Source organism: Setaria viridis, chromosome 2 (assembly GCF_005286985.2).
Source record: "Setaria viridis chromosome 2, Setaria_viridis_v4.0, whole genome shotgun sequence".
NCBI lineage: Eukaryota > Viridiplantae > Streptophyta > Magnoliopsida > Poales > Poaceae > Setaria > Setaria viridis.
In genome coordinates this window covers 42403377-42654364 of record NC_048264.2, presented here as the reverse complement: position 1 = coordinate 42654364, position 250988 = coordinate 42403377, and the positions used below count along the sequence as shown (strand labels likewise).

At 46.8% G+C, this 250988-nt stretch overlaps 33 protein-coding genes, 1 long non-coding RNA gene, 3 other non-coding genes and 3 pseudogenes across 48 annotated transcripts; 16 read left to right on the top strand and 24 right to left on the bottom strand.

Annotated features, from left to right (window-relative positions):
* Positions 1–1174: 1174 nt before the first annotated feature.
* Positions 1175–2646, top strand: LOC117843252 (ethylene-responsive transcription factor ERN1). The gene has a single exon (XM_034723825.2). The coding sequence runs from the start codon at positions 1365–1367 to the stop codon at positions 2316–2318; it is 954 nt and encodes a 317-aa protein (XP_034579716.1). The 5' UTR covers positions 1175–1364; the 3' UTR covers positions 2319–2646.
* A 4328-nt stretch (positions 2647–6974) lies between these two features.
* LOC117844871 (tubulin alpha-3 chain) lies at positions 6975–10335 on the bottom strand. Its single transcript, XM_034725690.2, has 5 exons — positions 10080–10335; positions 8961–9175; positions 8662–8861; positions 7607–8115; positions 6975–7494 (listed from the first exon to the last, which is right to left on the bottom strand). The coding sequence occupies exons 1-5, from the start codon at positions 10190–10192 to the stop codon at positions 7179–7181; spliced, it is 1353 nt and encodes a 450-aa protein (XP_034581581.1). The 5' UTR covers positions 10193–10335; the 3' UTR covers positions 6975–7178.
* A 5592-nt stretch (positions 10336–15927) lies between these two features.
* Positions 15928–20589, bottom strand: LOC117843693 (SURP and G-patch domain-containing protein 1-like protein). Its single transcript, XM_034724357.2, has 9 exons — positions 20432–20589; positions 19794–20207; positions 18117–18243; positions 17908–18014; positions 17681–17824; positions 17192–17326; positions 16925–17104; positions 16375–16553; positions 15928–16296 (listed from the first exon to the last, which is right to left on the bottom strand). The coding sequence occupies exons 2-9, from the start codon at positions 20152–20154 to the stop codon at positions 16270–16272; spliced, it is 1260 nt and encodes a 419-aa protein (XP_034580248.1). The 5' UTR covers positions 20155–20207; positions 20432–20589; the 3' UTR covers positions 15928–16269.
* A 336-nt stretch (positions 20590–20925) lies between these two features.
* LOC117842571 (uncharacterized) lies at positions 20926–21594 on the bottom strand. The gene has a single exon (XM_034723046.2). The coding sequence runs from the start codon at positions 21588–21590 to the stop codon at positions 21108–21110; it is 483 nt and encodes a 160-aa protein (XP_034578937.1). The 5' UTR covers positions 21591–21594; the 3' UTR covers positions 20926–21107.
* A 1448-nt stretch (positions 21595–23042) lies between these two features.
* On the bottom strand, positions 23043–27116 carry LOC117842568 (protein TOC75, chloroplastic). Of its 2 annotated transcripts, none has more exons than XM_034723043.2 (7): positions 25908–27116; positions 25464–25685; positions 25212–25319; positions 24603–24797; positions 24249–24497; positions 23654–23908; positions 23043–23514 (listed from the first exon to the last, which is right to left on the bottom strand). In XM_034723043.2, the coding sequence occupies exons 1-7, from the start codon at positions 26991–26993 to the stop codon at positions 23263–23265; spliced, it is 2367 nt and encodes a 788-aa protein (XP_034578934.1). In that variant the 5' UTR covers positions 26994–27116; the 3' UTR covers positions 23043–23262. The 2 variants fall into 2 exon arrangements, with proteins under 2 accessions (XP_034578934.1, XP_034578935.1); XM_034723044.2 differs by having other exon boundaries at positions 23043–23463.
* Positions 27117–27468: 352 nt separating this feature from the next.
* On the top strand, positions 27469–28971 carry LOC117842570 (GDSL esterase/lipase At5g03610). The gene is made up of 2 exons (XM_072291600.1): positions 27469–27679; positions 27787–28971. Exon 2 carries the CDS (start codon positions 28160–28162, stop codon positions 28847–28849), a length of 690 nt encoding a protein of 229 aa, XP_072147701.1. The 5' UTR covers positions 27469–27679; positions 27787–28159; the 3' UTR covers positions 28850–28971.
* A 6385-nt stretch (positions 28972–35356) lies between these two features.
* Positions 35357–37930, top strand: LOC117842349 (probable leucine-rich repeat receptor-like protein kinase At1g68400). Its single transcript, XM_034722760.2, has 2 exons — positions 35357–37095; positions 37202–37930. The coding sequence occupies exons 1-2, from the start codon at positions 35574–35576 to the stop codon at positions 37756–37758; spliced, it is 2079 nt and encodes a 692-aa protein (XP_034578651.1). The 5' UTR covers positions 35357–35573; the 3' UTR covers positions 37759–37930.
* A 5363-nt stretch (positions 37931–43293) lies between these two features.
* Positions 43294–48171, top strand: LOC117844845 (glutamyl-tRNA reductase-binding protein, chloroplastic). Its single transcript, XM_034725651.2, has 12 exons — positions 43294–43559; positions 43708–43773; positions 44354–44440; positions 44888–44986; positions 45275–45370; positions 45608–45673; positions 45773–45863; positions 46099–46166; positions 46283–46348; positions 47095–47145; positions 47485–47549; positions 47756–48171. The coding sequence occupies exons 1-12, from the start codon at positions 43341–43343 to the stop codon at positions 47820–47822; spliced, it is 1041 nt and encodes a 346-aa protein (XP_034581542.1). The 5' UTR covers positions 43294–43340; the 3' UTR covers positions 47823–48171.
* A 139-nt stretch (positions 48172–48310) lies between these two features.
* LOC117844844 (CMP-sialic acid transporter 2) lies at positions 48311–53081 on the top strand. Of its 5 annotated transcripts, none has more exons than XM_072291599.1 (15): positions 48311–48575; positions 49645–49705; positions 49787–49850; positions 49972–50047; positions 50157–50236; positions 50328–50403; positions 50522–50622; positions 51343–51414; positions 51528–51576; positions 51676–51717; positions 51827–51948; positions 52039–52098; positions 52208–52256; positions 52408–52502; positions 52588–53081. In XM_072291599.1, exons 1-15 carry the CDS (start codon positions 48345–48347, stop codon positions 52643–52645), a joined length of 1236 nt encoding a protein of 411 aa, XP_072147700.1. In that variant the 5' UTR covers positions 48311–48344; the 3' UTR covers positions 52646–53081. The 5 variants fall into 5 exon arrangements, with proteins under 5 accessions (XP_072147700.1, XP_072147698.1, XP_072147699.1 ...); XM_072291597.1 differs by having other exon boundaries at positions 49936–50047; XM_072291598.1 differs by having other exon boundaries at positions 49778–49850.
* Positions 53082–53391: 310 nt separating this feature from the next.
* On the bottom strand, positions 53392–55494 carry LOC117844843 (cytochrome P450 89A2-like; annotated as a pseudogene).
* A 1689-nt stretch (positions 55495–57183) lies between these two features.
* Positions 57184–59121, top strand: LOC117845845 (cytochrome P450 89A2). Its single transcript, XM_034726931.2, has one exon. The coding sequence runs from the start codon at positions 57439–57441 to the stop codon at positions 58978–58980; it is 1542 nt and encodes a 513-aa protein (XP_034582822.1). The 5' UTR covers positions 57184–57438; the 3' UTR covers positions 58981–59121.
* Positions 59122–64466: 5345 nt separating this feature from the next.
* Positions 64467–68481, bottom strand: LOC117845579 (protein neprosin). Its single transcript, XM_034726644.2, has 7 exons — positions 68010–68481; positions 67145–67231; positions 66761–67012; positions 66498–66662; positions 66092–66145; positions 65792–65938; positions 64467–65210 (listed from the first exon to the last, which is right to left on the bottom strand). Exons 1-7 carry the CDS (start codon positions 68202–68204, stop codon positions 64833–64835), a joined length of 1278 nt encoding a protein of 425 aa, XP_034582535.1. The 5' UTR covers positions 68205–68481; the 3' UTR covers positions 64467–64832.
* A 14520-nt stretch (positions 68482–83001) lies between these two features.
* Positions 83002–85153, bottom strand: LOC117844447 (anthocyanidin 3-O-glucosyltransferase-like; annotated as a pseudogene).
* Positions 85154–86148: 995 nt separating this feature from the next.
* LOC117845360 (adenylyl-sulfate kinase 3) lies at positions 86149–90730 on the top strand. 5 transcript variants are annotated; one of them, XM_034726379.2, is made up of 8 exons: positions 86149–86524; positions 87331–87480; positions 88414–88563; positions 88708–88826; positions 88913–88997; positions 89579–89648; positions 89837–89883; positions 90361–90730. In XM_034726379.2, the coding sequence occupies exons 1-7, from the start codon at positions 86164–86166 to the stop codon at positions 89853–89855; spliced, it is 954 nt and encodes a 317-aa protein (XP_034582270.1). In that variant the 5' UTR covers positions 86149–86163; the 3' UTR covers positions 89856–89883; positions 90361–90730. The 5 variants fall into 5 exon arrangements, with proteins under 5 accessions (XP_034582270.1, XP_034582269.1, XP_034582268.1 ...); XM_034726378.2 differs by lacking the exon at positions 89579–89648 and having other exon boundaries at positions 87334–87480; XM_034726377.2 differs by lacking the exon at positions 89579–89648.
* Positions 90731–91201: 471 nt separating this feature from the next.
* LOC140221731 (uncharacterized) lies at positions 91202–92087 on the top strand. Its single transcript, XM_072291595.1, has one exon. It carries the CDS (start codon positions 91490–91492, stop codon positions 91832–91834), a length of 345 nt encoding a protein of 114 aa, XP_072147696.1. The 5' UTR covers positions 91202–91489; the 3' UTR covers positions 91835–92087.
* A 21051-nt stretch (positions 92088–113138) lies between these two features.
* On the top strand, positions 113139–118087 carry LOC117844637 (protein FREE1). Its single transcript, XM_034725370.2, has 10 exons — positions 113139–114047; positions 114221–114307; positions 114408–114539; positions 115071–115205; positions 115609–115674; positions 115760–115870; positions 116612–116704; positions 117347–117377; positions 117460–117536; positions 117653–118087. The coding sequence occupies exons 1-10, from the start codon at positions 113304–113306 to the stop codon at positions 117728–117730; spliced, it is 1554 nt and encodes a 517-aa protein (XP_034581261.1). The 5' UTR covers positions 113139–113303; the 3' UTR covers positions 117731–118087.
* Positions 118088–118886: 799 nt separating this feature from the next.
* On the bottom strand, positions 118887–120760 carry LOC117844446 (uncharacterized). The gene is made up of 4 exons (XR_011897475.1): positions 120738–120760; positions 120447–120474; positions 120230–120327; positions 118887–119827 (listed from the first exon to the last, which is right to left on the bottom strand). It is a non-coding gene; the product is annotated as an uncharacterized protein (transcript).
* Positions 120476–122392, bottom strand: LOC117844640 (uncharacterized). Its single transcript, XM_034725372.2, has one exon. The coding sequence runs from the start codon at positions 121318–121320 to the stop codon at positions 120964–120966; it is 357 nt and encodes a 118-aa protein (XP_034581263.1). The 5' UTR covers positions 121321–122392; the 3' UTR covers positions 120476–120963.
* Positions 122393–124046: 1654 nt separating this feature from the next.
* Positions 124047–124915, bottom strand: LOC117844638 (small ribosomal subunit protein uS15z). The gene has a single exon (XM_034725371.2). It carries the CDS (start codon positions 124814–124816, stop codon positions 124361–124363), a length of 456 nt encoding a protein of 151 aa, XP_034581262.1. The 5' UTR covers positions 124817–124915; the 3' UTR covers positions 124047–124360.
* A 2897-nt stretch (positions 124916–127812) lies between these two features.
* On the bottom strand, positions 127813–131097 carry LOC117844797 (probable serine/threonine-protein kinase WNK1). The gene is made up of 7 exons (XM_034725586.2): positions 130820–131097; positions 130667–130704; positions 130353–130580; positions 129954–130174; positions 129686–129843; positions 129133–129574; positions 127813–129038 (listed from the first exon to the last, which is right to left on the bottom strand). The coding sequence occupies exons 1-7, from the start codon at positions 130892–130894 to the stop codon at positions 128080–128082; spliced, it is 2121 nt and encodes a 706-aa protein (XP_034581477.1). The 5' UTR covers positions 130895–131097; the 3' UTR covers positions 127813–128079.
* A 5575-nt stretch (positions 131098–136672) lies between these two features.
* Positions 136673–137608, bottom strand: LOC117846441 (uncharacterized). Its single transcript, XR_004638299.2, has 2 exons — positions 137283–137608; positions 136673–137113 (listed from the first exon to the last, which is right to left on the bottom strand). It is a non-coding gene; the product is annotated as an uncharacterized lncRNA (long non-coding RNA).
* Positions 137609–142336: 4728 nt separating this feature from the next.
* On the bottom strand, positions 142337–146239 carry LOC117846489 (O-fucosyltransferase 5). The gene is made up of 3 exons (XM_034727678.2): positions 144895–146239; positions 142821–143070; positions 142337–142710 (listed from the first exon to the last, which is right to left on the bottom strand). The coding sequence occupies exons 1-3, from the start codon at positions 146157–146159 to the stop codon at positions 142534–142536; spliced, it is 1692 nt and encodes a 563-aa protein (XP_034583569.1). The 5' UTR covers positions 146160–146239; the 3' UTR covers positions 142337–142533.
* Positions 146240–151495: 5256 nt separating this feature from the next.
* LOC117846717 (small nucleolar RNA Z247) lies at positions 151496–151633 on the bottom strand. The gene has a single exon (XR_004638446.1). It is a non-coding gene; the product is annotated as a small nucleolar RNA Z247 (small nucleolar RNA).
* A 758-nt stretch (positions 151634–152391) lies between these two features.
* Positions 152392–156961, bottom strand: LOC117846311 (WAT1-related protein At5g07050). The gene is made up of 7 exons (XM_034727456.2): positions 156406–156961; positions 154558–154620; positions 154069–154185; positions 153737–153980; positions 153322–153480; positions 153099–153250; positions 152392–152936 (listed from the first exon to the last, which is right to left on the bottom strand). The coding sequence occupies exons 1-7, from the start codon at positions 156654–156656 to the stop codon at positions 152780–152782; spliced, it is 1143 nt and encodes a 380-aa protein (XP_034583347.1). The 5' UTR covers positions 156657–156961; the 3' UTR covers positions 152392–152779.
* Positions 156962–159180: 2219 nt separating this feature from the next.
* Positions 159181–160547, bottom strand: LOC140221955 (uncharacterized). Its single transcript, XM_072291918.1, has one exon. It carries the CDS (start codon positions 160018–160020, stop codon positions 159181–159183), a length of 840 nt encoding a protein of 279 aa, XP_072148019.1. The 5' UTR covers positions 160021–160547.
* A 9675-nt stretch (positions 160548–170222) lies between these two features.
* Positions 170223–173162, bottom strand: LOC117845639 (uncharacterized). The gene has a single exon (XR_011897403.1). It is a non-coding gene; the product is annotated as an uncharacterized protein (transcript).
* Positions 173163–176231: 3069 nt separating this feature from the next.
* Positions 176232–178132, bottom strand: LOC117846316 (uncharacterized). Its single transcript, XM_034727461.2, has 2 exons — positions 177614–178132; positions 176232–177528 (listed from the first exon to the last, which is right to left on the bottom strand). Exon 2 carries the CDS (start codon positions 177299–177301, stop codon positions 176447–176449), a length of 855 nt encoding a protein of 284 aa, XP_034583352.1. The 5' UTR covers positions 177302–177528; positions 177614–178132; the 3' UTR covers positions 176232–176446.
* A 212-nt stretch (positions 178133–178344) lies between these two features.
* LOC117846315 (amine oxidase [copper-containing] alpha 2, peroxisomal) lies at positions 178345–185215 on the bottom strand. Its single transcript, XM_034727460.2, has 4 exons — positions 184281–185215; positions 179888–180272; positions 179699–179812; positions 178345–179398 (listed from the first exon to the last, which is right to left on the bottom strand). Exons 1-4 carry the CDS (start codon positions 185105–185107, stop codon positions 178628–178630), a joined length of 2097 nt encoding a protein of 698 aa, XP_034583351.1. The 5' UTR covers positions 185108–185215; the 3' UTR covers positions 178345–178627.
* Positions 185216–192891: 7676 nt separating this feature from the next.
* LOC117844627 (COMPASS-like H3K4 histone methylase component WDR5B) lies at positions 192892–195521 on the bottom strand. The gene is made up of 2 exons (XM_034725356.2): positions 194729–195521; positions 192892–193323 (listed from the first exon to the last, which is right to left on the bottom strand). Exons 1-2 carry the CDS (start codon positions 195422–195424, stop codon positions 193033–193035), a joined length of 987 nt encoding a protein of 328 aa, XP_034581247.1. The 5' UTR covers positions 195425–195521; the 3' UTR covers positions 192892–193032.
* A 4-nt stretch (positions 195522–195525) lies between these two features.
* Positions 195526–198630, top strand: LOC117844626 (uncharacterized). Its single transcript, XM_034725355.2, has 2 exons — positions 195526–196571; positions 197990–198630. Exons 1-2 carry the CDS (start codon positions 195651–195653, stop codon positions 198392–198394), a joined length of 1326 nt encoding a protein of 441 aa, XP_034581246.1. The 5' UTR covers positions 195526–195650; the 3' UTR covers positions 198395–198630.
* Positions 198631–198832: 202 nt separating this feature from the next.
* LOC117844628 (protein YABBY 7) lies at positions 198833–200559 on the bottom strand. The gene is made up of 6 exons (XM_072291917.1): positions 200042–200559; positions 199793–199927; positions 199572–199680; positions 199415–199463; positions 199029–199166; positions 198833–198956 (listed from the first exon to the last, which is right to left on the bottom strand). The coding sequence occupies exons 1-6, from the start codon at positions 200132–200134 to the stop codon at positions 198833–198835; spliced, it is 648 nt and encodes a 215-aa protein (XP_072148018.1). The 5' UTR covers positions 200135–200559.
* Positions 200560–201430: 871 nt separating this feature from the next.
* On the bottom strand, positions 201431–202928 carry LOC117846582 (GDSL esterase/lipase At5g03610). Its single transcript, XM_072291592.1, has 2 exons — positions 202663–202928; positions 201431–202555 (listed from the first exon to the last, which is right to left on the bottom strand). Exon 2 carries the CDS (start codon positions 202180–202182, stop codon positions 201493–201495), a length of 690 nt encoding a protein of 229 aa, XP_072147693.1. The 5' UTR covers positions 202183–202555; positions 202663–202928; the 3' UTR covers positions 201431–201492.
* A 161-nt stretch (positions 202929–203089) lies between these two features.
* LOC117846583 (uncharacterized protein At4g14342) lies at positions 203090–207371 on the top strand. Its single transcript, XM_034727807.2, has 5 exons — positions 203090–203248; positions 203927–204006; positions 204967–205052; positions 205129–205252; positions 207086–207371. The coding sequence occupies exons 2-5, from the start codon at positions 204001–204003 to the stop codon at positions 207131–207133; spliced, it is 264 nt and encodes an 87-aa protein (XP_034583698.1). The 5' UTR covers positions 203090–203248; positions 203927–204000; the 3' UTR covers positions 207134–207371.
* Positions 207372–216284: 8913 nt separating this feature from the next.
* Positions 216285–217421, bottom strand: LOC117844444 (uncharacterized). Its single transcript, XM_034725148.1, has one exon. The coding sequence runs from the start codon at positions 217419–217421 to the stop codon at positions 216285–216287; it is 1137 nt and encodes a 378-aa protein (XP_034581039.1).
* A 3879-nt stretch (positions 217422–221300) lies between these two features.
* Positions 221301–225484, top strand: LOC117842503 (organic cation/carnitine transporter 7). Of its 3 annotated transcripts, none has more exons than XM_072291591.1 (5): positions 221301–221761; positions 222602–222702; positions 222864–223127; positions 223737–223822; positions 224234–224371. In XM_072291591.1, the coding sequence occupies exons 1-5, from the start codon at positions 221484–221486 to the stop codon at positions 224264–224266; spliced, it is 762 nt and encodes a 253-aa protein (XP_072147692.1). In that variant the 5' UTR covers positions 221301–221483; the 3' UTR covers positions 224267–224371. The 3 variants fall into 3 exon arrangements, with proteins under 3 accessions (XP_072147692.1, XP_072147689.1, XP_072147690.1); XM_072291588.1 differs by lacking the exon at positions 223737–223822 and adding an exon at positions 224751–225484 and having other exon boundaries at positions 221325–221761; positions 224234–224436; XM_072291589.1 differs by lacking the exons at positions 221301–221761; positions 223737–223822 and adding exons at positions 222251–222391; positions 224751–225484 and having other exon boundaries at positions 222602–223127; positions 224234–224436.
* Positions 225485–226694: 1210 nt separating this feature from the next.
* On the top strand, positions 226695–227538 carry LOC117844443 (organic cation/carnitine transporter 7-like; annotated as a pseudogene).
* Positions 227539–228662: 1124 nt separating this feature from the next.
* LOC117845636 (organic cation/carnitine transporter 7) lies at positions 228663–232583 on the top strand. Its single transcript, XM_034726698.2, has 5 exons — positions 228663–229051; positions 229347–229584; positions 230460–230949; positions 231500–231702; positions 232079–232583. Exons 1-5 carry the CDS (start codon positions 228774–228776, stop codon positions 232286–232288), a joined length of 1419 nt encoding a protein of 472 aa, XP_034582589.1. The 5' UTR covers positions 228663–228773; the 3' UTR covers positions 232289–232583.
* A 3340-nt stretch (positions 232584–235923) lies between these two features.
* On the bottom strand, positions 235924–237943 carry LOC117846167 (GDSL esterase/lipase At5g03600). Its single transcript, XM_034727280.2, has 5 exons — positions 237624–237943; positions 237257–237514; positions 236895–237160; positions 236520–236781; positions 235924–236395 (listed from the first exon to the last, which is right to left on the bottom strand). The coding sequence occupies exons 1-5, from the start codon at positions 237670–237672 to the stop codon at positions 236181–236183; spliced, it is 1050 nt and encodes a 349-aa protein (XP_034583171.1). The 5' UTR covers positions 237673–237943; the 3' UTR covers positions 235924–236180.
* Positions 237944–241027: 3084 nt separating this feature from the next.
* On the top strand, positions 241028–243847 carry LOC117841942 (fatty-acid-binding protein 1). Its single transcript, XM_034722265.2, has 4 exons — positions 241028–241459; positions 241549–241798; positions 242593–242684; positions 243381–243847. The coding sequence occupies exons 1-4, from the start codon at positions 241111–241113 to the stop codon at positions 243518–243520; spliced, it is 831 nt and encodes a 276-aa protein (XP_034578156.1). The 5' UTR covers positions 241028–241110; the 3' UTR covers positions 243521–243847.
* Positions 243848–245919: 2072 nt separating this feature from the next.
* On the top strand, positions 245920–250686 carry LOC117846366 (vacuole membrane protein KMS2). The gene is made up of 8 exons (XM_034727508.2): positions 245920–246266; positions 247228–247439; positions 247818–247896; positions 248000–248287; positions 248858–249000; positions 249356–249472; positions 249598–249783; positions 250102–250686. Exons 1-8 carry the CDS (start codon positions 246224–246226, stop codon positions 250282–250284), a joined length of 1251 nt encoding a protein of 416 aa, XP_034583399.1. The 5' UTR covers positions 245920–246223; the 3' UTR covers positions 250285–250686.
* The last annotated feature ends 302 nt before the right edge of the window (positions 250687–250988 follow it).

The following is a 250988-nucleotide window of genomic DNA, read 5'->3' as shown; positions in this document are numbered from 1 at the left end:
AAAGTGAAAAACTGCTATCATATATCTGGATCTAGAATCTTGTGTGTGTTACTCAACTCCCATGCCAATTCACAAATCCGAGTTGGACTCCGGTACTCATTCATACGCCCGGTAATTTTGTTGGACGTCTCCGAAGAGACAATAACTATTATCTATTTTCAATAAAGTTTTTCCTAGTCGAAGAATCGAACCCTAGTCGGAAGTCGGATTCCGGCACTCGTGTCCATGTCAAAGTAACACTTTCTTTGTGATGTGTTCAAGTACTAATGCTTGGTAGTAAGCATTTTATTACTGCGGAAAACAATTCGGGCTGCTGTTTTGTATGATATTCATATGCTATCTGTGCAAAGATTCTTTCAAAAACTCATGGGCGCCCAAAATTGAACTAGCTAAGGACGAGTACATCATCCAGTGACGAGAAAGACTTGGTTGATAGCAGCTTTTGTCAAGAAACAAGATAAACAAAGCACAAGTGGGCGTGGTCGATGAAAAGGTGATGTTTAGCCGTTTCTACTTTGTATCCTAATTGCTCGTCGCCATTCTCTCTAATGCTGCCATGTGGCGGGTTATGGTGCAATTCGGACCCGGTCTCATGTAAGTAGCTTGACCAGAGGGATAACCGCGAATTATGGAAGAACTAGTCCAATCAGTGTCCTAAAAATTTCGGTTAAGGTAATGCATGCAGGTGTAGACATGGTAATTTAAGTTACTAGATGAAGTAGACCCTCTGACCCCTGCTTCCAAGTTTTACTCGGTGCTTGGCATTGTAGTGGGGAGCATGTACTTGCTGAACTCTAGTGTGCTTGCTGCCTGCAGCCTGCAGGCATGAACCCTTTGAGACATTGAAAAAGGAATTTCCACTGTACTGAGTCAAAAGTAAAATGATTATCTTTCTTATGATATATAGTAATGAAAGAAAATGCCAAAAGGTCAAATAGTGGTGAGTGGTGATGCACTAAGGCTGCAAGCTCACCGATTTGTTGATCCAGCAATAGCACAAACTTAGTTAAAAAAAATAATCATGGAAAGAACACCAGCTTAGCTTTGTTTGCTCAGTGACAATGCATAAGGGCAAAGCCGAAAAACAAACTGAAAGGACAAAAAGAACCCAACAAGATGCCTTATCCCCCAAACACTCACTTCACATGATCATAGGCAGACCAGCATTTGACCAGCCCATGACAGTAACCCCACAGGGCTCCATTGCCAAGTGACCTGAAATCCTCTATAAATCCTCTCCCCTTGTGCTCAGCTGCTCACCACCAAAACCAAAGCAGAGCAAGCACCCGGCAGATCGACACCTGTCTTCCTCCTCTCCCCTCCAACCACTCCAACCATCAGCTCGAACACCAAGAAAGCCTCCAATGGAGCTCCACTTCCAGCCACAGTCATCAGGGTTCCAGCTCGAGGATTACAGCAGCTACTACTACTACTACTACCAGCAGGAGGCGGCGGCGCAGGCCAAGCCGTCCAAGCCGCGGGGCCGGAAGAAGGGCAGCAACAACCACAGCAAGTTCGTCGGCGTCCGGCAGCGGCCGTCGGGGCGGTGGGTGGCCGAGATCAAGGACACCACGCAGAAGATCCGCATGTGGCTCGGCACCTTCGAGACCGCCGAGGCCGCCGCCAAGGCCTACGACGAGGCCGCCCGCCTCCTCCGCGGCAACGAAGCCCGCACCAACTTCGCGCCCCGCATCTCCCCGGACTGCCCGCTCGCCGTCCGCATCCGCGGCCTCCTCCACCACAAGAAGGTCAAGAAGGCCAAGGCCGCCGCGGCGAGCTCCTCCTCGGCCGCCGCCGCCGCCATCTCGAAGAAGAAGGCGGCGATCTCCCCTGCTCCCACCACGAGCAATAGCAATAGCAATAGCAATAGCAATAGCAATAATAATAGTAATAGCACGAATAGTGCTTGTGGTGGCTCTAGCAGCAGCAGCAGCAGCTCCAGCAGCGCAGTCAGCTGCGACGACGCCGTGCTAAATGGCGGCGGCGGCGCGCTGGACGCCAGTGAGGTGTACCGGCCGGAGTTCGCCGCCGTGGGCGCCGAAGAGTTCGATTCTTGGATGTTCGACTCGGCGTTCGGCCAGTTCCCGGCTCTGGACAGCTTCGCCGCTGTCGACACCGCCGTCCCAGCCGCACCCGTGGAAGAGGAGCCGGTCGCCACCGCGGCGCCGGGCGAAATGGCGGAGTTCGAGCGGATCAAGGTGGAGCGGCGCATCTCGGCGTCGCTGTACGCCATGAACGGCCTGCAGGAGTATTTCGACCGGGTGCTCGACGCCTCCGCCTGCGACCCGCTCTGGGATCTCTCGCCGCTCTGCCACTGAGCTAGTAGCTAGCCTCACCTCAACTGCGTGCGTGCGTCGTCGTTCTTGCTCTTTCGCCTCCTGGATGTTGGCCATTGTCGGGGAAGTAACAGGTGTCAGGTGTATGTGTGCGTGCGCGGTGTAAAGAGGAAGACGAAGATCGAGGATCCTACTCGTTGTAGCCAGTGGATGCATTTTTGTGCGAAAATGCTTCGAATTTTGCCGTGTGGCAAAGCAAGTCATTGTGCATTCCAATTTTCAGGATGTAGTATCTCTTCTTGAGCTGCATAATGGCACCTGATCTCGGAATTCAATTCTTTTGGTGTACCCTTTGTGGAGATAAATTCGGTGTAGTTCGATCCTCTGGATCTAATATCTCTAGGTGAAGAAATTTTTATTTCTTCCCTTTTCCACGAACATTTGATCAGGACGGTCGATTAGATCGCCAGTGTTGCTCAAATCTTGCGCAAATTTCCGGCACTCGAATTTGCTGAAGATTTTCAGTAGCAGAAACTTTTCGTCTAAAAAAAAAGAAATTTTCGTCTGAGACTTCTTCATTCAAATTCTTTTCTGCATTTCAATTTCTTTTTGAAGAACCTCCATTCAATTTTTTTAAGTACATAAAAATGGAGTGTGGAGAAGAGGTAGTCGTCAGTCATCACTGGTATATAAGCGGAATGGAGTTTATATTTCAATTTCTATCCCATTTCAATGGATATGTGTTGCTCAAAACTTGCCAATTTTCACAGGCATTTAGCTGATTGCCTTGTGGCTGTAGACGAGGGATCAGTTTCTCGTCAGATTACCTGTACGCTAAGATTCTAAGGGTGCATTTGGCGTGGCTTCGGTTACAGCTCTAGCACTTTTCATGTATTGTTCATCACTGTAGCATGAAGCCGGTGAAGTCCAATAAACTTGCTTCACCGACTTTATCTTCTCCTTAGTCCATTTTACTCCTCGTTTTGCGTTTTGGTTTCACGCTACAGCTCAAAATGGTGTTGCACAGTATCGATCACTGTAGCAAAGAGCTGGAGCCAAAGCCAAGTAGAGCCTTGCTAAAGAAGGTCGAAGTAGTATGAATTTTTCGTCCAAAACTAATCAAATGAGATTGGTATTTCAAAGTTAAGATTTGAATCTTATATACAAAAAAGTTCATACGTTTGCCACTTCCACTGGTCTCAAGGTAAATTTCCACAAATCTATCCTGGTACCCATTAATGTGGAGGAATCAAAATAATGGCCAGAGTTAACAGAAACCTTAGGTTGTAAGCTTGGAAGCATGCTCTTCACTTATCTCGGTCTTCCTCTTGGAACCACTCGGACCTCGGTAGTGGATTTCATGCCTATCCTTGAACGTATGGAAAAGCACCTCATGGGTACATCAAGGATGCTATCTTATGCTGGTAGGTTAATTCTTGTAAATTCTATATACTCAGTTATGCTCACCTTCTACATGTGTGCTCTAAAGATACCTGTGGAAATCTTGGACAAAATTGACAAGTACTAGAAACATGTCCTCTGGAATGGTGGTGATCTGACAAAAAGGGTGGTTGCTTGGTGGCTTGGAGCATGCTTGCAGGAGCAAAGAAGATGGTGGTCTTGGCATTATCAACCTAAGGAGTAAGGACTGACAACACTACGCTTCTCCTCAAATTTCTTCACAAATTTTATAATAAAGTGGACATACCCTGGGTGCATCTCACATGGCAGTGGTTGTATAAGAATGGTACTCCCCCTTGAAAGGCAGAATGTTGGATCCTTTTGGTGGAAGGACATCATATCTCTGGCGCAAAACCTCTCCATGATAGCTACTTGCAATGCTCAGAAAGGAAACTCAGTTGCCTTCTGGAGTGATCTCTAAGACTTAGGTGTGCTCAAATGGAGATTTCCGCAGCTTTCCTCTTTCTCAAAGAGAAATTCTATTTCGGTGAGAAAGTTTATCGCCTCCGACAATAGCTCAGATTGCTGCTGCCCAACTGACTGAACTTCAGCAGCTTTTAGACCAATTGCACATGGGGGATTTGCAAAATGATGTCTGGACTTATATTTGGGGATCTGCAGTCTTTACAAGCAAAACAGCTTACAAAAGCCTCCAGGGTTCTATACGGGCCTCCCCTCTCTTCAAATAGATGTGGAAGTCTAGGGTTCAAAACAAACACAAGTTCTTCTTCTGGCTCCTCCTTCGTGATAAGCTTAACATCAGAAACCTCCTACATGGAAGGAACATGTACTTGGATAGCTACAACTGTGTTTTGTGCATTGGGAATGTAGAGGAGACAATCAGTCACTTATTCTTTTACTGTCCTTTTCAGCCAGGCCTGTTCGCTGTATTTGGACATTTGGACATTCAATGGGACCTCAGCCTCCAACCTCTTGACAGAGCACGGGAGAGGTTTGCATCCAGTATTTTTTAGGGAGATTGTGATAATTGCGTCATGGGCCTTATGGTGTCACAGGAACAGCATAATCTTTGATGGTGGTACTCTATCATTCAGCTGCTGGAGAGCTTGTTTTTGTAGCGGAGCTAGAAAAGGTTACCCTTAGGGCAAAACCTTCCATTAGTCAGAAGATTAATATTTGGCTGAGTAGCCTCTTGTGAACTCTCTCTTTTTACCTTGAGCCTGAAGCCTTGTAAACTGTACATATTCCTTTTTATATATAACAAAAATCGGGTAGGGCCTTCCCTGGCGTTCCCGTAAAAAAAATTAAGATTTGGATATGTCCCTCCAACGGGGAAATCCAAGAACTCGCTAAACGAACTTCCCTCGAGGATTGGTGCACGATCAATGCAGGTTATGGCGCGTTCTCTGGGGCCCAAGTTATATAAGCCCGAGCCTGCCTTGTTGGGGTTGGAGCGCTCAAATTTGAGCCAAACATGCCGCCGCGCTGCCAGGTGTCGGCACATTTACCAAGCTTTTGTCGTCGCGGGCCCCCCCCCCAATCACCTTTCACTTCCAATCGAGCCCGTCCAACGGAGTCCGATCCCATCGATCCCGGTTTTTGGCTCGGTTGCAGCTCGCGGACGATGGTTCAACACTTCAACTCCAGCCTGCACGAGAGCTGAGCAGAGAAAGTTTGTGCTGAGCGCTCGCGACAGCGGCAGAAACAAACGGGAATGCGAGGACAAGGAGGGGAGAGCCATTTTTTCTTTCTTTTTTTGCAACTTTTTTTAGCGGAGCAGGTGAGCAATGGGTCCCGGAACTCCTGGACACGCGATAATATTCAGGGATCAGGAATCAGCAGGGTGGGCAAAAGCATCAGAACTCCTCCATGTGAGTGACTCGGCCGTGTTATCGGCAGGCGGCAGATGCAGTTGATCCCCCCTGGCTACTTATGCTTTGCTAGTTTAAACATGCCGGAGGAGGGAACAAAATGGCAACGAACGGAACAGTTGCTCTAACCAACGCAATGCAAGTTGCTGCATGGGCGGTGTCAGTTTTCGTAGTGTCAGCGCTCACGCAACGGTGGGAACTTCTGTCCATGCATCCAATAATATGCGGGAAATTCTCTCCCATCCGACAACCCCCAACACATTGGATGTTCGTCTTTGTGGCAATTCCTCCGTGACACCATAGCTGCCGGATCTAGTTGGAAAAAATGTGTGCCTTTATAACTTTACTAGATAAGCTTTATGCCCATTGAAATTAGAAAAACTGAGTGGCGGCCTGTGCCCTTGCTCGAGTGGATCCATCTTCGGCAACGGCTCCATTGTTGTCATCAAATCAAACCATGGCATCTTTTGTAACCATGGCATCGTCAGTCAGCAAGCTAGCTAAGCTACGTTATTTTTTTTTAATTTTTGTTTTGGAGAGCAGCTAAGCTACGTTATTTGGAGGTGATTGTAATGCCACCTCTTTGGGCCGGAGTCTGGTCACGCAACAAGGCCTTGCCGGCAACCCAATTTCCCAGCCCAAACCTTTTTTCTTGGGGCTGCCGGGTTGGGCTCAGTTTGCTTCTGCTCCAGTGGAGTCATAGCTACTGGGACGCACATCTGCTGATCTGCAGAAAACCTACCGACTCTTACTCCAGATGGTAGTACTTCAATGATGCTGCCTACCTGGCCTGAATCCATGGCGGGTCAGGAAGTCCGCCAGATAATTTTTTCGATAATGAAACTCCAGGGTCACACACTCACGCTCGTCGGGTGAGTTCCAACTTTTACCCGGCCTTACGCTTCTTCGACACATCATAATTCTGAGATCCTGAACGAGACATCCCAAGTTAAAGCGTCATGAGGCCACCAAACCTACCAGATGCCAAACCAACCAACCCACATCGACTGGCACCAGGTCGCGGGGCTCTCGTGCACAGATCTAAACACTTTCCAAGCTGTCTCACCTATCATCCCTCTTGCATCGCGAGTCGCGACACCAAGTCTGGACAAACCGGGGGAATGTGCGCGACCAGCGCTTGCCGGATGTGCCAGACGAGCACGGCGATCTCCACATGCCATCATACCCTGAGCGTATGGCTCAAGCAGCTCAGACACACCATGCCCACCTCAAATGCATTGGTGACTGATGGTCAGTGATCGTAGCATCAGGCATCTATGAGCAACCTGCAAACCATATCCTGCATTGGTTGATATCCACCTGACAACACGCCGCGGGGCAGATCAAACTCCTCCCCAATGGTTGAGAGCACAGAACACTTGCAACAGAATGCCATATACTGATATACACCGAAATTCATCGAATAGCATTGCAAACCAAAGCAAGACGATATGAACAATCATGGCCAACCAGGCGCTACGAACAATTTATACCACATAATACAAAATGGAAACACACACGGCAGCAGTACGCAATGGAATGGAACCATACAGAGTATACCCAACAACCCAACCATTAACCACCAGCGAACTACTTATTAACCAGCTACTCAATAGTCTTCTCCATCGTCACCTTCGTCGTCCGCGCCCTCTGCGCCGACCTCCTCGTAGTCCTTCTCGAGCGCGGCCAAGTCCTCACGGGCCTCCGAGAACTCGCCTTCCTCCATACCCTCACCGACGTACCAGTGCACGAAGGCGCGCTTGGCGTACATCAGGTCGAACTTGTGGTCAATGCGTGAGAACACCTCGGCGACGGCAGTGTTGTTGCTGATCATGCACACTGCACGCTGGACCTTTGCCAGGTCGCCTCCAGGGACAACAGATGGTGGCTGGTAGTTGATACCACACTTGAACCCAGTGGGGCACCTGTATGGCGGCACCACAGTTTGGTTAGTTAGCATGGCCAATCAAGTGGACAGGTGCTTGTGACATCATCAAATAAGTGCAACTAACTAAAATTGTGACGGAGACAGCTTACCAGTCCACAAACTGGACAGTTCTCTTGGTCTTGATGGTTGCAACTGCAGCATTGACATCCTTGGGAACAACATCACCACGGTACATCAAGCAGCAAGCCATGTACTTCCCATGCCTTGGGTCACACTTGGCCATCATGCTTGAGGGCTCAAAGACAGCATTGGTGATTTCAGGCACAGAGAGCTGCTCATGGTAGGCCTTCTCGGCAGAGATTACAGGGGCATATGATGAAAGCATGAAATGGATACGTGGGTATGGAACAAGGTTGGTCTGGAACTCAGTAACATCCACGTTGATAGCACCATCAAACCTCAGGGAGGTGGTAAGCGAAGATATGATCTGTGAGATCAGCCTGTTCAAGTTGGTGTAGGTTGGCCTTTCAATGTCAAGGGACCTCCGGCATATGTCATAGATAGCCTCGTTGTCCAGGAGGACTGCAACATCTGTGTGCTCAAGCAAGGAGTGGGTAGAGAGGACACTGTTGTATGGCTCTACGACAGCTGTTGACACCTGCAATCCAGAGTGGCATTAGATGAAAAGTTAAACGATGGACCATACCCAAAATCATTAAACAACATCTCTACCCACTGTCCCCCACAACAGCTAAGATGCAGACTCACATGAACAAACTAAATGGCCCACAATCAAATGGACAGGAGGGAGAAGCACTATAGGATAATGTTGGCTCATGTGCAGTGCATGATTTATAGGGACACTAATAAAGAAAGCCTGTAGCCTGTGACAGTTGTGCTATCATGGTCTTAACCATATAAAGGAAGATCCTCACTAACCAGAACTCCAGAAGTCTACAACAGTTGCTCGTTTAGTCCACACATGATTTAATTAATGCTAGGCTGATCCAATAACCAGTGTATCTGTGCAATTCAGAAGGCAATAACAGCGCTGCCAAGTTACATGATCCATATCTTAGCATGGGTTCGCAAGGATATTAATTATATACAAGTCTAAGCAAATTGCCCAATAGAGATTCAAGACCTACTTGATTTTATCAATTTCTCAGATACTTAAGTCAACCTCCTCTTGGAAAGGCCATACCTGTGGGGAAGGATAAATGGTGAACCCAAGCTTGGACTTCTTGCCGTAATCAACTGAGAGGCGCTCCAGCAGCAGTGAACCAAGTCCAGAGCCAGTACCACCACCAACAGCATTGAACACCAAGAATCCCTGCAGCCCAGTGCAATTGTCTGCCAGCTTGCGCACGCGATCCAGGCATAGATCGACAATCTCCTTTCCGACTGCATTCCACAAACATAATTAGAATCGAACATATCCGCAGTCGCAGAAGCACAAGACTCACTCCTATTACATATTCACAAAGGCACAATGTGAATTACCGGTGTAGTGGCCACGGGCAAAGTTGTTAGCCGCATCCTCCTTCCCGGAGATGAGCTGCTCTGGGTGGAAGAGCTGGCGGTATGAGCCAGTGCGCACCTCATCAATGACAGTGGGCTCAAGGTCGACAAAGATGGCCCTCGGCACATGCTTGCCAGAACCAGTCTCGCTGAAGAAAGTGTTGAAGGCATCATGTGCAACGCCAACCGAGGTATCACTGCATCACAATCAAACAATACAGCGTTAAAAAAACCGCACAGTAAGAACTTATAAATCAGTTAACTCAGTTAATGTAATCAAGAGTCATTGGCATATGCGCCAAAAGATAAATTAGAGCCTACGTAACCTGCCTCCTCAGGATCCCCAACATGATTTCTATTCTCAGTAGCATCAGCACAATTTTCTATGGCGCTACAAGATTACGCAAAACTGAGATAAGCATAGCACTTTTAACAATGGACCAGATATTTTGAATCTAGGGAGATCCATGGGCTGACATCCACCAGAGCTAACCAGTTACAGTATTTATTGAGCATCCCCACAGATTCAACTCTTCAGATCTTGCGTCTTACGGAGTTGGAAACCCAATTTGTCCCACGACATGTTAACGTGCGCTCCTCTATACAAAAGCCAAACGCATCCCCTCTGTGACGCCTGCCTAATTAGTAGGAACAGAACAAACGCACCAAATTAAAGGCCTAATAGTCCGAAAATGCTAGGGCAGACTCTTAATTAGGAAATGTCGCATCTCGTCCGGTGCTGGGAATCTCTCAACAACCGGCAAAGAAATGTACCAACGCCCAACAAAGCGCAACATATCCCACCCAAAAAAACCCATTACAAGGAGCCAAGGAGCAACGAGAAGTAGAACGAAAAGGAAGACACGAACACGGAACTGCCATGACAGTACCATCCAATCTAACATACCCACCCGCCCGCCCATCGTTGGCTCCGCCGAAGCAAGGATTTCTCGAGAAGAAGGAAACAACGAGGAGATGCAACGAGACCGCCAGATTTTCGAGGCGGCCCAAGCCGAGAACCTAGATCGCGAGGCGGATGCACGCAGCAAAAAATTTGGGGAACCAAAAGCAACGCACTCGCGGATCGAGATCGTCACTCACCTGGGCATGGTGCCATCGGCCTCGATGCCGTGCTCCAGGCAGTAGAGCTCCCAGCAGGCGTTTCCGACCTGGATCCCGGCCTGGCCGATGTGGATGCTGATGATCTCTCTCATCTTGCTCGTCCTCTGCCCTCCTTCCTCCCTCTCCTCCGCCTCTCGCCGCGGTTTGTTTCCTTGGCTGTTTGGCTGGGCGTTCTCTCTCTCTCCTCTTTCCAAAATGTGTGAGATCGGGCGATAAAAAGGGGCGGAGGAGAGAGGAAAGAGGCACTAGCGTCTAGGGAGGGAGCGGTTGCTTTTACAAGAGCCAGCGCGGCCTCGTGGGCGTTGTTCACGTGAGCCGGCCGTCCCCGTCCCGTCCGTTAAACCACGGCACGTCGACGAAACGGCTTCGCCAGGGGTAACTGCTAAACATACCAAGAGGAAAGGAGAGGAGGTGTTTGGATACCCGTACCTGTCATATGGCATGTTTAATACAAATTATAAATTATTAAATATAGTCTAATTACAAAACTAATTGTACAGATGGAGTCTAATTCGTGAGATGAATCTATTAAGTCTAATTAGTTCATAATTTGGTAATGTGGTGCTACAGTAACTATTTGCTAATGATGGATTAATTAGCTTTAATAGATTCGTCTTGCGAATTAGACTCCATCTGTGCAATTAGTTTTGTAATTAGCTCGTGTTTGACCTTTATAATTAGTATCCAAACATCCGATATGACCTGCTGAAGTTTAGCGCCTCGTATCAAACACTCCTAAGCCGCTATGATTTATTTCGGAGAACAGTCTCCAGCTGCCTTTATAGAAGGCAAATACTGTATGATTTGTTACTGCCAGCCGTCCGGTATTCTTCCTAAGCACGATATCTGCATTTTAATTTTTCGAACAAAAAGAAGCATTCACAGGAATGGAACTGAATCAAAATCCTTACGAACCAAGGTAAATGTTGAGGCTGCATACCCTTGAATTAAACAAACACTTATTTTATCTATGACAAAATGATGCCTTTGTGCCAAAGAAAAAAAACTGCACGGAGCCGTTTACATCGTCCGTACAACGACACTTGGTGTAATCCCCAAAACATAACTTCATCTTTCCCCTTGCATCTCATCCAAGTGAGTTCGGTCATCACTGGCTCGAATAATCTTTGGTGCATGTGTCCGTAAGTCATACAATCACACATAAATCCCTATTGTAATTTGCAATGTAGGTTCATAAGAGCAAAATGAACCTTGTACAACAATATAACAATATGTGTTCGAAATTTAGGAGTCACCTGGTAGCTAGAAAATAAGGGTTACATTTATTACTCCGAAAATGTTATAAAGATCTTGATAGGTATAGTGTAGTAAAATAAACATAACAGCATGCATCTCTGTTACCGTATACTCTCTCCGTCCCTTTTTATCTGTCGCTTGCCATCTTTTTTATTTGTCGTAGCACGCTTCCCAAGTGACTAATAAGGATGGAGTTTTTCCGTTTTTCTAACACATTCTTCTATGAAGATCTTCTTTTGCCTATGTCTAAATGACGAGCTATGACGCTAGGTCACCAGGGGTCCATGAACCGATCTACGGTGCGCCGGTCTAACCCGACAAAATGCCGCGACAATTTACCCGGTCGCTAGCCTTTTTATCAGCAGCGCGTACGCTGCCGGGCCGGCCGTGTTTTTGTTCCACCGTCAAGCAAGGACCGGGTGTACCCAACCGGAGCTGGCCGGGTGGGCGCCGCGCCCATGCGCCAAGGTGTCAGGCCAGCGCCGGCACGTGGGGTGCCAGCCGCGGAGAGCCTGAGATGAGATGGGTCATGTGGAGGCGGTTGCGCGGCCGGGTCAGCAGCAGCAGCTCGCCCACTTGGGCTGTTTGGTCACGGTCACGGCCACGCCGAGATTTGGATTCGAATACTTCGGAATCCAGTTTGAACTTCTCGACGGTCCATAGATCGGTTCACGAATAATTTGAACTGGAAGCGATCTAAAAAACCCATAAAGTGAAAAATGCGACCACTCATTCATACCCTAGCTAGCCTAATCTTGTCACCCGGCCTATCTCGGCGAGTAATCCAAGCCTGGAACCGAAATGCGCCACGCTACTTGATCTTTTTTACAAAGTACGGTGCGAGTGGTCGCATGCCAAATCCTGTCACGTACTTCCTCCGGTGTCCAAACCGTGCCGCTGCAAAGAGAACGCACGGCCGACGGTACGTGATGGACGGCACTGGCGTGCGCGCAGTGCCCGTGACACGACGACCACGCCGTCCTGGACTCCTGGCCGCTTCTAGGCGTGCTCATTTATGAGCACGCACGCCTCCACTTCCACGCGGCCCGACGCCTCATGTCCCCGGCGCGGCGTGCCGCCACACGCGATCGTTCGGCCGCTCCGGCCGACGGATCCCCGAGACCGCGACCGCCACAAGCCCGTTGATTTTTTTTTGCTTCCTGTTGGAGGTTGGAGCTGGGCCGGCCGGCCGGGGATGCGATATTTTTGGCTCGCGATCTCGAAGGGGGAACTTCACGGGGGGACCCGCGCGGGTCGGATCGCGAGTGGCCAACCACCGCGGCCTCCTGGATTGGTTTGTCTCGAGGTCACCTCTCCAGTCTCCACCGGCCGCCACGAGACGAGCGGCCGAACCTGACGTCCGCGGCGCGGCTCGTATCATGGCGGCCGGTAGGCGGTCGCCAGCGCGCGCACAGCTGCGAGGCAGCCGGGAATGATCTCGGGGCCGGTGGAACGACAACGTTCGGAGCAGTCAGACCGACGACGGGTGTTTGATACTGGATGCTAAACTTTAGCAGTGTTACATCGGATGTTCGGATGCTAATTAGGAGGACTAAATATGAACTAATTATAAAACTAATTGCAAAACCCCTATGCTATTTCGCGAGATGAATCTATTAAACCTAATTAATCCATCATTAGCAAATAGTTACTGTAGCACTACATTGTCAAATCATGGACTAATTAGGCTTAATAGATTCGTCTTATGAATTAGACTCTATTTGTGCAATTAGTTTTGTAATTAGCCTATGTTTAATACTCCTAATTAGCATCAAACATCCGATGTGACATGTGCTAAACTTTAGCATGGGGTATCCTAACACCCGAGGCGCGCTTAACTGTAACCAGACCAGGATCGATCGCTCGCCATAACGGCTTTTCGTTGTCGCCAGCGGACAGGCGTTGGTCCTGAATGGTTTCGATTTCCTACCAGAAGTAACCTGCTACTACCGTCACTCCACAAATCTGGAGGTCTGGGCAGTGATGCTGGCAGGAGTACTCAATGGAGGCTTATGGCGGCTACTTGAGCCTCAAGCTTGCCTACCGGCCAGTGAATGAGTGACCGGGTGCAGTGCAGTACAGCTGACAGCGAGGCGGCCAGCGGTGGAGACAGGCTGACACCCGACAGCATGCGCCTCCAGACTTCTCTTCCAAGATTGGTAGCTCGATGATATTCGTCCAGGTCATCAAACCAGGCCAGCGTCCCCGATGATGATCCAGCGGATTATCCCGCATTGTTAACGCCGCCAACTTGGTGCTTATTACAAAAAGATGGCTGCGTTCCGTTTGGTGGGCGTGACTGGACATGCATGAGGCCCGGGGCCCCGGCCGGGCCAGAGGCAAAGCGCAATCAGTGAGGACTGGGGAGGGAGGCGATCAGCAGCGTGACTGCGTGAGAGATTCCTGTACCGGCGCTCTGATCGCTGCGGGCGGCGGGCGCTTCGCTTTCAGCATTTCAGCTTCAGGTGCCCAGCACATGGTAGTTCAAGTGAGCCAGCCGCGAGATACGAGATGGTGAGACAAGGGGGGCAAGAATGGGCCCTACTTGTCAACTTTCGTATCTCACCAAGTGCCATGCTAGATAGATTGGCGCGCGATGCGCGCCTGTACAAAAATATTAACTCAAAGCAATAACGGAAAGAGTTACATATGTAATCTCTCTACTTTGCTATAAGTATATATTATAGTATTGAGTATTGAACAAAATTAGGAAACAAATCAGAATGAAACCAGAATTCAAATTCATGCCGTTCCTCTAGATGAAAGAGATTTTTATGCATTTATTTGCTCTGAATCATTATTTAGCAAAGAAATCCTATTTTCCCATTGAAGTACGACGGTTGCATACTCTGCTGTAATTTTTCTTTCATTCGCTAAATATCTTTTCTTTTGTACATACTTTCTCTTTGTTTTGCTTAATATAGTAATTAGTAAGGGATCCCCTCCTGTTTTGTAAAAAGCCAGTGAGGAAAGCGTCTAAAAGGCCTATTTTCTTTCTTTTTTAAGTGCACTGTGCCCTTTATCCCTTCATCTAGTCATCCGGTCATCCCCATGGCAATCTCTCTCTCTCTCTCCCCCATCCATCCACAAAAGCTACAAAGACTTGGAGAGTGAATTTGATTCCTGCGGATTGAGGTCTTGCCTGCAGCTAGAAGGCCATCATTTTTGGGCTCGGTGAGCGCGGAGCCACGGCTGCTGGTTGCTCTAGAGAGGGTAGTGAGAGGCCACGGTGGCAGACTGCTCTGGAAGTCTATCGGTGGAAGCAATGGCAGAGCCGACGCCGGTGGCCTGATTCGGTTGGTTGTCCAGACTTTTGCGCTGCACAGCTCTGTTCTCTCTTTCTCTCTCTCCATGCCAAGATTCAAGTGGTGTTGACGGCCGCCGGTGGTTGCTGATGTGCTCTCACATTCCCACCGGGCGGCGCATGCGGCTGCTCGAGCGGGCGGCGGCGCGATCCGCCGGTCGAGGGAGCGGGCGCCGGAGCGAGCCGGCGGCCCCAGCGTGCGGAGCGGACCAACGGCGATAGGTGCGGCTAGGCAAATGGAGTTCGCCGATTCTTCGTGGTCGTGGAGGACCGAGACCTGTGGACTCTCGAATCTTCTTCTTTTTTTTTTTTTCATAACTGATTGGATTTCGGACCCACGTACCAGCGTCGGTGAACAGTAGCTCAGCCTCTGAGATTTCGTCTAGTCTAGCAACATTAATATAGAGTAATAGATACGCTTGTGCAAACTTTACGATATTTTCCTAAAATATAAATTTATGTCTCCCTTACTGTGGTTTCCAATCAACGTCACCCATTAATGCAGCACATCCGAGACCGAGAGGCAGAGAGCATAACAGTAAGGTCAGTCTGTTTCACGAGAGTTCATGCCACACCAAAATTGCTAAGGCCTGTTCGTTTTCACGGATTGGCCCGGAATGAGGTTCATTCCGGGTGGTTTGAATTGGTCCGGTTTGAAACCAGACTTGCATTGAAAGTGTTGTTCGTTTTAGTCTTGCCTGGAACGAAAACCGATCTGGATTGGAATCCTACTACATTAGATGGCCTGGATTGAAACCATAACTCCTCACCCCTGGAATGAATCCTGGCCGGATTGAGTGACACGGGTGGAATCACTCAAACCGGACCTGGAAGTAATCCTGGCTGGAATCCAATCCTGATGAAACGAACGAGACCTAACTTGGCAAGGTAATGAATAAAGATAGTTTCATCAAACAAGAAATGAGTTTAATCCCCATAACACTCATCTAGCACTATTACCTAGTTTTCAATCTAAGTAACTATGCAATAAAACCGTGTAATAAGATTAGCCCATCAGGCCATAAGCGCTTAGATCACAATCAAAGTAACCCATTAATTCAGCACATCAGAGTGGCAGAGAGCATAACAGAATTTTAACTCCTACAGAAATAACGCCAAGTTATATGCTGCCAGTAAGTAATAGCTTCCGTACCGACACTCACGTTCCACATAGCTATTCAAATTCCAGAATCCAGAATAAAATAGAACCATTGCAACAGACTTTTAGATTATGCCTCCCAGTATGGAAATATGATATTGCGGCAATAAATCCCAACAAAAAGATGAATAATCAGGAAAGATATGTTGTCATCCAAGAAGGCAATACATCACATTATGAAACTATGCTCCACGTTTCAACACATCACCATGGAAGTGAATTTAAAGCAACAAAGATCAACACTACACAAAGAACAAAGCTACGGTTGAACCCCCCGTAAGCCTCAGATCTGTGGCATTCCAAGATATATGCTGACTAAATGAGCTTCTTAGTTTTTCTGCTGATGAACAAAAACTTTCAATGCTGTTAGTCATACTCCCTAGCTGTTAGTTATGTGAGCAAAAATACAGCAAAATTGGTGTCTTACATCTTAGATGAACTAACCTGTATCAGTAATATTGTTTCCTTGGATTGTTCTGCAAAAATAGCAGAAGTGTTTAGGCAAACAGAAATAACATACAACTCCTGGAAGTAGACAATGGCAGCAAATATACCAGAGGGTTTGGCCTATAGCGGTATCCAAGCATCATTCTCTTCTTGTATTGCTCGTAGATGTCATCTTCAGATGTGACCTCACCAGGCTTGACAGCACCAACACCAAGATGATCCTTCTTCACATCTCCAGCCATAATGGGATCCGCACGGCCTCTTCTCTCACTACCAAGACCCTCACCTGCACAGTAAATTATATTTAACACCTGGAAGTGGAATGGTGCATATTATCGCTAATTGCCTTCCTATGTGCCTGACAAAAAAGGTTCCACCGGGTAGGGATATTGAGAATTAATGCATGCAGGACAATGCTGAGGAAAAAGGATCCATTGTAAATAGTTCTTATATCTGGTATTTGGGATGGAAGGCTTTGTTAACAGCATAATTTGACAATTTTTTAAGGTTTGTTGGATGAATATGACGGTCAAGGTCAGAGGGGTTGATGTACTGTTGCCATAAACATCTGGGACTTTGAAAAAAAGATCTGACAGGGTTTGATCAGAGAATTACTGTAATGGTGACTATGTTATTTAGTATTCATCAATGACTGACCTTCCCTCCAACCCATCTTAGATAGAAGTTTGTGGCCAATATTGTCTGCCTGAATCTTAGCCTTCTCGGCAGCTTCTTTCGTAGCCTTTTGTGCTTCAGCATCATTACAGCGTGCCATGAACTTTTCAAGTTCTTCTTGAGGAATGAAGTCACCCATGTGGTGTCCCTTCTTAGGAGGACCTGCAAAACAAGAATTTTTAGTTGTAGAACAAATATTGAAGTTTTTATGTTCTTCCAGTACGGCAAATCATGTTGCAAAAAATGTACCTTGAAGAGAAGGAGGTGGCGGCATTTCATCTTTTGACTGTCTTAGTGGCCTCTTCCGTTCTTCCTGTGCAGCCTTCTTCGCATAGAATTCCATCAAAGCTACAGGATCTGACGGTGCAGATGTATTGTGATCACCTGCAAAATGATGAACTAGCATTAAGCACATATAATAACAAGAAACAGTTCAAGATAGGAAGCAATGGTTTTTACTCCTAAAGCAAACTATAGATCAGGGAGATGACAGGCAGTAGGGTTTTAATGGTTCACAACAGAAACCCTACAATATATCTATTCATTGAAGCTACAAGGATGAAACATAATATTCAAGACATCAGAAATAACAATAAGATACTAAGGCAATAGAAGTGCCTGATTTGGATGACTTGCAAAATGCAAACTCAAACAAATGTAAACAGGCGAACAGTCCAGGAACATAGAGAATGTAGATATATAACATTTGATAAAGGAAACCATGTATGTATATTTTACCATAACTAGATGAGCTTCCTTGGGAAGAACTACCCTCATATGCCCCATACAAAGCTGATGCAGGTGTCTGATAGTTGGACTTTTGTTCAAATGAGCTTTTATACGGACCACTTGGTGCTTTGAAGCTTGCAGTGCTAGAACTAGCTACATTAACAAGAGTATATAGCATCAAGACTTTTATAGAACTTTTAGATATAGAAAATGATTAAAAAAATTGTGCCACAAACCATTTTTTGATGCTTCAGCATCCTTTGACTGACCAAGAGCCTTTTCCTCTTCAGCAAGCTGAAACTCATAATATTTGTAGTCTGGACAGTGTTTGTCAAATAGAAATCTGCAAATAACCCAAGATTTATATCAATAATTTATTAAAGTCAGATTTTAGAATTTAAAAGTAAAACAGAGTTTATCAGAAAAATAAGTAGTGCAGTCGTACTTGAATGGTGTATCTCCAGGATTCCTCTGCCGTGTGATATTCTCAAATTGTCTCCCATTTTTTGCAACAAAACTTGCCAATTTGTCAGCAACTTGCTTCACTGTCATATCATTTGGTGGGGGTGGGGCTGCATGTCACTTAAAGAACTATTAATATCAAGCATATTGACAAGGCAATGCAAATTACTGCAGTAGAGTCTCCAACTCTTTCAATCATATCCTTCCTGGCAATGCCAATACAGTTCATCTATAAGCTGCAGTTATCGGAAAAAAAAAACAAAACCTTCACGACTTTCTGCTGCCTGACTTATAATGAACCCAAACACTGAGAAAGATGTTTCTTTTGTAAACCTAACAACGTATGAGCCAAGCATAAACGGAGGGTTTAAATCACGTTGTGCAACAGCAAGCAATTTTCTTGGATAGTTTTAAAAAATTATTAAACACTGTTAGATGGTCGATTCCAACACCAATGTGCATTGCAATTTGTTGCTTTCTAGATCCATTTTTATCATTTGTAAATGCATGAAATCAATACTATAAGGATGTGTTTTGATGTCAGGAACATTTCAAAGCAGAGTTTTTGAAAACCATATTTTTAATACATGGGAACTGAAACAACATAAATTGTGAAAACCACCATTTTCTACAGTATATAGAAGAACTATCCAACAGAGGAAAACTAAATAAAGCATGATACATACATACATACTATTTGCCTATTTGAATGCAGTTAGCTTTGATTATAACAATAACAACAACAACAACATAGCCTTTCAGTTCCAAGCAAGTTGGGGTAGGCTAATTATAACAATACTTTATATATATGGAGATAAAAAAAGGCTAAAGTAATACTGTGAACAATCCAAAATGAATGTATGCAATTCAGATTAGTCACATTAGGAATGTGTTTACTGATAGTACTGCATGAAATTAGACAGGAATGCTAAATACTTCGCATGTGGTGAGAAAGGGAAATCGTAGCATGCCTCGTGTTTACTTTTTAGGAAAAAGAGGTGTTTAATGGGTTTCCTTCATAAACTCCAAAATAACATGGTGGTTGGAATACTACATTTGTACACTGTTAGTTGTATACCAACACCTAAAAGTTTTTATGCTATGACATATTATAGAAACCATACGAAACCAAAATATACTTGACATCCAAGCAGTCCTACAAGTAATAATTTCACTAAAAATGCATATGCAACGCAGTGCTACTTTCTAGTTAAATCAGTATGTGACAAATGAAATAAAAAGTATCTAGTTAGTTCGTTTCACTATCAATATGAATGCAATACTGTCAGGACTCAGGATAACACCCTCAAATGCATGGAACAGAAAAATGTATTAAAAAATGACAATATAACCATATGTGTCGGTGGTATTAATTGGGGTATGGGATACCAAATTAGAAGTCATCTCAAGAGTAAAACCTATGATATGTCACATATATGGGGAATGAATTCAAAAGCAAAAAAGATAAGAGGCAATATATAGCTGATGTTCTAGGACAATTATTGAATTAAAATTCTTGTCGCATATTTCTATCTTATCATTTGATAGCAACTACACCCACAGAACGCCAACAAAAAATCCAAAGAATGGGAAACCACTAATAATTTTTTATATTATAACAGCAATAAATGAATGAATGAATTAATAAATAAATGATTACCAACAGCCCCTGCCGGGGTAGCTGCCACAGGAGCATCAGCTTGCACAGACTTGTGGCGCTTGGCAGGCTCCTCCCTCTCCACATCCTCTTCCTCTTCGTCGGCCGCAAAAATAGGGGCGACCGCGACCTTGGCCTTCTTCAGGCTAAAGGCCAGCTTCCCGCCCGTGGCGACTGGACCAGCCTTCTTCAGCTCGAACGGCCTCTTGTTCGCCGCAACAGCAAACCCCGGCTTGGAGCTCCCGTGCTTGGGAGCCGATGAGGCTTCAGTAGCAGCGGCCTTCTCCTTCTCCTGCATCTCCTGCTGCATCTGCTTGAACCTCTCCATGAAGGAGCCGTCGTTGGCGAAGAGCTCCTTATCCATGCCTCGGCGCAGATGTGATGCTTCTGCAGCACTCGCTTGCCGCCTCAAAACAGCTACAATTCTTTCAACCTCCAATTAACACACCGCAGTCGTCGCACAAAAAATCTAACAACGCACACTCAATCCTCCAAAATAATCAACTCGAATGGCCCAAATACAAAGAGGCCGCGAAACTCCGCCGCGGGGAAATTTGCGGGCGGAAGAGTCCCGGATCGATGCGCGAAGGCTCGAATCACGGGATCGGACCGAACGCGGGACGGGTGGACCTGTAATTTACCTGGTACGGTCGAGACTCGAGGGGGATAGGGGGGGAACCCTAGAGAGAGGAAAGTTCCGTGCTGGAGCCGGGTGGGGAATGGAATGGGGATCGATCCGGGACGAAGAGAGTGCGGCGGCGGGAGGATACCCTATTCGCTGCACCGGGTATGGTCCCGTGCTGGGCGAGAGGGCAACCGACCGAGGCCGCCCTGGGCCGGACCGTTTAGGGCTGTGGTTGGGCCGATCCGATCGTAGGAAGTTCAGAAGTTTGAGCGCGCTAGTTCAACATTCTAAACAGTTTGATATAAAATGTTGAATCGATTAGTTTAACAAAACGCTAGATCAGGTCATTGAAATTGTTGAATTAGTTTTTGTTCACAAAATGTGAATCAATTCAATCAAGTTGCACGACCATGCTTTTGTGTAAAGTGTTGAATCATGTCACTTCAAGTCACATTGACATACTACATATTTTTTGGCTTTAAACTCGATACTCTAGAATAGGTAACCATGACATATTTCAGTACATCATAAGCACGGTGAGATGAGTGAGAGGGATCGATTCATGGATATCGATAAATTTTGGAACAAAAGATGCGTGAAATTTAGATGCACGCAAGTAGCAGCTGCTTACACAACGAAAAGTGCAGCAACATACGGGCGGTGCCGGTTCAGCGGAAGCAGCCCGACGACGTTCAGTAACGAACTCTGAAAGTAACACCGATCCAATCGCCATCCACCATACCGAGCTCCTCCGGAGTCCGGTGGCCTTTAACCCGCCTGCCGTTGAACAGGAAGACCCCGTCGCCGTAGTCGACGGTGGGCACCATCTCGTAGCAGAAGTCCATCAGGTCCCGCAGCTGGTCGGTCGTTCGCAAGGTGAGGGAGAAGGACCCGAGCCCTTCCTCTTCCCGCACGGTCAGCGTGAGGAACGTGCTCGAGTCGATCTGCGACGAGAAGGCGAGCTCGTCCCTATCGCGCATCCCGTAGTCCGCCGGCGTCTTCATCCTGTCGACCGGCTCGCCGCGGTGCAGGAAGGCCCCCTCGCCGTACGCGACGGCGGGCACCATGTCGTAGTAGAAATCGATGAGGGTGTGCAGCTTGTCGGTCGTGCGCATGGTGCGGGTGATCTCGCGGTACTCTTCGTCCCGGACGGAGAGCGTGACGTACTTCGTCATCGCGGGCGGCTCCGGCGACTCCTTTGCTGGTACTATGCTTTCCCAGGCTTTCCGCCGGGCGTGTGGTTACGACGGTACTGCTGCGGGAGCTGCTTCTCAAATAAACTGTACTAATATAGGAAAACAAATGGAACCTGTGGAGAGAAGCGCAGACAGAAGAAGCTGAAAAAAGTATACCGTTTGGCTACTAGTTTCAGCTTCAGCTTATTTTAGTCATAAGCATGTTTGGTCTATATAACGGGTGTCCGGCATGCGCCGCCGATTCAGTTTTATCACAAGCAGAACGGAGAAGGTTAGGCGGCCATTAGCCCATTAATAATTAACTCCATGCATGCAAAGCCTCCCCGCTCTCCACCCTGCACCGTCCAAGGCAGCCGCACTCAAGACTGAACTTTCCGATTGCTGCGTTCCCATGCGTTAATGCATAGGAGTCGAAGCGATGGAAGATGCCGCGACACTACATGAGCAATTACTCGACATAGGAGTAAATTCTAGCCAAAACTGCAGTTGTGCAGGTAAAGCCGCTTTTCATTTTCTTCTTCTTTTGTTTTAAAAAAATGAGAAAACAAAGGGCTCCCAATCTTAGCCTTAAAGGTTTGAAAATTCACCTAACGTGGGGAGCACAAAGGCGAGGAGGACAAACATAGCAATGGAAAAGAAAAAGGTAACAACAAACGGTGATAATCGGGAGGCGGTAAGGCCATTTGCAGCGAAGGTTTTGTAGGAATTTTTACTTCATTAATAAAGTGATGTGACACATGTCTATACTGACAACTACAAAACTGGACACGGAGGGCCATTCATATGTCAAAACCGGATAAATTTAGCCATTTGGATAGTTTTAGGAGTGGTTTGCAATTTTTTAGAAATTTAAAAAGTTTAGATCTAATTAAAAAGTTCATAACTAATTCATTTCAAATCAGAAAAATATTAAATTGGTGCCAAAATTTTTCTAAAAATGTAAACTATCTGTTGGTGTACTATTTAGCATTATTTAAAACTAGATTGTTCATGTTCCTTGTGTTTTATTAAAAACAATATAACACTAGGTTTAGTAACAAATATGATGTAAACAATTTCAAATAGAGTATGAACAAATAGCCTACATTTTTAGAAAAATTTTGTACCAACTTCATATTTTTTAGATTTGAAATAAGTTAGTTATGAATTTTTGATTAAATCATAACTTTTTAAATTCTAGAAAATGCGATAGCAATTTCGAAATCACCCAAAGCCCAAATTTATCAAATTTGTGCAATTTAGATTAAAAAATGATGTAAGAGAAGATCGGGTGCTCCGAGTACATCTGGTGCTCTCGTGCACCTGACAGATGCAAGCTGTCGGATGCATCGTGAATGCACAAGTTCTAGTTTGAGAGAAGAGTTTTATCCTCCTAACACTCAATAGGTTTAGTTACCAAGTTCAAGATAATACTCCGAGACTACCATCTAGTACAGTTCCACGGAGGAAGAGAGTACAATGACATCCTTCCATCAAAACGAAACTCTTATTCCAGTTGAATCTGACTTTACTCTCAACCATTCATAACGCGGGCCTTGCTGCTACAAGATTCAGTGACGTTATATCTTCACGAGTTAATTTTATTCTAGAAAGTTGGCAGTCGAATTTACATAGGGCTTTCTGATCGTCAAGCTGGACAGAGACGCGGCCTTCAGAATCTTTCGCCAAATCTCAGGAAGAAGGCTCCCGTACCAGCATTGTGATCTACAGCGTACTCCGCCCTTACCGTGCCGAGCTTGACACCAATGCCATAGGAGGACCCAGAGCCTGCGCGTCGGAAGAACTCTGTAGGGTTGCCCTTCACGTCCTTGGAACTCCCGAGGTCAGTGCCATGCTCAGCAAATACATACACCTGCGTTTGTTTGTTCTTCACAGTGATGGGGACACGCAACTCAGTGGCAAACTGCATGGATATAAGATTCAAAACAAATCCGAAGAAAAGCAAAACCTCCACGACTACGACATGAACAGCGATAACAACTATGCATCATGATTCAGAGTAAGTGCCAAATCCCCCTGAGGATCGATAGTTTGATGCTCACCTCAAGAAGATTCCTGGAAGCACCCAGTTCTCCCATGCCATAGCCCCTAACAGAGTGAGGTCCTCCGATTGCAAATGCATCATAGCTCGGCAGATCTCCTACACAGCCTGCGTAGCGACCATGAATCGCCAAAATTGCTGGTGGTGGCTTGCCAGCACCTTTATCTTGCTTATTCAAATTAATGAACTTTGTCGCTGAAAGCTGATGACGGTTGAAGAATGGATTTTTGCTTCCAATGCCAAGACCTTGGTCCAACTGCGGCCCACAAGAAAATTATAAGTGGATTTACTTTACCATGGAGAACTTTCTATAAACACATGATGCTGTTAAACAAGAACTAACCCAGATATTTAAAATATAACTGAAAAGCAATTATAACATAAACAAGAATACCTTGATTCTAAAAAAATTGTAATGATAACATTTGCTAAAATGTGCCTAAACAGTCAGCATTATGCATTGTGCAGCAGCCTCATACGAAAACAGAAACATCAGTTGTGTAAGGAGCTGGCTTTCTCCTTTTGGCACAGTGCAGTCAATTTGGTTTTAAACACCCAGCAACAATTGAAAATTCACTGAGAACAAAACACCCCACCTGGAATATACATCTGTCACCAATAGTTGCCCCGTTTACAAACTCAGTATTGTCTCGAGTTATATTAGCTTGTAGAAATGCCATTCGATCTACACCGGTACCACTGAAGGTTGTGGGAGGTCCATCCATGTTCAATGCACCAATAGGCAATACTCGAGAACCATGTGTGCATATGTTGTTATCTTCATCGCGTGTTTTAATCTCTTCCAACACGAGGCCATAAGTGAATTTGCTCTGCCTTGTAAAGCTCTGAAAAAATTTCCAAATGCAGTTTCCTCATGTTAAAAATATATCTTGGGAGTAGATATTTATGAAAATCAAAAGATGAAGAAGGTAATATCAATCTGTGCAAACCTCTGTTATAGTGGCTTTAATTCCAACTCTATCAACCCAGATAGGTGGAGCGTCATCCATGTTGGGGCCAGCAACAAAGACAGGACTTAATTTCCTGACGTTGAAGCAGCTAGCTTTGAAGGTGCGGTTTCTACTACGGTCGTCCACACCATCCAAATAAGGATGGGCATACTCAAGCTTGAATGAGAGATGATCCTGATATCCCAAAAGAAACATGCCGTAAATACAAATATAACGGATCAGTTAAAAATGAAACATATGCCTTGTAAACCATACCAGTACATTTTATAAACTAAATGTTTTTAAATCATGAAACAAGGGTATAATTTTATTTACTTATTTCAGATTGCAGCAGAATGGCAATTAAAGTCTGCAATGTTTCACATTTCAATGCAGAAGACACTCAACTGAGTTCCACACTTCATGTAATAATGATAATTGAAATATGACTCGAAACATATAGTTACAAAGGAAGACTGAGACGGTTATAAGTGACAATTCAGCTAATTTAGTACAAGCAGATCAGAGCGAATGTAGATGTAATTGTAAACCAAAGCAACATTGCATCAAAGCTTCTGTTTTCAATAAAAGAACTCAGTACCAACTCACCTGAGGATTGAGCAGGTTGCTGGAAGTAACAGAACCGACAAGAGATCTGTTTAAACCAGAGATGTTGCGGTGCTCAAATGACACAGTTCCTCCAGGTTGAATTGATGCCTAAAAAGAAAGTTTCCGTGAGATGGGTTGTGAAACATGGATTTATAATGATTGGCGGTTATATATTTATGATGTTTTCTATCATTCAAGGTACAGATTCTGCAGAGAAGAAGGAAAAAAGGTTACAAATAAGTGGTGCCTTACAAGAGTTGGTCTCCCTTGATGCACAGGTACAATGCTCCACTCTGTAGTTACTTCGGCCGACTTTGGTTCATGTTCCTTGAGTTTTATTTCAACCACTACACCCCCTTCTTTTGTCTCGTCAGGGCGAGGGTTCACTTCTATATTGGAGAATAAAGCGAGTGAATTGATATGCTTCAGAGCTTGTTTCCCTGCCCCAATGTTATAGATATGGCCAGGTCGAAGCTGCACAGTGTAAGAAAGGCAGAAGGTAAATTACATGGTTGCAAGAAAGCATATCAGGTCAGAGTAAATGTGTTTGAGAATCGTAATAGAATACATCGAACCAATCAACTCGTGGCACATTAAACAACAATTCATCCATAGACATCTCGAACAGAACATGTTAATTAACCATGGAACTGATGTTGATGTAGTAAGGAAAATTGCCTATATATATATACATACCTGCTGGGGCAGCTCCCGGTCAACGACAGCGATGTGAGTGTTCCCCTCGACGATATTGTCAAGCTTGTCCTGAAACTGGTACTCCACCATGGTGATGTCCCCCTCTACCACCTCCAACACAACCTCGTCGGTGTCGAGGTTCCCGAAGTTCTGCACCAGGGCGAACACAAAGCCCTCGTCGTGGTACCACTTCTCGACGCGGTCCCTCATCCTTTGCAGCACCCCGGCGGTCAACTTCCCCTGCTTCTTCACCATCCCCAGCACCTCCTCGCGCACAGACTCCGGTAGAATGCACCGCTTGGCGCTGCGGATTCGCTGCCGGTAGTCATGGTCCTGCCTCCGGATGTAATCCATCTTCTCCCTCGCCGTCATGTCCTCAGCAGGGCCAGCGTCGGGCGGCGCCATGAGTCCAACGTTGACGCACTTGAGCCGTTTGGTGGCTCCAGGCCAGATGTTCTCGGCGTAGGTGACGGTGAGCGCGAGCGTGCCGTCCGGCTTGGGCTTCCCTTGGAGGCTGACCTGCTCGAACATGCCGGAGGAGGTCATCGCCTGGAGCTGCCCGAGCAGCTGCGACCGGGTGTACACGCCGCCGGGGCGCAGCTTGGCCATGTCGTCGAACAAGGGGTTCTTCTCCGCGGCGCTGGCGCGGTCCCGGGCGCTGGCGCGGTCCCGGGCGCGGCAGTCAAGGAAGTTGAGCTCGGAGACCTTGTACCGCTTCCTCCCGTCGAGCCTGGAGAGCGGCACCGGTGTGCGCGTGACCGGGAGCCCGTGCGCGTCCCAGTCGGCCCCCGCCGGCTTCCCCTCGTCCGCGCGCGCCGCTCCGGCGGAGAAGATCCACCACAGGAAGCCGCCGCCGCCGCGGCCTACGGAGTTCCCCCATCCGCCGCCGAGGTCGCAGGCGGCGGCGGAGGAGGAGGTGGCGGAGGCTAGGGCTCCGTCGCGGGAGCTCTGGGTTTGGGGGCAGGGGTTGGAGGATGAGATGCGGAGGGAGTAGCCGCGGGGTTGCGAGCTGCGTGGCGAGGAGGACGACGGTGCATCCTCGGAAGGTTCGGCGGCGTTGGGTTTGCGACGGGAGGTGAACCACATTGCGGTGGCGCCGGCGCCGGCGGAGAGGGTTAGCTTTCCTTCCGTCAGAGTACTCCGCAGATCGATCGATCGACTGATTGATCAACAAGCAATCATCAAACGTAAATTCATCATCATCATGCGTGGCTAAGTAGTAGTGGCGAGGGGTTTTGTTCGTCGCCAAAGAAAAAAAGGGTTCTGTGATGCACAGCCCAGGCCCAGCCGTGTTGATTTCGGGCCAACTTCTATCGTCGTCCGTGCAGACAGGGATGGGGCCCATTAGTGAACGCTGGTCGTATGCATGTATTGGGGTGGTAGCGATGGGCCTCTTCTGCTGTACTGGCCCGGGTATTTTGAGGCCTGGTGAGATCCTAGAGAGAAAAGGCCCGCCAACCCGCCAACTCCGAGCAGGAATCGTCGGCTTTCTGACTTGTTGTTCGTCAGTGTACCAGCTAGGCTTGGAAACGAGTTACAGTCGGCGGCGGACTGGGCAAACAAGCGCGCCTCCCCCACCCCCAGTAGGACTCGGAACTCGATCTCCCGTGTATAAATTGCGACGCTCGCCGTCGTCCTGGCACCACGACTCAGCAATTGACTCACCTCAACACCCGCGCCCCGCGCAACTCGCCTTCGATCGAAATCCAAGGAACCAGCCAGCATGAAGCTTCTTTTCGCCGCCGTCTGCGGCCTCCTACTCCTGCTGAACGGTATGTGTTGTTCTGCTTGTTCTTGCTAATTTCTCCAGGTGGTTTACTTGCTGTCGTGCATTGTTCTGCTCTCGGATCGGAGCTTTAATTAACGTTGTTGTTAGCAGCTGCTCATGTGGAGTCCCGACGCCATCGCGACAGCGACTCGGGCCGGCGGTATAAGCTGTTCGTGTTCGGCGACGAGTTCGCCGACGCCGGCAACTTCCCGCTAGCAGACCTGACCAAGACGACGCGCGCATGGTACTACCCGTACGGCAGCAACGACAAGGAGCACGGCGCCACTCCAAGCGGCCGCTTCTCCAACGGCTTGGTCCTCTCTGATTTCTTCGGTACGTAATAATAAGCTCGGATCAGTACTTAATATTCTAAATCCTGGCCCTGTCTCATCAATACATAATTTGTGCAGCGAGGATTCTGGGGCGGAAGGAGTCCCCTCCGGCGGAGAGTAAGAGGAAGCAGGACGGCGTCGATCCGTCCGGCATGAACTTCGCCGTCGGCGGCGCCGGCGTGGTGGAGGGGACGAGCGACGCGCCCAGGCTCGGCAGGCAGGTGGACAAGTTCAAGAGGCTGGTCAGGCTCGGCATCATCGACGAGGACCTCACGGACTCCGTCGCGCTCATCGCCTTCTCCGGCAGGCGCGACTACGAGCGCTTCAACGACATGACCAGCACGGAGGTGAAGGCCAAGGCCCAGGAGGTGACGGACAAGATCGCCGACGCCGTGGACCAGCTGATGGACCTGGGCGTCGAGAAGGTGGTGGTGACCTCGCTGCCCCCGCTCGGGTGCACGCCGTGGCTGTCGAGGTCCGAGGACGGCGTCTACGATGCCAAGTGCGACAGCCAGAAGGTGGCGAGCATCCACAACTCGTACCTCGAGGAGAAGGTGTTCCAGGACGAGGCCGTCTTCAACCTCGACCTGAAAGCCGCATTCAGCCACTACGCGGGCCCGTCGCCGCGATCGAAGCAGTTCAAGTACAGGCTGGAGTCGTGCTGCGAGAGCTTCGACCGGAGCGGGTTCTGCGGGCAGGTGCAGGACGGTGAGCCGCAGTACAGCCTGGGGTCCAAGCCGGACAAGTTCTTCTACTGGGACGACATCAACCCGACCCATGCCGGATGGAAAGCCGTCGTCAAGGAGTTCGAGGAGTCCATCAAGAACTACCTCAATATCTAGATATACAGCTCTACTTAGTTTATTTACATGCCAGTGACTGTGCTCACTATTATTAGGTTCCCGATTAGTTTCAATCGAGTCTGTTCTCTAGGTTTAGGAGGGTCATGTGAGTCATTTTTTTTATAAACGTGCATGTATTTCATTAAGAGAATATTAGTAGCAGCAGTTTTTAATATTGTTTTGTATCCAACCGGTAGAGTACCGAGTTACCAACAGCTTGTTGAATTTTGTTCTTGTGGCGTGGTTAGGTGTGGTAAAGGGCCCTCTAATTTAACTTAGCAAATTTAAGGATCATGCTCAATATGTATCGGGCTATAATAATATATGATTTTGAACTAAAAATAAATAGGGTTGAGTTGGATTGTGAAGGAGGCATGATCCATTACCACCCCTATGTGTGGTATATTTCTGGATGTTTTGCCGGTTTCTCTCCAAGTGACTAGTGCTAATTTTATTGTTTGAATAATGGCCACAAGCTCGTGCTTTTGTTTCTCTTGTGCGTGCGGAGCCAGTAATAGGGTGGAGAAAGTACTTTCTGCAGTCCCAATTTGGTCATTGAGGTTTCTTCTAAGCTTATTTTACATTCATTACAATAACTACTTTATTTTATACTTCTTTTAAAATGTAAGTAGTATATACGAGTATTGTTCTGAGTCAAATCTCTTTAACTTTGATCAAGTTCATAAAAAAGGCATTAAGATCTATAACGTCAAATTATAGTTTCATTGAATCTGCTAAGAAATATGCTGATAGTAGATATTGTTCTATTTTTCTATACATTTAGTCAGAGAGAATAGTTTGGTTTAGAACAACGCTAAAGTGAACTATAATTTAGAATCGAGGAAGTCTATTGAAGTACTAACAAGATTGGCAGGTTCATAGTTTTTGCTGAAGATTGGAGACACGACTGAGGCATTTAATAGCACTTAGCCTCGTGACGTTGCCAACAAATGGCTGATGGACAGGGTGTTCGATACAATTTGGAAAATATTAATTGGATGTGTCAAATTAAGTAGTATCTTGCAATTTTTAGTAGAAAATGATTGGCCTGAAATTAATTGACAACTAGTTTTACCTTACAGCAAAAAATTAAGACAGTCCTTGCATGCAGCCCTTACTAATAAGAGCTTGTATTCCGGCGAAATGGATGGAAACCGATGGACAGTTTGTTCAAATACAACTTGGAAGTGATTTAGTGGATTCATATCACATCAGCTCCTGCAATATATAGTTATCTTGTAATTTAGTGGAAATTGTTTGACATAATTTTGGATCGATTTAGTCAGAAGCTCGAAGAAACTGCTCCCTTTAGTAGCAACCTCGCTCTTTCTGGTGAACTCAGAAGCTCGAAGAAACTGCTCACTTTAGTCGGAAGCTCTATGATCTTGTGGTCTCCAGTGAGGCAGTGATCTACTCCTAGGAGAGAGACATGCTTGAGGCACAAGCTTCCTGAGACAATTGTATATAACCATAAAAAAATCCAAAGGCATGAAAATACACCTTGACATCATTATTTAGGATAATTGCATTAAGACGGTCATTCTAATTGTAGATCAATTAGCCGACTTAAAAGGACTCAAGGGAGAGTTTTTCTCCCCAATCCATCTCGTGCACCACCGCCTCATACTTGCCATCCGTGCCATTGTTGTTCGACGCATCGATGATGAGACGGAAGTATATGCCTACCAAAATCTGCTTCTCACCACTAACCACTTTAATTTGTTGAACTTGATCGTATCATTTGTCTGCTTGACGTGCATTGCTTACTCTGTTTCTTTACGTAGGGTGTATCAAATAGTCAATACTTTAATTTGTAGGTTTTACTCCAAGAGTAGTCAAATTATATGTTTTCATGTCTCAAAGTTGCATCAATAGATTTATATTTTGCATATCTAAAAAAAAGGCCAAACCACTTTGTTGAACTTGATGTATATCGTAAGCAATGGATCGCATAAAGTGCCTCGTCAAAAACTTTTTACGAGAAGATTAATAAAAAAATTCATCAATAGAAAATGGAACGGCAATGTCTTCAATGAAATCATAATTTACCAGATCAAACTGTTCATGAATCATGACGTACCAGGACGCGGCTAAGCTATCGAATGCCCCGAACGCATCTTCGGAATTCCCCCGTGAGCTCTAGACGACTAAAGAGATCTCAGCCGCCTGGGCAATCGATCATCGGGCCGTGGATGATCCAAGTGCTATACCACGAACGCTTCATTTCGCTTAGGCCCCGTTTGGGTCCAAGGAATTGGAATCTATTTAATGGAGTAGGCTAATTTATGTTGGAATGTGGCATTCCACAACTTTCCAAAGTTTAGATATAAGCCTATTTTAAATTCATGGGGTGGGAGATGGAAATTGATTCTATAGATTATGGTTATTAGAATGGAATTCAATTCTTATAGCACGCTCTTAGACTCGCTTCTCTATAGTAGAAGTGCAGCATACAAGTATCTCTCCCATATCACCAACTATAATATACAACTATATTCCACATACAATTATATTAGTTTAATTAATTTGTGTCTAAATTATGATTATTAGGATGGAATTCAATTCCAATGATCCAAACGGGGCCTTAGAAAAGTTTTGACAGTTGAATTCAGCAGGTAAACTGTGAAGATGCATCAATAACAAAGTTTCAAGAGAACATATTGGATCCACCTTGCATGTATAGTAGAAAGATGAATCCTAGTAGATGATACGTCTTTGTAATAATTGGAGACTAGTGATGACTGGCGAATGATAATATAACGACATCCATTAAACGACTGCTACGACGTACTCGCGCGGCCATCGATCGATCAGCCGCCGGTCCGGTGCATCAGGCGTCGTCCCGTCCGCCGCCCACCAGGTCCTCGTAGGAGTCGATCACGTCGTCATCTTGCAGACCGTGCTCCGCCGGCGTCTCGCTGCCCCGCAGCCGGATGGATCCATCGAACATGAAGGTCCCGGAGCCGTAGGTCACGTCGGGCGCCTTCGCGTAGTACGCATCCATGACCGCCTGGAGCTTGTCGGACATCCTCATGGAGTGGAAGACCCTGCGACCCTCGTTGTCCAGCACCTTGAGCTTGATCATGGGATCGGGCTCCGGCTTGACGACGCCAAGCCTCCTGTCCTGCTCCGGCGGCGGCGACATGCCTGGTCGATCGATCTTCCGGTGCCCGGCGTACTGTTAGTTTGACTGCCTTTGCTGGTGCAGAGCAAGCATCGGTGCAGTGCTGCCTTGGAAACCCCGTCCTTTTATAGGGTCTAGACGCGCGCCAGTTGAATCGACGCTGCACTCTTCGGCTTCTACGTGGCAATCAATTAAGTACACAGAGCTCGAACGTCGATGCGACAGGAAGCGTTAGGATTTTGCTGCCTCCATTTCACAATATGCTTTGACTCGTCACATTCTCCAACTTTGATTCGTAGTCTCTTTCTTTGCAAATTTTTTTTTAAAAAAGAGAGAGCGCTTTATTGATTGCTCAAAAAAAAATTTACAGGCATGAGCAATCAAATGCTCATATAAGTGGGGGATGATCACACCACACTACATTGCGATTTGCTTCGCAAGCTCATGTGCGACTACGTTCTGCTATCTCTTTACATGACTCAAAACGAGACATGGGAGACTTTCCGCTAGGCGCTTAGCCTTCTAGACCGTGAAAAATTATGCTAGCTAGTATCATCTTACTCGCTTCCTTGATTTAGTGAATGACCGCACTGCAGTCTAACTCTAAGATCGCGGGCTCCCTTCAAGGGCCACCCTTCTTTGCATGCCAATGCCTCCACTTCCTGTACGCTCACTGCATAAAAAATGACTCGCCATGCAGATAACAGAATTTTCCTGCCGTTATTTCGGATCACAACTCTAATACCCGCATGACCACTTTGTTTTGAATACATAGCTTATTAGAGCATCTTTAGCAATCTCCCTTTCCTCAATCCAACTATCATATTGAGAGAGTTGATAAGAAAATAGTGTTCCAACAGTCTTCCTTTAACTTTCCCTTTTCCCAATAATTATTGGGACAACCCAATAATTCATCCCAACTCTCCCTAAATAAAGGAGTTGTAACTCTCTCAATACGGTAGTTGGATTGGGATGAAATTATTGGGAGACTGCAAAAGCAACTCTCCCAATAACGATGAAAGTGATATTGGAATATCCCTATTAACTAGTTATTGGGAAATATTTATTGGGAGACTGCTGCAGATGCTCTTATAATACTAGTAATATTTGTAGCAATAAAATCACAACCATAACATTAACTTTGTTTGTTTTTAGTAGGCACATGATGATTTGAAAATATTTATAGATATATATTGACTGATATAGTTTCTATTACAATATACTATTAGATGTATAGAAGTAAGATATTTCATATTTGAATTCATCCATATAACTTTTATACTGAGGATTTATAGAATTTGACTAATGTTTGGTTAAATTATTATAAATTTGACTTTTACATTCCTAATATGTCTAATAAAAATATTTAACGCAATCCACGTTTTGTGTTTGAAAGCAATCTACTTTCAAATGGATCGGTCATGTTCAATCCAATGTTTGAACAGCTGAAACTATATTAAACTTGAAGATCGAACTAGCGTGCGTGTATTTGTAATTGTGTGTGCATGTATATGACCGTTTGCATCATGTACAAAAGTGGGAAGCCAAATTTCCCAATCACATTTTATTTAGGCTGAAAATCCCATTTATATTGGAGATGCCAAATTACATGATACGCATTACGCAGCAGCTACCACGCCATTTCAACGATTAACAAAAGGACGCTAAATGGAGTAAACACAAAATGCAGCAGTTGTAGAGCAAGTAGTGATAAGCATTAAGCAAGGCGTAACGAAAGGACGCTAAATGGAGTAAACACAAAATGCAATAGTTGTAGAGCAAGTAGTGATAAGCATTAATCAAGGTGGCAACCCTACTACAAATCATTGGCATCCTTAAAGGACAAGAGAGTGATTAACATGCTCATGCCAATTGTTGCTGAGAGTCTGCTCGCTTAAAGGACAAGAGAGTGATTTGGTCTCCCCAGTTTTTCTCATGAACCACCGCCTCGTACTTGGCATCCTTGCCATCGTTGTTCGATGTGTCGATGATGAGGCGGTAGTCTATACCCAGTCCTCATGACAATATTTGGAAAGCCAAAATCCCTTTGAAGATAAAAATCTTTATGTGGTTAATCCAAAAAGATGCTATTCTGACTAAAGACAACCTTATAAAACGCAACTGGCAGGGGGACAAAAGCTGTTGTTTCTGTCATATGGAAGAAAACATCGAAACACCTTTTCTTTGGATATGCCTTGGCTAGGTATGTATGGAGCCTTATTGCCATGGTAATTGGTGCTCCATGTAGACCAACTACCTTTGCCCAATTTTGGGAATGGACTAGATAGTATATGTCACAAAACAAAAACATCCATGTGGTGGGGCTGTCAGCGGTCTGCTGGGCACTCTGGAAAGCTAGAAATGCTGCTTGCTTTGATAAAAAATAGGTCAAATCTCCTTCAGAGATTATATGTTCAGCATCTGTTTTCATTTCATATTGAGCAGGTCTTCATAAGCCGGAGGGGAGGACGATCCTGGAGGCTGGCGCTGATGCAATGAAGGCGACGGCGTTGCACTTTCACCCCCGTGAAGCAACAACCGACGACACAGGGATGGTACTGCTGCAGTAAAAAAGAGAAGAAGTGCTGTCCCAAATCAAGCCAGGAAGTCTGGATACAGTGTGATGCTCAAAGCAACTTTGGAGGCTGGTTGAGAAATGTTCCTAGTTTGGTTGGCTGTGAGATGTTTAGCATGCTGTTAGTTCTGTGTCATGTAATAAGTAGGCTCGCTTTATTCCTCCCAGGTGGAAAGGCCGTCTGCACCTGTCCTCCTGGAGATGCTTTTGTAATCTCTGGTGTGACCATGGTGTCGACAACTCTCATACTCTGTAATTTCATTGCCTAAACAGTAATGAAATTTGGACGTAGCCCTTAGTGGGAAAAAAAAACAAGATGCATTTTTGTGCTCACCACACCACCAGTCGAGTTCTGAGTTGATATACCAAAAACTGCGCGCATACATTAGAATCGAGGTTTCACGAGCATGTCATGACCTTTCATTCAGACGACGGTGCTAACTAACACTGTTCATAATGATAATTAACCTTCCTAGTCCTCCGTAGTACCAGTAGCAATGACTCACTATGAACCCGTTTGGAAGCGTCTCCACCTGCCAATTTGAAGTTTGAACCCGACGCCCCAACAAAATCTTGGCTACTCCGGTTACTGGGCTGGATCGGGTGGCAAGACCTGGCTCGGCCCACAGCACGAACGGACCCAACAATAGATGCCCCGACACCTGAACCCAGTTCAGTGTTCCGGGTTCACTGTGACTCTGGGGGACTAGTGCAACGTGAAGCTGGAATCCATTCCTGTCTGCTCCCCTACCGGTGCGTGGCGCCACCTGACGCCAACGTCCCCACTCGCTACTCCCGTCTCGTCTCGTGAACCCGATACTCCACCACGCGCCGTGGAACCCCGAGCCCTCTTGCTTCCTTTCGGCCGCTTCCGTAAAGCGAAGCGAGCACCAGCATCTCCCCGGCGCGACGACCATCACGGCTACGTGCAGCCCACCAGATACGTCCAAGTTCCTTCTGCCCAAGGGAGGAAAAAGGGCACCTCGTCAGCTCCCCATCCCCTTGGACCTCTCCTCCTGTCCTCCATGGCGCCGCTTTTCACCTCCACCCTCCTCCCCACGACCTCAGCATCGACACCCACCCACGACGTCGGCGCAGGTACCCAGCTTTCCTCTTTGGACCCCTCTGCTCGTCGTCGTTCCACGCCTTTGTGCTCGTGCGCCATTCAAAATTTTCTACTTCCCCGCGCTGAATTGTTACCGGCCCGTGCTATAAAACGAGTGGATAGATTTCTCGGTCAAACACAGAAGAAAATTCTTACAGCTACCAAAATGCCTCGTTTCCACCATTCCACCTTCCTGCTCCTCGCCGTCCTCGTCTACCACCTATCGGTACCTTCTGTGCACGGAGAGGTCGGCAATGGCGGCCACCAGGACCTGCCCGCGCTGCTCTCCTTCAAGTCCTACAACCCGAACGCCACGGCCCTGGCGACCTGGCACGGCCCCAACCCGTGCTCCGGCACGTGGTTCGGGATCAGGTGCTCCAGGGGCAGGGTGGTGGGGGTCTTCCTCGACGGCGCCTCGCTGGCCGGCGAGGTGGCGCCGCTCCTGCGGCTCAGCCATATCAGGGCGCTCGCCGTCAGGAACAACTCCCTGTCCGGCGCCCTCCCCCCGCTGGACGACGCCACGGCGAGCCCGTGGCTGCGGCACCTGCTCGTCGCCCGCAACCGGCTCACCGGGAGCCTGAACATCTCGCTGGGTGCTCTGCTCACGCTTAGAGCGGAGCACAATGGCTTCCGTGGAGGCCTGGAGGCGCTGCGCGCCCCGTCGCTCAGGAGCTTGAACGTGTCCGGGAACAAGCTCGCTGGGGAGATCTCCGGCGATCTGTCCAGGTTCCCGAGGTCGACTTTCGGCGGCAATCTCGCTCTCTGTGGCACGCCTCTGCCAAGATGTGTTCGTGCTTATAATGCGTTAGGATCGGATAGTTCTTCCAATGCTACCACCAGTATCGCTGCTCAATCTCCTGGTGCTGCAGTGAACGTTAGTGGTAGTGTGCCTTCCAGTTCCAGCAATGGAGGTTTCAGTAAGCTTAGCTTGACTGCACTCATGGCCACCGGCATTGGCAACGCAGTGCTCATCACGGTCTCGCTAGCCATCTCCGTGGCCATGTTCGTCTACATGAGGAGGAAGCTCCGGTCGGCGAAGGACGCCTCCGACGCGGCACTCTCCTTCGAGGAGCAAGAGAAGAGGGCGAACGGGGACGACAAGTGCCAGAAGAGCGGCGGGTTGGTCTGCTTCGAGGGCGGCGAGGAGCTGCGGCTGGAGAGCCTCCTCAAGGCGTCCGCCGAGGTGCTCGGCAAGGGCGTGTCCGGGAGCACCTACAAGGCGGTGCTCGACGACGGCATCGTGGTGGCCGTCAAGCGCCTGAGCGCGCTGCAGTTCCCCGCCAGCCGGAGCAAGGCGTTCGACCGCCACATGCGGCTCGTCGGCCGGCTCCGCCACCGGCACGTCGTCAGCCTCAGGGGGTACTGCAACTCCAACGGCGAGCGCCTCCTCGTCTACGACTTCCTCCCCAACGGGAGCCTCCAGTCCCTTCTGCAAGCCAGTGGTGCGTCGTCGCGCTGAAATGAGATAATGAAATCCCAAATGCATTGCCAATTTGCAGTCGGTGCAAGAAAGCGAGTGTTCCTGACGGGCCGTTGTTGTTGCTGCAGGTGGTGGCGCGAGGAGCCTGGACTGGGCGGGGAGGAAGAGCATACTGTTCGGCGCGGCGCAGGGCCTGAACTACATCCACACGTTCCCGGCGCGGCCGGCGCTTGTGCACGCGAACGTGAAGCCGTCCAACATCCTCCTGGACGAGCGCGGCGGCGCGTGCGTGTCCGAGTGCGGGCTCATGCGCTACGCCACAAACATCCAGCAGTCCGTCGTCCCGCAGGCCGCCCGGTGCCCGCCGGACCTGTTCCTGGGCCGGGCGGCGACCGCGACGTCGTCGGCGGCCCCGCCAGCGGCGAGCGTCGGGTGGCACGGGTACGCGGCGCCGGAGCTGGCGTCGGGCGCGGGCGCGAGGGCGACGCAGGAGTCCGACGTGTACAGCTTCGGGATGGTGCTCCTGGAGGTGGTGACGGACCACAAGGCCGCCGACGGCGAGGAAGGCGGCGAAGGGGAGGAGACGATGGGGATGGTGAAGATCGGCGTGCTGTGCACCGCCGAGGCGCCGGAGGAGAGGCCCACGATGGCGCAGGTGCTCGCCATGATGAGCGAGTTCATGTGACGCAGCTGTGCCTGGCCTCTGCTTGTCGGTCGCCGACTCGCCATTGCAATTTGTCAGTATGTAACTGCAGTGCGTAGACTCTAGCTACCTACGTTCCAGGTCTTGAATCGAAAAAAAAACCTTCTACTTCGTCTACTATAATTGGAGCTTCCTTTCAGAAGCTGCCCGATAATCCAGAAATGAGGCACTTAAAAATGCAACTCAGTTATCTTACAAATATAAACGCCATCGTGGGTGTCTTATGTGGATGAAAAAGAAAGGGGGGGAAAAAACCAAAAGATTTGTTGTATAGAGCCAAAAACTCTTCCATTGTTCTCGCTGGATTTAGCTGAGCACAGATGTAAGTAAGCGGCCCAACAAACTGGCCCAATACATTTTCAAGCAGGCCGGAGAAAACACAAAGGTGGCCCAGTGGTGTGTAGAGCTGGCACTGGCCCAATCCCCAGCTGTGTACGCCAACAACTTTGCGGAACTCGACCTGCATTCTGCACGCTCTGAGACTCTCGGTCGGCAGTAGCCAGTACAGTAGGAAAAGGCATCGAGCTGGAGCCATCGACCAGCATCTAAATCCACGAGCACGGTCAAAATTAAGCAGTCCTGCAATTCCATAAAGCACATACTAGTCGGGTAATACTGCAGCGATTGCGACGGCTCACCATTTCCAGCTTGGAGCATGCCAGCGGTGATACAGCGGGTACGGCTGCCCCTACCAAGACAACTCATCTGTGGACCAGTGCTTAACGAGCAGCACATGGCTTCTTGGCTGGCAAGTGGCGACGCCAACATGCTTCAATCATTTCAACGTTCGGATCCCTCACCAAACTGATTAAGCAACCCCGGCCCGGCATCTCCTAACGAACTTCACAAGGACTCCGTGCCACAGCATTCTTTTCGAGGGAGGTAGGAAAAATAAAGCTTGTCAATTCTGAATTGGTTGGTCATAAATGAAAGTCGTTATGCCGGTCGTTTTGCTTAGGCCTTGTTTAGCTGGTCAAATTAGGAGATGTAAAATTACTGTGCTAGCACTGTAGCACACTGTAGCGTTTCGTTTGTATTTGTGAATTATTGTCCAAACATTGACTAATTAGGCTCAAAAGATTCATCTCGCAAAGTACAACAACTGTGCAATTAGTTTTTAATTTCATCTACATTTAGTACTCCATGCATGTACCGCAAGTTTGATGTGATGGGGAATCTTCTTTTTGCATAGTGCCAAAGTTGGGAGTTGGGGGTGAAGTAAACAAGGGCTTAGAGTTCAGATGGTGAGTTCCTTAGTCGGTCAAATCGATTTCAGATTCCAATTACATGTTTGAACTGTAGCCTGCACCCCTTAATTTTCAGGTCGTAAGAATAGTAATCGTTTTTTAAGAGAGATGCACCGTTTTCTTTTTCTTTGCAACGGAAGAACTCGATTGAGGGAGAATCGTTCGACAGTGTTTTACAACAATCTGCACATCGCAAGTTTGCAGAGCAAAACACAACAAACTGAATACGCAATTCTCATGTATATTGTATATAAGATGAAAAGAATCAAATAAATCATCTCATTGATAAACAGAAGCGCAGCGGGTACATGATCTCCACCACAAAGAGTGGCGCGTCGACGCACGTATCCAACACGCGCGCACACCTCCACCCGCCGCCGACTCGTACATACACACGCCCACCGACATCCCTCAACACGCGCCACGAACAGGGGACTCGACTCACGCCAAAACGAATCATATCATCATCAGCAGGCCCGACCGGCCAGGGAGCACGACGGCATCCCCGGACGACGGATCTAGCAGAAGAGGTAGCCGAAGGCGGCGGCGGCGAAGGACGCCGCCGCGAGGGGCACCGCGGCCGAGGCGTCGGAGGTGGGCGCTGGCGCGGGGGCCTGGGCGGCGGCGGACGCCACGAGCGCGGCGGCCACGGCGGCGGCGGCGACGAGCTTCATCCTGAGGCCGGCCATCTGCGACGACGACGACGACGAGTTGGGTCGAGCGGTTGGTTATTGGGGCTGCCTGAGATCTCTCTAGGAGAGTTTAAGCTCTAGAGAGATGCGCGCAGGCAGGAGGGCGAGGAGAGGCGGCTGGATGGCTTGATCGGGAGGTGGGGGAGGACGGTGCGCAGGGGCGATGGTTTTATAGAGGAGGCCTAGGGCCGCCGGGCGCGGCCAGGTAGGTTGCGTGAGGAGGTTGTGGGGCGACCGGGCGAGGGGAGGGTAGGCCCGCACGGCGCGCGGCTGGCTGGCCATTTGTTGGGTTCCGCCGCGTTTGGTGGCGCGCCCGGTCTGGCAGCCTGGCATTGCCTCGCGGTTGCGCGGGCCGTTGGGATCCTCTATGCTGACCTGACCACGCACGCGCGCCTGAGCGCGTCCGTCGCCGGCCGCCGCCTTTCGTTGCGCGTCTTCACGACGGCACGAGCCGCCCGCGCGAAGGAAACTTCGTTCCGTGGGGTATATTCCTAGCGCTCCTGAAACGTGTGATCCTGACTCGCTTGATAACAAAGTTGCTTCGGAACGCTTCGTGGCATAAAAACCAATCTCGGATTCCTCAGTAAGGTAATTTTGCTCGTACTAGTTTAGATTCAAAAAAGAGAGAGAAAATGTTGGCTGTGTTTGGAAAATGCCGCACGGATTTTGTGATGGCCCTTCGCTAGTACTGCAGGACAGAGGACACGCCTTGGCATGATGAGCCCCACGAGGGGTGGCACGGAGGGGCGGATCCAGAGGATCGGCGGGAAACGGTCATGCGCGCATGGGCGAGACCCAAGCTGGTGGCCACAGCTGGCGTGACAGTTGCCAACGGCCCCCACACACTAGCTGTCCGCGTAGTAAAATACTCCGCCGTATCGCGGCCACGCCACCCACCACCGATGTTCGGTACTTCGGTTCGGCGCCCTTCCCTTCTGGCCCCGTCCGCGCGTGCCCTGCCTACAACCACGCACGCCCACGAGGCCACGACGGCGTCCTCCCACCGTTGGGCCGGCGGCCAGATATTTCATTTCACCGAGCATCTGACCGTTTCGCCACGGCAGCTGCGGCGGCGGATCTGCGGTATCCCCCGCGTTCGCCGTGGACTCTTCATTCTTCCCGGCCGAGAGCTCAGTCGATGTGATCGCGGCTTGCCACCGGCCAACGGACTTACGGACGGACGCGCTGATGATGCATGGTACGAAAATCGTGGCTGCCAAGTGGCAACGCTGCTCTCGCAGGATCGAGAGATCGATGGCGTATTAGGCTGGCGAATCGTGACGGGTGGAGGGCGGTTGGAGAAGCTCGATCCGGAAGGGCGTGTGCGGGTGATCGACCGAGCAAAGCATTGAAGCGTTGCACGGAAAAATGTCCGCCCTCTCGGGTAGTGGTAAAACCGCGTTAGGTACCGCACTGCTACTGGAACATTCCGCTTGTTTTTTCTCCCACTTGGCCGGGACGGGAGCGCCGGGCTGACTGACTTTGCTTCGGTCGTCGTTGTGTGCGAGGCAGGCACTGCGTACGCGTGGCCGCAACCGACTTTCCTCGCGCGTCACGATGCCGGGAGCCACGCCGGGGTCGTGATCGGCCGTGCGGATCTGAGCGTAGTGGTAAAGCGGACTCTTGCTTTGCTTGCGTGGTCCTGAAAACGTCATGGAGGTGAACTGGTGGAGGAGGTGCGGATCCCTTTCGATCCATCCATCTAAACTTTAACGGACTAAAACTTAGAAGCTAATTTTTAACTTGCTAAAGTTCAGTTAGCTAAACATAATATTAGTTATTATAATACTACCCTCGGATCCCCAATTCCCCCTTTCTCCATCCGACCCCTGTGCCTCAGCGCTCCACCTCGTCCCTTATCCTCCTCCAGCATATGGATGCAGCCGTGGCTGCCGCTGCACCAGCCCTAGGCCGTCGCCGTCGCCGTCCTCCTCCGCCGCACCTAGCCCCAACCCTGTCACCGTCCTCCTCCTCCGCACCCAGCCCCAGGCTGCCGCCCGCCGTGTCGGATCCGCGCGGCGCCTACGTGGGGCTGCTGAGGCTGGAGTAGCACGGTGGCGAGGCGGATAGGTCGGAGCAAGGCGAGCCGCGGCCGGGCATACAGCAGCAAAGTAGGGACCGGTGTGTTGCGGCCCCCCTCCCCTGGTGAGGGCACCCGTGGCGGCAACCCCCGGTGTGACATCTTCCTCATCCGTGTCCTCCTCGCCAGATCTTCTCCTCGTGCAGCGAGGGCTCCAACGGCGGCGGCCCTCCGCAAGGGTGCCCGTTGTCATACATACATACATACATCTATGGACCCACTAGAAGATTTGGACAGTCCTAAATATGGGGTTGGACACCGAGATACATCTGACATGGAAACCATGGTGCAGGACGGTGTAGTCTACATGGAAAGAGAGGATTTAGTAGATAATTAGGAAAGTACTCGTCGTAATAAGAGTAGAACTCCTCTAGTCATATCCGACTAGTATTCTTATAACCAAACGACCTGTAACCCTGCCCCCGGTAATATAAGGTGAGGTAGGGATCCCCTCCAAAGCAATTCAATCCAACCAACACATAGGACGTAGGGTATTACGCGATCTAGCGGCCTGAACCTGTCTAAATTGTATGTCTGCGTTTACCTTCGAGTTCCTGATCTCGACGAGCACCACTAACCAAAACACTATTTCAGGCACCCCCTCGGTAGGTTGCCGAGTTTAAACACCGACACTTGCCGCGAACTGGCGGGGGATGGCATGCCGAAGGGCAACGGAGGAAGAGCAGGGCTCCGCCCGCGGCTCGGTGGTGGCGTTATCGGAGGGGAGTGGGAAGGAGGCCACAATCCGGAGGCGACAGCATGGGGAGGGGGCGTGGGTGTCCTCGACGAGCGGAGGATGAGGAAGTGGGGAAAGGGGCAGCCCGGCAAGGGACAGGCCGGCTGGTGGAGTGAATAAATGAGGAGCAATTTGGTTTTTTTTATTTAGCTAGGTTCAACTAGTTAAAGGTCTTTAGCTGCAGTTAGCTGGATCTTCGGTGGATCCAAATAGGACCAGAGTCGTTGAGTGGCAATTAGAGGGTGTCGTCCGTCACCAGTAATAGTCGTGGTATTTTGACCAAGAAAGAGTAGCATCCCTTAAATCGTCGCATTCATAGTGGAAGAGACATCTGAATCCGAGCATTGGTGGATTCGCTATCCTTGCAACGACGACTCGGCTTGCACTTTGAAGGCCCAAACCTTAATGATGTGTGTGTGTGCGCGTGTGTCACGAGCTGAGGCCTTAAATCATCATTTGACCCATCATGCTCTTGGGCTGAGGCCGAACATCGAAATAATCAGGCGAGGCCCCAAGTCCTTTAGGTCACCTCTCATGGGCCGGACCACGATGACTGTGCCAACATTTAAGCTTTCTCGGGCAGCCCAGCAAACAAACAAAGCCGAGAGTGATCTTTCCATCTGGCTGCGGCCCACGCCAATCGCTACCGTGGAGACTGGGAGAGGAGAGTGGCTCGAGCGAGGTTGCGGTTGCGGGCTTGCGGCTGCCTGTGCCGAGCGACCACCAAGCTGCCAGCGCGAGGCTCTCCGCTGTGTTCTCAGTCTACACGCGCACACCGGACCCCGCTCAGTTGCGCACGCGTGCACGCGATGATGCCCTTCCTGCTCACGCCGGGCGCCGCCCGCATCGCCTCGGCGCCCTGCCCCTCGCCGTCAACGCTCTCGCGCCTACTCCTCCCGCTCCACCTACAAATTAATGGCCGGCACAACCACCACCACCGTCACCACGTCCACGCCTCCTCCACCCCCTCGCCTCTCGTCTACCCTCGCCTCCGCAACCGCCGCGGCCGATTCTTCGCGTCCTCCCAGGTCCGACTCGCCCCTCCGCCTGGCGCCGCGTGCCGCTCCTCCTTTTATGTAACCCGTTTTCGGGCGGGCCAAGTGTTCGATGAAACGCCTCCGCTGCGGCTTTGGATTTGGCTGATAGCGGTCTGATGTTTGCTGGTCTGTGTTGCAGATGGCGGCGCCAGCCGATGCCCCCGGCGGATCGGTTGATGCGTTTGAGGTGATCCGCGCTCACCAGGTGCGGCCATGGGCCTTGCACGTTGTCTTGGGATTGCGTGTGTGATTACCTAGTAGGGACGGAGTAACTACGCGACTTGAGTGAAGTGAATGTTTTGGGTCTGTTGTGTTGTGCAGGAACACAGTCACTGCATAATTTTGGGACAAAAGAACTGGATGAACTGTATGTGGGGTCAAATACATTTTCACCAAAAAGGCCTTGTTATTTATGTTGTTGAAATAGGCTTGGATTGTTCACTATGGTGATTTTCATTTCAACAAGTAGCATCATGAGGGAGAAAGACTTCGATGCCAATGATGCGTAAAGACTTTCTTTACAAAAACCAGAATTACATGTCCCAGTGTTGTAAGGTTTCACTATCACTTGTAGTCAAACATTTTCCGTATTCTCAACCGAACATTGTCAATTCCTACAATGCATTTCATTAACCTGTGGAATGAGTATATTTGCAACAGTTGGGACTGGTTTGAATATTTAATAAGTTTGGAGTAGTTTGAGCTTGTAGCTGAACTCTTCTGAATGTTGGTTTGATCATTGTCTCTAGATTTTGCTTATTCACTCAAGATTTTCATAATTATAGGCAAAAGCTGCTCGGCTTCCTCCAGTTGAGGAAATACGGACAATTCTCGATCAAAGTGTCAGAGGCGTTCTTGCCACCCATTCTCAGGTATCCAAGTGGACAAACATCTTGTCAGTCTTTTCCTTCATCTACTTCTATAAGTTTTGTAGTAGTCAGTGAGGATAATGTGAAGAGACTAACCCCACAGTTCATGAAGAACAATCTTGCCTACCAAAAGTTATTTTGTTGTTTGAAATGCTTGACAAAGTCCATTTTTCACCGGGCCCGGTGCTCTTATTGGTATTTCTCATAAACTCGCTGGAGCATGATTTGTAATTTTGTACCATGTCATGGTTGCACAGATTCTTCCTCCAAGTATACATTTTTTTTCTGCTTGGTAAGGAGAGAAGAATATTAATCTAGAAAAGGGAGTGAAGACATATTGCAATGTTTTTTGATTAAACAAACAGGAATTCCAGAACTCCAATACATGTATCTTGCAGAATCATACTGGCGCTTGTTCGAGCATTGTATAATATATTCTTATGCTTACAGGAGCATGATGGTTATCCTTCTGGTTCAATGGTTGATTTTGCATGTGATCAGGATGGTTCCCCCATATTAGCAGTGAGTAGTTTAGCAGTTCATTCAAAGGTAAGATAGTTTTATGCTTCCATGATTATGTATGCATGTAAAGTCAGTTGTCTTACCTTTTCGTGTCCATTATGACATTTGGTAGCATCACTGGAACATACATAATGATAGCATACTGGCACACGTGCTGGCATGCAAAGAAATAGGCGTAGATGTGCAAATATAACACTGCCGGAATTTTTATTCGAATTGAATAACTATCTAGTGTACATTCACCAAATTCAGGCAACATTTGTAGAGCATATTTCTTTTATCAGCATCCCTTATGTTTTGCTACCAATTTTGCAGAATCTCTCCGGAAATCCTAAATGCTCACTTCTTGTTGCCAAAGACCCTGAGGACAGAACAGATACTGTAATCACTGTATATGGTGATGCTGTCCCTGTAATCCCTCCCTCCTGCGCTTGCCCACTCTCTATATCATGCCTTTTCCCTGTTACATTTCTCTACAGATATATTGCTAAATCATAATGTGCAAACAACAATAAAGCCTCTTAACCTTAAGTAAGTTAGGGTAGGCTACAGATGAAACGCAAAGAGAGCCACTGAAAAGAGGACAAAAATCATAATGTGCATGTCACCTGATAATAATCTTGTTTACTGACTTATTCTTATTTGAAGGTTTCTGATGAACAAAAAGATTCAGTGAGAAGTGCTTACCTACGAAGACATCCTAATGCCTTTTGGGTATGCTTTCTTAATTTTGTTACCATTCCAACTTCCAAAGACCAAACCTACTTTAATGGAGTACTGATTTCTGATATATATTTTTTTGGCCAAATTAAGGTTGATTTTGGTGACTTCAGTTTCCTGCGCATTAAACCGAAAGCTGTGCGCTATGTATCTGGTGTTGCAACTGCTCTCCTTGGCTCTGGAGGTATGTGGCCTTTAGAATGACCTAGAGGAAATCTAGTCACTTATAAAAACCTTGTAGTCCATGAACCAGAACTACAGCATTCATTTATATTTCAAATAACCATGTCTTAGCATCTCTACATAAATAGCACCTACATATCGGCCACGGATTTGGATCCAAGTTATTTTTGTAAATATGTAAAAAAAATATTTTGATATTGTTGCCTGATATGCTAACCTACTGTTTACTTCCACAGAATTCAGTGCTGCTGAGTACAGGGAAGCAAAAGTTGACCCAATATCTCAATTCTCGACTCCTATTACAGTATGTCTGGGTTCTGTTTTCCTTTACCCTTATGGTCTTTCCCATTATATATTTATTGGACTTTACCTAAATATGTAAACATTTGGTTACCTGATACCTGTGTATATACACTGCAGAGCCACATGAATAAGGATCATGCTGATGATACAAAGCTCATTGTGCAACACTCAACCAATGTTAAGGCAAGTACATGATGTATACTTATGTAGCATTTGTTCCAGTAATAATACAATAATAAAGAATTTATTCCAATAATAATACAACAACAAAGCCTTTACTTTAATAATATCACTGCAAAATCTTATCATCTTAAAAGAAAACTGCGCCTCAGTATTCCTTACCTGATGAAGCTGTCTGTTTTCTATATTGTTTTCTGTAACTAAATAACTCAGTATTTTTTTTTTGTAAAATCTTGATGCATTGTGGTGCTTGTTGTTTTGGAAAAAAAATGAATATTGCACTCTGCTCCAAGCCTACAATTGCAATTTTCTTGTCCAACACACAGGTTAAAAGGCGCAAACATTATCCAGACCTCAAATTGAAAATTTGCAAACTAGTTTACAAAAGAAAGTAACAATCTGTTTCATAGTGTAGCTGTTATGTGTCTGCATATTTAGCAACCAGAAATATTATTCTACTGTATGCTGGAAATTAGAATCTGCAACATGAAGAACTGGGTTAATTGCTGTAGCTGTGTACCATTTGTACATATTGTAGTTTTTCAGTATTACCAAACCATACAGTCATGAACTCTTGACCACCCATGAGCAGGGGATAGTCATACAGTAGGAATTATTTCATCTTCAATGCTTTGTACAACTCCATCTTAAAATTTCTCAATTTTGCGTTATTACAGTTTTGACCAAATACTACTCTTTTTTTCAAACATATTCGAACTTGAAAGATGACAAATGCAAAGCTATTTCAGGTGGATTTTGCTTTTATGCTGGATGTGGATAGCCTTGGGTTCAATGTGAAGGTAACTCTTTAAAGCCTGTCTTGTTCTTATACTTTTCTAATTTATCCTGGAAATGCTCTCAACGCACCCAATGCTATACTCAGATACTGCTTGATGCATTGTTAATAATGCCATATGTTGACAAAAGAATAAAACCTGGAGATTAAATGCTACCTACTCAGTTTGAATCAGTAACCATAAGTCCAGCATTACAGCATCATAACAGAATACCAATATGTTCGATTGCAACCTTTAGACTTATTTGGCTGGACCTATTGCGTTTTTATTGAGCTCTGCTCTCTTGTAGTGAAAAACCTAACCCTTTTATAACGTTCTAATATGTGATTTTCTGTTATCCAGGCCGGTTATGATGGAAGTGTTCTGAAGTTGCGTATTCCCTTCCCTAGGCAGGCGCAAGACAGGAAGTGAGTCTGCACTCTTGACTCTCTTAGCCTTTTCTAACCTGAAAAATTGTTGCTCTTTTCCTGTTAAGTGGTGACTTTCTGATGCTTTCTTTATAGCCATCTTTTGCTTCAGTTTGAACATTATTTAAAATTGATGGCTAAGATGTGGTCATTTGTGAATATTTCCTCGAGTGGTTCTCTCAAATGGCTTGTTATTCTTTGTTTAGGGATGTCAAGACACTAATTGTGGAAATGCTCCAAGCTGCAAAAGCCGCATCCTCACATGCCGATTGATGTCTAGTTCTGGAAGGTGATGGATCTCACGAATGTAAATGAAAGATAGCTAGATCAAAGAGCTCAGGCTTACATTCAGCCGTTCTATCAGTTGAAGATGGAGCTACAAAAAATGTGCATTGCTTTGCTGTATGTAGCAAACAACAACACGCGAAGCACTCCCAGATAAACCAACGGAAAGCAGCTTGTATCATTGTATGCAACTCTTTCGAACTGCCTGTTCAGCAAACAAACAACTGTCTTACTGGAATGCTATTGATGTAGAAGGCTTAACCGCCGGCCAACTCGAGTGGCTTAACGATATACAAGGTCCTATTAACTACGTTATGAACTACTGTTCTTGTGATTCGATCATGTGTTCTGCCAATTCTCCATGTCGCTTGTGCAGTTGTGCTTTGTATACTAGTAGCAACGGTCACTGTCCATATCTTTAGCAAAATTTAAGCTAAAAATCTTTGCTGCTAGACTTTTGTCTCGTCGCAGACTCGCAGCAAGATAATCATGGTAAGGGTATAAAAGCTGATGCAAAAAGGACCCGGAAAACAACATGCCGCGTTTCTTCTCGTGTTCTCGTCACAGGAGGACCCACCGGTCAGACTCCGTCACCCAACCTTGCCTCTGACTGCAAGGCCGCATCCATTCCTTCCTCACTGTGAAAGCTTCCGCAGCAGCGGCCAGCGGCGGCGGCGAGGCGAGGAGCCGGAGGTCGCTGCTCGTGGGGGAGAGATGGAGTACAGGAGAGCCAAGGACCAGGTAAACATATAGCGCCGCAACCGCAATCCTAATAATAATAAAAATGTTGTCTACACAAATGCCTCTCTCCGCAGGGTTTAAAAATCTTCCGTAGATTTAGGGCCTCAAGCCATCAATGTCGGTGGAATGTGGAATTTCTCTTACCCGTTAAACTTTTTTGATTTTGGTTATGTCTGAACTCGCAGTTAAAATTTTCGGTGAATTTGACAGCAAAATGTGTTGCGCGATTAAAAGGGTTTGTCTTTGTTATTTGAAACGAATTTTATCATCTTATTTTCTAGAGTATTATGTGTTCCGGTTTTAGCTGCTTGCAGAGCTTTATATGTTAGTCACACAACCTCATAGGTTCAAACGCAACTAGGTTAACAATTTTTTAATCAATTGGTAGCATCAGCTCCTTTGAAACTGGCTTTGAATTTTCTTTTGGAGATTGGCGTGCGCTCTTGTGTTCACGAATGGCAAGGATTTAAAAAGAATTCCTTACTGTGGCAATCTGTTGATTGCTTAGAAATTCAGCAAAACACAACTACACATTTAGAATATGTCACATACGTCTATGAATATATTGTTGCTCATTCTGTTTGGTTCCAAGATTCAACATCATGTTTCTCATCTGTTACATTGGTTTCCATTTCTGTACTGTTGATTCTGGCAGATGATATGTTGCATTGACAAGGGCCAGTGAATGATTGTTCGACCAACTTATTTTGCTCACAACAAATTTGGCTGATAGCTGGCTAGTGAAGCATTCCTAGCCATTTGTGCACTTGTATCTTTTGTGCCACCTGCATCTCATTCTTTGTTTGGTGAATTTCATTCGGGAAACTATTTGTGTGACTATTATCACGTATTAGCAGTCGAACTGGGACAGTCCAGCATGGTTTAAACATCTAGTTCAAGTGTTCAAAATTTTGTCCTATAGTTTTTATCATGTTGGTAGTTGACATTGATCACACACAATCAATTTAACTTGCTTCCTGTATTTGTTTAAAAGTAGCAACACAATGATCATATGCTTCATCACCAGACAGTGCGCTGACAAGCTGTTGTTTTCTGTACCATCTAAAAGGAGAGTGATGACATATCTCAGAAGGATGTAGAAAGCCTTGATCTGAGGTCTCTGTCTAATAGTAAGCTCTTGATTCATCATGGATTTCTTTAATGATCTATATTTGGATAGTTTGCATATTTAATGTCTGTAGCATTTACAGCTGCAGTAACTTCAAGTCTTAGCACTACAGGAGGACCAAAGGGCAAGAATACTTGGAAGCTCAAGTAAGAGCTATTTCTTGCAATCTTTGCACTATATCTGATACTTTTTTCTGGGATCAATCGATTTACTGGCAATGTGTTCTGGTAGGTCTATTGTTACGCTTGCACTGACATTACTAACAAGTTCCCAGGCAATATTGATTGTATGGTCCAAAAGAGCTGGAAAGTATGAATATAGTGTGACAACAGCAAATTTTTCAGTGAGCAAAATAACATAGATTCTCTCTCTGTGACAGATATCGTCAGAAGTTTTCACGTTTGTTCTCTTGATAACATGGTTTGGTTATGTCTTTCTTTCCTTGTGCGTAGGTGGAATTTTTAAAATGTCTATTATCATTGGTAGCCTTGTACAGGACATGGAACAGTCAAGGCGTTACCGAAGATAATAGGTGATGATTTTACTATTATTTTTGGTGTGATTGTTTATAAGTGCTTGTAGTCTCCTTCCTACTCTTTAGACATCTGGTTTATTATTTTCAGGTTAACTACATCATTTGATGAAGTTAGTGTTTACCCCATTCCTGCTATACTTTACATGGTGAAGAACTTATTGCAGGTATGCCTAGTCCTTTGTTGATAATATAATGTGGTTGCTGTTTCCTTCATGTTGAAGAAAACAATAATAAACACAAAACAAACTTGACCATGCTCTTACTCCTTCCTGTGGCTGTCAGTATTATATCTTTGCATATGTGGATGCACCAGCTTACCAGATCCTGAAAAACCTGAATATTATTAGCACCGGTTTCTTGTACCGTATCATTCTTAAGAAAAAGTAAGTCTATTTATTTCTTGCTCATGGTAACTACTTTATCTCCTAACCAGCTGGAATTATTGTTTTTACCATTGGAATTTTTTCAATCAATGTAACTATTGGAACTCGGAATAGAGGGATTGAATGAATGCGTTCTTTGTTTAAGTTTTCTCGTATCACTATCATTGGGCTAGCCTTTTCCTTTTTCGTTTGATGTTGGATGCTAAGCTTGTGTATCTTCATTATAGTTTTGTGAACATAGAATTGAGCTATTACACAATCACGACAATTATCCATCCTAAGGCATGAACCTATCATCCAGTGAAGTTTTTTATTTAAGGAGCCAACTGATCAATGGATCATCCATCATAACGCTGAAACTCCAAACCTGATCCACTTGACAGCCACCTTATCTTGCATAAGCAAAAACTAGTACAAGAATGCGGAATGCAATCACCAAACCAAAATAGTACATGGTGTCTCTTGAACCAAACTCCCTATGGAGACATAGTCAAATAATAAAACATGGATACTCTGTCTGTGTTTAGCTTGTGTGGTCGCATATTGAGTTTTTACAATATATGACTTTGGCCTACTGCCTACCGGATGTTCTGTTACCTTGCTGGGCTCCTAGTTGACCATCAGAACACAACTTCTCTTCCTTGTCTCTGAACTTTTTAAGCCTTTTCCTCACCAACATCTGTTTTCCATTCTTAATCTAGCATGTCAAAACTAATGCAGGTTGAGTGAAATTCAGTGGGCTGCATTTATTCTTTTATGTGCTGGTTGCACTACTGCTCAGCTTAATCCCTCGTAAGCAAAATATGATTTATTGTTTCTTGCTTTATTGAGTCACTCTTTTCTGATTTGTCTAAACATCACAATGAAGTAATCAACTGATAGTATTATAACTTGTCCTTTTCCAGCTCAGATCATGTTCTTCAGACCCCTATCCAAGGTTGGATGATGGCAATTGTGAGTCATAGCAGAGAAAAGAATCAATCTTTTCACTTAGATGTACTACATGAAGTATTCAGCTCAACCTGCTGAATGTTATTATTCTTTTTTGTGCAGGTGATGGCTCTTTTAAGTGGTTTTGCTGGTGTATATACAGAAGTAAGTTGACTGTATATGTGTATCTGATTTTTAGACGATACATTTAATGTGAACTGTCACAAAGAATTTCTTCAAGAGTGTAACATTTGTAATATTTTGAACAATACAGTCTATCATTAAGAAACGTCCTTCAAGAAATATCAATGTGCAGAATTTTTGGCTATACATTTTTGGGATGGTCTTCAACTTAGTTGCAATTTGTGTTCAGGACTTTGGTGCTGTCATAAATAAGTATGTACTGATGATTTGTTCATTCCATGTCATATATCTCTTACAGTTCGTGATATTGACCATTCACTTCAAATGTACCATCTGATGCAGAGGCTTTTTTCATGGCTATTCATTTATTACAGTTTCGATGATTCTTAACCATGCACTAAGGTACTGACAGCTGGATCATATTTTTTTTTCAATGTTGTCCTTTTGGGCTCCCCTTCACGCTTCCATTTTCCAATAAAATCTTTGATTTGTGTTTCTGTTTGCTTTGCAGTGGGATTGCTGTATCAATGGTGATGAAGTATGCTGACAATATTGTCAAGGTATATACAATTTATTTTTTCGATTACATGTGCTGAAAACAATGTTATTCTAAAGTTCAACAGCTGTCAGTACCTGAGTGCAACTAAAGTTTGCCATTGTCGTTTGCACACTCACATTCATTTATTACCATTGTCGTTTGCACACTCACAGGTGTATTCTACTTCAGTTGCAATGCTTCTTACAGCAATCGTATCCGTCTTCTTATTCAGCTTCCATCTATCCCTTGCGTTCTTCCTCGGATCAACGTACGTGCTGATTAATGTCAGCAACGTCTCTTGATTGGACCCTAGTATCACATCATAGTATAATAAACTCTGGCCTAATTTTCAGGGTGGTTTCTGTCTCTGTGTATCTGCACTCCGTCGGGAAACCTCAGCAGCAGAAATAGAGAATCTCCTCCTGTGCAACAGAAATAGCATTTTGTTCATCTGTGGAGGAACCGGCAATTGGCGCCAACTATCATGCATCGTGGAATGATTTGAGTAGCGATGCAAGGCTGTTGCACAAAAGAGACGGGACTCATTCTTGATCGGCAATGTTCTGCTATCAACTTCTGATGGAGTTATCTTTGATATCGTAACCAACCATCGGCGTGGCCTTGAAGTACTGAATTGACGCCAAGCTACACATGTGCAGGTGCGGCTTCAGTACTTTTTATTGTGCGTGATGGCAGTCTGCTTTTCTTCTATGTGACCTGTAAGGCTGATTATTTCAAAAAAAAAAAGTGACATGTAAGGCTGTAACGAATGCGAGGCACACTATTTTCAGCCCCTTGCCCCTTGAGTGGCCTGAGCAATGGCATCTGCAGCAGGGGCTCTCTGTCTCTTTCGGATCATAAAACCGTCAGAATATTGCTTCCTTCCCCAAATTCGCCTTCTCTGGCACTGCTAGCAAATTGACTTCTTCCGGGATTAAAAATTCAGAATATTGCTTAGCCACCGGATTCATGATTCACCCAGCCCTGCTCGTGTCGCGATCTCCCTCTCTCGTGGGGGGTTTAAAACAATCAAATCAAGATCCCAGGTTATTCTCTCTTTGATTAACAAATGTCTTAGTCAAAACCTCAGCAAAGGCATGCACAATTGTTTATCGTTCCACCTCTCAGATTTATCATAAGAAATTCACACTATCACAGGCCCAACGCAACAATGCCTGGCAGGCAAAATATTGATATAAACAAAAGAACTAAAATGACTACAAGGTACCATCAGCGCCCATAAGTTCAGTGTTGCTATGGCATTTGTCTCAACTCTTTTCTGTATTGAGTGGAATTGCGTCGTCTTGTGCCAGTATTTTTTTTAATAAAGAAAACGTTGACATGGAATTGCATTCAACATCGACCTAGTAATCAGAAAATAAGAAAAATTAACTACTTAGAAGGAAAAATGAGTGGATCTCCAAAGTACCAAAAAAGAGTAGAAACGAGTATGAAATCAGGAGAATGCCAAACTGGCTGGCAATCTCCAAAGTCCACTATTCATCTCTTCGTAGCCACAAGACGTGGGCGCAGCGGCTTCTTCATGACGGTGGTGAACTGGAACTTCTCGAAGTCCACCGCGTCGCCCGGCGCCTCCTTCCACTCGAACTCCCTCACCATGCTGGCCACGAAGTACTCAAGGTGCAGCATGGCGACGGTGAGCCCGGCGCAGATCCTGCGGCCGGCGCCGAAAGGCATCATCCTGATCCTCTTGGTGCCGGCAATGTCCACGCCCACGCCGTCACCGCCCTCCAAGAACCGCTCCGGCACGAACTCCATCGGTTTCTCCAACTCCCTCCCGTCACTGCCCATCTCCGCCACCATGAAGTTCACCGTCGCGCCCTTGGGGATCAGGTACCCACCGAGCTCCACGTCCTCTGCGGCCTTGTGCGGCAGCACGAAATGGCCCGGCGGGTGCTTGCGCAGGCCTTCAAGGATGACCGCCTCGAGGTATGACATCCCTTGGACGGCCCCCTCCGAGACCTCGCCGTCCCCGCACGCGGCCTCGATCTCGGCGTGGAGCCTCTCCTGGACCGCCGGGTTCTTGACCAGCTCGGCCATGATCCACTGCAGAGCCGTCGAGGTGGTGCGGGTCCCGGCGTTGAGGAACTCGGAGCAGAGCGCGACGATCTCGTCGTCGGTGAGCGGGCGGTTGCGCTCCTCAGGACAGGCAGCCTGATGTCGAGCAGGGTGTCGACGTACGAGTGCCGGAACGTGGTCTCGTTCGCCGGCGCCGCCTTGCCTTCCTGCATGAGCTGCCTCTTGTACTCCCGCCGCGCGTTGATCAGCGGCATGAGCATGAAGAGCTCCTTCTGGCGCCGCCGCAGGGCGCGTCCGGTCTCGCGGCGCCCGCGGAAGACGTGCTTGGTGACGGACGGGAGGAAGAAGAAGACGCCCATCTGACTGGGGCTGGATATGTACGCGAGCCAGGCGCGCTCGGCGTCCTCCATGGCGCGCACCGCCGGCTCGTCGAGCCTCTCGCCGAAGCACATGATCACGAGGAGGCAGAACACCGTGTACTGGAACGCGTCCATGACGTTGTCGGGCGCGTCACCCGCCTCCCGCAGCTTCTCCATGAGGACGCGGCGCACCCAGGAGCGCGCCGGAGCGAACCGCCTGACGCGCGACGGGTGGAGCGCCTCGCCGACGAGGTTGCGCCGCAGGAGGCTCCAGACGGGCCCGTAATCGGTGCGGGTGATGATGCTATCGCTCACGCCGAGGAGCACGTTCGGTGCGCCCGGCGGCCTGTTGGCGAGGGTGACGCCGCCGGCGCCCACGAGCGCGGCGTGCGCGAGGTGCCGGTCGGCCACGAAGATGAAGGGCGGCGGCAAGCCGATCCGCATCGTGATGATGGGGCTGTACCTCAAGAAGAGCCGCAGGAGGAGGGGCTCCAGCTCCTCCAAGTCGGCCCTGGAGCTCTGAAGGCGCAGCCACAGCAGGTTGCCAAACAGCTGCACTGCCGAGGGACCCGGTGGCAGGGGGAGGCGGTGGCGGCGGCGGTTCTTGGCGTTCTAGAGCAGGACGAGGGCGGCGAACAGGGCGGCGGCGGCGCTGGCGAGGAGGAGCCAACTGGTCCCCATGGTGCGGTCGTGAGGACTGAGGAGACGAGACGGATGGGATGGGACAGGGTGCCGTTTTATAGCGCGGGATTCATGTTTTCAAATGGCTTGGGCGGCCTGAGCAACGGCGCCTGCATGTCGTTGAAGAGCTACGGGACAACTGGACAAGCAGTTGTGCGCGGGGGCTCAGCGGAAGATAGATAGGGGTTGAAACTTCCAACCCATCCCGGCTCATTATAGCACAGCACAACCTATCAAAAAGATTATCTAACTGAAAAAAATATTGGATAAAAAATGTTGTCAACATTTTTAATATAAGTTGGATCAACATTTTTTAAAAAAGTTGAACCAACATTTATTCAAAAAAATTCGAGCCAAACATTTCTTTGAAAAAGTTGAATCCAACATTTTTCGAAAAAGGTTACACCAACATTTTTCAAGGAAAAATTGATCCAACATTTTTCCAGCCCTCTTCTCTGGCTCCAGCGGCCGGCAAGCCCACCACATCAGAGCCGCGGCGGTGCAGGGAGGTGCGCCGGCCGGCCATGGCGGCGCGGTAGGGCCGGTCGGGGCAGCGGCGGGGTTGGGGCGACGGTGGGCCCCACGTGGGCGGCAGCAACGCAAGGCATGGGAGTGAGGCTAGGGTTTGGATCTGATGCAGATCTGACGGTCCTCATTCGTCGCACGAATCTGAAACATTGGAAAGGTAAAAGATGGATAGGATTTCCCGTTGTGCGCGGGCTGGTTGAGTGGGAGGCAGAGGAACGGTGGCCCAAATGCGCAATGGCGTGCGTCCACGCGGAGCACTAGCCGGGGCGAGTGGAGTGGGAACGCGCTGCGGGACAGGGGAACGCAAGTACTGGCCGGACCTGCCCCATGACCGCTAGTGTGTGGCGCAGTGGTCAGACTGCCACTCGGCGCGTGTTAGATGTGGGGCCGATGCTGGCGCGTACAAGATTTTTTTGGCGACTGCGACACGGCGCGCACGCACAGCTCCACCGCTGCCAAGGACGTACGATCAACATTCACTGCTCCGCATCCCATCCACTAAGGTAGGGGACTAGGGTCTAGGGACGAAAGCTGATCATGCTTATTCAAATTTTTTTATCAAATGGGAGAGGAGTGGTTGCCGATTTTTCATGACGTCAGAAATCGTACGTGAATAGCCATCGACTACCCGGAAAAGGTACAGTTTGGGAAGGGGTTTTTTTGAGAAAAAAGAAGAATCTCGCGAACGGCATACTTTAATAATTTATGATGGATCGATGTTACAGCGGACATGAGCTTAATTTATGCGTAATTTTTATGGTGACCATAAAGTAGCAACATAACACGGAAAATACTGACATCTACCGTTCACGAATCACGGCAAGTTTCGAAAATTACATCTAAAATGACCTTAACAGTTGATGCTAACAGTTCACACTTGATATCGAACAAAAAACATTACAGGTTTAGGGGACTGTTGATTAGCCGCTAAACGTTAGAATTTACCAATGCACCTGTGTCTCATGTCTTACCGCTACAAAACTGTGTGTATGTCTTAGTTTCTAGACTGGACTCTCTTTACATCATGTTAATTTGCCAGAGTAGTCGGATATCCTACAAATCTCGGATAATCCGCACTGCACCTAATCGAATTCAGATTATCTACATCCGTACAAATATTTTCCCATATCTGTAAAATTTGTATTCGGATTGGATTGAATACGAAATTTTTCGCATCACTCTCACCTATACGGGGGACCAATTCGGTATCAACTACGAGAGCGTGCACGTGGGTAACAACGCAAACAGCTCGTCTCTCGTACGAGTCCCTTTGTCTTGGAGAAGAAAACGCCTTGGATGATGGATTCTTTACCAGAGTTGTTGCAAACGCGACGTATATGAATCCCAAATCAACAGGGCAGGCGTATCGACTACGAGCGCGCACGTGCAACACGAACAGGATCGTCTCTCTTCTTCGAGTCCTTTGTCTTCGAGAAGAAAACCGAGTCCAAACTCTTATCCTGCCATGTCGTACGAACGCAGGATTCCACGTACAAAACCCCGGCTATAAATTGGAATCCCGTTCGTCTCATCAGCTCACGACATCAACATCCCAATTACAAGTTTCGTTGCAAAAAAAACACCTCGCCAATCGCCATGGAGACCAGCTGGCTCGTCCTCGCCGGCGCCCTCCTGCTCTCTTTCCTCGCCCTGCGCCGCCACGCCAGGAACCGCCGCCTCCCGCCGGGCCCGCCCGCCGTGCCGCTGTTCGGCAACCTGCTGTGGCTGCGGAACTCCACCTCCGACGTGGAGCCCCTCCTGCTCGAGCTCTTCAAGCGGTACGGCCCCGTGGTGACGCTCCGGATGGGCTCCCGCCTCGCCATCTTCGTGTCCGACCGCCGCCTCGCGCACGCCGCGCTCGTCGGCGCCGGCGCCGTCACGATCGCCAACCGACCCAAGGCCGCCACCAGCACGCTCCTGGGCGTCAGCGACAACATCATCACCAGCACCGACTACGGGCCCGTCTGGCGCCTCCTCCGCCGCAACCTCGTCGCTGAGACGCTGCACCCGTCGCGCGTCAGGCTGTTCGCGCCCGCGCGCGCCTGGGTGCGCGGCGTGCTCCTGGACAAGCTTCGACAGGGGGGTGCCGACGGCGGCGCGCCCGGCGACGTCATGGAGGCGTTCCGGTACACCATGTTCTGCCTCCTCGTGCTCATGTGCTTCGGCGAGCGGCTGGACGAGGCCGCCGTGCGCGCCATCGAGGAATCTGAGCGCGCGTGGCTGCTCCACATCGCCCGGCAGATGAACGTCTTCTTCTTCTTCCCGTCCATCACCAAGCACGTGTTCCACGGGCGCCTCCAGACCGCCCGCGCCCTGCGCCGGCGCCAGATGGAGCTCTTCGTGCCGCTGATCAACGCGAGGCGGGAGTACAAGCGGCAGCTCAAGGAAGGCCAGGCGCCGACGAGCGAGACCACGTTCCGGCACTCGTACGTGGACACCCTGCTGGACATCACGCTCCCCGAGGAGGGCCACCGTCCGCTCACCGACGACGAGATCGTCACGCTCTGCTCCGAGTTCCTCACCGCCGGCACCGACACCACCTCCACCGGGCTGCAGTGGATCATGGCCGAGCTGGTCAAGAACCCGGCCGTCCAGGAGCGCCTCCACGCCGAGATCATGGGCGCCTGCGGCGACGGCGCCGCCGAGGAGGTCTCTGAGGAGGCCGTCCAGCACATGCCGTACCTCAAGGCTGTGATCCTCGAGGGCCTGCGCAAGCACCCGCCGGGCCACTTCGTGCTGCCGCACAAAGCCGCGGAGGACATGGACGTCGGCGGGTACCTGATCCCCAAGGGCGCGACGGTGAACTTCATGGTGGCGGAGATGGGCCGGGACGGGAGTGAGTGGGAGAGGCCGATGGAGTTCGCGCCGGAGCGGTTCATGGAGGGCGGCGACGGCGCGGGAGTGGACATGACGGGGACCAAGGGGATCCGCATGATGCCGTTCGGCGTGGGGAGGAGGATCTGCGCCGGGCTGTCCATCGCCATGCTGCACCTCGAGTACTTCGTCGCCAACATGGTGAGGGAGTTCGAGTGGAAGGAGGCGCCCGGCCACGAGGTGGAGTTCGAGGAGAAGCGCGAGTTCACCACCGTCATGAAGAAGCCACTACGCCCGCTCCTTGTGCCCAGGAGGAGTAGTTGATCGATCCAACGTACAGAATTGGAGTTTTAGTTCCAAATTATAGGTCGTTCTAATTTTTTTTAATTTATAGATTTTATTAGAGCAACTTCAAGAGTTTTTCTAAAAATTCTTCCAAAATTATGTATTGGGAGTTCTTCCAAACTTTTCTTCCAAAAATATGTCATCCTATAACAGATCTTCAATAATAATTTCCTCAATATTTAAAAATAGGCCAGTGCTCGATAGGCAGATTAATTTCATGGTTACCAGCTTCCGGATTCTAATCTTTGGATATGATATGACTTTAAGATTGAGTCGTCGTAGCTTTTTGGCAAACTTCAATGCTCATTAGCAGTTTTTTTTGGAATTGCGATAATCATTTCTTACACTTGAATTGCGATAATGGTTATTACTTCCCCGTTTCAAATTGTAGGTCGTTAGTATAGTGTATGTCTAGAACATAGAAAAGTATGTTTAGATGTATAATACTCATCCATCCTAAATTATAAGTCATTCCAAGAATCTGGAGAGTCAAAGTATTTTAAGTTTGACTAAATTTATATGATAATATAATAACATTTATAATGTCATCTAAGTATCATTAGATTCTTCATCAATTATACCTATTTGATGTCATAAATCTTTATAATTTTCTCTATAATTTTGGTCAAGCTTGAGATGCTTTGACTCTCCAGGATTCTTTGAATGACTTATAATTTGGGATGGAGGGAGTAATATCTATGAATATAGAAAAGCCAAAATGACAATTTTATTGACAGGTCTGCTGTTCCTCTTAGTTTTAGTGAATGTTTTTTTTTGGTATAGCTGATTGTTGATTTGAAATACAGTAGTAGTTCGGATCATTTTGCCATTTTTGGAAGCAGGGCTGCAAACTGAAGGCAAACATAGCAAGTTTTCCAAAGAATGCTTGGGAGTCTGAAATTAGAATCCGAAGTTTAAAATCTTGAACTCAGACGGCTCCTATACGCAATGCTCAGCTCAGGTTTTCGCTGGCACCCGTGCTCATCAGGGGCGAGATCAAGGAGACGCTCAAAGGGACCAAGCAGAACGTCGAGCTCATGGTCAGCTGCGCGCTCGAGGTCGACGCCGCGTCTGCCTGCTGCCCTAATGGAAAGCTTAAACTCACGCTCGAGAAGCCGTCGACGCTGTGCAGGGTCTGATGCAGTGCGCGCTGCGGGCCACGACGGCGGCGGACATTCCCGGCCTCCGTGCGCGAGCTCAAGCCGCGGCTGCTCGGTGCTCACTCGTCTCGGGTCCTCGGCTGCCGCCGACGAAGCGAGCGCCTCCGATCTTTGGTGAGGGAGCCAAAGAGGAATGGAACGGAGCGCTTGTGCTAGGGTTTGAGAGGGTGACGACGGAGCTTCCAATTCCGGCCGCGAGCACGGCGGCGGCCGTGGACGGGGCAGGAAATCATACCAAGACAGGGAGCTGTTTGCAAACCAGGGGCCTGTAAATATTAGGGGGTAATTTGTAAATAATCGGATCGCGACTATTCATCGCGATCCAATAGGGGGTTTTATGTAAATATTATGGGTCAATTTGCAAATAATCGGATCGCGACTATTAATCGCGATCCAAACTAGGGGGTATTTGCAACTACCAGGGACTATTCTGCAAAACATTCGGCGCCGGCGGCGATGCCATCCGGCGACGCTGCGCTGCTGCCCGCCGACCACCGCTGGACTAGCCGCCGTGCATCCCGCGCTCCTCTCCACCTATTGCACGGTCCCAGGAGCTTCCTCCGGACCACAGCGCCTACCCTAGGCCACGGGCCTGCCTTTCGCAGTTAAGATCTAGCGGCGGCGCCGGTGGGGGCGCGGGCTCTGGCCAGAGACGGTGAGGATCCACGGAGCCTGTAGCTCGCTGATGGTGCCTGTTCCTCTTCTTGTCAGGCCAACCCCTTCCTCTGTCAACTCCAAGTTCAGGCCATTGCCATCGCCTTCGATTGTCTGCATGATTTGGATCTTTTGGCGCTTCACCTGCTTTGGTGCTTTGCCTTAACAAGAGGCAACAAAGGGGAAGGTGAACTGTTGCTGATCGTTTATGTTCCGAATTTCAATAGAACTATCCAGCTTTTGCATTTGAAATTAGTGGTTCAACCATTCAAATCCTGTTTTCTACGGCATTTGGTCTCTCTTGGATGTCGAGAGGAATCCAAACAGGAGGAAAACATCACGAAGCATCACTACATTCAGCATCATAACATCAGAGTTCAGAGGATAGCAATGGTATGTAATTTTATTTCTATTCCTCTTGTCATATGCCAAAAACAGGTGTATTTCAGAATCAGTGAGTGTACTCTCGAGATATACAATTGACGACTATGGATAAACCCACAAATCTCCACATGAAACAGATTTTCTTTTGCAGCTGCATTCAATAACAAGTGTGGAGAGTCGCACTGAATAGAACTCGGATTCACATCTCTGCATTCAGCGTTCGTCAACAATTCAATAGCATGTGTCATTCTGGACAAAACGCAGAGCTGAAGTCAACGAAGACGAAGGCAGAGGGACGACTGTGAGGAACAAGCAAAAGGGAATCGAAATCACAAGAACAAGAACTGGAAAAGCAAGGACACGAGTAGCAATTGGTACGGATAGCAGCTGTGCAATCACTGAATCGGAGAACTAGTTCACGAAATAATCAGCTACTCCAGACGTCGCCAGGGAGATGATAAGCCACAGCTACTATAATCCTAGGGAATTTTCCAGTTCTCTCTTCTTCGATACCGACTCCAGCTGGCAGCTGCCTGGATGGGCTGTTACATTGCATTACATTAAGCAAGTTTAACTTAAGAAAACACTGAATGGTAGCCATTTGAAGTGACAATGGACGGGCCATGATTGAACGACTTGAACAGGTTTCCTCTTCATGCTAGTTTTGACGAAACTGAATGGCAGGGTTACTGTCGAAACTGAATGGCCATCCTCATTCAGACATTGGTGAACCACTGATCCTGACAACGACTGCCGCGGAGCCGTGTGGGTTGGGTTGCCGCCGTGCGGGAGGAGATGCAGTGGGCACCTGCGGCCCGCGAAGGACATTCCCGGCCTCCGCGCGAGCTCAAGCCGCGGCTGCTCGCTCGTCTCGGGTCCTCGGCTGCCGCCGGCGAAGCGAGCGCCTCCGGTCTTTGCTGAGGGTGCCAAAGAGAAATGGGCCGGAGCGCTGATGCTAGGGTTTGAGAGGGTGATGACTGAGCTTCCGCTTCCGGCCGGGAGCGCCGCGGCGGCGGCGGCCGGCGGCGGATGGCCAGGAAGACATAGACAGGTGATTTGCATATTTGCCAAAGACATATTTGCATTTTGATGGCATCAACAATCTGACAACTCCAGATCCCCCTCAGTAGTCGCTCCTGCAGGTGCAATCATACAAATAAAGTCATCCAAGTAATGTGAGTTGAGGAATCAAAATGCAAATATTTGTAAGAAAGGTACGCTGTACTGGAAATTTATGAATGTCAAACTTGGAAATGTGAACAGAGGATATAGACCTATTTTTCAAAATGTCTGAAGCCCTCCAAAAGAGAGGATAGCATACATTTAAATTCGTAATTAGAACATTTGTTTTTCATAGTGTGGCATCGACACTTGAGGATGGTCCATCCAGATTATAATTAAGTTGTACAGTACAGTAGTAATTTCACGAGCTCCTCGATCGTGCTCAAAATCTCCATGCCTGTGTCAAGTCCATTGAAAGGCTGTGGGCGCCTGGACGGGGGAAAGGGCAAGGAAAAGCATGTACAACGACGTTCAGAAACACCTGTGTCTAAGTCGGAAGACGCGCCGGCGAACTTTACACCGTCCGCTGCCTCTCTGCAGACAGTGCACCATGCATTGCTGGTAAATCGCAGGGCGACCAGCGTATACAGTACACTCCGCTTCTGCGACGTGCTGCATTGTGTTCAGCTTATTATGGCCTTTTCTGCAAAAGCAGCTGGACAGCCTACCGTGACCAATTAGGCGCGCACAGCTAGGGATAATGATCATCATCCTACATAGTTCAGAGGTCAGAAATGCAATGCTTTGAAATCATTTAAACCTCCATTTCCTAGAAGAAAAAAGAACCTATCATTCAAATGGGACTGAATCTTTAGACTTGTATACCGCCCCAACAAAGTGCAGTAAAATACAGTAACTAACTGTATTGGTGAGCATAGGCACAGGTTGGTAGGTGGGGATACTTGGAGGAGGAAAAGGCACAATCTCTTTTCGAAGAATCTCACACATGTGGATGTAAGAAAAGGGCTCGCAAACAAGGCCGGCAACTGATGAAAGCCGCCGGGCCTCTGTCCGCCGGGCAAGAACACGGACCGTGAAAGCTGTCAAAGCCACCCATCCAACGATCCAATCCACATCCACCCATGCACCCTCCTCTCCTTCTCCAAGCCCTAGCCGCCGAGCTAGCACCTAGCAGTCAGCAACAAGGGAGAGGAGAGGCAGGGCCCCTGCAGTGACTCAGTGAGGAGGCACAGAGGCCTGCAGCGCAGTGAAAGCCATGGCAGCATCCATCCATATGATTCCATGCGCGCCATGCAGGCATGCAGCCATCAGACATGCATGCACGTCCTGGATTTTGCCGGTGTAATTATTTCCGCGTCGAATCCAACCAAAAAGGAGGCAGGGCTTCCTGTTTCCCATGTGAAGGCAAGCCAAGGCAAGGCCCCTTTGGTGAGACGTGAGAGTTTGGTGCGTGCCCGTGAGCTCCGGGCACGTACCGACGACGTTCCAACCGACCACTGCTACTGACGGGCTGAGGCTGATGGATTCCTAGTGTAGTAAAAAAAGACAGGGAAAAGACTAATACAGCATTTGTACTCTCAGTTATTTTCTTAACCTGTGTTTGAAAAGCCTGAACTTGCAAGATATTCTTGCTGGAGAAATGTTTGTAGACCAAATACTGGCCATGACTAATTCTGACCAATGACTCGTTTGTGTATGACAGTTGTGCAAGTAGTTGTCTTTCCAAGCACATTTTATTTTATTGTAGTACCCACTCGGAATGTTCCACTGAAGACAATATGGTTGACCTCTGCATGAGGAGTTGATCACTGGAAGTCACCACCAAAGCACTAGCGAACATCTCACTAGACCATGGGTCAGTACGTATCCAGCCCAAGACCACTACCAAAACGTCAAAAGTTAGGCACCTCACACATGCTCATGTACCAATCGGCAGCAACCAAGATGCACTCACCATTTTGTTGAAGCGATGGTGCCTGCATTGTTGCTTGCAATGTGAACTCCACCAGCCTACAGTGGCAGCACCTTCAAATTGCTGCTGTAAGGTAAGACTCAGGGTCTAGCACCATACTGCAAATCTATTTATATATTTGTAAGTAATCACCCAGATTACTCTTTTCCAGGTGACTGAGTGGCCACCTAACTCGGCGCACAAAAAAGTTCGCATCTTTGCACATCTTCCAACAGCTAAGCGCTCGATTACCCACTTTTCAGAATAGAAAACACACATGGGTGGTACAAGGATTAGCCAGGCTCACGGGCACCAACAATTAATCAATTCAATTCAACTCGCCAACAGGTTGAAAAGGCATGGGGTGGAACAAAATTATTTGACAGACACAAGGCACAACCAAACCATACAGGCCTGTTTCTCTTCAGAAACTTGACCACGCTCCTCCCTAGAACCAGACGACCAACATCTCTGAGGCAGAGAACAAATTCACATGTCAACACACACACACACTCACCTAGAAGTTAATAAACTAGGGGTAGAAGTAAAACAAAACCCAAACCAAGAACAAGAAAAAAAATTAAGAAAATGAGGTATATAAGCTAATTTACTGGATGATACAGAGGGTGTTAGGGCTCTGATAGCAAGCTCAATCTTCACTATGGACAGTTAGAGTTCTTCCCGGGGCCACCATAGTAGAAGTAGGCACCCCAGTCGCCATTGTTGCCGTTCTGCACGTCGTAGCAGTTGGACTGCTCGGTGAAGGAGCCCACGCCCCTCGGCGCCTTGAGGTTGTTGGACGAGTCCACCAACTGTATGTTCCTGAAGTAGCTGGCCTTGCCAAACCCTTCCTCCGGGAAGTGGCCGCTACCCATCTGTGTGGAGGTGTGGCTGCCATCAGGCTCCGAGTTCACCACCTCGCCTCCCCACTCGATCATGGAGGCACTGTCAGCCAGGTAGGAGAAGAGGAAGGACGGCCAGTAGCCCAGAACGTAATTGTTACCGAACTGCAACCACCAATTTCCCTCCTTTGGGTCCTGCAGAAAACCGCAATTTTCGGACGAAATCAGCAGATAGGACCATGATCAGATAATATTGAAGTAGGGTCCTTAGTGCTACAATCATGCATGCGCAGAAGAAAGTTTATTATGTGTTCCTCATATGCACTAGGGAAAGGTGCCGCCCTTTGATAAAAACAACCTGCAAACTATTTATTTTCAGCCAAATTTCAGAAATGCACGGAAAATAAGATAATGGCACATGGCAATGCCATCATGCTTAGGAAAGAGCCAGGATTTGCACTATCTGCTGGCAGAAAAGGGTAAGATTTTCTTACAGAAGAAACGTGAGCTCAAGGTGAATATTCTTGTGGAAATTTGTTAAAAATAGCAATCATTATCAGTGGTTGCATTAGCAGACAAATCCAGTTCATGCATGGGGACAACTGTGACTCTGTCGAGTGCGTCCACATACAGGGCCAGAGCCACAGTTGTAGCCTTGACTCAAGCCCGAAGGCCCCTTGAGATAGAACAAGAGACAGGTGGGCACGGATTCTCTCCGGGCCCATCCACAAATTTGATTTTGTATGCTCAGCATGTGAGGGCTTTTTGGAATTTACCTTCCAGACCAAAATATTGATGTCATATTGGGAGCCACCATAGTTGGAGATGGGGGAGATGCTGGCGCCCATGGCGATCTGATTGTTTATCTGGATGAACCCCGAGCACAATAGGTTGTAGCATCCTGTTGCTTGATATGCATCACTCTGCAGTATCCAAAGCAATACAAAATCAGTATCATTAGGCCATTCTCCAATTTGTTTAATCAATTGATAGGGATGTAGATCTAGGCAGAAGACAAAGATAAACTACAAACAAATTGCTCATGAGGATTGAAAGGAATGTGATGTTTATCTTACAGTCCAGTAGGTGAAGAGCCTAGTGTTGTTGTCCCCGTACAAGTCTGGGCTAACCTGCAAATTTCGTGGAGAGCAGAGCCATTAGCCTTAATGAAAGAGACTGCCCATGTTAGTCCACCATTACAGCATGCTTAGCTCCTAAAGACAACACTGCCAGTAGAGATCATGAAAGAGAAAATCTGTGTCAATGGAGAATCTAGTATAGCTCCTACACATTTAATGGCTCTTTCAGCAGCAGTGCTCATATCATCATTGCAGCACACAGAGATTATTGAGGCATGCAGCAGAGAAATTATTGATAGCATTGAAGAGGAAGATGAAGAACAGAAATGGAAGCTGCTAGGCAGCATTTAATAGAACTTTCCATGAACTGAGTTTCTCTTTCCATCCCGCTCCCATGTCTCACCTGCCATCCTGCTTCGATGCTGTTGAGGTCCTGGCCGAAGGAGCCCCCCAAGATCCAGAGCTGGGACAGGCTGAACTCATTGGCCTGCTCGATTTTCGGTTGCCACACATTGATGGTGGCCTTGGCGCCATAGTACTTGTCCCCCTCAACATAAGCTATGGCGTGCTGCTCCATGGGAGATAGAGCAAACAAGGTCAACTGAGAAATTCTTGCTGAGAATATCATAATCTATGAAAAGATTAGCATTGCTACTGTTATTGTACCTGGTGGCCACTCTCATTGAGCATGTCAGGGTCAACAGACATGGGGTTGGGGGTGCTCCGGTGCCTCTTCTTGCCATACCTCCTCACAGAGCTTGCTCTCAGGACGTCCTCCTTCTTGGTCCTCCTGATAGGTATCGTGTCCTCGGGGCACTTGCCATTCTGATGCCACATTTGGGTGATAGTCTGGGTCTGCTGCTGGGAGGCGACCTTGGACTCATCATACAGGCCTTCCGGGTGGTACGCAGGCCGCATCTGAAAGGTGATGATGGAGCACCGTTGATTGAGCACCGTTGAGCGATATCATGATGCATGTCATGTGGTCTGCAGATGGTGTACACTGAAACAGTGAAATTAAAAGTGCAATGGTGCTGCAGAGAGAGGAACCTGGATGGTGTGGTTCTTGAGGAACGGGTGATCGAAGGCAGGCTGGTTGGAGATGGGCACGCAGTCTATGATGTCACCGTCTGGGCTCTGTAAGTTGGTGTCGAAGAATCAGTAGTTGCAAAAATGCAGAAAAAGGAGAGGATGTGCTAAAATTAGTGCAGGAATGATGTGAAGGATATGTGAATTTTGTCAACATAATTTTCTTTTTCTCTGAACAAATGTAAAAAACGTCTGCAATTGCCCAAGCTGTTGAAAGAGGAAAGGAACACAAAATGTAGATTGTACAAAGATTGCGCATGCTAGTATGTATATCTGCATTCGAAAGAAGTGGGAGTAAACAAGCTGAAGTCACTAGTTTGATTGAACAAAAACAGTAGGGAAAATGTAGCAAGGTTCAGAAATGACTCGAGTTCTCCAGCAAAGAAAGCAAAGCAATCAAAAGCAAGCATCTTTCGCTTCAGCTCCAATGAACCAAAGGAGCACGGGCGCCCATAAATTCCTCCAAAAAGCGCGACTTTTTCCTCCCGCGACGAAAGGAAACCGAGCCCAATGCATGGATGGTCCATGAGGAACAGCCATTCAACCCTTCCAAAGCGACGAGGTGGACCAGGCAAAGCAGCAAGAGCATGGAGCACAAGAACCCCTGCCTCGAAAGGGGCGGCTTTCTTCTACTACTTCCATGCAAAATGCAGGACCTCCTTCCTTTTCCCGCCCCCATGGGGATTCAGTTGGATTCCCTTCCATAATCCGAAGGAAACGAAACGAAATTTGTGGCAATGGAATGCGAAACCCATCGAACGAACTGTGCGCTCGGCGCTCGCCGTGTGGCGGAGACAGATGGCGGGGATGGGTAGGTGGCCAGTACCTCGATGGTGGCGAGCGGCGCCTTGTTGAGGCGCTTGAGGTGGCTGCGCACCTGCCGCTGCCGCAGCAGCTGCCGCCGCCGCTGCCTCATCGACGCCGCCCCGGCATCCCCCGCCCCCACCGCCGCCGCTCCCTCCTCCAAAAAGAGCGCCGCCGCCACGGCCAGCGCAACCAAGCACGCCCGCGCCGCCGCCATGGAGACCGAGCAGGCAGTACCAGCTGCTGCTCGCTGGGCAACCGCAAGGACGGCGCGCTGGCCGCTGGCGCTTCCTTTTGGCCGACGGGTAAAAGAAAAGCGGGGGAAGGCGGGCGGGCGGGCACGGGAAGGAAGGGAAGCCGGAAGCGGACGGGTGCGGTGCGATGAGCACTTAAAAATCCGCCCGTTGGGTGTCGTTTTTGCTTCGGCCGCCGCGCCCGCTGCTCTCTCTCTCTCTCGCTCTCTCTCTCTCCCTCTCTCTCTCTCTTCTTGGAATGGAGAGAGATTGTGAGAGGGAATGCCGGGCGTCGTGGCGTTTAAAGGCTGGCGGGGAGACGAGACGGGGCCCTGCGCTGCGCCGCGATGCGATGCGCTCGGAGTTGGGCGGGCCGTGACTCGTGCCGCGATCGTGCGTGCTGCCGGCACCCGCACGGCCGCAGGTCAGCGGCGGTTCGGTGGTTCTCGTCGTTGCAAGCAACGCCGACGACGCTGCGTGCGTCGTGCCGTATCGCTCTGATTGGTTTGGTGGAAACGGGCTGTGCTGCACGCATCCGTGGCGGTCGCCCTCCGAGCCTGGACTCGTGCACAACCCACGTGGAATAGTATGAGTTTGGGATTGCTTTGGAATGTGCCGGTTCACTCTGTTCATGGTCCGGTTTAGCCGGTTTTTGGTTTGTTTCCAAACCAACCCAAGAGACAGTCGCTGGTCCGGGGCGGCCTGGTCTTGCATGGGTTGCTGACAGTTTTTGGAAGCACACCGGTGCGGGTTGGGCTGGTTGGTTTGATGGTTTACGCAGGTTTCGTGCGCTCTGGGTAACTGCTAAAGTTTACGCAGGTTTCGTGCGCTCTGGGGTAACTGAGGACGAGGTCGTCGAACAAATATTTGAGGTTATGTGTACGCAGGTTAAGTGAAGAACCAAAATCACCGATACAACGCTGCTACTGCTAACACACAGCATTTGCAAAACTAATCACCCAAGAGTAACAAAGGGGTATCAACTGTCACGATCTAAAATTCTGAAGTCTGAACCTGCAAGTCAGCATATCGGATTCTATTGCCAAAAGCAGTACAATTACTATAGAAATTATCTAAGATACTATAAGATTTGCCAAGGAAAACCATAAACATCAGTACCATATGTGATATGTCTCTGCAGCAATACTTGGGCACCTGCATTACAGCTGCAGCAAACACACTGCCATATTTACTAACTGCTAAAGTTTTTATCTCTCCCGCCTCCCTCCTTCCTTTTTTTTAGTATTCAAAATCATCCAGTATAACCTGAAATAGAGAATAGTTTGAAGACCATTCATTGCATGCTAAATAAATGATATGTGACATGCTTCTAGAAAAAGAATGCTGCCATGAAGATATACTTCCAAAATATCATTGTAAAGAAAACTGTTACCAAACTAGCAAAGAAAAAAGAGCCTGTTACCAAACTAGCAAAGAAAAAAGAGCCTGTCATGAACTTCTTAACCTAGATAGCATGCTTACTTTTAGCAGATAATTCCACATAGCAGTTCCACACTATCAGTTCCAAAAGAAAAGAATTGTGTATGACGTAGTTATACTAATTTAGCGTTTCAACAGACACTAGCAGCAGACTTTAGTAGCCTGAACCATTCACTAGCACAGACTTCAGCATTGATACTCATCGTTTCAGTTCCACAAGCTAATTTTAACAAACTTCTGCATGTCGCAATAGGATGTTGACCTCTTAATCCCGAAATGCTTCCAAACAAGTGATTTTTTGAACCGGTTCTTTTATTTCTCTTGTGAACAGGAGAAACTGGAGTAGGAGAGCTAGCTGACTGAACATTTGATGTATTAACTGCTAAAGTTAGTCTTATTCTCTTTCTCACTTGAGTTGGCAATGCTTCCCTAGTTGCTTCTGATAACCTTTTCTGCATAGCAATTAACCTATTCAATCTCTCACTGCTATCTTCAAAGGGTCTTGCAGCAGGTACCTCCAAAGATTGGTCTTCACCATCCTGAAATAGATCTAGGTAGATTAAAAGATGACAACAATTATCAGCTGGACACAATCCAGATTGCTCAAATTGAGATGCTAGCATGTCCCAAATATAGCTGCCAACCCAGTTTTTACACAGATAGTCGGCCTATGTGAAAGGAGTGTTTGCACAGATAGCTACAGATATGTCAAATTTGTATCTTCCTATGACACAGTAGCACAAAGCCAAAAGATATTGATTCATACGACAGCTAAACTGCCAGCATAAGGCATGGAAATATGTGGCTCAAACAGAAAGAAAAGAAACCACAGAGAAATTTTTAAAGAAAATAATGTAACCTATTACTTTGGATAACCTGTTTGATAGATGACTTAAACAACCAAATCTGTTACTTAAAGCCACTGGGAGTTGCTATATCAGAATCCCACACCAACATTGCTAGTAAATTCAAAAGGAATCGAACCACACTATAGCAAGCACACAGATCACAGGGTAGCAGAAACTGAATCTGAGCTAGGGTTCAAAGCTGAATCAATCCGAGAAATAAGCAACAGACATGGAAAAATAGAATGGAAAACAATGAAACAAGAAGGTATAGAAGGCCACCTTGTTCAGCCTGGATGGATTGGGAGTGAGGATTGACCCATCGCCGATGAGCTCCATGGTGAGAAGTGGTAGCGAGTCGACGTCCGTATCGAGGAACCCATCCATGGAGGCAACCGCTTCCCGCAGCCGCGATGCTGATTCGGCCGCCAGCGCGGCCTCCAGCTCAAGGCCTTCAGCGACACCGTCGCGCAGCATCTTCGCCGCCGCCGGCCGCCGTCCTGTTTTCTTTTTCCCTCGGCCTTGATGTTGGCCTCGGTGGATTTTGACGGGTTAAAACTGGAAACCAGCTACCCCCGCTTCCTTCATCTGGGTCCACACGGGTACGGGTCCAACCCGCGCTAGGAACCGGATTGACGGGTTCAGCAGGGTTGGGTGCGGGTTGGTTCCCGGTTTCCCTTGACCCATGAACAGATTGAGTGCCGGTCGCCAACTCGCCATCCCGCCTTCCTTCCCATCCGTGATAAATCCGCGTCGCTGTGACTGCCGTAGAAATTTGCGAGTTTGGAAGCGGACGAATTTCGTAGAAATCAAATCAATCGAAGCTGTTGTTTGGCAACTAGCGAATGATCCAATCACAAGCAGCAGCGCGACGCTTGTCAGCGTCACCACAATTCACAAGCCACAAGAACCTTTCCAAAACCAGCTGGGTTTTTTGGCCGGTTTTGAGAGAGAATTTAGGCGAACAACCCACAAGGCGCTTTCAGACGTCTCAGTTGTTTGGAGGACCGGCCGTCGTCTTGAACGATTTCCGCGTATCAGTTTCCCGGCTTTACCTGAACTAGCACTGCACGACCGCGAGGATAAGGCAGGGTTTCAACTTTCAATCGTGGCCGATGCTGACGGCGGCAGGGCGCAACCGCCCGGCCGGGCTGCCGGGCTGGGGCGGCCGCAGCCTAGAGAGCAGCGACGCCGGCCGCCGCAACAATTCTTAGCGTCCCCATCGCAACCACCATCCATGCATTATCCGCGCAGCCCTACCCGGCCTATCGACTGTTCTGCAGCCTCCCCACCGCCCCCTCTCTCGTGGTGCCTAGCTACGAGAGCGTACGTGCTGGGACGACAGCTGAGACTGATGGCCTGACAGGCGAGTTCGAGCTAACCGGCCATGCGCCGCTGGTGGCTGTCCATGCAAGAATACAAATATGCTCGTCTGGACAGGAGATGGCGTGCGCTTGATCGGACTGGGAACCCAAGGGGACGCTGCATAATTGGACAGGGATAGCGTCAAACGACCGGGTGAAGAGCATGGACTGTTTGGTTACATGCATGATTGCATAGGGCCTGTTTCTTCAGGCACTGTGACGTCACTGTGTGGAGGTCGAAAGCGGCGGGGCCTATCATTTCGATTGTAATCCAACGGTATGGCGCTTGAAAGATGGAATCTGTAATCCTGTTTGCCAACTTGGGTGTTTTTAAACTGGGGGAGTTTGTCACAAGATAGTTGCAGTGCTGGAGAAATTCAGTTCGGTGGGATGAACTCCCTCGGTGTGCTTCACTTTCCCCTACCTCATGACTGTTGGCAGCATACAGATCAGGGTCTTGGCTTAGGGGATGGAGCGAAATACCAAAGGTTCCAAATGTTGCGTGATGGCGATTGGGACGTTCGATTCATACCGGTGCATCATATGCCTTTGCAGCAAGATTATTCAGATTTCGGAGTAGACGGTCAGAACAGTACGTCTGCCAGTATAAATTCCACATACTAGAGCACAGATTCATGGCCTGTTCTGGGGCCGGCAAAGAAATGTGCAAAAAATCTACCTTACCAAGCAGAATGAATAGCACTGAGTCACTGAGGACGAGAAAAGTCAGGTGGCAAGCGATCATACCGTCCTGCCGTCGTCAAATTGCCGGCTGGTCAAAAAGACGGCAGTGGCACCTGGCAATCGATCGACCCGATCAGGAGCGGAAACCTAGCGCTCTGGCAGGCTCGCTCGATTACGATCAGCCTGCTCGGGTCTCGGGAGATAACGGCAGGCGCGGCCCTCGCTGCCGTCGCCTGCGTCGGGCTAGCGGCCGAGGTCGAGGAGGTCGGCCGAGCACCGAAGCTGGTGGTCTCCTTGGAGGAGCTCACGGAGCAAAGCCTGCTCTTGGCCAGGAGGACGCCAATCTTGTGGGCTAGGCGCTGGATTTTGGGCAAATGGTACCAATTCTTGGTAAGTAGGGGCTGATTCAATTCTCCGATGTTCATCTCTTGTGTTTCCATTGCAAAGCGGGAAGCTCTTGTTCTATCATTTTTCTTCCCTTGCTCATATCCATTTCAGAGTGTGTGCAAACTGTAATCCAAAAATGGAAAGGAAACTTTGCTTTTGCTAATGACTTAGGTGGTGTTTGGATCACTAGTTCATGAGGTAAACTTTAGCTCCTAAAATTTAGTTCTGCTGGGGTGTTTGGATCCATGGGCTAAATTTTAGTCCCTCATCAAACAATGACTGATTTGCCCTCTCTTTCCCTCTCTCCCTCCCCCTCCTTTCCCTCTCTCTCTCTCCTCTTCCCTTCGCACCTCCTCGGCGTGGCGAGGCGGCGAGGTGAGGCGGAGGTGGCGGGGCCGGCGAGGCGGCGGCGGCGGGCGAAGGAGGCGGAGGCGGTGGGGCTGGCTGTAGGCGGGGGGCCGAGCGGAGGCGGCGGCCCGGGCGGAGGCAGCGGGGCTGGCTGGAGGCGGGGGGCCGGGCGGAGGCGGCGGGGGTCGGGCGGAGGCGGCGGGCGTTGGAGGAGAGAGGGAGTGCGGGAGGAGCAGAGGACCACGCAGAGGAGAGAGGAAAGGGGGCAGGGGTGGAAAGGGGGTCTTGGGGAGCACTTTTAGCCCCTTTTAGGACCTCTTTGGGGGCTAAAATTTAGCTCCCAAAGTTTAGCTATTTGTCACTTTTAGCCCTCCTGTTTGGATCCCAAGAGCTAAATTTTAAACTAAAAGTGCAAGACTAAAATTTAGTCCATGGATCCAAACATGCCCTTAGTTCCTGCTGGTGGAGGAAATGGCGACGAATTGGTTGGGGAAAGGTTTTTGTTTCCTTTCTTCTTTGGGTGGTGGAGTGGTTGGAGTAAGAGTCTTGGATTTTGTTGTAAGAGTGGCCGCCAGATACACTTTGAATTTCTGCTCGTTTATAAACTGATTTGTAGTGCGAAGAGGCAGTTATTTTTGCTAGCTCTGAATGTAGATTGGCTCTCCTATCTCCAAAAGTGAGCCATTTGTTGTGTATCTTTATTCAGTTGGTTGCATGCAAAATCGAATTGAGCAGTCTGGTCTCTTTTTTTTAGGAATTTAAGAACATTGCCACATGGTTTCGATGCATGCTTAATTGATCTGGTACTAGGATTGATTCTGCACAACTATTGAGATTCCGCATATCATGATCTTTTTCAGTCAGATCCCATGACCTGGAAACAATTCTTTGCCTAGGTTCTCAATTATGATGTATGCATCAGACGAATTTGGAAAATTGTGTATTGTAGCCTTTGCGTTCGAATATGTTTTGGAATTTCACTTTTAATTGTTCAAGTAAAGACCTGTTCACGATAAGGAGCTCATGCTGATCAAGAGTTGGAAATTTACAGACATGGATGAGACCAAAAGTATTGTGCTAAGAAATTTATATTTGTTGACCCTTAAAAAAACACAATTAACTAGCATGTTAGATTCTTCTCAAAAAAATGTGTTCTTGTGCATCTATGTACAGTGGTATGCGGATAAGTTTCAGTAATAATTTCAAAATTATTTTTATAAACTGTGCAAAATATTACTTTACAGTGTATTCACACAGTTTGTATTACGTGGTAAAATATGCATACATGGATGGTACATATAATGTCTAATAAATATTATAAATGTTATCAAAACTATTTTCAATGAAGTAAAAAAAACAAACAATTTAGATAGCGTGTTTTTTTGGGCGGTATACATGGTGGTACCATTCAGCAAGAAATAAACAATTTATATACTGACACACGTGTTTTTGGCTGGGGATATACATGAGTGGTACGTGGATGGTACATATCATTAGCAAGAAAACATCAAATAAAATATAATATATATTGCTGGCGCTCTCGCGGGCGACCGGTCACCGGAGCTCGCTCTTAGTTAATAATAATACATTATATTCATGCAAAATTTGAATATACAATTTAGTGTACTGGTACATTTTGAACGGTATACATGAGTGGTCCTAAATGGTACGTATCATTAGCATGAAAACACCAAATAAAAATAATACTATATTATATGCATGCAAGATTTGAATAGGGTCGATATTTTTTTTAGTGCTTGCCTGGTCGGACAGGATGCCAAAAAAATTTCATATACCCTACAAATACATCCACAGAATCACACGGATCCCCACATGAAACGAACGCCCGCGATTGAACGCACAGCAACGCTACGCCCCCGGCCGTCAAATTTGCACAGAACGCTACGCCCAAAAGCTACTGCATTCACCTGCACAAGATGCATAAAAGGTAAGCAGCTCTGCTCCCGATCCATCCCAGCTGCAGAAACTCAAGCACCTCTGCTTCCGCGACATGGACATCCGTCAGGCTGACGCCGCTGCCATGCCGGATCAGCCCGCCCGGGCGCCCGGTCGGCCGGCAGCCGCCGCACGCAGCAGCTTGCACGCACTCATCGGATCACGTCGGTGCACGCCGCCTCTAGAGCGAGCTAGAGCTTGCTCCGGTTTCTGCATCGCGCCTAGGCTTTCTTTAGCAATGGGAATGCACTTGTCATTCGCTGTCGAGTCGAGCCTGTGTGCTTCTCTCCCGGTACGGTATGGTACCTGCACGGACTGCTACTCCGTGCTTGGTTTCCGCAGGCATGCCGCATGCTCCATGATCGAAACGCTTTCAGGAGCAGAATGATGGCGCTTGTGCCCGCGGCGTACACGAGGCAGGCGCGATGGACGCTTCTTTCCAGGCCCCAGGGCGACCAATCATTCCAGCAACATGCCGTGACCGCTCCCCGGCATGGCGGCGTGTAGAGTAGACGCGGGCGTTCCCCGGCCAGGATAACGTGTGGGCGGTGTGGCGCGCGCGTACGCATGTGTGTATCGGTGTATGATTCTCGCAGATAAAGGCTACAGCCTACGGCAGAGGATGCAGCTTTGCTGGGCCCGTCCACGGATGATGATGCTAGGTCCTGCCCTTCCTCCCTGCTGCGATCTTGCTTGCCTCGACGGAACGAAGGAGCTCTTCGGGCTAGTGGCACCGGCCACAGGCACAAGGGTGTGCAGAGAATGTATAGTGTAGCTGCTTTGGGCTTTGATCATTTGATGGCCCTTTTTTCTGAACCCTGTTTTGTCTGTCAGGACTCAGGAGGAATGCCGGTTCGAGAGGAATGATGTATCAGTTGAAATTTTTGGTTTTGTGTCCTTGATCGTGCGACATGCAGCTTCAACTTGGCCCAGTTTATCTACGATCTCAGGTTTTGGCGCCTACAAAAAACCGACCGTACTTGCCCTACAATTATACTGGGGCCCTACAATTATACTGGACCTTGTTTAGTTGCCCTGAATTTGGATGTCCAAAATTACTGTTGTAGCATTGTAGCATACTGTAGCGTTTCGTTTGTATTTGTGAATTATTATCCAAATATTGACTAATTAGGCTCAAAAGATTCGTCTCGCAAAGTACAACAAAACTGTGCAATTAGTTTTTGATTTCGTCTACATTTAGTACTCCATGCATGTACCGCAAGTTTGATGTGACGGGGAATCTTCTTTTTGCATAGTGTCAAATTTGGGAGTTTGGGTGGAACTAAACAAGACCGGATCTTAGCCGATCTTGGAGAAGTCGCAAACCTGAGCACAATCAACACCTCAAGGTTTTGGAGTTTCATGTTACACGGGCCATGAAGAATGGCTGCATGAAGGCGAACGAAGCTACGAGAAGAAAGAAAAAAAAGGCACGACATAAAAATTAGCGAAGCAGATGTAAGATAGATCTCAAATCTGACCCATCTTCAGTAATCACCAACATTATATTCTACTCCCTCCGTCCCTTTTTATCTGTGTACCTCCCAAGCGACAGATAAAAAGGGAGGAGGGAGTATCTGTATTCGCCACATACATCCAGTAATTCAGAAGCACTCCTGAGTTTGGATGCAGCGTTGCTGGAACCGTTCATGGATGGCGGCCACATGGATGGTGATACATCTGTGAACACCCACGCACCTCTCAATTATGTTCGTCATCCTCCGAGTACATGATACAGGGTGTTTGGATCCTTGGGCTAAAGTTTAGCCCGGGTCACATCGGATGTTTAGATGCCAATTAAGAGAACTAAACATAAACTAATTACAAAACTAATTGCATAAGTCATGGCTAATTCAGGAGACGAATCTATCAAACCTAATTAATCCATGATTAGCACGCGTTTACTGTAGCATCATATGCGCTAATCATGGACTAATCAGGCTTAATGGATTCGTCTCGTGAATTAGCCCTCATTTATGCAATTATTTTTTATCACTAGCCTACGTTTTAATACTTCTAATTAGCATCAAACATGCCTAGGTATCCAAACAGCCCCTAAGCTTTTGATCTTGGGTTTACTAGGCATAGGCAGGACTGCAGGAGATGGAGGGCACCACCAGTTGGTGAGGGGGCGAGCTATTCCTACTCACCACCACCAGTTCGCAGTTGGGGACGGGTGTGAAATGGGCAAACAGGCAGTGACAGTGGGTAGACCAAACACGGTATTCGCTCGAGTACGGAAGAGTTGAAACAAACACGGGACAAGTCAACAGGTTTACCCACGCAATCAACTCATGTAGCAGTTATTACCCTAACGAAAAACCTTACAATCATCTTGGATGCTTTACGGTATCCAGGTTTTCGGGAACAAGGGCAAAAATCCGCTTTCTGTTTCTTGAGCCTACATACTCCACATGACCACATATGTAGGAATGATACTAACAGCCCGTAACTCGGAATGCATTGGTGCAAGAAGTACAACCACCCTATACACAAGTATTGTAATGACTATCCATGTCTTAAGTCAGGGAGCAAATGCTGGGAAAGGAAGAAGTAGTCTATATACAAAGTATCGCATCGAGTTTCTTGGCTAACAAAAGATCAGACTTTTCTTCCACCCTGTGCGTCACGAAAACCAAAAGGTATTAAAAAGAATTACAGGAGTCAGATCTATGATCCTTGTTCCTTTTGCATAATGTCTTTGGCGAATTCCAAAATTTTATAGCAGTAAACCAAAAAAATTGAATTTTAAGTATATTATATTGCAAACATAATTAATAAAGTTAGACACGCCTTCCCATCTACTGAAATATACAAACTGCCGTATTTACCTTTACGTCTCTTGTGAATGGTATGCTCCTTGATGTAATTTCTTCACGATCCAAAAAAGGTTTATGTGTTTGACGCGTCTGCAAACCAATAAAAACAAACTTTATTTTATTTTGTGATTAAATAAAAATGAAAACCACAAGTCCTAGCAGAATATTCTTATCACTAATCCACAAACTAGCAGCCCCCTCTAGAGCCGCCTCTGCTTTCTTTGTTGATAAAGCAAACATTTAGATTTACAATCACAACATTTACAAGTATTATCTTTTCTTGTTTTATTTTCCTCTGGGCTACTTATTCTGCAAACATCATCTCAAAGTACAAGGCTTTGTAGGGTCAAAAGTTCACCAAACAGTTCTTTAATCAATGATGAACTGCAAGCTATAAGCATGGAACCGATATATGCATAGCTAACAGGAAGTAACTTTCCTTTCAAGAAAACACAATTGAAAAAACAAAAAAAAGTGATGTATTTGCATTCTTTATATCGAGAAGGCAAAAACTCTGAATCATTTATCTGCATTTAACCATATGTTAGCATGAAACTTTAGGATTCTGTCAGCATCATGCATTTTACACATATTTGGTGTTTATTTCCAGGATAAGAAGTATTGCATAATTGCTAGTCCTAAAATGAGATTACAGGTATCTTAGAGCTATTTGTCATAGCATATATGCCTAGGGGCGGACCCAGAAATGGGCTAGACCTCGGGCTAAACCACAATCTGTTCCTCTGTATGCAAGAGAGAGTTAAGAACCAACTGAACAGGCCGCACAACGGCATATATATAGTAGGCAAATACATGGGCTAGACCCGTGTTGCAGCACCCCCAGCTTGCCAGCCCGGGCCCTAGATCCGCCCCTATATATGTCAGTCTTTTGGTAACTACTGTTGGGATGTTTTTAGCAACTGATTTTGTTGGCATACTAAGCAAAGCAATGCAAATGATGTAAATGGCTGCATGAAAGCAGAAAAAATCTTATTAATTGACCTGCAACAAAGAATTTCGTTTAGCATGTTCTGTCATAATTTTATCTACAATATTGGCCACAGGACATGGCATTCTTTTCCGAAATTTCTGAATTCTAATCCAATATACTATTTTATATATCCAATGATGTCAAAATGCATACCTCCGTCACCATATTTACTGTCGTGTCGTACGGTAAGCTTTTCATTTCAGAGTTGATGTCACTCCCTACCACCTAGGAGCACATTCACATGCAGAAATAGATCGGCTAGCAAATTCAAGCCGTAGCCACCCTCAAGGACCATAGTGACAGGGCCAAACCTGATTAACTGAATAGAGAGGGGATGTCAGAGAACAAGAGTAAGAATAAAAAGAGAATAAAATTAGACTACAAGAAACTACCTTATTAAGCAACGTTGCATATCCACCTGGAGTCATCTTACAATCACCCAGACTATCACCTTCAACTGCCAAAACAGAATACACAATATTTTTGTTTTGGCAACCTTGAGGTTCCTACTTCTTGTGGTCTATTTACCCTTGCTTTAACTCACTTAGGTTTGTCTTACAGCTATTTTCTTCATGATATGTTCACATAAGCCACTTGAAATCTTTCTACTTCTATTCAATTCCAAGCATCAAATTCATGCAAGATTATAAGAAGGAAGCAACACTGCGTGATTGCATTGCTTTTGCACTGCTTTTCATTCCTTTTTAGTTATTTGATTCAGACATGATAAACATGGAAGGCTGCTAAACCGATTTGATTTTTATAGTTTTCCTTCAAATTTCATATAGGTGTGTTGTCTTCAGTCAGCCTCACCGATTTGATCTTTTTTAGCAGGCTATTTTTTTTTCTCAAACATGTAGGAGAGCTTCGTATCTTTGTATTAAGAGAGAATAAAAAGGTCCAGTTAAAAAACATTACCTCACCTTGGACCAGTATATATGTTATGTTGGATACAAAATTTAATAGTGCTATTTGATGAAGATTGTTGGTGTTGAAGGAAATCAATACAAACTTCTAGAGCCCCACAACTCATGATTCATGATATTTTTCATGAAGGTACTAGATGTTGTTGCCATGAAGACATTAGAATAGTGTAGAATATAGATATTTGTCTAGTGAAAACTCTAGAAGGGGGACATATGCCATCATCCTATAAACTCCCTTGGCCTATAAATAGAGGCCCCCACCCTTGCCATGCCATTCAATCATGAGCATGGTAGATGAGTGGAGTATGGTAGAAGTAAATGGTGAATGCTAGGCTAGCCACTAAAGAGAAGGTGTTGTACACTCTTGTGTAATATTGTTGTGTTTAATAAAGTTCTGTTTCTTATAAGTGTTAGTCTCCCGGTTGGACCATATAGTTTCTAAGTACTTAGTGCATAAGTTGTGATCCATCGAAGGTTGGCTCTGTCATCCAGGATCACAAGAGTCTGGACTTCATTGTAGGTTGGCTCTGCCACCCGGAAGTCAGCTTTATCTGTTGGTAGGCTCTACCACCTGGAAGTGAGAAGGCGGCTCTGCTGTCAAAAGGACCCGTCGCACTAAGTAACTAAAAATTAAAAGGGCTGACCGACTCTAGAGTGAGTTGGTGTTCTAGGTGTAGGTCTTCAGATTAGTGGGTATTAGGGCCACCTCAATTTTCAACAGTTGGAGATTAAGTGCTGCAGTTGTAAATGTTGCTGTAGTTTTATGGCTTGAATTTGCCTTTGGATTGGATAATTCTCAATCATGGCTTCTCAAATGTTTAGATTGTTTTTTTTGCTACTGTAGCATAATTATTTTGTTTCCACCCCAGTGGAAGCACATTGTGAGATTTCATATCTATAGCCCCCTTATATATGTTTGTTTCAACTTGAAAACACAATTATCCTGATGCCTGATGGTTTCATGATATTCCTGTCGGTAACTTTATATCTTTCTATTCTTGTGTTTGGTTTGGTAGTCTTCTATGTGACACTGTTTGTTGATAGCTCATAAAGGTATTATTCTGGGAAATTCACCTGTCGGTAACTTTATATCTTTCTATTCTTGTGTTGTGTTTGGTAGTCTTCTAACTTTATATCTTTCTATTCTTGTGTTGTGTTTGGTAGTCTTCTATGTGACACTGTTTGTTGATCGCTCATAAAGGTATTATTCTGGGAAATTCACATGTTTCCTTCGTTCCTTCGCTTGCTGCTAGACTAAGTTTAGTGCCAAGGTTACATCTTGAGGCTACATGTCGAATACGTGTCAAAATGTATGTCTCGCAATCAATTCCCTGAAAAATTAGATTGAAAAATAGAGGTTTCCTTACATCGGTAGGTCATGTTTTGTTCCTTAAGTGTATGCAACCTTAGAGTTTGCAGTCTAACAATATGCCTGATTTCCCTTCATCTAGAATTCTAGATGATCAGCTTAGAATGATTGACAACATCAACTCCTTTTATGCCATTCATGTGCAGCAATCCAAAGTTCTTCTTGTACCGATCAGAACTTCCTTAATAACATTAGCTAGCTTACTTGATTTTTTTATGTGAAAACTATATGGGTTATGATAATGTTTTTTTATTTGCAAGTTAGCGGTGGAGAGAGAACTGCTATAGGCACTGAGAATCGAGTCACTGAACTACGAGAAAATGGATATCAGAGAAAATTGTACATGGGATGGTGAGGCATCCATGTGTTTTGACCCATGGTCTTCCCAGTTTGTAAGACATCCTTTTTGTAGCTCATTCCTAAATTTACCCAGTGTGGCTTAGCTTGATCTTTAGTTACACCGCATAAGTTTATAACTGTGCCATAAAATTCCATTTTGTTTTGCTTCTCCTTGACAATTCTAGATAATCTATAGCTGTAGCTGAAAACTAACAGAGTATGGATTTATATGGAGGAGTATTGTTGCTCTGCTAATTTGTACATCAGCATAGTGTTTACATACACAGAGCAATTTTGTGCATGCCAATAGTAACAAAATCATGGAAATCTCCATATAATTGGATTACTTGAACACACCTGTTGTGATGTTGAGACAATGATTGGTGTGAGAAGAAGAAAGGTGCATATCTCTAACTATGATATTTTGACACTGCAAGCCAAAGCTTCTAGCAATTTTATTAAGTAGCAACCTTTTGAAATCATGTGTGCATCCCCGATCCAGTTTATATAGATGATGATTTCTATCAAAAATGGTCAAGTCGATCATTTACTTTCTCGATATGGATATATTATGTGTTTTTTATAAAGTAATAACAAATTAATGGCAGTTGTATTTTGAGAATATAGGATCTTTAGTTACTTTCCATTTCATGAATTAGATTTGCAAACAACTTAGGTAGGAAGCTATACTCAGATATCTAGAAAAATGGAAACTACTACACGATAATTGTCTTGAAGTTCTTCGCATGATGCCTCTGTCCTTGTGAACCTCTCATGTAATATCCGATGTCTTACACTAATTTAGACTTTTGTACTAATGCAGGAGCTGACATGCTTGCACCACAAGAACTTGGTTCATCAACTTCAGATTCGCATGCACCGATTACTTGCAGGTGTGTCTTGATCAATTATGTTCCTCACTTTGTTCCTCTCATACCGGCATTGTAAGCATTAACTTTTTCAGCCATCCCAAAAGCATCACTGTGATGTTGTTGTCAACTACTATATAAGGTTCCTCGTTGGGGGTGTTTGTTAATTATTTTGGTCATGGGAATATTGTTGCAGAGAAATGGCTATTTCGTTGCCACTGTTGAGATGATAGAGAAAATAAGAACAACAACACAAATATGTCAATTTTTAAATATGAAATTTTTCTTTGTTTACACATATTTGCAGGCTGTCCTGTGAGATTTGTCAAGGAGCAGGAAATTTTTTTCTCAGCCGTTACTTGCTGACTAAGAGCAACTCCAAAAGTCACTCTAAACTACCCCTAATAACTTAATTTGGGAGAAAAAAAACTGCGCTCCAACAGCTCACCCAAACCGTCCGCATATTTTCGCCCACCCCAATCGCAATCCCGTCACCCCGCTTATTTGCGTGCGGTCTCTCCTCCCCCAATCGCCCACCGCACTCCTTTCCCGCACCACATCAGGCGCGTTCATCTGCTGGTCCCCGAAGAAGGGGTGGCAGTGCGGCAGGCCATCATCGCCATGGGCATGCCGCCAGACATCCCCTCGACGATGGATCCCCAGCCAGAGTGCGTGACGAACGTGCCCACCGACAGGTGCCGCAGCACGGCGGCCTGCGGCGCCCACGGCACGAGGATTCGGCCGGAGTTATTGGTCGCCTTGACACAGTCCAGGAACCCGGCGGGAGCAGCGGCCACGTGTCCTCCTGCAGCGACCACAGGAAGGGAGCGCCGCTGGCCTCGAGCCTGTAGGCAAGCTCGCGGAGCTCATCAGGCGGCGGCGCAACGACCGTGCCAAAGCTGACGTACGTGATGGCACCAGAAGGACGGTGAGCGAGCAAGCCGAGGCAGCCGTGGGGTCTTCGGCGGCTGGCGCGACGGCACCGGGGAGTAGGTGGTAGGGGCTCATGGCGATGGGAAGGCAGTTGGGGATCGCGTCGGTGAGCGCCGTGGTGAGCGTGTCCTCCAGGAGGCTCCCCAGCAGCAGCCGCTTGGCGAGGCTCAGCCGCACGCCGCCACCCTTCCGCCTTGGCTGCCTCCGGAGCGGCCTTTAGGGCGGGGTCGGGCAACGGTGCCAGCATGAGCAAGGCGCTCGAGCGGCGCATGAGCGAGGAGTCATGGGGTTGGCGGGCTTCCGATGCGCTAGTCCCTAGCGTGGCGGCGTAGCGGCTAGGCAGCGGCGACGACGAGGCAGCAAGCTAGCAGCAGCGCTAAGAGATGGAGGAAGCTACATGGCAGTCGGCAGGATACAACATCCCGTGGCTGGAAAAAGTCAGGATAAGGACGACCGGTCAAGGAGGAATGGATAAAAGAAGAGAGCACTCGTACGTATTCATGACCGATGCAAAAGAAATTATGAGGGGGGAAGCTGATGGCATGGGGCCATACGTGCTGACGTGGTCAGTTTTGAAGTATTGGAGAGTTTATTATTGGGGATCTGCTGTGACATGATATGATTTGGGGGAAACAAATTTTTAGTAGAGCCCCCAATACATAATTTTAGGGAAGAAATTTTTAAGAGACTCTTAGAGTTGCTCTAAAATACCTATTTAATGGAAAAGCGGAAAGATCAAGTTTCTTCTGCTCCCTAGTCAGTTCTTCCATTTAACAAATAAAACAATATATATACATATTTATAAAACCATCATTCCACCTACACCCAAGTTTTCTACTGGATGCATTTCTTAAAATTCACTCTCTCGATATTATGGATTTATCGAAGACGCTAGGCTTTTCCTTCGGAGTTCGGACAACTGACATTTGACTTTCTTAGCAAATGAGGTATTAAGTGGATCTTAATGGCCTGTTTGTATGGTTACACTCTAGAACTCCCGCAAAAGTTTCAGCCTAACACCCAGCTCCAAAATTCCATGAAGCTGATAACTTCATGGAGCTGTGGTGCAAATTGGGGTGGAGTTTTGGAGCACCTCTTTTGCAGCTCCAAAGCCCCCTCTTTTCAACCTCCTCGTGGAGTTGGTGGGTAATTACCTACCAATACCACTGGTTACAGAGAAAACAGTTCGATTCTATTCCCCCAGACCCCAAGCCTATTTCCTTCACACGTGACTGCTCTGTTTTGCGCCTGCCTTCACGCGTGACTGCTCCCCGCCGCCGGTCGCCTGGCCCCTCCTGGCCGCCTAGCCCCTCCCTGCCGTCGTCAATTCGAGCCCCGCCGACCGCCACCGGCCGCCGGAGCCCCTCCTGGCCGCGCGAGCTCCCCCGTGGGCCCCGTCGGGCGCGCCACCGGCCGGCCGCTGCCCCTATCCAACGAGGCCATCCACGGCGTGCCAGAGGTGGCCCGGGTACGCCACGACGGCGGCCGGTGTGGCGAGCATCCCCGGCTCGACGATGCCATACGCGACGAGTGGGTACGCGAGGCATAGCATGGTGCGGCGGCGCGGTGGGAGCATGGCGGCTCGGCCAAAGAACGGGAGGCGGAGCGCCTCGGCGGCGGTGGTAGGAGCCCCGTGAAGAAGGCGAGCAGGAGCTGGGGCCATGGAGTGACGAGCTAAGGTCGAGGACGCGGAGTAGACGGCCCTGCCATGCGCGCGCGTCGAAGGAGACGAGCACGAGCAACGCCGCGACGGCGAGCGTCCCGAAGAAAAGATAATGTGTGACCGAATGACAAGTGGGGTCATGGGTTAGGGTAAAAGTGACAATCCATCCAAAAAGATCCTCCTTTTGGAGCTGGAGGCACCCATCTAGCCAAACATCCCATTTTAGTTTTGGAATTCTGGAGTGAAGCTGGCTCCACCTGAAGTTTTAGAGTGGGGCAGCTCCACCCAGAGTTGGAGTCATACCAAACAAACAGGTCCTAAAGTACCAAGTTTTCATTGTTTTGGATAAAACCATTATTTACAGATTTGGACTTAGGATACGGTGATTTTCATACTGTTTCTAGGACCAAAGTGATATTTGTAGAGATATTGTGATGGCCAAGCGCTAGCATAATGGTGCTGGCAAGATGGTCGGCTGATTCAATTTGTGCTGGAGCTACCTGGACTATCCAAAAGATCCTAGGACTGCATCATAATTGTTTTATTAGTACGTTCCATCATCGTTGCTTAAAAAAATGCCTATGCCTCCTGAATGGGCTGAGACTGAGATAACAAGTCCACAATTCAAAGTGGCATGCGAGTGATAAAATTTTAGAGATGCTATTGATATTGTGCATTCCGAAGTTGCATTTGCACTAAAGTTTGCAGGTATACAGGAAAGAGAAGGTCGGAAAATATTTTTCAAAATATTTCTGGCTAAAATACTTTACACTTACTTGGTTTTATCAACGCTTTTTAATGATACTGCAATAGCTCTTTGGTTTGATATTGGATCAATACAGCAATTGAAAAATCAATATCTGAAATTTGCCGAACTGAGCCGAAAAAATAGTGCGGGCGGGCCTTGGAGCCTACGTGGCCACGGCGTCAGCAACAAAAGGCCCCTTTCTTTTGAGGACACGTCGGCGCCACCAGTCAGTCAGTCAGCTACTGAGCCCCACCACCGCCCCATGGACGCCCCACGAGCGGCACGCCTCGCGGCGCGCCCACCCGGCCCGCCTCCCGTTAGCATCCTCCTCCACCGCACCGCGGCGCGCGGGGTGGTGGTGGTGCCCTCGCGATCCGCGTGCCAATTCCAGCGGTGGTGGCCTGGTGGGTGTACCTTTCCCTCCCCTGGCCGCTGCTCGCGCCTCGCGGCCGCGCACCGGAACCAGAGCCCCGTCGCGAATCTAGGGTTGCCTCCGCCCCGCCCCCGCCTTCCGAGATCCCAAGCCGCCGGGACTGGGACGAGGGTAACAGGCGACGGAGGCTTCGACAGACGCCCCCTCGTCGAATGCACCGGCGACCGATCGATTCAGGAGCACGCAGGAGGTCAGTCTAGGCACGTAGCCGCCTCTCCTCCCCTGTTTCCTCTTCGCTGTTTCGATCCAATGTGGGCGCCACTCGCCCGATCGGGGGACTCGGGTGCGTGTGAATTAGGCGAAATTCCAGATTTTGTTCCATTTCGACGGACTAGTAGAACCCATGATCATATTTCCTTTTCTTCCCGCGATTTTTTTTTACACTTGATCGTTTCGAGTTGGGGCCGAAAGGCGTCTTTCCGGTATCGGCCTCTATCTCGAGCGCGACTGTGGCGGACATTTTTACGCGGCTGTGAGGACCGAGGAGGTGGTCTATCGCTGCCGTGGTCTCCAGGCCGCTAGCTTGGTAGAGAAGTCCGAAAGGGATTCAGTAGCAGAGCTAAAGGGTGACAGTGAGGCGGTGATGGGAGGTGAGGGGCTGAGTGGGGATTGAGGTGGGTGAGTCAAGTCTATAGGAAGAGAAGGACAGGGGGTTTAAGACAATTCAAATGCGACGGGAGTGAGGATAGGTGGTCAGCCACACTGTTGCAATTTGTTTAGGGTTTGTCCAGCTTATAACCAACATGATCCCCCATGCGTCCTATTTACTATTGCAATTTTTGACTCAGGAATTCGAAAGAACAGCCCAATTGATTTGTACAAAAATGCTCAGTGGCAACCAATTCTGTAATCGTTTATGAAACACGCAATAAAGAGCTTCTACTAATTAAGAAAAGAATATAGTAATTTCGCTGGTAATCAGATTGCATGTTTTTTAATTTGCTTGAAAAGAATTGGAGCCTTTCTTGTTGTCTAAATGATTGTATTTGTACACAGTAGTTGAGGAGAAAGCTTCAAAAATGTCATCCACTGTGCCAAAGTCATCAAATATCTTCTGGCATGATTGCGCAGTTGGCAAGGCTGATCGTCAGAAGCTACTCAAGCAGAAAGGTTGTGTTGTCTGGATTACAGGCCTTAGTGGTTCAGGTAACTAAGGCTCCCTTTCTCTCAATCTGGTTTGTTGTCTGCTTCTTGCTTTGTCAATCAATCTTTAAATTCTTGAAGTGTGGATAATATCAACTGCAGTCAGTGACTCTTCCTAGTTCCTACATTATATATTATTATGTCCTCTTTGTTTGTCTCTTGTTGGGCTTTGTTGCTGTATACTGTCGCCTGCATGGACTTAGATTTCTGTACTATCACATGAACTGTTTTATATATCATCGGATTCTATTAAAATCAGTTTAGGCCAAAAGCTGTAACCACTCTTGGTTTCATTGTAGACTTTAGAGTAAAATTCCTGATGCCTTCATGGTTTTTAAGTAATTGAACGGATCACACTGTTATTGCCTCTTAGGTAATTTTTGAACCTTTTCTCTCTTGCTTCTGTGCATTCTATGCTAGTAAAAATCTGGTCAAGAATTGCTAGTTTTATGGAAATTTAGTTCAGCTCTCAGCTCTGTTCTCAAATCTAGATGGTCAACCTGTTTTGACTGGATAGATGGTCAAGTTGTTATTGTTGTAATTAAAAATGACCATGTATTTTGGCTTGGACAAATTGCTCATGACCTTTCTTTAGTTCCCATGCATTTGACCAAATATCTTCAAGGTTGTTAAACGGCAAACCTACAATGTTTCAAATAGCACTGTAATGTAAAATTTTACTATTTGTATGGTGGACATCCATTATGTTTGCTGATATTATCCTATTTTCTGTTCACACTATCTTCTGGACTTAGATTAACAAATGGGCACTATATCAGAAACTATTTCTGTTCTTACGAAGAATGACAACTTGTAAATGATAGATTTCCAATAATCACTATTTTTTTTCAATTGAAACTTTGCCTTTTTTTAAAAAAATGGCGTCCTGTATTTTTAATCTAATTTTGTTTTTTTTTCTGCATTACCTTTGTCAAGGTAAAAGTACCTTGGCATGTACATTAGGCCGAGAGCTCCATACAAGAGGGAAGCTTGCATACGTTCTTGATGGTGATAACTTAAGACATGGACTAAACAAGGATCTTGGCTTTAAAGCTGAAGATCGTGCTGAAAATATAAGGAGAGTTGGTAAGTGTCTCCTGAACACAGAAATGTTTGCATTGAACTTAATGAAACTCCCATGAGGAAACAATGGTGAACAGAGTCCTTCTTGTGCCATTATTTAATACTTTCTAGCCTTGTGTAATTGACAGTTTCAACTATTTTGGACAGGTGAAGTGGCAAAGTTATTTGCAGATGCGGGCCTTGTATGTATTGCAAGTTTGATATCTCCGTATAGGAGAGACCGTGAAGCTTGCCGTGCTTTGTTGTCTGATGGTAGCTTTGTGGAAGTAAGGGATCCATTTTATTTGTTTTGTCTTTAGTGAACTTAGCTATCCCATGAGTTTTACCACCAAACACCTGTGAACTTTTGCAGGTTTTCTTGAACATGTCCTTGGAATTGTGTGAAGCAAGGGATTCAAAGGGTCTTTATAAGCTTGCTCGTGCAGGAAAAATAAAGGGTGAGGTTCATATAATGCTTGGTGTCCAGAATGGAAATAATTTAGAGAGTTTAATGCTTCAATTTAGCATGTCCTGCTGAGCAAAATTTGATCATACTTAATGCTTTACATTATAAATCACATTTCTGGCTTGTTTGTAAGGTTAGAAGCACAGCCTGATTTGAAGAATTAAAAATACTACTCGAGTCAAATTATGCTTGTTTTGAGAAAGCAGCACCTTAATGCCAATATGATTTCACAACAAAGCACAAATTTAGATGTTGCATATACTGCGAGGATGGATATTTTATTTTACCATCTACAGTGTTTAGATTCTTCCATTTGATTCCTTGGTCACACTGTGTAGCGATGGTACACCTAGCATGTGTTTAAGCGTTCTTTTTAGGTTATATTCTACCACTATGCTGTTATTTCACATTTGGCTGCACATGGGTCATGTTGCGTATTTCTAAATGCTGAACCAAAATCAGTTGAGCTGTTTTGTTTTGGGAGTGGATTCTAGTCCCTGACCTGGACCGTGGAGTTATAGGTCAACCGTCAGGGCATGCTAGGGCCCCAGCCTCTAAAGGTTTTCTTTTCAGGTGTCTATATGTCCATTTGTAAGTTTAGGAGGAGTTCTCTAGTTGAGAAATGGAAAAAAAAGGAAAATGAGTAAGCCTTGTCTTCTGTAAGCTTAAGAATCTATGTTTTCACTGCAACTTTGTTTATGTGCAGACTTATCTTTATTTTGCTGGTTCTAGTTCACCATTTATTATGTCAACTGTCTTCATGACATTCTATTTAACCTGTTTTGTTAACTCGTATAGAGTTTGTTATTGCTTAATCATGGTTTACTGCAGGTTTTACTGGAATCGATGACCCCTACGAAGCTCCCCTGAATTGCGAGGTACACGATGGTTCAGATTTCTTGCCATTCTTCACATGTTGAAGTGTGTATTATTAAGGCATTAATGTAGTTGTTCCTTCTGGTCCATATCAAATTGGTTGCCTTACTGAAACTATGAAGATTGAATGTCATAGGAAATTGATTGGATTAGGAAGAGAAGTGCATGTTCATCATTTCCTTTTATGCAAAATAAATCAATTGTGTAGGTGCAACGGGCTATGTAGTTGTTATTATAGGACAGTTGTGTCTAGGAAATGTTAGATGTTAAGGTTATTATCGTGTCTACTCCCCAACACAAGTCGAAAGCATAAAAATGATTTTTACTATAAGGTGTTCTAGAAGCATCAAATTGAAAAATTGTTCATCCTGGTATTAGAAGGAAACCAGATTTGATTATTTTCTATGTTGACATCAAGTTCCTATTGTTTGTTTGTGGTCAACAACTACAATTGTTTGACTTTCTTGGTTTTCTTGCAGATTGAGATCAAGGAAGTGGACGGTGTATGCCCCCCACTTTGTGACATGGTGGGGCAGGTGGTTACTTACCTTGAGGAGAAAGGCTTCCTGCACGAGTAGCTGAATCCGTGAAGCAATCTTTGGGGAAGATTTATATAAGGCTAGCACAGAATAAGTCAAAGGCGCTGGCAGTGGTGTTCCCATAGTTATGTCTTATGTAGATTGATTCCAATGCCATCTTATTTTCTTTCGTTACTTCCCTCTGGCACTAGTTCTGTCATTCTGTGCAATGGCATTCAGATGAGCCTAGATTGTTCCTAATCTCTTTTGATTACTTCCTCTGGCACTAGTTCTGTGCAATGGCATTCAGATGAGCCTATATTGTTCCTAATCTCTTTTGACTTGTGGAGTAGTTTACGTGTAATGCAATGCTGATAGCCACTTGGGTAGTATGGATGTGGCAATTATTGTCGGGGAAGGTGCAACTAATGCTAAGAGAAGTTATCTTCTGATACTCGGTGTTCTGCAGTGCCGAGCTGGACACCGTGCGAGGATTTCAGTATCTGCACGATGAAACTGAAACATCCGCGTGTTGTATGTGGCAGGCTGCCAGGACTCCATTCTGCCGTCTGTCACATGCTACTCCCTCCATTCTAAATTGTTCCTCCGTTCCATTATACAAATTTATGGTACCGAATAGATATACTATGAAAATATATTTAATAAAAAATTAAATAGTATTTACTTGGTATCATAAATATTAGTATTTTATTATATAAATTTGATCAAACTTGAGATATTTTGAATTAAAAAAATTAAAACAACTTACAATTTGGGAGGCGCTGCACACGTCGCACGGGAAAACGACCAAAGCGGCCAGCCCGCGCGGCGGCGGGAGCGACGACCGGTAGGGCTCCTGGAGTCCTGGGTCCTGGCCCTTGTGTTTCCTCGCCGCACGGCACCCCCCACGGCCGCGGCCGTAAAAACTTCCCGCGCGCTTCCTTCCACGGTTCCACCCGCGCACTCCACGCCACCAAAATTAATAAAAACCCGCGCCCAAATCACACACCACACGCGACAACGCGACGGAAAAAACCAATCCGAAACATCCGACCAGCCGGGGGCGCGAGGGACAGAACCAAAGGGGTTCATGGTGTTCAGCGCCGCGCTCCTTGCAGCGGCGGCGCGCGCGCCGGCGGAGCTGTGCCAGCCCCCGGGGCGTCGCCGGGTGCGCGCGGACGAGGTCCTGCGCGCGCTGCTCGTGCCGCCCGCGCGGGAGCTCGGGCGCCTGGGGGACTCCCTCTTCGCCTTCTTCTGCCTGCCGCTGCCGGAGTACTACGTGCCGGGGTCCGGCCGCGGCGGCGGGTGGGTGGCGCGGGCGCCCGACGCGGCGCTGTACCACCGCTACCGCTACCGCTACCGGAGGTCGCTCTCGGTCTCCTCGTCCTCGTCGTCCTTCTCGTCTTCGTCGACGTCCTCGTCGGAGGAGGATTGATTGCTTTTTTTTTTTTGAGAGAGCTGGATTGATTGCTTGTAGTGATAGGATAGGAAACTCTACGGGTTGCTGAATGCAATGGACTGTGGTTTTTTTTCTGAAAATATTTTTTTATTTACGAGAGAAAGACTAGAAAAATTACCTGTTTCGTGGCTCTAAATTTTTTTTTCGTTCCCTAGCTGACACCGAGTTCGACTTTCATTCCTCATATATACTGATGAATTTTCCATCCACAAACCGTTAAGACGATTTTGCTCCTGTGAGCCCCACCACCCTTCGCCCTCCTCAACTCTCTTTCTCCCTCTGCTCCACACCGGCCTGCCGGCTGCCATGCCCCCACGGGAGGTCGAGCCCCGTCAGCCACCGGGCCCTTTGGGAGGCCGTCGTGCCCCGCGAGAGGCTGAGCCCCGCAATGCACCTTGTGCGCGCGCTTCCAGGATGACTACAAAGTGCGGCGCGACCCCGCCGAGGGCCGACGCCTCCTGGTGGCCGCCAGCGCTCGCGCTTGCTGCGGCTGCCGCATCGCGCCACCCCTTCACCGCCACGGTCCTGCTCGGTGCCGCGGCAGCAGCGGCCGTGGGCGCCGGCGGCTGCTCGCTCCTCTTGGACTTCGGTTGGAGCATCCCTGAGGCGGAGCCCCACGTGGCGAACCAGTTCATGGTCAACTGGTGGGCCTCCCATGGTGCCCAGGTGGCGGCCGCGAAGAAGCCTGGCGCTGGCACGGGCGACGGAGCTTCGGCGGTCGCGAAGAAGCCTGGCGCTGGCACGGGCGACGGCGCGAAGCTCCGGCTATGCTCGCACGTCCGGTGCGGGCGGCGCGACACCTGGCGGCACGAGTTCCAGCGGTGCTCTGTGTGCGGCGCCGCCAACTACTAGTCCCACGCGTGCCAGGCGCTGGACTAGAAGCGCGTGCACAAGGCGCAGTGCAGGGCTTAGCCTCCCGCGGGGCACGGCGGCTGGCGGCGCGCGGCCTCCCAAGGGGCCTGGCGACTGACGGGCTCGACCTCCCGCGGGGGCACGACAGCCGGCAGGCCGGTGTAGAGCAGAGGGAGAAGGAGAGGAAAGGAGGGAGAAGGGTGGTAGGGCTCACATGTCGTCTTTTCACAGGGCATTTAACGGTTCACGGATGGAAAATCCAACAGAGTGTTATATAAGGAATGAAAGTTGAACTCGGTATCAAATAGGGAACGAAAATTTTCTGAGGGCCACGAAAGGAACGAGTACTTTTTCTAGTGTCAAATAAGAAATTCTCTCTTTATTTATTCATCTGTCCGAGGTTCAGTACAATCACGAACTGCCAAAAACTTTAGAAAATCCGGGGGATCAAGTCAAACACATGACTGATCCGGATCCCAACTCAGACTAGAATGAGCTAATTCATGTGCACACAGATTAGAAGATCGTGGGGTAAAAGAAATTTCAACAGACACAAAATCTAGTTGAATAAATTGACGTGCCTCCATAAGCAACGTATTGATCAAACCCTTGACTCCAAAGCGGTGAATAGGTTTGAAGAATCGCTTTCCAACTGAATTCTCGTCATACCTTGAGCTGAGATGGCCGTTAGAGCTTAAGGCAAGCTTGAGCCTCTGCACAAAAAGAATCATGAATTGATTCTAATCCCCTTGCTCTCGCCATTACTGCATTGCCATCAACATCTCTAACAATGAAGCCCCATCCTCCCGATTTTTGCTCCATGAGGAAAGCTTCATCAATGTTAACTTTGAGAACTTCCTCCAGAGGTGGATTTCATCTCTGCACTTTTTTATGATGCTTCTCAACTATTTTGTTTAGCATAGTACAAACCTCCTATGTCTTGTTTCTTGCTTGGTGCACTACTTCTTCCACTATTCTTCTCTGTTCACCAGCATTAACTTTGTTTCTTGGATCTCACCATAACCGCATTAGGATCATGATCTCATATTTGTTTTCGTCCTCCATAGATAGGATACAATTTGTTACCTCCTTGGCATCTTTTATGTCTACTAATTTCAGCATCACACCTTCTAGGTTCATCATCTGCCAACATTTGCGCACGAATTTGCATTTAAAAAAAAACAATGGCTACCATCTTCATCCATCCTCAAACACACTGGACAGCGGGTGTCAACATCATCAATGCCTCTTCTTTTAATATTCATCCGCAGAGGCAGACTATTATGCGTTAGGTGCCATAAAAAATGTTTGATCTTGGGAGGACATTCCATTTTCCATATTCTTCCCCACTCTATCTGATTTGCAGTTGCTGAAGGTGACGATGACTCACCTCTCTGTCTTGTGGCCTGCCGCTCCCGCTTCTCCTCCAAAGTGTGATACATCGATTTTACTGAAAATAGCCCTTTTGAGTCATAGTGCCATGCAAGAAAATCCTCCATATTATTATTTACTCGGGTTGCAAGGATATGCTTCACATCCTCTTCCCAGAACACATCTTTGATTAGAATTTTATCCTAGTCCCCTGTTAATGGATCAATAAGTTTTGAAACCTTTGCCAAGATGTTATGCCCTCGAGGAGTGATTGGCCTTCTCATCACACCTTTCGGTACCAAGGATCTAACCAAATATTTATTTGTGATCCATCACTAACCCTCCAAATTAAGCCTTCCTTTAGTGCTTGTATGCCGCGAACAATGCTTTTCCAGGAGTATGAGATGCCTTGAGCTTCTGTCACGTCAAGTGATTTGCCATTCTCAAAATACTTTGCTCGCGGGACCTGGGCACATAAAGAATATGGGATTCATCAGTAATCTCCATGCTTCCCTTGCTAACATTGCCAAATTAAAAAGGTGGAGATCTCTATATCCCAAACCCCCTTTCTTTTTTCCTTGATACAAAATCCCGGGACAACCAATGCATCTTATTTTCTTTATCTTGTTGTGCCCACCAATATCTACAAATCATCATACTGATTTCATCACGTAAGGTTTTGGTGAGGTCAAAATAGGACATTGTGTATGTGGGGATCGCCTGCGCTATGGCCTTGATTAGGATCTCTTTGCCAGCTTTTAAAAGCAGCTTTTCCTTTCAGCCTTGAATTCTTTGCTGGACCCTTTCTTTCAAATATGCAAAAGTTTTTGCTATTGCTTTTCCATATAAACTGGAAGATCCAAATACTTATCATTTCTTGCCTCTGTTGCAATTCCCAGGACTGCCATTAACTAAAGCTTGTCAGTTGCCTTAGTATTCTTGCTAAACATCACCAATGATTTATCTTTGTTGATAGTTTGCCCTGAGCATTCCTCATACAAGGTGAGAATATTTTGCAGATGATGTGCACTTTGATCATCAGTTTTCAGAAGTAGCAGTGAGTCATCTGCAAACAGAAGGTGGTTGATGCTCGGTGCCTCTTAACAAACCCTTATACCAGTTAAGAAACAATTAGCTTTAGCTGCATTCAACAAGGCAGAAAAACCCTCAGCACAAATTAGGAATAAATAAGGAGATAGAGGTCACCTTGTCTCAAACAACGTTTTGGTGAAATTTCCTTAGTAAGCTAACCATTTATGATGATGCGGTAAGAAACTTTAGAAATACATCTCATTATAATATCCACCCATCTTCTTGCAAAACCCAATTTCATCGTCATTTTTTTTCCAAAAAAGACCATTCCACTCGGCCATATGCTTTATTCATGTCTAATTTCACTTCTGCATAACCATCTACACCAGATCTTTTTGTTTGTAGGAAGTGAGTAAATTCATAAGCTAAAAGTACATTATCTGTTATGAGCTGGCCAGGCACAAAGGCACTCTAGTTTAGGGAGATAACCTCGGACAAGATCATTTTCAGTCGATTTGAAATTACCTTTGATGCAATTTTGTACACCGCATTGCACAGACCGATAGGCCTCAGGTCTTTAACCTTTTTTGAGTTTTCCACTTTTGGTATTAGCACAACAATAGTGTCATTCCATCCACATGGCATTTCTCCCTCGTAAAATTTTTTTTCACCTCCTTTGTAATGTCATCCCCAATGATATCCCAATATTGTTTGTAAAACAAGGCTGGCATGGCATCAGCTCTAGGTGCCTTCAGATCACCAATACTGTCCAAAACTTGTTTAATTTCATCATTGCTGAACTCTTTTAGCAGCATATCATTCATCTCTTGCGATACTTTGGATTAACTTGTTGTAGCAGGTCATCAATTCTATCGACTGCATGGGATTCAAAAAGATTTTTATAATGATCAGTGATATAAGTGACCATCCCTGTCATCTCTGCCTTGAAGCTCCCATCCTCCTTCACTAACCTTTTAATTTTATTCCTCTTCTTTCTTTCCGATGCGTATTGTTGAAAATACTTTGTATTACGATCTCCCTTTTCTAACCAATGGGCATGTGCACGTTGTTTCCAATAGAGTTCTATTTGCTCCTCCAATTTCTCCAATTTATATTTTAGAATTTCCTCCCTGGCTACATTTTGTGCATTTAGAGAGCTCTTCCTACACTCCTCCAGAGCACGTCGAGCTCGTTTGATTCTCTTCTCAAGATTACCCAAAGATATTCCTGCTCCAATCCGAAAGGTTTGTAGCAACCTCTCTAAGAGCATCCTGCACTTTACCATTCCTTGCATTCATAGTGAGTTTCCATGCATTCTCAACAATTGCTGCACAATTATCCACCTTTGTCCAGCTAGCTTCGAAGCGAAAATGTGGAGCAGGTGGGTTTCTGTAACTTGCATCCTCCTCTTCTGTGATCATCATAACAAGCCTATGGTCAGAGTGTCTAGGTTCACCATTGATCACACGAAAGCTCAAAAACCTAGCACACCATGCTCTATCCGGAACTGCACAATCCAGTCTCTCTCGTATGTAGCCATCACTGTTATGATTATTGTTCCTCCAAGTGTATGGATCCTCTACAAATCCTAGATCAGTCAGGAAACACTCCTCTAGGGCTTCTCTGAAATGGTCCATGCAGCCTTGTGCCCATGGTGCATGTCGTACATACATCTATGGGCCCACCAGAAGGTTTGGAAAGTCTAAGATACAAGGCTAGACACCGAGACGTGTCAGACATGGAGACTACGGTGCTGGACAACGTGGTCTACGCGGCAAGATAGGAACTAGTCGAGGATTAGAAAACTACTCGTAGCAATTAGAGTAGGACTCACTAGTCGAATCCGACTAGTATTCTTGTAATCAACTGACATGTAACCCTACCCCCAGCAATCTAAGGCGAGGTAGGGACCCCCTCCAAAGCAATTCAATACAACCAACACACAGGACATAGGGTATTACGAAATCTAGCGGCCCGAACTTGTCTAAATCGTGTGTTCGAGTTCACCTTCGAGTTTCTGATCTCGACGAGCCCCACGCATTAAACACTACCTCGGGCACCCTCTCGATAGGTTGCTGGGTCTAAACATCAACAGCTGGCGCGCCAGGTAGGGGTGGTCGTTGAGAATCCACCGGCGAACTCGATGGCCCAATTCATCATCAAGCCAACAGTCGCGTTCGAAGCGGGTCGTTCATCTTCGGCTCCTGAGTTAGCATCGCAGACGGTGCTGGAAACTTCCACCGCCATATCACACTGGCCCTAGAGAAGAAGCAGCACACCATCGACCTCCAGCGACAAGCTCTGGAGGATCTCGTCGAAAAATTTGGCAAATTTTCAATTTCTGACCTAGTCAGAGGATGGGGGGACGAGTCCGAGTACAACTCGACTTCTCTCGCTAGTCGGATTGGTTACCATGAGCTGGCACTTAAGCCATCGTGCGAATCGGTCTACGATCCAAGTCGATTCCCGTTCGGACTTCGAAACACAGGTGTTGTCTACCAAGCTACCCTGTCCAGATCACAATCCAACTCGGATATGATCGAGGACCCCGACTACTACTCGGATCCAGACGAGGAGACTCTTTTATCAGGTCCACAACGGGGCCTAGTGATTACTTCAACTCCACAAGGCAGATTCGTCTACTTGCCCAACATGAAACCTCTTGCTCTCGCAAAGAACGACGAGTCATGCCTTGTTGCCTACCTTGATACCCTCCCGTACCAGGAGGGAACTCCTCTGTCGCCCATCTAAAGAGGTCACCTTCGAGTTTGTGATCTCGGTGAGCCCCACGCACTAAACATTACCTCGAGCACCCCCCCCCCTCGGTAGGTTGTGGGGTCTAAACACCAACAAGGCACCTCCCTCCTTTTTGCAACTTAGTAAAATTTCATTAAAATCACCTATACATAGCCACGGTCTTCTCCTTGCCGCATTCAGTGTACGCATAGTTTTCCATGATAGATCCTTCTTATCTGACTTTGGTTCACTGTAGAAACCAGTGAACCTCCAAACAAAGCCATCCTTTTCTGACACATCCGCATCAATATACAATCGAGACACTGCACAGAGATGCAAATTAATCTCTTTTTTTCCAAAAAAAATTGCAAGACCACTACTTCTCCCCTTACAATCTTTAACCACCATATTTGTCATGCCAAGCTTCCAATGAAAAAATTCTATTATGTTTCTGTCCATTTTTGTTTCAGATAGAAAAAGAATGTCGGGGTCCTCCTCCTTCTAAAGATTCAGAAGGCCAAGAACTGTCGAGCCATTTCCCAACCCCCGGCAGTTCCACGCAATTATCTTCATTGGTTCTCGCAGGGCTATTCCGACAGCCCCGCGCCAACATGTGCACCAATGGTCACATCTACCTCCACCACCCTTGCTCTCTCAAGAGCTCGATCCTTCTATTTTTTTTACAGGCTTCCAAGCGCGTGTTTCCTAACCCCCTGCAAACTGGCAACAAAGATCTTTGAAAGTTAGGGCACATACTTTATTTACATCATGTGACAAGTAACAAGATCCCACCGCATACACAACTGCATCCACAAACATTCCAGATGTAACGTTGACATTTTCAGCAGACAACACCACAAAGACCCTGTTAACACACATTGTTTAAATTCTCTAGAATGTGCAGCTCCTTCCTTAAAAGCCTCCCCCATGTTCTCATTATCGGACAAGGCAAAAAAATCTTTAAAAAGGTACACACCATATATAATAGAGGACAAGAGGCAACATAACCAAAGACTCTCCTTCCTTTTATTTCATACGGCATTACAAAAGATGCAGCAGATAGGTGGTTGTTGAGAAAAAACAAGAGTACACCAACAAGCAAGTAGGTACTAAAACTCAGACACACACACATATAAGCTTTTACAACATTATAATGCCTTATTGCAAGGAGTGATAAGCTGGGACCTTGTATTTAGATAAGCTAGACATCTTTCTGAACTAACCGAGCAGTTCATTCCCAAGAAACTCATGGCTCTTGCAAGGCACTATCATTAGCGCCCGAAAGATTTCCGGTAGCCCTAGGACCGGTCGCTGCCATACCACCTTTACCTTCCATTGAAGCTTTGCCCATGTTCTTCGACTCAACATCTGTGTCATGCCCATCAATAGCCAATACCTCATTCTGTTCAGCAGCCCTTAGTTCAGCCAGGCCTTCCTTTCCCAAACATTCAGAGAGTATGGGACCCCGAAAGACCCTTTTTTTGCTTTTGGTTCCATAACATCACCTTCATCTTGTACTTCTATGCGAGGTCGCACTATTCCTGCCCCCAGCAAATTGGCACTAGTGTTGCTCTGCACTTCAGATACATTTTTTTCTCTTCTCTTCCAACCCTTCACTTTAATTTCACAAGTGGATCCTGCGGTTGAGAGTGAGTTCAGAGAATTGATTGCCTTAGTAGTTTCCTTCCCTTGTTTGTTACCTGAAATATGTTTCCCATCATCTTTTTCTATAGCATCAACACCACGCACCCCTATTGGCATGGCCCCATTTCCTTCTTTAGCAACAACCCTAGTTTTAGCTCCAGTCCTATTTTCCAGCCTATCATTATTTTCAGGCTGCTGATTATCTGCAACTGTTAGCTGAGCCACCTTTTCCACTAGATCGACAGCCTTCTTGTTTCATGTGGTTGGAGCTTGAGAAATGGCTGCCGGAAGGCCTAGCGTTGTCGGTTTAGGAGCACGCCAGAGCATGGAAGAAGAGCTCTGGTGAGGCTGTCCCATACAATCCGAAAGATTCCAGCAGTGTGGATCATCAAAGTGGACTGGACGGACATGAAGATCCAAACAAAAATTGATTTTTCTTTCTCTAGACGGCAAATCACATATATCCTCCACATGCCCTATGTACCCATGGAACTAGCAGAAATTTGGTAGCCTTTCATATCGAACTTGGACAACAAACTTGTAACAACCTAGCTTAATTAAGCCATGTTTAAATCTTAAACAAAGTCATTAGTACATAAAGGAGAACTTTGACAATAGTGAAGGCAAGTGAAAGGACACTTTTTCCCTCACAAGATAAACCGCTGTTTAGATAGTAACTTAAATTTTTGCTTAAGAACATAAAAATCTGTCCAACTAAGAGTTGCAGAACTCACCTTTACTGACAACTTTTATTTTTGGTGTTTTGCTTGAATCTGAGCAGAAGCCCTTCAAAAACTCAAAGTACAAATCTGTGTTAATTTTAAGAAAATCAGATAAAGTTCCAACCTTGGGGCTCTGTATTTCGAAATTTATAATATAAACTCAAGCTAAGCTCTATACAAAAGTTTTAGAGCTTTAAGCCCTTACCAACTTTGGTTAAAAAAGCAAGGTCGAAATCTGCACAGAAGGCTTTCGAAATCCTGGTCAAATTCACCTAGTTTGGTTACCTCAGCCCAAGACTTGCAATCTAGACCAAGTCTAGAAATCAGATCAATTCTGCATCTTGGCATGAGTTTGTCTCCCAAAAGTTGAACCGAAAATTAGAAAAATCCTTTATAAGAGTTTGAGAACTAAGTTTATACAAAACTTTGTCAATTGGACTCTAGTCCAATTCTCCTCCGAAGCTTTTCAAAATCAAAGCTCAAGTCAGCCAAACACCTTGAAAACAGCCAACCGGCTGATTTTCTCTAAGTCCAAAAAATCAGCGTTCCTTCAAACTTTGGTGCCTTCTATCTCCGAATCTACCATGAATTTGAACTCAGTTCAATTACTAAAGTTGAACTTTGGAACGAGGATTACAACTTTTGTAAAGGGAGTTAATGTTGTGCGGTTCAAGAATCGGGACATCTAGGCGCTTGAAGACCGGCCCGGCGAAATGATCTCGCGGATCAGGCGTGCCCGAGCGCGCGTGCGTCGCGCTCCGCTTGTTGGCCACCCCGTGGCGCAAGCCCACCGGTGCCACCCCGTCGCCCCATCCACGGCCGTGACAAGCTGGGTCGACGCGCCGGCAGCCCCGTCGAGCGCGCGGATGCCCTGCCCGTTGCCTCGCCTCGCCTCGCCCGTGGGCACGCCCCGCCGCTGTCGAGCGCGCGCCCTCACGCCCGCCTACCAGAGCACCGCCACCTCCGCCAACCGCCACCCCGGCTGCGACGCCTCGGACCCAGCCTCGCCAACCCGCCGCCCCGACAAAGCCGTCACTCCCGCGCACACTCGCTCCGCTCGCGCCTACCCACCTCGCCTGCAGTGCCCTCGCCTGCCGCGCCACTTCCTCCTCCTCTGTCCGCCAATGGCGTCGTCGCCATTAATGGCCGCAACAGTGCCCCGGCTTCCCTCCGATCCCGCCCGCCAGAGCCACGGCCCCACCTCATTCGCCACTCCGCCCTAGCCCTATAAATAGGAACCCAGCGCCACCGGTGCCCCCTTCCCTTCTCGCCCCCCAAACTTCGCCGCGCTCGCCTGCTTCCACTATCAGCTCCGCCGCACACCCTCTCCGTGGAGCTCCCCCTTCTTCTCGATCTTGCACCTCGCCGACACCCCTAGCCACTTCGCCTCCACCTCGCGCAGCTCTAGAGCCTGTCGGTTGCCCATGAAGAGCGCCGCCGCCACCGGAACACCGCCGGACTTCGCCGCCACCCAAAGCTCCCTGCCCTTGCGCTGCTCCACCCCGACCTAGCATCCCCATCACCCCCAACCGCTTCAAACCAGCAAAAGGTGAGCCCGTAAGCCCTCCCGGCCACTCACCGTCCCAAGGCCGCCAGCGCATCGCCGGGATTTTGCCCGCCCGCCACCGTGCGCCGTCGAGGACCCAATTGCAATTCGAAAAGTTGAACAGGAGCCTTATTGTTAAAACCAGGGACCTTTGCACGATTAAACCCTAGACCTAGGGGCTAGACCGTAAGTCTGGCACGGTTTATCTTTTTAAATCGGCAGAATATATGTTTAACTTTGGAAAATTCACCAAAATTTGTAGAAAATTCAGAAAAATATCAAACCAATTTTGCTAGGCTCAGTATAAATAGTAGTTTTTAATAAAAATACTTTTGGCACATGTCACTGCTAGAATTAATATTATGTGTTTTAATTCTTGTTTAAGCTATTTCAATCATAACAAATCATAAAAATATGATAAAAAGTTAAATCCAACTCTCAAGTGTTTGTTTCAGACAGTAGAAGCTTGGAAAAATGATTGGAGCTTAGCTCAGATGTTTAAATCTCTGTTTTAGTTTTACCATTAGAATCTAAGCTTGTTTTTACCTTTTTTCATAACAATTAAACCCGAACTGAGAAAAATATGAAACCTTTGGAATAAGTCGGTGATGTAATGTAATTGGTGGTAAGAATATGGAAACCACCAGAAATAAAAAGAGGTACCACTTTCCTATTTAGGGAAGAATAAATCGAGTAAATGTGTAGAAAAAGATGCCCTTCGCTAAAAATTGTGAAAAAATCATCAAAGGCTTTGTATCATCCCTATAACTCACTGTTAGAATTTTATGACCAGTTTCATTGAGGTTTCTGCTATAAAAATGTTTAAGTATACGCTACCTTAAGTTAATAAAGGTAATATTGGAAGAGATACAAAAGAACATTCAGAAATAGGATAACTTTCCAATCTAAAGTTTAATCAAGTTGAGATGTATATACGTACACAATCGCCATCAAACCAACCCCCAGCTTCGCACCACATCCCACCCTCCTTATATGAATAAAGAAGTTGTAAAACCTTGTTTAGGTGAATGTGGCCCTAATATAACTTTTCTTCAGTACTAACTCGTGTCTTACATCCTATGAAAAAGTTTGGGAAGTTAACTTGATGCATTGCATTTCATGTAGAGCTGAACCTCGCTGACGGGACTTACGAGCTTCACCCGGTGCTAGAAGAAGGAGCCATAGCTGAGCTGCAGCCCGTCGGAGCCGAGCCCGAGCAAGCCGAAGACCCGTTTGCTACCTCCTCGTTTGAAGGCAAGCCCCGGAGCATCATTTCCTATCTTTAAATTCTTGCAATACAATTGATTGCTTTGATTGCACATTTACGTTCTAGGAGTTGATTGAAATCATAGATGCATGAATATAGTACCCTTGATCTGAACACTAGTATGTTAAGTCGAGTAGTTGCAGTGCTTAATAGGACTCGGTAAAAGTCAAGTGATTGCCTGTCACTCGTGAGTTATAGGAGTTGTTTGCTTTCCTTTGTTACAACTATAAGGACGATGGATGGGGCAGGGCTCTGTGAACTATTTTGGTGGTCGGTGGATTGCCCCATTTGTCTATGTAAATATGGACTAAGGTCGAGATGTGATAGTGTTCGTGATCAAGCGTTCGAAAGTACTAATCCCATACCTAGTATGGGATGGGGAAGCCTAGTACCTGATTGAACCAGGACGTGAGCGGTTCGTTCCACTATCTCTGGAACGGTGTTCCCTTGCGGCCGCATATGGTGACAAGTGCGGTCATAGAACGGCAGAGGCCGGGTCTATGGAGCCTTGTACCGAGGGAAGTGGGCCCGACACGGGTCTGGGAATTGATGGGGATGGCTGACAAATGAAGCGACCCTTCGCGGTGCGCGGATGTTGTGGGATTAGGTTCGCCATGCATGGTTAAGAAATTCAAATCGATTCGTCTGCCTCTCACAGTTTGGGACTACTTGATCGCTATGCTACACGGAGTAAGAATGGAACTTGATGATGATATTAATATTAGTGCTTGTCATAAATTATTTGGAAACTATGCTTGTTTAGTATAGTTGCTAACTTAGACGGGTAAATAAACTTAGAACTTGTGGCTAAAATATTGAAAATAAGGACCTACTCTAGTCGCTTTTGGCAAAAACAAACCCCAGAGCCAAAAAGCTTGCATGTCTAGGTGTTGGTGGATTAGTACCACCGGTCAGTTAAGTCTTGTTGAGCGTAGTCGTTCAGCCTTGTTGTGGCATATCTCTTTCAGGTGATGTTGACGCCTCTGAGCTTGTGGCAAGTGGCACTTGGCCTCTCCAGCTTCCTCCTGGTTGGACGGTCGAGTGGGATCCCTCCTTGGACGGTGAGGATCGGATCATTGATGTCATGATCGGCTTCGTCATGATGTCCGGCAACGACATCAGCTTCCGCTTATTTATTTCTGTTGCCTGAACTCTACAATTTATGTTTGAATTTCGAACTTGATGTTGTAATAATTTGATGCACTTAATTAATCTGGATGGACTATTGTAATCTCTGAAACCACTCACCTTCGTGTGAGCTCTGCTTTCTCGATCCTGTGTTAAGTGGTTTATCGGATGAAATCCGATGGACCACCGAGTTAACTTGATTAAAGTACATGATCGCATGTTAGGCGACTTAAATGTGCTTTAGCTAAGTTAATTTGGCCGGTTCCGCCACAAAACTCCTCAACTGTGATGTCGTCAACCAGCACGATCTCCTTCTAAGAGGCCATGAACAAAGGGAGTTGCACCCTAGTTCTGAGAAACTTGTTATTGATTGGACCCCTTGCACTGCTATCAATCATCATGGTTGTGCCTAAACTCTCCCCAAGATCATGCGCCAGCTTCTTGGTGAGAAGATAAAAGGCAATGTTTCTGAACTGCACCCACATTGGCACATTGGTAAAGAGGGCAGCAGAGGGATCAGTGCCTGCTGTTATCCCTTCCACTAAGAAAGCATCACCTTTGTACTGCCATGGTCCACCCATGATGACGTGCTTATAGTCACCTTCCACTGAGAATTCCAAGATAAATTTCTTGCCCACTTCTGCCTTCACTGGGCTCTCGTCCATCTCCTCATGGAGTTTCCATACCTTCTTCATGTGGTCGAACTAGTTCCTTGAGTTCACTAGCAGAGCAGACAGAAGGAAACTGACAGCCAAGAACCGGCTAGCTTGCCCCGGTCATGTGGACAACTAGGACACGCTTCTCAGCAGCATTGCTTGATTCTGCAATCTCCTTTCTAGCGCGCCTTGGGTAGACCCTCTCACCAACAGCATCATCTCCTCCTGAAAGGTTCACACACTTGTCACTTAGCATGAGATTTTTGGGACTAGCTTCTCTCTCCGCCATTGAACAATTCCACAAGAACCTGGAAAGCAAAATAGCGTGGTTTGGGGTAGGAAAGATTACTAGTGGGATAAGACTGATCTTCCCCCTTTTGAAGGATTTTTCATCAGAACTGTGGCTGACCCTTTCATACCTCAAATTACTGGTTCTAATTACCTGTAATTCCTTTACCTCGCCCAGCATCTCACCCAAAGATTCCTCCCTCTTTACAAAAAATTCTTCAATACCAGTAATAGATTGCGTTTATGATGAATTTTCCTTAAACACGATCAGAATCTGGGCCACATCTTCCTCCATGTCGTACATACATCTATGAGCCCACCAGAAGGTTTGGACAATCCTAGATATGGGACTGAATACCGAGACATATCTGACATGGAGATTATGACGCAGCACGGCATAGTCTACATGGAAAGATAGAAACTAGTCGGGGATTAGAAAAGTACTCGTAGTAATAAGAGTAGAACTCGTCTAGTCGAATTCGACTAGTATTCTTGTAACCAACCAACCTGTAACGCTGCCCCCGGCAATATAAGACGAGGCAAGGACCCCCTCCAAAGCAATTCAAACCAACCAACACACAGGACGTAGGTATTACGCTATTCAATTGCCCGAACCTGTTTAAATCATGTATCTGCGTTTACCTTCGAGTTTCTGATCTCGGCGAGCCCCACTAACCAAAACACTACCTCAGGCACCTCCCTCTCAAGCACCTCCCTCGGTAGGTTGCTGGGTTTAAACACCGACACTCCCTCTCTTGAATAACTTCTGAATATCAGCAATAGATTGAGCTGATGACAAATTTGTAGGACCCGAATCTGGTGGGACCTTGTAGACCTCATCAAAGAGGGGTACTAATATGGCCTTCAGGGATTGCAAAAGAGCTCTTAGGATCCTTATGCGTGTATCTAAGGGCTTGTTTGGCAGAGCTCCACGTAGTCCAAATCCTCAAAAACAGTAGCTCTACCACAGAGCAGCTCTAGCGTGGATCTATGCTCTCACCATGGAGCTAAGGAAAAGTGCTTGGCTGAGACAACATCTCCAGATCCAGAAACAGAGTTTTTGGTTGGATTATCTACTAATGCCCTTGGTGTTTTCCCAATTTTTTTCTTATTTTTTTCTCTTCACGTGGTGTGGCAACAGGCAGGAGCCATTTGCGATTTTTACCCTAGTAGATGACGAGCTGCGATCGCGAGCTGTTTGAGAGGGAAATGCGTCGGCCAGGTAAAAAATGTCAACTTGGTATGGTCCTCATTGCCTGCTCATTTCTGATTTCTCCAACAACTTTTGTACTATGGGTTTCTTGTTTTCCTTTATAACAGCTGCAGACTTAGAGGATATACGCCTCATAAGTTGAACGGATTTGATCAGTCTGATGAGTTGAAGAGCAGTTTCACAATGATGAACTCTGGATACACATATAGCAAACTCAGTTGCAAGTTGCAGCAACAAGATGATGGAGGTATGGAGCATAATAAACTTTGTAAAATGCCGAGGAGAAACATCTCATAGGTTGATTTTTCATCTTAAATAAAATGCGACAGTACAAGGTATTCTTCTAATACCAGCCAGAGTTCTTACATATTAGTAGAGGCTTTAGAAGATGGCGCATGTAATATTTGCACCATATCTATTACATAATCTACTTTAATCTTGCAAGATCATATGTGTGGCGGGTCCACTTCGGGTTAGCTTGGTTAAACAGGGTTAAGCCGCCTAACATGCGACACTCCTGCCTAAACCGAGTTAACACGAAGTACCGTCGGATTTCATCCGATTAACCACTTTGAACAGGATCGAGTTTAGCAACCTCACACGAAGGTGAGTGGTTCCAGAGAATACAACGAGTCCACGGAGTTAGGCAAGTTGACCCATTTAGTTCGGCCATAAAATCCAACATCAGAGTTTTACAAGGTTTCAAAGGAACAACAGAGGTAAACACTAGCGGAAGCAATCATCGGGGTCGGATGTCCTGGTGAGGCTAGCCGGGACATCACTGATTCCTTTCCTCGCCGTCCGAGGAGGAATCCCACTCGACCGTCCAGCCCGGCGGGAGCTGGGGCGGCCGAGCGCCAGCAAGAGAGGGGTCGGGAGCAGCAACTTCACCTGCAAAACAGGAGCCACAACAAGGCTGAGCTACTAAGCTCAACAAGACTTAACCGATAGGAGTAAAACCACTCCTCCTTCTAGACATGCAGGGCTTTGGCTGAGGAGATTTGTTTGCCAAAAGCACTAAGTAAAACCCTATTTTCAAGTTTTAGCTCCGGTTCTAAGTTCATTAGCCGGTCTAGGTTTTGCAACCTATTCTAAACAATCATAGAGCCAAACAAGAGGTGAATATAAATCAATAAACATGTCATCATCAGATTCCTCATTTACTCAGGGTGACATAGCGATCAAGCAATCTCAAACTGTGAGAGGCAGACGAATCGATTCGAGTTCTTTAACCATGCATGGTGAACCTAGCCTCACGACATCCGCGCACCCGGAGGTCGCTTCCTGTGTCGGCCTTCCCCATCAATCCCCTAACCCGTGTCGGGCCCATTTCCTTTGGTGCAAGGTTCCACAGACCCGGCCTCTGCCGTCCTGTGACCACACTTGCCACCACGTGCGACAACCAGTAGGGGAAACTCCGTTCCAAGAACAATGGGGCGACCGCTCACGTCTAGGTTCAATCCGGTACTAGGCTTCCTCATCCCATACTAAGTATGAGGCTAGTACTTTCAAACACTTGATCACGAACACCACCACTGTCGGGCCTTAGCAAGATTTCATAGACAGACGGGGCAACCATCCGACCACCAAAGAGTTACCAAAACCCTGCCCCGTCCATCATCCTTATAGTTGTAACAGAAGGGTAAACATGCAACTCCTACAACTCGCGAGTGACAGGGAATCACTCGGCTTTTACCGTCTCCTAGTTAAGCCATGCATCTACTCGGTCCAACAGCTAGTGCTCAGATCATGGGGAATAACTAAGTTATGCATCTAGGGCTTCAAACAACTCCTATACGTAAATGCACAAGCATGCGACAGAAGGCATGCGCAAGTTTGGTAAAACACGCAGGGTTTTCATGCAACCGGGGCTTGCCTTCGAGCAAAGAGGAAGGAAACTGCTCGACTTCGGGGGCGACTTCGGCTTCGGCGGGCAGGAGCTCGGCTACACCTTCATCTTCTGGCGCCGGGTGTAGCTCGTAGAAGCCGTCGGCGAGGTGCAGCTCTACACGAATGCAATACAAAAGTTAGCATAGACGGTTATTTCAACAGCAACACTGGCTCGCCTGAGCCCAGAAACTCGCGACAAGGAGCAGGAGGGTGGGGAGGTTCGAGAGAGCTGGTGATGATCAAGAGGTAAGGATCGGAAAGGAACTTTATGATCTGATCCTTGAACTGGAGGATGTGGTATACTAGGAATCCTCAGACGCAAGCGCTGAAGGGTTCCTAAATTTTACACATACACCCTCGGGTTGAAGAAAAAGATCACAGCCGAACCCTCGTGCGAGGCGGATAAGGGTCGGCGGAACAGATAGGGTCGGGCGAGACGGAACCGGGGTCGGGCGGATAGGAGGGGTCGGGCGAAGCGGACTGGGGTCGGCAACTCACCTTCTTCCTGAAAGGAAAGCTTGGGGGTCGGAAGGAGGTAGACTTGGGCGGAGGGACTAAGGCTTCGAACAAAGGCTAAGACCGGCAATGCTCCGGCGGCGGCGATGCTTCTTGCAGACCACAAGTAAGCTTTTACGCAGCATGGAGGAGCAAGCGGCTGGGTGACCTGGAGAAAACTGAGGGAAGCTGAGGGAAGAGTTCCTCAAGAACTTGGTGGGCGGCGCTAGGAGCTTGAGCAGGGAGCGAGAGAATGGCTGAAGGCAACAATGGCGGAGGGAACTCCGGCGGCTGGTGCATTCCTTTTATAGCTGCTGGAACTGAGAAAGGAAACAGCGCGGGAGAGAGAGAGAGGAGCGGCGCGAAGGCCGGGGAGAAGCAATGGAGTGCTCTGCCGTGGCGGTGATTGAGCGAAGAGGGCGGTGGTGCAGGACTCCGGGGGTGACGCCAGCGGTCATTGGGTTCTGCCGTCAGGGCGGCGCAGGAGCGGTTATGCCGGTGGTTGAGATTTGGCGGAGGCGGGCGTCGTCGTGCGGAAGATGTGATAGAAGCGACCGGTTTAACGGCGCTAGAATCGAGGGCGCACAGGTGAGAAGACGGGCAGCCGCGGGCGCGCGGGCGAGCGCGGAGCAACAGATTGTCGGGCGGCTTCTGACAGGGCGGGGAAAGGAGCTGTCGCTGCCGTGGTCGGGGTTGGCGATGGAGAAATCGTCGTGTAGCGGAGACCAGGCGGCGCGACTGTGGTCGAAGTGACGGAAAAGACGGGCGACATCGGGCTCTGGGGCCGGGATCTGGCGGCGTGATGATGGGCGCGGGAGGCGAGGCTCTGCAGAAAGGTTGCAGAGGGGCTTCCGCTGCCATTGGGGAAGGGGGCGCGAGAATCCACTCAGTCGCTAGCCAGAGACAAAACTGAGCGGCGGCGTCGGAGAAGACGAGCCACGCGGCAGGGAGACTCTGAAGCGGGCATGCAACTCGAGTGCGCCTGTCGCGGAGGATCTGGGGGAAAAGATCTCGCGGGTCCACCGGGTGGATAGAACGGACGTTTGAGGAAGGCTTAGCAGGATCCGACGGTGGGCTGAGCTCGCCGGGGTTGGGATCTGAGCGAAGCGGGGAGGGGTCGGGTCTGAGCGAAGCGGGGAAGGGTCGGGTCTCAGGGGTCGGAATCGGGCTGAAGGCTGAGCACTCAGGCGCGGTAAAAACAAGGTAGATGACTAGGATCAAGGGCTCCGATTAAGATTAACTCGGAAGATTAGGGGTCGGTCATCACAATATGATCCCTATGAGAAGAATCGAGTTTCCGTACATCCAGCATACCATGGAATGAATCAGTTCACAGGCCTAAAGTCTAATGACGGTCAGCTTAGGAGAGCTTCATTTGCCACAGGTCTTGATACTCCCTATACAAAAATATCAAGCCTTTGTCTGATCAGCTTGTAACTGACCTGCATCAACATATCCAGTCCTTAGTCAATGGATTATCGCCAAAGTATGCAATTCAATTGATCACCAATCATTTATGCACAATTTGCATACCATCAAAATCCGACCCCTTGGCCTTCCCAGCCTACAAACCAAAATTCAGAATGAGACCAACGCATTCGACAAACTAGAAAGCTAAAACCAAACAAGTCCGGGCAGAAGAATCCACTCCGCGTTGCTCGTTTCCCGCACCTTGCCCAAGCAAGCCTCCTTCCCGCTGGCAGCACCGGCTGGCGGCGTCTTCCACTTCCTGGCATTGCCGCCGTCCCTGGCGCGCGCCCACGCCAGGTCCGACACTGAGGATCCCTTCAGGGACCCACCGCCGCCGGCCCCCGCTGCGACCCCGGGCAGCCCGAACAGGCCAGCGCCGCCGTCGCCGTCGCTGCCACAGAGCACGTCGAGGAACCCGTTGTCCAGCGCGGCGGCGAAGTCGAGCCCCGGGGCGGCGGAGTGGCCCATGAGCGTGCGCGACGGGGTAAATATGGAGCGGCGGCGAAAAGAAAAAAGAAAATGAAGCGAACCGGTACGGGGGTGTGTAATCGATGACATTGGTGGGTAATTTCCACCAATTCCATGAGAGGTTATAAAATTAGCGTTTTGAGGTGCTGCGTGGATTTGGTGGATCTAGGAGCTAGATCTGGGTTTTTTCCGGATCTGGATTTCACGGAGCTAGACCGTTTGGTTGGAAAAATTGGGAGTGGAGCTGTTTTGAGGATCTGGAGTTGCGTGGAGCTCTGACAAACAGACCCTAAGTTATTCAACTCGGTCTTGACCGTTGTGGCTTTTGAATGGAAATCTGTGGGGATTGGAATCTTTGTGAGATTGCGGGGGATTCAGGAATAAAATTTGGGTGGTTTTGGGTTTTAGGGATTGGACTGTATGGATTCGTGGGTGGGTTTCCTAATTCGTCGCCTATGTTTCTGAGGAGATGAGCCGTCGCGGTCATCTCGAGAGTCGCTTCGGTGTCCCAGACTTTGTGAGTACACATTTGGCGGTTCCTGCAATGGATTATGTTTGGTTTGATTTGTTCGTTGCAAGGGAATGGACTAGGTGTGGTGGATATGTCGGTTCAATTCTTTACTTACTCTGTAAATATATCCATTTTTTTACAAAATTGAAAGATTCAGTATCCTTGTGAGCTAGAACTTCAAATGATGTTTTGGCCTTCGTAAAGCATATAGCTCTTTAAAGTGACATGAAATGATTTTATGGTTTGCCAGAACGGAATTCTCCACCGTCTACTATGCAGGACTATTTTTTTTAGAGGAAATTTAATAAGTAACCCGCTTCCACTTCCAGGCCACATATATTTAAATATACATGGGCCAATAGCTGGTGCGTGTTGAAAGCCCAATGCGCGTAGAGGCCTAGCGTTATTTGATTGGACCTAACCCGCACGATACGCATAACCCAGTTCAGTCCACGCGCTAACCCGCCGTGTCGGACGGGCAGTGAATCACGACGGCGCGGCTGGAAATTTCTGGGAGCGTGGACTCTTAGGTGTGTCGAGGCTATTGCGTGTAGTTAGGCCTGGCGTCGTCGACACCTTATGGTTTAACACTTCATGCTAGCTTCAGATAATATTGATGTAATAAGAGGAATTAAGAGGGGGAAATGGTCGCTCATGGCCATATTATTAGGAAGATAAAGGTTACAGCAACACTGTTTGGTATTGCTGATTTTGTTTATGAAAATAAGCGCTCCAATATAGATGCTCACACCATAGGCAAGTTTAGCTGTTAAATCTGCCTCAAGATATTTGTAACTCTTATAATTTTATTGATGAATAAAGAGTTATGCCTCCCTCGAAAAAACGACGACACGACTGGCGAACAGTGAATACTATCAGGCTCGTTCGGTGCCGCCCATCCAGCTCCGGCTCATGCACTATGCGTGGTAGGGGTGTCAGAGGAGCGGGAGTCGGTGGAGTCAAAATTTGTGGCTCCACCGGCTCCTTGCCAGTCTGTGAGGGGGAGGAGGAGAGAGAGAGAAAACTGGCTCCCGTGAACAATATAGCTACAGTACATGAAGAATGCCGCGTCAGGTGGAGCCGGAGCCGGTGGGAGCTCCACCAAACTGGCCCTATATGCTGCAATTTCACCACATGTCGCCTTCTACAGCTTCGTGTGTGGGAAGAGCGGGTCCATGCATGTAAGAGAGACAAAACTGCTGATGTCATCCAACATGCAAAATTGTTTGGACTTAAAAAACTATATATCTTACACCGAGTATCAAAATTAAATTCTGATTGCACCATTGAATTTTTGACAATAAAAACTTTCCAACAAGATCCCACTTAACTATAGTTGGATGAACTTTTTTATTCACATTATTTAATCAAGGTTGCATATTTTTCGAACTGAGTTCGTATAATTTGTTCGAGACGTACTATACATTTTTTTCTGTTCTATGTATTCATATAATTTGTTCGATGTGTGTATAATTAACTTCGTGTAATTTGTTCCATATATATATACATATCATAAAAATATTTTCACCTTCGTAAAAATATCCATAAATAAATTTCATCCAAACATAGTAGTGTGGGTTTATTTTGAAGATATCGTTATAATAAGTTTAGTAGTGTAATCAGAATTAAAGTTAGGTTCTTGGTTTATAGGTTATGATTTTTTTAAACTTCACGTGCATGTCGATGATATCATCAAACTTGTCCACACATGTAGCTGATTCTTTTCTTCTCTCTGGCGCTGATAAAGCTTGGCCTTGTGGGCTAAGAATAGATAGGTAATAGGTGCATACGCTGCGACATTGGTGAATTTGTCGCCTTTTTTGATAACTAGCTGCATCCGTGGCGAACTGCCGCGAAAGGCGAGCCCGAATCCACCACAGGTCCATCACGGCCGTCCACTCCCACCTGCCGGCCAAATCGAACGGCCCCCGCGCAAGTGCACGCTCCAAAACGAATAAACAACCCAGGCTGGGAACCAACACGTCAACCTCCCCCCTACCAGCAACCCCCACCATCCTTTTCCCCCTTTCCTTTCCCCGTGCAACAAACGCAAACGCAAACGCAACGCAACGAATCGAATCAAATTCGCCGTCGACCTCGTCGGCGTCCGCGCCACCGGCCTTGATCCCACGCCCCCGTCCGATCGGCCACCGGAGATGCAGCACGGGAGCGGCGACTACGCGTCCTCCGATCCCGCCGGTCACTACTACCCGCACCAGTACGCGCCCCCGGACTCGAACCCGTACCCAGCCGCCACCGACGCGTCGGCGGCGGGGGCGGGCGGCTACGTCTCCGCCTCCGCGCCGCCCTACTCCGTCGGCGGAGGCTACTCCGACCAGCCGCCCTCCGCCCCGGCCTACTCGCAGCCGCCGCCCCCACAGCCCCAGTACGGCGCCGTCGGGTACCCGCCCTACCACACCAACCCCGCGCCCTACCCGCCGGAGCCGTACTACAACTACACGCCGCCGCCCACCCAGTCCACGCCCCCACCGGCTGCGGAGCCCAACCCTCCGCCGCTGCCCTACGACGCCCCGTACTACGGGGGCGGGTACCAGCCGCCGGCCGCGGGGTACGACAACGAGGATTACCTGAACGAGGGCGCGTACGCGTACCGCGGCGGCGGCGGTTCGGAGCCGTACGGCGCGCGCGGCACGGCCCCTGCGCGGTCGGGATCCGCGCTGTTTGATGACTATGGGCGGTCGATCAGTGTCCCATCTGGAGGGGAGCAGCAGCCCTGGAGCGGTGGTGGCGGTGGCAGTGGGGGTGGTGGGAGCTTTGGGGCGATCGCGAGGGCCCTTCCGAAGGTGGACACGCATGAGGATGAGAGTGGTGGTGCTCAGAAATTTCGGGTTAAGCTGCTGCCAGAGGGTGCAGGGAACCCTACTGATGTGCTTTGCCAGGTACGGTTATGATCAGATTCATGAAATTATGCATCATGGGCAAAACATGAAATTCTCGTGCTATGATTTAATAATTTCCCTTGCACCCACATTTACTAGTTGCCATTGATGAAAAAAGAAAAATCTATTGCCATTTTGATACATGAGATGATGTCTTGATGGTGCTGTTGCAGATTGGTCTAGATGGAATTCGCATGCTTGATCCAGATACAAGCAGGACCCTAAGGATTTATCCCCTCGATTCACTGACGAGATGGGAGGTCAGTTAGCCAGCTTGTTCTTATGAAAATGATGTCTGTTTTTTTTAACACAATATGCAATGGTGAGTGAGATTAATGTCTGTTTGCGGTTCTTATTTAGGTTTTGGATTCAACTATATTTGCTTTCTGGGCGAAGACATCAGTGGATATTGATCCAAAACGAATTAGGCTGAAGTCAAACAGTTATACTTCCAATACTATGCTTGACACTGTGACAGCAGCAACAGTGCAGGTATTGCAGCACCACTATTCTCCCTATCCCTGACAATATTTGGCCTCGTGTATCTACTGAAAACAATCAAAATGATTCTGAGGTGATGTTAAGTTCCATTATATTTCTACTTCCGTTCTTTTTTGTCTTTGTTGTTGCTTCAGAATGGTTTATAATTTGCTAGCATGCAGCAGTTTTAAGATGTGCTCACATAACATAAAACTACCAAAATGGCATTTTATTCTTTACTGTCATGTTGTCCTTTTGAATTTATATCTCAATGGTTGCTGTGTTTGAAGTGCACACTTTCTTGTTTTGGAAAGGGAGACAAGTTGGATAAGCTGGATATTGGATGGGATTGTTAATGTTTTGTCTGAAAGTTTTCTGTAGAAACCTGCCTATTTTTTCTTATAAATTTCACTACAGATGTAGGTTGACTATCTGCTTGGTGGTGTATTTTGTTCAGTGGGTCATTTATGCATGTAATTGCATTGAAAAACAATTTTGCTCTTTTTGCCTGTGCAACACTTAACTTTGTGCTTTGGTATTTAGTTTAAGGAGATTGGTGGAGATGCTAAAAGCAAAGGAACTGTGGATGCTGGCAATCCTACGGTTCAATCAAATGAGAAGAAGAAAGGTTTTGATTGGATGTTTGCAAAACCTGTTGATGAAGTGAAAGACCATTGGGTAAGCTGATCCCTAATATCGAATGGTTACTTGACTACACGATTAAGATTAAAGGAACTGTTCTAGTGTAGCTATTTTCTTGCAGATGTTGTTTGACATGATATTTTGATAAGAATATCTTCTGTGCTCTGCTGCATGTATGTGATTACATGCATCTCTAACCCTCATTAAACATTTCCTCAGATCACATTCATCACCTCTACTTCTATTGGTTTATGTTAGTGTTATGGATCTTATTCTAAATTCTTCTTGACAGTTTTCACCATCTTGTATCACCATTTCTTAATCTTATGATTAATCTTGTATCACCCTTTCTTAATCTTATGATTATTATGTCTCTTCACTTGTTATTCTGTTATTAAGTGTCTGCATTATTTAATATATACTTTTGTCACCTTTTTAGGTTCCAGACGAGGTTGCTAAGAAGTGCCACTCATGTGCTGTTGATTTTAGCCCTTTCAATCGCAGGGTAATCTATATAGCATCTTTGTCCATGTACTCATTATCTCTTATGGTAAAAATTTTGATGTATCAAGATGGTTCCTTTTCTGCAGCATCATTGTCGGAACTGTGGTGAAATCTTCTGTGACAAATGCAGTCAGGGAAGAATTGCTCTGACAGCTGAGGATAATGCTCCGCTTGTCCGAGTTTGTGATAGATGCATGGTACATTCCGCCACGCAATTGTTACTCAATGATTTCCTTCTTTTCACATTGACTGGACTTACTTTGCTTCTATGTTAGTTTCAGTTCGTAAGCTCTCTTTCAACCCCACATTTATGAATACCAGCATTGTTAAAACAAGGCTACGAGTTTGTAATATTCAGTTCACTTGTCAGTTGTCACTTCTTTGTTGCTAGTGGTTTTGAACCAGGATTGCACTGCTGGATCTGTAGCTCCTCTTGTTAATGTGCTTCGTAATGTTACTTCAATATAGTGTACCCACCCTATAGCTAAGGCGGTTTGGTTATTGTTGTTCTTTGCTTAATAACTCACCCTGTAGATGCTGTAGCTCTGGACAACTTATTTGCTGGATTTTCGGTACCGACTTAAATACATCCCTGAGTTGTGTATGTTTGCTTTGTGTTTTTCTACCTATATGTTTTGTTCTATTAAGTTACTCCCTCGGTTTCAAATCATAGGTTGTTTTGGCTTTTCTAGATTCATAGTATTTACCGTGTATCTAGACGTAAGCATATATCTAAGTGCATAGCTAAAACTATGCAGCTAGAAAAGCCAAAATGACCTATAAATTGGGACGGAGGGAGTAGTAGTTCTATTTTAGGCAATAATTTCATTGCATAAGACACTATTAGTATTTCAGATAGGTTTATATGGAACTATGCTTGGCTGTTGGTAGAGTTGCTATGCCATGCGCTCATAATGGTTGGTTCTTATATCTTACAGGCTGAGGTCACTCAAAGGCTTAGCATGGCTAAGGAAGCTACCAGCAGATCTGCAACCGTGCAGAGTCATGGAGATCTTGCTAGAAAACTTAAGGTATTTCCTCTGGCATATATTCATTAACTATTTAAGTGGCATGTGCACTTGATTTAATTGGGCATTCCTGGTTTGAAGCCAAAAGTGTCAAAAGTTTTGTTGCTTTCATTGGATAGTGCATTTTACTGCCAGAAATTTGGCAGTCCCTTCCATTATTGCAACATTGATATGATTTTGTAGATCATCATTTTACCAAAAACATGGCCAAATTGGGGGCGTACAGTTTCACAACCAAATTTTTTTAGTGCATATTTTGTTGCACATTGATAAGGCAAAAGCAGGCACTAGCTTAGGTATAAAAAAGGCTAGTATGAGCAGCATCAATATTCCCCAGTGATGGTAAGATTGCTGTTGCAACTCGGCCATTATATTGAAAGGCTTACCAGATGTTTTAATCTACCTGCAAGCTATAAGTTGCATGCTTCCAATTACTTCGATTCAAGAACTATAACTAGATGAAGTTGTGGAAAGTTCGAATAAGGATCTTTATCCCATGAAGGCATGAAGTTGCCTTCAGGAAATTTTGCGCATCATTTTGGTTATTCACAAAGTCCAATGGGAAAAAAGATGAACCATAGAGCTGAAATGTCTTATAATTTGTTTATGATATCAATCATTTTAACGAAATTATGCTGTCATTAGGAGGAAATGGAGCGAAACCGCAAGTCTTCAGGTACTTCTTGCTTGCCATCCCTTTTACAAGTTCAAATTACGGACTACAGTGCATCAGAATTCTGAAATCTCGGCTTGAAAAGGTCCCGTATCTGGTGGTGGTGCATCTGGTACCAGAATGAGGGAAGTTGCATGCCCTACCTGCACAGTCCATCTTCAGGTAAGCTGTCGGCCGTGCATAACACAAATTCACAGATGCTCCTAGTAATTTTGCTTTTGGTACATGGCGAATTAACTATTATAATGCATTTGTACCATTTGGCTGTGGAACTTCAGGTTCAGGTTCCAACATCTGGCTCAGAGACAGTGGAGTGCGGAGTGTGCCAGCATGCCTTCCTTGTAAGCTCCAATTGATACGTCGGGAGACAGTGCGTGCTATAGAAATTATTCTGTTGATTACTCGGCTTCTTTTTTGTTCTACACATAATAACTAATAAACGTGAGTTCTGTCCGCCTGTAAATGTACATGAGTGGATTTCAATTGCTGGGTGTATGTGGAGAATACAGATAGAATTCGGTGAAGACTGAAGATGGTCCCAAATCTATCTTGCATCTGCTTCACTAGTGTTATGCCATGCTCCTTTTTCTCGTAGCATCGTGCTTCTTAGCCTCCAGAGAGCAAAATTGGGATTTCGTTTGAAGCAAACTTTGTACAGAATGTCACCTGTCAACTATTAATGGCTTGAGCTGTGTCTATTTTTCGCTCCGTAAGTGTTGAAGCTATGATATGTTGGGTTCAACCTATTCGTCGAGGTCGAGGGCATATCCGGTTGACGGGTTGAGTCTGCTGTACCGGTCGTTCTTTACTTCTTTATTTATGGCCAGCGTAACCTCGAGCTTGAGTTTGTTGATTCTGCCTGCTAAGGTTTTCGACTTCTCTAAGTTCCGTTTGCAAATACATTTGTAAGGCAAATACGGTCGGTTTTCTAGAAGAATCAATACCGGCAGGAGCATGAAACTGGGATAGATAAACAAACTGGGCCAAGTTGAAGCATCATCAAGACTCAGGAACACAGCCACACAGTGGTATTGCAGGTATTACAAGCCTAGGCATATCATCGTGCATGTCGGAAGTAATCGAAGGACCTGGCTTAGCCGGCGAGGTCGCACATGCACATGGAGATCACGCCCCAGGAGGAGATGCTAGCTGGAGTACAGAAACTCCAAGGGTGCCTCCTGGAATGCACCACCTTGGCCGCCGATCAAGCGTCAATGATCGTGCAAATAGATTCAGGCAATCAAGTTGTTCGCAGTTCCTTCAAATAAGCTAAACGGGGCGTACTCGAGCAGTTGGAACTAAGGCAAGTACACATGCTAAATGCTTGTACCAAATATAAATATGCGTTGATACATTATTTGTTGAGGTACAAATGTTGGGAATAGGTGCCGCAAAATTATATTTGTACCCCCAAAAAAGCTCTATGCTCAAAGGCACGACAAAACCAGGTACAGCTTAAAGGAATGCAGCTCGAGATCCAGATTCGCAGCAAACACAGCAATATACGTGAGCTCAGGCAAGTCGGTCGCCGATGCCCTGGATGCAGTTGCACAGGCAGTCGATAATGCTATCCGGGCATACCCACCCATCAGGAATTGGACCGCATTGGCAAGGTACTCTGCTTCCATCTGCAATATTGTACCCCAGAATTTGCCTATCACATTCGCACGCCAGTTAGATTATGTCAGCAGTGATAGAGGGAAAGACCCCTGCTGATACAGAGATTGTGCGGCTCATGCCCATGAACACGGCACACCCGTTGAAGCTCTTGACCGGCATCAGGAGTCCAGCTTCAAAATCCACTCTATAAACATCATACTTTCTCTTATAGTTGCTGTCCAGACATCGGTGCACCAGCATCAACTCCCCACCATTGTCCACCAGGTGAGAGCTGTGCGCCATTTTGGAGAAATAAAATGACTCGCTCAGTTCAGCGACCATCAGCAGCATTGGCGGCTGCTGATCTGAAGTGATATTCACCACCATGACACCCCTGTAGGTGGCACAGTAGAAACGCCCCGCAAAAGGCAAGACCGAATTCATGTAGTCGTCGTTGATCACGGTCCAGCTCTTGCCGCCGGGCTTAGCAACAGCAAGCACCATGGGACAAGAGAAACATACTGCCACTGTGGAGGCATCGGCAACAAGGCCAGCACCATACACCTGAAGACTTCGTGCCGACTCATAGCCCCTAGCTTGCAGGAGCTCGGTCAACCGGGGAAAGTCGGTGAACTGGTGTGTGAGCGGATTAAGCAGGCGGACGACCAGGGTGGCTTCGTGGAGCAGCAGGAGGAGGCCCTCGGGGGTGAGCGTGAGCAACCTGTGGTCGTCGAGCTCCGGGATTGTCCATCCTGATGTACTCACCGGTGGAGACGTTAAGGAAGCGGTGGCGGCGGGAGCGCGCGCGGACCTCGTCGAGCATGATCCAGTGACGGGGGAGGAAGAATGCTATACTGTGAATATGATCGAGATCGAGAAGATGCCTTTGCCCCTGTCACTCCTAACACCATCTATCTTGGGGTTGATAGTGACGGGGAGACCCGGGGGTACAATGTTACAGATGGAAGCAAAGAACCTTGGCACTACCGTCCGTTAGGCCCGCGTACTGCTGTGGACTGTCTCCGCTTCTGCATCCAGGGCGACGGCACCGAACTTGTCTGAGTTCAAGGATTGTGTCTGGTACTTTGGTGCACTCCAGTTTCGGAGCTGTATCTTTTCTTCAAAGGATTTTCAGCACTCATTTGCAAAGGAAAACAGTTGTAATGGTAAAATGTTATGGCGGTTTATTATATCGTGCCATTAAGCATATGCACGCCAAATAATTTATTTGTTTGATATTTGCTGTCCTATTTAACCATGTGCGCTTGCGCGGTTTTTCGCCCTCAAGCATTGGTAGATTGATGCGCTGCAGTCGGAAACTTAAATAAGTTTTCCTGCGGAATTGAGGAACCACCTAAAGAAGACAGACCAATGATCAGAGCAGCCAAAAACTGCAACACATCTAATGCCAGCTGAACAGATTTGAGCCAAGAGAATCACAAACCAATCCAAACAGCAAGAGTGCAGAGATACCTGCAATCCATTCAGATCAAGCATCCAACTGGATTGAAAATCATGCAGCATTAAGGCAAACCGGCAGCGTACATGCGACAACAATTCCCGGATGGTTTATTTCACTCCTAAATGGGGGGAAAAAAACAGTGATGTCACAAACTCTAAACAAAATTTGCAAACAATTTTCCTTGCAACGTTCCCACAACAGCTAGCAATAGCTATTTCACTCCTCACAGCCTGCTACGGTGATCCCCACTGCATTTCTCAACACTGCAGAAACGTTAAGCACCAGAGGAGGACGCGGAGCACCGTGCCGCGATGTTCGACGGCATGTCGCCCTCCTTGCGCAGCGCCACGATCGCGTCCTGCCGTCCTCCACCTCCGCAGCGGACGGCATCATCAACAGCCGCCTGCTCCCTCGCCGACCTGTCGCCGTGCACGAACCCACGCACACGCCACCGTGCTGTTTCAGGCTCTGCCGACCCGCACCATTCGCCGGGTCGGCCGGCCGCGTGCAGACACGCTGCTGCAGCTGCTACTCGGCGGCGCCCTGGTCGAAGTTGAGCGCGTAGCTCCTGGAGTCGTAGCTGAACGCCGCGAGCTGCTGCTTCCTCCGCCGCGCGCCGCCGCCACCGCCTTTCGCCATGATCTCGTGCGCCACGGCCTTCCACCGCAGCTTGGCGCGCGCCGACCACGCGTCCTGCGCGGCGCACCTCTCCTCGCCCTGCTCCTGCTGCTGCTGCTGCTGCAGCGCCCTGTACTCGAGCCGGCTCGACGACGACGCCCGAGACAGCGAGCGCCCGAAGCAGCTGAAGCCCTGCGGGACGAGCTCCTCGTCGCACGCCGGCATCGCCCTCGCCGGCATGGACGCCTGGTGCACGAGGCTGGCCATGGCAACAAGAAGAAGAAGAAGAAGAAGAAACGCGAGCAGGAGGAACAGGAAGAGAGATGACTAGCACTGGAGGCAGAAGAGATGTAAGCCGATGAGACTTTGCGAGATGCTGTGGACACGCAACTGTCTGAATGAGCATGTACATTTATGCAGATTTGCATGCTGGGAAGCTGTTGGATCCAGCCATAAAAAATGCCCGGCGATGAACTGTCCGATCAGACGGCGCCATGGCAACATGTCCGGCGATCTCTTGTTTATTCCATAAACAAATGGCGTGCTCAATTCAATACCACGGCAAGTGTACCAGCAATGTCCTTGTTTATCCTGGCACTTGGCAGCATCAGGGAATTCTTGCCTGGGTTTGACCAGAACATGCGAGTACGTTTTCAGTTAAACTCAATTTTCTCCATCAGACCACATCTGAAACTGAGCAGTAGATGGCATCTCGATGCATCGACTTTGACCTCACCTCAGCAGTCAGCAGTACATGTATGTTTGGTAACATGTGCAAACATGAGTACCAAAGCATGGCCTACCAATAAGATGAACTATCCAAGCCCAGCATCCAAGATAAACTAAGCCTACCCACACAGGCACACAGTAGTAGTGGTAAACTAGTGGTTAAGTGGTCCAACACATAGCATTATGTTGAGCAGCATCTCTCCCAAAAACTAGTCTGCACATCCAGTAAGATATATGCAAACCAACCATCCAACTTGATTGAATCATTCACCAAAAGATAAGAGTTTCTCGTTACTTGAAAGTTGAAATCATGCACAGCAGTTTCAGCAACTGAAACCAACTCTGAAGGAGTTAGGAGCAGCGATCAAAACAGTCCAAACCCTTCAACACTCCGAATCCCTGTTCAACAGCTTTGCACAAAAAAAGAATAATACCACAGAAATCCAGACAGCGAGTGCAGACGATCTCCTTGATCAATTCAAATCAAGCATCCAACTGGATAGAAAATCATGCAGAATTATTTCGACCAGCGGCGTACATGCGACAACGATTCCCAGCGCTGCAAGCACCAGCCAACAGGGCATCCGCATGATAAAGCGCGGACGCTTTATTTGGTCAATCATTGTCAAGCATGGCTGCAGCTAGCCTTTCTAATTAAGCCCTAAATCTTATATGCAAACCACTAATATATGCGCAAACAACTGATGACGACATGTCTGGTTGTTACATGTTAAGCACCCTACACATGTTGGACTAAAGGGATTGTGTATCAGATTATCAGATCTTTGGGATATGATCACAAACTACTATAAAGTCTAGCTAGATACTTTGCCCCCAGCTCCAGAATCATTATGGTCAAAAGATTCTCAAAACAATTTCACCAAGTGTTACAAGTGGGCTGGTAGTGTGGAGATAATAGCTATACTATGACACCATGTTACACTGGATCCTTAGCACAGCCCAATCAAGAAGTAGACCTGCCCTAATGATCAACCTAAAAACTGCCCAGTGATCTTTTGACACTACAATATGGCAGCAAGCCAAAAGCCCAAAACAAAGAAATGTCAACTAAAAAAACCTTGCCACTCAATAGTTTTAGCTCGACAATGCAAATGCAAATGGTCACTCCACATTGCATGATGACCAGATATGGAGTTACCGACATTCAGGCTTACCACTCAATATAGGCAAATTATGTACAGCTCTTGGACCTAAATTTAGTGGAACAAGCAACCAAACAGAAGCGGGAATACCACTACTCTGAAAGCAAGTCTTCGGAAGGTTGTTAGTGATACTCCTCTCACCCAATGTACAAGATTTAAATTAAACAAAAAATATCAGTCTTGAATCATTTTGGGCTCAAATTCTTAAAAGAAACAATTTCCCCAAGAATCCCTAGTGGGCTGTTAGTGAAGGCAGCCATGTTGCTGGACCCTCAGCAAGGAAACAGCCAAATCAGAGGCAGACATGCTCTGAACATAGATATGCTGCTAACCCAAAAATTGACCCCAGTAACTCACCAGATGACCTCTGGATGCTGCGACATTACAGCCAGGAGCCAAATTCAATGACACAAAACCTTCCCACCCAAATCTCTAAAATGCAAGAGTAATACTCACTCCAAATTGCATAATATCCTAACAAGGAGATTTCAACCATCAAGATCACCTAATTAAATTACTCTGAAAATAGAATAGAACAACCGCTGCATGGTCACCTGACATGGACCTAAATTAATGGCACTAGAACCAAATAGAAACAAAACCACCAGTACTCTGACAACTTTTTAAGCTTCTTAGCGATGCCCCTCTCAGACCATGTACAAGAGATAAATTACAGCAAAAAAGGATCATGACCATACATCACTAGAAACTAGAGAACACTACCTACCAACCAAAGATTACTTCTTGGGCATTTGGATCCAAATCTGTAACATTTAAATCAAACTGGCATTACATCCCAATTTTTCCATTGAAAGCACCCCATGCACCCGTATGTGCTTGTAGAACCAAAACCTAAAACTTTAAAATTGGACAGCCAAACAGAACACATTGCACAGATCAATCGAAAATATGTAATAAGGAAACCAAAATAACCCAAGTATCAACATTTCTCCCTAGAGTTCTCAACCAATGCTGCTGTCCAGCAGTCCAGCCTCTTACCAAACAATGTAGAATAGATAACTGGTTAAGTTATATAAAAAACAAAGTACCACGTATCAATTGTGCAATCAACATAACAAAGAGGAAAACGTGCAAACAGAATACCACCAAGTCTCTTGCTTCATTCTGAACTTTCGATGAGCATACCTCCATACAGAGTATTACCAACCTACTCAGGGTTAAACCCAACTCCAAACCATTTTTAATAATCTAGCTCCCAAGGACTAAAACCTGATCCAGTCTCATAAACTCTCAAGATAAATACTTCTTCCCAGGTGCATAATGTAGATAAATTTAACACCTTACATACCAAAAAGTACTACCACTATAACTTAACTTAGGATTAAGGTAAACTCCATAGCTGTAGAGAATCAATTCACAGGAACCGAGAAGCTCAAATCAAACGAACCCATCACTCATGCCACCAGAGTGCTGGCGGCGGTGGATTCGTACTTCCAGGAGGCGGGGATCTTCTTGGCGCGGCGGTAGTAGCGGGCGAGGCGGTGGACCCTGCTCTCGACGAGGATGAGGCGGAACTTGGCGTCCACGTCCGTCCGGTTCCTGTCCAGGTGCTTCCTGATCGCGACGGCCTTCTTGATGAGGAAGTAGAGGTCCTCGGGCACCTCCGGCGCGAGGCCGCGGGCCCTGAGCACGCGCAGGATCTTGCCGCCCGTGACGCCGTGGACCAGCGGCACGCCGTGCGCGTCGCGGAGAAGCGTGCCGATCTGCGACGGCTGCTGGCCCTTCTTGGCGGCGCGCACGATCATGTCCTCCACCTCCGCCGCGGACGACCTGACCCACCCGGGCGCGGAGCGAGCGTAGGGCAGCACCGACGAGGACATGCCCTTCCCGGGGCCGTACATGCGGCCCATGGCGACGGACGGCGCGGCGGCGAGAATGGAGAGCGAGCGCTACAAGTGGCGACGGCGGCGAGACGGAAACCTAGAAATGGCCGTAAACCCAAACCCTACCCGCTACCACTATATAGTGGTGGCGAATTGCGATTTATGACCCTGGGCCGGCCCACACGTCGAAGCCTATTATAAGCCCAACCTGATGCTGACCGGAACGTGCGTGGCCAAGAATTAAGCCCGTTGAAGAGCACGCCCAACATCTGAGCCCAAGAAGAGCCGAACCTTTTGCATCTTGTGGTGTGTGCTAGTGTGCTCTCAGAATTACGTGCTGTCCATAGTTCTGTTCTTGTTTCTTTTATTTCTTTTCATTCACGTTCTTCTTCAGGCTAATATTCTCATGCTAACCAAGGTATACAAAAAAAAACAGTCTAATGATTAGTAAAAACTGCTAATATACTGTGTCTGTATCCACTTAGAACTGAAACTGACAACTGAACAGTGACAATATTAGTTTTGCTGGGCGATGCAGGAATCTTCCTGCGAAACATTTTTGGCCGTTCTTACCGAACCAACGAGCTTTACATGCCCCAACTTGATCCACGTGCACGAGCGCACGAACATCAGCACAAGATTCATGAACCACGACCCCCGAAGTAGGCGAGGCATCGGTGTCGTCGTCACCGTTGCGATAGGTAATGTGCAGGTCCAAAGTTTACGGCCCAAGCGTGTCAGCTCTCATCAGCACGCACGCTGCTTTAACCCACGATTAAGTGACGAGTGACGAGGCAGCTTTGCAGAAAAGCAGCCTCGCTCCTTATCAAGTCCGACAGCAGCTTTGCCTGTGCAACATTGCATTCCAGGAAGCCAAAAACACTCGTGTTTCAGTTGTGGATATCATCTTCTTTTTCTCTGAAGAAAAACTCCTTTCTGCAGAGATACCTGGAGCAGTGTATCGGCGGCCGGTATGAGGAGCTTTCCTTCATATCCTCTCACATGGTATCTTGTTGCCGTGTGAGAAAAGGATGCTTGGTTAGGTTGGGGACAATGCAGGTGTAGTGTAGGCAATAAAACAATAGACTCCTGCATTGCATCTCTACTCTATCTACCCCTAACTAGCAATCCGGCCATTGGTGGTTGTTCTCAAGAAAGCGGCCTCGTCATCTGCATTTCCGGATAAGGTCATAGCCTTTCCATGGTCTGCTCCTACACTTGTTTTTGCCACCGAGGAGCCAGACCAGTTTGTCATGCTGCATCGAAAAGGTTAGGTTATCTCTTCAGGCTCATGCTTCTAGTAGCTGGATTTTCCAGATAAACAAACAGCCTCGATTTGCAGGACTTGTTCTTAGCCGACTTATCAAACATTTTCTGCATGATCAGTTGTCTTGTGAATAGAATTTTGTATGGTCAGTTGCTGCTGAATTAAGCAGCAGAGCAACGTGGGATGCCCCCAAAGCAGCCGGGCAGGAGAGCCGCCCCCTGTTTCCTTCTCTGAATCACTGAATTTTAGGGCAGGAGCACGAGCACAGGACCATCTGCTGACTGAATTATTCAATGGGAAGTTAGAAAGGGCAGTGCTTTGCCTTTCAGCCTTTGATCTCCTACCACCCTCAGCCTACCTTGGCGCTTGCCCGCTTTGATGCCTATCTTATCAGAATATTTGTAAGCATCCACAATGCCTTTACAAAGTTAGTTGATTAGATGTAGGAGCACTCATTATTAGACACTTTACCAGGGCTTTGGAGTTCCTTAAAACTGTCTCCTTTGACTCGTCTTCAGAAGCGCATTTTAATCTTCGCTTTTCATGACCGCAAAATTGTCATTATCGTATGGAACCACTTTGAATTATAGGTTAACCACATGTTATAATTCATTTGATTTGATAAATTGAAGTGTCAGGTTCTTTTCAGCCTAGACCAGTTTTTGACTCCGATGACGAGTAGTTCTTCGCTCCTGCTCTTGCTGATGACTCACATAAAACATAAACGGTAACTGCCCTAGGCACTGTCAAAATACTTCAGTTTACAAAAAATGTTGCAAACACAGAGAGAGAAGTTGAGAATGATCTCCTCGAACTCCAAACAAGATCACCTAGTTTCCTCCATCAATTATCCATGGCGAGATATGGACCCCTTTGTCCTGCTCCGTCCTCCAGCACGCCAAGCTGGCAAGTTGCAAGCCTGCAAGTCCCAAGATGTGGACCAATGGCGGGCGGCGCCTCCTAGCCATCCAGATCTAGGCAACTGAATTATCAGGCTGCATGTGGTGAGCATCCGTTACTGGACAAAGAAATTATACAGCCACAAAAATGTTTCTATAAGAGGCTTCTGTACTGTGATATGCTCAAATATCTGTCTATCCTCCAGCAATTTCCGTCTTCTAGTCCCTCCGTCCCAAATTACTATTTGTTTTGATTTTTCTAGATACTTAACTTTTGACATGTATCTAGACATAATATATATCTAGGTGATTGAACTATGCACCTAGAAAATCCAAAACGAATAGTAATTTGGGACAGAGGGAGTACATCACAAGAGAACAACATATTTTTAACAAGGGGCATCGGAGAACGAATCAAAGTATCAAAGAAACCATATCTTTCTATGTAGTGTGAGTCTACCAAATGCCAAATGATCAGGATGGTGTCATGTCATGGAAGGGTCAATTGATTAGTGCAGCACCCATGAAGCAGTTGGCAATGCAAATGCATAGGCTGGCATGTTTGTACCTTCGATGCAGATTTGATGTATATTCAACTACAACTAGGAGAGATGGATGTCCATTTCATAGGTGTCATGTAGTACCAGGCAAGGACAGAGCTCCAGCTCCTGATTCTGGCCATGAGATTCAGCTCTAGCACTTTAAATTGCTTTCTGCCTAGTCAATTAGCAGCAACTTTGCATCTCTGAACTCCGAAGATGTGAAAGAGTGGCTGTTGCCTGTATATATTTTTTTTTTGATGAAACAGGAGGGGTTTCCCCCTACTGGTTATATATTAATATTAAGAGCAAAAAAAGTTTAATGAAACAGGAGGGGTTGCCTATATTGAGGATAAAACAGGATATCCCAGTGGGGGTAAATGATGCAGATTGCACTTGTACAGCCTAACCACCTCTCTGGCCTCTGCATTCACATGATGAAAAATTTAGACAAAGCTCAGCCTTAATCTACAGACAACCCCCAGTCACATTCAGTCTCTTGCCCAACAACTATATTTCATAATGGACACAAAAAGAACCAAAACAAATGTACACTCTATAAAATTTACAGGGCAAGAAAGCATTTCAGGCGTCGACGGCATTCAGGGGTACAGATCTGGTCCTTGGAAGATTTGGTGGCAGCTGAGCCCCGGTATAGTAGCGCCTGGCTGTAAATGTACAGTCCGGATTGCTCCCAGCAGTGTCGACCTCACAATGCCGGGCCCTCTGGGCTCCCGGATCGGGGTGCTTGCTCTGCCACGCTTGTTTGATCATGTTAGAATGATAATCGCTGCTTCCTTTATCCGGGCTTCGGTCACATGTCGGTACACGAAAATTGTGGTTCTTTCCGACATGGAAAGATTGCAGCTTGTTCAGTGAAGGCTTCATCCTACTTACTCCATATGCATTGTCGAAATCAAGAGATGGATGGATAGCCCTCTTCAACTGTGCCATTTTCCGTGCTTTGTACTTGGCAATCTTTACCTCATGCTTCATGTCGAACCCATTCATGTGAGGGTTAGTGTCATTCTCATAATGATTGGATGAGCATGACTGCTCTTGGAAAGAACTAAAGCAAAGCTGATTAGAATGATTTCTTCTACCCATCTGCACGAAGCCATTCGTGTGAGTGGAATCCTTGCTTTTGACGTAATGCTCTGTCTGGCCACCTCCATCATCAGAGCTTCCTGCAGATTCTTGCAAATCACACTGCTCTCCGTCGGCTTGGAACGTGATCTCTTCAAACCGTCCATGTAGCTCCGCACATTGACAACCTCGACGGGCTGATGACATGTAGGCATAAAGTGAACCACACGATGACACGTTGGATCCACAATTATGGCAGTATGAAGTATCAGGAGCTTCCTCTATGCCCGGACCAGGCCTCCAATCTGGCACCAATGCACTGACCTCGCCATCAATCATGTCAGCTATTCGAGTAACTTCATGGTCAATTATATCCAGCTCGGCTACCATTTCTGTTGCGACGCTTAGTGCCGTGTCAGCCTCAACATCAAAAGGAAAATAGATGTTGCGCACCCGCCCTGCAAAATGAAAAATTAGCTTACAATATACTGAATCAAACCTTTATATAGTGAATCAATCCTCAGAATTTAGTGCATTACACATTGTGCATACCATCATTATCAGCGATTCGTAGTCTGAGGAAGATGCCTCCATCTTCGCTCTTTCTCCCTTTGATTGTGATATCCACATTGCCAAGAGGCTCATCTTCGTGCTCGTTGAAGAGGTCGATGCCATCTTGGCCTTTCATGTCATCATCCTCGCAGTCCCATCTATCTTCAGTCAGAGCGTCTTCATCAATGCTGTCTGAGAATCCATTACTCATCATGGAGCCATTGCTATAGGTATGCCCTAAGGATGAAGGCTGCCGAATATATCTGGTTGTGACATTATAATCCCCATCCTCTGAAGAAAAAGCCATGTCATCAATGCGGAGGAAGGGGTCCTCAAGCAGCTCTCTCGCTGAGAGTCTCTGAGATGCCGACGCCAGGCACTTCTCAACAAACCGCCTCACCATTGGATCTTTCAACTTGTACAACGCTTCTGGCTTAGTACCCTACGAAACCAAACCACTAGCTGAAATCAGTAAAATTATTTCAAACTACACGCGCGCACATCAGAAACAATAGCTTCAAATAGCTAAAAAAGGATTCAGGGATCTTCTTACAGAGATCACTTTCTTGTAGATCTGCACTGGGTGTGTGCACTCGCTGTATGGATATTCAAACGTGACCATTTCAAGCACGCACATCCCAAATGAGTAAATATCCACCAGCTCGTTGTACTCCTCCTCGTACACCTCCGGTGCCATGAACTCCGGCGTGCCTATCCAACCAATCCCACACCTCTACCCCATCAAATCTCCATGTAATAATTATTGCCAATTGTGATCAGACGACACCATTTCGGACTACTGAGCTAGTCAGATGGCTTACCAACGCAGTGGACGGCATGGGACTTCCGGAGGATGGCGGCCAGGCCAAGGTCGCCGATCTTGACCTCGCCCTGGTTGCCGTTCACGAAGATGTTGTCACACTTGAGGTCCCGGTGGATGATGGGCGGATTGTGGCTGTGCAGGTACAGCAGGCCGCTGAGGATCTGCCGGCACCAGTGCTTCACCGCCCATATGTTCACCCTCTTGTGTCTCTGCCTGTACCTAATCACCACCGGACGCGCAACCGCAATCAAATTCAGTCCAAAAACCAATCAAGCACAGAGAAAAAAAAAAGGAAGAAACTTTTGCGACTGGTCAGGAAAAAGGAGGCTCTCTGCAACCGGACATGAAAAGGCAACAACTTTAAGTGCTACAGGTGCGGAGGAGGTTGTTCACTTACTGGCGGAGGGTGCCGGAGGTGAACATCTCGGTGATGAAGTTGATGTTGCGGCGGGAGACGTCGACCCAGGAGGTGTAGAACTTCATGATGTTGCGGTGCTTGAGCGTCTTGAGGAGGTGGATCTCGCAGTAGAGCCGCTCCAGGTCCTCGGGGCTCTGCAGGAAGTCGTGCAGCTTCACCTGGTTCCACGCCACCTCCATCCCCTGGTACTCGTCGAACGCCCTGTACCTGCAGCGCCCGAACACGCACCTCGGGTCAGGGATTCAGAGGGCAAGCAAAATGAAATCACGCAGCTCCGGAGCGCCGGATCTTACACAGTCTTCGACGCGCCCTTGCCAAGAACATCGGTGAACTGCGGAAAACAGAGCAGAGGAGCAGGGAAACGGATCAGCGAAATTGGCGAGCGAAAGGAAACGGATCGAGAAACGGTGGTGGGAGGAGCTGCAGTGGCGGTGGCGATTCCGTACCCGTCCGTACCGTCCGGTGGGGTCGACCTCCGCGTACTCCGGGCAGTCGGCGGCGTCGATCCTGGCGCCCATCATTCTTGCCAGCTCCAGCTCGCTTCTTCCCCCCTGCAGCTCCAACTCTACCGCCGGGGAGAGCGCGCCTCCGTGCCGCGGCCTCTGCTGTTAGGAGCAGCGGATAGGGACTGAGGAGAGGGAAGGGGAAGAGGGGACTGGTGCAGGAGAGAGAGACCTATTTAGGGGAATCTGGGCACACATGGTGTGGGCAGAGAGGAAGGGGGGGGGGGGGGGGGGGGGGGGGGGGGGGGAATGCCGATGGGGATGAGGGGCATGAGGTTAAGCATAGGCTGATTAGATAGATGCGCGCGAGCTGCCATGGAAAAGCCAGATGATTTTACTGGAATTTTTTACTCAGATTTACTTGACCGTATTTTTTTAATTCTGATATTGCTGGTAGGGAGCATGGGATTCTAAATATGGTGGTAGGTTTAGGTTATTAGTTGGGGTGATTATTCAATCTTGGCATGGTCAAAATAACTGCAGTTGTTCTAAATAACAATCAAAATATTGCCGGTCGTTTTAAGCTGACTATTGTCATATATAAATATAAAACATGAACATGTGGCGCACACAATATTAGGGTCACAAAAAATGATAAATACTTTCCAATGCAAATTGTTCAAAGCTAATGTGTAGCAATTTTGTTTGCATTAAACTTGAAAAGTACAGGGGAAATTGATTTATTTGATCTCAACCAAATCCATGATGAAAATGATAGCTCACTTGAAACAATAATAAGTTAAATGTAGGAAGAAAACTATGAAAGGAGTGAGGCAATGCCTTCATCTTCTCATATTTTTCAGCCAACCATTTTGAAACCTGTGATCTTCTAACAAAATTGAATAAAAATACCAAGTGAATATTGTGGGGCCGTTTCTTGTTGACTCTTTGTCCTTTGCGCAACAAATACAGATCTGCTCCAAACTTGAGAAAAAAAAAAGGGAAAATCTGCCTTGTGCTGAGTTGGAGAGGCCCCACGGCTCGGCTTGTCTGCTCCTTGATGGTGAAACCCTACTAAATGCTATGCTTCCCCCAGCAAATACATTTTGGGCCATGTGGGTGCCATGGTGGTCCATTCATATTCATATAAAAAAGGGTGAAATACTAGTATTAGCCATATGGGTAGGCCATGACCCATGTTCTACATCTTGCCCTTTTTTTCTCCTTAGATTCTTTTGGTTGCTACCTCCAAGCAATCATGGAAATAAGATAACCTAAGGACAATTATAGGTACAGTGAGCACAAGTGTCAGCATTTGTCTATTTCATGCCAGTTTTTAAAATGCTCTTTGAGAATAGCATCTGTTCATTGAACTAATGTGACTTTACAAAATGTACATGCACCAAAAGTGCACATACAATATATCTCAATGGTACATCAATGGAATTGTTTTGCGATTGCTAAATGATATGCGCAATTACAAAGCATGGCACCTTGAAATATACCAGATCGGTTCATCCAAATCGATTGGTCCAAATAATGCTAAGTGACATCACATCAACATAAGGTGCACATAGTAGTTCTTTGCCTTTGTTTTGCAAACAACATATTATTATTCGTATCCATAGAGAGCATACCTCTAACTAGAAAAACTAATAATTTTCGTGAATAGATTGGCAGATCACTTGATCGAGCCAACTTGCCGTGGTGTCCTTATCCTCCGATCCTCTTCATGTGGCATGCTTCAGCTTTCGAATTTTCAACGTACATATAAATCAGGCCTGGAACCTTTTATTTGTGTGCATATATTATATAAATAAATATATAGCTGTAGTGCTGCTTCAGTTTCTTAAAATAATGACATGTCGGTTTCAGTACATCTGGACCTTGATACAAGGTAGAAGAGCCACACAAAGCTTTAAGCACCTTTATTTTTTTCACTCCTTTTTGTCTCTGGTGCTAACAAATAATCCTCACATTTTATTTTAACGACCTGGGAAGATCTGAAGATTTTTTTTTTGGAGCGTCCATCAAGCCAGTGAATCGTCCTTGTCCCCGTGAAAGCCATCGATGGAAATGTTGGGCTTGACTTCCGTGGTACCGGATGTTGAAACCAAGATCGGTCTCTTCCCAAGTTAACACAACAATGGCAATAAACGAACCTAGGCTTACAACTAGAAGGTCGGATGCTAATTAGGAGGATTAAACATGAGCTAATTATAAAACTAATTGCACAGACGGATGCATAGCATCACATTGTCAAATCAGTAACTAATTAGATTTAATAGATTCGTCTCGCGAATTAGACTCCATCTGTGCAATTAGTTTTATAATTAAACTATATTTAATACTTTTAATTAGAATCCATCCAATACAATAGGTACTAAAGTTTGATGTATCAAACAACCGTTCCTTTATCTCTCGTCGCGTCGTCCTCGGGCGACTCGGACGGCAACCCAATGCCGGCCCAACCCTCCACCCTCCATCCCACCACCTCGCTGCTGCCAGAGCGGGCTGCTGGAAGCCCGCGCAGCCGCGACGAAGGCGGCGGCAGGGCCTTTTTTTCATTTACCCCTTCCAAGCTTGACCATATGGTGGTTCTTCCCAGCTGCTGGTGGCGACTTTTCGGCGAGCTATGCTCAGATCCAATGCCTCCATCGCGGGATCTGCGTGGCCCGTCGCTGGATCCAGCGAACTTCCGGCTGAATCGACTGTGCTCGCTACGGATTCGTCAGGGGCTGCTGCGGCCATGGTGTGTGGGCGTGGTGCTGCTCTGGCGATGATGAGTGTGGGGGGAGTAACGACGATGGGTAGGAGCGTGACGGCAAGGAGTCGACGTGCGGATAGAGGCTGCGCGCAGCCAGCGTCGGGGGTCGGCGGCGCGCCTGGCGAGCGCGCCGGCCCGGTGGGAGACTTCTCGGTGGGCAGCGAGCTCATTTACGTGGCTGGCCTGGTGGGCAACGAGCGTATCGGCGAAGTGGAGTCCGTGAGCGGCGCGGCTCATCGGCGGGTGTGGGCCAGAGGGGCCACGGAGCACGGTGCGAGCTGAGGTGGCTGTCCGGGCGGTAGCGCGGAGGCCGCGGATGGCAGCCGCGAGCGAGACAACGAGAATGGAGCGCATCGGTGGGTGGCGCATGCCAGCGTATGCGCGGGCTCCGAGAGCTGGTGCGCGCCGGCAATGGCACTGCTCATCGTCGGTGTGGTGGCTGCCGGTTGGTGATGCAGGCGACGTCTATGGCGAGCGGCGAGCGTAGGTACCGGTGCCGCATGCCGCCGTGGTTCATCGTCGGGCTATAAGAGATGACAGCGCCAAGGAGATGGAGTCCAGTTCATCGATGGCGAGGTGATGGCTTCGGGCTGTGGCATGTGTGTCGATTAGGTTGCTTGTAGCGGTTGATGCGGTGTGGAACAACGTCACAAGATGGCGCCTTTGCAACAACGACAACATGTTGGCAACACAGCTTGCAGCGGCCTGCGGCGATTTGCTCGGCAAGGCTAGGGCTACTTCGACGTAGGACACAAAGACGGCGCAAGCGGTAATGATGGCTTGTTGACACGATGATGGTGACTGTGTGCTTAAGGTGGGCAAAGAAGCCATTGGACTAGTATCTCTAGAGGCTTCTAGTGACTGTGCTTGCAATGCAATTGAGATTTCGATGTCGACTTGGCAGAAGGAGGTGGAGCTTAGGGTTGTGGGGCGGTGTTACGTTACCCGTTGATGGTGGCACATAAGACTGATTCGTGATGTAGAGTCTAGTGGCAGGCATGGCGAGGCCCTATGGGTTGTGCTTCTTTCGAGGTGACGAGATTGAGGTGAGGAGTCCGGTGGTGGATGTGGCGAGCCCCTCCCCCCGTTTTGTGTTTTTGTGGTGGTGACTGCGAGACAACCTCGAGTGGTCCGGATCAGATGGATTTCTTTGATCAATTTAGGAGTGCGATGTTGCAGCGGCACTACGGCGACGGTTTCCCGCATGACGGCGACCTTTCTCGGCATGGTGCAGCTTCTCCTTCGATTTTCTGATGTTGTGAAGCTATGTCTGGGGTTTTTAATGACTATATGTGCGTGACCTGTGGACGAGGACGATCTGGTGCTGTGGCGGCGATTGGCTTTGCATAGCAACAACCATCTCGGTGACCAGCGGGCTGGTATTGTGGTTATTTGGGAGGTACTCCATTTTGACGCATGATCTTTCAATACAAGCTCGACATGTTGTGCCGGCTAGCGATGATAGGGTCACGGGGTCTTGAGTTTTTAGTGTTGTGGTTTAGTGTTGTTTCTTTTCTATTCCTGATTATAGCCTCTCAGTCTATTCCTGATTATAGCCTCTCAGGGTTGTATTCTTGTAAGCTCTTCTTTATTAATGAAATTAGCATAGTCCCATACCCATTCGTTAAAAAAAAAGTAAGAATTTGACCCATCATGCTTTTTTTCGTAGGGTTTGCTAGGTGACGACAAAATTATCTTCAGAAACGCGCTACTGTTCGGACAGGGGCTCCGGCTCTTAAAAAAAAAGCAGAGGCTCCGATATGTAGCATGTCATTATCTACGTTTTAGTAATTTACGAGAAGTCAGGTCATATTAATTTTTCAAACAGATGTTTGACCTCCTTTTTTTCAACAATTCAGCATATCCCCTTCCTTTGGAGCCACAGAAAAAATGCTGCTCAATCAGGAGCAGAACACGACTCCTAGGAAAAAACTTTGTCAATTTCAAAAAAATAAATAGGGGTGTTTGTATCTCTAGTCTGTACTAAAATTCATGTCACATCAAATGTTTGGAGGCTAATTAGAAAGATTAAATATGAGCTAATTATAAAACTAATTACACAGATGGAGGTTAATTCGCGAGACGAATCTATTAAGCCTAATTAATCCATCATTAGTAAATGGTTATTGTAGCACCACATTATCAAATCACGAACTAATTAGGCTTAATAGATTCGTCTCGCGAATTAAACTCCATCTATGCAATTAGTTTTGTAATTAGAGTATATTTTATCAAATATTCGATGTGACATGTACTAGAGTTTAGTATTGTGTATCAAACACAAAACACCCAGAAACAAACACCCATACACGGCAGAGGAAGGACAAGAATTGCAGTTGAATGCTGGCCGGTAAACTGACAGTCACGCACCCGCACTACGCAACCTACCGCTGGCCTCGTAAAAAAAAAACAGGACAAGGCCGCACGCCGATCCGACCGTCCAGCCGGCACAAAACCACAGGCCACGCGCGCTGTTTGGTGCGCGGGCCGGGGGCAGCGCGAGCGCACATGCCCGATGCCAGTGACGCCACGCTGCCGGTGGGCCAGCCCAGAGGGGTGGTGGTGGGACGCGCGGTACACGCCACCCGTACGGAATCCCCAAGCTTGTACGGCGACGGCACCCGCGCTGGCTCGGCGGGCTGGCTCTGGCGCGCAGAGCCCTAAAATAATTGCGCCGTGACGTGACGGCTCCCGCCTCCAGCTCAGGGGAAAGGGAGGCAAGCGCCCGTGCGGGGACGTCCCCGTCGCGGACGGCGTGTCGCGCGAGCCACCGCGTCGACCGGGCCCACCGCGTCACCGAGGCTTTGGCAGCTTTGACCTTTGCGCCCCGGTGGTGGTGGCCTGGTGAGCCGCGCACGCGTGGGCGGCTGGCCATGGTGGTGGTGGTGGCTCCCGGCAGCGTCCGTACGGCTCCTCCGCGCCTGCTCGAGCCGGCGGTTTGGCTGGCCGCGGCGGCTGGGAAAGACTCCCGCTCGCTCCTCGTTGATAAGCGGAAAAGTGGGTTATCTTTGACCGGCGTATCATTATCCAGACGCAAAGGCGGTGGCTGCTGATAAAAAGGAGCAGCAGCTAGTATTGCACGACTGATGTTCTCTTCTTTCAATATTTTTCTACGAGAGGGAAATTATATTAATGTATCACAGCACATCACCAACTTTTACATAAAACACCATAGAGAAAAGAAGATTACACCACGCAACATCCATCTTCCAGAATGCTATCGTCGTCATCCTCGCTCCATGCAAGATCCACCTTGCACCTTGACAAAGGACTCCAAATCTTGGTATTGCCGAAGAGCCAACGACCGGAACTCGCTAGGGCGTATGAGTTCGTTGAGCGGACATCAGTTAACACCATGGCGAAGGATGGAAAGAAGAGAAATCCACCACCACCAGAGATGAAACTGACAACCAGAAAATGTTCCGCCATTGTCGAAAGCATCAGCAACCCGGAGACGCAAACCTACCAATGGGGATGATAGGAACTTCCTTTCTTTCGCCAAAAGAAGGAATACGCACCTACAACTGATCCTGCAGAAGATGACGACATCATTAGCTAAAAACTGAAAATAAATTCCTTGATGCCCTCCCCCCCACCCAAACCAAGCCTCCCCTCTTCCTCCAGCATCATCAAAGGCACCGGAAGGGGGATAACAAATGGAAAAAGATTAAAGATAACCTCTGTAGATGTTATTATTACCCCATGCTTTTCCTCGTATATAATTTGAGGCACAGCGAGGTCAGAACTCAAGAATGAACTGAACTTGTTAGAGAATTAAATTTTGCCTTTTTTTTCATTTACATGACAAAGACCAAACCATAGGGGGTTTAGAATGGCTTAGAATTTGGCGTTCATAAGTTTTGTATTTCTTGAGATATCAATAATAATCTTAGTCAAGGCAGGATGGCTACAGCTGTTGCATTTCCCCTTCCCTCATGGGGTGGTTGAGGTACACTCTGACAGTTCGATGAACACTTAACAGTGCGGAGAGCTGAGCTTATCAAATATCAATGACCAGTGCCCAAAGCCTCTAATCTGCTTTCGTCAATGAATTGATCCATCGTGAATGCCCGAGAGCTACGAAAATATATAAATCCTCGATCGACAGGACAGACCAGCGATGGAGTACGATCGATATATAATAAGCAACCAAAACAAAAACTACATAGATATATGCCCGTAATCTTATCAGTTGCCAGGTAATCTTCTCAGCACGTTCTACGTCATTGCAAACGCAAGAACACCAAGGTTGACTACCAGCGCGCATGTCCGTACAGGTGACGTGCGTCCCTATACCCTGTATATATATCAGTAAATAAAAAAAAATACTACTCCACGTAAACATGCGGGTATATATTTAATTAATTTTTACTACCCAAATTTTTTATGAACAGTGTGGCCACCGCGTGCAATAATTAGGCACTGATGGTGCGTTGCCATCCGGCTGACGCCACGCTCTGCAATGGTCAACCGCGTGTACCAGCAATGTTGCCGTGACAAGGAAATGGTTTGGCACCGCTGTTACTGTTCCAACCACGCGCTCCCTGGGGTTCGGCAACCGCGCAAGGCTGCCTGCTTATTTGCGTTCGGTATACGAACCTCACATGGCACGCTACCACCATGACGCCTGGAAGTCTTTGCTGTAAATTTCAAGGCTATCATATATATGTTTGAATGTGTTTTGAATTTGGTGTGTTCACAAATTTTTCTCCTTTTTTTCTTGAACTAAGCCAAAATTTGATATCCCAGTTCGAGATATCGAGTAATGATCCTTGGAGGTCAAGCTAGTGGAGGACACAGCTACAACTCGGCGGTGATATTTCTGCTTGATTAACTAGCTGTCCCAACATGAAGTGGTTATGGTACACCATGACGGTTCCATTACAAGATGTTGCACACGGAAGTGCTGTGCTAATCAAACATCAGTATAACCAGTGTGGCATAAGCCTCTAAGCAGCTTTTTGTTAAATTGATTGATCTATCATGAATGCCGATCGATCGAGTTGTAAACCTGAGCAGGACAAATCAGCTATCGAGTAGTATGATATGATAAGCAATCAAAAACTATGCATGGATGCCCTTAAGCTTATCAGAGCACTCCATTGAAAACTGAACAGCAAGGTTGACTAATATCCGTGCATATGCTACCAAAAGGCAATAGGTCATAGGCTCATAGCATCACGTCTAGTTATTTTATGGACGGTTTTGCCCACCGCGTGTGATAATTAGACACTGATTGAGTGATATATTGTGCTTTGCCATCCGTCTGACTGACGACGTTACACTCTTGCGTAGTCAACCACCTGCACTTCCAGTTCCAGCACTGCCGCCGCGACGATGACATGATTCGCTCCGGCACCATATCGTTCCTGTTCCGCCACGCGCCGCTCGAACTCGCTCCGGCAAGCGGCAAGGCTGCCTGCCTGGTTGGCGCACGCGAGAGCACGAGGCTTTCCTTTCCTTTTTCCCCTAGTTTTCCGGCGTCCACCCGGCCCCGGCCCTCGGGTTTTCCGTGCGTTTTGTGCGCGCGCGCGGCGACGTCGGGGGGCGAGAGCGGCGGCACACGGAGCCACCGGAGGATGAGAGCGAGGTGAGGTGGACGGATGCGTCGTACGTGGTGGCCGCTGGCCCGGGCGCCCTGGCGTCGAGACGTGGAGTGGTGTGCTGTCGGTGGGGTTGGGAGGGAGCCGGGGTCCGGCCGGGGAAGCAGACGAGAGCCCGCACATGGGGCGCGGGGCCGCGCCAGATCGCCGTCGCCCCCGGCCGGACTGATTGGTGGTGGGATCGGCACGTCCGCTTCGATTCAGATTTGATTCCGCCGCGAGGAAAAGGCCAAGCGCCTGAGGAAAGCCAAGGAGATAGCGTCTAGTAGCAAGGATCGCCTCTCAGCCTCGCCGCTCGCCGCCACGGCACACGAGCGCGATCGGGACGGCGAGAGCTAGTGCCCGAGAGGCGGGCGGCCTGTCAGCTCCGACATGCCACGCGGCGGAACACATGTCACGGTACGCTGCTGCTGTGCTTGCAGTGGCTGCGCACAGAGATTGCCGGCCGGCGGATGGACCACGTACGGGACGACGGAAGCAAGGGCGCTTGTGATGATGAATCAGTCAGTGGCGGTACGGGCCGATCCGTGCCATACCCTTGGAAACTGTGGCCCGTCTTGCTCATCCATCCAGTGATGATGCAATGCAGCACACGTCTTGGTGCTTGCCGACACCGAGGGGATCTTGACTAATTTTTAGTCGGATCACATCGGATATTGGATACCAATTAGAAAGATTAAATGTGAACTAATTATAAAACTAATTGTATAAGTCGTGATTAATTCACGAGATAATCTATTAAGTCTAATTAATTTATGATTAACACATATTTATTGTAGCATCACATGGTCATATCATAGACTAATTAGGTTTAATAAATTCGTCTCGCGAATTAGTCTTCATCTATGCAATTGATTTTGTAATTAACTTATATTTAATACTCCTATTTAATTACTAAAACATTCTATATGACATTCGATAGGACAGTAACTAAGTTGTGTCTCCAAACGGGACCTGACTGAGTTTGTTTTCTTCTCGTCGGTCATCACCGGTGCGTCGACCGCCACCGACGATCGACGGAGCCGCCGCCAGCGCGCGGTGACTACGCTGTGCGGTAACTTGACCAACATCAGTATTTGAGAAGCTAGCTTGCTGTCGAGTTACTGTCACGGTATTGCTTCACAGTTTAAATGACAGCTAGTGTGTTGGCAATTTGGCATGTATGGTGATCGCTCGCGTACGATGGCTGACGAAGCCAAGCATTGGCGCCGTTGGCATCAGAGGCCGGATCACACGGTACGTATGATGGCTGGCGAAGCCCAACTGGACGGTTCGCGCCGGCCGCTGCAGGCACGCGCGCGCGAGGGAGCTCAGTCGCCGGCAAGTCACAACGGGGGAGTTAGGCGTACTTGTCGCGCTTTGAACGCGCGCACTGCTGAACGCTGACTCCCGAGTGTGCAACAACAAAGAGTCTAAGATGCTCCAACCATTTCCTTCAAAAACAAGAAAAGGAAAGAAAGGAAAGCTTCCGGGAAGGTAGCACTACACTGTGCGATCGAGAAATGGGCGAGACGAGCTCCGGCTTCAGTTGAACCCGATGATCGGCCTGTTCGCTTCAGATTATTCAGCTGGCTTATCAGCCACCAAACATTATTTTCCTCTCACAACAAATCAGCCATTTCAGCTTTTTCAGCTTCAGCTTATTAATAGGCCCGATGATGGCTCTGGGTACCCGTCGGCCATCACACTCGGCTCGTTTCAGTTTGTCCGGAACAAACGTATCACTCCAAAAAGGAGGTCGCGCTGGTAATCCTTCCGGTACCCACTGTCAGAAAGAGTGAGGGTCACCGGTCACCTCTGTCAACCGATCAACGGCCCGTTCTCCCGCTGCTCGTGCGTGGCATTTGGTTAGGGATGTGTTCCATCGGCTACTGATCACTGAACGGTGCATCTCTGAGGTGATGTCTGCTGCTGCGGCCAGAAAGAATTGAAACGGCAGCCGCTCGCCGCAGGCACCGCACGCCAGCTCTGACCGTTGAACCGCCACATTCCTCGATCAGCTAAGCTGCGTTGCAGGCTGGGCCGGGCGAGACGCGAGACGGGGTTTGATCGAGGAAGGCCGGGCCTAGCGGCCGTGCGTATGTGGGCCGGCGAACGGTGGCACTGACGCACGCTATTCTGCATTTTTTTTCCTTTTCTTTTCGAAACGAGAGAACCAAACGCAATAAAAAAGTACGCCCCCCCCCCTCTCTCTCTCAAAAAAAGTACGCCCTAAAATAAATAAATAAATAAAAAAGTACGCCATCGCCGGCACGATAGCTCCCGCCCTAGTTAATGCTACTTGACCATAAAAGTATATTATACGTACGAGGTCCATGCGTCTCAAGAGCGATCACCTATACAAATGCTATCTTCTTCGAAGAACACGAACATCGCATTGTTTTATACGCGTCGATAACCTGATTGCAGATTGCTACACACATCGATCCATTAGCAATGCATGACGCACGCTCCATATGATAACCCTGGACGGCCACAACTTACTGGCCTGGCCTGGTCTGGTCGCCCTGCTCAGCTGCCGTCTAAGTCAGCATGCAGCACTTGTCATGCTCCAAGCGTGCAACGACTTTCGAAAGATGCTTCTGCATTTCAAACCCGCAAAACAAAAGGAACAGATGAGAAAAGATTGCAATCCAACCAGATGGCGCCACGCGTCACATCCATGTCGTTTTGGCCAGAGTAAACGCACGGACTTTCGAAAGAGAAAGGTCCTTTGGCTTCCACAGTCAGAACCGGGGAGCCATCTATCAACTGATCAACGCCCGGTTCTCACGTATCTGAGTATCGCATTTGTTTATGGATGTTCCGTAGATACTGATCACGGAACGGTAAGTTTTGGATATAATCAATCTGATCCCGGATAGCATCGTGCTACGACCGATGCCAGCGCCGCACGCCAGCTCTGACCGTTGAACGCTGCCTGCCGCCCTGCCGTGCCAACCGCTGCAACATCGCTGCTCATCTTTTCTCTCTAGAATCGTTGGAGTGTTTAGGCCCTGCAAGAAGTCTGCGTAGTGGTGCTGCTGCTGGGTGGGCTCTGCGTTGTTCCAAGGTCGGGAGTAAAGCCCACACGTTTCACTTAGGAGGGCCTTGCTCGCTGGACGAACTCATCATGTGTGCATTTTGCTACGAATCTGGTGCTACATAAGCTTCAATACTCCAATGATATTTTGCTCTTCGTATTACCTAGCCGTGTAAGTAAGAACAATGTAGCACCGAACAAATCAATGGACGCCGCCTCTCTATCACGAACCACACACTAGATGTACACGCCGCCAATTTACACAACATATCGACATGACGGGGGAAAAATTGCAGCTACGGATGTTCCTAGGACGTTTGCTTTCTCAGTCTTGCTCTGCTATGTAGTTGGGCAGCTCGCCCCGGCAGAGGTACTCGTCGCAGTGGGACGCCGAGCCCCAGCCCCTCCGTAGCCGGATGATGTCCTCCGTGAAGGTTGAGCCTGACGATCCGATGAACACGTTCGATAGTGCACAGATCGTCTTGTCTAGCATCGCCTCGACCTGAGTAAGCATTACAAAAAAGATCGGTTTTCAGCAAAACTGCCACCCGCAATATCAGAACCAACAGAATAAAAAAAAAATTCAGATGGGAGCTCAGCTCATATGCATACCTGATTATCTCCGCCCATGTGATTTCTGTACAGCAAGGCATCCCATTTCTCAGAACTGTGGTGCTCTGGCCTTTTCACGAGGGGGACTTGCCTGTCGTTGAATACAACCAAGGATTGGAGAAGATTTGTCTCGCTATCGGCAGCATCAGTAGATAAATATATCACTGGGGCATTAGCCTTCTCAACTATTCGCAGAATGCACTCTGCTGCCTGAGGGATGGGGAAGAAGCAGCTCTCTTTCTTCACATTACTGCAGGATGATCAAGATATGTCAGTTACTGTCTCACGATGACACTTTCTGCAGGATGAAACTAAAAAACAAGCACAGACCACATTATCCTTACATAGTATGCCTTAATACAAAGGGTAGGTTCTTTGACCTTAAGAACCTCAATCTGTCAAGCATAAAGTTTATTTACAATAATGGTATAGCAAAAAAGAAGAAGTGTCAAGCATAAACAATGCTACACAATTTGCCCACAGTATCTGCTGATTGACTGTCCAACCAACTGAACATCTACTAGACACTAGTTTCATACAGCTGTAAACATAAAGAACAGGCTAAGTATAGCACAGAACTTAAAGCATCTAACTCTATGTCACCTAAAGCAACTGCACATAATGTAACAGATGAGAAATCTAAGGCATAGATCATAGGTCTGTATATCAACCAACGGATGAAAAAAGTCACAGCAGTGCTCAACTCTATTGCAATACATCCAACAAAACTAGAAATAAGAAATAGTTTAAAATTTCATAAAGAAGAACTGAACTAAGTCTGTCTCAGCCTTTGCTTGTCTCGTTTAGTTAAGACATGATGAAACTATGACCCAAAGAAGATGGCTCAATTCAGTAATCAGTAAGTGAATGGCCTTAAAAACTTGCAAAGGTGACTTTCTGGTGCCAAATAAAAATGTTGAAAACAAGAAATTTAAACATTGTGATATGTCCGGCAATTCATGAATATTGTGTTTTACTTAAACTGCTATAGAAATTTATCTTGTTGTTGATCACCTTAAGAAAGCAAAAGACAAAAGTTACCATCAAGTAATGTTAAAGAATGAGACCAAGACAGCATCAAGTCCAAAATTGGCCAGTGAAGTTAAAGAGTCATCCTTTTCAGTCAAGCCACAAGAGACAATTTTCAACCCAAGCCACAGCTGCTTGTGAGCTTTGTTCACTATTGACAAGCTAAAGTGACTAATATATGCTTCTATCATGTTAGCGAGGGCTTGAACATTGTTACTTTTTTTAGTACAGCACTGCTCTGTAATCAGGCACAACCTAAGCAGCAAGACAATGCTCAATCACAACATAGCAGCTTCTTTTCTTCTTCTTTTTGTTAAAAAAAAAATTGCAGGGCAGCATGACAGGTCAAATTTTGCAAGCGCCAAAATGTGATACTAGTCAGCTATCATGGCAACATGAATAATCCCAAGTTTCCAACTTTATCAGTGAACCAATATTGATGTAAGAAAATTGTCCTCCGAGTGCTCAACAACTGCTGCAGTGAGTAGAATCATCCATGCGAAAAGGTCAACTTACAAGACTAACAAGGACAGTACTTCAATACAATAGCCAATGCTAGAGCAGATACCATCAGTCAATCACTCAACACCACAAAGGATAAATACAAAACTATGCTTAATTTATCATTGAGAGCTTATGACTTCATTAATCAGCATCATCAAGAAAACACAAAATGGTCCCAGTCAATGAATTCAACTCCATCCATTCTAGCAGTAAAAAATGTTGCCTAGATTCAAGTGAAGCAGGCATTGACTTGCAGTATAAATTTTTTCCTAGATCCAAATGAAGCATCTAGAACCAACTCCAATCACTATTTGCCTAAACAAGTGCATGGTTTTGTATGCGAGTTATTCAAGGAGGCAAAAATTGCACTGTCCAAGGCAAGAGCAATCATGGAATAACTAAAAGAGGAAATGTTATTGGCTAACCTAGAGTTCCTAAGATGTAAGGATAAACCAGCTACTACCAATGCCTACCAAATATAAAATATGATAAATAGATAATGTTTTACAGATTACAAGATGGAACGAGAAGGATATCTCACCAGAACTTAAGGAATCCATGTCTTCGAAAATGCAAAGCAATATAGTTTCCCCCCAAGAAAGTCTGGACAAAACGCTGAGCAGTGAGCATTATGAGCCTGCTTGGCTGGATCAAAGTCTTGCACTTGTGAGCCAACGGACCACCAGGCTGATTCACCCACTCATCCTCAATATCAGCATAGAACATGTCACCAATGGCAAGGACCTCAGCATCCGTCGAGAACTTTGGCGTAATATCCCCCACGTATCTCTTCTTTGGCTCCTTGAGCTTCGCATCCTCTGCCCAAGCTGCCTCAATCTTGCCCAGAGAAATCCCCAATCCCTTCAACTTCTTAATATGGTCCTCATCAAGGAAACATGGAGGCGAGGCCGCATAGCATATGAACTGATCAATGCTCACTTTCTTCCTCTTGTCCACAAACTCCTCGTAGGTGATCACAACCTTCCTCCCGATGCAATCATTAATGTGGTGGATATCAAGCACCCGATCGTACTGGTAATCCACCTTCTGGCTGGGCACCACCAAGATCCGCCCGAGGATCGCCGCCATGAACATGTGCTTCTCCAAGCAAATCAAGTGGTTGGACATTTGCCCGGAGAGGCAGATGGCGAAGAGGAACCGGTCCTTCTTGGGGTTCCACTCGATCGTCCGCCGGCCTGCTGGCAATTCCCTCCTCCTGCACCCGGTGGCAGGGAGATCGAGATCCAGGCCGTCCTCCGTCGCATTGCCGGCCCCGGAGCGGTGCGCGGAGAGGAGCGCCACCTGGATCTCGCGGTTGATCTTGATCTGGCTCTCGAGCGCAGCCTGGAGATCGGAGAGCGAGACGGCGGCGGAGGCGGAGCCGTTGGTGGCGCCGGCGGCGGTGCGGTTGAAGAGGCTGAGGAGTCCGGAGCGCTGGGAGCGGAGGAGGTAGAGCGCGCGCAGCTCGGCCTCGCGCATGCGGGATGCGGCGGGGTCGGCGGCGGGCGCGGCGGAGGGGAGGCGGATGGAGGCGGGCAGGCGGAGGGAGGAGGCGCCGCCGAGGGAGAGGAAGAGGGCGAGGGAGAGGAGCGGGAGGGAGACGATGAGGACGAGGTAGCGGCGGGACCAGAGGGCGCGGCCGAGGGAGGCGGAGGAGGAGGAGGAGGAGGAGGGGAGCGCGGCGACGCCGAAGGAGGAGGGCGGCGAGCGGGAGCGGGAGGACGGGGAGGGCGGCTTGGTGTGGTTCTGGGGGACGAGCGTCTCGAGGTCGTCGTCCTCGTCGGAGACGGACGGGGCGCGGTCCATGGTGGCGGAGGGGAGTGTCGGTGGGGAGTGAGCAGCGCGGGAGGAGGGACCGAGATGGGTCGTGGTGTGGGGGAGAAAACGGGTGGGAAAGATGGAGGGTGGATGATGGTGACTGTTGAACGATACGGAGGTGCTAGTTGCTACCCACTACAGGCTACGGCATACTATCATTAGCATATCAACTTCTCTTCAGTTTCCCAAGTTCACCTAGTACTAACTCCGTTCTTAAATTAAATATACGATTTTACTTATTTTTTATTAATTTAATTATACGTCTTTCTTACAGGTTGAATCCAAAATATCTTTTTGACGTAGATATAATAGTACTTATTTTACTTTATTTAACCAATTCATTAAATAGATGTTTTTTGATGAAAAATTCATTAAATAGATATTATTGATTAAAGTTGGAGAAAAAGCGAACGATACCGTATATTTAAAAATGGAGAGAATGTCATAAATTTTAATTGCGTGCAAAATTGGAGGGTTGTTGGGTGGCGGCGTGGCGCATGGTATAGATGGGAAAATCAAATATCAAAAGGTTTAGCGTGATGTCAAAACTTCAATAAGAGGATGAGGGTAAACATGAATGATTTCTTTTGTTTGAAAAAACAAATAACAGCTTCTTTAATGTCTCCTTGGAGCTAAGGTTTACATGGTCTTTGCTTAACCGAGGCAGGTACTGTCGGATTTCTAGCCTGGCAGTTCACCTAGGAGTACTCAAATGGTTGATTTATAGGCAGAGAGAATTATAAGACCATGAACTGATGGTAACACAAGGAAAAAGACACAGAGATTTATATAGGTTCAGGCCGCTAGTGTAGCGTAATACCCTATGTCCTGTTTTGGGATGTTTTGTATTGTGCCCTGAGATTGGATGGTGGGATGAGTCACGATGGATTGGTTCGTCCTCCTAGGGGTACCCCTACCTCCCCTTATATACTTCGAGGGGTAGGGTTACATGGCAAGTCCCCTAGTTGGTTATTATAGATGGGATCTAGCTAGATTACAACATGTGAGGAGCCTTAGCCGGACTCTATCTTTTGCCTTCTTCATCAAGTTGGGTTGATCCAGGACTAAAGGACCCCCCTTTTGTCTCGAAAACTTAGTCCCGGTTGGATTTTCGGGATCTTTGGCCCTATCCAACTGGGACTAAAGCCGCATTTTCCACTAGTGTGAGCTCCCGCCACAGCGCGGAGGCTTGCCGCTTCACTACCTTAGTGACGGTCTCCAGCCGCGGCGGCTGGTTGGTCATCGTCGTAGCCACGAGCGCCATCACGTTGCGGTCGGTGGCGCAGTAGAAGCTGTAAGAAAAGAGGAAACGTGGTTGCCTATCTTAGCTCACCACGAGTACGTTTTTATATAGGAGCAACTACTCAAGAGATATACATGATCTTGTCATCGTATGTGACTCAGATACTATTTACACAAGATTTATCTCTAAGCTATCTCTAAGTACTCGAATCAACTAAGGATGGCAAAGTGTTTGAATTTATTACACAAGAGATATTCTAACATTCGCCCTCAATCTAAACTCCTTTTACGTTTGAGTTTATATTGCTCTTGAATTCTTGAAGCTTTCCAACCGGCAAGGTTTTAGTGAATCCATCCGCAATCTGATCATGAGTAGAGATGAATTTGACCTGCAGCTGCTTCTTCATTACTTGTTCTCTCACAAAATAAAAGTCGATTTCTATATGCTTTGTTCTAGCATGAAATACCAGATTTGCAAATAAGTAGGTAGCCCCCAGATTATCACACCATAAAATAGGAGGTTGTGGCAATCTGACACCAAGCTCACCGAGCAAAGACTCCATCCATATTAATTCACCCGTGGCATTAGCCATGGACTTGTATTCTACCTTTGTACTTGACCTTAAAACAATATCCTGTTTTCTAGCACTTCAAGATATGAGATTCGATCCCAAAAATATTGCAAAACCACCGGTAGACTTTCTATCATCAACACGACCAGCCCAATCCGCATCAAAAAAAGCACTCAAGGCCAATGAAGTAGACTTTTCAATATTCAATCCAACATCCATAGTGTTACGAACATACCTGAGAATTCTTTTAACAGCTGTCCAGTGAACACTAGTAGGTGCATGCAAAAATTGACATACCTTATTAACTGAGAAGGCCATATCAGGTCTAGTAAGCATGAGATACTGCAAAGCTCCAACTATACTCCTATAGCGTGTGCTAGCTTCAGCGCCTAGCACACTTCCTTCATAGCTTGAAAGCTTCTTTGAAGTTGATAATGGCGTAGGCGCCAACTTGCAGTTCATCATACCAACCCTTGTCAAGATCTCTTGTGCATATTTTTCTTGAGACAATAGCAAACCGTGACCATCTTGTGTGACCTCTATTCCCAGAAAATAGTGCAAGTCACCAAGATCTTTCAACGCAAAATCCTTCTTCAAATCAAGTAATAATGCTACCATAGCTTCATTAGAAGAGCTAGTAACAATAATGTCATTCACATAAATAAGCATATAAATAATGACTCCAGACTTTTGATAAATAAATAAAGAAGTATCTGACTTTGACGCCTGAAAGCCGAGATTAATCAACTTAGAACTTAGTCTAGAATACTAGGCCCTCGGCGCTTGCTTCAAACCATATATAGCTTTATCAAGCTTACACACCATGCGTGAGCCATGAGCACATTCAAAACCTGAAGGCTGCTTCATATAGACCTCCTCTTCCAGAACACTATGGAGAAACGCATTCTGAACATCCAATTGTCTTATACACCAATTCCTAGCCACGACAATGGACATGACAAGTCGAACTGTAGCAATTTTTACAACCGGACTAAATGTGTCCTCGTAATCAATCCCATAGCGTAGTTTGAAGCCTTTTGCTACCAATCGTGCTTTATATCTATCAATTGTTCCATCTACCTTCCTTTTAATCTTGCAAACCCACTTACAATCGATCAGATTGCTTCCTTTCTTTTCTTCAACAAGATGCCAAGTTTGATTTCTCATTAACGCCGAGTACTCCTCTTGCATCGCCTTTTTCCACTTGGGATCTGCTAATGCTTCTTGCAAATTTTCTGGTTCACCAGTAGCACAGAAGTTTAGCCATATAACTGTTCCATCAGTTAAAGTTTTGGGCTTCACAATACCGTGTTGTGATCATGTGCGTCGTTGTGGCGGAGAAAACTCAGACTAGCTGGCCGATGCAGAAATCATAAAAGATCCAGGGGCTCCCAACTCGGTCTGCGGCACGGAAGGCGCGCCCCCGCTACATGGCGCTTTCGGACTCAGTGGGAGAGATGCGGAGATAGGCGCAGGTGAAATCCGGGCCGGGCTGAATTGCGAGCCAGCACGTGGCGACTCGGGACTGGCGGACACCGACGCTGCGGCGCGGTCCGGCGTGGACTCGGACATGGCTCCCCCACGCGTCGTGCGACCACTGGACGGAGGCGGATTAGGCAAATCCACCCAAAATTCTGCGCCCGCACCCGCATGTGAATCTGCATGGGAGTGCGGGGCGTCTGAGGTTGTTGGCAGCGGCGTACCAACCTCGAAAACAGCACCCAGGATTGCGGAAGGTACTGTTTCTTCACTTTTTTGCGCCGAATTTTCTGCACCTGTGTCCTGCTCATGATCAACCATATCACTAGAGACATTAGTAGCATTAGTAATACAACTTAAACCCTCGGATTCAAAAGATGGCTAGGAAGAAGCACAATTTCTTTGTGAAGCTGAGCCCCAGCATTGGGATGAAGCTGGACAAAAGTAAAAACATCCTCGTCGAAAACCACATCCCTAGAGATGTATATGCGATCAGACAACACATCGAGGCATTTGAACCCCTTGTGCATGAAGCTATATCCTAGGAAAACACATCTTATGGAACCGATAGCTAATTTGTGTTGATTGTATGGACGAAGATTGGGCCAACAAGCACAGCCAAAGGTTCGAGGGGATGTGTAGGATAGCCTCTCTTGAAGGAGACGCTCATGAGGTGTTTGAAAGTTGAGAACCTTGCTAGGAAGAAGATTTATGAGGTAAATGGAGGTTAAGAAGGCATGATCCTAATATTTCAAGAGCATAGATGCATTAGCAAGGAGCGCAAGATCAACTTCAACTATATGACGATGCTTTCTTTTGGCAACACCATTTTGTTGATGCGTATGGGGACAAGAGACTTGATGAGAAATACCAATGCGTTGGAAAAAAGAGTTTAATTTTTCATATTCTCCGCCCCAATCTGATTGCATGGCTTTAATGTTTCGATCAAATTTCCTCTCAACTAGTTGTTGGAAGTCCTGAAAGACTTGAAAGACATCAGATTTTTTCTTAATGAGATATATTAAGTATATTTGCTAAAGTCATCGATGAAGCTAATATAATATGTATGACGCCCTGCAGACATGGGCGTTGGCCCTAGACGTCTGGAAAAATCAAGTCAAGAGGGAATTTGGAGGTGCTGCTCGAAATAGGGTAAGGCAATTGATGGCTCTTGGCCAATTGACAAGAATCACATATGGCATCTGAATTTTTATTGCTATCACGAGGAGAATTATTTGAACTAAGAATTTTCTCTACAATAGGAAAAGCTGGATGACCAAGTCTACTATGCCATCTAGATGTGGACGGCTTGCTAACTCCAAGAACTTGCTTGTTGCGACCTCCAAAAGACAGTCGTGGCTCTAAGGGGTAAAGACCACCATGACATCTACCTTGATGCAGAATTTTCTTCGTTTCCTGATCCTTAATGAAAAAGAAATTGGGGTGAAATTCTAGAAAGGCATCATTATCTTTAGCAAGTTTGTGGATAGAAACGAGACTTTTATTGGCAGTAGGAACATGAAGAATATTTCTAAGATGTAGATTTTTACTAGGGGTATATAAAGTTGTATGACCAATGTTACTAATTCTCATACCTAAGCTGTTTGCAGCATGAACTTGATCTCGTCTATTGTATTTGTCATGGATCATCTTCTTCTCAAGTGTACCAGTGACATGATCAGAAGCTCCACTGTCAACATACCAATTTATGTTGTAGCCATAACCAGTGGTAGTTGCCCCTGCTGTCTTATAATCTTGCTGCTGCTTTACATCTTCATCATATCTGTACCAACACCTTGATGCTTCATGTTCTCCCTTCTTGCAGATCTGACATACAATCTTGGTGTTGCGGCTTCCTTGCTTGGGTGCACTGTTTGGACCAAAATTGCCGTGGTTTTGATTTCCACCATGGCCTCCATTGCTCCTGCCTCGGCCACAACCGGTACCACGCCCGCGACCGCACCCTCTCCCAGCCAAATTAGTAGATGACTGGTACCGTCCTCCTTCATGGTGATACATCTCCAGGTGCATATCATAGGCTAGGAGCTGAGAGTACAATTCACTCAAGGAAACAGATCCAACACGACCAAGCATCGATGATACGAATGGATTATACTCAAAATCAAAGCCGTTGAGGATAAAGTGAGCCATCTCATCATCATATATTATCTTGCCAACCGCAGCTAACTCATATTTGAAAGCACACATCTTGGTGTGGTATTGCGACGAGGTCATATTGCCCTTCTTAGTTGTAGAGAGCATCATGTGTAGATTCGAGATCCTCGCCTTGGAGTGCACCAAGAACATAGCTTCAAGCGCCTCCCATGCTTCTGCCGAGGTGGTTGCCGTCGCTACTAAAGCTAGCGCCTCCTTTGTAAGAGAATTCAGCAGATAGCTCAAAACTTATTGATCTTTTGCAACCCACAAATCATAGTCGGGGTTGTGGACAATCTCCTTCGTCTTGTCCGCCGTAGCCACCTCCAAAGTTTTGGGTGGCTCAGGGATAGATCCATCTAGGATCCCCATGAGTTGACCTCCTCGAATTGTAGGAAGAAATTGAGCTTTCCATAGCAGGTAGTTGCCACAAGTCAATTTCTCGGAGACAACCCCAAGGGCCGGCGCCAGCGCAATAGATGAAGCTGACGCCACGGCTATGGTGTGTGGTTTGGATGTTTATGGAAGATGATGCTCTGATTACCATGTAAGAAAAGAGGAAACATGGTTGCCTATCTTGGCTCACCACGGGTACGTGTTTATATAGAAGCAACTGCTCAAGATACATACATGATCTTGTTATCGTATGTGACTCGGATACTGTTTACACAAGATTTATCTCTAAGCTATCAATAAGTACCCGAATCAACTAAGGATGACAAAGTGTTTGAATTGATTACATAAGAGATATTCTAACAGAAGCGGCCTGAGAACGACGTGGCTGCGCGAATATGAATATGGTAAATGTCGTCGTCGCCTTCATCGACCGCCGTCCAACGGTCGTCTCCAGGCTTGTCGAGAACTACCATAGCCGGGCATGGGAAGTGGAAGCAGAGCAGTGAATATGGCTTTATGTCTTTATCGTGATTGCTATTTATAGCCAATCGAGTCCCAGAACCCTACTATTCCCAGCCTGTCCCCAGAGAATCAGGCACTTGCCGGTACTCGTTTGCAGCTTCGTTGAAAAGGAGAACCCTACAGTATAAAATATTCCCTACTGTTTTGTGTTCACCATCGACAACTACTGTGATCAATACATTCATCGTGGTGCGATCGGTCTGCAAGACTGCAATCCCACCATGCTTTGCTTGCTACCAAGGCTTAGGCCATGGCATCGCCAACCTGCTCCCGCGCCTCCTCCTCGCTACCGTCCTGCTTCTGCGCCACCGCGGCGGCGGCGGCAGTGAGCTGCAGCTCCTTCCCTTTACCCCACAAGAACGCGTACAGGCCTCCAATGATGAGCATTGTCCCTAGCACGCTGCACATAACATTATCAAGTCATACTCAGTTGCCATACTCCTGTATGCTTAGACTATAGAGATTACACACTAACGCTACTCCTCTTAAGAAAAAGCTTAGATAGGCTAACAAAGTGCTGGGCTTCACATGCAGGCCCAGATCACCATGAGGTATAGCTCACCTCCCCAAGTAGATGCTGGTGCCAAGCAGCAGCGAGTCCATCGCGGTGGTTATGATCAGCAGCAGCGGGCTGAACATCGAGGGGTACATGGGTCCCCGGCGGCTGATCACCCAACAGATGATCACGTACGTGACGCCCGTGTTGAACACCCCCTGGTGGCATGAAACACCACAGGATTAGGGAGAACGGATCAGCAGTGGGTACGGGGGTTCTGGCTAATCACCGAGTAGACGACGGTCAGAAGCTGCAGGTCCCACTTGATCCTCCATTCAGCTCTGCTGTGGCCGAGGGAGATGCCGACCACAAAGCATTGCAGGCTTCCCAGCAGGCACGTCAGTGTCGTCACCAAGTACTTCGATGGGAACACCTTCGCAAGCCTAGCCTGTAAGTCATGACATGCACATCGACATTAAGTGGTGCAAGTAGAAATTCAAATTTTACCTTGTTAGGCGGGGATTTGAGCAATAGTTTAAGGGTTAAATTTTTAAGTGAAACTTTATTTTTTGGGAGGTGGTGGGGTGGGTGGGTGGGTTGGGGGGGGGGGGGGGGGGGGGGTGGACACACCCACCCCTACTAAGTCACCATATTCATGGACTCCACATAAAACATTTCTTCAGAATGAGCCGAATAACGAGCACCTGCACGATGAACCATAAAGCGTAGCTCAGACAGCTTCCGCACAAGAACAGTGTACCGGCGACCATGCCGTGGTGAAGGCCAGTGGGGCTTGTTGCCGCCGCCTGGGATCTCAGTAGGCGAGTAGCCCAGAGGTGCAGCCGTCGGCCTTTGAACAGGCTAACGACCATGGCCCCGCAGACGCACAACAATGTGCCCAAGAGCTTCATCTTGCCAGGCCGCTTCGTGAGCATCAGCTTCTCCGCCCTGGAACAAATCGCTCGTGCAAATATAACAATCACAGCCGTTTCTGTGTGAATTACAGTGTCTGCGGTTTCAAGCTTAGATCAAATACCGGAGCATGATGGCGATGATGAAGGTGATGATGGGGATTAGGTTGAGGAAGTTGACTGAGTACGCGGCGCTGGTGGCACGCAGGCCGTGGTAGTACAATCCCATTGCCAGGACGATTCTACACGAGACATTTCTTTTTGTCATAAAGGGCTAGTGTACAGATTTCAACATTCAGTGTTTTTTCCTTTGTGTTAATAAAGGTCTAGCTAGAGTGCATATTTCAACAATATAAACTGTCTGATAGATTGTTCTCTATACTTACAACAGTATAATAAATTGTTAGTGATGATGAGGCGTCCTCCTCACAGATAGCCTCCCTATCTCTCTAATTTTCATTTTTATTTTTGCTTTTCCAATTTTTAATGCAAATTTGATTTCATTTCAAATTAAAAAAATTATAGAAACCCAAAATGTTGAGCAGCACGTCTAGTATTTGCTCAATGACAAAGTATGACTGAATAAGAGGTTAAGATAGTGAGAAAGTGCTCACCCGAGTGCAGCATTTATGGAAATCCAACCCCATATAACCAAGCTAACCTTTTTCCACATTTCCCTGGAAAACAATGGCAATAATAAACTCCGCAATTTATGATGAGATGATTTATACTTCAAGAGGATTGTAAACGACATGATATTATTGGCAAATATGTATGGATGGCATGTATCAATTTTTAAACATAATTTTGGAGAAAAGAAGCCACTCTTGTGCCTAAGAAAGCGGAGTTCAGGATTTTGAAGAAAATTATAGGAACATAATTCCAACCGTTCTTCAACATAAAGTCATTGTAAATTATATATAAGAACAATAACAATAATTCATTATTTTGAGAAAGAAAGTAGATATCGATATTTAGGTAAGGAACTTTGGTAATTCAGGGTCAAATCAGTAGGGACATCACCAACTTAGGAGGAGATTAGCAGGTCAATGTATTGAACTTGTCAGTTGTCATACCATTGGAGTAGCTGCACTAGCCTCTTTGAGTGTTATTAATTCAGCATGTGTTACGGCCCAAACAGGGTTACGGAATGATTGGCTGTCGTTTTGCATTGTGTAAGCAGAGGTGCAGTCAGTCAACAGAGGTGATCTCATGGCCCCCTCCAGCACGCGAGAAGGGCGTTTCTACAGCCGTGAAATGAGATGCTGATGACACTTTGACAGAGATACATTTACAGCACCATCTCTTCTTTTTTTAGAGACACTTTGCTGATGACCATTTCTTCTTCTACCTCTAACCTCCTAATACTGCTAGGCAGTCCCAGGTTGGCAATGAGCCATCTATTGTATTTCTTCAGGGAGTTGTTAGTGAGCCATACTAGCTTACTCTGAAAAGACAAAAATGCTGACAAAATGGCTGAGTTTTTCCCATCTCGTCGAATCAGCAGGCAATTGGAGAAGTGAACAGTCTGGAGGTTTGCAGCAAGTTGCAAATGAATTACATTTGCGAGTCAGCAGGTAGTATCAGTTGCTGTCCCTTGGATTGAGGATCAGACAACCTCAGATCAAATTGTTGTTGACATCGGCCAACTGTGCATGCAAGAACAATAGTAACTACTGGATCGATGCAGTACTTCAGTAGTACACTAGTACAGAAATGCAAATGAACCTTTTTACAGTAGCAATCTACTCTGATGTAAGCATATCACGGTATCCATTGCACCCTGGTTCTTGTTCGTCACCGGCCTATGATGACTGTGATGTCTTGCTCATAGAGAAAACGACAGAAGAATAGAGAAAGATCATTGCGAATTTTCAATTGCCAAAAAGTTTCTTATCTCACAGTCACAATAACTACTACCATCTAACCAAATTGCAATACCATGTGTGCTATTAGATGCTGGGATGAATAATGGCTAAAAAATTAAAAGTAATTTTTTTCATTGACCTGAAGTTATGCTTTCTAGATCTTACATTTCACGGGTGTTAGGAAGATAGCAGAGGGTGAGATGAAGAAAGAAACATAAGAAGAATTATCCAGATCATTCTTTCCACGATTGATGAGTCCTAGGAAAGTTTTGAAACCTTCATAAGCAAATTAGCTTGTTCTTATAAAATGAGTTTTTTCTTCTGATAACCGAGTTAGCAATAGCATTGATACATATTGGTTGCAGATTCTGAAATTGGACTACAAAACTTTTCTTGTTCTTGCACTAGTTATGCCTTGCTGGTGGTAAGGTTAACCACGAAAACATTGATCACCCACAGTGAAAATGATAGTAACTAGTACAAACTTGAACAAAAAATCACCAGGCATATATACAGAAACAAAAGTATCGAAGCAACGTACAGTACAAGAAAGTGGGCGTGTAGCTGTAGGCTTTAGTACGTGTACGTGCGCACCTTTCGAAGATGAGGGCAAGCGGCGCGATGGCGGCCGCGGCTATGAGGTTGCGATAGACGAGGAAGACGAAGGGGCGCATGCCGGCGTTGAGGGCCAGCTTGCAGATGAGCAGCGTCACCATCGTGAACACCTGCACCAGAATCATGCCCAGCGGCAGCATCGCCGTCTCCAACGCCGCCCACGACGGCAGCGTCTTGCTGATCGCTGCAGTTGGCTTCTTCACGGTCTCCGGCGCCACTCTTGCCTCCATTACGCTGTCTCTCCCGGCTTCCTCGACTCGTCCCCGCCGGCTAAGAAGCAATGCAAGGTTGGTTTTCTGGAGGCTGGAGCTGTGAACAGACGATGCCGACGGGATGGAGCAAGAGCCGAAGAGGATGCCAGAAGTTGAGCCCCCGTACGTGTATATATAGGAGCAAATGAATGGCACGAAAGCGAACAAGAGAAGGGTGAGAACGCACGCGTACGAGATGAGTTCAGCAGGGGAGATGGGTGGGTGTAGACATGGATGCGAGATGTGCTGCAGGCCTGCAGCTGCAGCAGCCTAAATAGCTGCAGCCAGCCATTAGCAATAGGGAAAGCTAAATCATGCTCAAGTGTTTTGAGAAGCTTCCACACTCGATTTTTGGACCAATCAAGGAAAACTTAGTCTTCGTCCGAGGCTCAGTACCGGTTGCATTTTAGGCCAGTACTAATGTGAGCATTAGTACCGGGCCTAACGGATAATTCCTGAGGAGCTCCTCGTGACCCCCTTTAGTACCGGGTGGGAGTCCACCCGATACTAAAGTTCACCCATTAGTACCAGGTGGAGGTGGGTACTAAAGGCCCTAAGGCACATTAGTACCGGGTGTAGTTCCCACTCGGTACTATAACTTTCGTCCGCCATCTTATCCTCCCCCGGAGCCTACCTGCACGACAGTCTTATCCCGTCCCCCCGCCTCTATCTCTCTCACAGCACCCACACTTCCTCACCTCCTCTGCCTCCCCTCCCCTCCCCCCCTCCGTTTGCCCCTCACCGGCACTGAGGAGCGGCGGCGGGGCGAGGTGAGGCAGCGGCGGCAACTGCGAGCGGCGGGAGCGGCAGCGGGCAGGCGGGCGGGGGTGGCGGCCGCGGGAGGGAGGGGGCGGCGGGCGGAGGGCGGCGGGGCGATTTCTTTTTTATTATTTTTAATACCCCTTTAGCACAGGTTATTTCAACCGGTACTAAAGGTCCCCCTTTAGTACCGAACTAGTAGTACCAGTTGTGAAATTGGTACTAAAGGAGATTACAAACCGGTACTAAAAGCCATTTCTCTAGTAGTGGCACGTTGCTTTACTTCTTCTACTCCAGTAATGGAGGGCTCACCGGCAAGCTTTTCGGATTTGGGTTTCGGGGTTGGGGTTGGAGGTTACCTGTGTCCGCGGGCCTAGAGGGAGTTCCGGGGCGGCTCGTCGGCCGGCAGTGGAGGTAGGAGAGACGACGGGGAAGTGAAGGCGGTGAGGGTGTCGTACGTCCATCTATGGATCCACCAGAAGGTTTGGACAGTCCTAAATATGGGGCTGGACACCGAGACGCATCTGACATGGAGACCATGGTGCAGGACAGCGTAGTCTACATGGAAAGACAGGAACTAGTCGAGGATTAGAAAAGTACTCGTTGTAATAAGAATATAACTCCTCTAGTCATATCCGACTAGTATTCTTGTAACCAACCGACATGTAACCCTAACCCCGGCAATATAAGGCGAGGTAAGGACCCCCTCCAAAGCAATTCAATCCAACCAACACACGGGGCGTAGGATATTACGCAATTTAGTGGCCTGAACCTGTCTAAATCGTGTGTCTACGTTTACCTTCAAGTTCCTGATCTTGACGGGCTCCACTAACCAAAACACTACCTCGGGCACCCCCCTCGGTAGGTTGCCGGGTTTAAACACCGACAAAGGACGCCATCGGAGCCGGGTGGTGGAAGACCCCTGGTGGGCGACGGGAGAGGCGGGGGCGCATGAGTCCGACAAGTTAGCGTCGGCCGCGGTGGTAGGCGGCGATGGAGGCGACGTTGCGCCGCCAGAGTCGGGGAGGGAACCGGTGGCGGCAAGGGAGCTCCACCGGACTTCAAGAAGAAGACGCGAGAGAATGAGCCGGAGAGAGAAGTGGGGGGTGGTGGGGGGGGGGGGGGGGCGCCGCTGGAGTCGAATGGGGAGAAGAGGGCGGTGGGGGCAAGGACCGGCATCGGGATGAGACTGGGTGTCGGGCTGGGGATGGGGCGTCGGGAAAAAGATAGGTGGGAGAGAGAGTAGATCAGAGCAATCCAAATCTGATCCAACGGTCCAGAAAATTTAAGTGTAGATAGACTCTCAAATACTCGAGTATTACAAAGACAATCCTTAACAATTGCAGCCACGCACCAGAAGGCAAAGCTTAGGGGCACTTGGGCAGCCGTTCGGCTAGCTGTAGCTTGGCTGCTTGGGCCTGCAACTACAGCCGAAGCGCTGCAAAAAATCAGAAGCCAAGTGCAACTGCAAAGATGCATGATAAAGGCATCTTAAATCCAGGACATGTTTTACTAGCTCTAGTTGCGTGTGCAGCACTAGTCTTCGTAGCATCAAGATTTTTTTTTATACTTGCATCCAGATTTAATATTGATCGTCAAACATGTGTGAAATCAGTAATGTCACAGATAATCTCGTAAAGAACACAGACATAATAATGACGAAAAAGCGACCATATAAACAAAGAAAATGATTTGACCAAGTTGATTGCAAATGTGCTCAGTTCTAACCGAGATTTTGTCCCGGTTAGATTTCTTCAATCTCGTTGCATTTACCAGAAACATACCAGGACAGGTAGTCATCAATACCACATGGCCGCGTCCAGCCACCATCAATTTCATCGAGATCATCATCCGTAGACCTACCAATTATCCTAACTCTGCAACGTTCAATCCTTCCGTTGAGGAGACTGTAGGAGCCAACTCCCTTCTCCATCTTCTCCCACATGTTGGCAGCCGGGTAGATTCTGTCTGCCTGGATCGACGGGAACACGAGTGGGGAGACGGACAGCGCGCGCGTTTTGCCGAGGAACACAGCACTCCCGCCGAGGTCGGGGACGTCCACCGTTTTCCTCGTGGCGAGATCCACTGCAAAAACCTTGTACTCCCTCAGCCAAAAGTAGGTGGAGAGCTCCACCCGCGTCGCCAGCTTGCGACGGAGCAGCAGCAGCCTCCCGTCGCTCTCCACCAGGTGCACGGAGTCCCTGCACACCAGAGACACCCGAAATGTCACCTCGGCAGCCACCACCAGCCGTGGCGGCAGGTTGGCCGTGGCTGTCTCCAACGCCATGACGGCCTTGGCGTTGACACAGTAGAAGCGGCCTGAGAAGGACATGGCGGAGTAGAACCATTGCTCGCCGTCAACCAGTGTCCAGCGGTCGTCGCAAGGCCTGGCGACGACAAGCATCGTCGGGTCAAACACACAGAGCGCGACCGTGGAGTCGCCGGCGAGCCCGAGGCCGGTGACCTTGAACCCGTAAGCGAGCCCGTCCTCGGAGATTTTTGTTCGCGTCTCCGGGGGCAGCAGCGGGTATGACGACGGGAGCTCGGCCACCTGCCGCGTGATCGGGTTCAGCACGCGGACCATGTATGTGGACTCGTCGTGCAGGACGAGGAGGCCCTCCGTGGTGGCGCCGAGCAGGTGGTGGCCGTCGAGCTCCGGGAGCTCCGTCTGGACGCACTGGCCGGTGGAGACGTTCAGGAAGCGGCGGCGGTGGCGGCCGGGGCCGGCGGCGCGGCCTCACGGAGCATGATCCACCGGCGCGGGTGGAAGCGACGGTCCAGGCATCCGTGCGGTCGAAGGGCGTCGTCCTCGGTGCCCCGCCGCCACTCGCGGCACACGGTCCGGAAGCTCATGTAGTCCGAAACGTCGTGGGCGAGCGCGTGCTCGGCGATGACGCCTGCTAGTCCGTACGTCAGGTCCGTCCAGCAGCGCGTCGGGACGTGACGCCGGCGCCGTGCCCCGCGTGCGCGCTTCGCAGCCCAAGACGACGTGACTGTGAGGGCGGATGGTGGCGGATTGGCGGCGACGCCCGCCCCCGCCGCCATGGTGGCCGCCTTAGCACCGCGAGATCTTGCTCAGCGCTTCGCCATTCGAATCCAATGTGTGCCGATTCCGAAATGCGAAAGAAAGAAAAAAAAATCGAAGCCGAATTCTTGAGCAAAAGGGGACAAAACGCCGCCGAGTTCGGACGGTGTATACCGCGCAAGCTTTTTGTTTGCGGCACGTCGACGGGTTAGCCCGATCTCTGCTCTGATTGTCCGAGCTTATTGGAAACTGCAAACCTAGTCCGTGTCCATATCAGCAATGGCAGCGGATTTAGCCCGAGCTCTTTATGTCGTAGGCGTGAATTCCACCATTTTTATATGGTGAAAAAAATAGAGATATTCCAGACTCTACATTTTCAATGTAAATAGCATGAACTCTATCTATCCTGGCATGGACTGATGAACTCTTAACACAACGACTGTAAAGCAGTAATATGGGATAATGAACTTTGCTACCCCGGTCGGCGGTAGCATTGGAGGCAACATTGCTCCGTAATGGAAATGGGGGTTAACCTTGAGTTAAAAAAAAAGTTCATATGACTAGAAATTAAGAATTACGTGCTAATTTTTTGCAAGCCAGCTAAAAAAATTCCAAGATAATTATTTTTTCTGTGAAAATTTTGCCACAGGACTTGTTAAAAAAATGCAAGTTAGGAAGGTGAGTTAAAGTTGTTATGAAACTCATAAATTAGTGGCCTTATAAACTGAAGGGTTACGTACTGAAGGTGAATAGTTCGTCCTGAAGCTCCATTTCAAATTGTAGGTCATTTTAATTTTTTTTAATTTATAGATGTTTATATGCATCTAGACATATATTATATTTAATTGCACACAAACATCTATGTACCTATAAAAATCAAAATGAAGGGAGTATATATGTAACTCATTGACTCAATTGATTGATATAGATGAGTGAGAAGATGGCTCCAATCCTATTGTTGGCACATTATCAGCAGCTCTCCATTGGGTTAACAGTTAAGGTATGCTCATCATCTCCACCGAACCTCACCTAGATGGATTTTGTTGGCTCTGTAGATCTATGTTTAAACCCACTTGTTCAGATTCCTTTACGGTGTGTGTCGGATTTAGTGACCGACAGTCCACCAGGGGGTTATCCAAGTGGTAGATTTGTAGGCGGAGGAGATCGTAAGACCAAGAACTTGAATGGTAACTGTTGGGGATCGCCCAAAAACCGAGCAACCTCGAGCGATGTTCATCGGCAAAAGCTAGCTAACCTCGCAAGATGAAGATCAATGGACAAAACTCACTTAACCTCGCAGGCTCTAAACAAGTGTGTAAACTACGCTAACCTCGCATCTTCTTTGTCATTTCGACTTCGAGGCTAAGATATAAATTAACTTACCCTTGAGCACTCGAAGCTAATCTTGAGCACTGAGCTTTTCGCTATATTTTCTACTCAGGGTCAGGATTGAGCTGTGAAGTGGGTGCCTTGCCTGGTACTCGAGGTTGGAGAGACGAGGTCAAGGAGGTCTCCTCAACACGAGGTCAAGGAGGTCTCCTCAACACGAGGTCAAGGATGCAAGGCTGAAGGTTTGGGCTGACGCGCGAAAGAAGTCCCGAGGTTAAAGACTCAAAGGCGTGAGAAGCATGACTACAAGGAGGCGTAAGAGGCGTGACTATGAGAAGACGTGAGAAGCGTGACTGCAAGGAGGCGTGAGAAGCGTGACTATGTAAGAGAGTTCAATTTGTACACGTTACCCTAAAGACCTTTGCATACGGTATATCCTAGGAATGTAGTAGGTGAAGAAGGGTATTTGTGGTATGTAAAATGACCTCTGAGTCACTATAAAAGGGGAGCCCTACCCCGCTATAAAGGGACGAATGATTTTCAAAAGATCGCAAGTGTTTTTCTCATTCCATCTGTTGTGCTCGAGTCTCTTTGAGATTTGCATCCCAACAGTAACATAGTGATGTAAGGTTTAGATAGGTTCGGACCTTTGGAGAGTAATACCCTACGTCCTGTGTTCTGGTGGATCGTATTGTTGATTGCTGGTGCAAAGAGTTGAGGTTGAGTTGAGTTAAAGTCCCCTCGGGGGGTGTCCCTGGCCACCTTATATAGGCTTACGACCTAGAGTTACAATCGGATAGGATCTAATCCTAGTCGGTTGTTACACGGAAAGCAATCTGAGTTGTACTACAATAAGTATCCCACGGTTTTTGGGCATAATCCGTTAGGTTTTTTTTATTTTACTGGATTAGCGATGCCACAAGTTAAGCTCCTAGGGATGTCTTTGGTCTATTAGAAATTGTTTCTACTCCCGACAGTTACCTCGGGGTAGTATGTGTACTTGAATTGTTTTGCAGGCACGGTGAAGCGCTTTCATGAAAAGAGAAGAAATTGAAGGACAATAAAAGTGACAAAAGTGAAGAAGCATAAAGACAAGCTCTGGACATTGAGAACAAGGATTTCAACAATCACAAAAAGATTCATCTTCTTCTTCCATACCTAGCACAATGCTAAGAATGGGGGAGTGTTGACGGTTCTTATTACCAAAATATGACCGTCAATTCCTATAAAGAACAGTGAAATAACAAACACCAAACTAGAGATAGGGTTTAATTCTAACTATTTCCACAAGCTTTGGTGAATCGCTGTTTAAAGGAGATCACGACTGCACTTGGATAAACATGCTCAAAACACACTCAAGATACAAACAAACACACCCTTGACAAATCAGAGGGAAGCACACGGATCCATGGGCCTAAAAATAGGGGAAAACCGACCTAACTTAGCACCAAACCATGTGAACCCACTTGAGGGCCCACTGGACAGTGTATCGGATGAAAGGTGGTGCAAGGGGTGACCCCGGGGGTTCGACCGAACCCCCAGTTCAGTTGAACCACTCCTAGCTCGTCCCGTGCCCATCCTCCATGTGTCGCTCCCCCCCGAATCTCCCTATGGCGGTTGTGTGAGGTTGGCGCGTAGAAGATGTACCTGGACACGGGAAGGAGGAAATAGAGGAGAATATTTCCTAGGATTAAGAGGAGGTCCTCCACTCCCCCAAGGCACTTATCCAATATAAAAGGACCCCTCTCCTCCATTTAGCACACACTACCACCACACTATGTTCCACCAAGGCACACAAGAGAAGAGAGGGACTCCACACTAGAGTTACTTCGGTAGCATAAGATAGGGAGAGAGTGAGGATGTAGTCCGAAGGAGGAGTGCCGGGTTTGCTGGCAACCTTCCTCGGCTTGTACCTTGTTGGATACGATCCACTTAAGTAAGTATCCAAGTTCATCTACAGTGGTGAGTTCTTGGTAAGGCTAAACTCTTATTATATTCACTTGCGGATTCATTATTCATTTTTGTAGTGAATGCTCTAGTAGAGGATTCCTGATAAAGACGGACAATCGATAGTGTAGACGTGGTGTCTAGGCTTGAGGTTACCTTTCTTTGCTCCTGCTCCACGGTTCGGAATAAGGTAGGTGGCAGGTGGTGACAGCCCTGTCCGTCCTTTGTAGTCCTCCCCGTTCAGATACGAAGTAGAGCTAAAGGTCGAACGCACTTGGCAGACCAGGTGTGAACCGGTACCTCAAAGTAAACATTTAGTAACTGAGTTTATTCCTTCAGAATCTGTATCCTTAGACAACCTCGCTACCTAGGCCATTCTACCTCTTGTTGTCTTTGGGTTGAACTAGCTACAAGACCATTACAATCTCGTTACCTGAGAAAATACGATACCCTGAATACTCACGGGTGAAGTGCTACAATGGCATATCCGTGCACTTGTTGATTTATTCGTGAACATTAAGAAATACCAACAGGGAAGACTTGGCGAGCGAAGAATACAAGGATCACAGTCGCCAAAAGATGCTTATTTTTCTTCTTCCATGCTAAGCACAATGTTTAAGCATGGGGGAGGCTACGTTGCACTTCATCACAAGCATTGAAAGGATGGTAAATTCTTACTTTGTCTATCCCTTTCTAAAATGCCTATGTATATAAACCTTCAACCATAGACTCGATGCAACCTTTGTATATCTCTTGATAATAATATGGCTACTAGGAGTACAACCTAGTTTTTGTTTCCTTTAAATCTTGATCACCGTCACCTATGTTAATAATGTTGGTATAATTTTGCTTATGGAAAAATGATGAAGGTTGCCGCTTTGTTTTACCTACACAATGTTGTATATGACTTGACTAATTGCTCTCTATTTAATGAACTTAAATTGATTAAATACCTGCTTTAATTGTGGAGGTTAAATGACTAAACTCTAGACCCACAAACTCTATGTTGCTCTTTGATTTAAGTTTTCTGATGACCTGATAACATGATTTGTTTTTATTTAAAATCAATCCATATGCTATCTACATTTATGGATCTCTTGCAAAGTTCTACCTACCAGAGCCTATATACATGCACGATCTTTCATGATGAAACTTTTAGATTGCAAATTTATATTTTGATGAGTTGGATTAAGATTGATTTCTGTTGTATGAGACTTAGAAGCTAGCCATCTCCTTTGTGGAAACTTCTTATTGCTAGCCTTTCTATCCAGCATTGTGAATTTCTACAATGGGAATCTCACAAAAATCTTGCTAGGCATCCATTCTAAATCCAAATATATTATTTTTGTGACTACCTCCTTGACCATAACCTATTATTGAGTATGGAAAAATATTTCGACAAAGATTCAGAAGATTAGTCGGTGCCTTTTCAAGAAAATTAAGATGTGGTATGGAGAATAAAAGGTGAAGAAAACAGAGGCTAGAAGGGCCAGGCTGATCGGCCTGGACACCCTTAGGTTGATCGGCCTGAGGTGTTTCCCCCTTTGTTCCCTTTGAAATTTAGCATGGAAGTCCCTCTAGAAGAATAAAATAATTTTTTCTGCAGAATATCGAAGATTTTGATACTTACATCAGCAATTTATCTTTCTTCCTTTTCATGCTCGAGGACGAGCAACGTCTAAGCATGGGGGAGGAGTCATCGTATTATCTCTGACTACTGCTGAGTAAAGTAATATGTTGCAAGAAGTTCTAAGCAGCAAAAAGAAAAAAAATGATGAGGAAAAAGAAAGAAAGAAGAAAGAAATGAAAAGAAATGAAAATGAAAAAATATAATAAAGGAGAAAAAGAATAAAATGCTCCTCAGTTCTTTGAGCCTCATTAAAGTTCTCGGTGCTCTCAAGATTAAGGATTGATCCATATACATTTCCCAACCATGTGCAATCCGATAACGAGGGTTTCAATTGTGCCTTGGGATCATTCTTTTGCCATTTGCACATGTCCACTTATCTAAATGTGTGTGTTTTTCATTCCTCTCCCTCTTCAACATTTATTTTCCATGGTCTTTTTTACAAGTCTCAGTAATTTTAATAGATCTTTCTCTTAGTTTGACAATATTTTAGATCTAATGTTTTGCTAGAATTATTTTTACCCACCAAGCTCCATATAAGCCTTCCACTTTCATATATGAGTAGAATAGGTTAAAAATAATCTTGTGTAGGCTTGAGTGACTTGATGAGATGAGTGTTTTCATGAACTTTTGCAAAAATAATTTCACTTATGTTGGATTTGCATCTTTTTGAAAAACTCTTCACGATGGAACAAGGTAAAGGTCTGAAGTTCACTTAAGTTCAAGAGCATTGTATTTATTTATATTGTGGCATGTTCTTCATTGCAAGTCTATCTTCCATGATGAAAAAGTAGCCGGTCACAACTTGAACTTTAAATGCTAAATACTTAAGAGAGCAATGTGTTTTGTTATTTATAACTGAGTGTAGGGATGACATCGAAGGACAAAGCTGATTTCTTGATTAAGCAAGTATCCTGGACTTGCTCGAGGACGAGCAAGGTTTAAGCATGAGAGGTTTGTTGATGCTCGTTATTGATACACTTTTGCTGACATTTAAGTGGTGTTTTCATACATATTCTTGTACTAACCCGCTACTTGGCACCTGAAATAACCCCATTTTCGCATATGCAATTTATTTTGGAGCATATTGTGTTTTTGCAGGAAATTGAACTAAATAGAGCATAATTGGATAAATCTCAGAATAAGTGACGAACCAGAGAAAGACAAAGGCCAATAGCCTAAAAAGAGCCTAGGTCGATCGGCTTATGGAGGCCCAGGTCGATCACCTCTAATGCTCATTTTTGGCAAGTACTCCTTCAAGATTACTTAAGGACTAAGTTTGCAAAGATATGGAAAGATGAGTTCGGGATCAAAGAGGATCAAGCAGAGATTTGGAAAGTTAGAAAGATCCATCCTTATCTTGAGGCTATCGACGTGCAAGTCCCGCATGTAAGTAAAAATAAATTTTCATAACATCAGAGAAGACTTGACAATGAAGTTGGGCGTGAGACAACGAAAGGAAGGCCCAGGCCGATTGGCCTAGACCCCCTAGGCCGATCGGCATGGGGTGTTTCCTCGTTGTCTCGCCTTCTAATTTAAGCCACGGCATCTCTAGACTATAAATACCCAAAAAATCACCGAGCCCTGGGGGATCCATCCACCAGAAGTCGACGAATAGAGGGACACAGATCAGAGAGAGCTGAGGGTCGTTGCAACCCTTCGAGATTGTCTAGGAATTGCCTTAGGCTAGACCTTAGCCGCCATGGTCATCCCTGCGAGGCGAAGCTATGGTGGAGTTCTGGAGCCGAGCCTTGTGATCATCAAGGCTTATATACATACGATGGTGATATCAATCTAATCTTGTGCTCACTTTGATCTACTATGATGCATGCTTATTATCATATGTTTAGCTAACATATGTTCTTAGTAGGAATAGATGTAATCGTAGTGATTAGTCTATGTCTTGCGGATACATCTTAGTAGTGCGTAGGAAGTCGGTGTGATTACCCTTACGTGGTGACAGCATGTGGGACGGAAAAGGTCGAATGATTGTGTAATATTGTGTAGGATCGATGGCGAGTATTGTGGGAGTTGCTTGAGGTAAAGCTTAGGGAAACCGGAGGCGTCAACATGCAACTCGCTATGGCGACCATGAGAAAGTAGGCTGCTTGCGAGTCGCCGTTCTGTTAAGGTGCTACATAGGTTGGCTGGACTACAACGAAAAGATGATAGGCTCCTGCTATCCTTGATGGTGTTATATTATATATATTTGTAGATGTGATCTCCTCTTATTCATGATATCAATCTTTACATCAAGATTACCATTTGTATGCAATTTATGCTTCATGTTAGGATTAGATCCGTTACATTAGATTAAAAAAATCCTAATTCGTTGCTAATCCACGGATCGATAAATCTTGGATGAACTACTTAAAAAAAATACGATGATCTAAAAAAAACTACGAATCATCGTATACTCATGCTAATTACCGTCAACAGGCGGAGCATAAAGGAGCGGCGCGTCGCGGCGAGCAGCGCTCGCCCGGGTGAGGCTTCAGCGGCGGGGGAGCGGCACGGCGTGGTGAGCTTGGAGTTGCGTGGCACGGCCCGACGGGAGGAGCAGGCAGCGGCGGACAAAAGAGACGGACAGAGATGACGACCGAGCAACAGAGATAGGAATGGAACTGGATAAGTACCGACGAAGGAAGAAAAAGGTAGAAGAAAAAAAAAGAGGAAGGAACGGGAAGGAATAGACTGCGGTAAAAGATGTATTAGAAAAAGAAATGAGGTAACGGGTGTGGATTAATCTATAACTTTATTTATTAATTTTTTGTTGCATATGAAATCATGTTATAAAGGGAAATACAAACTTTAGTCAATAAGGGGGAGATCCGGATATAATGGATATGAAAGAAAGGATGGGAAATAAAGAAAGAGAAAATAGAATGGGAAGGAAAAATAAAAAAAGAAACCAAAAGAGAGAAAAAAAGAGAAGGTTATTATGGTAATTTTATATTTTTTTAATCCATTTTAAATAATCTAGGAAATTCATTTTACCAAACATTTTTCGAACTAGATAAGTCGGAGCTTAAAATAAAATTGCTTAAGTAGAGGAGCCACAGCCGGAGCCGTTTCAGTCACAGCTCTGCCAAACGAAACCTTTGCCATGTTACAAGATGCCTAGTTTATTAGACTTGCATGTGATCAGGTTTTATTTGCAGCTACTCCCTCCATCCTAAATTACTGTCGTTTCGTTTTTCTAGTTTAATTTGGGACCGAGGGATTAGATCGCAGCAGATTCAAATTTCCTGTATACTGGTTTTTACGTACATCTTGTTTACGAGTAATTATGTCAGCTGTTGATCTTTATTTTCCGTTCGCATTAACCTGCTAGCAAGTCAGTTTCCTGCTTATCTCAACAATATTGCTGCATGCGCCGGCCACCCTGTGTGCACGCCCGACGGGCCTCTGCTGCGGATCAGCCAACGACTCACCGTTTGCTGTCGTTTGTTGGGATACACAGCAACAACACCGTTGGGATACACTTGATGAACCACCCACATTAATCGTGCTCGTGCCATAGGCTGATAGGCCTGTCACATGTGCAGAGATTGTTTTGTTTTAATTTAGACTTGCTCGATTTTGGACAACCAAAATTACTATACCAGCACTGTAGCATATTGTAGCGTTTCGTTTGTATTTGTGAATTATTATCCAAATATTGACTAATTAGGCTCAAAAGATTCGTCTCACAAAGTACAATCAAACAATGCAATTAGTTTTTGATTTTTTGTCTACATTCAGTACTCCATGCATGTACCGTAAGTTTGATGTGATGGGGAATCTTCTTTTTGCATAGTGCTAAAGTTGGGATTTTGGAGTACCTAAACAAGGCCTTATACTGCTGTTTTAGAGAGGGTGGGTGCAGACCTGTGCCGAGATTGTTCTATTGTTCTCAATCTAATGGGGTGTTTGGTTCCTCCCCTAAATTTTAGTCCCTGTCACATCGAATGTTTAGATACTAATTAGAAGTATTGAATATAGACTATTTACAAAACACATTACATAGATGGAGGCTAAACGGCGAGACGAATCTATTAAGCCTAATTAGTCCATGATTTGATTCAAATCATGGACTAATTAGGCTTAATAGATTCGTCTCGCCGTTTAGCCTCCATATGTGCAATTAGTTTTATAATTAACTCATATTTAGTCCTCATAATTAGTCTCCGAATATTCGATATGACACGAACTAAACTTTAGCTCGAGGAACCAAACGCCCCCTAAGTATAGCACTTACCCTGCACATCCTAGCATGCTAGCACATTGCTACATGTTAGCGATTTATAGGTCGTCTTATATGATGCCACGTAGTATTTTTGATGATGTGAAGGAGAGAGAGTGAGGAGAAAGAAAGAGGTCGTTGTTTCGCAAAACAACCGCCTCATGAGCTAAATTTTAAGACTATGAGACAACTCAACAACCATTTTATGAGTTGTTGTTGCCATGCAACTTGTAATATTTCTTTTTTCATATGCACAAATTAAGAAATTATATAGCTCTACCAGACAACTTATAAGACAACCCATTATACGGGTTGTTTGTTGAGCCGTCTCAAGATTATGTGTCAATGCATGAGACCGCCTATTAGACGACACCAATGTACTTGCCCTAATAAAATGTAAAATAGGAGAATTATAAAAGGCAACCACATATTAGGTTCAAAAAGAAAAAAAAGACATGCTGATATTTAAAAATCTACCAAACATGATATGATACACATGTGCCGTCAATCCAGAAATCCAGAATTTCTCAGGTAGAATGTACAACATATCAGCACTAATTTCTCAGGTAGAATGTGCACACACCTAAGCAACGAACTAGACCGTTTTCTTAATAAGAAACTAGTAACTGAATGGAAGGAAAAGCGAGCAACTATCTTTCTTCCTGGGCCATTCCAGAATGGATGTAGATTGAAGGGAAGTTGCACTGGCAAAGCAACTTATTCAGTACAAACACCACGAAGGGTCAATTTTACCCCATCATCAACATAATTTAAGGGGAAAATGTAATAAAAGGTTGAGTCCAACCTTTTGTTTTGATATATTTTTCCACCGGCTCTAGGCTTCCGGTGGGCAAGTCGCCAACCCATGCCCTGGATGCAATAGCTGAGGCAGTCCACGGCTCTACGCGGGCAGAACGGGATGTAGCGGCAAGGTTCTCTGCTTCCATCTACAACATTGTACCCTAGAGTTTGCCCATCACATTCGGGTCCCAGATAGATGGTATCAGCACTGACTGAGGGAAAGGCCTTCCTGCTGATACAGAGATCGTGCGCCTCATGCCCATGAACACGGCGCGCCCGTTCAGGCCCTTGGCCGGGATCAGGATCCCAGCGTCCAAATCCACTCTGTAAACATCATACTTCCTCTTGAACTTGCTGCGGCCCGGGCATCGCGCTCGGTGCACCAGCATCAGCTCCCCACCGTTGTCCACCAGGTGAAGGCCGTGCGCCATTAGCGAGAAAAGAGATGCCTTCCGCCGGTCGGCAACCACCACCAGCCGCGGCGGCTGCTGATCTGAGCTCATGTCTAGCACCATGACTCCCCTGTAGGTGACTCAGTAAAAACGCCCCGCGAAAGGCAAGGTCGAAATCATGTATTCTTTGTCGACCACGGTCCAGCTCTCGTCGCCGGGCTTAGCGACGGCAAGCACCATGGGGCAGGAGAAACAAACTGCCACTGCAGAGGCGTCGGCGACAAGGCCAACGCCATACACGTGAAGACTTCGTGCCGACTTATAGCCTCTAGTCTGCAGGAGCTCGTTCAACCGGGGAAGGTCGGTGAGATGACGCGTAAGCGGGTTAAGCAGGCGGACGACCAGTGTGGGCTCGTGGAGCAGCAGGAGGAGGCCCTCCGGGGTAACCGCCAGCAACTTGTGCCCGGCGAGCTCCGGGAGGTCCATCCGGATGCACTCGCCGGTGGACACGTTGAGGAAGCGGTGGCGGCCGGGGCGGGCGCGGGCGCAGGCCTTGTCGAGCATGATCCACTGCGGGGGGAGGAAGCGGTCGTCCAGCACGGCGTCGCGCGGGTCCTCCGGCGAGCACCGGCGCCACGAGCGGCACACGGCGCGGAAGCGGACGTAGTCGGCCACGTCGCTGGCGAGGACGAGCTCCGCGATCAGGCCGGCCGGGCCTTCCCCGCCCAGGTTCTCCCAGTCCCTCGCGCAGCAGCTGCCGCTACCGGCCGAACGCGCCGCCGCACGACCGCCGGGGGCGGTGGTGCGCGTGCGCTTCGCCCCCCATGAGGCGGCCGGGTTCGTCGTCGCCGTCGAATGGGCGGTGGAGGAAGCACGCATGTGATTTGTCTTCGCTCCCCGTGCGGTTCGTGGCGGATCGCGATGAGCCCGCGGTAGCTTTTGCGCGGCGGCGGCGCTGGGTCGGGATAGGGGCAGGGTGGGCTTCCAAGAAAAACAAAATAGCGTCCCTAAAAAAAAGGGGAAAACAAAAAAGCGCGAGACCGCCCCACGTGGTGGGTGTGACCGTGTGTGTCAGCAACTCAGCATGTGTTTGTTCTTGCGGAGTTGTGGGCACGAGTGCACGGCTGCACGTGGTTTTTGTGTCCAACACCGTTGCACCGGGAAAACAAAGAAAATCGCATGTTTGATATTCCTTGACACGCTACTATTATGCAGTCGACGGTGTATAGAACAAGTGTGCGGACTTCTTAATTTGCAATCCCGAGCTTGGTCATCGGACGCCTTTTGTGCCCCTCCGTCACCGAAGAAAATGTTGCAGATCCGCAGGTTCTCGGTGCAACCTGTCGGTCCGGCACTCCGGCTCACCGACGGCATGTTGCTAGTTTGCTACGCCCCAGCGAGCTGATCGAGCGGCGGGCACGGCAGCCTGCCCCGCTTCCAGTTCCTTGCAGGTGTAGCCCTGAACGCCCGAACCGAGACGAGAGGCTACCCCCTGTTCCTTATGTCGGTTCGGCTCCCGGCGGCGGGCACGACGCGCCCGTCACGCAACCAAACCAAGCAAAGACCCTGCGGCACGCGGGAGGCTCCGTCCCAACCACCCCGACGTCGACCAACGAACGATGCGATGGCGCCGGCGAAAGCCACCCGCCACCGGACGGATCCCTCTCCTCGTCCATTAACCATGCCGGCCGTGCGCCCGCCCGCCCACACGTGTGCCCGCCCCCGGTGGTCAACCACCACCATCCCATGCCATGTTGCCAATGCACGCGAGCCACACGACGCCTCACTAGCCTGCAACCAGTGGCGCTTTTCTTTTTAAAATCTCTCATCATTCATCACCAGCAGTATATTATACACGTGTCTTTCCTTTGTTTTTCTTTTCCCGTCTTGCCTTTTGTATTTACAAGCTACTACTGCTACTAAGCTACAGCCACGCGCGCGCGCGGCGGGCCATTGACCCCGAGCACCAACCGTGGCGGCGTGTCCCTTTTCCAGAAAGAAAAGGCAAAGCAGAAGGGGGGAAAAAAAAGGAGGTTTGCTTAATTGCTTGGCAGTGTCGGTGAGGGACACTTGCGGGAGGAACAGGGGAGGAGGAGGAGATCGGTCATCATCGCCTATGCACACCATTTCCATGGGCTCAAAGGGAAGCAATCTTCTTCTTTTTTGTTTCTTCCTTGGAAGCGATCCTATATCACGGTTGAGGAAGGTGAGCTACGACCACTCAATCATCTCTATGTACACCGACAGTTTTCCTGCTGTCGGTCGGACCAGTCGCCTGCTCTCTTCACCGCCTGCTGCCGCGGTCGTCGTCGGTACGTTACTGCGCCGGTGCGCCGTGCTCGACGGACGGGAGCGCGGCCAGAGTCCCCCATCATCGGCGATCGGTCAGTGCATGAGGCGCAGCGGTGGCGGGTGGGAGTGGGACTCGACGAGGATGGACCAGAGGATCTGCACGTCCTCGCACGGGCACGACTTGACGTCCTCGTACAGGATGTAGATGCCCCTCTCTGCGAACCAAAACAATCGACAATCAGAAAATGAATCGGTACTCACGGGTCGCAAGAACATGAACTGTATAAAGCAACAGTCGGTCAGTCGCAGCGCGGCGATCAGAATTCAGAACACGGACAGCAGAACAGGAGCAGAGGAGAGTGGCACACGTACTCTTGTGCTGCGCGGAATGCATGCGGACCCAGAGCTTCTTGAGCGGCGAGAAGAGCGACTGCAGCCACGCCATGGCCTCGACCGGCGGCGGCCAGTCCCAGCTGCTCAAGCGCCGGCGAGGAGCTAGAGAGTTGCTTGGAGGCGCCGGCCGGGGTGAAGAAGTCCTCCGCGCGCTTTACCACCACTATTCTGTTCCTCCCAACCACTCGCCCGCCCCCCGCTCCCTCGCATTTTATTTCACCGGGAGAGAGAGAGGCTTTAAACCTCCCGGTGCGGCGTCGCTGTCCGTCCATATCTCCCCCCACGAATAAACAACCCCGGGCGCGATCGCGGAAGCCTTTCGTTTCGCGTCGCGTCGCGCTCCCCGCTCGAGCGAGAGAGGAGAAAAAGGCAGGCTCCTCGCGACGCAAACCGAAGGGAGAAACCTCCGTGCGTGTGGTTAGGTCATTGTAAATCTTTTAATGGCCCAACCGCGTCATCGGCAACAAAAGGCACGGGTTCAATTGGCCGCCTCTCTATTCCGACGAGGGATCGCCTGGTCGTCGTAAACATTTCTTTTGCTGAGCAGCAGATTCATGAGTCGTCGGCATGTGCTACGTACTCCGATTCTGTAACAGCCGTTTCTGTCGGCATGTGGTGTGGTGTACTGGTGTCCCGGCAGCCAGTTCCGGACTCCTGATCCGTCGGCGTGCTCGTCTGCTCGAGACAAACACGATGGATCAAGCGGTCCAGGTTGGACTCTAGAGCTCCCGTCCGATGTCAAGCACGAACAGTGTCAGTCGCTGTCTGTTCGTGAGGCGACCAATTCTCTTCTTCACCATAAGATCCTTATTACACGTAAACGGAATGATCACAAGCATTGGCTGTCGTATCTTCACTTCACAGAGCATGGCATGGCAAATTCTCCGCCAGTGAACGAACGGGTCAGCCGTGAACAGGTGCCTGCAGGTCCGCCGCACACGTCCATCCAAAAACGTCGTGTGAAAGGCGAAACGATCAATTTTCAAAAAAGGAAAAAAAAGAAAGGCGAAACGAAACCAGCAGGGGGCCCGGCGTCAGTTAGGACATCCCCGTTCCGGCACGAGCCAATCGGGAACGAGGGCTTGATGCCACAAAAGAAAACGATCGAGCACAGGAAATAGAAAAAAGGAGGCCAAGGAAATGGTGCGTGCGTACGCACTGCGACGGCGATGGTTTCGGGATCTGGGGCCGACGGCGAGAGGGAAGCTAACCGGCCGGAGAGAAGCCAGAGAGAGAGAGAGAGAACGACCGGCGGCGGGCCCTGCGTCCAGTGGTTGCCTCCTCGCTTTCGCCCTCTCGCTGAGGGAGAAGAGAAAGCTTCAGGGACAGACCGACGATCTGGAGATCTCATGGGCCCCATGGGAGGAGCGAGGAGGGAATCAGTGGAATGCCAAGTCAATCTCTGGCCCTACCCTGCTCGCCTCGCCTGGGATATTCTTTGCTTCGGCAGATGAGCTCCTCCGTGCTTGCTACTAGTGATAAGCCACGAGTAGTAGCAACCAACAAGGGCTTCTAGAAAATGTGGTTAGTGAAAATGACTGGTGTGGGACAGTGGAGAATGATTTGAAGCGTAATCATGGGATTCAACTGTCGTGTAATTCAGGTTTTGCGTGCTCGAGATTGTTTGAGTGTAATTTAGTGAGTGATTAGCATGCTAAATTAGCATCCGATGAGGTAGTGATGGATCATCCTCACAATTTGACCACTGAATTTTGCTGCATACTTACAGTGCATGATACTATGATGTCAACAAATATACAGGCAGCATCATCAGTAGTAGTATCTTTAACATGGATGTGGTCTTCTATCACTTAATTGATTTAACTTTCAATTCCCTCATTTTGGGCAATGATCTAGTCATTACTAAAAGCTCCAGGTGTTTACCCAACAATGCCTAAAACATTGGGAAGGAAAGTCCAACATGTTCACAGGTGCACACTTAGGAAATGAAACAAAATGATCACCATCGTAATGCTTCGACAAAAAGAAAATGATGGAATAGAAAAGATAGAAGATAATCACCATTATCTTCCACAATGCTGCAAATCCGGTACAAAATGTGGCGGCGGATTTTCCTAACTAAATGCTGCCTGTACCTACCCTCATTCTAAACATGAAGTCCTAAAAATTGCAGGGACTGCAGAAATGCAGGCACTATTTCTGGTATTCTATCTTGGACTTTCCATCAAAAGGTGTAAAAGCAAAAGCACGATGATACAAAATCTAAGCACTTGAGTTCTCCGACCTATCTGCATACCTCATCCGACGAATATAAATCACATGGATATTAAGATCTTAACTTGTCAACAACCACTATGACAATAGAAGCGAGGAACATGACGTCCTTATACAGAGTATTGTTAGACTTGCTAGACCCTGCATTTCTGCTCTAACTATTCTATCCCTATTATTTGTTGGTTCTGGACATCTAAGTTTCAACTTCGTCAAAGTTCAGTATGATGTTTATCAGTTGATGTGCAACACACTGCGAGGGAAAGTGCATGATGTCCAGAGTTGCTCACATGTGAAATGAAATAACTTCTTGTCACCATTACGCTTTGGCAAAAACGACATGATGGAATAGATAACAAAGAAGATAATGGCCATATGATGGCAGATTTGCTCAATTGTATGCTATATGTCCTGAACCTCACTTTAAACATGCAAGGCCAAATAATTGAGAATACAAAAGTAGTGTGGACATCATTTTTGGTATTCTATCATGGACCTTTCATCAAAAGGTTTAAAGGTGAGAGACATGATATTGAGCACTAGAAATTCCATATCCTATCTGAAAACCTCTTGATATATTAAAAGATCATATGCATATCCAAAATCTCAGTTTGTCAACAACCACCATGACAACATATGTAAGGAGCATAAAATTCTTGCATATTGTTTTATTCCTACTCTTACTTACTATTCATCATTCAGAAAAGAGTTGCTGAAGAAACCTAAAATCATGTTTCTGCCTAGTGCCTACTCAGTCTTCCACGCATTTAGTATCAAAGTGAAACCGAAACGATGTGCTTGAGCCTCCTTTTCATTCTGTGAGCATGTTCTCAAGAACTTTTCCATTGATTGGCCAGACCGAAACAAAAACACGGCACATCCACTTGATGAAGTAAACAACCAGTCATGCACATCCCAGAGCACCTCTACTGGAAGTCCGTCGACATAAATCGTCTGGTTCCCTCTGAACTTCCATGCTAGCCTCTTCACCTGCAACACTTTCTTCTTGTCAATCCTAATTTCTAAGCTTGGATCCCTCACCCCTGCCGTGTCGCACTCTATGGAGATGTGATAAAGCTGGCCAATGTCCAAGAACCGAGCTTTCGCAGAATACACCTTCTTTGCATAAATGTGCTCCTTTCTAGCTATCATGACTGCATCAGAATGTGAAGCATCCGACAAAACCCGGTGCTCCTCCTGCTTATGCAGGTCGCCAAGAACAAGGACAACTTCAAGATCATGGACCAGAGCCACATGGAAGCCCTCAAGGGGTTCTGGCCCAGCTGCAAATTTCGCAGATGACAGGTCCCAGATGATCTCCACATCGCCACCACCGTCCAACTCCATGACCTTGGAACCCTTCATCTTGGAGAACAGCCAGGGCTTCACCTCTGCCTTGCAGAGGCAGCGTTTCGAGCAGTCATGGATGGCGATGGCGAGGGCCTGCCCCATGGCCACCTTGGTCCAGGTGACGGTGACCCGGCAAGGCTTGCCGCGCAGGCGGGCCAGGTAGGCGCACCGCACCAAGTTCTGCCCACCTGAAGAAGAGGTGTGCGCAACCTGGACGGCGCCGTGACTCAGGCAAGATGCAAAATCCCTCATCGTGACGGCTGCTGCGATGGTGGCGAGATGCAACTCCCTCGGTGCGGCTTTTCAACGAGCACTACGCGGGCAACTGCCCTTTATTGGCAGGAGACCGGTTTCTGCGCTTGGATTCAGGACGCCTGATTCCTCCTCCAAAGAACTCGTGGGATTGGATCCATCAAAATCTCATCTTTGCAGAAGATATCCCACGATAACCTGTAGCGGATGCGTGTTGGGCCTGAAATCTGAGATACCAACAAATCAAGAACGCGGACCAGAAAGGCGCAGCCTGTGATCCCCAGCCCCAAACAACGTGAGATAAAAACAAACCTTTCCACGCGTAATCGAGAATCACCAGCAGGCAGTAGCACGAGCCCAAGTGCCCATACGGAGGAAGAAATCACCGGATGGAATGGATAGTGGACACCAGCAACAGAAGCACGAAAGGGGAAGAAGCCTCAACAAGCCTTGGGCACTCACGCACCAGCGGACAGAGAACAAATTCAGCGGGCGGCCGTTTTCACCAGACCCGGTGAACCCGACCAAAAAGAAACCACCTGCTCCACCACAGCGTGAGCAGTAAACTAGCACCACAGCACTAGCCTCTCCCCCTTTCCTTTTCGGCTTTTCCCCATGGTTTTAGCTTGTAGCGAACGGCGTTGGAGCGGCCGAAAGCATATGCTGGTGGAAAGAAGAGGACAAGCTGGGAGGACGAGAAGGGGAGCCCGGAGCCCGGAGAGCCAGAGCGAGGGCGACCGCCACCGGTGCGGGCGTGACGTTTGGGAATGTGGGCAGCAGAAAAGACGTGGGCGCAGGCAGCATGCTGCCGGGACGAGGCGCAGGTGCACTGTCCGAGCACTGTGAGAGGTCGCCCTCCCGGCGGACACGACAGCTCCACAAGATCCGCTTCTCGCGGCCGGATCGTGAAGCCCCGTGATTGGAGCCCGGCCCAATTATAGGTGCCAAAGTTATAGTTGTAGCCCGGTCCGCGGTGTTTTTTTTTGTTATTTTGTCCAGAGCAAAAACGGCTACGTCAGTCATATGCCTTTTCTCTTGGATCCTGGATCACCAACACATTTTTTCTTCATACAAACTCCTGTTCATATGCTTTCTTATTTGTAGATCAATAAACTCGTACATACATGATACATCTCGATCTTTTTCCTGCTAGATCTTGAGGGTGCGGTGACTGATGAATTGGCACCATGTCGCGAGCAAAAAATCCCTGAGATCAGATCAATCGAGGTTTTCTGACGAAACGCGAATCAATTTTGTTTGAATGGTCTGTCACCAATTCACACAAACTGTGTCGTCTTCGTCGCATTGCACGGCCACATCCGCACATCACCTGGCATCATCACACGAGCAGTTCGTCGAGTGGCCGTGCGTGCTGGCTGGGCTGGCCCTGAGGATCGGGTTCCTCTCGAAGAAGTTGGACGGCCGGAGCTCGAACCCGCCGCTCAGCGTCGGCATCACGGGGAAGTCCTCCTGGTACGGGATGTGGTGCAGGCCCACCGTGTACCACAGCACGATGTCCTCGTCCCTGATCCCCCTGTTCCTCCTGCTCCACGCGGCCAGGCCGTCGTCGCCGGTGCTCTGGTCGGCGTACATCCCGGGCGCCCACTTCTCCGCCTTGCTGTACGGCGTCACCCACACCTGCTTCTTGGTGTAGCTCGCCCGCCGCTGCGGGTAGTCGTCGTCGGCCAGCACGGACGCCGCCGTCGCCCCCGCCGGGATGAGCCGGTACCCGACCTCGTTCCCCATCCGGGTCTTCTTGCCCGGGTTCACGAACAGCAGGTCGGCGGGCCCGGCGTCGACTTCCACCTGCCCGTCCGCCTCGGTCTCGGCCACCTCGCGCCGCACCGTCCAGTAGCTCCGCCTCGGCGTGGCGGCGCCGCCAGTGGCCGGGTTCCCCGTGTTGCGCCTGGCGGTGATGACGTTCTTGACGGAGTTGTTGGTGCCGTCGATGTCGAGGTCCAGATGGTACGTGACGTAGTGGTCGTGGTAGATGGCGAGCGTGTTCTCGGAGACCAGCGTGCCGTGCGCGTCCGCCGTGATCTCGTCGGCGTGCGTGTACGGCGTCCCCTTCACCTCTAGAAGCCCGGTGAGAGACACCTGCGCCAACTCATATCAATCACTACGAGAATCAGCACCTTTGCCGAGAGCTTGCGTTGAGTGCCCGAGGGGGATGGATTTGTATTTTGGTCTCACGTAGCTAATCTCCGAGAGTGAATATTATTTCCAGACAAAGGATTCACCGACTAACCTTTACCGACGACAGAGAAAAAAAAACAACAGGTCACCGTCAGCCACTCTACGCTAACTCTAGGCAAAAGTGTTGAATCTTGTAGTGAATGAATTTGAGGTGATCCATCGTCAGAAACAAAAAACTAGAGAGGCAAGATGTAATGTTACCACAAATTTGATGGAGCCGCTGGTCTTGAACTCCCAGTCCAAAATGTAGTCGTAGTTGCCGAGCGACATCACCATCCTCACCACCAAGGTCACGTCGGGCCGGACCTCCGTGATCTGCACCGGGAATAATCGCGTCAAAAAAACGTGTAATCAGAGTCGACGGCTAACTGCTGCCTGATTGCTGCTCACCAATTGGCCCGGGAACCCGGCCTCGGTGTGGCGCCACGCGACGTCGCCGGCGTACCTCTCGAACACGCAGATCCTGTTCGCGCCGGCGACGGGCTTGCCGTCCTGGCCGGCGTAGTAGCCGTCCAAGTAGGCGGCGTTGGCGGGGCAGTCGGCGCCGGGCTGGAGCGGGAACGCCCAGAGGCCCAGGCCGTACTCGCCGGCGTCCAGGAACGTGCGGTAGTACCACTCCTCCACCGGATCCATGTACGGCACGAAGACCTCCGAGACGAAGCCGCGGTAGAGCACCCGCCGCCGCGTGCCGGCGTCGGCGTCGTAGACCGAGGCCAGCGAGATGACCGTGCCGGCGCGCATGTCGAAGCCCACGTGGAACTCCCAGTTGGCCCACCTGCAGTGGCAGCAGAATTGGTTAGACATTCGAGAACCTTCAGGGGTCGGCACGAAAATTGCTTGCTGTTTGGAAATTTGGATCACGGCTTCTCTCTCTCTCAATGTCAATTTTCATGCCATTTTTTTTTCTAACTCTTTCAATCACCGGTGCAAGATTTCCAGGTTTTAACAAAAAAAATTGAAAAAAATATATAAAACATAACTCGAATGTACTCCCTTTCCTCCCTTTCTAAATTATAGGTCGTTTTAGTTTTTCTAAGTTCATAGATGTTTGTATACATCTAGACATAGTATATATCTAGGTCCATAGTAAAAATTATGCACATAGAAAAATCAAAATGACCTACAATTTGAAATGAAGGAGTACATAGGGAGTACATCTCAAGACAAAATCTGATAACATCACTTTGCACGATCACTTTTGATTCTCTCACATATATTACTTAGTACGTACGAATTTTAAAAATTTGATTGCTATAGTCTTTGACGGGGACCTATTTACATCTCTATCTAATATTAAAGTGCGGTTGTTTCTTCCAACCGTCATGATTATTTTGAAAAAAGTCTCTTAACTTTTTTTAATCAACCCACAGTCACCGATGATTGGTGCTTGATTGCATGGATTTTGAGGAGGCGTGTAGAAAAGGCAATGCTGCCGAGTTGCTGGTTTAAGCTCAAGGAGGAAGGTGGCGGGCGCTTGGGAGCTTGCGTGTGATTGCTTTGGTCGTGGAGGTTAAGGAATAGAGAAGAAAGGATAGGCAGTGAAGGTGCTTCGGTTCGATTCGAAGAAGAGCTCCTTGGAATATTGGAGTAACGAGAAGAGGATAGAAAGTGTTGTAATTTTGCTTGCTTGTGGAGAAAGAAGAGAGATCGAGAGGACGAGAGCTGAGGAAAATTGGAGTGAATTTGGTGCCTACTGTTGCTGCTCGAGTGGGGATCAACTAAAGGAGATGAGGTGGTGATTTTAATTGGGGAAGAAAGATTATAGCAAAGAGAATCAGCTCAAATGTTATATCAAGGAGAAATAGCTCTGTTTCTGCTGAATAGCTTCGTGTAAAAGAGAAGCTGGAGAAAAGAGACGAGCAGGCCGGGGTGCGGCAGCCTGCTAGGAAGGGAAAGAAATGAGCGGCAATTCGGGGATTAAGTAATGGTAGCTATGTTTTTTATTAAGGAAATGGTAGCTATGTTAGATTTGGTAAGAGATGGAGTGCAAATAAAAAAAATAAACCATTATTAATCGAATTAGATAGCAATGGGATTAATTGGCAGAGGTGTAAAATAATATGGTTAGCAAACACGGAGTTGTTCCATGTTCAATAGAATAAAAAAATAGTAGGTCATAAATAAGTTACCACATGAGTTTTGGGACATATTTAGGGACATATTTATTTACTGGACGAGGAGTGGGTGTGCAAATTTTTTCTCACCCGTTGCAATGCACGAGCATATTTGCTATTATTCTTGAATTGTGAAAGAGGATTTCCCTATAAGAGCATCTATAGCAGGTCCCCGATAAATATTTCCCAATAACTAGTTAATAGGGATATCTCAATATTACTTTCGCTGTTATTGGGAGAGTTGCTTTTGCAGTTTTCCAATAATCTCGTCCCAATCCAATGACCCTGGGAGAGTCATAACTTCGGGAGAGTTGAGGTGAATTATTGGGTTGTTTCAATAATTATTGGAAGAAAAAGAAACGTCAAGGGAGACTACTGGAACATTATCTTTTAATCAACTCTCCTAATATGATAGTTTTGCTGAAGATGTTCTAAGATGATAAAGGGAATTGAGGAAAATTAATTTGTTGGAGGTGCTCTTATCGCGTCGGTCGCGTCGGTAATTGGGGTACTCGCTTCGCTAATTATCGCATCGCCTTGTCACGCCGCCTGCGACCGCGCCTCGCCCACACGGTGATTTTTTTTCTTCTCCCTCGCGACGAAAATTGCCATCCGCAACGTCGGCGAAATTAGCGCTTGAAGTGATCGCGTCCTCCTCTCCTTTGGGCACCAGGTCTTGGGGCAGCCGGGATTGATCCATTATTCCCTATTCCCTCCGCCTGTACTCGCTGCCCCAGCCCTGCCGCTGCCTCCGCCCACACCTGCCTCCAGGCTCCAGGAACCATCGCCGTCAAGCAGGGCCAGTTCGCTGCCGCATCAGGTACGTGCTTCACCACGACGAGAACATGGGGAATCCGTTTAGGGCTATGGGAGGAGATAGTCTCCGGGGAAGGGTCGGCCATGGGGGCCCCTATGGCTGTGCGGCAGCAGTTCCTTTGCAGGTCTTGTGGATTTTAATCTTGTGCGGCAGCAGATCCTTTGCAGATCAGGAGTGAATATTTCATTCGTTGGTAGATAGGTTGTGCAGCATCCGGTCCAATCAATCTGTGATATGGGATTTTAAGTGCATCAATATCTTACCAGTAGCAGTACCAATTACCGTGTGTTTCAGATGTTAATATGTTTGCTTTCCCCTGCTGGTAACGGCCTGCTCGCTTCAGCTTATTCAGCTAGCTTATCAGACATCAAACAGTGTTTTCCTCTCACAACAAATCAGCCGTTTCAGCTTTTCAGCCGGCTTAGATGCAATGCGTACTTATATGTGTTAATTAGATGGACCATGTAGGATTGGTGCAGGGAGGCTTGCAGTACAAAAGATATACATGCTTCTTTGATAGCTTCACGTGAATGTAATTCCGAGTTGGTTGAATCTATGCGTATTAGCGAGTTGTATTAAGCCTTGCAGGCACTGCGTCCTGACATGTGTAAGGTTTTGTGACATTGTTAACGCAATAGATTTATAATCAGCAGCTCTAGACAGAAATTTTTGATATCATGCTGCATGCTGCCATCAAGATGGCATCTTAGTGATCACATAATTGGTTGATAGCTCCATTTGCTTAATGAATAGGAACTTCAGAATGTACCGCGGTTTTTTTTTGGGTAAAAAATGGCTGGATGCTACACTTAAAATAAAAGAGAGACCAAACCAGAAAGATACATTTTCCGCTTTGGAGTCAGTAAAATATTCTCTCATTTTTTTCCCCATAAACTGAAAGCTCAGTGTTTATATTTCTTTATTAGTTTCTGTTCATAGATATGCAAGCTTGCTCCGTGTGCTCAGTGTTTATATTTCATATTGTTGCCGATCCAATTGTTAGGTGTGTGACTGGACAACAAGAAGCTTGTTTTTCTTGGGAGAACAACAGATTTAAATATTTTGTTGTCCGTAGAGTTGAAAAATAGAGATAAGAACATTGACGGAGACTCTCAAGCCCACCAAAAATAATTGTTGCAAGTCTTTTTCTTTCTAGATATATCACAATTGAATATTGTAGTGGTCCTTGTCGTCATCGTGGACAGCGTGCTATCCAAACACTGCAGAGTGCAGAGCGCGGGTGAATTCAGACACCTGGACTGTGCAGTAGAAAAGGCTCTACTTGGACAAGCTGCTATCCACGTGAAGCATCTATTAACACACGTACTCCCTCCGTCCCGATTTAATTGTCGCTCGGGAACCGGGATTGTGAGGGGAACACAGTTCCCGAGCGACAGGTAATAGGGGACAGAGGGAGTATGCAGGCAGTGTTTGAACTTTGAAGCACGCACACTGATGGATTTTGAATCGTAGAATATCAGACCAAATCACGTGCTATGCTAGAAAAATTCAGATTGCGAGTTGATGGAGATTTTGAAATCTTATACGAGCAAGTTGCAAAGCTGATTTAAACTTGTGGTCATTTGCAGTCTTTGTCGTCGATCTACTCTCGAAGCCTCAAATGCTCATAGCAAGCACACATCGCAGGCCTATCAGTGTTAGCTGAACCTGTTAGCTTCTTCATAAATGATGACGCTGAACAAGCAATCATGGTCGTGGGACAGACGTGCATCTACTGGGGACTGATCGCGATCGTGGGACTCTCAGCAATTTTTTTTAAAAAAACAATTGCTTCAAAAGGCAATGGAGCAACGTTTGCAACGTTTTCTCCTTTTGCAAGCCGATCGCGTACCTGACGATGTTGCCGTCAATGTGGAAGCCCCTGCCCTCCGGCTGCACGACGACACCGGGCGCCGGCTGCGGCCCGGCGAGCGGCGGGCCGGTCTTCCCCGCGCGGTAGTCGGTGCCCTCGGCCTTGGGCACCGGGTACGCCACCCGGTCCCTGTAGGCGACGATGGCCATCCGGTCGAGGTCCACCGTCATGGTGACGCCCTCGATCGGCCGCGCGTAGAAGTTGGCCGTGGCGCCGGCCAGGAAGCAGAGCATCTTCGCGACCCTCTCCGGCGGCCCGGTGTCGCCGAACCAGCCGACGGGGAACACCGCGCAGAGCACGTCGCCCATGTCCAGGCCGCGGCGGCGCACGGAGTCGACGAACGGCGGGTACGCCGGCGGCAGCGCCACCGCCGCGAACTGCTCCTCGAGCGTGAGGATCGGGAAGCCCGCCCCGCGGTGGACGGCGTGGGAGAGCACGGTGGCGGCGGAGGAGGCGTTGGTGGTGACTTCCACGCGGAGCTCGTGGGACTGGCCCCCCGCGCGGGCGATCACGAGCGCGCGCCGCGGGAGGAGGCGGAGGAGCTGGCGGCGCCGCGGGGTGCTGCCGCCGTAGGCGTAGGCGAGGACGTCGGGCTTGTCGGGCTCGTCGAGGCCGACGTAGTGGAAGGTGATTGGGCGGGCGGGGACGAGCGGGGAGGCGAGCACCGCGGCGCGCACGGCCGTGATCTCCGCGGGTGAGAGCGGGTCGAGCGGGTGGGGACGGGAGGAGGCCGCGGCGGTGACAGAGAGCACGGCGAGGAGGACGAGAGGGAGCATAGCTGGGACTGGGAGCGCCGTTCGGGCCATCAGCTGACACTGCAGTGGCCGTGGCTGGGGGTGGGATGACGAATGAAGAGGGGACAGAGGAGACGGGGACCATGGATTAATCGAGTCGCGCCAGCGCCAATCATTGCTTATCGCTCTGTCTGCAAGCTCCAGGACAGAAGTTTGCAGACTCCTATGTGTATAAAAAGTGATTTGGGGCCCAAGGCCCGTGACGAATTACAAACGGCTCAGCCGCCGTGTACGAGCAGGACACGCCCAACACAATCTGTTCTTCAGGCAATCGTACCGCGTCAAATCTCTTCGAGTTTCCCTTTGATAAACTCCTAAACCTCCTTCCCATTGTTGTACGAGATGTCTGCACCGACGTGGCGGATTCCACCCAGTTCTCCCAAGCTTCCATCCATCGTGCGGCGACGATTCTCCGGCGTCACGGTCGGAGCCGCAAGCGTCACAAGGCAAAGACTCCACCAAATCATGGCGACAAGTGATTGTGATCCGCCGCAGCCGCGCGAGTGGAGGGACTGGGCGAGCCTGGGCTCCGGCCCGGCGGCGGTGATCGCGGAGCGCGCCCTCTCTAACGACTACGTCGACTTCCTCCGCTTCCGCGCCGCGTGCAGGGCGTGGCGCGAGTGCTCCGCCGGCGTCGCCCCGCTCCCGCACGGCGCCCTGGACCGCCGGTTCCTCCCCCGGCGGTGGATCATGCTCCCGCGCCGCATTACCTCCTCCGACAGCCAGCGGTGGTTCCTCGACGTCGCCAGCGGCGGCTGCATCCGCCTGAGCCTCCCTGATCTCCGCCACTGCTACGTCTTGGGCCGCACCGCGGAGGGCCTTCTCGTCCTGTGCCGGAAGGACACCTACGCCGTGCAGCTCCTCAACCCGCTGACGGGGCAGGTCGCCGACCTCCCAGACGCATCCACGCTGCTAGGCCTGAGAGATTGGAGTCTGTACATGGCGCTAAGGAATAATTTTAAGCTGCACGGAGCGGGCCTCGTCGATGGCTCCACGGTGATGCTGCATTTCGGCTACAGCTCCCTGGCCATCGCCAAGCCCGGCGACGACCGCTGGACGCGCCTAGAGTTCGACGACAGGGTCTTCGCGGCGTTGCCGTTCGCCGGCCGCATCTACTGCGTCACCACGAGGAGCATCTCGGTGGTGGAGACAGTGGCGGGCCTGCCGCCGGAGCTAGTGGTGGCCGTGGACGACGAGTTGGACCCCGGCGTTTGTGTGCTAGACCGGACGTGCCTGCTGAACGATGACGGAGAGCTTGTTCTCGCCTACCGCGCCTGGTCGAGCGATGAACCCAATGCTCAGGGGCCGAAGTACAGGATGTACCGGGTGAAATTGGGTGCGAGGAAGCTGGTGCCCTTGGCGAGGCTCGATGGGAAAGCCTTCTTCAGCGGCAACAGCCGTTCGCTCTTGGTGTCATCCGGGGTGTCCCAGTCCGTCGCCGCTGACACCATGTACGTGTGCTACAAGGGCAACGAGAGGACCGGCCAGGAAAAAGCTCTTGCCATTGGTCTTCACGGTGGATGTTGCATCGAGCTCGAGCACAGCTTTGACAAGGAGGATGCTGCTGGCTACTTATCAACCTACGTCTGTACTTCGCAAGACTAAGTACAATAGGTCTGTACTTATCAACCTACGTCGTCTGTACTTCGTCGTCACCGGCGAGCTCATTCGCGTGGTGCTCCAAGGTCTCCTCACCTGCGACCTCCTGGGGCACACCGCCGAGGGCCTCCTCGTCCTGTGCCGACGAGACGACACCCACGCCGTCCAACTCCTCAACCTGCTGACGGGGCAGATCGCCATCGTCCCGAACGCATCGTCGCTACTGGACGCCACGGGACAAAGGTTGCAAGAAAAGCTAAGGAACTTCGTGCTGCGTGGCGCGGACCTCGCCGGCGACTCCATGGTCGCGCTTCACTTTCGGAGCTCTTCCCTGTCCGTAGCCAGACCCGGCGACATGTTCTGGACGCGTCTCAGGTTCCACAACAGGATCAAATCGGCACTGCCGTTCGACGGCCGCATCTGCCTTGCCAACTCGAAGAACGTCTCAACGGTTGAAGCTACGGCGAGCCAACAGCCGCCGGGACACGCAGTGGCCGCCGTGCACAGAGGCGCAGAAGTTTACTTGCGAAACCACATGTTCCTGGCGGATAACGACGGGGAGTTGATTCTTGGTTATCATGTTCGCCCCTCCGATGAACCCTGCAATCACAGGAGGTGCAGCGTGTACAGGGTGAAACTTGACTCGGGAGACATGGCGAGTTTGGCTACGCTCAAGCCTCAATGCAAGGGAAGAGCCTTGTTCACTGGCACGACTCGTTCGGTCTTTGGTATCAACCGAGGTGTCGTCGTCCATCGATGCTGACACCGTGTATGTGTGCTGCTGCAAGGCGGTGACCGAAGAGCCAAAAGTTATTTCATGTGACATTAGGTGTACAAGTGCTGCCGCAGAAGTCAAGTTTGATATGGAGGATACACTATACAGCTTTTTACTTAGCACGCTACGTTTGTTCTTAAAACTAGAGCAACGTTTTGTATTCATGCTTCCTTTTTCTTTTATTGTGATCCATTCAAGTCAAGCTTATCGGAAAGCCATGTTTTTTTTCATGTTTTTTCATTAGTATTTGTGGAGCCTCCAAATTGATCATTACAAGACATACGAATTCTCACAAAACAGAAAAGCCAAGCGAACAATCCAATACAATCTAATCATCATTACAACACGTGAAAGGGAAAGGAGGATGCTTGTCGTCGCGCGCTGGAATCGCTCGTAGCGCTCGCGCGCAGAATCAACTTTGCGTTTTTTTCATGCTCGTCGGGTCCGGTGGCCGTCTAGCGTTCTCACAGTGGCGCGCTGCCCATGGCCTTCGTTTACACCTACCTGCACACCCTGAAACCCAAATCTCTGAATCCTGAAACTCAACCCTAAAACTAGCTCGCCGAATTAGTTGGCCAGAGAAGCAGTTGAGTAGATATGGAATAATGGAGGCACACAAATTCGAATGTCTCGAAGAATTGAAAAACACTTGCATATACTCCCATTAGTATATCTATATATGACAGTAGAAGTTTAAGATCGATTTTACATCCCTGGTGGTGGTGATACATGGTGATACAGTAGAAGTTTTAGATGGACTCCACTTGACAACTGAAATTATATATTGGAGGTTTCTTTGTAATACTAAATTGGAGGGTTTAGGGTTTAAGCCGGATACAATACAACCAGCATTGATCACCAGCGGACGACATGGGTTGCCGGCGCGCGAAACGCAGGGGCACCGGGACGGGGCAGCGCGCGCGTGCATGCAGGGGTGATTGGGCGAACCTGACCGCTGGGTTGGCGGGGCAGATTGCCGGTCTCCTCCTCTCCCCACTGCTAGAGAACTCAGCATTCATCCCGAGGTTTAAGTACCGGTTGCATTTTGACTCGGTACTAATATAAGTATTAGTATCAAGTATAACGGCTAGTCCTCGAAGAGCCTCCCGTGATCCTTATTAGTACCGGGTGGAGGTTTCACCCGGTACTAAAGGTCACTCATCAGTACCGGTTGAAGCCTCCAACCGGTACTAATGTGCATGAGGGTTTTTAGTACCGGATGGAACCTCGACCCGGTACTAAATCGCAACCTCTCCTCATGCGTCAGCCCCCTTTTCTCTCTCACCCCACGCTCACCCCCTCCCCACACTTATCCGCTCATCCTCTCACCCACGCCTCTCTCTCTTCTTCTCCCCGCCGAATCCCCTCTCTCTCCCCAGCTAAATCCCCTCCCTCTCTCCCCCATACAGATCCCATCGCCGCCCCTTTCCTCCCCCCGCCGCTCGCCCCTCACCTCTTACACGTGGCGAGACGGCGGCGGGGCAAGGAGCGGCAGAGGCAAGACAGGAGGGCGCAGCGAGGCGACGGAGCGTCGGCAGGGCGTGGCAAAGTAAGGAGCGGCGGAGCTCCGGCGGGAGGGCGCGGTGGTGGAGCGTCGGCAGGCATGGCAGAGCAAGAAGCACGTGGATCTTGGAGTAGCGGCCACCTCTCCTTCAGATTCGGCGTCGACGGCAATCGATGGGCTAAGGAGCGGCGGTGGTGGTGGCGGTGGCGGTGGCTAAGCAGCGTAAGTACGCCGCATCCCTCCCTCCCTCTCTCTCTTGCGGGGCTCAGGTGCTGTGCGGCTGGGACTCCGGCGCTCGGGCGGACGGCGGCGGGGTGTGGCTCGGAACTCCGGTCGGTGGATTTCTTTTTTTTATTTTTTTAATACCCTTTAGTACCAAAATAGCAATACTGGTTGCACAACCGGTACAACAAGAGGGTTTGGACCCGGTATCGAAGGCTCATTCACCAGCAGTGCCCACAGCATCACCGACTACCTCCGCTTCCGCACGGTGTGCACCGCGTGGCGCGCGTGCATCGACGACCCACGCGTGCACGACGTCCTTGATCGCCGCGGGTGGCGGTTCCACCCCCGGCAGTGGATCATGCTCCCGTGCCCCTTCCACTTCGGTAGCCGGCGATCCTTCCTGGACGTCTCCACCGGCAAGTCCATCCACGTGCGCATCCTGGATCTCTACGGCCGCCACCACCTCTTCGGGTCCACCGTCGAGGGCCTCATCGTCCTGTGCTGGCAGGATACCCTCGCCTTCCAACTCCTCAACCTGCTGATGGGGCAGCGCACGGCCAACCTCCCGCGCGTGACCGTGCTGCTGCTCAACTTCAAGGACTCCGTGCCCCACCACAGGTTAAAGGGGTGTTTGCATACGAGGTGCTAAACTTTAGGAGGGTCACATCGGATGTTCGGACACTAATTAGGAGGACTAAACATGAACTAATTATAAAACTAACTGCAAAACCCCTATACTAATTCGTGAGACGAATCTATTAAGCCTAATTAATCCATCATTAGCAAATAGTTACTGTAGCACCACATTGTCAAATCATGGACTAATTAGGCTTAATAGATTCGTCTCGCGAATTAGACTCCATCTGTGCAATTAGTTTTGTAATTAGACTATATTTAATACTCCTAATTAGTATCCACACATCCGATGTGACAGGTACTAAAGTTTAGGAGGGTGTATCCAAACACCCCCTAAGGCCCTGTTCGTTTTCACCGGATTGGCCTAGAACGAGGCCCGTTCCGGGTGGTTTGAAGTGGCCCGGTTCGAAATCAAGCTGGCATTGAAAGAGGGTTCGTTTTGGCCCGGCTTGGAAAGGAGCTGTTCGTTTTGGCCCAGCTTGGAAAGGAAACCAGCCCGGATTGGATTCCTCCTACACTCCACGGCTCGGATTGGAACCCTACCTCCTCACCCTCGGAACGACTCCCTTTGCTTGACAGCTACCTAGTACACCAATTAGGCAATTGGAATGATATTAATCCTATTTATTTATTATCTATGTTACGCAGATGTTCTATGGATACAAGCTATTTCATGTTCCAAATGAACATTTCGTGGATTCTGGACCATGGGAACTATTTCTTTTAATCTGTATCTTTTTACCAGTAATAGGAATTGGTTTTTATCCAGATTTAGTTCTCTTGCTATCCGTTGACAGGGTACAGGCTCTATTATCCAATTATTATCCTAAATAGGATTTTCTTTTTTTAACTAGTCCGCTCTATATTTCATTGTGGAAAAAATTCCATAGTGGAAAAAACATAAAATTCAAAAAAAGTAAAAAAGTCCGATTAGATCTATCTCGAATTTTTGAGAACCCTTTGAAAAGACGTTCAAGGGGTTCTCAAATCAAAAAAAAAAGAAAAAAACCCCTTCATATCATAAAAAAACGTAAATGAACCATAACTATGTAAATTTATTCCTAATAGATTGATACCAAAAATAGCATATCCAAATTATAAGAAATCCTATCGAAGCTACAAGTGTGGAATTTGTTATCCTTGTTACCGCATAGCAAGTTGCCTTACTGTCACAAGCATTTCTAATCATTGTTAGCTGCTTGCCTTGTTGCTAAATATTTTGCTTTGAATATATCTCTTTTAGTTTATTGGAACACTTTGCTTTGAGGAAAAATCTAAATGTTGGGTGTTACTCCTGATTACAACAAAAGCAATCCCACTCCATTGTGTTCTAGTACAGCTGTAGTCTATTTTAATTGTTAAGTGCAGTAGCACATGAGTGAGCATGTTTCTGCCTGCTAGCACCTAAAATTGATGTATATCCTTGTGGATTTATTAATGTACCATTAGTTCATGGTCTGCATACATCATGACTGCATGTGCATGTTTTCAAATATCGCTTCCTCTGTTCTTCAATAATTATTTAAATTTTGTTTTATCCAAGTCTCGTAAAAGCCAATTGAGAGAGGTGTCTCGATGGCATGGTACCTTGCAGAAATTTCACTTTGTGGAAACTCTGGAAAAGTTAAAGTAGTGTTTGGGGTCTCAGTTTACTTGCTTTGTATCATGTTGAAAAATACTCAAGCCGTCATGTCTTGTATCATTCTGATCATCTAGATGTTAAAATGATGTGTGTTTTCACTTGGTTTGTAAATTAAACTAAGCTGTCAAAGTGGCCAAGAAGGCTCCCAAAAGTATTTGATACAGAAATTACTTTGCAGAAAGTATGTCAAAGATATCTTTGCAGCAACCAGCTATTTTTTTTATCTTTGCAGCAACCAGCTATTTTTTTTAGCTTGTGTAGAAATGAGCTTGTGTGTTGTACTAGCGATAGTAACTTTTGGTTCTAGTATTGACACCGGAGATTCCCGATCCAACTTCAATCCTGCCCAACCGAACAGCAAAAGGTCACGGGAATTAAGAAAATGAAGAGAGGAATGAAAACAGGGGGATTGAATGAAACAGGGGGTTTCCCTTGATCCTAGCCCGGCCCGAAACAAATCTTGGTGCTGATCTATTCTCAGACAACCGAACGAGCCATAAGAGATTTCGGGGTGGGGAGCGCCGGCCTCACCGGCAACTCCATGGTCGCGCTCCATTACGGCTTCGGTTATGGTATAGCCGTCGCCAGGCCCGGAGACAAGTTCTGGACGCGGCTCCATGCCAGCGGCCGGTCGAAGTCAGCCATGTCCTTTGCAGGCCGCTTCTACTGCGTCACCTCGGAGAACATCTTGGTGGTGGAAACCACGGCGAACCGGCGGCCGCAGCTGGCGGTGGCCGTCGATTTCGAACCAGGCAATGGCTTTGGTTACAACGATGAGTTGCAGCTAGTTGACAATGGCGGAGAGCTAATCTTGGTCCATCTCGCGTGCCACGGCCATCCCGACAATACATTCTTTTCTGGGAAGTATACGACGTACCGGGTGAGATTGGACACAAGAAGCACTGAGCCTATGCATGGGTTGTGTGGGCGCGCCTTGTTCATGGGCACGAGCCGTTCGCTCTCGATGCGTGCCAGGGTTTCCCGGTCCATGAGCGAGGACACCGTGTACATGTGCTGCGACTACAACAAGGTTTCTGGCGCACCAAATTCTGTTCTTGCCATTGATCTCTTGGGTAGATGCTTCGGACCCAGGACTCGCCTGCAGCACTGCCCTCTGCAGTTGGGTCGCTGACGTGATCTGTTCTTGCCAGTTTTCGTAAGGATGATACTGCATCGTGTTACGTGTCTTCATAAATCTAGGCAAAAGGCATATTGCAAACTATGTTCGAGACCATGATTAGAAATGCAATTGTACCTTTCTACCATGCAGTTACGTTTTAATTTTCATATTTGTTGGGGAAAGCTATTTGTTTCATTTGTCCGTGTGCAAGGGATGTATCCTATATGGCTGCATCCTACATATCACAACATTAGGAGATCTGTTGATCTGTCCATGTTTAGGATAACACATTAGATTGAAACAAACCACTGCAATCAAGTTAAATGTCTACTTTTGCCGGAAGCCACGACATATTTCTCATTAAGATGTCGAGTAGTACAGTTTAGGTTTGAGCCCATGAGCTACTTGTCACTACAGTTTTCCTTTTGCAAGTTCATCAGCTATCTTGAACCCATAGTCTCACAGTCCTATCATTATCAAGGCCACCGGAAGCAATCTTGTTCTCTGTTGGATGGCAGGATACTGAGATGACAGTGTCAGTATGGCCTTCCAGTTTCTGAAGAATATTTCTCCCTTGCAGATCCCATATGTACACACAATTGTCTTCTGATCCACTCACAATGTACTTCCCGTTCGTAACGGAAAACGCAGACTGGATGCAGTATACTCTGTTCACATGTCCACTGTATACCTTCAAGAACTTGCCAGTAGCAAAGTTGCATAGTTTCTGCAGGGTGGCAAATGGCAATAATAAAGTTAGGAAGCACATTTCCAGCAAACCAGTAACCAAAAAACTTTGAACAAATTACTATCTTTGATCATATTGCATGAAATAGAAAGCACAGCTAGCATCATGAATAAAACTGCCCTGGCAACTACTAGTAGGATACAACATACCAAAGTTTCTCAGCCACATGACATGAAAATATATGAAACTAAATGCAACTAACCAGGCTACATGAAGCTCTCAAAGGGGCATTTATGTGCTATGGATCAAACTAGACCAATGATAGATAAGTGCTACATTTTCCACATGAAGCTTCAATAAGAAATATTCATGGCAATATGCTAAATGTGCACATATGTTACAATTGCGAAACTTCAGCAAAGAACAAAAAAGCAACAACCAGGCAATATGCAAATTACAAAACTTGTTCCTCCTGCTTAATAGAATTAAGAATCAACCTAAAATTCAATGACCCTTAGAATGATTTTTCTCTTGCTATGGCTAAAGTTTTTTTCACTCGTTACAATGAGTCAGACAGTAGGAGTTTAATATCTAAATTTTCCATCCCTGGTAGTGGAACATGCAGCTTCCATGCCAACAAGATTTAATTGAAGACAAGATTGCAGTCATAACTGTTGTATGAGCCTATGAGGAATTATAATACAACCCATTTGAACAACTCCTTGACAACCAGGAGAACCAAAGTTTCTAACACTCGTGTCATTATTTACTTAAAAATCAACACGACTCAAAGCATCTAAACATTATTGATAGAGAAACTGGTACGGAAGTATAAACAAATTTAGTCATGCACCTGAAGGTTTGAGTCTTATGTCTTTTTGTAGATATTCAAGAACAATGATGCATTAGATCACCTCAGTAATAGTAAGTTATATGACTGCAAATAACACTTTGCTTGCGAAGAAGATTTTCTCTTGGGGAATAAAATATCATTGTTGTTCTTTGAAAGAAGAGCAGATTTGCTATCTGCTTGCGAAGATCAACACTGCAGCTTCAGATAGCATAGTCCACAGGGGTAACTAATCTTTTGGTTCATAGGCAAGGGAAATTCAATTGAAAGTGAAAGTCAGACACAAAACTATCTAGAGTCTGCAGTTACCTATATCCAAATGAATTAATGCTACCTCGATACCCAAAATTACTCGAAAAAGACCATGCTAGGCACCACGGGTTTTGGTTTGCATATTACAATAAAATAGCAGGAGTTTCCCATCCTAAATGACTATAGGGCAATCTGCAATTCATAATGCCTAAGGGTTTTGAACTTCGACTATAACAAGATTAGAGCTTATCTAGGCACTATCATCCCAAAGACTTCATTCCGTTATGAGGAGTTGATACCTAAATGAGTATTATGAATCAGCAGGAAATTAATTGGCCATACCAGTGAGTCATCGAGCGCGGCGACGAGGATGAACTTGCCATTGGGCGAGAACATGGAGAAGGAGACGGCGGGCTTCTTGTCGTCGATGACAGTCTTGAGGCAAGCCCCAGTCTTGGCGTCCCAAATCTTGCAGCTCCCGTCATGGCTTCCCGACACAATGATTGAGCCGTCCCTAATGAAATGCACAGAGGTGACGGGCTCGGAGTGCGCGTCGATGGCGCGGTTGCATCGGCCGCTCTTGACGTCCCAGATGCGAACCGTGCAGTCGAATCCCCCGGAGGCGATCTGCGAGCTCGTCTGCGGGTTGAAGTTGGCGCTGAAGACGAAGTTGGTGTGCCCCTTGAGCACGCGGACGCAGCGGTCGGCGCCGGGATCGGCGGCGCCCTGGGCGCCGCCGGCGAGGACGGAACGGATGTCCCAGACGCGGAGGGTGCGGTCGTCGGAGGCGGTGCAGAGGTAGTACGACTCCGTGGACCAGGACAGGTCGGAGACGCCGTCGGTGTGGCCGCGCAGGACGGCGATTACGGCGAGCGAGGACGGGGAGAGCAGCGCCACCGTCCCGTCGAGGGACGCCGTTGCGAGGAGGCGCCCGCAGGGAGAGAAGCGCACGCAGGAGACCGCCCGGCTGTGGGGCGTCGCCGCCCGGACCTGCCTGTACGGTCGATACGGCGGCGGCGGCGCAGGCTGCTGCGACATGGTCGGCAACGGCAGCGCCCCCCTTCTCGCGATTGGGAAAGCGAAACGGGCCGGATCCTCTGCGGCGTCTTTTTAGTAGTGCAGCCCAAAGCAACGGAAGACATGTCGGAGTCGTGTTCTATTTGGGGGCGCGGTCAAACACACCGACCTCGGCTAGGATATCCGCACCGGCACGGCGGCGCGGCACCGCCTCCCGGAGAATCGAAGCCGAGCGGGCGGGGGCGCGATGGATCTTCTGAAGCGGGAACTGGAGAAGAAGCGGAAGTCGGCGTCGGCGGACTTCGGCGGGAAGAGCTTCGTGCGGCGGTCGGAGCTGGAGCAGAAGCAGCTCCAGAAGCGCCGGGACGAGCAGCGCCAGCTCCTCGCCAAGGCCAGCGCGCCGGCGGCCTCCTCCGATTCCGCCGCGGGCACAGCGGGCTCCGACCCCAGCAACCCCGACGCCGCGGCCCAGGCGGCGGCGGGGAACCCTAACCCTAGCTCCTCCACCGCCGCCGCCGCCGCCTCCTCGTCGGCCTCCGTCCCGCCCGCCCTCGCGCCGAAGAAGACCACGCAGGAGGAGGCGCTGCTCTCCGAGGAGCGCCGCATCGACGAGCTCGACCTCCCGCGGCACGAGGTGGTGCGGCGCCTCCGCGTGCTGCGCGAGCCCGTCACGCTTTTCGGGGAGGACGACGACGCCCGCCTCGCGCGCTTCAAGCTCGTGCTCAAGTCCGGCGTCATCGACGACATCGACGACCTCGACATGACCGAGGGGCAGACCAACGACTTCCTCCGCGACATGATCGAGATGCGCAAGCGGCAGAAGTCCGGGAGGGACACCTACGCCAAGGGCAAGGGGAAGCGTGTCGGCGGGGGCGATGGTGGTGACGGTGGTGCTGCTGGGGACAGTGCGGATGACGGGGATGGCAAGGGCAGCGGGGACGATGCTGATGCAGACAAGGATTCCAAGAGGATGAGGACCAAGTTTGAGGAGCTTTGCAACGAAGACAAGATTTTGGTGTTCTTCAAGAAGCTGCTTAACGAGTGGAACCAGGAGCTGGATGATATGACAGAGCTGGAGAAGCGGACAGCCAAGGGGAAGTCGATGGTTGCAACATTCAAGCAGTGTGCACGGTATCTCAGCCCCCTGTTCGAGTTCTGCAGGAAGAAGGTATGAATTCTTATGCGATTTCCCATATGTGGGTTGCTTAGATTGTGCTATTATCTTGATTGCACTTCAAATAGAAACAGTTATGCAGAAATGTACTGTAAATTAGTAAATTGAGTGAGATTTTAAAATGAATCTTGTTGCAGTAATGTGTACCTCAGAAATTTAGGATTGTGGGAAACTGACTGATAAGTTCAATTTTAGGGCCTTTAAGCTAGATTGGAAAATTCTGCATAGTTTTCATCGGGTTTGCAATCTGTTGCTTAAATCATTTTGGTTCTTGCGCTTCACAATGTCTTGCTTGTTTCAGGTATGCGCTTCAGAGCATAAATAGCAACCTAGTTTTTGAGATATTCAAGGGAACTAAGATAGTGACATTAAAACTATACCATGATTTTGTTGGGCCTACAGTCACTTGACTCCAGTAAAATGCTTTTTTCCCGACAGGGATATAAATGTTCAACTGTTATTTCTTCAGTAACTTGGAATTCACGTTATCACCTAAAGATGGAAACACTGTCTTCCTGTGATTGCTCTACTACTTTTTGCAAGAGATCTGTAGTAGTAGAATATCTATGCCATAATGGAAAACATACAAGGCACATATTGATTCCCAATCAGTGTGATACTTAGTTTTCAGCACTTTATATTTGGCCTTTCCTGCACATTCTGTGTTACACTGTTACTTTTACACTAAATATCATGTCTCTCTAAAATCATTTTATTTTACATTTTATGTGAAGTAATTCATGTCGGATAAATAAAATAAACACTTCTTCTAAGAGTATCAAATTGAAGTTCATTTTGCAGCATATATTCTTTGCAAGTTCAGTATACTTCTTATGCATGTAAGGAGTACCTACAAACAAACAGACAGTTAATGTGTCCCAAATATTTGGAGTTTTCATATTCTGGCTGTCAGATTTATTAATTGATGAAAAGACATACTTGAAGATTTTGGAATGCAGGAGAGTTGAGTGTTTTTTTTTTGTGTGTGTGAAATTTCAAGCCCTACCTTCATACGGACAACATTTTCTTAAACATTCAAAGTTTTGGTTCATTCATTTGCATATGTTCTGTACTAGCAGAGATCCTAATTCTGGCACACTGTGGCTCCAAATTTGTTGTTAAATAGGCTCTGGCCTAGGATATGGTTCTGCAATTCAGCTGAACTGTCAACTAAATTCTGGTTTCCAGGCATTAATCTAAGCTTTCATACAACTATTACTCGCTTGCCATTTGGGGTTTGAGCTTACCATTCACTCTATGCTTGAGCTAAATCTTGATGTGCATCTGAATATTGATTATGTTTACATTACTATTAATGTTATAAAGATATTCTCCATTTTTTCCCTTTCCATTACAGCCTTTTCTTAAATTGTTTGGCAACTCTGACACTGGCTATTGTTGAATGTGTTTAGGTTCTTCCTGATGACATCCGTCAAGCATTGCTTGTTATTGTTGAATGCTGCATGAAGCGTGATTATTTAGCAGCAATGGACCAATACATCAAGCTGGCCATTGGGAATGCACCATGGCCTATTGGAGTCACTATGGTTGGTATCCATGAGCGTTCTGCTCGAGAGAAGATTTACACAAACAGTGTTGCTCACATCATGAACGATGAGACCACTCGCAAGTACCTTCAGTCGATCAAGAGGCTAATGACCCTTTGCCAGCGGCGTTATCCGGCATTGCCCTCAAAATCAGTGGAGTTCAACAGCCTGGCAAATGGGAGTGACCTGCAGGCACTTTTGTCAGAGGAGAATGGGTCGGGTAAAGCTTCTGAGGAAAGGCTCCGGTTGATGCCCGCATCGAAAGAGTGATGCTTTGAAAGAGTGATGCTTTGATACACTAGCTTGGATCAAAATATAGTTAGAGATCTTTGTGTAATATCAACTTCAGTCTTCCCTCCTTTTCTTTCTCTGTATTGTTCTGATGGAGGGAACAGCAGCTGAGTCATGGATGTTAATCAAATTGCTTACAACATGTTATGCTTACCACTAGAGCTGGTTGAGCAAGTTTTATATGCTTAATTTCATAAAACCGTGTTTGACTATCAGTCCTGCTGCAGTTGTGTTACTGGATTCATTAGGTTTCGTATAATATCCTAGTCCTGTCAATACTACTGATACAAGAGCTGCAAGCCATACTGCATTTATCAAGTTCTGGCACCACACGCATAAGGTTTATGTACAAAATGGAAGTCCATGGAACTCATCTGAAGCTACAACGTGGATCCTGTTTGCTTTTTCTGAACCTGACTACAGCATTGCCTTATTCAGGTCGCAGTTAATCCTGTTTTGCAGCTTGCAGATCTTGAAATTGTTTGCAGCAGGAGCAGATCTTTCAGTTTTCCTTCTGCTGGATTCTTGGTAAGTGAGCCCACTGCATTGAAGCAACCCATATGGTAATTTGCTAAAAAAAAATATGAAGAATCTTTGATGGATAGTGATGTACAAAGCAGAACTTAGTGAGGCAGAAAGAGTTTGGAGCTTTGCAGTCAGCTGAAGGGTGCTTACGTTCTTCGAAGCAGCGCTGAAGGCCTCTTTATGGGTTATGTTAGGGTCTCTCGCCTTGATCCTCCTTATCTCCTCCCTGAGAACAGATTGAGCACATGTTAAAGATTTCATTGCCGCTCACCTGATAAACAGTTTAATATGTTTAAATTCCAATCAGAACATAACCAGTAGTTAGTTTGTATAGCTGACAATTCCAATGAAATACAATTTTTATGCCTTCAACCTGTATGAGTGTATCAGAGGCATCTATTGGCTATTATATACAGCGTTAGATTGGTTGCTCTTGTACTTATGCAACTGGTGGCAAGTGCTGGGTGCTCTTACTTGATGAAGCAGTTGTAGGCTGACGGCGTCCGCTGCTTCCTCACCGGAGCTGCGAAAATGTTTCAAAAGGGTGCTTATTCAGCTACTCGTTCAGCATCCATGGATCGATCGATTCAAAGGACGATAGGAAAGGACTGTAAAACTGCATGTCACCTACGTTTGTTAACCGCAGGGAATGCATGGTTCTCTGCAACTGCGGCCTCCGCCTCCCTGTCCTCTGCACTGCTCTCGTCAGAGTCCCTCGGCGGCGGATCAAGGGCCGGCTCCTGTGTCATCAGACAGCCACAGCGTTGCGATATACTTCTTCAGGCGCTGCGCAACTGGAACCCAAAGAACCAAGCCATGCGCGTACCCATGCTTAGATTACGAAAGATAAACGGTGGTGACCTGCAGCAGTAGCTCGATGGACGCCGGAGGCGACGGTGGCACCGTGACGGAGAGGATGCCGGCGCAGTTGCCGCACTGCACGGCCACCGTCTCCAGCTGCAGGCCGCCGCCGCACGGGACGCTCACCTGCATGTATACACGCGTGCACACACAGCACGCCACGTCTGTGAAAATCGTGCGCGCTCTGGCGTCTGGCGGTTTGAATTTTCAGAGCATGCAGGATATCGAAGTCGTTGTTACCAGTAGGATGGTGGCGCAGAAGCTGCACTGGACGTAGCCGAGCCGCTCCGGGAGGAGGCCGCCGAAGCAGGGGTGGTGCGCCGCGGACGCCATGGCCGCCGTCGAGAGAGGCGTCAGAGCGTGGTGCGGCAACTGTGGCAGTGTGAGGCTATGATCACTCTACTACTGTCCTGGCGTGTGTCACCAAGGCTCAAGTGGGTCTCAATTTGTAGGCGCGCCGACGAGGATACATAAGCTCAGCGAGTAATCCAACGTTATCTTTGCAGAACGGGGCAAGTTAAGTACATACATGTGCTTGCAGCATGTGAGTGACAGGGCTTGCAATCAATGAAGTGAATGGCTCTCAGTTCCCAGACAGAGGTAACCATGGAGAGCTTCGGGACAGTGTCCTGGTTCGTACAGGCCACAAGGAGGTCTCAGCCTTTCAGGGAAATCCTTATCAGGCGGACCAGAACCAGGCATGTGAAAATCGGTGCCATCTCGCAGTCGCCATCGACCTGCAGAGAGCTTTAAGAAGGCGCGGCACATTGCGCAGGCGAGCTTCTGTTCAGAAATCCATGCTGCTGCAACTGCAAGCCAGAGGGTCATGGCGAAAATGTCATGGCTTGCTTCGTGTTGCCGGTTAGGCAAAACAGTTACTGCTCCTCAGATTCAGATTTCGATTGCCTTGCAGGGGCTCCTCGTTTACGTGGTTTCAGCGTCTTGCGAGACTCAAGATTCCTCCATTCTAGGTACGCCTATTGAATAAGGGATTCCTCGACAAAATGACTCGTTCTAATCCCCATGCATGCATACATCGACGAAGATGATAGAGATCTCAAGATGATAAGAAGATGGTGGTATTTTGTACTATGAACGTTCAAAATATTATCATATATACTCCCTTTAATTAAAAAAAGTCCATATACCTTTGTGCTAAGTTAAACCTTTTTAATCTTGTCTAGCAATATCTATAAGAATATATTAATGTTTAAAATAAAAAAAGAGTTAATTAATAAATAAAGTAAATTTCATGGTTAGTCTTTGCGTTGTCAAATCGATCTCAAATTTTAATAATTGATAATCAAGATTTAAAAAATCTGACTTAGAAGAAACCTAGATGGACATGTTTATGACCGCAGAAGTGGTCTCCGCGCAAGAGAAGAAAAAGCACGAGCTCGTCACCATTGTTGAAACAACAAAATTAGCACGAGACCATTTGTAGAGAAACCTTGGCGAAAAAAAACATCCAGAAAACGAGATGGTACGGTGTTGGTACTGTAGCAGTTGGACACAAATATCACAGAACTTCAGAAGTACTGAAAAAAAATATGTGCACGTTTATAAAAAAATCACTCACATGACCTTCCTAAACCTAGAGAACAGACTCGATTGAAACTAATCGGGAACCTAATAATAGTGAGCACAGTCACTGGCATGTAAATAAACTAAGTCTAAGTAGAGCTGTATATCTAGATATTGAGGTAGTTCTTGATGGACTCCTCGAACTCCTTGACGACGGCCTTCCATCCGGCATGGGTCGGGTTGATGTCGTCCCAGTAGAAGAACTTGTCCGGCTTGGACCCCAGGCTGTACTGCGGCTCACCGTCCTGCACCTGCCCGCAGAACCCGCTCTGGTCGAAGCTCTCGCAGCACGACTCCAGCCTGTACTTGAACTGCTTCGATCGCGGCGACGGGCCCGCGTAGTGGCTGAATGCGGCTTTCAGGTCGAGGTTGAAGACGGCCTCGTCCTGGAACACCTTCTCCTCGAGGTACGAGTTGTGGATGCTCGCCACCTTCTGGCTGTCGCACTTGGCATCGTAGACGCCGTCCTCGGACCTCGACAGCCACGGCGTGCACCCGAGCGGGGGCAGCGAGGTCACCACCACCTTCTCGACGCCCAGGTCCATCAGCTGGTCCACGGCGTCGGCGATCTTGTCCGTCACCTCCTGGGCCTTGGCCTTCACCTCCGTGCTGGTCATGTCGTTGAAGCGCTCGTAGTCGCGCCTGCCGGAGAAGGCGATGAGCGCGACGGAGTCCGTGAGGTCCTCGTCGATGATGCCGAGCCTGACCAGCCTCTTGAACTTGTCCACCTGCCTGCCGAGCCTGGGCGCGTCGCTCGTCCCCTCCACCACGCCGGCGCCGCCGACGGCGAAGTTCATGCCGGACGGATCGACGCCGTCCTGCTTCCTCTTACTCTCCGCCGGAGGGGACTCCTTCCGCCCCAGAATCCTCGCTGCACAAATTATGTATTGATGAGACAGGGCCAGGATTTAGAATATTAAGTACTGATCCGAGCTTATTATTACGTACCGAAGAAATCAGAGAGGACCAAGCCGTTGGAGAAGCGGCCGCTTGGAGTGGCGCCGTGCTCCTTGTCGTTGCTGCCGTACGGGTAGTACCATGCGCGCGTCGTCTTGGTCAGGTCTGCTAGCGGGAAGTTGCCGGCGTCGGCGAACTCGTCGCCGAACACGAACAGCTTATACCGCCGGCCCGAGTCGCTGTCGCGATGGCGTCGGGACTCCACATGAGCAGCTGCTAACAACAACGTTAATTAAAGCTCCGATCCGAGAGCAGAACAATGCACGACAGCAAGTAAACCACCTGGAGAAATTAGCAAGAACAAGCAGAACAACACATACCGTTCAGCAGGAGTAGGAGGCCGCAGACGGCGGCGAAAAGAAGCTTCATGCTGGCTGGTTCCTTGGATTTCGATCGAAGGCGAGTTGCGCGGGGCGCGGGTGTTGAGGTGAGTCAATTGCTGAGTCGTGGTGCCAGGACGACGGCGAGCGTCGCAATTTATACACGGGAGATCGAGTTCCGAGTCCTACTGGGGGTGGGGGAGGCGCGCTTGTTTGCCCAGTCCGCCGCCGACTGTAACTCGTTTCCAAGCCTAGCTGGTACACTGACGAACAACAAGTCAGAAAGCCGACGATTCCTGCTCGGAGTTGGCGGGTTGGCGGGCCTTTTCTCTCTAGGATCTCACCAGGCCTCAAAATACCCGGGCCAGTACAGCAGAAGAGGCCCATCGCTACCACCCCAATACATGCATACGACCAGCGTTCACTAATGGGCCCCCATCCCAGGCCTTCTTGTCCGGTTGTCCCCCAACCCTGCAGCCGCCGCTCGCTCGCTTCTCGGGAGGTCGTCGTCCGCCGCTCGTCTTCGTCCCGCACGGCCGCCAGGAGAGCAGCGACTTCGACAGCAACCACACCAGCAACCTAAGAGGTACGTATGCGGCGAGCACAGATCCACACGACAAATAGGTCTAGCGGGCTAGCTGTATTTTTAAACCAAAGCATTTGCTTCAACTTTGCAGTCGTCATAAGCGTAAAACAGCAAATCAGTTAGGGTTGCTCGGATAGATCGATTCCTTCTCTCTCATCGATTGCTTCATCAATCAGCTAAACCCGATGGCATATCATTGCAATTGTACAGTGAATATTAAGTTCTCAATTTTCTGTAGTATTTTCTTCGTAATAGCTCGCCCCAACCGTATCCCGTAGTCAGCAATTCGGTACGGTAGTCACTGTAATGTTATTGGCTTTCTGCTAAGTACTTCAAAAATATAACTGATGGATCTAGCTTGTGCTTAGTAATTTTCATCAGGCACAAGTACATTTTTACTGATATTTGACCAATTATCTAGAGCCATGTTCATATCCTGCACTATCCCAATACTGAGAAAAGCATGTCAAATCAAATAAGCTAAACATGACTGTTCACACGAATATCTGGTAGCAATCACATATTGCATCCAAATATATTGCTAGAATAGATGATCCAGTGCATCCATTTCGTTTGCTGTTTGGTCCGGTGCTAATAACACAGTTCATTTTCCAAAATTAAACTATCTGCCATGAAACAGGGCCAACTCATGAATTCTGTTTCTCCTTTTGTTTACAGGTTGAGTAGGTGGGTTCTGATTCTGGGATTCTTGGCTCTTGCATTGAGGCAACAGCGTAAACCAATCGACAACCATGCAGGTTTGGTAGTCCGACCTATCTCCCTGGATTGCTTACCTTGTAAACTTGCTGCCTTGTCTGTGGTACATGGTGCTACTTGCAGGCATTTGACATCTTATGTTGTCGAAACTACCCCTCGAGACAACAGATTAGCGCATTCTGTATACTGTGATCTTGAACAAATTTCTTTCGGTTAAACAAGGGAACCTGTTCTTCAATCCTTGTTTAGAAATTATGGAATTCTTTGCATGTTGTTGTAGATATCTAAGTAGGGTCAATTAGCCATAATAGAAAGTACAATAGAAGCCTGGAATAGAGTTAAGAAATCCCTGTGGTCATGCTTGACTTGACTGCTTGAGGAGATCTTTGCTCCTGAAGCTTCCTGTTTGAAGCCTTGAACTCAATTAGGGGTTTATCAGGTAGAATGCTGTCTCTTTATCCGTAGTTGAAGTACTAGGATATATTCCTGAACTTATTGTACTATTTTTAGTTATGTTGAGATAGTATTATGGGAGTACCCTCTGAAGCAACAATTTCCAATAGGTTCTTCTGCAGAACATATTTGAAATAGGACTGTAGGAGTATCTGCCATTTCAGATAACCTAGGTGTATTAGGATCTTGATAGACATTTTGAAGAGATCAGAGCCATGTTGGTCTTGAGCACTTTACCACATTACTCGCTGATTTTTATTTTTCAATCTGTGGATTTATCTGTTAAACTTCACTTAACACTACATACCTTGAACTTCAGATATTACTGTGTCCATTTCTAGTTTCTTGGCTGATTCTAAGAAATTGTGTTGAGTATTGCTTGGTTTTGTAGACATCCTTGTTTTCCCGTTTGAGCCCAAAAGTTTTTTCCCCCCTATAAATTCCCATCAGATTATCTGGGTCATTATATTTCACGGTGCTGTTTCTTGGGTATATTGTTTTTTGGCATTTGACTGCAAGATTTCTAACACAACTCATTATTTTCAAAGGCAAGCGATAGGTTCAACATAAACTCTCAGCTTGAGCATCTTCAAGCCAAATATGTTGGTACAGGGCATGCGGACTTGACCAGATTGTAAGCATATTTTTTCTTCATTAAGAAAAGGCTAAATGAATTGTGAGTGATGCTTAACATTTTTGAATATGTACAGTGAATGGGCTGTAAACATCCAGAGGGACAGCTATGCCTCTTATATTGGGCACTATCCAATGTTGGCATATTTTGCTATTGCTGAAAATGAATCAATTGGAAGAGAGCGTTACAATTTTATGCAGGTATGGAAGTTTTAACTATTCTACTAGAGCATGTTTGGCAAGCTTTAACTGTTCTACTAAGTTATACACTTATATTATATCAAAGTACATTTGACCAATTTTAACTCCTCTACTAAGTACTGAGTTATAGTATGATGAAGTATATTTGGTGAGTTTTAACTCTTCTTCTAATTTAGATTACGATGAAGTATGTTTGGTGAGTTTTAACTCTTTTACTAAGTATAGTATGTCAGAAGTATGCTTGGCAAATTTTAAATATTCTACAAAGTTATAATTGAAAATTATATCGAAGTGTAGACCAAATCTGTGGCATATAATTAGAGTATTTAACTATTCTACTACTCCCTCCGTCCCAAATTGTAGGTTGTTTTTTGCAATTTTTAGGTTAATAGCTTTTGCTATGTACCCAGACATAATATATATTTAGGTGCATAGTAAAAATCTTGTATCTAGAAAAGGTAAAATGATCTACAATTTGAAACGGAGGGAGTAAGTTATAGTTGAAAATTAGGTCGAAGTGTAAACCAAATCTGGGGCATATATATTAAAGCTAAATGTGATTACATTATTCTTTTGTTGGATAAGCTTTTCTAAATTATTCTTAATGGACTAAGTTTGCATATTACTGTTTTTTTATTATGACTGTTCACTATTCATATCTAAGGGCGATTATTATGTATTGCCTCTACAAGTTCCTAAGTACCAAAGATTCATGTGGTGTAACGGTTAGAGCGTTGAACTCCGGGGGTCAATGAAACCCCTGTTGCTGGCCTGGGTTCGAATCTTGGTACCAGCTTTTTTAAGACAAAATCAAAGGACTCCCTCTGGTTGAGTTTTTTTTCCTGCTTGGCTAGCAATTCCCAGCTGAATAAGGTTTCTTTACAAAACCCCAATACAACTTGATTGGAATCTAGCTGCAGCAGCACTTCTGATTTTCATGATGCTACCAACAGCAGAGCCTCCTCTCTCCCTGGCCCCTGCAAGGGACGAGATGGCTTGAGTAGAATCAGTGCTGGTTAAAGGATCCTTCCACATGTAATTAGATATATTGTTGAAGTAGTTAATGAAGTGTTGGTTTTTTATTAGGTATTCAGGCAACAACAAATGCACTTTGATATGGCACTGCTAGAAGACGTATGAACTATTCTATTGATTGTCCACACCCAAAAGTAAGATGAATGCCGCAAGTAGCAAATATCAGATGAGTTTTAGCAAATAGAATCAGTTGTTAAAGCCATATCCCTTAGGGATTGTTTTCCTGATATACCTATTGAGCTTTTGAAGCGTCAATATCTTACCAATCTGAGAATTGGGGCCCTATGTTTTTCCGAACAGATTGTTCTATACTATGGACATTTTCTGGACTCAATCACATCAACCGTGGTGGTAGATAGGCTAGGTCTTCACCACCTTGTCATCTAAAATGCAGCCTGATGTGCAATTTTTAAGTTGAAGTTTCTAATTTGATCTTAAAGTTCAAATATTTTGTTAAATCTTTAGTGAAAGTGAATAAGGGTATTAGAAAATTGGAGTAGTAGATGACCTGGTTACTAATCAAGTTTTGTAACACAAAAAAAAAAATATGAAAAGCTGAGCTGTTGTACACAATTCGCTAATGAGCTTCTTTACTAAATTGCAATCATGCCTGCCATTAATTTTATTGTATCTCTGTCTAATTTAGCAGGCTAAAAGTGTTTCATTCTGGTACCATGACTTCCAATGTGCACCATGATCTAAAGATTTGTTTTGATATTTAACCATTGATGATTGAACCTTGCTTGTTCGTTGAGAACTTGAAATTAAGAGTAATGATCCATTGTTTCCGTGTCGCAGAAAATGTTGCTTCCATGTGGCCTCCCTCCTGAGAGAGACGAAGACTGAGGACCTTCTGCATGATCCTAGTGCATTGCTACGATAGCTTATGTTTAGCTCCGGTCTGCTACCGAAGGGACGCACTAGATTGGCCACCCTAGTATCATCTGTGGCTATGTTCGAAACTTTGAATTCCCTTGTCATGAGAAAAGGCTGCTTGTACGCTTTTGGCTTGTCCTACATGGATCTTCATCATGAATCCCATTTTTCAGAATATTTATGCATTGTTAACAACCGGTTGCTGCTATATGTTGGGATTCTCCTCGAGTAAAATCAATTAAATTTCCAATCTCGAGGTTTTCCAGGTACAATACTATATTTGGAAACTACAGAGGAGAGGCCTAGAGGGAGAGGGGATGGGCCCACCTGTCATTGAGAACGAGAAAGAAGAAAAGGATAGCAGGAGCCAGGGACTTGTTCGCAAGGTGAGTCACGCAACGCGGGCGGAGCTGATCCGATCCCCACGGCCACTGGCGTGCATAAGAACGACGCGTCCTGAGCCTTTGCAACAGACCATTCCCATCTCTCATTCTCTCCTTGCCATCTCGAGGCTTCACCGGAAGCGAGCGACGCGCACTGGGTGGCCGGTGTTGCCGCCGGCGGCTTAACGTAGTTGCCATGCGCCCATGCGCGCTTCACCACCCAAAAGCCGGCGCATCGTGAGAGTATCATCCGCCTTCTCCCCTTTTCTTTACTGCTGTCTGTGGTTTAATTTCTTACAATGTTTAGAGACTATACGCGATTGGTTTACTAGATAGTGCTGCAGAATCGGTACGTGATCTCTGTGGTTTTAATTACTCGTAATCATTCTTAACATCAGCCTGTGTGCCTCTTTGTGCACTCTCGTGGTCTTTGCATGCCCAAAGAGACACACATCGACATGTTCATTGTGCAATATAATCTCTCGATTCGTCGTCGGCGACGGGCGGCGCCAACCCAACCTTGTTCCATCGAACAAAACCAGATTCTAGAACGGTGTCAGTAACGTATAGACCACGATACTAGAGAGTGAACGAGCCGGAGACTTTCCCATCCATTGGCCAACAGATTCTCTCTTTTTTTTAGCGGCGAACAGATTCTCTTGGTACGACGGAACTCGTGGTCTTCTAGCGTAAGTTCTTCGTAGATGCAGACTCGTAGACGTAGATTATGTTTGGAGCTAAACTTTAGTCAGCTAAAAATTAGCCGATGATGATCTAAATAGGTGGGATAAAGATTAGCCAACCCCCAACTAAAATTTTATTCATTAGCCCTTCAAACTCAGATAATGATGCTAATTCTAGATACGAATGATAAAAATTCAAAATACCCTCACACCAAAATTTTTATTCTTTCATTTCTTGCACTCTAAGGGGTAGAATGGACTTTTATCAATAAATATGCTAAAAATTAGCTCTGACTTCAAACATGACATAGCTAATTTTAGCCAGCTAAAGTTTAGACATCTAAACTTTAGTTATGGCTAAACTTTAGTTTTAGTCTATCCAAACAGGACATTGGGGCTAAACTTTATCAGCTTAAAAATTAGCCAACCCTCGGTCTGTTTGGATGGACTAAAACTAATGTTTAGCCTCGCTAAAGTTTAGATGCCCAAACTTTAGCCGGTTAAAATTAACCCTGTCCTGTTTGATGTCAGAGCTAATTTTTAGTCCATTTGTCGATAAAAGTCATCCTACCCTTGGAGTGTGAGAGAAGAAGGATAAAATTTTTGGTGGAGGGTATTTTGCTCTTTTGCCATTCATATCTAAAATTAGCTGGGTTTGGAGGGCTAATGAAAGTTTAGTTGGGGGTTGGCTACTTTTTAGCTGACTAAAATTTAAACTTTGGATTCGAGTAGAGCCGGTCATTAGCCCTCCAAACCTAGCCAATAGTTCTAATTTGAGACATGGTTGCCAAAAGACAAAAATACCCTCCCTAAAAGAATGAGGCGTCGCCGCAGGCCCCACCTGAGGTATAACGGACTTTGATCAATACAACGATAAAAATTAGCCCTGCATCCAAATAGGACAAGACTAAGTTTAGTCCGTTAAAGTTTAGACGTCTAAACTTTAAACTTTAGACTAAGTTTTAACCCATTCAAATAGGCTCGTACTCGATCTACTAGGCTGAGATATTCTCCTCCCGGCTCATGTAGTCCCTTGCACATGTACTTTGCCTATATATGGGCCATTGAGATATGAATATAATGTGGAATTCTATAGTATACGTTTACATGGTAATCAGAGTGATAGGTTTTGAACCTTTATTTGAACCCTACCTCCTTTTTTTCTGCTTTGCATCACCATGGATTGACATTGTCACCAACCAATGTTACCCTAAATGCTAAACGCTAAACAGTCGGCCACCTACCGTTTAGCTCTTTATTCAGACTAAATGGCCAATTAAACGGGTTAAACGGCCATTAAACAGGCTAAACGGGTGATTAAATGGACACGGCTAGGCACTGTTGTAGGGTGTAAACGTCGTGTAAACGGGCTAAACGGCCGTGTACGCGAACACTGCCATCAACTCAACCACGATAGTGCCCTCAACAACTCCACCACCGCCTCTCTTGTCTCTGTGACCGTTTACACTGCGGTGACCTCCCCTCCTCCAATGCCACCCACGATGTCAACATCAACAGCCTTGTTCCTATCACCCTCGACATGCAGTCTGGAAGAACCTCTTCCTCATCGTCCTTGGGTGCTTCAACCTTCGATACCACATCAACGCTGACACATCGATGCCGACTGGGTGGGATGCCCTAACATCATATGGTACCAAACGTAGGTCATCTAGTGTTAAGAAACCCCATCCAGTCGACATTGATGTGTCGGTGTTGACATGGGATTGTACTTCGAAGCGTCTAAAGAAGATGATGAGGTGGTTCTTCTAGCACCGTACATGTAACTGAGGAACTGCGTGTCGTGTGCAATTCGAATAAAGGCTCTTGATGTTGACACCGTAGATGGCCTGCTTGGATAGGGAGGACGAGGATGCAACTGCGGAGAAAAAGTGATGGTGTCACTCATGGTGACGCGAAATGGAAAAAAAAAAGGGAGGGTAGGTTTAGTCGTTTAGAAGGAAAGGCTCAGAACCTGTCGCTCTGACTATCATGCAAAAGTATACAATGTCGCACTTAATTCCTCTCCCAATGGCCCATGAATAGGCAATTACATGTACAAGAGTTTACATGAGCATGCTACTCAACTGACTGAAACCACAGAGAACAAGCGCAGCGTGAGGACACGTACGGTAAACAGGACGTCGGAAGCTAGCTTGCATGATTTTTGTTACACCAAAGGGAACCCGTACGCCGATATCGTCTACCGATCGAGGGATCGAAACGCAAGGAGACCTCTTCGGTAATACTTGTTCACGATCCTACGAGGCTGGGAATAATGTTGAAGATGTTACTGAATTCCTGGCCAGTTTTTAGATGAGGTTGTTAAGACGCATACAACTAGCGTAGAACACTAGTACTCTACTCCTATACTCTGCTGCAGCATTCGGCATCATAGACGAAGACCTCAAGCATTCGGTCGCCCTCATCGCATTCTCCGGCAAGCGCGACTATGCACAGGTCAAGGACATGACCAATGCCGAGGTGAGGACCAGTACACACACCGTCTGCCGCCCGATCGATCGCCACACTTATTAATTTCATATGTGGCGACGGCTACGACGACTCGTGTGACGGCAACAAGGTCGCAAGCATCCACAACGCGTACCTCGAAGAGAAGGTGAGGCCGTCTTCAACCTCGATCTGAAAGCGATCGACGTTCAATCACCTCGTCGTCAATCACAATTCCGGTAGGGCAGATCATACTTACCACGCTTGCTTAGCTATCCTTTGAACCTCCTTCGGCTCTCTCAGTTTCAGAAGATCAATCGTTGACGCTACTAATTCCGATCAAGCCCGCATGTCTGTCTGATCGCAGGTTCACGAGCTAACAAGTTCAAGTACAAGCTGGAGCCGTGCTGCGAGAGCTACGACCAGAGAGTGGGTACTGCGGCCAGATGGAGAACGGCGGCAAGGCTCAGTACACCGTGTGCTCCAAACCGGACAGGCACTTCTACTGGGATGACATCAACCCAACGCATGCCGGCTGGAAGGCCGTTATGGAGGAGCTCGAAGAGTCCATCGAGAATTTCCTCGATATCTCTAGTAGCTAGGTGGACAGGTGCTAGAGGGTGGCTAGCTATCATGCATGCTTGCTACTGAACATGCTGATTAGGTTCTTGATTAGTCTCGATCGATTATGCTCTAGGTTTTGACCACCGGTGGAAAACGGGCTTTTAGTTCCAGTTGGTAGGGAGCAAATCTCCCGAAAATCCATCCGGAATAAACCAATCGAGACGAAAGGGGGTGCGGGTCACTTAATCGGGACAAAAGACCCCTTTAATCCCGGTTGGTAAAAATCTACCAACCGGGACTAAAGGCCTGCCACGCCAGGCGCGGGACAGGGCTCACCAACCGGGTGGCAGGACAGGGCCCACCAACCGGGAGTAAAAGGGGGCCCCCTTTAGTCTCAGTTGGGTTTTTCAACTGGGACTAAAGTCCTCCTTAAATTTCAAACGCGCGCCATGCAGGCGCATGCCTGTAATTTCATACATTACGTACGTACCCTTTTAGTTAACCTTTAATAGTTGAGATTTTTTTTATAATGAAATCAAACTAGTATTTAAAGTTTTAAACGAATCAAACTAGCATTTATACAATTACTATATATATATATAATTTTTAGTATATATATACAATTTTTAGCATACTATACAAATCTGAGCATATTATACAAATCAAACTATCTAGTATCTTTCCGTCGAGGCATTGCTCGGAGCGTCTAATTTTCGTCCATCGTAATAAAATTCTCCTTGTGGATTTACCACCTCGTCCACCAGGAATCCAATGAAACCTTCACATATTACCGCTACTCTTTCCTTCTTCAAGAGTCCCTATTGAATATTTAACATCTATAAATTAGAAATATGTGAATTTTACACGAATAATTATATTAGGTAGAAAATAATTAACTATTTATAGTTTTATTTTACGTACTTTATAGTTGTTCGGCGGGTCCCACAATACCACATTACCTTCGGGGAACTCTCTTCTTGGGAGGCTGCCCCTCGACATCACCAGGATCATCTCGCCTGATCTTATACCGCAGTGCTTTGCACACGGGACAAGCATCCAGTTTCTCGTATTCAGCACCACGAGAGAGGTAACAGTCATCAAGGTATGCGTGCATCTTCTAAACCTCCAATCCTAGAGGGCAAACAATCTGTTTAGCTTCATATGTTGTGGTCGACAATTCATTACTCTCAGGAAGAATCTTGACAATTTTCAACATTCCCTGAAATACCTTATTGGACACACCATTTTTGGCCTTCCATTGCATAAATTCTAGTGTGGTACCCATTTTTTATGGCCCTGATGGCAATCTGGGTACAACAATTTTTGGTGATCATCTATCATGCGCTGCAACTTTGCTGCTTCCTTCTCAGTTTCGCAATCTTTATGTGCATCCCGTAGCAACTGACCAAGGTCATCAGTAGGTCCGTCTTCTGCAAACTCATCTTCATCAGCCTCGTCCATTATAGTTTCTGCAAAAGCTTGGCCTGCAGCTCAGTTCGGAATGTTGTCATCCTCCTCCTCTTCGCCGTCTTCCATTACAACCCCTCTTTCACCGTGCTTGGTCCAAACTAAATAGTTAGGCATGAAACCATATCTAAACAAGTGGCTATGAATAATCCCCCAAGAAGCCTGTGAATACTCCTTATTGTTATTGCATTGGAACATTGACAACATATGAACCCGTTCTCTGGCTTATTCTCTTTGGCCACTTCGAGAAAATAATGCAAGCCATCAATAAACTTCTTGCTCCGTCTGTCCGCGTTATACATCCATTGCCGGTCCATCTGCATTGTATTACGCATGAAAATGGATTACACATGAAAATGGATTACGCATGAAAATGGATTACATATTTTTTTTTCCTTTTTTTATTTATGTTGTACACATATAATTTTTAGCATGCAGGTCTCTAATATCTTGCCAACGATATAAATATTAGGTTATATGGTAGTTGTTTTTTATCAATTCAAGTATATTGTTTCTTCATCCTTCAATGATTACAAATATTAGATTCTCTTGTTGCGAATAAGTGTGTCATTTTCATTTCGTATCAAAATTCATCTTTACGTGCCTATTGATGGTTATTTGATATGCTTTATGACTTATCTACATGCTATTCACGATTGAAAGCATGTCAAACTTTGTAGTGAAAATGATGTTGAAAGTTTAGATATAGATAGAAATACACATATTTAAATTTCAGATCCAAACAACATGATATACTATGACAAACCATCCACTGAGTACTATCTAGGAGGACTTTAAGCATCCTTGGGCAGCGAAGATGAAGGTTTCACTAACCCAGCCTTATCCTGTGGTTTATTTGTGCCTCCTACAACGGTAGTACTAAGTGGATGTGAAACACCCGGGACTGGTGGTGGAGCATAACGACCACCAAAAGGAGGTTCCTGACTTGTCGTAACAACATATTCATGACATCTTTGCAAATAACGAAGCATTGCTTTCTCCCAAGTATTTATTTTCTTCGGCTTATCATGAGGGCCAACTATGGTTTTCCCCTTGCCACGAGAGGAACGACGATTGCTCCCACCATCGCCACTACTCCAGCAGCAGAAGCCATCTCTATGTACAAAAATTCATACCTTAGCACTGCAGAACTTGTTGAACTTGCAGACTGTGATCATCTCAGCGAGCATTTCTCCACCGGGCGGCATCGTACTTCGCCATGGAAGAGTTCCGATTCTAGGAGGAAGGGGACACGGTCTTCCACGATGTCCATTGCCGCTCTTCCTCGTAGAATCAAAGCTCCTCCTTGACATCCGTTGTCGCTCGGCGGAGAATATGCTCGCCCGAGATGAACATGGTATGCGGATTTGAAAAACCATATTGAATTTGACAAGATAAACCTTCTAGACAAGGGTAGCATCATTCTTAAACCGTTGCAAGGATATATACTGTACATGACACATATGACATACTAATTTTTTCCTCATAATTAATATTGAAATCCTCTCCATTCTACCTCACATTTACTCTCCATTCTCCCTCACATTCTAGCTCAAAATCCTCTCCATTTTCTACTTCACATTTTAGCAAATAAACTATCCATCTCCATTCTGCACATCAAGTTGTTTTAACTAATACAAATTGTATATAACAAGCAAACTATCCATCACATTCTAGCTTAAAAACATGTATAAATACAAATCCTCACATTGTAGCTTAAAAACATGTATAAATACAAATCCTCTCCATTCTCCCTCTTTCTAACAAGCAAACTTATTTTTCTCCCTCTCTAAAGCATAAAACAAAGCATAACAAGAGGATGAAGTAGCTAACCTTCACAACACTTTGGATGAGTGAAATCCCCACAGAAATGAGGAAAAAAAATTCGGGCAGCACCTCGCATAGGTTTGCTTCGGCACCATGGAGAGGAGGTGAAACTCTCTGTCTATGTGGAGTGGACTGGCTCGGGTTGGAGGAGGAAGAAAGACCTCTGTCTTGGGATTTAATGGGGGATGAGTTTTTGTCCCGATTTAAAATTCCAACCGGGACAAAAAGGAACACCTTTTGTCCCGGTTGAAGTTTACTCCTGGTTGGGACCACCAACCGGGACAAAAGCGCAACCCTTTTGTCCCGGTTGGTATTCCAACCGGGAGTAAACGTTTTGTCGCGGTTGGTAACTCCAACCGGGACAAAAGGGTTGCGCTTTTGTCCCGGTTGGAGGCTCCAACTGGGACAAAAGGGGGGCGCTGTCGGTGGCTGGGAACTAACCGTTACAACCGGGGACTAGGGGGGGGGGCTTTAGTCCCGGCTGGAAATACCAACCGAGACTAAAGCTCACCCCCCCCCCCCCAATTTCAGCCTACCGTGGCGCGCCTCCTTTTGTCCCGGGCCAACTTTAAATCGGGACAAAAGTGGGTGTATGGAAGGTGAGTTCTCCACTAGTAGTCGTTGGCTTGGCTACGCGCCAAAATTAAGTTTAGATTATGAGAGTGAGTGTTTGGTGTCGAAACTGCTCGATTTCGATTGTCAACATAATGCCCAAATTTGTGTGTCTATATGTTGTCATGAATGAGAAGAAAGAACATCTCCAGTTGGTCACTTTACACGTTTATATACGCTATATAGAAATACAAGTCTATTAGGACACATGGTTTGTAATATAAACATGCATTGACTAGAAGTAGCTATAAGAATACACATGGTTTGTAATATAAACATGCATTGACTAGAAGTAGCTATAAGAATATATTATCTTAAATAGGATGTATTTTTATACTCAATTTAGTAATGGTATTAATGTTGTGTAAATCAGATTTCTAGCTTGTGATACAATGTTATTTCGGTCAGTCCATTTGATTATTGTTCATGCATGGTACTCCCCTTAGCGAAAAATTCGGGAAATTCTGTGATCTCTCTCTCTCTCTCACACACACAAGATAGCAACAGCGGCACAGAGTGCAGAATTGCGGGGAGGGGGTCACGCGCTGCACGGACGGGTAACGCGTTCGACTGGCCGCGCGTTAACTCGGTCCAATTCGATAGCTCACATCGAGCGTGCCGAGGACCAAACACCAGGATGCGTCCCTACTGCGCGCCGTCCCCCATTTTGGTATGTCGACCCCGAGATTTGGAACACCACCTCGTCTCATGTTCCGTGTGACAGTGTAGTTTATATGCCACGGTACCAATTAAAACGCGAAAACATCATTCCAAGTGAAAATACCCCAATGCACTATAAATTTAAATTCATCATGGCATTTGAAAGCTGTGATTGCTAAAACAGTATATTAAACCATGACTACGACATCTCCCAAAGAAGATTACACTTTCTGCAGCATTGAAAAATGCCCAACTAAGGATAAAAGTAAATAGAGCTAGCTAGATAGCTAGAGAAACCTAGTAACTAACAGCATGAAATATAAAAATAGTATACTAGAATGGCCAAGACTTGGATATTCCCTCCTCTAGAGAGTAGATGTTACATGTGCATCTTGCATTTCTCACAATTCAGATTTTAGATGATACTCCGTCTGATTCGGAATCATCATATGAGAATTCTTCATCACTGTCGATCAGTTAATTAGAGCCCCGTTCAGAACGGTAGATGAACCTGCAGTAATTTGCGAAGACTTGGGCAAGAGTAAATGGCTGCCGGGAACCACCTGCCATAGTAGCCACATCAAATATGATGTCGTCCTGCACTTGTTCAGCGACGCGAAAAGTGGTCATGAGTGAAGCCTGGCCATTGCCTGCTGTTGAGACTGGATCTACAAAGTAGATGCAGCCACCTTCGATGCCCTGGAACTTGCTGGCGTCGACAGAGAGGCACCTGACATCACTGAGGTAGAGAGCTCGGTTGCCAATGCTCGTTACCACCTCAAGCTTATTGTTCTCTGTATCCACCTTACGGACTACTGGTTTCCCATGTATCTCGTACCATGGCCTTGACACAAGGAGCAACTCCTCCCCGGACTTCACGAGATAACAGTACCATGCAGGGTGACCTCCGACAGCACTAGGAATGGTGGTGGCCATCGAGAGTGTTTGCGCAGAGCCACTAGGAACAGTGGATGAGAGGATGGATCCTTCCTGGTCACTGAGATACAGTTTGCCATCAAAGGGCGTCATGGACAGAGGTGTGTTACGGGAATCCACCCCAAACTGTTGGAAGTGCTCGCTATCCAGATCGGCCCACATGATTTTACCGACTTCGCTGGAGACGAAGAGCATCACCGGGGATGTCGTCAGGGTAGCCTCCCTAACCCATCCGATGATGGGCAAGGACGCCTTGAAACGCAGGAATAATCCCGTGAAGGGGTTGAGCACGCGAACCTGGTAGGGGGGTACTGGCTCCTCAAGGATGATCATGCCGCCCCCCGTTGCGCCGACGAAGCCGTACCTGCGGAGGAGGGGGATGTTCTTGACGACGAACCGGCCGGTCTCGACGCTCACGAACGTGAGAACGTCGTCGTGCCGGTCGATCAACGCCCACTTGCTGGGCTGGAAGCGGCCGGGTTTGGCGTTGTCCTTGGTGGCGCTGCTCCAGCTCGTGCAGACGGCGCGGAAGTCCATGTAGCTGTAGATGTCGCTGTCTGCCAAGAGGCGATTGCCTACTTGGATGACGAGGTCGTCAGGCAGGGAGGACCAGCCGTGCTTCGCAGCCGTCTCCTCAGCAGGGCGAGCCCCCCTTTGGGTGGAGAGAGTGCAAGGCATGGTGGGCTATGCGCGCTTCTTGCTTCTACGTTTGATGTGGAGTGTCAGTGTGTGGAGTTCAGGAGGGGAGTCGTTGGCTATATAAAGGCTGAATATGTTAACAGCGGGCACCAGGTATTTTAGCAAATGTTTATGAAGCTTGTGTGAAAACCTGGTGCTATACAACTGTAAATGAATTGGCGATGGAGTGCTCTGTTTAATTATCTAAGTTGATTGATGTGCATTCATTTCTGTCTAAAAATGGCACCCCGCCCCTAGAACTACTGTTGGTGATTTTTGGTAGTAGTGTATAGCCTACTAATCAATATATGCTAAATTTGGTTAGTGGAGGTTTAAGCACTGCTTGTTTAGGAGGTAGCCCAATGTTACTACGATGAAAACTCGTACCTACATGGAGGGAACAGGCGGGAAAAGAAAGGAAAATAGAAATTTGGACATGATCATGATGGGTTTTACATACAATCTATAATACCCCGATGTAGTTTTGCTGTAAATTTGGAGCTTTAGATATTTTTTCTTGAAAACTATATGGTTCCTATGCAAAAGATATTGTTTTGAGATCAGAACTGTAACTATTATTTTGCTAAGCATAATCTTTTTGGAGGTTTGAAATCTCAACACATGACATCTTAATTTTATGCAAGTTTTCTTTTTCAAATGAAACTATTGGCTAAAGATTATTTTTTACGACCAAAATTTATATATCAAAATTAAATTTAAGCAAGTAATTGACAAAAGAAAAACAAAGTATAAAACAAAAGCAAATAAAACTGTTTAGCCAATTCACAATAAAAAAAAACTCCGCATGCACTCAACATAGGTGATACTCCATTGGAGATGTAATCATTTCTCGTAGTCTCCAGCTCATAATATCATACTTGTTATATCATACTTGTTATAGTAATAATATAATAGTACCTAGGATTGGATGCCTCTCTACGATCTGCTCGCCTTCCTCTACTCGATGCTCAACGCATATATTAGGATGTATTTGATTGCAGATGTAGTTATTTCTCATATCATCTCTAGCTCATAATAATATACTACCACTTATAGTGCCTAGGATTAGATGTCTCTCCGCGTTCCACTCGCATCTCTACTTTTCGGTACTCAATGCGTGCCCCTAGTTTGACCATATGTTCGCTTCCTCTTTGCTTGCTGCTTTGGGCCTCTTCCTTATTTGTTCATGGGCTTCCTTATGTCTCACTTGATAGTCATTGGGCCTTAATTCACTCGTGAGACAAGCCCTATTATATTTAACCTCAAATGGTTCTACCTCCTAGTTTAATTTGCACTCCACCATATGTTCTTGCTCTCCCATGGTGGTATTTTCACTCAACACCTTTATTTTTCTCTAAAGAAGAGTTCCAAGTTAGACACAATAAAGGCCAAGTCGAGAGCAAAAGGAGAAAACCAAAGGTGTGCAAGCATGGGGAATTCATTTGTGCTCATCAATGACAAAAGTACTCATTAATTATTTGTGGTATGCGGTGCAATCTTGCTCTAGCTAGGCATTACACTATGGTGAATATGGGCAAGTTTGCGGAAAAGCTCTCCCCAAATGAGCTCAAAGTCCTTTATAAGAGCCTGCTAGGAGCGCACATGCCATGTTGCCCTTGCCATGAGGTTTTTCTTTCATAATTTGGGTCTCAACAATTCGCGAGCTTTCTAGATTTGACACGCCGATCCACATGTAAGAGTGCCCCACATGTCAATGTGATATGAGTGTCAAATCTTAAAAGATCAGAATTGAGACCCATGTTTTAATTTGAAATCTCCTTTGCCAGACATATTTTTACGCACATGGAGTTATTGCGAAGGGTCTGTTTGGTAGAGCTCCCAGAGCAACTCTACGTTTGATTCTAAGGAGAGCTCTATCGAATAATATTTTGCAAAGAAGTGATTCTGGGCTAATTATATGAAGTGATTCTCTAAAATGAACTAAGCTATGAGCTGAAAAAAAAACTAGTAGCTTATCTAGATTCGCTTCCCGCATAGAATCACTTCCTCCTTAAAATTTAACATAGAGAATTATATAAAGTCATTTTTAGTCATATAATCACCTCTTTTAGAGAATCACTTCCTACAAAGAACTAGAAGCACGAGTAGTAGCTCTACCAAACAAACCCAAACACACAAAACAAGAAAACACATATAAAGATTATCTCATATGTAGATGGGATAAGACCACAAGAACCACACTAGGTAAAATGTGTATTTTTTAAATATACCGCTAAATTTATAGTCTTTTTAGGCACTAGATTTTTCAGTTCTCTAGTGTTTTGTGAAACATGTTGGTATGTTTGTGACATGTACTCTTATTTTTCCCAAGAACAAATAGATATGTCGGATTGAACTTAATGGTTATTTCTCATGCCACATATCCAACTATCAGAAGAAGAAATTTAAGAGGTGAAGGTATTTGTAGCCCACAAACAGGTGCTAGCTAAGCATACAGTAGGCAATCACACTCCCCTCAATCTGTCATAGACTCCTAGTCTCATTTATATGTCCCCACAATGACATTAGTTCCCTATTTGGATTTTGAACTTTGCAATTTTCAGAGTCCCGTTATGTTTCAATTCATATTTTTGGATGTTCCAAGTAGCCTTGAGATTTCTATCACTCTAAACCGATCAGTTCGATTCCTCAAGTTATTTAGACATCAATTGTCTTGAGGTGAAGATAACCAGGGGGCTTCATTTTTGTGAAAGAACTTTAAAATGCGTTTTTGTCAAAGAACTTCATAACTTATGCTATAAAGTGATTTTTAAAACTAGTTCATCCAACAACAGTAATATTAGGCATTTTCCACAATTTTCAAAGAGCGTTTGTGTGCCCTAAAATTCGGATTTTCTTTCAAAGGTAGTCTATTTTGTTGAAAATTAATTTAAGCTTGTAAATTCTACATATATATTTTTATGAAAAATTCCACAAAAGGCTTCATGAATTTGTAGGTGATTTGAATGCCATTTTATCAAAAGAAAATGAGGATACATGATTCACAGGTTATTGTCATGCAAGTTAGGTTACGGAAGTATATCAAATAAATAAAAAAATTAACGCAATACCAAATAAAGAAGTTAAAAAAATATGACATCATATGAGAAATTTTCTCCCAAAAAATTTGCCTTTTCCGCTCGGCCTTCTACCCCATAGCGGCTCAGGGTGCCTAGCTGCCTGCAATCCCCGGCACACGCATGAGCGGGGTAGGAGGGCGGCGCTGCTGACGAGGCCCTCTGCCACGCCGCCGCGGGTAACCCCTCGCTCCTCGTTCACAGACGGGCCAATGAGGGATAAGCTCAAGATCTCCATGGCCTCCAGGACCCAGCCGGTGCCCAGGAATTTGAGCATGAGCGCCTGGAACCGGCCGAAGCCGAGCCGCGCCAGCACCTCGTTCGTCGCGTACGTTTGCGCCTCGGCGCCGCGGCTCCAGCCTCCCGCCATGCCTGCCGAGTGCCGCCTGTCGGAGCCAGGGAGGCGCCGGTGGGAGTGGGAAGGAGCGGAGCCGGGAGTGAACGGCGATGAACACGGCTGATGAGAACAGCCGAACAGGTAGGCTGATTTGCTTGCCAATCAGCAGCGGTCAGCAATGATGTTAACGACCTATGGGGCCCGACCGGCCCGGCCCAGGGCGGCGCGCGTCGCCATCAGCAGCAGTTTTTTTTTTTTTTTGCTCTCAAAAAAAAAAGCAGCAGTTTTTTTTTGTATTTGTGGACAGCAACATGTGTTTGAATGTTTTTTTCGCACGTCTGAATATTGTATTGTTGTATCCCGTTCTTTAGCGCGTCCAAACATCTAGCGAGACGCTCATATTTTACCAGAAAATTGCTTTAAAGTCACGTAGGACACAACTGAAAATGCAATGGAACATGACAAGTGAAAATGCAATGAAAAACAAGGAGGCAACCACCCAGCCAATAAGGATACTACTCCACGCAGGAAATCACGGGACGGGACTCTGCGGAGTCAACGGCTTCCGTTCTGCTCTGTTCATCGCCCGTCGCCACTCTACTGTGCCCCCGGCCGGCGCCGCGGCGCTCGCGTGCTCGCCCTCCGCCCATGGCTAGCGAAGGCGAAGCGGCGACGCACTACACAACGGACGACGCGCTCACGCGCGTCGGCTTTGGCCGGTTCCAGGCCCTCCTGCTCGCCTACTCCGGTGTGGGCTGGGTCGCGGAGGCGTTCGAGATAATGCTGCTCTCCTTCGTGGGGCCGGCGGTGGAGGCGGAGTGGGGGGTGTCCGGCGCGGAGCAGGGCCTTATCAGCAGCGTCGTCTTCGCCGGGATGCTCATCGGGTCCATCGCCGGAGGCCTCATCGCGGACAGATGCGGCAGGAGGTACCACGAAAATCTGAACCTGCATTGTTTCTCAAGCGTACCAGTCTGCAGGATTTCTCTTCCCTTCCGTTCCTCGTGTAGTTTCCTAATACGCGTCTCTCGTTCCAAGACAATTCATTTCGGGCGGTTTAAGAAATTGGTGCAGGCATGGTTTTCCATTTTCCGTTGCTGTTTGAAACTGTACCAATTCACGCACTGATTTGAGTCCTCCTTATGATGAGCGGGTAGATGACTAAACCCACTGAACCTTTGACTGAACCTCCTAATGAGCAATTTGGAGCCATTCGACAAATTTGTGCAAAATTGTTCCAGTAGTAGGAAAATTTTGTCCCAAATGAGCATATCATTTTGTTGAATTCAATCTACTTGGCAATAGTGAACTTAATAGCTTACATTTATTTGTTATCTGTCTTTCCAAGGATGATGCTACATCTTATGATACAATGCGTGCTACTTCCAGGACTGGTTTCCTTTTCACCGCAGTGGTCACTGGCATATTTGGTTTGCTCAGTGCCTTCTCTCCCAACTTTGCATCCTTGCTCGCCCTTCGCTTTGTTGCTGGTCTAGGATTGGGTGCTGGCCATGTGCTCTCAACTTGGTTCATAGAGTTTGTGCCCGCTGCCAAGAGAGGTACCTGGATGGTTGTTTTCCATTGTTGTTGGACTGTGGGAACAATCTTGGAGGCTCTTCTTGCATGGCTATTTTGCTTTCAATCAATTGCATTTTAATTTCCTCTAAGAAAAGATGCAGGAAAATTAGACATTACTCATGTGCTTGCAGGATTTTACAGTATAGTGAGCATCGTTATCGTTACCTTGGCATCATATGTTCTTAATGCAGGCTGTCATGCCAGGACTTGGATGGAGGTGGTTGCTTGCATTGTCCTCGGCACCATGCTTTGTCCTTCTCATTTTCTTTCCTCCAACACCTGAATCGCCAAGGTATCTTTGCTCAAGAGGTAGAACAATGGATGCTACAGTCATCTTGGAAAGAATAGCAAGAATGAACCGAGGGACTCTCCCTCCTGGAATACTAATTTACACCCCAGAAAAGCATGTTGACAACAATCTTGGTACTTCTGAGACAGCACTTCTGATTGCAGAAGATAATGCTGGAACTGAAGACGACACAAGTTCCAAGACCAGTGGCATTGTTGCATTTCAGGCACTTTGGTCATATGATCTGTTACAATCAACTTTTCTTCTTTGGTTCCTCTATCTTGCTAATTATTTTGCTTATTACGGAGTAATTTTGCTAACTTCTGAACTAAGCAATGGTAAGAGGAGGTGCACATCAGCAAGAACTCATTTGATGCAACCAAATAGTATCAATCTTTACAGAGATGTGCTGCTGACCAGTTTGGCAGGTATAATTATTCTATGAATAAGTTTCTGTGTTCATTCATCTTTTGTTGATTCACCAAGATTGGGTAAACTATATGTTACCAGTCTAGATGAAACTGCTTATTTGCATGCTACTTGTTTCTTGGAAAATGTTCTTACTCGAAAATAAAGTATTGAAGGTTTTTCCCTTGTTTCTAGTAAAAGCATGAGCTCACATATTAGTATTGTCACGATGATGTGTACACGCTGTAGAATTCATTGGTAGAGAACTCACATTCCATCCAACGTTTTTTTCCGGTTATCTTTGGACCCGGGACTAAAGGGCCTTTAGTTTCGGATCAAAAATGAACCACCGACAGCCATCAATGGGGGAGCTTTAGTCCTGGTTGGAAAGACCAACCGGGATTAAAGTCCCCCTTTAGTCCCGGTTGCAACAGCTAGGGGTTGAAAAAAATCTGGCGGGGCATCTTGTCCTGGTTGGAAACACCAACTGATTTGGTGTTTCCAACCGTGGGACAAAAGGCCCTCTCTCTCCACCGGTGGCAGGCGTAGCGCTGCCTTATCTTCTCCTCACGCAGGCCTCTTTCTCTTCTTCTTATCTTCTCTCCTCCTCTCCCTTTAATTTCTTCCAGGCGGAGCTGGCGGCCGGCCTACTAGGGGCGGTGGGTCAAGTGGCGGCCGACACGGGCAGGCGGGCGAGCGGCGGCCGGCGCAAGCGGTATGTGGCCAGTCCTGGGTGTAAAGAGAGGGACCTTTTATCCCGAATAGTTAGTCTCAATTGGTTTTTCGGAATCTATGTCCCTTACCAACTAGAACTAAAGGTGAGTTTTTCACCGGTGATTATTCAGCAAAGGTGGAACATGGTATATATTAATTTTGTAGGAAGAACTTGGTGGTCCAAAACTTCGTGCAGTGATGAGCTTATCGTTTCTGTTTCTGGAGGATGATCGCATTCCACGAGTCCCAAAATAACAACAACAGCAACGTAATTTTATAAAATAATTGACCTCATGTACAGACATTATAGTGTCAAACCACTGAAATGCTTCCATTTCCATAAGAAAAATAAGCAAATATAACTGAGATGTTTCATTTTTTAACAGAAAAACCTTGCTTTACTTGATGACAGAGTTTCCTGGCCTGCTTTTGGCGGCTCTACTAGTGGATAGGATTGGTCGAAAAACATCCATGGGAGGCATGCTTTTTATGTGCGGTGCTTTCCTGGCACCTCTTTCTGTACAGTTGGGAGAAGGGTTAGTAACTACCCTTCTATTCTGTGCCCGGACTTGTATCATGGGGAGCTTTGCTGTTCTGTATGTTTATACGCCTGAGGTCAGTAAAGTACTTGCAATATACTGCTTCATTTGCTTCTCGTAAATAAACATATCAGTTGCCATCCTTGGTGTATCCTTGAAATTTTGACACACCCAACAAGTAGTTCTATGAACAATTATATCTTGTTGGCTGGGTAATATGTGACTCAACATCATAATATAGCTTGCCGAACTTCTGTTCTGCCACCTTAAATTTTAGTACCAAAATATGGATAGTTCACATTATTGCAATGGATCAGCTGTTTTACATGGCTGTCGCAATATAAAATGTAACAAACAACCTCTCCTCCCTTTTGTGTCACTACTCTGCAGCTCTACTCTGCGTCTACTCGGAACACTGGAGTTGGGATCACTTCTTCCCTTGGTCGGATTGGCAGCATAGTTTCACCTCTCGTTACCCTTGGCTTGTTAGAGAGCTGCCATCAGAAAGAAGCTGTGTTTGTGATGGATTTGGTGCTCTTCCTTGCAGGAGCCACCTGCGCCTTCTTCCCTCGAGAGACCAAGGGCTGCCAAATCCAGTGAGATTTTGGACTCCATATGGATGTATGCTCGCAAATTATAGTCCTTACCATTGCAGCACGTTTACTATGAGGTTTACTTTGGTCTATTTGAAATACAAGGTGATTATTGTACAGATATTTCTCAAATATATATAATATAAATTATTCTACCTTTCAGAGGATCACCGAATGTATTGCCTTGGTGCTTTCTCATATTTTACAATAGTGTGGATCCTTGAACTTGTGAGTAGCACAATTAGGTCCAAAATGTATGTAATCCAAATGATTTTGTGATTGGAGATGACATGGCACCTTGACTTAACCTGATCCATCATGTAACCACACGATCATCATCGATGGCTAATCAGCAGCTATCAGCAATGATGCAACAACCAATGGGGCACGCGTCGCCATCGTAGAAATTTTTTGTGTTGTAGATGTGGAAAGCGACATGTGTTGCTATATTCTCTGCGCACCTGAATACTATATTGTTGTATCCCGTTCTTTAGAGTTTGTAAATTTATGGCAAACTGCTCATATTTTTTATGAACGTTGCAACTTCCTTTCTGCCCCGTTCGCCACTCTCCTGTGCTCCCGGCGCTTCGTCCTCCGCTCCGCCTCGGCCCATGGCTAGCCAAGGCGAAGCGGCGACGCAGTACACGACGGACGACGCGCACCCTCCTGCCCGTGTTCCTGGGCACCGGCAGCGTAGCGGAGGCCATGGAAACCATGCTGCTGTCCTTCGTTGACCCGTCGGTGAAGGCCGTGTGTGTGTGTGGGGGGGGGGGGGGGGGGGGGGGGGGGGGGGGGGAGGGTTCCCCCCGCGGCGGAGGGCCTCGTCACCAGCGTCGTCTATCGTCTTCGTCGGGACAGTCGTGGGGGCGTGCGTGGGAGGCCTCGGTTCAGACAGATACGGCAGAAGGTAAGTTCAGAATCTGAATTTTGCGACCGCTACCGTATCTTGTTTTGTTTTCTCATTGATCATAACTGTTCGTTCCCTGTTTCGCAAGTGCAGGTTTGGTGTTCTGATCACTGCACTTGTCACTAGCATTTCTGGTTTCCTCTGCGCCTTCTCACCGAACTACCCAACCTTACTGGTTCTGCGCTTTGTCGTTGGCCTTGGGCTGGGTGCTAGCCATGTGCTCTCTGTCTGGTTCCTGGAGTTCGTTCCTGCTGAAAACAGAGGTTCATGAATGGCTGGCTTTGCTTGTTTTTGGAGCATTGGAACAATATTGGAGGCTCTACTTGCTTGGGTATTTTTGCCTTCTACCACTCCTACACCTTAAGTACTATCTGAGACATGTTTGTTCTAAGTTCATCATATCCAAGTTTGACTTCCTTGTGACGATTCTTTTCTTTGATCCTTTCCAAGTTAAAAAGAATCATGTGATGCACATCCTTTTTGTTTCAGAAATATGCACAGCTTTTTGTAGCGTTCTATTAAAAACGACTGAGAAAATTGAGGTACAAGAAAGCTCTCTGGGTTAGATGAGCCCATCAAGGAGCTTATGAACTATAAGAGAAAAGGGAGACCAGACAAAGAAAACAACAACTGATATCACAAGAGAACAATCTCAAGCTATAGAGTTAAAGACGTTATGATGATTTTATATACGAAAGGTCAAGCAAATTTGAAACGGAGACTCACATTTCAAAATATCAAAATTTTAAAGTGTAAAGGGCATAATAGCAATAATTCCGTATTTTTCTTTTTTCCAGATAACATGTAAAGATTTTATATATTGGCTATCAAATTCATTACATGTGAATTGTATATGATTAATGCAGGCTGTCATGCCAATACTTGGATGGAGATGGTTACTTGCATTGACCTCCTCACCATATTTCATCCTGCTTATCTTCTCTTGCTTAATACCTGAATCACCAAGATACCTTTGCTCAAGAGGTAAAATAAATGAAGCTACACTCGTCTTGGAAAGAATAGCAGGAATAAATAACCAGGCTCTCCCTCCTGGCGTTCTAACCTTCCAACTCAAAAGAGAGATCTGACAACTTAGATGCTTCCGTTACAACACTTCTACTTATGCCGGAAGATGGTCTTGGAACTGATGAAAACATTAGCTCCAAATCCCACAGCACCAATAATGCATTTCAAGCTCTCTGGCCACGCGACCTGACTGTATCAACTCTTCTTCTTTGGCTAGTCAAATTTGCATGTTTCTTTGCCTATTATGGGATAATATTGCTAACTTCCAAAGTAAGCGATGGCAAGCGGATATGCACATCAGTAGGAACACATGTGGTGCAACCAAAGGACTCCAGTCTTTACATAAATGTGCTAGTGACCAGTTTTGCAGGTAACATTGTGCTGTGAAAAAATCGAATCTTTATTCTGAATGTTTTCTTCGGATTTTCAATCTCTGCGGCTCATGCACAGAATCTGAGTTAATGACATTATCACAAGCCTAGATGAGACACGCTGATTTTGCATGTTGTACATAAACAATCTTATTTTCATTTTCGTGGAAAGTGTTTATTGTTTAATTCTATGATCAGAAGTCAATACTAAAACGAGTAACGGGGAGAGAGAAAAATTGAAGGAGACATTTGGATATTGTGTCAACCCTTATCATTCCTACTTCTGCATTTGGAATTCTGAATCACTGTACATTGTACTTTTTTCTGTTTGTTATACCTTATTTTTAGGAGTATTTTAATCTTACAGCTTCTAATAACATTACTTGAAAAAAAATGGTTGTAGGACTCTTGACTGCATGTAATTTTTTTCTTCCATTCAAAAGCTCTGTAATGCTATTCTCAAAAAGAAAATACTGAGGTATTTTGAGAGCTAAAGCCTTGCTTTACTTGATGACAGAGTTTCCTGCTAACCTTTTGGCGGCTCTATTGCTTGACAGAGTTGGTCGGAGAATGTCACTGGGAGGCATGATCTTATTGTACCACTTGCTGTACAGTTGGGAGAAGGTTTAGCAATCACCCTTCTGTTCTGTGCCCGCGCTTGCATAGAGGGGTGTTTCGTGGTTCTGCTAGTTTATTCCCCAGAGGTCATTTTCCAACCACCACCGAAACTGAAGTGGTACCCAATAATTGTAGAATAGCAAACCATTCATTCACCACTGCAAGAATAATTAATTTTAGGATATGTCGTTAAGCCCCTGGTGATATTCCTGTGAGCCCAGAGAAAAAAATGCTAGGAATATATGAATAATGAAGCAGATTTAAGAAAAAAAAATCGTGTTATATGAGTACCATGCAATTTAGAACTAAAATTTTGAAAGATGAATGTATAGGGCAATAGACAACATGATTCTAGAATACAATAGACAACCAGTCATTCCATTCAGTATCATCTTTTTGCAGATCTACCCTACATCATGTCGCAACACAGGAGTGGGCATTGCCAATTGCATTGGCCAGGTTGGGAGCATAGTTGCTCCTCTTGTGACGGTTACATTGGTAGAGAATTGCCATCAGAAAGAAGCCGTGTTTGTGATTGACCTGCTGGTCTTTCTTGGTGGAGTGGCGTGCCGTGCACCCTCTTTCCTCTCGAGACAAAAGGGCTGAGAAATCCAGTAAAAATTTATACTCGGCCATGATGTGTATACTGGAAACAAGCACGAGCACACACGTGTTCAAAATTCACCCGAGGCCTCCACACTAGATATTTTTAACTCATTTTGAGTCCTGTCTTAAAAGAATTGCCTCCCTACACGCCATTGGCTGCATTATTTTGGCGGGTTCCCGCTGCAAGTCACCAAAGCAGGCAGCGCGCTCGCCCGCCTGTCGGTCGTCGCCGTTCACTCTCGCGCGGCTCCTCCCTGCCCCCCGGCGGCGCTCCTCCCTTGCTCTCCCCGGCATGGCGGGAGATGCGAGCGGCGCCGAGACCTACACGACAGACGAGGCGCTGTCGCGGCTCGGCTTCGGCCGGTTCCAGGCGCTCCTGCTCGGGTTCCTGGGCACCGGCTGGGTCGCGGAGGCCATGGAGGTCATGCTGCTGTCCTTCGTGGGGCCGTCCATGAAGGAGGAGTGGGGTGTCTCCGGCGCGGCAGAGGGCCTCATCACCAGCGTCGTCTTCGCCGGGATGCTCCTCGGGGCGTGCGTCGGAGGCCTTGGCTCAGATAGATACGGCAGACGGTATGTTCTGACTTCTTTGCTTCAGTTCTTCAGACTTCAGTTCAGTAGTGCTGCAAAATTCTTTCGAAGTGATAGTGGTTCTAGAAATTGGGAGAAAAGGTATTGAAATTCATGCGATTATTTCATTTTAATCTTGTTTTTGTGATCCATGGACATGTGGGATGTGGCAGAAGAAACAACCAAACAGTTAATGAACTTGTCTATTAAATAGTAGTGGATTCCTTTTTTATAAAAAGAAAAGATTCCTGGTGATAACACGCTCTCGTCTATTTTCTATGTTCTCTTTTCTTTGCAGGGCTGGTTTTCTATTCACTGCAATCGTCAGTGGTGTACCCGGTTTACTGTGCGCATTCTCACCAAACTATGCAACATTGCTGGCTTTGCGCTTCGTCGTTGGCCTTGGCCTGGGTGCCAGCCATGTGCTCCCTACTTGGTTCCTGGAATTCGTTCCGGCTGAAAGCAGAGGTTCCTGGATTGTTGTTTTTACCTGTTTCTGGACCCTTGGAACAATATTAGAGGCTCTACTTGCTTGGGTATTTTGCTTTCCTTCACTTCACTTCAGTTATTGTCAAATTATAAGCTTGCGATCAACTTGCTTATTCTAGTTTCATTGATGTGCAGCCTCCCAGCCATAGATGTCAAAAATGGTTTTCATGTATGTGCATCAGAATGTGTGGCAAGTGACATGCCTTAGTTACATACATAATATGCATATTCTAGAGCAATTCTTCATATACTGTTGCTAGGAAGAACAGTTCAACTTTATCAGTTTATATTTTGGAGCAGTTGTAATGTTCCAAAAGCATAACTACTCAAAATCCTAAATAATCTGAATTGCCAACATTTGAAGCATCACTAAATTAGCCCATTGATTGCCATTTAATCGTTCCAGAACTACTCTCATTGAGCAGGTTCATATTTTGCAGAGATCTGCACAGAACATACTAACATGTAGGAAAATTTATAATACGCTAATGTTTTCTTTACTACTACGAAGCTGGAATTTCTAGCCAGCATAAAAATGTTGAAGGAGAGCACTAGCAACTCGAACATAGGACATTATGACAGTAGGGAGTCATTTGAAAATATGAACTGCATTTTTTGGAAAAAGAAATAAAGTGTGAATAACATTTGAGGAAAAATCCCAACATTTAGTTCCAGTCTACGGATTGACAGACATTAGCCCCATGATTCTTCTTTTTTTTTATTTCTTTCTTTGGCTGTGTGTATCCTGGTAATGCAGATGCTGGGAATATGGTTCAAGGAATTTTTATCACCTCGATGTAAAAACCTTGGATTTAATAAAATTTCCCTTATCGAAAAAAATAGTTCTATCACAGCAACAGCTTCTGGTTCTTATCAGTGTCAGCATTAGTCATATGTCACATGTGCATAATATGTGCTGCAGGCTATCATGCCAATACTTGGATGGAGATGGTTACTTGCATTGTCCTCCACGCCATGTTTCATCCTGCTTATTTTCTCTAGTGTAATACCTGAATCACCAAGATACCTTTGCTCAAGAGGTAAAATAAATGAAGCTATGCTTGTCCTGGAGAGAATAGCAAGAATGAATAACAAGGCTCTCCCTCCTGGCACTGTAACCTCTGAACCAAAAAGGATTGACGATAACTATGATCCGTCTGTTACAACAGTTCTACTGATGACAGAAGACAGACTTGACGATGACACAAGCACCAAATCCAATAGCAAAAGTATATTTAGAGCTTTTTGGTCACGTGATCTGATCAGATCAACTCTTCTCCTTTGGCTGGTCTATTTTGCAAGTTATTTTGCCTATTATGGACTAGTATATCTAATCTCTGAACTAAGCAGTGGTAGGAGTCAACCAAAGGATTCCAGCCTTTACATAAATGTGCTGGTGACCAGTTTTGCAGGTAATGTTGCGCGCTGAACAAAATTTGATGAAAATGATGAATGTTGCCTTCGGATTTTCAGTTGCTGGTGCTAGTTCGAGTTAAGATACGATCACTATCGTGGAAGAATCTTCTGATTTGCATGTTGTACATATTATACCTCTTATTTTCTTGGCAAACCATCGTTGCTCTCATCGTAATTTAGATTTAGTGTTGTGGGAGCCTGATCAATAAATTCATATCCTTGAATCAAATAGCAGATAAAGCAAACAACTAAACTGTTGCACATTTAGGAACTACAAAACATGGTTCTAGACACATTTATTTCCTGTTTTTCTATCTTATTCTGAATAATGTTTGCAACTTGCCAAAGAAAATAAAAAGGATGCGCAATTATTAATTTTATTTAAAATTGTGTTTTATGCAATGCATTATGGACAGGGGGCTGTAGGGCCCTGGAACACGTAAAAAATAAAAATTGTTGTTCTGTTAAAAAGCATTGAAATGCTACTTTTCAAGAAGAGTCCATTGGAGTACTTTAATAGCTAAAGCCTTGCTTTATTTATGGCAGAGTTTCCTGGTCTTCTTTTGGCGGCTCTACTGGTGGACAGGATTGGTCGGAAAGTGACAATGGGAGGCATGATTTTGTTGTGCTGTGCCTTTCTTGCACCTCTTGCCACACAGTTGAGAGAAGATTTATCAATCATCCTTCTCTTCTGTGCTCGCAGTTGTGTTATGGGATGTTTTGCTGTTCTACATGTTTATTCCCCTGAGGTCATTGCCAAACACCACTAACTGCTGTATATTCATATTTTCATATTAGTCTCCATTTGATATGTTCCCCAGAATACATGATATGGTATTGGTACCCACTTACCTTAACTGCAAAACAAATTTTAATATATCTAGTCAGGCCAATGGTGATATGTATTTTGATGCATAATTTTAGATGAGCTCCCATAACCACTAGTGTTATGAGGGACTTTGTCAGAAGTTACATGAATAATTAAGCAGATTTAAGCTAAAAATCGTGTAAGATGAGCATCAGACAATTTAAATCAGTATTATCAGAAAATGCATATATTGTGAAACAATGTAACTATAGAATACGATAGGTTATCTCATCCCATTTTGTGTCAAACTTGTGCAGATCTACCCTACATCTTGTCGCAACACTGGAGTTGGGTTCGCTAGTATCATTGGCCGAATTGGAAGCATTGTTGCTCCTCTCACGACAACTGCATTGCTAGAGAACCACCATCAGAAAGAAGTTGTGCTTGTGATGGATCTGGCACTCTTTCTTGCCGGAGTGGCCTGTACCCTCTTTCCTCTTGAGACCAAGGGCCGTGAAATTCATTGATATTTCAGGCTTAAAGTAATGTATATATCATCCCATCGGCAGCATTGTTACATTTCTTACACTATCAACTTTGTCAGGCTTGGCTTCAAAAAAACTTTGTCAGGATTGTATAGCCCCTGCTCTGGAGACGGACCTGCTGCCTGCATATGTAATTGTGAATGAAAATAGCCAAATCAAAGTTCCAGATTCGTGTTGGAATATGAAGCTGTACTTCCATATGTAGGCTAGTTATATCTGAACAGATTGCTGTAGCTGTATAAAATTTTGTACAGTTTATATTAATTCTATTTTATAATCGTCAGAATTTATGTTTTCTATGGCAAACCTAACTAACAAACTCTTCCATTCCTGGCAACCAAACTGCCAAAAGGCTAGATAGGCCCTTACACTAAATATTACTACCGTCGGAATATTATCGTTGTTGACTTTTCCTTGCAAGGTTTGACCATTTGTCTTATTCAAAAATTTATTCCAAATATACGAAAAGATAAGTCATGCTTAAAAGAACTTTGATGATAAAATAAATCACAAACGAAATAAATGAATGGTCAAACGTCGTGATCAAAAGTCAACAATGGCAATTATTTTGATACGGAGGGAGTACTTTGCCTGGAGGTTTGTGCAATAGTATTGTAAGAGGGGACTATCTATTTATCTGTTGTCACTTTTCGAATCATTGGATTAATCCAATAGTTTGGAATCATCCCTCTAAGATTAAAAAAAAGTGAAATAAAATTGGAAATCTTTATTTGTCTGCTTGAAATATTTTATTTCACTGTATGAATATTTTCTTAATCCTGAATATTGCGAATTTGATATATTGTTGCTAGAAAAATCTTCACCCATGATTTTTAAAGAATATTATTTCTCTACTTGGAACGTTTTGTTTACTGTCAGAACATTTTTTTTCCTTAAGCTAGAATATTGCAAATACAATAGATTTGACAAGAAATATTTCTACAGATAAATATCATTTCTCACATATGAATCTAATAACGCTCACACCTGCTAAATGGGGCTAGACCGCGCAAATGAAAGTCAAATATTCACACTAAATGGGACGACAGATTGGAAAAGCGAGGAAGTGCATTCATAACATTATTTGGCGAATTGGGGTGCAGACGTTGCTTCATATGGCACGACACAAGGATACAACATTTTAGACTTGCAAGGAAACAACCACGTATCTTCAGGAAAGATGGAGTCCAAGTCGACAACAACTCGGGCTAAATGCGGTGCCGTTGCTGATCTGGGCACGGACAATCGGCGTAGAGATCAGGTCACATCGATGCACCGCAAAACCTTGTCTATTGCAAGCGCCGCCGCAAGCATCAAATCGCCAAATCGTTCCTCCCTCCCCTGTGCATTTCGAAGTCGGCACCATCGCATCCAATGGTTAAGCACTCAAGATCCCCGTTCGACGAGGCTGCCCTCTCTCGTCGAGCCAAGGCCAGACCGGCGTGCGTCGCCGCCAAGCCGACAGAACCATCCGCTCTTGCAACTACGTCATCCTGGGCTGTGAAGCGCGCACGCGGGGCACGGCGCCGTCGTCACGTTCCGAGACGCTGCGGGCGGACCTGTCTTACGGACTGGCGGCGGTCATCGCCGAGTACGCGCTCGCGACCGACGTGTCGGACTACATGAGCTCCCGGGCGGTGTGCCGTGAGTGGCGGCGGGGCGCCGTGGACGCCCCTCGACCGCCGCTTCCTCCCGCGCCAGTGGATCATGCTCCAAGAGGCCACGCCGCCGGGCCCCGGCCGCCACCGGCGTCGCTTCCTCAACGTCTCCACCGGCCAGTGCGTCCAGACAGAGCTCCCGGAGCTCGACGGTCACCTCCTGGCCGGCACCACCACGGAGGGCCTCCTCGCCCTGGTCGACGAGTCCACCCACGTGGTCCGCCTGCTGAACCCGATCACGAGGCAGCTCGCCGAGCTCCCCTCGCTAGACACGCCGATGACCGCGGAGATCGCCAGATCAGACTCCAAGAATTGTGGTTTCGACTACCAGTACACGGTCTCAGGCATCGGTCTCGTGGGCGACGACTCCATGGTGGCGCTCTGTCTCCGCAGCCTGCTACTCGTCGCCAAGCCCGGGGACGACTGCTGGAAGGTCTACAACCGCGCGCATTTCCACTCAGCCATGTCATTCGCGGGTCGCTTCTACTGTGTAACCGGCTGGGCCGTCATGGCGCTGGGGGTTACGGCCGTAGCTAACGAGCCGCCACGGCTGGAGGCGGTCGCCGATGTAACATTTAGGGTATGTGGGATGTACATGGACACGGTGCACCTCTTGGAGAGCGACGGGCCGGAAGCTGCTGCATGCTGCTCCGCAGCTGGAGAGCGTGGTCCAAGGACGAGAACGACGACTGGCCTGGATGAGGAAGTACCAGGTCTACCGGGTAGATCACGACGCGCACAAGATTGTGCCCGTCCGTGGCCTCGGCGGTCGCGCCGTGTTCGTCGGCAAGGTACGAGCACTGCCCGTTTCCACCGGCGTGTTCCCGTCGATACGCTCGAACACCGTCTACGGGCGCTACAAGGGAGTTGTCGCGTACAATCTCCATGACAGAAAGATAACTGAGCGTTGGAACAGAAGGGATGATGGAGTGGGCTGGACGCGACCGTACGTGTGGTATTGGTCAGGATCTCTACTGGTATGTCTCTAGCACAAACGGCAAGAAGGTCGAAGAAATCAAAACGGGACAGACCTCATGTGGAGTAACCTGAGCTACGTTTTCAAGACAGATGATTCCAGGGGGGGATAGCAAGATGTTATGGATCGCTGCTTCGCTTACTGAAGTTACAGATTTTACCGCTGGACGATCAACTTCTAGTACCGGTCGGGGAACCGGTATCACTATAGTTCGGTAAATGCAAGGCATTTTAGTACTGGACAGCTCAACCGATACATGCGATAGTTAGATATGCTTTCCTTTTGAAGTAAGTTGTGGAGAACCCTTTAGTACCGGGCCGGGCACTATAGGTACCTTTTAGTGCCGGTCACTAAAGGTACATTTTCATGCTAGGTGATCGAAAATTTGCACTCGGTACTAATTCCACGCGTTAGTACCGAATCAAAAGCCCTCTGGTACGTGGCGTGGATATTAGAGACTAGGAGAGAGCCGTTTATTGGATTATAATAATCTAGTTATTATCTGAAGGCTGCTTGTTTCAGTGTATAGATTCTAAGGAGGTTTTCATAATCTGAGCACTACCAGGATTTGGCAAATTCCTGTCGGTTCTTGTCTTTCCAGACGGTTTCCACGAAACTTGTCAGTTTTAGGCCGTCAGGAATCCGCCCGCTCTCTAGTACCGGAGTAGAAACAAACTGGGCTAACATGGGTATATTTATGTTTAATTTGTAATTAGTCTGCCATTACACAGCCTTCTACTCCCGAATTGTTTCGTTTTTCCTTCCGCGTTTTCCTGCCACTACACAGCCAAGCACTCAAGGTCCCCGTCCGCGAGACTTTTTTCTTTTTCCGTCCGAGACTTGGCCCCTCTCGCGGTGCCAAGGCCAAGCGGGCAGGTGTCGCCGCAAGCCCCTCTCTTGTGAGAAACCGAGAATTGAATGTGTTTGCAATCATCTTCGTTTAGAGAAAAAAAAAGGTTCTTTTTTTTTTTTGCAAATGGAGATCATTGCAGAAGTGAACCAGCACATTTATTTGTTTTATTTATCGCGACCGACAAACGAGATGCTCATTCATGGAAGAAACACACAAAAACCAACGACGTAATCTAGACTGCTAAATATTCCTACCCAAAATTATCTAGCTAGATATGCATGGAATTTCTATATATGCCTACACCAGGAACACACTCAATCTCCAATAAACCTAACCTAACAAAACTCTTCCATGACTGGCAAGACCCTCTACCAAACTGCCAAAAGGCTAGATGTCCAGATACTCTTTGATGGGGCCTTCGAGCTGCTCCATGACGGCCTTCCATCCTGCCTGCGTCGGGTTGGTGTCGTCCCAGTAGAAGTGCTCGTCTGGTTTGTCGCACAGCGTGTACTGCGGGTTGCCGTCGTCGTCAACCTGCCCACAGAATCCGTCCTCGTCGAGGCTCTCGCAGCACGGCATGTGCCTATGGTAGAACAGCTTTTCTGCGATCAAGTAGTTGCAAAGATCACATGCATCAGCGTGAAATCCTACGACCGTTGGTTTCAAGAGACGTACTAGTATATATGCAGATATCTCTGAAAAATAACATATCTACGCAGGCTTTACTTGTTTTGGGAACGATGATGCTTTTGAAGACGGTGTCGAGATCGAGCAGGAGGACCGAGTCGTCATCGCCTAGCTTGTCCGTGAGATGCTTGTTGTGGACGCCCGTGATCGAATCCTTGGCGCACTTGGTGTAGTTGTTCGACCTGCTGTTCCACGGATCGCAGCCCAGCGGGGGCAGCAGGTTCACCAGCACGCTGTCGACGCCCAGGTCCTCGAGCTGCCTCACGCCGTCGATGATCCCGTCCGTCACGTTCCTGATGTACTGGACGATCGATCGAGCAGCAAAGACACAGAAACTTGTCAGGGATATGCATGCGGTGCAAAGGTTGATTGGTAAGGGGCTGACCGGCTGAGGGGTACGGTGTGTGCACTCACCTTGTGCTGGTCGGCCGCCTCGCTGGGGAAGTCCTCGTAGTCCTCGTCGGAGATGGCGACGAGCGCGACAGACTGGTTGAGGTGGCTTTTGTCGATGATCCCGTGCCGGAGCAGCTTCCTGAACACGTCGATCTGCTTATCCAAGTTCCACCCCACGAGCACGCCGCCGCCGGAGTTGGCGAAGTTCATGCCAGACGACAGGTCCACGCCATCCTCCCGCCTGATCCGTTCCGGCGGAGGAGCCTCGTCCTGCCCCAGAATCTTGGCTGCAAAAATACGGCAAAGGTGAGAGATGATCGAACTAGCTAGTATGTGCATCGATCACTAAGATGCAACAACGGCCTGATCGAGCCTACACGTACCGAGGAAATCAGACTGAACCATGCCGTCGGAGAAGCGGCCGGTTGGTTTGTTGTCGTGGCCCGCGTCCGACATGCCGTAGGGCTCGTACCACGCTCGCGTCTCCCACTTCAAATCGCCTTTCTTGACGTTTCCGGTGTCGGCGAAGGAGTTGCCGAACACGAACAGCTTGTACGATGCATTGCTGGAGTCGTAGTCATCGTCGTCGTCGTCGTCACAGTGGCACTTCCGGGACCGGGACCGGGACTCGACACCAGCGGCTGCGCGTGCAAAGCAAAACAACGCCGCACATAAGATTCCAGCAAGAGATCAATGATGAGCAATCAAGCGAAATGATATATACGATCATCGAGCGAGTAGGGTACGCACCATTCAGGAGGAGGAAGGCGAAGCAGGCGGCGGTGAAGAGGGTTTTCATGGTTGCTGCTCTCTGATGAAAGAAGCAATGGAAGCAAAGGGATCCGGAGCTCCAAAGCTGGGTGCAAACGGCGATGGTGGCTGCACATCTATTTATAGAGGAACACGCAGATGGATAGATACCACAGTAAAGAATCTAAACGGCGCGTATCCTAACAAACGACAGCAAACGCCAGACGGTGTTGTTGCTGTGTATCCCAACAAACAACAGCAAACGGTGAGATTGTTGGCGTATCCGCAGAGGCCCGTCGGGCGTGCACACACAGGGGTGGCCGGCGCATGCAGCATCTTTGAGCTAATAAGCAGGAAAGTGATTAGTTAGGATAGTGCGAAGCGAACAGATCAACAGCTAGCTTATATAATTACTCGTAAACAAGATGTAAAATCCAGTATACAGATACAGGTGCGTGGTTTGAATCTGCTGCGATCTCTAGCTGCTACAGCGCGTTCCCAGAAAACAGTGGTGGTGGTGGTGTGTACTCCGCAGCAATATCCCAACAAACAAAAGGTGCTGGCCGGGGGCAGGTCAAACGGGAGTGAGGATTCGGTGGAGATGATGAACATATCTTAACTCAATGGGACCTGCTAATAACGTGTCAACAATCGGATGGGAGCCATCTTCATTTGTCTATATCGGTTGAGTGACTCCCTGAGTTCTTCTTTTTAGCAGAGCTCCCAAAGCTGATTCTTTGCTGAAATCGAGCAGAACCTTTTGCAAACAATTATTTAGAGAAAATTAATTCTCTACTGATTTCATAAAATGATTATCTGAAATGAACTAAGGTTGGGAGTTGAAAAAAGTAGTTTCTCCTAATTCTGTAAAGTGATTCTCCATTCTGATTTTAAGAGTTTATACTAAAGAATCAAATAAAATCACTCTCAGCCACAGAATCACTTCTCTCAAAGAACCAGCTCCCATAGAGAATCAGAATCAAATGGAGCTCTACCAAACATACCCTCATAAAGGAAGAAGATAACCATTTAGCTTCATGACAAACCATTCACCTTCATGATGTAATCCTTCAACTTATTAATAAAGATGTAAATATGGTATAAGCCCACTAATTTATGAGTTTCATAACAAGTCCAGTGGCAAAAGTTTATCATGGAAAAACTTTTGGATCTTTTTGAGCTGACTTGAAAATTTAGCATGTAATGTCTGATGTAGGAGCTTTTCGGACTCCTCGTCGTCGTCACAGTGGCACCGCCGGGGCTCCACACCGCCGACTAAGCGCAGTACAAAACAACGCACGTAAAATCCCAGTAAGAGATTAATGATGAGCACAAGCGAAATGATATGATCGAGCAAAGAGGGAGAGGCTTGCATGCATGCGTACACAGTACACACCATTCAGGAGGAGAAAGGTGAAGCAGGCAGCGGTGGTTGCGGCTGCTATCTGGCAACCAATCGATCGCAGAAGAAATGAAATGAAGCCGGGTTGCATGGGTGTAAACAACGATGGCTCGGGCACATTTTTATACGGAGGAAACAAGATGGATAGTCTCAAATCTGACGGTGTGGCGACAGGTTGTTACTGTACACAACAACACGATTCCAACAGAATGTTGCTTCGGAGTTTTTTTTTTCCTAAAAGGAGTTAACATTCAGCCTCTGCATGATTTTTCTTCTATATACTAAGTTTTTATTAACTTTTAAGAAAAAGTCCAAAATACTTTTCTAAGCATGGTGAAGTCTGAATAATCCCTAAACTATTTTTTTTCGATTTACTCCCGTGACTATATGAATTGGTCCAATTTACCTTAATAAGATTATCCTTTTTTATTTCTCCACACATGGAGTTTTAATTAAAATTTTTGCATATTAATAGCACACATAGAAAAATACCTTATGAACTTTTTCATCATATTTTAATAGGGTAGAACATATAATAATATTTATTCTTCGGATATATAATTCTACAAAGTAATTATGAAACTTATAATATGTTAAAATATAAGTTATGTTGTTTCTATAACTTACAATATTTAATTTAAAACTTCAGTTGTACATGAAGAAATAAAAATATAAATTTTATCAAGAGGTAAATTGGATCATTTTACATAATTGTGGGAGTCAGTTGAACCAAAAAGTAGTTTAGAGGGTTATTCGTACTTGATGAAGTCATTTGCAAAAGAAAAATATTTTTGAAGCATAATATAGAGTTACTACAAAGTTTTGAAATTAAAACACTCTAAGCCTCCGCACAGCAGGATATACAACCTACAAAGATATATCTGACATTGAATGACAATCGATTCATAGCCTGGACTACCACCCAGGTGCTAGATTTTTTTAAAAGGGGTAAAAAAAAATTCTTAGCCGCATATACCAAATATTGTGATGCCACGACTACCAAATCTTGTGAAACTAGCGATATTTTATATACTAAGAGGCATAAATGTTACTTTATATACTCCCTCCGTTTCAAATTATAATTCATTTTGGTTTTTCAAGATTTATAATTTTTTCTATCCATCTAGATATATCCTATGTCTAGGTTCCTAACAAAATCTATAAATTTATAAAAATCAAAATGGCCTACTGTTCAAAATGGAGGGAGTACAAGCTATGGGAGAAAAGAAAAACGTCATAAAATATAGGATAAAGTGTATTTTCATCCCTCAAGTACTACAAAAATGTGATATTCATTTCTCATATTTCATTTGGTGCAAACCAACCTCTTAATTAACTAAACTGAACTGGTGCATTTATCATGCCCACCACAGTTTAATAGTGATTTAGTACCATCTGATGATGGTTTATGCCACGTAATCATCTAACTAATAAAAAAAATCAATAAATCCTCTAAATTCCTTACCCCATAAAAAAATTTCGGAAAAATTAATGGAATCAATTCTCAACAAACTATTATAGCATTGATTCAACATTAGATGTTGCTAAGCAGTGATTAGTAAGATGATTACATGGCCTAAACCGATGTTATATGACACTAAACCATGATTAAGCTAACGTGGGATGATGAATGCACAGGTATTAGTTAGTTAAGAGATTGATTTGCACCAAATGAAATATCAATAATGAATGTTACACTTTTGCAATAATTGGAGATGAAAAATAGACAAAGGCACAAGCGTTATTTTATAATATACTAAAATAATAAAAACAAAAGAAAATAGATTAACAAACGGAAAAATATCAGAAAATCAAGCATCCAATATTTTGAGAGCTATTTTTTAAAGTTAATTTTTGTGTCAAATTTACGAATCCTTTTATTAGGATATCAAATACAGCAAATTTATCAGAAAAACGTTACAGAAAAAGTAAAAACGGGTCCCCCTCGCCACTGCCGCCACGCCCACGCCACATCCGCGCCGCTCTCCCACATGGCCACATCGAGTCCTCCGCCCCGGCACGGCCGCACCTCACTACCCCTGCCCACCAGCCTCCGCCTCGCCTCTCGTCGTCGCAGTCGCAGCCATGGTCTCCCTCCGATTCCCCACCGCCGCCGTCCCCCGCCTCCCGCCAACGCCGGGCCCCAACGGCGCCGCCATCGCCGCCACACTCGCTGCCGCGGCGGCGGCCGCGGTAGCAGCGGCCAGCCTGACCCTCACGGCCAAATCCGCGGGCCGGTCGGTCCCGCACCCCGCCCCTTCCGCCCCTCTCTGGGCCTCCCTCTCCCTGGCCGACGGGGCGGCCCCCGGCTCCGTCGAGCCCCGCACCGGCGTGGCATTCCCCACCGAGGCCTCCGCCGGGCGCCGCCTCCTCGGCGTCGGCCTCCGGAAGACCAGCGTCCTCGGGCTCAAGTCCATCGACGTCTACGCGTTCGGTAATCCGCTAAAACTGACACCATTGATCTCTCCATTGGAAGAAAAGCGCTATAGTAAAGAGGGAATTTTGAAATGTCGCTTTGTGTAGGCGTGTACGCGGATGGCAACGATTTGAAACAGCAGCTGGAGGAGAAGTACCAGAAGTTCTCGGGCTCTGAACTGAAGGAAAATGCTGAGCTGATCAATGATGCGCTAGAGCACGACATACGGATGACGGTCAAGCTGCAGATTGTATATGGGAGGTTGAGCATTCGCTCAGTTCGCAGCGCATTTGAGAAGAGTGTGGGAAGCAGGCTTCAGAAGTTTGGTGGACAGGACACCAAAGAGTTGCTTCAGAGGTAACTGTAATTCAGGTCCCTTTCGGTTGTGTCCTTGTGGAACAAATGCAGAAACTTCTTCGAGGCCTTTGTTGATGAGCTTGCTACAATGCTTGCTTTAACACATAAACTTGATTATTTACTTTCCAATAACATAATTTAGTGTCACGGTTGTCAAGTTTGTGTTTGGCTTAACTGAAGAAATGGACCGCTCATAATGCATTCAAGTTCGTATTGATCATAGGACTCGCATCATATCCATCTTCACAAACCTTGAATGGGTTGTTTTGGAGCACAGGAAATCTAGTAGGAATTGGTACATTCCTCCAAAATTCCCATTGCATTCATCTAGTACAAACAGGAACATTTTATTCATGTCATGTGTAAGCTTGTTAATTAGTTGGGACTAATAGTTTGGTGGTTAATTGTGATCCTTCTGCTGAATGTGAAATTTGTGCTATCAATGATAGGGGACTGATTGCTCACTGATAAAAAAAAACAAGGGAAGTATAAAATAAGGTTCATGCAGATGGTACTTTTAATGTTAATTGCAATATATTTCAGCACAATATGATTAATTGATATGATTGCAAGAATGTCAGTAGTTTGCCGAATGGTCTGGTGTTGAGACTTAATAGGCTCGGTAGATACTACAACTAGACTGTTCAAATTTATAAAGTGTTACGGTGACATGAATGCCTTATTCTAGCTGAGAAACTAAGTAGCTCTTTGCGCAAATGATGCTATTACGTTACTATTGTACATTCAAATTTCATTACCAAGGTTAATAGATTTTAAACCTTGATCTTTCACAGCTTTGTTGCAATTTTTAAGGACGAATACAAATTACCAAAGGGTTCTGTGATTGAACTTTCAAGGGAATCAAACCATGTGCTTAAAATAAGCAGTAAGTTCATTTTATTCTGAAGACTTCCTTTCTCTGCTGTTGCAATAAATATACATGTGTCTGTTACCTGAGTCCCTGGCACAGTCTTTGTTCACAGTTTATGAGATCAGCCCTTATCTTTCTACATGCTAGAAGAGTTCTGTAGAGGGAACATCTGATAGATTTTATGTTTCAAACCATCTAACTCTTTTAATGGACCGAGCTAATCAGAAGCTGTTGAATCAGCTAACATAATGCTCCACCTCCATCCTCCACTCTTTCTCGAGCATATGAGAACTCCTGCTGCCAGTGATGCCCCACATCCCACTGTGCCTCTGCCCCAGTCACAGCTACCGTACACCATGGCCATGCCGCCGCCACTCTTTCCACGGCAGATTCCTTCACCACCCTTCCTCCCACCTGCCCGTCCTCCTCCCTCGGGCTGCAGTGGTACCACCACAGCCGAGGCACTGCCATATTGCTCCAGAAAATGGCAAGTATTAAGTATTACCATCAAACCTAGTCTCCCACAGCTCCAAAGGTCATGACTGTACATTACTTAATGATGCATCCCGTGTGTAATGGCATTTCTGCACAGTGATATATTCGTGAATTTTTTTTCTGTGCCTACTATTTCAACTGTTTATGAATTTCTAGCATGAATTAAATTGATGCTCAATGCTAATGATTAATAATTTGTTTTCTCTATGCGTATAGTTGAAGGTGAGGAAGTGGGGAACATCCAGAGCAAGCTCTTGTGCAGGTCTCTCTTTGATCTCTACATCGGAGATGAGCCCTTTGACAAAAACGCAAAAGATAATGTCCAAGAAAATATAGCTAGCATTCTTAAAAGTTAAAGCTGTTTATATCTGTGCCCAATGTTCTTTTCTGTTTGCTTCTATTTCTGGACTTGAACCTCCTTGCATAAAGGAGGCAGAATGAGGAGCTGTTGGGCAACCCAAATACATCAAGAAAATCTGGGCATCCATGCCGGGTTGAATCCTGTTGTTCAGATTACCGGTAGGTGTATATTCTCGTAGCAACACCGAGTCTAAAAGGAGCTGCTTGTAGGCCCATTTTGCTGACTGATGGGCAGATTTCCGGATGGTACCTCGTTAGTTCTCTGCTGCCTGCTGGGCTCGTGCAAGACTGATTTGCTCTGATTCCAGTATTCCACTGTTTAAGTCTGGTCTGATCTCTGAACTTGCGATGCTCATGCAGTGCTTGCTCTCTATTATGCTCTGCTGGCTTGCATAGCAGCAAAATCTGTTGAAACCTTCGTCTGTGCCAGTAGCTCTTACCTGAGCACTGAACATCCTTTTATTTTTTGTTTCTTGTTCTGAACATCTGCAGACGTGTACAACGACAGGTTACGGGCAATCCTAAAAATTCCCTTGTATTTTCTGAACTCCGAATCTGACCAAGACCAACGATGCTTCGCCTGAAGGTAGCTTCCTCCAGCAGGCAACCCGGTTCCTTGCCGCTGACGCGCGTGATGCCGATACGCATCCGGCGACACGGATTCGCAAGTCTAACCGATCGATTCCTTTGCACCCCGGGCGGCCCGGGGCTGGACGCCACCTCGTCACGCGGCTCGCGTCGTGCTCGTCGGTTTCCAGCGAGGTTTTCCTTCTGGTCGTTCCTGGTGGCGTGCACGAAATCTCGCCGCCGTGGCTTTCCCCGGCCGGAGGATCGGCTCGTGCGATCCCGGCGTGGCTGGTTGCCGCTCCTCGCCGAGGTCGCCGACCGGCGGCAATGATGGCAAATGGCAACGCCATCAGCCCATCACGTCTCATTGGAGGATAACAGAACAGGCCACGTGAAAATATTTTTTTTATAAAAAATATGGATCTGGGAAGAGGAGGCCGCCGTAAAGACCAAGGAGGACTGTTAGAATAGCAATCATCCATCGATTCGAATTATGTCTTGCTCGTTTGGAATCCAGTGTGCCAAAGTTTTACCATATGGGCAATAAGATTTTGTTTCTCTTTTTTATACAATGTAATTGGTTAGTAGGTGTATATATATGAATCAAAAGGTTCGAATATCACCTGATTGTCTAGTGGGGAAAAAGGGATCACTTGACTGTAACAAAGTTGTAATGGGTTGTACTTGTACATGTGGTATGATGGTGATGTGGCTCCACCCAAAGCAGTTTTTTCAATTTTTCTTTTTGTAAAAGAAGGAAGAAGTTACTCGTAACTCCATCCCTGAATTAAGGACGGGATTACTTGCTTTTAACCCTTCAGCTCAAGCAACCACGTCGGTTTTTCCCTCATCAGTTTTCGTTGTCCCTCTCAAGAAAACTCCTACCCCTCAAGAAAACTCTTGCTTGTCAGTTAGCTTTGTCCCCCTCAAGAAGTAGCTCATACATTAAAGTAAAGTCGCCACCTTAAACCAAGAAAAGGTCTCGAGATCGTGGGAAGTAAAATATACATGAGGCCGTCCATGAAGTCACGTCGTGAAGATCAAGAAGGGAGAGAATAACGAGTCTAGCAATTATCGGCGTTCCAATCATGTCTTGCTAGTTTGAAATATACTCGGATGACAATATTTCATCCGGCAGCCAGTAAATAGTTTTTTTTTTGCAAGTGACCGGTGAAAGCTTTTCATCAACATGCCAAGCTTCTTTCTCGATCTCACAAGTCCTTACATTTGTGGATGGAGGGATGTGGAAAAAAAAACACTAAACTACTACTAGTGTACCAATCAATTTCTACAACTCCTTCAAAATTAAGAGATCAATCAAAGAGCTCCAAATCAGTCCGTTAAGCTCACTTATGAATTAAAGTGACCAAATCACTTGTTGTTGTTACAAAGTCGTGCTAATCTAATCAGCATCATCTTTCCTTAAAAAAATCAGCATCATCAGGCCAATCACCGATGCCGCCTTTTTCTTTTGGAGACGCAAATAAATTCTATAAGATATTACTCCCTCCGTTCTAAATTATAGGTCGTTTTGACTTTTGTAGGTACATAGATATTATTATGCATCTAGACATAGGGTATATCTAAGTGCATAACAAAGTCTATGAATCTAATAAAGTCAAAACGTCCTATAATTTGGGATGGAGGGAGTAGATAAATAAACAGTATGCTTTTCAATTTACATTTTTTTTTATAAAGGAAAGAAGTTAGAAGTAGTACTAGCTCATAACTCTACCCAGATATTATTAACCAGATTACTATTCGGTTCAAACAACCACGTCAGTTTTTCCCCAATCTATATTGTCCCCAAAACACCTATGCTCGTGACGGGGTAAATCATCAAACCCATAAATAACGAAAGCCGTTTTCCCCGAGCTTTTCCCCTCGCAGCTTGCGAAAAAGATATCTCAGGTGAAAGGAGGGATTCCTCGCCGAGCTCGTGCAGTCGTGCTCTCCGTCATCTCCGGAGAGGAGGCGTTTCTGCATCAAACGGGAAGAAGCAAAGCTCGCTCGCGCCCTTTTTTCGCGGTTCATATAGCGCGCGGCTGCGGGCCGGGGCGGGCTCACACAACCACAGCGCGCTGCTCAGATCTACGTGGGAGAGGGAGATAGAGGAACCCCGGAACCGAGGGATGGGGCCCGCCGTCGTCGCCGGCGAGGACAAGGGCGTGTCCGGTGAGTGAGTCGATCGCCCGTTGGCTTTGGGAAGGGATCGCGGTGTTTGGCCGGCCCATTGTTCTTGCGGAGGGTTGGTTTAGTTCTTGGGTGTTTCGTATCGTAATTCAGCTGTTCGTATTTCGACATCTGTGGTGTCGAATTTTATGGAAATCGCAGTTGCTGCGCTAGCTGCCGTGGAGCTGCAAATGCGTATCGTTGAGGTTTTCCTAGAAAGTTGGAATCTTTCGCGTTTTTTACATTTTGACTTCTGGCGAATTGGTGATACCTAATCGCTAATCCCCTTCTATTTTAGGGGGAAAAACTTTTCTTGGATTGTTTCCCTTGCTCGCGATTCAAAGCGGCACTAGAACCGTTCTTTCGGCTAGCCAAGTTGCATGCTTTGTTTTGGTTTGTTTAATCTCGATTTGTGATTCAAGCTTAGCGTCGTTTAGAGCGTTTCTGAATGTTAAAATTGAGGTTTTACATTTTTAAAGTTCGATATTAGTTCGTTTTGGGGAAGATGGCGTCTGAGAAGATTAATTTTTCGTCATTTTATCTTCCGACTGATTTTTAATTAACAAGATTGGCATCTAGGAGTGAGGATTCTTCTTCTTTTTTTTGTTGCCTAGTCCTTTAGATTTACGATTTCGATGCAAATTCAATTTTCCAGCGTGGAGTTTTTTTGGACAGAATAGAAATGTCACTGCCTCCAAAGCCTCCTTTCGAAAACTATGTTATGGAAAGTAGCTGCCATTTTTTTTGTTTCCATGTGCAGCAGAATTTGATAATTACGATAAGACTCGATAAGTGAAACTTTGATTTAAGATAACAAATTAGGAGGGTGTTTTCGAATCTCCATACTACTTCACTATAGGATGAGATGAAACCAAAGATTTCCTAAATATTCTGTCAACCAAATAATGATGATATAAAACTACAGTGTAGACCATGCTCTAACCAATTGCACTTCATATTTCAGAGCTCCGAGAAAAACATCGTGTGGACCTCGAGAGACTAACAATGACGTCGCAACCATTTAAGACATCGGCATTTTTTGTGTTAGCCATTGCTCAGAGTTTGGGAAGAACATGTTCATCTGTTCTGAAGAAAGGTTCTCGGTTGAAAGTTGTGTTTCTTTTGGTTGTTGCTACCTGGGGTCTACTCTTGTTCACTGCTGGCCCACATGAAAAGGTATCGTCTTCTTTCAAAGTTATTAAAACATTTGTTTTTCACATTATTTAGAACAATCTGAGTGATCTAGGTGCAACAATGAATTGCACTATGGTGTGATAGCTAACAGAAAGTTATGCCTTTTCTGTGTGATATGAATATTTGAAACTGAATGATAAACCAAATTCTATTGTCTACTCTTTAGGTCTTTATATTTATAGCCGTCCTGAGACTGTCTGCCATTTTAGCAAATGTACTTGCATATTATTCAAGAGAATTTCATCTCCATTGCTTTATCTTGTTCACATTAGTGGCAGTTTGCTTCCGATACCCCCATTGCAGTAGTCTACATGGTCTCTTTTGCAGCTGGATTAACATGGTATGTTGTCATTGATGCAGCATGTACAGGAATTACTTTGGTATGTCAGATTTGGACTCTGGTGGATCATACTAGGGGTCGCTTCATCCATTGGATTAGGTAAGTGAAAATAGTTTCAGATTAGTGAAATTGTGCAGTTGGAAGTTTAGTTAGTTAGCTTAAATATAACCAGGATTTCAGCTTGCATGTAATTATTTTGCAGGTTCTGGTTTGCACACTTTCGTATTGTATTTAGGTCCCCATGTTGCCCTATTTACTATCAAAGCAGTTCAGTGTGGTAGGGTTGATCTAAAGAGTGCTCCTTATGACACTATTCTCCTTAAAAGGATGCCATCATGGCTAGACAAAGACTGTCTGGAGTTTGGAGCCCCTATATATCAGGAAACAATTCCATTCAGCAAAATACTGCAGAAAGTTTATCTCGAAGCTGTTCTTTGGGGCATTGGAACTGCACTAGGAGAGCTTCCTCCATATTTTCTCTCAAGAGCAGGTTCCGTCCATACTGCTTTACACTTACCACTTAGTTGTTGGCTTACAGCATAATTTGCTTGATTAACTTTGTTTTCTCTTACCTGTCCACTTTATCCACCTCTTCCACTTTGAAGTTTGAATCATCAGTTGTCAAAGGGCTAATTAAAATATGCAACCCTTCTATTTTTCCTCTTTTCATGATAATACCATTTTCCGCTGATATATACTTATGCTGGAATTTCCTTCCAGAGTAGCAGATTAAAATTATGTTTATTTCTTGATATTCTGCTGTGAAGTTCTGTTACTAAAGATTCAGTTACAAGATTGGAACATGCAAGAGAATGCAGTATTTTTCGAAAGATACCTTTTTTTCTTGTCTGTTAGTTTTGAAACTCTCTTGTTAGCAGGTTATCAGGCTTGTAGGTTGTAAGTTGACCATAGCCATCCATAATACAAAGTTATATGTAGGCTCAGTTTGCCTTACAAGATTATGCCATTATTTGGAAACCATCAAATTGGATGATGCATTCAGCCCATTCTGTTAAAGTTACTTTATGTTGCTGACTCCTTTCATATGAATGAACCACAGCTAGCATGTCAGGCCGCAGAATAGATGAGTTAGAAGATTTCAATGCTCCTGTTTCAGAAGGCTTTCTGTCATCAACTTTACATCGGGCCAAGCAATGGATCATGTCTCATCTAAGCTTCGCTGTAATCTTGCTACTTGCTTCGGTCAGTATCTTTCTGTTAACATTTCAAATTTGTTTGTTCGAGTCATATTTAAGTATGCTGCTTTTTCCCCCAGATGCCAACTTGCCTTGTAGCACCTTGCCAGTTTAGGCTGTTAGGAAAAGACCATGTAAAATTGTTTAGAAGCTCATGTTCACACTTGACTAGAATTGCTATAGAACTAGTACATTTCAAAATATAGCCATGGGATGACTTCTTGTTAAATATGACACGTGGGAAACCTCTTAAATTTAGTGTGCATGATCTTTGCAGCAGTTCTCTACTGTATGGGCACTCTATTCCTTTGTTTTTTGAAATATGACATGTGGAAAAGCTCTATAACTCTTTCTTCTGTCAGGTGCCAAACCCTCTGTTTGACCTAGCCGGTATACTGTGTGGACAATTTAACATACCTTTCTGGAAATTTTTTCTAGCAACTTTGATTGGAAAGGCTATTGTTAAAGTTTGTCTCCAGGTTCGTCAAATTTCTTGTACACTTTTTATACAGCATTCTGTTGTGTTTTGTAATCATAATATCATACAGATCTTATCTCATCTTTGATAAGCCAACTAACTATATTTGACAAATTACTTATGTAGACAACATTGGTGATTACTCTCTGCAACAACCAACTTTTTGATTTGGTGGAGAAAAGGCTTATATGGGCATTTGGCATTGTCCCTGGAGTGGCATCCGTCGTTCCCTCTTTAGTTGCCAAGCTGAAGACGGCCAAGGATAAGTTCTTATCAGCTCATGTTGCTGCATCAGCTTCTATTGCTGTAAAGGTATGAATTTCGCTCAACTCTGGCAGTCATGGATATCCAACATTTACTGCAGCCATGAGCTTAACTTGTTCCAATCTATGAAGTGATCTGGCCATAAGGCGGTAGTCAATTTAAATCCTAACCATTGGGTCTTGAGATTAAAATGGTTGTACGGTGTCGCAGTACTAAAACAATATACACTGAATTACTGATTTGATAAAAAGGCATTTAACACTGAAGCTCCACTGATTTACTCTGCCTATTTTACTATCATATTGCCATCTTGGTTCTTCTTATTCAATTGTTTCTAAATGTTCGTTTTGTTTGATCCATGTTTAGGGAAAGTGGAATCTGTCATTCACTTTGATCTGGAACACTGTTGTTTGGCTCATGGTCATAAACTTCATTATCCAGATAGTTACTTCTTCAGCACAGGGTTATCTCAGAACACAGCAGCAGCTGGAGATCAGTAAAAAGTTGTCAGAGACCAAACTTTCTGCCTCTGAACCTTCTTCTCGCTAATCCAAATGATTCAACCTGGATGATCAATCTGATTTGTTCATTTGTGTGTATACTTATATTGAGTTTAGCGAGGAAACTTGCATGAAGAATGTGGTAACTGATTTGGGAAATTCAAAGGATTGTCACCAATAGTCTGCTGCTACTTCTTCTGGAAAGAGCATTGATACATTGTACATAACCACCCCATCAAGACATCAGTGCAAGATTGAGGCTCTCCTGCACTATTGCAGAGCACTACTTATTGCTGTATTTCATTGAAAACCTCGAAAGAGAAAAGTTTTACTAGCTGATAATGTAAAGTCGCCCAGCTAATTGTGGCCTTCTGTACATAGCAACCAAGATATTATAAGTGAAAAAGGACTGGAAAAATATCAATTATATAAATTATGCCTTCATTGCTGATTTTCTCTCTGCATTGACAATGATCTCTAGTAAAGATCTGTCTTTTCTACGTTGATTGTGACGAGACTCTATTTGTGTTCCTGTCAATGCCAACACAACATGCCAGCTGGTTAATGGAGAAAACTGAATCTGTATCAACTCATTTTTTCTGTGATGTTGTAGTTGGCTGTTGGCATTGCTTGGATGCACCCGAGAGTCCAGCTCCTGACGCAACTTCACTCGGGGGGATTATTGGTTTCCTTTAGCTGTCCTCTGAAAAGTATGTTGGGGTTGGGCCATGTTAATCTGTGACAAGAAGAACT

Bases quoted from the DNA above. Each gene is read 5' to 3' on its own strand.
- LOC117842570 (XM_072291600.1), top strand. From the start codon at position 28,160: ATGAACTTCGCCGTCGGCGGCGCCGGCGTGGTGGAGGGGACGAGCGAC.
- LOC140221955 (XM_072291918.1), bottom strand. From the start codon at position 160,020: ATGGTCCGCGTGCTGAACCCGATCACGCGGCAGGTGGCCGAGCTCCCG.
- LOC117845636 (XM_034726698.2), top strand. From the start codon at position 228,774: ATGGCGGGAGATGCGAGCGGCGCCGAGACCTACACGACAGACGAGGCG. The intron at 229,052-229,346 runs GTATGTTCTGAC...TTTTCTTTGCAG, and splicing joins TCAGATAGATACGGCAGACG to GGCTGGTTTTCTATTCACTG. The intron at 231,703-232,078 runs GTCATTGCCAAA...AAACTTGTGCAG, and splicing joins TACATGTTTATTCCCCTGAG to ATCTACCCTACATCTTGTCG.
- LOC117846583 (XM_034727807.2), top strand. The intron at 205,053-205,128 runs GTAAGCATATTT...GAATATGTACAG, and splicing joins CATGCGGACTTGACCAGATT to TGAATGGGCTGTAAACATCC. The intron at 205,253-207,085 runs GTATGGAAGTTT...TCCGTGTCGCAG, and splicing joins AGCGTTACAATTTTATGCAG to AAAATGTTGCTTCCATGTGG.
- LOC117846316 (XM_034727461.2), bottom strand. From the start codon at position 177,301: ATGAGGGATTTTGCATCTTGCCTGAGTCACGGCGCCGTCCAGGTTGCG.
- LOC117842571 (XM_034723046.2), bottom strand. From the start codon at position 21,590: ATGACGAAGTACGTCACGCTCTCCGTCCGGGACGAAGAGTACCGCGAG.
- LOC140221731 (XM_072291595.1), top strand. From the start codon at position 91,490: ATGGTGTTCAGCGCCGCGCTCCTTGCAGCGGCGGCGCGCGCGCCGGCG.
- LOC117843252 (XM_034723825.2), top strand. From the start codon at position 1,365: ATGGAGCTCCACTTCCAGCCACAGTCATCAGGGTTCCAGCTCGAGGAT.
- LOC117844637 (XM_034725370.2), top strand. From the start codon at position 113,304: ATGCAGCACGGGAGCGGCGACTACGCGTCCTCCGATCCCGCCGGTCAC. The intron at 114,048-114,220 runs GTACGGTTATGA...GTGCTGTTGCAG, and splicing joins CTACTGATGTGCTTTGCCAG to ATTGGTCTAGATGGAATTCG. The intron at 114,540-115,070 runs GTATTGCAGCAC...TTTGGTATTTAG, and splicing joins TGACAGCAGCAACAGTGCAG to TTTAAGGAGATTGGTGGAGA.
- LOC117844871 (XM_034725690.2), bottom strand. From the start codon at position 10,192: ATGAGAGAGATCATCAGCATCCACATCGGCCAGGCCGGGATCCAGGTC. The intron at 8,862-8,960 runs GTAATTCACATT...TGTGGAATGCAG, and splicing joins TGCCCGTGGCCACTACACCG to TCGGAAAGGAGATTGTCGAT. The intron at 7,495-7,606 runs GTAAGCTGTCTC...GCCGCCATACAG, and splicing joins ACTGTCCAGTTTGTGGACTG to GTGCCCCACTGGGTTCAAGT.
- LOC117846167 (XM_034727280.2), bottom strand. From the start codon at position 237,672: ATGAAAACCCTCTTCACCGCCGCCTGCTTCGCCTTCCTCCTCCTGAAT. The intron at 237,161-237,256 runs GTACGTGTAGGC...GTATTTTTGCAG, and splicing joins GGTTCAGTCTGATTTCCTCG to CCAAGATTCTGGGGCAGGAC. The intron at 236,396-236,519 runs GTAAAGCCTGCG...ACTTGATCGCAG, and splicing joins CATCATCGTTCCCAAAACAA to AAAAGCTGTTCTACCATAGG.
- LOC117844640 (XM_034725372.2), bottom strand. From the start codon at position 121,320: ATGGCCAGCCTCGTGCACCAGGCGTCCATGCCGGCGAGGGCGATGCCG.
- LOC117846315 (XM_034727460.2), bottom strand. From the start codon at position 185,107: ATGGCCCGAACGGCGCTCCCAGTCCCAGCTATGCTCCCTCTCGTCCTC. The intron at 179,813-179,887 runs GTGAGCAGCAAT...TTCCCGGTGCAG, and splicing joins CCGGGTTCCCGGGCCAATTG to ATCACGGAGGTCCGGCCCGA. The intron at 179,399-179,698 runs GTAACATTACAT...GAGTTGGCGCAG, and splicing joins GCGGCTCCATCAAATTTGTG to GTGTCTCTCACCGGGCTTCT.
- LOC117842349 (XM_034722760.2), top strand. From the start codon at position 35,574: ATGGCGCCGCTTTTCACCTCCACCCTCCTCCCCACGACCTCAGCATCG. The intron at 37,096-37,201 runs GTGCGTCGTCGC...TTGTTGCTGCAG, and splicing joins GTCCCTTCTGCAAGCCAGTG to GTGGTGGCGCGAGGAGCCTG.
- LOC117842568 (XM_034723043.2), bottom strand. From the start codon at position 26,993: ATGTGGTTCACCTCCCGTCGCAAACCCAACGCCGCCGAACCTTCCGAG. The intron at 24,798-25,211 runs GTGAGTTGGTAC...TTGGGATATCAG, and splicing joins GCAACCTGCTCAATCCTCAG to GATCATCTCTCATTCAAGCT. The intron at 23,515-23,653 runs GTGAGCATCAAA...ATATCCATGCAG, and splicing joins CTTCCAGGAATCTTCTTGAG to TTTGCCACTGAGTTGCGTGT.
- LOC117844845 (XM_034725651.2), top strand. From the start codon at position 43,341: ATGATGCCCTTCCTGCTCACGCCGGGCGCCGCCCGCATCGCCTCGGCG. The intron at 45,864-46,098 runs GTATGTGGCCTT...TTACTTCCACAG, and splicing joins TGCTCTCCTTGGCTCTGGAG to AATTCAGTGCTGCTGAGTAC. The intron at 46,167-46,282 runs GTATGTCTGGGT...TATACACTGCAG, and splicing joins AATTCTCGACTCCTATTACA to AGCCACATGAATAAGGATCA.
- LOC117846582 (XM_072291592.1), bottom strand. From the start codon at position 202,182: ATGAACTTCGCCGTCGGCGGCGCCGGCGTGGTGGAGGGGACGAGCGAC.
- LOC117842503 (XM_072291588.1), top strand. From the start codon at position 221,484: ATGGCTAGCGAAGGCGAAGCGGCGACGCACTACACAACGGACGACGCG. The intron at 221,762-222,601 runs GTACCACGAAAA...TTCTTAATGCAG, and splicing joins GCGGACAGATGCGGCAGGAG to GCTGTCATGCCAGGACTTGG. The intron at 223,128-224,233 runs GTATAATTATTC...ACTTGATGACAG, and splicing joins GCTGCTGACCAGTTTGGCAG to AGTTTCCTGGCCTGCTTTTG.
- LOC117844638 (XM_034725371.2), bottom strand. From the start codon at position 124,816: ATGGGCCGCATGTACGGCCCCGGGAAGGGCATGTCCTCGTCGGTGCTG.
- LOC117841942 (XM_034722265.2), top strand. From the start codon at position 241,111: ATGGTCTCCCTCCGATTCCCCACCGCCGCCGTCCCCCGCCTCCCGCCA. The intron at 241,460-241,548 runs GTAATCCGCTAA...CGCTTTGTGTAG, and splicing joins CATCGACGTCTACGCGTTCG to GCGTGTACGCGGATGGCAAC. The intron at 242,685-243,380 runs GTAAGTTCATTT...CTATGCGTATAG, and splicing joins CCATGTGCTTAAAATAAGCA to TTGAAGGTGAGGAAGTGGGG.
- LOC117845579 (XM_034726644.2), bottom strand. From the start codon at position 68,204: ATGGCGGCGGCGCGGGCGTGCTTGGTTGCGCTGGCCGTGGCGGCGGCG. The intron at 67,013-67,144 runs GTTCCTCTCTCT...ATCACCTTTCAG, and splicing joins TCAAGAACCACACCATCCAG to ATGCGGCCTGCGTACCACCC. The intron at 65,211-65,791 runs GTAAATTCCAAA...GGTTTTCTGCAG, and splicing joins TCAATATTTTGGTCTGGAAG to GACCCAAAGGAGGGAAATTG.
- LOC117844627 (XM_034725356.2), bottom strand. From the start codon at position 195,424: ATGTCGCAGCAGCCTGCGCCGCCGCCGCCGTATCGACCGTACAGGCAG. The intron at 193,324-194,728 runs GTATGGCCAATT...GCCACCCTGCAG, and splicing joins CCGCGCTCGATGACTCACTG to AAACTATGCAACTTTGCTAC.
- LOC117843693 (XM_034724357.2), bottom strand. From the start codon at position 20,154: ATGGATAAGGAGCTCTTCGCCAACGACGGCTCCTTCATGGAGAGGTTC. The intron at 17,105-17,191 runs GTACATTTTTTG...CTTGTTTTGCAG, and splicing joins GCCACCTCCTTCTCTTCAAG to GTCCTCCTAAGAAGGGACAC. The intron at 16,554-16,924 runs GTCAGTCATTGA...TTTACTGTGCAG, and splicing joins TAAGATGGGTTGGAGGGAAG to GTGAGGGTCTTGGTAGTGAG.
- LOC117844626 (XM_034725355.2), top strand. From the start codon at position 195,651: ATGGATCTTCTGAAGCGGGAACTGGAGAAGAAGCGGAAGTCGGCGTCG. The intron at 196,572-197,989 runs GTATGAATTCTT...GAATGTGTTTAG, and splicing joins TCGAGTTCTGCAGGAAGAAG to GTTCTTCCTGATGACATCCG.
- LOC117846366 (XM_034727508.2), top strand. From the start codon at position 246,224: ATGGGGCCCGCCGTCGTCGCCGGCGAGGACAAGGGCGTGTCCG. The intron at 246,267-247,227 runs GTGAGTGAGTCG...TTCATATTTCAG, and splicing joins CGAGGACAAGGGCGTGTCCG to AGCTCCGAGAAAAACATCGT. The intron at 247,440-247,817 runs GTATCGTCTTCT...TCATTGATGCAG, and splicing joins CTGCTGGCCCACATGAAAAG to CATGTACAGGAATTACTTTG.
- LOC117846489 (XM_034727678.2), bottom strand. From the start codon at position 146,159: ATGGACCGCGCCCCGTCCGTCTCCGACGAGGACGACGACCTCGAGACG. The intron at 143,071-144,894 runs GTGAGATATCCT...ATCATCCTGCAG, and splicing joins CATGGATTCCTTAAGTTCTG to TAATGTGAAGAAAGAGAGCT. The intron at 142,711-142,820 runs GTATGCATATGA...ATGCTTACTCAG, and splicing joins ACATGGGCGGAGATAATCAG to GTCGAGGCGATGCTAGACAA.
- LOC117844628 (XM_072291917.1), bottom strand. From the start codon at position 200,134: ATGGCGTCCGCGGCGCACCACCCCTGCTTCGGCGGCCTCCTCCCGGAG. The intron at 199,681-199,792 runs GTTTATCTTTCG...CTGATGACACAG, and splicing joins TACTGCTGCAGGTCACCACC to GAGCCGGCCCTTGATCCGCC. The intron at 198,957-199,028 runs GTACATCACTAT...GCTTCAATGCAG, and splicing joins GCCTCACTAAGTTCTGCTTT to TGGGCTCACTTACCAAGAAT.
- LOC117844444 (XM_034725148.1), bottom strand. From the start codon at position 217,421: ATGCCTTGCACTCTCTCCACCCAAAGGGGGGCTCGCCCTGCTGAGGAG.
- LOC117844844 (XM_034725648.2), top strand. From the start codon at position 48,345: ATGCAAAAAGGACCCGGAAAACAACATGCCGCGTTTCTTCTCGTGTTC. The intron at 51,415-51,527 runs GTAAGCAAAATA...GTCCTTTTCCAG, and splicing joins ACTGCTCAGCTTAATCCCTC to CTCAGATCATGTTCTTCAGA. The intron at 52,257-52,407 runs GTATATACAATT...GCACACTCACAG, and splicing joins ATGCTGACAATATTGTCAAG to GTGTATTCTACTTCAGTTGC.
- LOC117845845 (XM_034726931.2), top strand. From the start codon at position 57,439: ATGGAGACCAGCTGGCTCGTCCTCGCCGGCGCCCTCCTGCTCTCTTTC.
- LOC117845360 (XM_034726377.2), top strand. From the start codon at position 86,164: ATGGACGCCCCACGAGCGGCACGCCTCGCGGCGCGCCCACCCGGCCCG. The intron at 87,481-88,413 runs GTAACTAAGGCT...ACCTTTGTCAAG, and splicing joins TACAGGCCTTAGTGGTTCAG to GTAAAAGTACCTTGGCATGT. The intron at 88,998-89,836 runs GTGAGGTTCATA...GGTTTACTGCAG, and splicing joins TCGTGCAGGAAAAATAAAGG to GTTTTACTGGAATCGATGAC.
- LOC117844797 (XM_034725586.2), bottom strand. From the start codon at position 130,894: ATGATGGGCGCCAGGATCGACGCCGCCGACTGCCCGGAGTACGCGGAG. The intron at 130,175-130,352 runs GTAAGTGAACAA...GGTGGTGATTAG, and splicing joins ACCTCCGGCACCCTCCGCCA to GTACAGGCAGAGACACAAGA. The intron at 129,039-129,132 runs GTATGCACAATG...TTCATTTTGCAG, and splicing joins ACGAATCGCTGATAATGATG to GGCGGGTGCGCAACATCTAT.
- LOC117846311 (XM_034727456.2), bottom strand. From the start codon at position 156,656: ATGGAGGCAAGAGTGGCGCCGGAGACCGTGAAGAAGCCAACTGCAGCG. The intron at 154,621-156,405 runs GTGCGCACGTAC...ATTGTTTTCCAG, and splicing joins CTTGCCCTCATCTTCGAAAG to GGAAATGTGGAAAAAGGTTA. The intron at 153,251-153,321 runs GTGATTAGCCAG...TCATGCCACCAG, and splicing joins TTCTGACCGTCGTCTACTCG to GGGGTGTTCAACACGGGCGT.